Here is a 202,517-nt window from a genome sequence, read left to right on the forward strand (position 1 = left end):
TCGTTTGGCATTTGTGTGGTGTGGTATCTTGTTCCGTGTTGGTTTGTGTATGTACCCAAGGACTTCACGTATCGTTTTGTTGTTTTTTGGTCGTGTGGTGAAATATAAACAAAAGATGTTCGCATTCCACGCTGCGCATTGGCCCGTTTCTTCAAATGACGATCGTGACAGTGGGTAGAGGTACATATTTATCACTGACAGAAGCTAGGTAGTGGTACATATTTATCACTGACAGTAGGTAGATAGATGTACATATTTATCACTGACAGCAGGTAGGTAGAGGTACATATCACTTACAGAAGGTAGGTAGAGGTACATATTTATCACTGACAGTAGGTAGGTAGAGGTACATATTTATCACTGACAGTAGCTAGGTATTGTATGCCTGTCCATCATTGGAGGCATATGGACTTTTGTGCATCAGCGGCTCTCAATATTCTGAACCAGATTACTCAGCCTAATCAATGAGAACATGAACGGTGAATCTTCTTCTCATCACTGAGATGACCGCGCTGATATCGCCCACATCCCATTTCCCTCTGAAAGGTCCAAATGGAAGTAATAAAATTCGGTTAAACCAATTATTTGGAACTACTACTTGGATTGCAATGGATCCTCAAACTGCTGAGGTCTGAGTCTTAACTAGTACTAGGATTTTTCCCCCAAAATCAAATCAAATCAAATGTTATTTCTCACATACGCCGAATACAACAGGTGTATACCTTACAGTGAAATGCTTACTTACAAGCCCTTAACCAACAATGCAGTTTAAAGAAAGAATACAAAAAAAAATCACCAACAAATACAATATAAAATAATACGAAATAAAAGTAACAAATAATGAAAGAGCAGCAGTAAAAATAACAATAGCGTGGCTATATACAGGGAGTACCGGTACCGAGTCAATGTGCGGGGGCACCGGTTAGTCGAGGTAATTGAGGTAATATGTACACGTAGGTAGAGTTATTAAAGTGAGTATGCATAGATAATAAACACAGAGTAGCAGCAGCGTAAAAGAAGGGGGGGGGCAATGCAAATATTCTGGGTAGCCATTTGATTAGATGTTCAGGAGTCTTATGGCTTGGGGGTAGAAGCTGTTTAGAAGCCTCTTGGACCTAGACTTGGTGCTCCGGTACCGCTTGCCGGAGAACAGAGAACAGTCTATGACTAGGGTGGCTGGATTCTTTAACAATTTTTAGGGCCTTCTTTTGACACCGCCTGGTATAGAGGTCCTGGATGGCAGGAAGCTTGGCCCCAGTGATGTACTGGGCCGTATGCACTACCGTCTGTAGTCAGAGATGGAAACTCGAGTCTGAGACTCAGACTCGAGTCGCACTTAAGTCGCAAAGAAAATGACTTGTGAATTGACTTAGACTCATGATCAATTGACTTGAGACTTGACTTGGACACTGGATGAGAGACTCGTGAACAATGCAAGTCAGTACTGGGATAAGTTTTTGTTGTGCATTCTGTCAGATAACATGGAACAGGTGGCATTGTAACACAGAGAAAGTAGTTTAATACAGAGGGCTGAAAAGCGTTCTAGAACGTCTGCGTCATTTGTATGTCACTGTAGTACTACAGCTAAACAATTGTAATCAGCAACAATGTCATCAGGTGGTGTGGCTTTCGTTATTAAATTTGGTTACAAGAACCTGCAGTATAATGCCAGTGGCAAAAAACGAAATGCTGTTTGCAAAACTTGTGGAATTAACATTAAAGATGCTGGTGCAACTACATCTAACTTCATCCGACATTTGACAACTCACCACGAAAGGTCAGTTAGGCTAGCTAGCTAACAACGTTACAATGTGGTTAGACTAATAATAGCCTGTTTAGCAGATGCCAGCTTGATATAGCTAGCTTTCTTGTGTGTCATCTTTTAGCTAACTGGAAATGTATTACTGTCAAATATTTCTCGAAAGGTTAAGAGGTGGGTTGTCAGATAGCTAGTCCTACTTATTAGCAGAGATTATTAAGTTACATCTCAGCGATATGCATATCACTATGAGATTTAATATACTTTCTGTTGTCGCCTGGTCCTAGGAAGTAACTTAGTATTAAACGAGAGTTCAAAGCATACAACTTCTTGGACATTTCTGATGAAAAATCCCATAAGGCGGCGCACAATTGGCCCAGCGTCGTCAGGGTTTGGCCGGGGTAGGCCGTCATTGTAAATAAGAATTTGTTCTTAACTGACTTGCCTGGTTAAATAAAGGTTCAATCAATTAAATAGACCATATATATTTGTTTGTGTCCTTGTACTTCCATCTCAAGTCAGCAATAACTATCCAGCATGTTGTTCATCTGCAGGTTCACTGAATTCTGCAAAGCAAAGGTGGCCAGCGCAGGGACAGAAGGACAGAGCAGCATTGACTCATTCTTGACCACCACAGGTATCCATGTGTACAGCCAGGGCCACCCCAGGCAGAAGGCCATAACAGAGGCTATACTGCAAGACCTGATCATTTCCTGCACCCTGCCTATGTCCTTAGTGGACAACCCTCACTTTAGGCATTTCATGTCAGTGGTAGATTACAAATATAGACCAGTAAGTAGGCCCACGTTGACCAGGCGCCTGCATGACTTAACACTGAACAAAGAGGCTACAATCAAAAGTGCCCTAGAGAAGACAGAATCAGTGTCTGTCACTGTAGATATATGGACTGACAGGACCATGAGGGGCTTCATGGGAGTAACGGCCCATTACATGGCCATGGAAGAGAAAAAAACTCCCAGACTGAAGTCAGTTCTGTTGAGCTGTGATAGATTCACAGGGTCACACACTGGGGAAAGAATCAATGATACATTTTGTCACGGATTCAGCCGAGGCTGCCCCTCCTCCTTGCTCGGGCAGGCTTCGGCGTTCGTCGTCACTGGAGTACTAGCTGCTACCGATCCATGTATCGATGTTCGATTTGTTCTGTCTTTATTGGTTACACCTGTTTCCCATTATGTAGTGATGTCTTCCCTATTTAACCCTCTGTCTTTCACTGTGTGTTGTGTGTGTTTGTTCATGTTTCGGCAGTCGTTAGTGTGCGGGTTTGTTCCCTCCCTGTGTGGAGGTTGTTGTTCTTTATTTTACCTTTGAGTAAAGTATGTCTTCTGATCAGCTCTGTGTCCTGCGCTTGACTTAGCCTACCGCATTTCACTGACGCCCTGACAGAAACACACACCATCTACATGGAGTCAGCAGGTACCGCGATGCCAGCCGGATCGATGGAGGAACGCTTACAACAACAAGCGGCCATGATCCAGGCTCTCGGCACTGCCATGGAACGAGTGGTGAACACTATGGAGCGATGGGAGAGAGGAGGTCTTCCTATACCTCCTCCGATTACACCACCACCTACACCGATATCCATCGCTTCACCTCCTGGGTCCAGTGGGATTCGGCTCTCACTCTCGAGGGCTTATGACGGTACAGCTGCCGGGTGTCAGGGTTTTCTGCTCCAGGTAGAGCTCTACCTGGCAACCATCCACCCGGCTCCCTCGGGATACGAGAGCGTGTCTGCCCTCATCTCCTGTCTGTCCAGTAAAGCGCTGGAGTGGGCCAACGCCAAGTGGGGGGGAATAGACGCCGCAACTGTCAGCTATGCGGAGTTCACCCGCCGCTTTAGGGCGGTATTCGATCATCCACCAGAGGGGAGAGCGGAGGGTGAGCGTCTATTCCACCTCAGACAGGGGAAGAGGAGCGCACAGGAATTTGCACTGGACTTTCGGACTCTGGCTGCCAGCGCAGGATGGAATGAGAGGGCCCTCATCGACCACTACCGCTGTAGCTTGAGGGAGGACGTTCGTCGGGAATTGGCCTGCAGGGACACCAACCTAAACCTGGACCAACTGGTGGATATGTCGATTCGACTGGATAACCTGTTGGCCACCCGCGGACGTCCGGATCAGGGGCTGTCCATTCCATCCCCCAGCACCTCCGACCCTACCCCTATGGAGCTCGGAGGTGCTGCTATGAGGGAGACCAGTAGAGGGGCCGTCCCCTGCACCAACTGTGGCCGCAGAGGACACACTGCTGGTCGGTGCTGGAGAGGGCCTCCAAGGAGTCGAGGCAGTAGGCAGTGCACTGATGGACCGTTTCAGGTGAGTAGGCACCCAACTCACCCAGAGCTCCCTGTTGCGCATATGTGTATGAATGTTGTGTTTCCCGAGTTTTCTTCTCATTCCCAGCATAAGGCGCTAGGATGAAATCGCAGGAGGGGCATGAGGAAATAATTAGTCTATATCTGATTGATTCTCCTGCGTTTCCCGTGGTGTTGGGGCTTCCCCGGTTAACTTCTCATGACCCCACTATTTCATGGCAACAGAGGGCTCTCAAGGGATGGTCTAATCAGTGCTTGGGAGGTGTGTAGGTGTTTCCGTAGGGGCAACTATGGTGGAAAGTCCAAACCAGGTTCCCACCATGCACATTCCGCCTGAATATGCCGATTTGGCTCTCGCCTTCTGTAAAAAGAAGGCGACTCAATTACCACCCCATCGACAGGGGGATTGTGCGATAAACCTCCAGGTAGGCGCTGCGCTTCCCCGGAGTCACGTGTATCCTCTGTCACAGGAAGAGACGGCGGCTATGGAAACATATGTCACCGAATCTCTGAGACAGGGATACATTCGGCCGTCCACTTCCCCTGCGTCATCGAGTTTCTTTTTTGTGAAGAAGAAGGATGGTGGTTTACGCCCGTGCATTGACTACCGTGGTCTAAATCAGATCACAATAAAATATAGCTATCCATTACCTCTGATTGCGAGTATGACGGAGTCATTGCACGGGGCGCGCTTCTTCACTAAATTTGATCTCAGGAGCGCGTACAACCTGGTGCGTATCCGGGAGGGAGATGAGTAGAAGACAGCATTTAGTACCACATCGGGGCACTATGAGTACCTCGTCATGCCATACGGTCTGATGAATGCTCCTTCAGTCTTCCAATCGTTTGTTGATGAGATTTTCCGGGACCTGCATGGACAGGGTGTAGTGGTGTATATAGATGACATTCTAATATACTCCGCTACACGGGCCGAGCATGTGTCCCTGGTGTGTCGGGTGCTTGGTAGACTGTTGGAGCATGACCTGTATGTGAAGGCGGAGAAATGTCTGTTCTTCCAAGAGTCCATCTCCTTCCTGGACACCGCTTGTCCACGTCAGGTGTGGAGATGGAGATTGACCGTGTTTCGGCCGTGCGTAATTGGCAGACTCCAACCACGGTGAAGGAGTTGCAGCGGTTCTTGGGTTTTGCCAATTACTACCGGAGGTTTATCCGGGGCTTTGGGCAGGTAGCGGCTCCCATTACCTCCTTGATAAAGGGAGGGCCGGTGCGTCTGCAGTGGTCAGCTGAGGCGGACAGGGCTTTTAGGCATCTGAATGACCTGTTTACTTCGGCTCCGGTGCTGGCTCATCCGGATCCTTCCTTGGCATTCCAGGTTGAGGTGGATGCGTCCGAGGCTGGGATCGGTGCTGTACTGTCTCAGCACTCGGGTACGCCACCAAAACTCCGCCCCTGTGCTTTCATTTCTAAGAAGCTCAGTCCGGCGGAGCGCAATTATGATGTGGGGGACCGGGAGCTGTTAGCTGTGGTTCAAGCCCTGAAGGTGTGGAGGCATTGGCTTGAGGGGGCTAAACACCCTTTTCTCATTTTGACTGACCATCGTAACCTGGAGTACATCCGGGCGGCGAGGAGGTTGAACCCTCGTCAGGCAAGGTGGGCCATGTTCTTCACTCGATTTGTGTTTACTCTCACTTACAGACCAGGTTCCCAGAACGCTAAGGCAGACGCCCTGTCCCGACTATATGACACAGAGGAGAGGTCCATTGAGCCCACTCCCATACTCCCGGCGTCGTGTCTGGTGGCACCGTTGGTGTGGGAGGTTGATGCGGACATCGAGCGGGCGTTACGTACCGAGCCTACTCCCCCCAGTGTCCAGAGGGTCGGTGTACGTGCCGCTCGAGGTTCGTGATCGATTGATCTATTGGGCTCACAAGTCACCCTCCTCTGGTCATCCTGGCATCGGTCGGATAGTGCACTGTCTTAGTGGGAAGTACTGAGAGTTTATGTTTCCTCGTGCTCGGTGTGCGCCCAGTGTAAGGCACCTAGACACCTGCCCAGAGGGAAATTACAACCCCTACCCGTTCCACAAAGTCCGTGGTCCCACCTATCAGTGGACTTTGTGACGGACCTTCCCCCCTCGCAGGGGAACACCACGATCCTGGTCGTTGTGGATCGGTTTTCGAAGGCCTGCCGTCTCATTCCTATGCCAGGTCTCCCTACAGCCCTACAAACTGCTGAAGCCCTGTTTACACACGTCTTCCGGCACTACGGGGTACCTGAGGTTATTGTGTCGGATCGGGGTCTCCAGTTCACCTCAAGTGTCTGGAGGGTGTTCATGGAACGTCTGGGGGTCTCGATTAGCCTTACCTCAGGTTTTCACCCCGAGAGTAATGGGCAGGTGGAGAGAGTTAACCAGGACGTGGGTAGGTTTCTGAGGTCCTATTGCCAGGACCAGCAGGGGGAGTGGTCGGGTTATATCCCCTGGGCAGAGATATCCCAAAACTCACTCCGCCACTCCTCTACTAACCTTACGCCTTTCCAGTATGTGTTAGGTTATCAGCCGGTCCTGGCACCTTGGCATCAGAACCAGATCGAAGCTCCTGCGGTGGATGAGTGGTTTCGGCGCTCGGAAGAGACCTGGAACGCTGCTCATGTACACCTGCAGCGGGCAATCAGGCGACAAAAGGCGAGCGCCGATCGCCACCGCAGTGAGGCCCCGGTGTATGCACCGGGGGATCGGGTCTGGCTCTCGACCCGAAACCTGCCCCTTTGCCTGCCCTGCCAGAAGCTGGGTCGGTGGTTTGTGGGGCCATTTAAAGTCCTGAGGAGATTGAACGAGGTTTGTTATAGGTTACAACTTCCTATTAATTACCGTATTAACCCCTCGTTCCATGTGTCTCTCCTCAGGCCGGTAGTAGTTGGTCCACTCCAGGAGTCTGAGGTACGGGAGGTTCCTCCGCCCCCACTGGACATCGAGGGGGCTCCGGCATGCTCGGTCCGTTCCATCTTGGATTCGAGGCGTCGGGTGGGGGGCCTGCAGTATCTCGTGGAGTGGGAGGGGTACGGTCCGGAGGAACGGTGCTCGGTCCCTAGGAGGGACATCCTAGATCCCTCCATGTTGAGGGATTTCCACCAGAGTCATCCGACCCGCCCTGCTCCGCGTCCTCCTGACTGTCCCCGAGGCCGGGGTTGGCGCACGGCTGGGGCCGCGCGTCAAGGGGGGGGTACTGTCACGGATTCAGCCAAGGCTGCCCCTCCTCCTTGCTCGGGCAGGCTTCGGCGTTCGTCGTCACCGGGGTACTAGCTGCTACCGATCCATGTATCGATGTTCGATTTGTTCTGTCTTTATTGGTTACACCTGTTTCCCATTATGTAGTGATGTCTTCCCTATTTAACCCTCTGTCTTTCACTGTGTGTTGTGTGTGTTTGTTCATGTTTCGGCAGTCGTTAGTGTGCGGGTTTGTTCCCTCCCTGTGTGGAGGTTGTTGTTCTTTATTTTACCTTCGAGTAAAGTACGTCTTCTGATCAGCTCTGTGTCCTGCGCTTGACTTCGCCTACCGCATTTCACTGACGCCCTGACACATTTGAAGAAATATGTGATAATTTTGGCATAAAACATAAATTAGATTATATCATATGTGCTGCAAATATGTAAAAGGCCTTCACAGTTTGTTTCCCCAAAGCAAGCAATGATCATGATGATGATGATGATGATGATGTGGATAACCCCAGCCTATGGGAGGAAATTGGTGAAGAGTACAATGCTGATGTTGAAGCTATCCAAACCAACTGCAGGCAACAGCGCTTACAGTGCTTTGCCCATTCATTAGGACTGGTGATTAGAGATGGACTAAAGGAAACGAAAATCATAAACAGTGTGATGGCTAAGGTAACTAAACTTTGCAGCTTACTACCTGTGGTCTGAAAGAAGCATTTGAAGCTGAGTTCGGAGCCAATCGTAGTATCCCTGCTGCTGTGTCTACCAGATGGAATTCCATCCTCCGGCTTGTTAAAGCAGTCACCAATCTGAATCAACAAAGCCTCAATACTCTACTTGAGGCCCAAGGACACAAGGAGCTCTGCTTATCACCAAGGGAATGGAGCCAGCTGTTGGAGCTAGTGGACATTTTGGACCCTTTTGTCCAGGCCACCGACCTCACTCAGGGGGAGAAAGTGGTGACTCAGTGCTGCCCTTCCTTGTGTGCTGTCACTCAACTATCATCTGCAAAGTATACTGAGCACAAGTCGTCACCTAGTCAGTCTAGTAAAAGCACTGCAGCAGTCACTCAAATGCCGATTCCAGGGGGTGTTTGTGAATGTCAGAATGGAGCACTCGAATGAACAGGCAACAAAACTTCCATTTGGTGACAATGTATACACTGCTGGACCCATCTTTCTGCCTATTCTGGCTTGATCATGATGTCCTCATACCACATGAAGATAAAGCTGAATTGAAGGAGAGTCTGATTGGTAGGTACAGTACAATGCACTGCAACATGCAACGTTTTCTATGTCACTTGCATTCAAATAATAATGATTTGTTTTCATGTATAATGTATACTGTTATATTCTTGATCATATACATCATTTTATGAATTTCTTTCAGACCTTGTTTTGGCTGAGGCACGGAAAGTCACCGTTACGGAGAGCAGTAGTGGAGAAGAAGAAGAACAACCACCTGCCAAAACCTCCAGACTGTTCTCTGGCTACCGCAACAAGATCAGCAAGAAGAAAGGAGACATAATGTCATCTGTCAGAGCAGATATTATTCTCTACTTTCAAGTATCTTCTGATGAAAATGAAGTTGATTGCTTGGATATTTGGAGAATCCATGCGAAAGTCTTTCCAAGGCTCAAGCAGGTAGCAATGACAGTGTTGGCTGTGCCTGCCACCAGTGCCCCAGTGGAGAGAGTGTTTAGTCATGGAGGCCTCATCATGCGCCCTCATAATGACAGGCTCAGCGCAAGAACGCTGACAAACTTGATCTTTCTGAAATGTAACCTGTCTGCAACAGAAATGTTCTCCGTCTTAGGGCACAGGACGTAATTTGCTACTTGTTACAGATTTCTGTTGTTAAGTGTCCAGGTCAGTAAGTATATTTTAGGTATACAGAACACTTTAGTGGTGCAGTTATTGAACAGTTGTCAGTCATTTTAGTTTACATTTATGCTTGTCATTTATCTTCCCTCACCTACACATTTGAAATATAGACAATGTCTGCCACAAAATACCATGCACTTTCATGTAAACTGTCTACATTGAACAAGGGAGTCTCTTCAAATAATTTACAAGGTTTATAGACCTAACCCACAGCAAGCAGAAAGCCATTGCCAAAAGGGACTTGAGACTTGACTTAGACACTGCCCTAAAATACTTGAGACTTGACTTAGACTTGGCCCTAAAATACTTGAGACTTGACTTGGACTCTACCTCAAAGACTTGTGAACATCTCTGTCTGTAGTGCCTTGCGGTCGGAGGCCAAGCAGTTGCCATACCAGGCAGTGATGCAACCAGTCAGGATGCTCTCGATGGTGCAGCTGTAGAACCTTTTGAGGATCTGAGGACCCATGCCAAATCTTTTCAGTCTCCTTAGGGGGAATATGTTTTGTCATGCCCTCTTCACGACTGTCTTGGTGTGCTTGGACCATGTTAGTTTGTTGGTGATGTGGACACCAAGGAACTTGAAGCTCTCAACCTGCTCCACTACAGCCCTATCGATGAGAATGGGGGCGTGCTTGGTCCTCTTCTTTTTCCTGTAGTCCACAATCATCTCCTTTGTCTTGATCACATTGAGGGAGAGGTTGTTGTCCTGGCACCACACGGCCAGGTCTCTGACCTCCTCCCTATAGGCTGTCTCGTCGTTGTCGGTGATCAGGCCTACCACTGTTGTGACATCGGCAAACTTAATGATGGTGTTGGAGTCGTGCCTGGCCATGCAGTCATGAGTGTACAGGGAGTACTTGAGGGTACTGAGCACACACCCCTGAGGGTCCCCCGTGTTGAGGATCAGCGTGGCAGATGTGTTGTTACCTACCCTTACCACCTGGGGGCGGCCCGTCAGGAAGTCCAGGATCCAGTTGCAGAGGGAGGTGTTTAGTCCCAGGGTCCTTAGCTTAGTGATGAGTTTTGTGGGCACTATGGTGTTGAACGCTGAGCTGTAGTCAATGAACAGCATTCTCACATAAGTGTTCCCTTTGTCCAGGTGTGAAAGGGCAGTGTTGAGCGCAATAGAGATTGCATCATCTATGGATCTGTTGGGGCGGTATGCAAATTGAGTGGGTCTAGGGTTTCTGGGATAATGGTGTTGATGTGAGCCATGACCAGCCTTTCAAAGCACTTCATGGCTACAGACGCATGTTTCAGTGTTACTTGCCTCGAAGCGAGCACAGAAGTAATTTCGCTCGTCTGGTAGGCTCGTGTCACTGGGCAGCTCGTGGCTGTGCTTCCCTTTGTAGTCTGTAATAGTTTGCAAGTCCTGCCACATCCGACGAGCATCGGAGCCGGTGTAGTACGATTCGATCTTATTCCTGTATTGACGCTTTGCCTGTTTGTTGGTTCGTCGGAGGGCATAGCGGGATTTCTTATGAGCTTCTGGGTTAGAGTCCTGCTCCTTGAAAGCAGCAGCTCTACCCTTTAGCTCAGTGCGGATGTTGCCTGTAATCCATGGCTTCTGGTTGGGGTATGTATGTACAGTTACTGTGGGGATGACGTCATCGATGCACTTATTGATGAAGCCAGTGACTGATGTGGTGTACTCCTCAATGCCATTGGAAAAATCCCGGAACATATTCCAGTCTGTGCTAGCAAAACAGTCCTGTAGCTTAGCATCTGCTTCATCTGACCACTTTTTTATTGACCGAGTCACTGGTGCTTCCTGCTTTAGTTTTTGCTTGTAAACAGGAACCAGGAGGATATAATTATTGTCAGATTTGCCAAATGGAGGACGAGGGAGAGCTTTGTACGCGTCTCTGTGTGTGGAGTAAAGGTGGTCTAGAGTTTTTTTTCCCTCTGGTTGCACATTTAACATGCTGGTAGAAATGAGGTAAAACATATTTAAGTTTCCCTGCATTAAAGTCCCTGGCCACTAGGAGAGCCTCCTCTGGATGAGCGTTTACCTGTTTGCTTATTGCCGTATACAGTTCATTGAGTGCGGTCTTAGTGCCAGCATCGGTTTGTGGTGGTAAATAGACAGCTATGAAGAATATAGATGAAAACTCTCTTGGTAGATAGTGTGGTCTACAGCTTATCATGAGATACTCTACCTCAGGCGAGCAAAACCTCGAGACTTCCTTAGATATCGTGCACCAGCTGTTGTTTACAAATATACATAGACCACCACCCCTTGTCTTACCAGAGGCAGCTGTTCTATCCTACCGATACAGTGTATAACCCGCCAGCTGTATGTTATTCATGTCTTCGTTCATCCACGACTCGGTGAATAAGATATTACAGTTTTTAATGTCCCGTTGGTAGGATATACGTGCTTGTAGTTTGTCTACATTATTATCAAGCAATTGTAAATTGGCCAATAGTATCGATGGCAAAGGCAGATTAGCCACTCGTCTCCGGCTCCTTACCAAACACCCCTATCTCCTTCCACGATATCTCATTTTCTTTAAACTGCAATGTCTGGAGCAAATCCCTCTCGTCCGACTCATTAAAGAAAAATTATTCGTCCAGTTCAAGGTGAGTAATCGCTGTTCTGATGTCCAGAAGCTATTTTCGGTCATAAGAGACGGTAGCAGCAACATTATGTACAAAATAAGTTACAAACAATGCGACAAAACACAAAATAGCACGGTTGGTTAAGACTCCATAAAACGGCAGCCATCTCCTCCGGCGCCAGTGACCATGTCACCGAAACAGGAAAAACTCCAGGTCTTGGCAACGAGGACAGAGGGAGAATCTCAACTACATAATCCTCGTGTCCTCTCTCCTCGACTCCTTCTCAAAACCCATTGGATGAAAAAGCCAGAGGTCCCGCCCCTCTGACCTTCTCCTCCAATGTGTTTTGAGAAGGAGGTGAGGAGTATTCAATAGAGATTTTCACCTTGGGCTCTATTCAATCAGACCCACTTTAGCCAACAATCAGATCCGCTTCAGCCTTAATCGACATCCACGTTGCCCAGGAAGCAGTTGTTGGGGGTTAACTGCCTTGCTCAAGGGCAGAACAGCAGATTTTTACACCTTGCCGGCTCGAGGATTCAAACCAGCGACCTTTCAGTTACTGGCCCAACACTCTTAACCACTAAGCTACCTGCCGCCGAAGAGCGTAAGAGCTAGCAAAGCCACAAGCGTCTCTTGGCATTATACCTAAAGCGGACATTGCCATTGGCTGCACGGAGTCGCATTAAGAAAAATCCCACGCAGCCTTGTTTACAAGTTTGAACACTGGAATGAGAGATGTAATCTACACCTCGATTAGGCTGATAGAAATCCTCATTATTTAGTTGAATTATATATTTTTTTGTGTGTTCTGCAGGATTTTATTCGGCTGTTCGAGCATACAAATGTTTTTCTTGAGGCATGTTGAAGTTCTGCAGCCGTAGTCTACGCCCCTTCGTCTGCGATTGGTCAAAAGTACTACTTCTAGTAGGAGTGGGAAGTGTGGATGGGATTCTTCAATTAAGTTTGTTGTCATTCAATGAAAGACGACTAGTTTTCATGCACATATTTTCACTCGATCAATACTGCACCAAACATCTTAGTTAGATGTAAAATTGCACGACTAAGACCTCTGCAAAAAATGTCAAAATTGATTACAGATTCCTCAACTTACATTTGATTATTATTGCAGCTTTTTTCTTGTTTTTCAAGCGAATGTCTTTTAAGGGATTATGCGAGGCAGAGACGTTTGCTTCGCCTAGCCGAGTTCTGGGCTATAGACTAAACCTGTTATTATTCAACAGAGCAAAGAATGTGGAAGGCTTTCAGAGTTTTTCAAAGGAATGAAGAAATGCAAGGACACAGTTGGAGTTGTTGATCAGACATCTGCCTGCATTTAACACAGTCCTCAAAGGGTCATATGCACCCTCCCTATTTCTCTCTCTCCCTCTTTCTCTCTCTCTCACTCTCCCTCTTTATCAATCTATTTCACTCCCTTTCCATTTCTTCTCTCTCTCCTTCTCTCAGACATTACGTATATTCAGTCTCTGATTGACAGTCCCTGAGCGGTATGGTAGATAAACAAATAGCACCAGGCTTTCCATTGGGTTTCTTAACCTTAACTGCTCTCTGCAATAAACCTGCCTTATTGAGGAAAACTACAGAAGAGAATTGCCTAGAACTGAAGACATCATGTGGCTTCTAATCTCTAGAAAGTATTTGTTGTTGCTGTTATTGTGAAAGTTCCATCGTGTCCAAAATTACTTTTAAGATTAGACTACCTCAGAGAACGTGATATTCAAAGTCTGACTGTGTTTCACTTAACAGCAGGTATTTGGCTATATTGAGCCCATTAGCGTTTAAAATTTAGATTTGTACTTCAGGTTTTGCCTACAGAAAGAGTTAAGACAGACTTGGACATAGCTCTCAGTTTAGGGCTGTTAGAATGGACATTTGATTTGACTGAATAGATTCCCATGATTATCAGGATGTCAGCGTCTGGGTGAAGTGGGGAAATGGAATCAGGCGCAGGACACAGAACTGAGAGATAAAGGGCTTTACTAGACTCAAAGTAAACCATAGCAAACCCTCCACGCAGGGAAGAGCAAAACAACAGCTCAACAGACGACGTAACAAAGAACAATCACGCACACACCCAGGAGGGAAAACAGAGGTAATATAGGGAAACTAATAAGCCTAATGAGTAACAGGTGTGAAAAATAAAGACAGAACTAGTGAGACACAGAAACATCGATCGGTGGCAGCTAGTACTCCGGTGACGATGACCGCCGAAGCCTGCCCGAGCGAGGAGGAGGGGCAGCCTCGGCCGTATCCGTGACACAGGAATGTTTTTAAAAGCTGCAAGTCGATCCTTTAAAAGGACAGAGAACCTGTGGTAAACCATAGTCTATTATTATTCTGGATACTCTAAATATTCATCTACATTTTCATTAGTGCAATTAAGAAAGCATTTAAAAATCAGACACAAAAAACACAAAACACACTACATTAAAAGAGAAATCTGTGAGCTTCCAGTGGTGACCTGGCCTGAAGAAAAAACAAAAAAAACAAGCGCCCTTGTAACACTTGTCTGCTAAATGATTCAAATGTAAATGTCAACCCAGTCACTGGGACATCATCAGTCTGTTCTGGTGAGGTGTGTGTGCGTGCGTGTGTGTTATCAGAAATGCCTCACCAGAACAGGCTGGTGATGTCACAGTGACTGGGTTGACATACAGGTCTCTAATAGCTTGTTCTACTTTGTGTTACTCTGACCCTCTCAGTCCGGCTGTCTCGTGATTCAACGTTTGTGTTGACTGAGAGAGAAAGGAGCTCAGGTCCTTTATCATGCTAGAGTGGAATATTTATTAACCATTCACCTGCTGAACCTGTTTTTCATCGGACAGGAATAGCCATTCCAAGACTTCAAACAGAGGTTAAATTCACACCCTCCAAATGGACCAAACGTTTCATTACAATCACATTCTAATTTGAATTGTAGAATAAGATCGGTCAATTCATCAAATTCCGGCAAATTCACAGACCAGGATTCAGACTGATCCGCATTAGATCCATGTTAATGTCAAACTGAGATTGGAGTGTAATGTGTAATTTCTACAGGAGCACTGCGTGATCCAGGATTCAGTCAGGAGCACTGCATGGTCCAGGATCCAGTCAGGAGCACTGCTTGGTCCAGGATTCAGTCAGGGGCACTGCTTGGTCCAGGATTCAGTCAGGGTGGCACAGATTAACTCCAAAGTGAACTTGAGAACAACATTTATTTCACCTCCCAAGTTGATCAAACATCACTCATACAGACAGTAACTCACACAACATCACTCATACAGACAGTATGTCACACAACATCACTCATAAAGACAGTACCTCACACAACATCACTCATACAGACAGTACCTCACACAACATCACTCATATTGACAGTACCTCACACATTTTTACTCATACAGACAGTACCTCACTCAACATCACTCATACAGACAGTACCTCACACAACATCACTCATACAGACAGTACCTCACACAACATTACTCATACTGACAGTACCTCACACAACTTCACTCATACAGACAGTACCTCACACATCACTCATACAGACAGTACCACACACATCACTCATACAGACAGTAACTCACACAACATCAATCATACAGACAGTAACTCACACATCACTCATACAGACAGTAACTCACACAACATCACTCATACAGACAGTCGCTCAAACAACATCACTCATACAGACAGTACCTCACACAACATCACTCATACAGACAGTAACTCACACAACATCAATCATACAGACAGTAACTCACACAACATCACTCATACAGACAGTACCTCACACAACATCACTCATACAGACAGTACCTCACACAACATCACTCATACAGACAGTACTTCACACAACATCACTCATACAGACAGTACCTCACACAACATCACTCATACAGACAGTAACTCACACAACATCACTCATACGGACAGTAACTCACATACCATCACTCATACAGACAATACCTCAAACAACATCACTCATACAGACAGTACCTCACACAACATCAATAATACAGACAGTAACTCACACAACATCACTCACATAGACAGTACCAGTAGGTATTGTAGTTAGGTATTGTAGGTAGTTTATCTAGGTAGTTATTGTAGGTTATTATTGTAGGTAAGTATTGTATTCGGCTGAGCCCGGTGAAGCACGAGGCTAGCTAACCCACCTGGACCAATAAAGCTAGCTAGCTAGTGGGTAGCTACTGGTAACTATTAGCAACTGTGGATAGTTGTTTCCAATGTTATTTCACGCTTAAGAGTACCTGTAATTATGCCAGCTAGCTACCTACCATTCAGCTGTTTTTCTAACCTCATTATCTGAAGCGTTAACATTAGGTAGTTAGTAGCTACTGTACTCAAAATGTAGCTAGCTTGTTGCTACCTGGATAGCTAACTAAACAATAGCTGGAACGACCTAGCTGTAATATATGGAGACGCTTTCTCTCTGTTGGGACAGACGTGAACTGGCTGAATCGATTCAGTGGCTAGCTTTGCACTTAACTGGCTAACAGTAGCTACTAAGGGTAAGTTATAACCTAAATGTATTTTTGTTTTGTTTTTACATACTGGTGACAAGAGTCGTTCAAGGGAATTCGGGACATGGGTGGCTAGTTAACATTAGCTTGGCTCTCTCTGTGTGTTTCGTGCCGTAGGAGGAGGGGTGGTTCGTTGGCAGAGAGCAATGGCTAGCTAGTATGCTAACTATTCTAGCTAACTAACTGGCTGAATAAGTTGACGACGTACTCACTCAAACTGTCAAAACTAACCCAAAACTTTACACAACCTGGTTAAATAAAGGTGAAATAAAAATAAAATAAAAACAAAGTTAGACAAGGACACAAATGATCTGTTTGGCGTGTTAACACACTGGTTTGTTGTAACTGAGTATTGATGCTAAACCGTGTTATTGGAGGCTGGCATGCTAGTTGGCTATGGCGTCATAGGATTCGGTGCCCTGGACGGTTTTTACGGAAGAATACTGTACCAAGTTAGCTAGCTGAATAAACAAAGTTAGAGTCTATTCCTAGAAAACATTGAACCGCTGTAGTTTACAACAATTATAATTTCTAAAGTGGAAGCTGGGAGAGTTATATTTGAGTGTTTCAGTGAAACGTAAGTGAGGGAGGCCCCACTCTCTTGCTTTCCCAGATGTTTAGTTAATTTCATTCCGATCTCCTTTGCATTATTGTAGCCTTTTTCTGTAGCCTGTCAAGTATGTGTCTGTCTATCCCTGTTCTCTCCTCTCTGCACAGGCCATACAAACGCTTCACACCGCGTGGCTGCTGCCACTCTAATCTGGTGGTCCCTGCGCGCACGACCCACGTGGAGTTCCAGGTCTCCTGCAGCCTCTGGAACTGCCGTTCTGCAGCCAACAAGGCAGAGTTCATCTCAGCCTATGCTACCCTCCAGTCCCTCGACTTCTTGGCGCTGACGGAAACATGGATTACCACAGAAAACACTGCTACTCCTACTGCTCTTTCCTCGTCTGACCATGTGTTCTCGCATACCCGAGAGCATCTGGTCAGCGCGGCGGTGGCACAGGAATCCTCATCTCTCCCAAGTGGACATTCTCTTTTTTTCCCCTGACCCATCTGTCTATCTCCTCATTTGAATTCCATGCTGTCACAGTCACTAGCCCATTCAAGCTTAACATCCTTGTCATTTATCGCCCTCCAGGTTCCCTTGGAGAGTTCATCAATGAGCTTGACAAGTTCCTTTCCTGAGGATGGCTCACCACTCACAGTTCTCGGTGACTTTAACCTCCCTACGTCTGCATTTGACTCATTTCTCTCTGCCTCCTTCTTTCCACTCCTTTCCTCTTTTGACCTCACCCTTTCACCGCCCCCCCCTACTCACAAGGCAGGCAATACGCTTGATCACATCTTTACTAGATGCTGTTCTTCTACTAATCTCACTGCAACTCCCCTCCAAGTCGCCGACCACTACTTTGTATCCTTTTCTCTCTCGCTCTCCTCCAACACTACTCACTCTGCCCCTACTCCAATGGTAATGTGCCGTCACAACCTTGGCTCTCTCTCTCCCGCTACTCTCTCCTCTTCCATCCTATAATCTCTTCCCTCTGCTAAATCCTTCTCCCTCCGATCTCCTGATTCTGCCTCCTCAACCCTCCTCTCCTCCCTTTCTGCATCTTTTGACTCTCTATGTCCCCTATCCCCCCGGCCGGCTCGGTCCTCCCCTCCTGCTCCGTGGCTTGACGACTCATTGTGAGCTCACAGAAGAGGGCTCCGGGCAGCCGAGCGGAAATGGAGGAAAACTAGACTCCCTGCGGACCTGTCATCTTTTCACTCCCTCCTCTCTACATTCTCTTCCTCTGTTTCCGCTGCTAAATCCACTTCCTACCACTCTAAATGTCAAGCCTCTGCCTCTAACCCTAGGAAGCTCTTTGCCACCTTCTCCTCCCTGCTGAATCCCCCTCCTCCTCCCCCTCCCTCATCCCTCTCTGTGGATGACTTCGTCAACCATTTTGAAAAGAAGGTTGACGACATCCGATCCTCATTTATTAAGTCAAATGACACCGCTGGTCCTGCTCACACTGCCCTACCCTATGTTTTGACTTCTTTCTCCCCTCTCTCTCCAGATGAAATCTTGCGACTTGTGACGGCCGGCCGCCCAACAACCTGCCCGCTTGACCCTATTCCCTCCTCTCTTCTCCAGACCATTTCCGGAGACCTTCTCCCTTACCTCACCTCGCTCATCAACTCATCCTTGACCGCTGGCCATGTCCCTTCCATCTTCAAGAGAGCGAGAGTTGCACCTCTCCTCAAAAAACCTACACTCGATCCCTCCGATGTCAACAACTACAGACCAGTATCCCTTCTTTCTTTTCTCTACAAAACTCTTGAGCGTGCCGTCTCTAGCCAACTCTCCTGCTATCTCTCTCAGAATGACCTTCTTGATCCAAACCAGTCAGGTTTCAAGACTGGTCATTCAACTGCTCTTCTCTGTGTCACGGAGGCTCTCCGCACTGCTAAAGCTAACTCTCTCTCCTCTGCTCTTATCCTTCTAGACCTATCTGCTGCCTTTGATACTGTGAACCATCAGATCCTCCTCTCCACCCTCTCCGAGTTGGGCATCTCTGGCGCTGCTCACTCTTGGATTGCGTCCTATCTGACAGGTCGCTCCTACCAGGTGGCGTGGCGAGAATCTGTCTCTGCACCACGTGCTCTCACCACTGGTGTCCCCCAGGGCTCAGTTCTAGGCCCTCTCTTATTCTCTCTATACACCAAGTCACTTGGCTCTGTCATATCCTCACATGGTCTCTCCTATCATTGCTACGCAGACGACACACAATTCATTTTCTCCTTTCCCCCTTCTGATAACCAGGTGGCGAATCGCATCTCTGCATGTCTGGCAGACATATCAGTGTGGATGTCGGATCACCATCTCAAGCTGAACCTCGGCAAGACGGAGCTGCTCTTCCTCCCGGGGAAGGACTGCCCGCTCCATGATCTCGCCATCACGGTTGACAACTCCATTGTGTCCTCCTCTCAGAGTGCAAAGAACCTTGGCGTGACCCTGGACAACACCCTGTCGTTCTCCGCTAACATCAAAGCGGTGATCCGATCCTGCAGGTTCATGCTCTACAACATTCGCAGAGTACGACCCTACCTTACACAGAAAGTGGCACAGGTCCTAATCCAGGCACTTGTCATCTCCCGTCTGGATTACTGCAAATCGCTGTTGGCTGGACTCCCTGCCTGTGCCATTAAACCCCTTCAACATATCCAGAATGCTGCAGCCCGTCTGGTGTTCAACCTTCCCAAGTTCTCTCATGTCACCCCGCTCCACCGCACACTCCACTGGCTTCCAGTTGAGGCTCGCGTCTACTACAAGACCATGGTGCTTGCCTACAGAGCTGTGAGGGGAACGGCACCTCCTTACGTTCAGGCTCTGATCAGACCCTACACCCAAACGAGGGCACTACGTTCATCCACCTCTGGCCTGCTAGCTCCCCTACCTCTATGGAAGCACAGTTCCCGCTCAGCTCAGTCAAAGCTATTCGCTGCTCTGGCACCCCAATGGTGGAACAAGCTCCCCCACGATGCCAGGACAGCGGAGTCACTGACCACCTTCCGGAGACACTTGAAACCCTACCTCTTTAAGGAATACCTGGAATAGTATAAAGTAATCCTTCTTCCCCCACCCCCCATAAAAAAAGTGGTTGTCCCACTGGCTATCATAAGTTGAATGCACCAATTTGTAAGTCGCTCTGGATAAGAGCGTCTGCTAAATGATGTAAATGTAAATGTACCTCACACAACATCACTCATACAGACAGTAACTCATACAACATCACTTATATAGACAGTACCTCACACAACATCACTAATACAGACAGTAACTCATACAGACAGTAACTCATACAGACAGTAACTCATACAGACAACACCTCATACAGACAGTAACTCATACAGACAGTAACTCATACAGACAGTAACTCATACAGACAATACCTCATACAGACAGTAACTCATACAGACAGTAACTCATACAGACAGTAATTCATACAGACAATACCTCATACAGACAGTAACTCATACAGACAGTAACTCATACAACATCACTCATACAGACAGTAACTCATACAACATCACTTATATAGACAGTACCTCACACAACATCACTAATACAGACAGTAACTCATACAGACAGTAACTCATACAGACAGTAACTCATACAGACAACACCTCATACAGACAGTAACTCATACAGACAGTAACTCATACAGACAGTAACTCATACAGACAATACCTCATACAGACAGTAACTCATACAGACAGTAACTCATACAGACAGTAATTCATACAGACAACACCTCATACAGACAGTAACTCATACAGACAGTAAATCACACAGACAACACCTCATACAGACAGTAACTCATACAGACAGTAACTCATACAGACAGTAACTCATACAGACAGTAACTCATACAGATTGATATTTCCCTCAACATCATCCAGGTGCCTTGCTCTACAGAACACATCTAAAGTACCTCCCCCCCCTCCTCTCCTCTCTTACCCTTCCATATCATATGCCATTCTCTGCTATACCCTGCTATAGCCTGCTATTATCGTGGAAATTGTACTTAATCAATGAGGAGAGAAAAGGTCAATCACCAATCAGGATATTACTTTATTCAAAATGTATTAATAAGGGAGCAGGTCACACCACACACACAAATTAATAGAGTGAGTGCTCTGCAATAATGAGGCTGGTCGACCCCACACTCTTGAGTGTTGGGCCGAGAGCTCTGATATACAGAGATAAACAGAGATCTTATATAGTAGACCTATAAATGCTTAGTCATGGATTGTTCCACCACAACTGTCTCAATGTGTCGAACCAACAGATATCTACTGGATGAGGTGGCCAAATATTCTGAGTCCTCTGTGTTCTCATGCGAGTACTAAGAACTGTTTGTTCTTAGAATAGAGGATAAGGAGAGACTTAGTTCGGAACAGAGATACCTTGTATACGAACATACACGTTTCAGAGTACAGAAAGTGTGGGTAAGAATACATGTGCACAGCCGTCGTGGATTAGGTACAGAGTTATGTTAAAACAGCAATTTACACAACCAGAGTAACAGGATTGTACACGCCTATAATTTATATTAACTTTAAAGTAATGCTAATTCACATTTTTTCTCTCACACTATACTCTGCCATACCCTGCTATAGCCTGCCATACCCTGCAATACCCTGCCGTACCCTGCCACTTCCTGTTCAACGAGGAACGAGGGAGAGCTCGGTTTGTTGTTTTGAAAAGTTTGTTGTTTTGAAAGTGTATTGGAAAGTTTCTTAGTAGCTAGCTTACTTTTTAGTTTGGATCCTGCAACGCATTTGGAATCAGTTGCTGGGACTGCTACTGTCTGTCCAGTGATCCTGCCGACCAAGGCCGGGTCTGAGGAGCTATTTGGCATAGCAGCTAGCCTAGCTGCTAGCTAGCTGCCTAACAAGCTAGCAGGGTTTCTTGAGGGCTTGAACGCAGCCCGCTATGCGGTTAGCCATTGTGGCTGGGACCACGGATTGTCCCGGGTTTGTGGCTGTCTAGTTCCCTGCTGTGTGTTGTGTTCAATCTTCCCTGTGACCTGCCCTGTCTGGAACTGTGAGGAGTAACAGCATAACCTGCGTTGCTAGCTACCATGACAAAGACCAAAGCCGGCGGGAGTACTGTTGAGGACAGTGGTGCCACTCTAACACAGATGAAGGATCTTTTAAACTAACAAAAAGAGTTCCACAAGCAGTTGTTACAACAACAAGAAAATAGCTTCAAGTGTTTTGTCCAAATACTTGTGGATTCAACTAATAAAATAATGGACAACCTGACCAGAGAGGTCCAGGACCTGAAGAACAGTTTGCAGTTCTCCCAGGGTCAGATCGATGAGGTGAAACAGGAGAACGGCAAGATGACAGCAATCTGTCAGTCACTGAGAGATGACATCATTTCTGTGTGTGAATCCAGGATAACAATGACGGATAAAACTATCTTGAGGGACAATCAAGGCGGACCAACATGGTTGTGGACGGAATTGCAGAATCTCCACATGAGACCTAGACGGAGTCTGAGACAAAGTGAGGAAAATGATCTCTGAGAAATTGAAGCTGGACCACCGGAAGATTGCGGTGGAGCGCGCCCACAGGACTGGAAAACCCCCACTGGCCCAGGTGACAGGCCCAGGCCGATAGTGGTCAACTTCCTGAGGTTCAAGGACAAGGTAGCTGTTCTGGAAAGAGCCAAGAACTTGAGAGGAACATACAGTTGAAGTCGGAAGTTTACATACACCTTAGCCAAATACATTTAAACTCAGTTTTTCACAATTCCTGACATTTCATTGTAGTAAAATGTCCCTGTCTTAGGTCAGTTAGGATCACCACTTTATTTTAAGAATGTGAAATGTCAGAATAATAGTAGAGAGAATGATTTATTTCATATTTTTTGTCTTTCATCACATTCCCAGTGGGTCGGAAGTCTGGTTCATCCTTGGGAGCAATTTCCAAATGCCTGAAGGTACCACGTTCATCTGTACAAACAATAGTACGCAAGTATAAACACCATGGGACCACGCAGCCGTCATACCGCTCAGGAAGGAGACGCGTTCTGTCTCCTACAGATGAACGTACTTTGGTGCGAAAAGTGCAAATCAATCCCAGAACAACAGCAAAGGACCTTGTGAAGATGCTGGAGGAAACAGGTACAAAAGTATCTATATCCACAGTAAAACGAGTCCTATATCGACATAACCTGAAAGACCGCTCAGCAAGGAAGAAGCCACTGTTCCAAAACCGCCATAAAAAAGGCAGACTACGGTTTGCAACTGCACATGGGGACAAAGATCATACTTTTTGGAGAAATGTCCTCTGGTCTGATGAAACAAAAATAGAACTGTTTGGCCATAATGACCATCGTTATGTTTGGAGGAAAAAGGGGGACGCTTGCAAGCCGAAGAACACCATCCCAACCATGAAGCACAGGGGTGGCAGCATCATGCTGTGGGGGTGCTTTGCTGCAGGAGGGACTGGTGCACTTCACAAAATAGATGGCATCATGAGGAAGAAAAATTATGTGGATATATTGAAGCAACATCTCAAGACATCAGTCAGGAAGTTAAAGCTTGGTCGCAAATGGGTCTTCCAAATGGACAACGACCCCAAGCATACTTCCAAAGTTGTGGCAAAATGGCTTAAGGACAACAAAGTCAAGGTATTGGAGTGGCCATCACAAAGCCCTGACCTCAATCCTATAGAACATTTGTGGGCAGAACTGAAAGGTGTGTGCGAGCAAGGAGGCCTACAAACCTGACTCAGTTAAACCAGCTCTGTCAGGAGGAATGGGCCAAAATTCACCCAACTTATTGTGGGAAGCTTGTGGAAGGCTACCCGAAACGTTTGACCCAAGTTAAACAATTTAAAGGCAATGCTACCAATTACTAATTGAGTGTATGTAAACTTCTGACCCACTGGGAATGTGATTAAAGAAATAAAAGCTTAAATAAATCATTCTCTCTACTATTATTCTGACATTTCACATTCTTAAAATAAAGTGGTGATCCTAACTGACCTAAGACAGGGAATTTTTACTAGGATTAAATGTCAGGAATTGTGAAAAACGGAGTTTAAATGTATTTGGCTAAGGTGTATGTAAACTTCCAAATACAACTGTGTGTAGCCTTAGAAATAAGTTTCATGAAATCAATAACTTGCTAACATCAGATGACATTCATATATTAGCCATGTCTGAGACTCACTTAGATAATGCATTTGATGATACAGCAGTAGCAATAGAAGAATGTAACATCTATACAAGAGACAGAAATGCTTATGGGGGAGGTGTTGCTGTATATATATATATATATATATATATATATATATATTTATTTATTTATTTATTCAGAGCCATATCCCTGTAATGCTTAGAGAAGATCTTATGTCAAGTGTTATTGAAGTGTTGTGGTTGCAGGTTTCACATGGCACATCTAAAGCCTTTTCTTTTGGGGTGTTGCTATAGGCAACCAAGTGCTCACAGTCAGTATCTAAATAATATGTGTGAAATGCTTGATAGTGTATGTGATATAAACAGAGAGGTCTACTTTCTTAGGGACCTGAATAATGACTGGTTTTCATCAAGCTGTCTGCCCAAGAGGAAGCCTCTCACTGTAACCAGTGCCTGTAATCTGGTTCAGGTTGTTAATAAACCTACCAGGGTGTTTACAAACACTACAGGAACAAGATCATCCACATGTATCGATCACATTTTTACTAATACTGTAGAACTCTGTTCTAAAGCTGTATCCGTATCCATTGGATGCAGTGATCACAACATTGTGGCTTTATCCAGGACAGCCAAAGTTCCAAAAGCTGGGCCTAAAATAGTGAATAAGAGATCATACAAAAGATTTTGCTGTGACTCTTATTTGGATTATGTTAATATTTGTTGGTCTGATGTGATTAATAAGGAGCATCCAGACGCTGCACTTGATGAATTTATGAAATTGCTTCTTCCAAATATTGATAAACATGCACCTGTTAAGAAACTGACTGTTAGAACTGTTAAGGCTCCATGGATTGATGAGGAATTGAAAAACTGTATGGTTGAAAGAGATGGAGCAAAAGGAGTGGCTAATAAGTCTGGCTGCTCATCTGACTGGTTGACTTACTGCACATTGAGAAATTATGTGAGAAAAAAAAAGAAAAAAAAGAAACTGTATTATGAAGCCAATATCAATCATATAAAGAATGATGGAAAAAAACTTTGGAGTACTTTAAATGAAATGATGGGCACAAAGATAAATTCAACTCTATCTTTTATGGAATCAGTTGGCTTATTCATCACAAAACCATTTGATGTTGCCAATTATTTTAATGATTACTTCAAATTCCAACAATGAACAGTTAGCCATCGTATTCATGCATAAAAAAACAATAATGAAAGAAAAGCATTGGTAACGATCAATAATGACAAACCTCCTGGCATTGACAACTTAAATGGAAAGCTACTGAGGATGGTAGCTGACTCTATAGCCACTCCTGTCTGTCATATCTTTATTCTGAGCCTAGAGGAAAGTATTTGTCCTCAGGCCTGGAAGGAAGCCAATGTAATTCCGCTACCCAAGAGTGGTAAAGCGGCCTTTACTGGTTCTAACAGCAGACCTATAAGCTTGCTGCCAGCTCTTAGCAAACTGTTGGAAAAAAATGTGTTTGACCAAAAATAAACAAATTAACAACAGACTTTCCGCATGCTTATAGACAAGGGCACTCAACATGTACCGCACTGACACAAATGACTGATGATTTGTTGAAAGAAATTCATAATAAGAAGAATGTGGGAGCTGTACTGTTAGATTTCAGTGCAGCCTTTGATATTATTGACCATAACCTGTTGATGAAACAACATATGTGTTATGGCTTTTCAACCTCTGCCATATCGTGGATTCAGAGCTATCTATCTAATAGAACTCAAAGGGTTTTCTTTAATGGAAGCTTCTCTAATGTCAAACATGTAAAGTGTGGTGTACTACAGGGCAGCTCTCTGGGCCTTACACTCTTTTCTATTTTTACCAATGACCTACCACTGGCATTAACAAAGCAAGTGTGTCCATGCATGCTGATGATTCAACCATATACGCATCAGCAACCACAGCTAATGAAGTCACTGAAACCCTTAACAAAGTGTTGCAGTCTGTTTTGGAATGGATGGCCAGTAATAAACTGGTCCTGAACATCTCTAAAACTAAGAGCATTGTTTTTGGTACAAATCATTCCCTACGTTCTAGACCTCAGCTGAATCTGGTAATGAATGGTGTGGCTGATGAACAAGTTGAGGAGACTAAATTACTTGGCGTTACCTTAGATTGTAAACGGTCATGGTCAAAACATATAGATTAAATGGTTGTAAAGATGGGGAGAGGTTTGTCCGTAATAAAGAGATGCTCTGCTTTTTTGACACCACATTCCAAAAAGCAAGTCCTACAGGCTCTAGTTTTGTCTAATCTTGATTATTGTCCAGTCGTGTGGTCAACTGCTGCAAGGAAAGACCTAGTTAAGCTGCAGCTGGCCCAGAACAGAGCGGCACATCTTGCTCTTCATTGTAATCAGAGGGCTGATATAAATACTATGCATGCCAGTCTCTCTTGGGTAAGAGTTGAGGAGAGACTGACTGCATCACTTCTTATTTTTATAAGAAACATTAATGTGTTGAAAATCCCAAATTGTTTGCATAGTAAACTGTCACACAGCTCTGACACACACACTTACCCCACAAGACATGCCACCAGGGGTCTATTCACAGTCCACAAATCCAGAACAAATTCAAGAAAACGTACAGTATTATATAGAGCCATTATTGCATGGTACTCCGTTCCATCTCATATTGCGCAAATGAACAGCAAACCTGTTTTCAAAAAACAGATAAAGCAACACCTCATGGCACAACGCCTCTCCCCTATTTGACCTAGATAGTTTGTGTGTATGTATTGATATGTAGGCTATGTGTGCCTTTTCTAATTTATTTTTTTATTTATATAGTTATTTCCTTGAGCTGTTCTTGTCTATTAATGTTCTGTATTATGTCATGTTTCATGTTTTGTGTGGACCTCAGGAAGAGTAGCTGGTGCTTTTGCAACAGCTAATGGGGATCCTAATAAAATACCAAATACCCTGCTATAGCCTGCCATATCCTGCCATACCCTGCTATACCCTGCCATATCCTGCTATACCCTGCCATATCCTGCTATAGCCTCCTATAGCCTGCCGTACCCTGCTGTAGCCTGTTATACCCTGCTATAGCCTGCTATACCCTGCTATATCCTGCTATACCCTGCCATATCCTGCTATAGCCTGCCATAGCCTGCTATACCCTGCTATATCCTGCTATAGCATGCTCTAGCCTGCCATATCCTGCCATACCCTGCCATATCCTGCTATACCATGCCATACCCTGCTATAGCCTGCTATACCCTGCTATATCCTGCTATACCCTGCCATATCCTGCTATACCCTGCCATATCCTGCTATACCCTACCATACCCTGCTATACCCTGCCATACCCTTCTATAGCCTGCCATATCCTGCTATACCCTACCATACCCTGCCATACCATGCTATACCCTGTTATACCCTACCATACCCTTCCATACCATACCATACTATACCCTGCTTTAGCCTGCTATATTCTGCTATACTCTGCTATAGCCTGCTATAGCCTGTTATACCCTGCTATATCCCTGCCATACCCTGCTATAGCCCTGCCATACCCTGCCATAGCATGCTATATCTCTGCCATAGCCTGCCATACCCTGCTATACCCTACCATACACTGTCATACCCTGCTATACCCTGCCATACCCTGTCATACCCTGCCATACCCTGCCATACCCTGCTATACCATGCTATAGCCTGCTATAGCTTGCCATATCCTGCCATAGCCTGCTCTAGCCTGCTATACCCTGCCATTTTCAAGTAAGTGATAGCGCAGATGGTTTCAGCTTGAACATCCTAACACACACCAGATGGCCATGTCCTTGGTCATCTCATCAGCATATTTCAGCTGGAAATAATCCAGAGCTGCCATGTCTACTCACTGTCTCAACTGTCCTATGGGTAGAGTTATTTTAGCACCCTGGGTAGAATAACTGTTTAATTGGGATTAAAATTACACAGGGTTGGAGGGTGTTCTGTATATCCTTCCTCTCGACACTCTCTGTCTATTTTGATCAAGTTTCGTGCATGTATCTGAAATGGTCTCAGTATGAGTTTGTTATGTGTTTTGTTATGTGGCCCATGTGGCCCGTGTGGCTCGTGTTCCACCAGGTGGCTGTGTGGCCCGTTTGGCTCGTGTTCCACCAGGTGGCTGTGTGGCCCATGTGGCCCGTGTGGCTCGTGTTCCACCAGGTGGCTGTGTGGCCCATGTGGATCGTGTTCCACCAGGTGGCTGTGTGGCCCGTGTGGCTCGTGTTCCACCAGGTGGCTGTGTTGCCCGTGTGGCTCGTGTTCCACCAGGTGGCTGTGTGGCCCGTGTAGCCTGTGTGGCCCGTGTGCACCAGATGGCATGTCTTCCACCCAAAAAAATAATACCTTCAATAAAATATTTAAAAGAGAAAATATCCTAAACCAACTGTGAATCAATTATATTAGTTTGGGGGCAGGTCGAAACACACATGAAACATTCATGGACGTTTAGCTAGATAGCTGTTGCTAGCAGTTTGTCCTGACAGATTAACTTTGGTTTTTTATTTTACCTGACATGCATATGGTTCTCTGTCTAGCTGGTTCTCTGTAGAATTTTGACCTGAGTCATACAAAATCGTGTGTTTCTCTACTCCAACGATTCATCCACAGATAAAAGGGGAAATCTAGTTAGTCTTTAGTTAGTTATCTTTGACTTGCAGCGTGTCAAATAGAACCAAGTACTATTTTACCGTTAGGCAACGCAGATGCATATTGACACACGCGAGCAGGGTGGATGAAATGATTGAATAACATGTACGTGTACATTTATATTGCAACGCTCGTGCACACGATGTGCCGGACTAGTCAGGGTGTTAGGGTAATGTATCCTTCCTCTAGTCTAGTGTCTACACTCCCATGTCCTGCTGTAATTTTACCCCCTTTTTATCCCAATTATCTAACTTTGTATTTCATTACAGATTATACCACAGTCCAATATTGGAGACATAATAACCTTTTTAAACATTCAGTCTCCAAACGTTTTACTTTAATCTCCATGTCCATCTCTAATGTGATGATCCCATCTGGGAGAGGTGTTAGCCTCCCCTCTCTCCAGAACACTCATAACACCGCCCGCAACCGCAGGGCTCTCCAGAGGGTGGTGCGGTCTGCCCAACGCATTACCGGGGGCAAACTACCCGCCCTCCAAGACACATACAGCACCCGATGTCACAGGAAGGCCAAAAATATCATCAAGGACATCAACCACCCGAGCCACTGCCTGTTCACACAGCTATCATCCAGAAGGCTAGGTCAGTACAGGTGCGTCAAAGCTGAGACAGAGACAATGAAAAACAGCTTCTATCTCAAGGCCATCAGACTGTTAAATAGCCATCACTAGCACATTAGAGGCTGCTGCTGCTGCCTATTGAAATCACTGGCCACTTTAAGAAATGGAACACTAGTCACTTTAAGAATGTGGTCCTCTGTAGCTCAGCTGGTAGAGCACGGCGCTTGTAACGCCAAGGTAGTGGGTTCGATCCCCGGGACCACCCATACACAAAAATGTATGCAAGCACGACTGTAAGTCGCTTTGGATAAAAGCGTCTGCTAAATGGCATATTATTATTATTTACATATCTTGCACTACTCATCTCATATGTATATACTGTATTCTATTCTATAATATTCTACTGTATCTTAGTCCATGCCGCTCTGTCATTGCTTGTCCATATATGTATATATTCTTAAATTCCACTCCGTACTAGTTTTGTGTGTATTGGGTATATGTTGTGAAATTTTTTGATATTACTTGTTAGATATTACTGCACTGTCGGAGCTAGAAGCACAAGCATTTCGCTACACCCGCTATAACATCTGCTAAACACGTGTATGTGACAGATACAATTTGATTTGATTTGTTTTGAACACATCCGTCTCCACAGCAGAGAGACGGGTCAAAGATTACGTGAATCCATTCCAACCCACTGAATGACTAGATGACCAGGATAGTGGCCCATAACGACTTCCCCCAATCACATCTCCTGCAGCCAGTGAGGTTAAAACGCATAATGACATCCCCCACTCACATCGCCTGCAGCCAGTGGGGTTAAAATGCATAATGACTTCCCCCACTCTTATCGCCTGCAGCCAGCGAGGTTAAAACGCATAATGATTTCCCCCAATCACATATCCAGCGAGGTTAAAACGCATAATGACTTCCCCCACTAACATCGCCTGAAGCCAATGATGTTAAAATGCATAATTACTTCCCCCACTCACATCGCCTGCAGCCAATGGGGTGTAAATGGATAATGACTTCCCCCACTCACATCGCCTGCTGCCAATGGGGTTAAAATGCATAATGACTTCCCCAACTAATATCGCCTGCAGCCAATGGGGTTAAAATGCATAATGACTTCCCCCACTCAAATCGACTGCAGCCTGTGAGGTTAAAATGCTTAATGACTTCCCTCACTCACATCCCCTGCAGCCTGTGAGGTTAAAATGCATAATGACTTCCACCACTCACATCGACTGCAGCCTGTGAGGTTAAAATGCTTAATGACTTCCCCCACTCACAACACCTGCAGCCAGTGGGGTTAAAATGCATAATGACTTCCCCAAATCTTTTCGACTGCAGCCAGTGAGGTTAAAATGCATAATGACTTCCCCCACTCACATCCCCTGCAGCCAGTGAGGTGTCACGAACGTCGAAGGATGAGGACCAAGGCGCAGCGTGATGAGCGAACATACTTTACTTTATTAAGTATCACACGATAAACAAAACAATAAACGATAACGTGACGTCCTAGGTCTAAACACAACCAACACGGAACAAGATCCCACAACAACTGTGGGAAAACAGCCTGTCTAAATGTGGTTCCCAATCAGAGACAACCAGCAACAGCTGACACTCGTTGCCTCTTATTGAGAACCACTCTGGCCAACATAGAAATACAAGAACTAGATAATTAACATAGAACACAAAACACATAGAATCTACACACCCTGGCTCAACATATAGAGTCCCCAGAACCAGGGTGTGACAGTACCCCCACCCAAAGGCGCGGACTGCGACCGCGCCTAAACATAAACCAAACAGGGGAGGGCTGGGTGGGCATTCCTCCTCGGAGGCGGTTCCGGCTCCGGGCTTGACCACCACCCTTCAACCATCCCCCCGTAGCGCCCCTGGTCCGGTCTGGCCCCGCTGGCTGGAGCTGGACTGGACCTCGTAGGAGCGGATACCTTAGGCTCCGGTGTGGAGCAGCTGACGGGTACCTGACCAGGCACCGGTGACCCAGGCACGGGTTGTGCCGGATTGACGACGCGCACCCCTGGCTTGGTGCGTGGAGCAGGAACGGGCCGGACCGGGCTGACGATGCGCACCCCTGGCTTGGTGCGTGGAGCAGCAACGGGCCGGACCGGGCTGACGATGCGCACCCCTGGCTTGGTGCGTGGAGCAGCAACGGGCCGGACCGGGCTGACGATGCGCACCCCTGGCTTGGTGCGTGGAGCAGGAATGGGCCATACCGGGCTGACGATGCGCACCCCTGGCTTGGTGCGTGGAGCAGGAACGGGCCGTACCGGGCTGACGACTCGCACCCCTGGCTTAGTGCGAGTGGCAGGAACAGGCCGGGCCGGGCTGGCGACTCGCACCGTAGGCTTGGTGCGGGGAGCAGGAACAGGCCGGGCCGGGCTGGCGACGCGCACCATTAGCTTGGTGCGGGGAGCAGGAACAGGCCGGGCTGGCGACGCGCACCGTAGGCTTGGTGCGAGGGGCAGGAACAGGCCGGGCCGGGCTGGCGACGCGCACCATTAGCTTGGTGCGGGGAGCAGGAACAGGCCGGGCCGGGCTGGCGACGCGCACCGTAGGCTTGGTGCGAGGAGCAGGAACAGGCCGGGCCGGGCTGGCGACGCGCACCGTAGGCTTGGTGCGAGGGGCAGGAACGGGCCGTACCGGGCTGGCGACGCGCACCATTAGCTTGGTGCGGGGAGCAGGAACAGGCCGGGCCGGGCTGGCGACGCGCACCGTAGGCTTGGTGCGAGGGGCAGGAACAGGCCGGGCCGGGCTGGCGACGCGCACCATTAGCTTGGTGCGGGGAGCAGGAACAGGCCGGGCCGGGCTGGCGACGCGCACCATTAGCTTGGTGCGGGGAGAAGGAACAGGCCGGGCCGGGCTGGCGACGCGCACCGTAGGCTTGGTGCGAGGAGCAGGAACAGGCCGGGCCGGGCTAGCGACGCGCACTGTAGGCTTGGTGCGAGGGGCAGGAACAGGCCGGGCCGGGCTGGCGACGCGCACCATCAACTTAGTGCGGGGAGCAGGAACGGGCCGGACCGGACTGGTGACACACACCACTTGCTTGGTGTGAGGAGCGGGACTGGGTTTCTTCATAACCCTGCGCTCCCTCAGCTGCCTACACAGTTCCTCTCGCCGTGCCTCTACTTGCTCCTTCTCCCTTATCGCCTCCAGTAGCTCCTCCCTCTGAACCACTAACTCCTGCTCCCTCTGGTGGCCTCCTCACCTAACCTCCCAATACGCCCTGTAGCTGCCTCCTGCTGCCCCGTCGCCCATGCCGTGTGCCCCCCCCAAAAAATATTTTGGGGTTGCCTCTCGTCTGTCCTCCAACAACACTGTTGATGCCGTTGCTCCTCTCCTGCCTGGGTCTCCCCCTTCATAGCCTTCCGGTACCGGACGACCTCCTCCTCCGTAATCTGCTCCCAACCGAGGAGGACATCCACTAGAGTTACCTCCTGCGTGTGTTCCTGGACACGCTGCTTAGTCCTGGTATGGTGGGATCTTCTGTCACGAACGTCGAAGGATGAGGACCAAGGCGCAGCGTGATGAGCGAACATACTTTACTTTATTAAGTATCACACGATAAACAAAACAATAAACGATAACGTGATGTCCTAGGTCTAAACACAACCAACACGGAACAAGATCCCACAACAACTGTGGGAAAACAGCCTGTCTAAATGTGGTTCCCAATCAGAGACAACCAGCAACAGCTGACACTCGTTGCCTCTGATTGAGAACCACTCTGGCCAACATAGAAATACAAGAACTAGATAATTAACATAGAACACAAAACACATAGAATCTACACACCCTGGCTCAACATATAGAGTCCCCAGAACCAGGGTGTGACATGAGGTTAAAATGCATAATGACTTCCCCACTCATATCCCCTGCAGCCAGTGAGGTTAAAATGCATAATGACTTCCCCACTCACATCGCCTGCAGCCAGTGGGGTTAAAATGCATAATGACTTCCCCCACTCACATCGCCTTCAGCCAGTGAGGTTAAAATGCATAATGACTTCCCCCACTCACATCGCCTGCAGCCAGTGGGGTTAAAATGCATAATGACTTCCCCCACTCACATCACCTTCAGCCAGTGAGGTTAAAATGCATAATGACTTCCCCCACTCACATCGCCTGCAGCCAGTGAGGTTAAAAAACAAAATAACTTCCCCCACTCACATCGCCTGCAGCCAGTGAGGTTAAAAAACAAAATAACTTCCCCCACTCACATCGCCTGCAGCCAGTGGGGTTAAAATGCATAATGAATTCCCCCACTCACATCGCCTGCAGCCAATGAGGTTAAAATGCATAATGACTTCCCCACTCATATCGACTGCAGCCTATGAGGTTAAAATGCATAATGACTTCCCCACTCACATCGCCTGCAGCCAATGAGGTTAAAATGCATAATGACTTCCCCACTAACATCGCCTGCAGCCAATGAGGTTAAAATGCATAATGACTTCCCCACTCATATCGACTGCAGCCTATGAGGTTAAAATGCATAATGACTTCCCCACTCACATCGCCTGCAGCCAATGGGGTTAAATGCATAATGACTTCCCCCACTCACATCCCCTGCAGCCAGTGATGTTAAAATGCATAATGACTTCCCCCACTCACATCGTCTTCAGCCAGTGAGGTTAATATGCATAATGACTTCCCCCACTCACATCCCCTGCAGCCAGTGATGTTAAAATGCATAATTACTTCCCCCACTCACATCGCCTGCAGCCAATGAGGTTAAAATACATAATGACATCCACCACTCACATCGCCTGCAGCCAAGTGGGGTTAAATTGCTTAATGACATCCCCCACTCTTATAGCCTGCAGCCAATGAGGTTAAAATGCATAATGACTTCCCCCACTAACATCGCCTGCAGCCAGTGAGGTTAAAATGCATAATGACTTCCCCCACTCACATCGTCTGCAGCCAGTGGGGTTAATATGCATAATGACTTCCCCCACTCACATCCCCTGCAGCCAGTGATGTTAAAATGCATAATGACATCCACCACTCACATCGCCTGCAGCCAGTGAGGTTAAAATGCATAATGACTTCCCCCACTCACATCCCCTGCAGCCAGTGATGTTAAAATGCATAATGACTTCCCCCACTCACATCGTCTGCAGCCAGTGAGGTTAAAATGCATAATGACTTCCCCAAAACATCGCCTGCAGCCAGTGAGGTTAAAATGCATAATGACTTCCCCCACTCACATCCCCTGCAGCCAGTGATGTTAAAATGCATAATGACTTCCCCCACTCACATCGTCTGCAGCCAGTGAGGTTAAAATGCATAATGACTTCCCCCACTCACATCGTCTTCAGCCAGTGAGGTTAAAATGCATAATGACTTCCCCCACTCACATCGTCTTCAGCCAGTGGGGTTAAAATGCATAATGACATCCACCACTCACATCGCCTGCAGCCAGTGAGGTTAAAATGCATAATGACTTCCCCCACTCACATCCCCTGCAGCCAGTGATGTTAAAATGCATAATGACTTCCCCCACTCACATCGCCTGCAGCCAGTGAGGTTAAAATGCATAATGACTTCCCCCACTCACATCGTCTGCAGCCAATGAGGTTAAAATGCATAATGACTTCCCCCACTCACATCGCCTGCAGCCAGTGAGGTTAAAATGCATAATGACTTCCCCCACTCACATTGTCTTCAGCCAGTGAGGTTAAAATGCATAATGACTTCCCCCACTCACATCGCCTGCAGCCAAGTGGGGTTAAATTGCTTAATGACATCCCCCACTCTTATAGCCTGCAGCCAATGAGGTTAAAATGCATAATGACTTCCCCCACTCACATCGCCTGCAGCCAGTGGGGTTAAAATGCATAATGACTTCCCCCACTCACATCGCCTGCAGCCAGTGAGGTTAAAATGCATAATGACTTCCCCAAAACATCGCCTGCAGCCAGTGAGGTTAAAATGCATAATGACTTCCCCCACTCACATCGCCTGCAGCCAATGAGGTTAAAATACATAATGATATCCCCCACTCACATCCCCTGCAGCCAGTGAGGTTAATATGCATAATGACTTCCCCCACTCACATCGCCTGCAGCCAATGAGGTTAAAATACATAATGATATCCACCACTCACATCGCCTGCAGCCAGTGGGGTTAAAATGCAGAATGACTTCCCCCACTCACATCGCCTGCAGCCAGTGACGTTAAAATGCATAATGACTTCCCCCACTCACATCGCCTGCAGCCAGTGAGGTTAAAATGCATAATGACTTCCCCCACTCACATCCCCTGCAGCCAATGAGGTTAAAATACATAATGACATCCACCACTCACATCGCCTGCAGCCAGTGAGGTTAAAATGCATAATGACTTCCCCCACTCTTATCGACTGCAGCCAGTGAGGTTAAAATGCATAATGAATCCCCCACTCACATCGCATGCAGCCAGTGAGGTTAAAATGCATAATGACTTCCCCCACTCTTATCGACTGCAGCCAGTGAGGTTAAAATGCATAATGAATCCCCCACTCACATCGCCTGCAGCCAGTGGGATTAAAATGCATAATGACTTCCCCCACTCTCATCGCCTGCAGCCAGTGGGGTTAAAATGCATAATGAATCCCCCACTCACATCGCCTGCAGCCAGTGGAGTTAAAATGCATAATGACTTCCCCCACTCTCATCGCCTGCAGCCAACAGAAAGAACATAATTCTTTATGTTATCCCTCCTGTTATGGAGGAGGAGCAGGGGGGAAGCCTAAATGTAGGCTAATTTTGCTGGGGGGCAATGAGGAGATTTGGGATCTTTCCCCCACAGCATCTTTCCCCACGAGTTTCCATGGCATTTCCATTGTTTGGGTCGAGTTCCATTGACCTCTTTAACGCATCCATCGGTGGACTGGTAGCCATTTTGAGTGTACCAATGCCAGAAAGTAAAAGCGGGAGGTGTACCCTTCAATCTGTGCTGTGATTTGTAGAGTCAACTCAATTGACATTACAAAAAATATATCGCATGAGCCACATCAGTTAATATAATTTGAATGAACATTCTACATTACCTGGCATTTCAGCATTAGTTGATAGAACATTCCAAATGACCATGGAAATTATTACATCACAATACCACGCATCCATTGCGAATGTACCCATGACTTTACCAGTCAAATTGCCAGGGTTAGAGCTTCTGAGCCCGTTCTATTCATTATAGGCCTATTTATATGATCATAACAACATGCCTTCTGCGCCATTGATGCCTGCGCATAATTTTCGTGACGTTGTCAGGCAACCCGTCTATGGGACAAGGCCCAGGTAAAATGGAGACTCAATATAACCTGTGGTAACTTCAATTGTGTGCCTGCCTATAAAATGGACCCGAAGATCCGATTTCAGGACCTTGGAAAGCCACCGCAACTCAGTGCAAGAAAAGCGCTGACCGTGACTTCAGCACAACCACTGCCGAACAGCGCCACTCCAAGTGAGCCTTTCCCAGCACAGCAGATTCTACACACCTGTGTGGGCTTGCTGGTACGTGGGTAGGCCTAAAACATGGAGTTTTTTATGGTGAAGGGCCTTTTATGATTTAGGGGAGGCGAGTAACTTTTGCAACCAAATTATTTTATTGTGCATGGTCGAGCACAGACCTTTATGTACACACAATTGCATTGAATTGCATTAACCAGAACCAATGATTTACTGCACGTAGTGCAATTCAATGCAATTTAGTCTTTGATGATTGTAAGCAAAGAAAATAATAATTGTATTATATGCAAATGCACCTGGTGCCATGTAAAGAATTGTCAGGATACTCATTTTGAATCCACAGGTGGCCACATTGTGTGACCATAAAAGTATGTGTGCGACCAGGCACAATACTATAATTTGGTTGCAAAAGTTACTTAGGTGGGCCATATACAAGAAGCCATATGAGAATGTAATCATACTGTACTGTGTGCCATGGCAAACACTGAAATCATAATGAAGTGTCTAGAGATTGTGTTAGTGGGATGCTATGCTACGCCATGCTTCCCTCATGCCCAAACCCTGGTCCGTTAATCAGTGCCATTGTAAAATAAACCAATCATCCTCTAGTCTGCTTTGTTCTTGACATGTAAATGTCACTAGCGGCACCATGACAAGAATAAAGCAAACTAGAGGATGATGGGCGCTATTTTACAATGGCACTGATTGACGGACCAGGGTTTGGGCATGACGAAAGCATGGCGTAGCACAGCATCCCTCTGACATAATCTCCAGACACTTCATTATGATTTCAGTGGTTGCCATGGCACACACTACAGTGTGATTACATTCTTATAGCCTATATGTCTTCTTGTATATCATCAAAATCTTATGGCTCAACACCCATGATGATTTTTCAGCACAATCATCATCACCAAGCTAGAGTGTAAAAGGTGCATGTGCGTCACTTCCGGGCCGGAGCCTGCGTTATAGGACAAGTGGATGGATGATGATACGCAATCCCATCCCTTCTTTCGGAGTGAGGGCGGTATTAATTTCTGGCTGAGTTCCATTCTAAAAGCTTGACACCTCCCATCGGCCCTCGTCCACTCACTTTCCCTTCACTGATCAGAATTAGTATCTTAGGTGGGTTCAATGGATCCAGTCAGAGTTAGCTGTCATTTATCCATACCTGTGTAAGATGTAGGAGAGGGAACGAGGACAGAGAGGATACAACAACTTTTGGAATGAGATGCGGCCTGGTCTAAGTGCGAGCGCGGGATAGCGCAGCTCTTGCTTCCTCTAGTCACACGGATAAATATTAAATTGACCAGGGTGGGAGTGAACCACCGCGCGGGCTCCAGCCGAGTTATATCGATGAGGAAATGTATCCTGTTTTTTTTTAGTTAAACTCACTGGATATTGGGTTATTGTGATCTCTTTTGACAAGGCGTCAAAGATGTGTTGGTGAAATTCTCATCTCACCACTGAAACGGGCTGCGCGCAGCTCATCTCTCTGTCTTACCTGTGTGCACGTCTGATTTGGACACTCCACACAGCGCAAACGATGTAAGAACAAGCGGGAGATGAATCTAACGAATGTTTACTCACATTTTGGACATTTATTTTCAACGAATATTTCACTTGGGGGACCTCAACATGAGCACAACAACTGGAGTTTACCGGAGGATACCAACCCCTACCCGGACTTGTTCTTATTTTCGGGACACGAGCCGATCACCATCGTGTTGGTGGTTATGTACTCCCTGTCCTTCCTCACCGGGCTCGGAGGGAACATCATGGCTCTCCTGGTCCTCACCCGAAAGAGGACCGGTCTGGCGGGGGTGTCGGCAACCCGCAGACTGCTGGTCAATCTGGCGGTGTGTGACATGATGGTGGTGTGTGTGTGCATGCCCGTTAACCTGGGACACCAGGTCTACAACGCCTGGGTGTTCGGGGAGTTTCTGTGCCGCACCGTGCCGTTCGTTCAGGCGGTGTCGGTGTCAGCGAGCGTCCTGAGCCTGGCGGTGATCAGTCTGAACCGCTACTACAGCGTGCACAACCCTCTACACGCCCGGTCCTTTTTTACTGGGCGGCGGATACTGTGTATGATCTGTGTGGTGTGGATCGTGTCGTCGGGGCTGTGCATACCGCTCCTCTTCATGAATACCACCCAAACTCTGTCGCTGCTGGACATCACCCTCACTGTGTGCGTGGAGAGCTGGAACGAAGTCAAACTGAAACAGAGATATAGCTTTCTGCTCTTCTGCTCTCTCTACGGCTTCCCGGTGTTGTTTAACCTGGTCATCAGCGTGCTGACCGGCTGGAAGCTGTGGGGCACCGACGAAAAACGGACGCAAGATTCGAATACTTTTGGCGTTACGCTTTCACTGTCTCGTCTCAAAGTGCGTAAAAGGATCGCCAAGATGGTGCTGTCGCTGGTTGTGCTTTTCACCCTGTCCTGGCTACCTCTGTATGTAGTGGACATATGGTTAGACTTTAACATGACTTCATCTTTAGAGAAAGAGGAGGATGATGTGAAGCATGTATACCACGAGTGGATTCTACAGGGGAGACCCTTTGCGCTATGGTTGGGTCTGACCAACTCCGCTCTGAACCCGCTCTGTTATTGCTTGGTGGGGAACTTGCACAGGTCTGCAAAACGGTTCAGGAAAAGCTACCGACAGAAACTGTCGTCATTGTTAAGTCTGTCGCCACAGCAGTCCTCTATGCCTATGGGCAGCACCTCAGTGCCCAAGCTCGTGCCCTATAGCAGGGCGCAATCCGAGAAGCGCGGCGCGGAGATGCGCGCATCGAGCAGATATGCCAACCCAGGCGACAAACTAACCAAGAGCAAGAGCCTTTCGTCTGTGACAGTGTGTGAGACTGTTTTTGACTGATTGACTGACAGACAGACAGACAGACAGACAGACAGACAGACAGACAGACAGACAGACAGACAGACAGACAGACAGACAGACAGACAGACAGACAGACAGACAGATCAAATGTAGGCCTACCAGGTATATATCATACTTATTTCTCCAATGGACAGGAAAACGTTCGTCCTAAATGGAGACATTTGCCATAACTGCAGGCAACAGAGATTATAGAGTGTTGCCCTTTTAATTATGAAGTGTGGTGCCGTCTTGATTATGGAGTGTGTTGGAGTGTGTGCCCCATGATTCCAGGACTGTTGATGAATCAAACTGTCCCTGTAAATGATGAACACGAGGTCCTATACCTAATGATCTTTGGGGATTTGGTTTCACTGAATCTCATTTCAAACTAAATATATTTGATGTTGTTCTCATGGAGTGTAGTACAAAATAATGACCTGCGTCTCATTAAATATTTGGGCAAAAGGCTAGTTGCCTTTATGTCGTGATTTAAAATAACAATCACATTTATACTGTATCTGTACAATGTATAGCCTATTCCCTGTTTAAATATTATTATTATATTTGTAATTTATCCGTAAGTCCTATGAAGTAGAACTCATCCATCAACATTCCATTCCAAAGTCAAGAACAAAATGAGCTGTATCCAAAATGTAAATCTCGTAAATTATAATAAAACCATTATGCATTATTTCAATTATAAGGCTAATATTGTATGACTATAATCATATTCTGCAGTTATTTGTCCAAGTCCATTCAAATTGCTTCCATAATTGTGTTAAATTATTATTATTATTGTAGGGCTATCATCATATTTTATATTCCTTGTAATTATTCCAAGTCCATTCAAATTGCCTCCATAATGGACGGTAGTTGGTCTAGATTAGAGTCTAGATGGATATCTCCATTCATAATTTCTCTGGCGAGGCTGTGACATGGGTCTCTTGGCAGACGGATCTCTCCCTGCTGAATGGGGAGGTGGGATGTGGCCCGGCTGGCGGCCGGGACACGGAGCCCGATGTCCGGATTAATGGTACTGGTGAGACGGCCTGATCCATGGTCTGTGGTCCGTCTACCGCTGCCCACAGACAATCCCATGCTGACGCATATAGCGGAGCCCTGGCACCAATACCAATCTCCTGCCATCTGCAGTTATTAGCTATGTTTCCATTAACTTTTCCAGTGATTTTTTTTGTACAAAGTTCGCATAGAAACTAGATTCGACAACTGCTACGGTTCCATTTAACAATCTTGTGTCAATTAAAAACAACTGGACGTAATGACGTCACACACACACAAAAAAAAAAACTTTCGCAAAATCCTAGTGTCGAATAAAAATAAAGTGGTTGTTTCCATTGCCCACTTAGGCAAATTGTGCATTAATAAATTGGCAACAGCCTGTATGCCCTCCCACTATCTGTTTTATGTCTCTGGTAGCCCAAAAAAGCCAGCATGGATAGAATGCAAGAATTGACTCATATTTGCCATATTCTAATAATTCTCATGTGCCAACGTATCGCCACGGTCCATGCCATGGTGAAACTTGCACTCTGCACTTCTGTATATCTGAAATAATTGGATGGTGAAACGTGCATCCTGCCAACCAGAAAAGCAAGACGAAGCAATTCAGCCATTCTTGAAAGTCAAGACAAGGATCCTGCAAAGAAACATTATTTTTATAGTTGAAAAATAGATTTAGCAGTCTGTAGGCATTTAGAATTAAATGTAAATGGAGCTTCACGTTTTTGTGGAGTGGAGCTTCATAGTTTGGCCTTCGTGTTGACATGTATCATCAAAATTATTCGGCAATCCTCATTTATTCGAAAAATATAGTTTCCATCATCATTTGTCGCAATAAAGACAGTTATACAAAATAAAAATCCACCCCTGTTGAATGGATAAAAAATTATGTCAGTAACCACGTTTCCATCCAACCTTTTTATGTGCGTAAAGTAGCCTACACTTCGGCAAAAAAATTTAATGACAGCCTGATGGAAACAGAACATTTGGCGGTAAACTTTCCAAATGTCGACAAAAACAAAGGTGTGATCTTTTTGTTTCGGTCAAATGTATTATCATTATTATTATTATTTTTATTTTTATTTTTTTGTCATTTTAGCAGACGCTCTTATCCAGAGCGACTTACAGTTAGTGAGTGCATATATTTTCAAACTTTTCATTATGTGTGAGAAATGTCGGTGGAAACGCTTTTATGCGCAAATCTTGATATAACAACCATCATATCGAAGTAAACTTGGAGTCACGCGATGTTATGTTGTGAGGAACACGTTTTCGTAAAAACCTAGTGTCGAACATAAATGTAGTGGTTGAAGTGTTTCCATTACCCATTTAGGTAAATTGCCCATTAATAAATTGGCGAAAGCATGTACAGTTGAAGTCGGAAGTTTACATACACCTTAGCCAAATACATTTAAACTCAGTTTTTCACAATTCCTGACATTTAATCCTAGTAAAAATTCCCTGTCAGTTAGGATCACCACTTTATTTTAAGAATGTGAAATGTCAGAATAATAGTAGAGAGAATTATTTATTTCAGCTTTTATTTCTTTCATCACATTCCCAGTGGGTCAGAAGTTGACATACACTCAATTAGTATTTGGTAGCATTGTCTTTAAATTGTTTAACTTGGGTCAAACGGTTCGGGTAGCCTTCCACAAGCTTCCCACAATAAGTTGGGTGAATTTTGGCCCATTCCTCCTGACACAGCTGGTGTAACTGAATCAGGTTTGTAGGCCTCCTTGCTCACACACACTTTTTTCAGTTCTAACCACACATTTTCTATAGGATTGAGGTCAGGGCTTTGTGATGGCCACTCCAATACCTTGACTTTGTTGTTCTTAAGCCATTTTGCCACAATATGCTTGGGGTCATTGTCCATTTGGAAGACCCATTTGCGACCTAGCTTTAACTTCCTGACTGATGTCATGAGATGTTGCTTCAATATATCCACATAATTTTCCTTCCTCATGATGCCATCTATTTTGTGAAGTGCACCAGTCCCTCCTGCAGCAAAGCACCCCCACAGCATGATGCTGCCACCCCGTGCTTCACGGTTGGGATGGTGTTCTTCGGCTTGCAAGCCCCCCATTTTGCCTCCAAACATAACAATGGTCATTATGGCCAAACAGTTCTATTTTTTATTTCATCAGACTAGAGGACATTTTTCCAAAAAGTAAGATCTTTGTCCCCATGTGCAGTTGCAAACCGTAGTCTGGCTTTTTTATGGCGGTTTTGGAGCAGTGGCTTCATCCTTGCTGAGCAGCCTTTCAGGTTATGTCGATATAGGACTTGTTTTACTGTGGATATAGATACTTTTGTACCTGTTTCCTCCAGCATCTTCACAAGTTCCTTTGCTGTTGTTCTGGGATTGATTTGCACTTGTCACACCAAAGTACGTTCATCTCTAGGAGACAGAACGCTTCTCCTTCCTGAGCGGTATGACGGCTGCGTGGTCCCATGGTGTTTATACTTGCGTACTATTTTTTGTACAGATGAACGTGGTACCTTCAGGCATTTGGAAATTGCTCCCAAGGATGAACCATACTTGTGGAGGTCTACAATTTTTCTTCTGAGGTCTTGGCTGATTTCTTTTGATTTTCCCATGATGTCACGCAAAGAGGCACTGAGTTTGAAGGTAGGCCTTGAAATACATCCACAGGTACACCTCCAATTGACTCAAATGATGTCAATTATGTAAACTTCAGACTTCAACTGTATGTATGCCTATCTGTTTCATGTCCCAGGTAACCTGCGAAAGCCAGCATGGATAGAATGCAATAATTGACTAATATTTGCCATATTCTAATAACTCTTATGTGCCAACGTATTGCCACAGTTTGTGCCATGGTGAAACTTGCACTCCTGTAGATCTGAAATAATTGGATGGTGAAACTTGACAGCCAATCAGAAAAGCAAGGCCAAGCAATTCAGGCATTCTTGAAAGTCAGGACAATCCTTGTCCTGCAAAGCGACATTATTTTTATAGTTGAAAAAATGGATTTAGCAAGCAGTAGGTTTTTATAATTAAATGTGAAGTGGAGTTTCATAGTGACGTGATGACATCACGTGCCCCGCGTACCTTCAAAAGTATTCAGCGTTCCTAATATATTCTAAAAACACAGTTTCCATCATCATTTGTCGCAATAAAGAAAATCCACCCCTGTCGAACAGATAACAAAGTTGTCAATCTTTAGAACATTTCTCCTATATCTGTCATTTCCATTACACGTGTAGCGATGTAATTTTTTTTTGCGACATTAGGTTGGTCGATTAAACCTAGGTCAATGGAAGCCTGCCTCGTTGCCACTGATTTACTACTCCATAACGCAGATGTGGCGGTTATCGTTTAATCCTGATTGCGTCAACATTTTCCAAGACGATTACGCCATCTGGTGGGTATTATCATCGTAACAATTTAATCCTGCAATTTTAACTGACTAAGGGCGATTGACAGTATCTATTTGACAATCATTCAGAAAAAATGAAATAAAGTATTTAATTTCCTCTTTACCACAGCAAATCTATTATGGCAATGTAGCCTACCCTACACATTTTATTAATGGCAAAATCATGGAGAAGGATACATTTTTATTTTCCAATTTATGTAATCGATTAATGCTTTTACTTGTCTTAAAAGGTCAAAATAATGTTTTTCCATGAAATGTGATATTTCGATGAAAACAGATCAAAGTATGATGACCAAAGTATGAAAAATGACTGTTGCTTCTACATTGATAAAGTTTGATCCTAAAGTTACTGGTCCCATACCCCTTGTCAAACACTTGGATTCAGGCGGGATTATAAAGGGGATAAGGTGACATCAACTGACATTCATTTTAATACAACAATGGTAACATGATATTTATTCTCTTACCTAATTTAAATAAGTACCGCCTTGTAACCAACATCAGAGAAGGCACGTTTGCAGAGGGGTGTGGTTTATATAGCTAGGTAGCTACTCTGCTGGTTCCACAATTTGACTGTAGGGTGTCAGCAAATATAATAAAAAGTTTACCCTATTAATCTATGGCAAATATACTTATATATTTCCCCTTTCATTTGTGTCTAGTGTTAACTAGTCACTGGCTAGCTAGGTCTTCATCTGTGTCTGGTGTTAGCTAGTTACTGGCTAGCTACGTCTTCAGCCAGCATGATACTAAAGGAAGGTGAGAGGGTCGTTCAAAACTCTGACGCAGCTGTCATATCAACACATCCATCAGTGCTGCTGTGAACAGCATCACAAAAGAGATGTATAAACATTGTTACATCATTGATGCAATTTTAATGTTCTTTGAGTTGACTTTTTTTGTGTATCACCAAATTTGCTTGAGATAATTTTACTTCAACACTGCTCACTGCATCCAAGTTTCTTGACATAGTCGTTTCAAAGAGCTGTCAGGCAAGGCGAGCTCATGAATATAAGCTCCACGTGCACTCAGCTTGTCTTTTCAAACTTCCTGGTAGTTAACCTGGTAGTCACTCAAAAGGCTTTTTTACATGGGAATCAGAATGACTGTTTGGGACCTTTAATAAAATATGGCCCTTTACATTTTAGTAATTTAGCAGACGCTCTTATCCAGAGCAACTTACAGTTAGTGAGTGCATACATTTTTCATACTGGCCCCCCGTGGGAATCAAACCCACAACCCTGGCGTTGCAAGCGCCATGCTCTACCAACTGGGCTACAGGAGGCCCTTTCTGATCAAGAGGGTAAAAGGAAATGTTCCTTAATTGTAGGCTACACATTTGACATTTGAAACTAAATCATGATTGTGTTGTAGGCTATTTTAGATTTAACTATTGGACAATCATTCATTACAACTAAAATTAAGTATTTAATTTCCTCGTTTACCATGGCAAATGTACTGTGGCAATTTATCCTACACATTTTATTAATGGAAAACTCATGTTGGTGCAGGCTCTTTTACACTGAACTAAAATATAAACGCAACATGTAAAGTGTTGGTCCCATGTTTCATGAGCTGAAATAAAAGATCCTGGACATTTTCCATATGCACAAAAAGTGTATTTCTCTCAAATGTTGTGTACAAATTTGTTTACACCCCTGTTAGTGAGCATTTCTCCTTTGCCAAGATAATCCATCCACCTGACAGGTGTGGCATATCAAGAAGCTGATTAAACAGCATGATCATTACACAGGTTCACCTTGTGCTGCGGATGATAAAAGGCAACTCTAAAATGTGCAGTTTTGTCATACAACACAATGCCACAGATCTCTCAAGTTTTGAGGAAGCGTGCAACTGGCATGCTGACTGCAGGAATTTCCACCAGAGCTGTTGCCACAGAATTGAATTTTCATTTCTGTACCATAAGCCGCCTCCAATGTTGTTTTAGAGAATTTGGCAGTACGTCAACCGGCCTCACAACCGCAGACCACGTGTAACCAGGCCAGCCCAGGACCTTCACATCTGGCTTCTTCACCTGCGGAATTGTCTGAGACCAGCCACCCGGACTGCTGATGAAATTGTGGGTTTGCATACCGAAGAAGTTGTCCTCACCAGGGTCTTGACCTGACTGCAGTTTGGCCACTGGCACGCTGGAAAAGTGTGCTCTTCACAGATTAATCCCGGTTTCAACTGTACTGGGCTGTGGTTGAGCGGTTTGCTGATGTCACGTAAACTGATGTGGATGCAGTGGTGGAGTCAAGCGCAGGACAAGGAGGCTAAGTCCAAAATGACTTTACTTAGAATGCACAAAGTCAAAACAAAAGGCCTCTAAACAAAGGAGGCGAACGATTACGCACACACGCGTACAACACTAAACATCTAACGAGACACCAATCGGACAGGCGGACAATTACACACAACTGCAAACAAACCAAAAGGGAAACTTATAGGTGACATAATCAATACTCAATACGAAACAGGTGCACACACAAGACCAGACCAAACAACTATCGAGAACATCCAGCGGTGGCAGCTAGTACTCCGGGGACGACGAACGCCGAAGCCTGCCCGAGCAAGGAGGAGGAGCAGCCTCGGCAGAATCCGTGACAGTACCCCCCCCTTGACGCTCGGTACCAGCCGTGCGCCGACCCCGGCCTCGGGGACGACCAGGAGGACGCGGAGCAGGGCGCGTGGGATGACTACGGTGGAACTCAGTCAGGAGGGATGGATCTAGAATGTCACTCCTAGGCACCCAGCACCGTTCCTCCGGGCCGTACCCCTCCCACTCCACGAGATATTGTAGACCCCCCATCCGACGTCTCGAATCCACGATGGACCGGACTGAGTACGCCGGAGCCCCCTCGATGTCCAGTGGGGGCGGAGGAGTCTCTCTTATCTCACTGTCCTGGAGTGGACCAGCTACCACCGGCCTGAGGAGAGACACATGGAACGAGGGGTTAATGTGGTAATCAATAGGCAGTTGTAACTTGTAACAAACCTCGTTCAATCTCCTCAGGACTTTAAATGGCCCCACAAACCGCCGACCCAGCTTCCGGCAGGGCAGGCGAAGGGGCAGGTTTCGAGTCGAGAGCCAGACTCGATCTCCAGGTGCGTACACTGGACCCTCACTGCGGTGGAGATCGGCGCTCGCCTTCTGTCTACGGATGGCCCGCTGCAGATGGACGTGTGCAGCGTTCCACGTCTCCTCTGAGCGCCGAAACCACTCATCCACCGCAGGAGCCTCGATCTGGCTCTGATGCCATGGTGCCAGAACCGGCTGATACCCTAACACACACTGGAAAGGGGTTAGGTTAGTAGAGGAGTGGCGAAGCGAGTTCTGGGCCATCTCTGCCCAGGGGATATACCCCGACCACTCCTCCTGCCGGCCCTGGCAATAGGACCTCAGAAACCTACCCACATCCTGGTTCACTCTTTCCACCTGCCCATTACTCTCTGGGTGGTAACCCGAGGTAAGGCTCACCGAGACCCCCAAGCGTTCCATGAACGCTCTCCAGACTCTAGAGGTGAACTGGGGACCCCGATCAGACACTATATCCTCGAGCACCCCGTAGTGCCGGAAGACGTGGGTAAACAAAGCCTCAGCGGTCTGTAGGGCAGTAGGGAGGCCCGGCATTGGGATGAGACGACAGTCCTTAGAGAACCGATCCACAACGACCAGAATAGTGGTATTCCCCTGAGAGGGGGGAAGGTCCGTGACAAAGTCCACCGAGAGGTGAGACCACGGCCATTGTGGAACGGGCAGGGGTTGTAACTTCCCCCTGGGCAGGTGTCTAGGCGCCTTACACTGAGCGCACACCGAGCAGGAGGAGACATAAACCCTCACATCCTTAGCTAAAGTTGGCCACCAGTACTTAGCGCTAAGGCAGTGCACTGTCCGGCCAATACCTGGATGTCCAGAGGAGGGTGACGTATGAGCCCAATAAATGAGACGATCACGGACCTCGAGCGGCACGTACGTCCGACTCACTGGACACTCTGGGGGAGTAGGGTCGGTACGTAACGCCCGCTCGATTTCCGTATCGACCTCCCACACCACCGGTGCCACCAGACAAGACTCCGGCAGTATGGGAGTGGGCTCAATGGACCTCTCCTCTGTGTCATACCGCCGGGACAGGGCGTCTGCCTTACCGTTCTGGGACCCTGGGATGTACGTTATCTTAAACACGAACCGGGTCAGAAACATGTTCCACCTAGCCTGACGAGGGTTCAATCTCCTAGCTGCCCGGATGTACTCCAGGTTACGGTGGTCAGTCAGAATGAGAAAAGGGTGTTGAGCCCCCTCAAGCCAATGCCTCCACACCTTTAGGGCTTGAACTACGGCTAACAGCTCCCTGTCCCCTACGTCATAATTTCGCTCCGCCGGGCTGAGCTTCTTAGAATAGAAAGCACAGGGGCGGAGTTTAGGTGGCGTGCCTGACCGTTGTGACAGCACTGCCCCAATACCGGCCTCTGACGCGTCCACCTCTACCTGGAACGGTAAAGCGGGGTCCGGGTGCGCCAGCACCGGAGCCGAAGTGAACAGGTCCTTCAGTTTACCAAATACCCTGTCCGCTTCAGCCGACCACTGCAAACGCACCGGGCCCCCCTTCAGCAGGGAAGTAATGGGAGCTGCCACCTGTCCAAAACCCCGGATAAACCTCCGGTAGTAATTGGCAAAACCCCAAAACTGCTGCACCTCTTTAACAGTGGTTGGGGTTTGCCAATTACGCACGGCTGACACACGGTCAACCTCCATCTTCACCCATGACACGGACAACCGATGACCCAAGAAGGAGAGTGACTCCTGGAAAAACAGACATTTCTCTGCCTTGACATACAAATCATGCTCCAACAGCCTACCCAACACTCGGCGCACCAGTGCTACATGCTCGGCCCATGTAGCAGAGTACACTAGGATGTCGTCAATGTACACTACTACACCCTGCCCATGCATGTCCCGGAAGATCTCGTCCACAAAGGATTGGAAGACCGAAGGAGCATTCATTAACCCGTATGGCATGACGAGATACTCATAACGACCCGAGGTGGTACTAAATGCTGTCTTCCATTCATCTCCCTCCCTAATGCGCACCAAGTTGTAGGCGCTCCTGAGATCCAGTTTTGTGAAGAAACGCGCTCCGCGTAATGATTCAGTCATACTCGCAATCAGAGGAAGAGGATAACTGTATTTAACAGTGATCTGATTGAGACTACGGTAATCAATACACGGGCGCAACCCTCCATCTTTCTTCTTCACAAAAAAGAAACTTGAGGACGCAGGGGAAGTGGAGGTCCGTATGTATCCTTGTCTCAGGGACTCGGCTATGTATGTCTCCATAGCCGCCGTCTCCTCTTGAGACAGAGGATACACATGGCTACGCGGGAGTGCTGCCCCTGTCTGGAGGTCTATCGCACAATCTCCCTGTCTATGAGGTGGCAACCGCGTCGCCCTAGTCTTGCTGAACACGAGTGCCAAATCCTCATACTCAGGGGGAATGTGCATTGCGGGCACTTGGTTCGGACTCTCCACCGTGGTCGCCCCTACGGAAACACCTAGACATCGCCCAACACACTGGGCAGACCACTCCTTGAGAGCCCTCTGTTGCCACGAAATGGTGGGATCATGGGCGATTAACCAAGGAAGCCCCAGCACCATGGGATACGCAGGAGAGTCGATCAGATATAACTGAATGATCTCCTCATGACCCCCCTGCGTATTCATCTTTAGTGGTGCTGTGACCTCTCTAATCAACCCAGATCCCAACGGACGGCTATCTAGGGAATGGACAGGGAAGGGAGCATCAACGGGCAGGAGAGGAATCCCTAACTTAACACAAAATTTCCGATCAATAAAATTCCCAGCTGTGCCTGAATCGACTAGCGCCTTATGCTGGGAAAGAGATGCAACCTGGGGAAATATTACAGGTATACATAAGTGAACAACAGAGAGCTCTGGGTAAGTGGGGCGCCTACTCACCTGGAATGACTCCCCAGTGCGGGACCTGTTGCCCCGACTCCCTGGAGACCCTCCCCAGCACCTAGCCGCAGTGTGTCCTCTACGACCACAGTTGGTGCAGGGGACGGCCTCCCTCGGGCTCTCTCTCCTCCTCTCTCTAGCGCCAGCACCCCCAAGCTCCATAGGGCTCGGCTCGGAGGTGCTGAAGGATGGAATGGACGGCCCCAACTCGGGACGTCCGCGGGTGGCCAGCAGGGTATCTAGATGGATGGACATGTCCACCAACTGGTTGAAGGATAGATTGGTGTCCCTGCAGGCCAGCTCTCGACGAACGTCCTCACGCAGGCTACACCGATAGTGGTCGATGAGGGCCCTCTCATTCCACCCCGCATCCGCCGCTAGAATCCGGAAATCCAGGGCGAACTCCTGTGCGCTCCTCTTCCCCTGTCGGAGGTGGAACAGACGCTCCCCCGCCGATTTACCCTCAGGTGGATGATCGAAAACCGCCCTGAAGCGGCGGGAGAACTCCGCGTAGGTGATGGTGGCGGCGTCTATTCCCCTCCATTCGGCGTTGGCCCACTCCAACGCCTTGCCGGAGAGACAGGAGATGAGGGCGGAAACGCTCTCGTATCCCGAGGGCGCCGGGTGTATGGTAGCCAGGTAGAGTTCCACCTGCAGGAGGAACCCCTGACACCTGGCTGCGGTGCCATCATACGCCCTCGGGAGCGAGAGCCGAATCCCACTGGACTCCGGTGCTGGTATGGGAGGACTGGCCGATGGTGGTGGTAAGGTAGGAGGAGGTGTGGGCACGCCTCCTCTCTCCCATCGGCGCAGGGTGTTCATCACCTCTTGCATGGCGGACCCGAGTTGCTGGATCCTGGCGTCCTGGCAGCTGACCCGATCCTCCAGCGACTCGGGCGCCGCCGCTGCTCCTGCTGACTCCATAGAATGGTGTGTAATTCTGTCACGTAAACTGATGTGGATGCAGTGGTGGAGTCAAGCGCAGGACAAGGAGGCTAAGTCCAAAATGACTTTACTTAGAATGCACAAAGTCAAAACAAAAGGCCTCTAAACAAAGGAGGCGAACGATTACGCACACACGCGTAAAACACTAAACATCTAACGAGACACCAATCGGACAGGCAGACAATTACACACAACTGCAAACACACCAAAAGGGAAACTTATAGGTGACATAATCAATACTCAATACGAAACAGGTGCACACACAAGACCAGACCAAACAACTATCGAGAACATCCAGCGGTGGCAGCTAGTACTCCGGGGACGACGAACGCCGAAGCCTGCCCGAGCACGGAGGAGGAGCAGCTTCGGCAGAATCCGTAACAGCTGATGTAAACGTTGTGAACAGAGTGCCCCATGGTGGCGTTGGGGTTATGGTATGGGCAGGCAAAAGCTACGGATAACGAACACAATTACATTTTATCAATGGCAATTTGAATGAACAGAGATAACATGACGAGATCCTGAGGCCCATTGTCGTTCCATTCGTCTTCCGTCATCACCTCATGTTTCAGCATGGTAATTCATGGTCCCATGTCGCAAGAATCTGTACACAATTCCTGGAAGCTGACAATGTCTCAGTTCTTCCATGGTCTGCATACTCATCAGACATTGAGCATGTTTGGGATGCTCTGGATCAACGTGTATGACAACGTGTTCCAATTCCCGCCAATATCCAGCAACTTTGCACAACCACTGAAGAGGAGTGGGACAACATTCTACCGGCCGTAATCAACAGCCTGATCATCTCTATGTGAAAGAGATGTGTCGCGTTGCATGAGGCAAATGGTGGTCACACCAGATACTAACTGGTTTTCTGATCCACACCCCTACCTTTTTTATTTAGGGGTCTGTGACCAACAGATGCATATCTGTATTCCTAGTCATGTGAAAGCCATATATTAGGGCCTAATTTATTTATTTAAATTGACTGATTTCCTTGTATGAACTGTAACTCAGCAAAATCTTTGAAATTGTTGCATGTTGCGTTTATATTTTTGAACAGTCGAAGTCGGAAGTTTACATAAACTTAGATTGGAGTCATTAAAACTTGTTTTTCCACCTCTCCACACATTTCTTGTTAACAAACTATAGTTTTGGCAAGTCGGTTAGGACATCTACTTTGTGCATGACACAAGTAGTTTTTCCAACAATTGTTTACAGACAGATTATTTCACTTATAATTCACTGTATCACAATTCTAGTGGGTCAAAAGTTTACATACAGTAAGTTGACTGTGCATTTAAACAGCTTGGAAAATTCCAGAAAATGATGTCATGGCTTTAGAAGATTCTGATAGGCTAATTGACATAATTTGAGTCAATTGGAGGTGTACCTGTGGATGTATTTCAAGGCCTACCTTCAAACTCAGTGCCTCTTTGCTTGACATCATGGGAAAATCCAAAATAAGTCAGCCAAGACCTCAGAAAACAATTTAAAGACCTCCACAAGTCTGGTTCATCCTTGGGAGCAATTTCCGAACGCCTGAAGGTACCACGTTCATCTGTACAAACAATAGTACGCAAGTATGAACACCATGGGACCATGCAGCCGTCATACCGCTCAGGAAGGAGACGCGTTCTGTCTCCTAGAGATTAATGTACTTTGGTGCGAAAAGTGCAAATCAATCCCAGAACAACAGCAAAGGACCTTGTGAAGATGCTGGAGGAAACAGTTACAAAAGTATCTATATCCACAGTAAAACAAGTCCTATACCGACATAACCTGAAAGGCCGCTCAGCAAGGAAGAAGCCACTGCTCCAAAACCGCCATAAAAAAGACAGACTACCGTTTGCAACTGTACATGGAGACAAAGATCGTACTTTTTGGAGAAATATCCTCTGGTCTGATGAAACAAAAATAGAACTGTTTGGCCATAATGACCATCGTTATGTTTGGAGGAAAAAGGGGAAAGCTTGCAAGCCGAAGAACACCATCCCAACCGTGAAGCACGGGGGTGGCAGCGTCATGCTGTGGGGGTGCTTTACTGCAGGAGGGACTGGTGCATTTCACAAAATAGATGGCATCATGAGGAAGGAAAATTATGTCGATATATTGAAGCAACATCTCAAGACATCAGTCAGGAAGTTAAAGCTTGGTCGCAAATGGTTCTTCCAAATGGACAATGACCCCAAGCATACTTCCAAAGTTGTGGTAAAATGGCTTAAGGACAACAAAGTCAAGGTATTGGAGTGGCCATCACAAAGCCCTGACCTCACACTATAGAAATGTGTGGGCAGAACTGAAAAAGCGTGTGCGAGCAAGGAGGCCTACAAACCTGATTCAGTTACACCAGCTCTGTCAGGAGGAATGGGCCAAAATTCACCCAACTTATTGTGGGAAGCTTGTGGAAGGCTACCCGAACCGTTTGACCCAAGTTAAACAATTTAAAGGCAATGCTACCAAATACTAATTGAGTGTATATAAACTTCTGGGAACGTGATGAAATAAATAAAAGCTGAAATAAATCATTCTCTCTACTATTATTCTGACATTTCACATTCTTAAAATAAAGTGGTGATCCTAACTGACCTAAGACAGGGAATTGTTACTAGGATTAAATGTCAAGAATTGTGAAAAACTGAGTTTAAATATATTTGGCTAAGGTGTATGTAAACTTCCGACTTCAACTGTATCTACCTCAATTACCTCATACCCCTGCACATTGACTCAGTACTGGCCAAGTTATCATTACTCATTGTGTATTTATTTATTCCTTGAGTTTTTTTTTTTTTCGCTCTGCATTGTTGGGAAGGGCCCGTAAGTAAGCATTTCACTGTTAGTCTACACCTGTTGTTTACAAAGCATCTGACAAATACATTTTGATTTGAAGAGACAAAGAAATTTTTACGTCTTATATATTGTTTTATGTACAGTGGGGAGAACAAGTATTTGATACACTGCCGATGTTGCAGGTTTTCCTACTTACAAAGCATGTAGAGGTAGAGAGACGGAATCTAAAAAATGTTCTCCAGAAAATCACATTGTATGATTTTTAAGTAATTAATTTGCATTTTATTGCATGACATACAGTGGGGAAAAAAAGTATTTAGTCAGCCACCAATTGTGCAAGTTCTCCCACTTAAAAAGATGAGAGATGCCTGTAATTTTCATCATAGGTACACGTCAACTATGACAGACAAATTGAGAAAAAAAAATCCAGAAAATCACATTGTAGGATTTTTTATTAATTTATTTGCAAATGATGGTGGAAAATAAGTATTTGGTTACCTACAAACAAGCAAGATTTCTGGCTCTCACAGACCTGTAACTTCTTCTTTAAGAGGCTCCTCTGTCCTCCACTCGTTACCTGTATTAATGGCACCTGTTTGAACTTGTTATCAGTATAAAAGACACCTGTCCACAACCTCAAACAGTCACACTCCAAACTCCACTATGGCCAAGACCAAAGAGCTGTCAAAGGACACCAGAAACAAAATTGTAGACCTGCACCAGGCTGGGAAGACTGAATCTGCAATAGGTAAGCAGCTTGGTTAGAAAAAATCAACTGTATGTACAGATGAAGTCGGAAGTTTACATACACCTTAGCCAAATACATTTAAACCTAGCCAAAACCCCAACCATCACCTTAACACTAACCCTATATCCATCAAACCGTTGCAGTAGATAGTTTGTTGAACATTTGAGCATCTACACATCACAGGAGGCTGGTGGCACCTTAATTGGGGAGGACGGGCTTGTGGTAATGGCTGGAGCGGTTTGATGCCATTCCAGTTACTCCGTTCCAGCCATTATTATGAGCCGTCCTCCCCTCAGCAGCCTCCACTGCTACACATCATCTATAGGGGACTCTCCAAATAAAATGTGACCAAATGTTTTTTAAATCTGTGAATAAAAGCAGGCCCAGCATGTTGCTATGGTTTACAGCCTCCATTCATCCAGCCAGTATACTCTTAGTATAATTACTGATAATTGTCTGTAATGGTTTTGACGGAGACATGAGAGAGAGAGAAGGGAACTCAGAGTCTCTCACAACCCTTCAAGCTTCTCTGCCTCAGCGTCTTCTGTGAACTTGGACCACTGCAAGATAATGGAGTTGTGATTAATTTAGCCAAGCGGGTCTTTCAATTCAGACATTTGAATAACTTTATTTTGATGAATGCATGTGAGATATACCACTAGCAGCGTTCCCTTAAAAATATGAATCATATCTCAATGGCACTAATGGTCTGGATAAACAAAAGGAGAAATAAAAAGAAATGCCATTCTGCACGATGTTACATGATAGGCCTACAACACAGTATAACTACTAGGCCTGGATACCTGACGATTTCTGTATTCAACAACGCTACAGCACATGTTTTTCTGTCCAAAGACAAGTTGGTTGGAGCAGAACCAGACTTGGCACCCAGGCTAACAAGGGAGATTTCAAAGCTTTTCTCCTCCTCACTGTGTTCTCTCCATGGTGGATACTGCAGGTACAAAACAGTCTAGGATCAGATTAATTTCAAAAAACCTTAACCATTAGGTGGGGAAATACATCACTAACTTCAGATCCAGAGTCCAGGGGAAACTTCCTCCTACTTGCCCCTGGACACAGACAGTGGTTAGTGAGTGGGATTCATTATACTCATGCAACAGTGTTTGATTTGTGAGTTGGATTATATGCATTCAAAGTGTGTCTACTCTAGAAGCCTAGCTTGGCACGTACGACTAGACTCATTATGACTTCTCATCATGCTATTTATTCTCAGGCTGGAAAAGTGAAAACGGGGCTGGATGGGAAACACTCAACTGGCCTGGTATGCCAACCCACAGCTTTCATTACCTGTCTGCTCTCTCTGCCCCCCCTCTCACACACACACACACCCTCTCGCTCTCTTTTTCTCCCTGACTGTCTGTTTCTATGTCTCTCTCCAAGTCTATCTGTCTCTCGTCAGTCTCTCTTTCTGTCTCTTTCATACAGCTTCAACTAATGGTATTACCTTGTCCACATCACTTTCCAGCCAGCAGACAGCTACTCCTACAAGTCCTGCTATACTTTAATTACATTGTTTACCATCTTAAACCTAACTCCATCTCTCAGAGGTATCTCCCACTTCTCAGAACCTTTTATGTAAGTTTCCACATGAATAAAACCAAAGCATAGAATAATGAAACCAGCATAATATTCTTTATTGTTATGCTGGTGGTGAAGCTGAGTGCTGCCCACTTTCTTTCCACCACACTGGCCTGCATAGTGTTCTCTCTCTCTCTCTCTCTCTCTCTCTCTCTCTCTCTCTCTCTCTCTCTCTCTCTCTCTCTCTCTCTCTCTCTCTCTCAACACAACTCATTTCCATGTGAAGTGCTCAGGGAAAAAACAAACAAATTGAAAATGTGGGCGGGGGCAGCAATCAATGCTTTAACGCTTTATTCTCAAGGCAGGTCAGAACAAGTTTGATTGCTACAATAACAACTGTATGTAATATTTTTATGCTTTATCTGCAATTTGGCTTCCCATGGTCTCGGGAGTAATTCAAACCCCAAAAATATAAGAGCAGGTGTTATTATGAAAAATGATATATAATTCTGCCCATCCTACTTTACATGAATACGAGAACAACAACTTTATTTTCTACTCTGGGCAAACTAATGGTTGAGATATTCAGACGTGTGCACGACCCAGTGGCCACAGAGTTTAGATCTCTTTTTATAGTTTCCATCTTTCTAGAGTTTAAACGTCAACTGCCCCTTAGAACCAACTTCTCTGGTTTTAAACGCCCTATGTGGCATCGATATGAGTCAGAAAGATTACTTATAGTGTCAAAATTGACTACAAAGTGATCATTGTGGTCATAAAGTCAGTCTTGTCCAAAACTTTTGTAAGTGAGTTCATCACGATTTACTGGAAGGTTGGGATTAGGATCATGCCTGGAGGGTTGGGTATGGATTAGGATCATGCATGAAGGGTTGGGTATGGATTAGGATAATGACTGGAGGGTTGGGTCTGGATTAGGATCATGTCTGGAGGGTTGGGTCTGGATTAGGATCATGCCTGGAGGGTTGGGTCTGGATTAGGATCATGTCTGGAGGGTTGGGTCTGGATTAGGATCATGCCTGGAGGGTTGGGTATGGATTAGGATCATGCCTGGAGGGTTGGGTATGGATTAGGATCATGACTGGAGGGTTGGGTATGGATTAGGATCATGACTGGAGGGTTGGGTCTGGATTAGGATCATGCCTAGAGGGTTGGGTATGGATTAGGATCATGCCTGTAGGGTTGGGTATGGAATAGGATAATTCCTGGAGGGTTGGGTATGGATTAGGATCATGCCTGGAGGGTTGGGTATAGATTAGGATCATGCCTGGAGGGTTGGGTATGGATTTATTAAGTCAAATGACACCGCTGGTCCTGCTCACACTGCCCTACCCTATGCTTTGACTTCTTAATCCCCTCTCTCTCCAGATCATTTCCGGAGACCTTCTCCCTTACCTCACCTCATCCTTGACCGCTGGCTATGTCCCTTCCGTCTTCAGGAGAGCAAGAGTTGCACCCCTCCTCAAAAAACCTACAGACCAGTATCCCTTCTTTCTTTTCTCTCCAGAACTCTTGAGCGTGCCGTCTCTAGCCAACTCTCCTGCTATCTCTCTCAGAATGACCTTCTTGATCCAAACCAGTCAGGTTTCAAGACTGGTCATTCAACTGAGACTGCTCTTCTCTGTGTCACAGAGGCTCTCTGCACTGCTAAAGCTAACTCTCTCTCCTCTGCTCTTATCCTTCTAGACCTATCTGCTGCCTTTGATACTGTGAACCATCAGATCCTCCTCTCCACCCTCTCCGAGTTGGGAATCTCCGGCGCTGCTCACTCTTGGATTGCGTCCTACCTGACAGATCGCTCCTACCAGGTGATGTGGCGAGAATCTGTCTCCGCACCACGTGCTTTCACCACTGGTGTCCCCCAGGGCTCAGTTCTAGGCCCTCTCCTATTCTCTCTATACACCAAGTCATTTGTCTCTGTCATATCCTCACATGGTCTCTCCTATCATTGCTACGCAGACGACACACAATTAATTTTCTCCTAACCCCCTTCTGATAACCAGGTGGCGAATCACATCTCTGCATGTCTGGCAGACATATCAGTGTGGATGTCGGATCACCACCTCAAGCTGAGCTTCGGCAAGACAGAGCTGCTCTTCCTCCCGGGGAAGGACTGCCCGCTCCATGATCTCGCCATCACGGTTGACAACTCTATTGTGTCCTCCTCCCAGAGTGCAAAGAACCTTGGCGTGACCCTGGACAACACCCTGTCATTCTCCGCTAACATCAAAGCGGTGACCCAATCCTGCAGGTTCATGCTCTACAACATTCTCAGAGTATGACCCTACCTTACACAGAAAGCGGCACAGGTCCTAATCCAGGCACTTTTCATCTCCCGTCTGGATTACTGCAACTTGCTGTTGTCTGGGCTCCCTGCCTGTGCCATTACACCCCTACAACTTATCCAGAACGCTGCAGCCCGTCTGGTGTTCAACCTTCCCAAGTTCTCTCATGTAACCCCACTCGTCCGCATACTCCACTGGCTTCCAGTTGAAGCTTGCATCTACTACAAGACCATGGTGCTTGCCTACGGAGCTGTGAGGGGAACGGCACCTCCTTACCTTCAGGCTCTGATCAGACCCTACACCCAAACGAGGACACTACGTTCATCCACCTCTGGCCTGCTAGCCCCCCTACCTCTACGGAAGCACAGTTCCCGCTCAGCCCAGTCAAAGCTATTCGCTGCTCTGGCACCCCAATGGTAGAACAAGCTCCCCCACGACGCCAGGACAGCGGAGTCACTGACCACCTTCCGGAGACACTTAAAACCCTACCTCTTTAAGGAATACCTGGAATAGTATAACAGTAATCCTTCTACACCCCCCCCCCCCCCTCCCCCAGTGGTGGTTGTCCCACTGGCTATCCTAAGTTGAATGCACCAATTTGTAAGTCGCTCTGGATAAGAGCGTCTGCTAAATGACTTAAATGTAAAACGTAAAAATTAGGATCATGCCTGGAGGGTTGGATCTGGATTAGGATCATGCCCACTTGTACAGTGCTCACTAACACGAGAGAAGCTGTGCTGAATGATTGCACTCTTTCAGCTGTGCATGCTCTATCCAAATAAAGCAGCCAGAACCGAGAAGGGTGTAATTGCAGATTGCAATTAGGGTCGTTTAGTGATATCGGGCGTTTCTTGATATCAAGTTACACCCATTGATGCTTGCCATTGGTCTGTGGACGTTTCTTTTGCGTTGAGGACAACAGTTGTTGACAACTGTAGCACTGTAGCTAAGCCTAACCCTTTTCCTAACCTTAACCTCAGTCTCCTAACCTGCCACGCTAGTTATCCTAACCTGCTATATAAACAAATAATCTGTGTCGAGAAACCATCAATCTCATAACTCCGGAACTGAACAATGGCAGGTATCAATCAATCAAGAAACGTCCTGAACTGTGGTCTGTAATTACACCATATTCCCAGAACCTCCAGACAGTGAGACCGGATCCACAGCAAAGGTTAGAGAGGACGATTATGAGATTGAGTTAAGACGGGAAACCGGGTCGCGAGAAGATGAGTATTGGAACAGGAACGGGAACAGGGACAGGGACAGGTGGATTTAGGAGAAGGAATGGAGGAGGAAAAAGAGGAAGAAGAGGTTGAAGGGAGTGATGAAAGCAGAGGATGAAGGGAGTGAGGAAAGCAGAGGATGAAGGGAGTGAGGAAAGCAGAGGTTGAAGGGAGTGAGGAAAGCAGAGGTTGAAGGGAGTGAGGAAAGCAGAGGTTGAAGGGAGTGAGGAAAGCAGAGGTTGAAGGGAGTGAGGAAAGCAGAGGTTGAAGGGAGTGAGGAAAGCAGAGGTTGAAGGGAGTGATGAAAGCAGAGGTTGAAGGGAGTGAGGAAAGCAGAGGTTGAAGGGAGTGAGGAAAGCAGAGGTTGAAGGGAGTGAGGAAAGCAGAGGTTGAGTTTCAATCTGATGGGGATGGTGATAGAGCGGGAGACTGGGGTCAAGTACAAACAGAAAAAGAAGACTGAGGTCAAGTACAAACAGAGTGAGCCGTGCGCCTGACCAAGTTCTGGAAGTGAAATGGAAGTGCGATTTAAGTGAGGTGCAAGGTTTGGTGAGGAGCTGGGAGCCTGAGCCTTGCATCGACGGACATGATTATGATAAAGATGAGTTTGGCCCAGTGGGAGTGAGATTCTTGGAGAAAGCGGATCCAGGCCTTTTGGCTGATCCATTTGTGGGATCAGGTTGGATGGAAAAGATGTTGGCTACTGTTGAGTCAGTGAAGGTAACCTGAAGTGGACTTGTGATGTTTGTTTGTTTCTTCCGCCTAGAGGGAGTGGGCGCTCTGTGCAATGCAACTTGGGTCAAGATCTGTATCTTGCTCTTAGGAACAGGGCACCGTTGAAGGGAGTGATTTCTGGGGTAGTGTTAAGTGTGGAGGTGGAGCAATTGAAGTTCAAGATTCCTGGTGTTTGTGAAGCCCGCCATTTGGTGCGGTGAAACAGAGGTGGCACCTTTTTGTTCTTTTGAGTTTTGAATCAGAGTCTTTACACGACAAAGTCATGTTAGGATATATTTGTCCTGTTAGAGCTTTTATGCCGAACCCATTGCGATGTTTCAGGTGCCACATTTATGGTCATGTTGCAGCAGTGTGTAGGAGGGAGATTCCAAGATGTGGGAAGCGTGCAAGAGGGCATGGGACAGAGGAATGTGTAGTTTCAGTGGAAAAAGTTGTGTGTGTCAACTGTAGGAGTGCCCATGTTACTGGGGATCGGAGGTGTCCGGTGCTAGAGAGGCAGGTTGAGTTGCCAGAGTAGTGCAGAAGGTGTCGTATGCCGAGGCATTGAAGAAAGTAGAGGACGATGGGTCAGGGGTGAGGGATAGGGTTAAATAGTGGAATATGGTGGTGGGTTTTTAATGAGTGTAGGGCAGCGGTTCCCAAACTAGGGGTCGCGACCCCATGTGGGGTCGCCTGATATGAAAATGACATGACAATTATTGTAATGTGGTTAACCTTCAAAATGAAAATGAAAATGATTGAAATCTAAAAGACACAATTCAACCCGAGAGCGCCCTTAGTAGATCGTTGGAAAAGGCCACACTTGATGTTGCACTTGAACCGGAATGATTCAAGTGTGGCCTTTTGAGCTGTCATGTGACCGAATACTGCATTCACGGGTTACTTCGGAGGAGTTTTGGTTCCTGCCTCAAAGGGAATACCCTGCTGTCTCCCTCAGAGCATTAAAACTCATGGTACCCTTAGCCAGCTCATATCTGTGTGAAACTGGATTCAGTGCTCTCGTCTGCTTTAAAACCAAATATCGATCCAGGTTGGATGTGACAGCAGAGATAAGGTTCGCACTGTTGACCACGCCCCCTGACTTTGAGAAGCTCCGACACGACATGCATCAAGCCACACCCATCTCATTAGTGGTGGTGAGATAAGAGACATTATGTCAGACTAATTTGTAATTGACTGTCATAGCCCAAATAAAAAAAGTTTACATTGGCTGTTAATTTTTTTCACATGGTTGGGGTAGTGAGAATTTTCTAAAATATCAAAATGGCGTCGTGGACGAAAAAAGTTAGGGAACCCCTGGTGTAGGGTTACAAAGTATAATGGATTCATACTCCAGTCTAGTTGGTGGCGGTAATGCAACATATATTGGGTGCCAACCATCGTTAAACCCCATCGAAGAAGAAGACAGTGAGACAGACCTGCCCATTAAGCAGCACCTCAGACTTGTTTACATAAGACAACACGTCGCCAATGTTGGCCCTAAGCCCCTTTATGGCTCTAAGCCCCTTTATGGAGTGGCCAATTGCTGATGTATTTGATAGTGTCAATCACTCGAGTCTGACAATTTTTTGGGCAAAATGAGAATTCAGACGATCAGAGTGCACTTGTAGGCTATCCCAACTGCAACTTCCAAAACCCATTCGTGAGCATCATGTGTTCCCCGCTACCAGTTTAAGAACATGATTCCCTACGAAACATTGCCAGACACACTCTGGTAATAGATAGTGAGAAAGTAGTAAAAAACAAAATGTCACCAAAGCATACAAGTCTCCACCAATAATGTATATAAACCCTGGATTGCTGATACTACACTATATATACAAAAGTATGTGGACACCCCTTTACTTTTTCCACATTTTGTTATGTTACAGCCTTATTCTAAAACTGATTAAATCGTTTGTTTCCCTCATCAATCTACACACACATTTTTGCAAATGTATAACTAAATAAAAACTGAAATATCACATTTACATAAGTATGCAGACCCTTTACTCAATATTCTGTTGAAGCACCTTTGGCAGCGATTACAGTATCGAGTCTTCATGAGTATGATGCTACAAGCTTGGCACACCTGTATTTGGGGAGTTTCTCCCATTATTCTCTGCAAATCAGGTCTCTCCAGAGATGTTAGGTCGGGTTCAAGTCCGGGCTCTGGCTGGGCCACTCAAGGACATTCAGAGAGTTGTCCCAAAGCCACTCCTGTGTTGTCTTGGCTGTGTGCTTAGGGTCGTTGTGCTGTTGGAAGGTGAACCTTCGCCCCAGTCTGAGGTCCTGAGCACTCTGGAGCAGGTTTTCATCAAGGATCTCTCTGTACTTTTCTCCATTAATCTTTCCCCCGATCCTGACTACTCTCCCAGTCCCTGCCGCTGAAAAACATTCCCATAGCATGATGTTGCCACCACCATGCTTCACCGTAGAGGTGGTATTGGCCAGGTGATAAGTGGTGCCTGGTTTCCTCCAGACGTGACACTTTGCATTCAGGCCAAAGATTCAATCTGTGTTTCATCAGACCAGAGAATCTTGTTTTTCATGGTCTGAGAGTCCTTCAGGTGCCTTTTGGCAAACTCCAAGCAGGCTGTCATGTGCCGTTTACTGAGGAGTGATTTCCGTCTGGCCACTCTACCATAAAGGCCTGATTGGTGGAGTAATGCAGAGATGGTTGTCCTTCTGGAAGGTTCTACCATCTCCACAGAGGAACTCTGGAGCTCTGTCAGAGTGACCATCGGGTTCTTGGTCACCTCCCTGACCAAGGCCCTTCTCCCCCGATTGCTCAGTTTGGCTGGGAGGCCAGCTCTAGGAAGAGTCTTGGTGGTTCCAAACCTCTTCCATCCTCAGTGACTTTCAACATGGCACTGTCATAGGATGCCATCTTTCCAACAAGTCAGTTCGTAAAATTTCTGCCCTGCTAGAGTTGCCCCAGTGAACTGCAATTGCTGTTATTGTGAAGTGGAAATGTCTAGGAGCAACAACAGCTCAGTCGCGAAGTGGTAGGCCACACAAGCTCACAGAACGGGCAAGAGTTTCATGAAATGGGTTTCCATGGCCGAGCAGCCGCACACAAGCCCAAGATCACCATGCACAATGCCAAGCGTCGACTGGAGTGGTGTAAAGCTTGCCGCCATTGGACTCTGGAGCAGTGGAAACACGTTCTTTCGAGTGATGAATGACACTTCACCATCTGGCAGGCCGATGGACGAATCTGGGTTGGTGGATCCCAGGAGAACGCTACCTGCCCCAATGCATAGTGCCAACTGTAAAGTTTGGTGGAGGAGAAATAATGGTCTGGGGCATTTTTTCATGGTTCAGGCTTAGTTCCAGTGACAGGAAATCTTAACGCTATAGCATACAATGACATTCTAGACGTTTCTGTGCTTCCAACTTTGTGGCAACAGTTTAGGGAAGGTCCTTTCCTGTTTCAGCATGACAATGCCCCTGTGCACAAAGCGATGTCCATAGAGAAATGGTTTGTCGAGATCGGTGTGGAAGAACTTGACTGGCCTGCACAGAGCCCTGACCTCAACCCCATCGAACACCTTTGGGATGAATTGGAACGCTGACTGTGAGCCAAGCCAAATCGCCCAACATCAGTGGCCGACCTCACTAATGCTCCAACATCTAATGGAAAGCCTTCCCAGAAAAGTGGAGGCTGTTATAGCGGGGGGACCAACTCCATATTAATGCCCATGATTTTGGAATGAGATGTTCGACGAGCAGGTGTCCACATACTTTTGGTCACGTAGTTTATGTATTGGCCATTGAGAGGCTTTGAATCCACCGGTCAGCCATATTGGCACTCCCCAGTAGGAGCAGTTCTCCATAGGAATGGTGCGGCAGGTAGCTTAGCGGTTAAGAGCGTTGGGCCAGTAACCGAAAGGTGTGTATTTGTATTTGTATTTATTATGGATCCCCAAGGCAGCAGCTACTCTTCCTGGGGTCCATCAAAATTAAGGGAGTTATACAATTTTAAAAACATTATAATATATTCACAACAGAATTCACAACACATTAAATGTGTGCCCTCAGGCCCCTACTCCACTACCACAATTCTACAACACAAAATCCATGTGTACGTGTGTGTATAGTGCGCATGTTATCGTGTGTGTGTATGCATGTGTCTGTGCCCATGTTTGTGTTGCTTCACAGTCCACGCATTTCCATAAGGTGTATTTGTATCTGTTTTTTAAATCACATTTTACTGCTTGCATGAGTTACTTGATGTGGAATAGAGTTCCATGTAGACATGGCTCTATGTAGTACTGTGCACCTCCCATAGTTTGTTCTGTACTTGGGGACTGTGAAGAGACATCTGGTGGCATGTCTTGTGTTGCAGTCATTTCAGTCGCTGTAGTAGCTGACGTGTATAGTGTTGAGTCATCCGCATACATAGACACACTGGCTTTACTCATAGCCAGTGGCATGTCGTTAGTAAAGATTTAAAAAGTAAAGAGCCTAGACAGCTGCCCTGGGGAATTCCTGATTCTACCTGGATTATGTTGGAGAGGCTTCCATTAAAGAACACCCTCTGTGTTCTGTTAGACAGGTAACTCTTTATCCACAATATAGCAGGGGGTGTAAAGCCATAACACATATAGTTTTTCCAGCAGCAGACTATGATCGATAATGTCAAAAGCCGCACTGATGTCTAACAAAACAGCCAATCATCAGTCATTTGTGTAAGTCCTGTGCTTGTTGAATGTCCTTCCCTATAAGCGTGCTGAAAGTCTGTTGTCTTCAGCAGAGAGGAAGAGGCAAAACGAGAGGTTTCACTCTCGCCAAAATAAGCCCAATTCGTTTCTATGGGCTTATTTTGTAGCTAAGCTTGTCACCTGCCTTCCCGCCTTTGGGACAACAACTCCTATTGTTAGGGAGGAGACATGAGCATCTCGTCATTATATAGAAATCTCTGGCTTCAGTCATGGCCAGTTGCATTTCACGAGCAATCCAATCTTCAAAACGAGGCCAAATCAGGAAGTGCGATGATAAACTCTAGCCTGGGTATCAGACTGTTTCTGTATTTCAACAATGTTACCTCACCTTGACAAATAAGACATCTTGACCTGACCGCTAAAAAACTATGTTAAAACATAATGTTGAATAAAACAAAACACGAGGGAGACAAAAAATCAATGCACTGAAAACAAACAGGCAATACACAGACTGGACAAAACATTAGGGACACCAGCTCTTTCCATGACATAGACTGACCAGGTGAAAGCTATGATCCCTTATTGATGTCACTTGTTAAATCCACTTCAAATCAGTGTAGATTAAGGGGAGGAGACAGGTTAAAGAAGGATTTTTAAGCTTAGAGACAATTGAGACATGGATCGTGTATGTGTGCCATTCAGAGGGTGAATGGGCAAGATAACAGGGTATGGTAGTAGATGCCAGGCGCACCGGTTTGAGTGTGTCAAGAACTGCAACGCTGCTGGGTTTTTCACGCTCAACAGTTTCTGGTGTGTATCAAGAATGGTCCACCACCCAAAGGACAACCAGCCAACGACACAACTGTGGGAAGCATTGGAGTCAACATGGGACACCATCCCTGTGGAACGCTTTCGACACCTTGTAGAGTCCATGCTCTAGGTGTTCCTAATGTTTTGTACACTCAGTGTATGGTACATACAAAATACACATTTTACACAAACATTACAAAAAACTATAAATTCAATAAATTGTGTTGTCGTGAAAAATTACACAATTGTTATGCTTTTATATAATCCAGTATTTGTGGTTTACAGTCTATAGGTGATGTGTAATCCTTTTAGATGTCTCCCTTGTAAAATAGTTATTCTGACCTCATTGGGACTTCCTGGATAAATAAAGGTTAAATAAGAAATAAAAATAAATGATTCTGACAACCACATTAATCTTTAGACCTCTCCCCTGTCTGGAAGGAGAGTTGTCCTTAAATGTAACCATGATTATGATCCATTTCTGAGGAGAGGCATTAATATGGACCTGACCCTATAAAAGGCTCTGTGGTTTGGACAGCAAAATACATGTCCCAAACAAATCAATAATGTCCTGGGAGGACAAGAGCATAACGTTGCGTTTCTAACCATTTACAAGAGCATAATGTTGCGTTTCTAACCATTTACAATAGCATAACGTTGCGTTTCTAAACATTTACAAGAGCATAACGTTGCATTTCTAAACACTTACAAGAGCATAACGTTGCGTTTCTAACCATTTACAAGAGCATAATGTTGCGTTTCTAAACATTTACAAGAGCATAACGTTGCGTTTCTAAACATTTACAAGAGCATAACGTTGCGTTTTTAACCATTTACAAGAGCATAACGTTGCGTTTCTAAACATTTACAAGAGCATAACGTTGCGTTTCTAAACATTTACAAGAGCATAACGTTGCGTTTCTAAACATTTTATGGGTCAGTGGTAGTTCTGGACAGGTCAATAACTCAGTCCCCTAGATGTTTTATTATGACTCTGCAGTCATTTGTGGCAGAAACAGATCAGTTAAGAGGGACAGGTAGAGGGAGATACTAGAAGACTGACAAACAGACGAAAGAGGGGCGGCACAGACAGACAGACAGGAGGGATGAAAAGAGACCAGAAAGAGCGAGTACCAGATAGACAGTGTTAAGTTGTGTCAATTCAAATCTGGTATTGGAACAAAAAGAGGTCAATACACGTCAATACACTTCTAAAATAGACTAGTATTTTAATTAATGCAATACACTTCAATGGTAAATATGATGTTCGTATATACTGGTCCACTGAAATACCACGCAGGGCAGACAGAGAACTGGTCCATTGTTATAAGTTCTTCTTTAAATACTCTGACAGAGATAGTTCCTGCTCCAAGCAGGCCTATCAGAGTAGAGACTGAGCGTGGTTTAGACTTACTCAGCCTATCGTTGGCGCACAGGCTGGTCCCAGACTCTTGGCGCTTCACTGTTGCCAGGTGTTTAGTTGTTTTGCAACTTGTCCAGAGAGTCAGCACTTTTGCAGTACACATGTCCTTGAGTGGTCTAACAAAGAGGCTGTGTGTGTGTATGAAAGTCACAAGTCTTATCTCGGCCTACCCCCTAATGGTTCCTCACATTAATCACAGTTTGTTATGTTAAACAGTCTATATCAGTACAGCACAAACCTATTATGTTTAATCATTAATGCTTTCTTATTAAGCTAACAGCACATCTAAAATATAAGAGAATAATTTCCCACAACAGACAAACCTCCCACACACACATACAAACGCTTTCACAGACATTGAAATTCAGTATTTCTAAAGCTAACCATGGTAATTTTCCAACAAGTCTAACTAATCATTTCCTATCTGTTTTGGTATTCAGTATACCAGTGGGGAAAAGCTCTCCCTCGCTGAGTACCACGTGGATCGCGTCAGCCAGGCTATACAAATACACCTGTTGTTACAGATCAATAGCGATAAACTAAGCTGACAAACTAATTGGATCCCCAGTATCTCTCTCATACATTCGAATCATTAAAACAAGTGTACGTCATCAGTTGTCAGAGATCAGTGCATTTGTACGCGAGGTTTTGATGTGGGAGATATAACAAAGCGCAGGAATAAGTTTACATCACAATCGAAGAGAAAGAAATCAGATCAAACTAGTTTCCTCATCATCAAAATGTGGCCTTTTTATTTCATGCAATTCTACATAATTTTACATGACTGGAGACTTAGGAAGAATCCATTTTAATACCGCACAAGTGATCGAAATGACAGGCTACTTTGACACCGACAACCTGAGATCAATAAAAACGACCTTGAATCCATCAATAGCATAGGCCTAGGTGTGGAGACATACTGTCGGCTACAATATGAGGAAATTATAGTCCTAAACACTGACTCACCTGATGATGCGCAGCTCACTCGCCGGTGATAACAGATGTGTTCGTGCCAAAAGCCTCTATCTCGGTCTTGTTTTACTTTGTAAAACATTATTTGGAAGTTGATCAAATATTTTGTTAACCTACAGCAGACAGGTTAGAGTCTTCTCTTTTCAGCAGGAGCCATTTGGTTTCCAACCTGTGTTTTCCCGCGATTGTATTTGAAATATTGCGAAAGGCCTTGTTTTGTCACCGTGCTGTTCACTGAGATATTTGCCGCGCGTTCCCGACTGTAGGCTAGGCCTTGTTATTGGGCTACACACAATCCACAGCTAGGCAGTTTAAAATAAACTTGATCCTCTGTGGCTAAATTATGGCCATTTTAATGGTGTTGTAGGACATTCTGAATTATTTCATTTTTTTTCTGAACAGACAGCAGTTATTCTATAACTTTGGCAAATGTATTTCAATTCATCAGGGATCAGGGATGCTGCAGCTATGATTCTATAAATAAATAAATTATGAATTGCAACGCTGGAGATGAGAGTTGCAGGCTCATGTCTATCAGAGCAGAGATCATAGAAAGTGAAGCTCATTCTAGTTCTGTGAGAGATACATGCGCGCTACTCACACAGCCATGGCCACACATTGGTCTCAAACATAGGTTACAATGTCACGCCAACCGGAATCAACTCATAGAATATCAGGCACGGGTTGAAAATCTACTTTTTCACATATTTTTTTTAACGAATTAACTAAGAGGCAACTCGAATGAACTTTGATCGCTTTTGTTAGAATTTTTACATTGAAAAAAGTGAACATATTTTTCAAACCACGAGAGGTACCGGATCCGGCCAAATAGGTCCCGGAACAAAACAGTCCAAAACGGAGAGGTGCCATCCGGCTCAAATTAAGCACTGGTAACTGATAGATGCACACACACTACATGTTAATGTTTTTGAATGCATGTACATTGTAAAGTATTTTGTCTGTAATATATTTTTCGTTATATGTCGAACCCCAGTAAGACTAGGCGTCACCATGGGGATCCGAATAAATCCAATCAAAATCATAACATTAAAATTCAATACAATCTTCCGCAAAAAAATGTTTTTATTAGTATCAGCATTCTGTGCTTTAGTGGTCATAAATAAACCTAATGTTAAGGAGGGGTCTGTGTGTGTGAGAAATCGGCTAATTGTGCAACTGTTTTTTTTTTTTAAAGGCATAGGCCCTATTGAGAGAAGACAACAAGATAAGTCCTGAACAAGCTTCTGATTATCATACATATTTATTTTAAAATCTGATCTTGTGGACATTGGTTCTTAGGTGTGTGTGTGTGTGTGTTTTGTTGAATCCTCAGTGGGTTCAAAGTCTGTCATCATGAGAAAGAAAAAATGAAAGCAAGGGAAAAGTGCATCTTAAAAGGAAACACACGGACACACACGGACACACACAGCCTTCCCACTACAACATTAACACACTCCAGTTGATCATCAGGTCTTCAGTCTACACAGACGATCATAGTCCTAGGTTGCGTCCAAAACCGCACCCTTATTCACTATTTAGTGCACTATGGTTGACCAGAGCTCTATTGGCCAAACATGGAGCACTATATAGTGAATAAGGGTGCCATTTGAGTCGTAACCTATTAAAGTTGACGTCTCAGTATGTTTGTATGTTTCTTTCAGCAGGCAGATGCAGCACTGAGTCGGAGGAGGATCCTCCGAGATGGAGGGATGGGGGTGGAGGGGTGCTAGGTCCCCCTGGCGGAACCCCCTGACATGGTAACTTCCTGTAAGACGGAGATCTCATGGGAATGTTCACATGTTGGTGCTCATTCGTGATTGGCTGTTGGCAGAGTTGAGTTCGCCTTGGCTGCCCTCTCTGGGAGGAGACTGGAGAGAGAGAGCGAGAGAGGGGGGGGGGGAAGGGAAAAACAAGGTTGAGTGGTGGACATTCTCTATCAGCAAAGATAGGGAAAAAGAGATCTTAATTCTCATCTGCATGCTGATCTGTTTACCAGTCTTCAGACGTAAGAACATATACAGGTAACTGCCAAAATAATGGAAACACTTGAGGAAATTAGGGATACAGAGTATATTGAAAGCAGGTGCTTCCACACAGGTGTGATTCCTGATTTAATTAAGCAATTAACATCCCATCATGCTAAGGGTCATGTATAAAAATGCTGGGCAGGCCATTATTTTGGCTACCATGGTTATTAGGCTTGGGCGGTATACCGTGGTATTTGAAAATAGCCACAGGATGGTTTTTCAATACCGTCAAAAACGCGGAAACTTTTTCTTTGAAGTTTTCCCAAAAAACAATGATATTCGTAGCTACTTTTTAAGTAAATACCTGCAGTCAACTTGTGCAATACGTTAGGAGATAAAGCAGATCGCGTTCTTCATTTCTCTAATATCAAATTCGACCTGCCACCTTCCAGCTAACCACAGCTAGCCAGAGGCTGTAAGCTGTTTTTGTTGTTTCTATAAATACCTTACATTTGTGATTTTAATTTGATGAAATGTATTTGCCAATTTAATTTAATATAGTATATATCTGAGGAGATCCAAACGGTTCCTATGTAGTGATAAATGCCACTCCCTAAACCCTCACCCACTAGAAGTGTTGGTCACCCTGTACATCAGGTGGCAGCTGATAGAATGTCCGTTCGTGAATTCTCAGAGTGGAGAAGTGCAACTGAAGCACAAAATTAGTCTAATCCCGAGCAGAAATTACAATAAACATTTTAGATCTGCGTTTACAAAACGCAGCAAGATATTTCTTATGAGTCTTTTTTTTTCTGCGTGGGAAATGCTGAATTCTGCTTTGACGCGACCCCTAAATGTAACTTGCTAGTTATCTCAGTAAGTAGCTGAATTAATAAGTAGACGGGCATCATATTGTGTTAGCTTTCTGCCGTGTTTGAGAAATCTGTACAACTGCCTGCTACAGTGATTTCCTTGCTTTTTCCCCCTCTACATTCCCAGCCAGTCTGCTCCTCCCCCATCTTCTCCGAGCAGAACAGGCGGGCCCGTTGCCCTAGCGACTCCACACAGACACAGCGTGTACACATGCTGCTCCAGAGCCAGTACTGTTCTTCCTTCAGACAAGCATGCGTCAAAACTATGTTCATTTGCACAATGTCTCTCGTTCATATTAGCTTGTAAGTGTTCTAACTCACCCAAAATGACATTCGGTAGATCCTACCTATGTAGAACTTTATGACCTGGATTGCCTGTGTTTGCAATTTGTTTATTTTTGTTTGCGCTCAGTAGCATATTTAGCTAGCAGCCTGGATGGAAGTTGACTATTACTTGTGCACATTTTGGTAGCAAATGGCCTTTTTTAGCGCCCCCTTGTATACTAAGACGGTAATACTGTAAATCTCAGGATGAGAGAAGGACATTATTACGATATGAAAATCTGGATACCGCCCAACGCTAATGGCTATGCCCCCATAGAACGACAATGCCCCCATCCACAGGGCATGACTGGTCAATTCATGGTTTGATAAGCATGAAAATGATGTAAACCATATGCCATCTCAGTCACCAGATCTCAACCCAATTGAACACTTATGGGAGATCCTGTATGACAATGTATGTACTCACTACTGTAAGTCACTCTGGATAAGAGCGTCTGCTAAATGACTAAAATGTAAATGATGGTGCAACACCCTATAGACGGGTTGGTTGTTTAGCAACAAACCCGACACGTACAAACTATGGGGCAAAACAGACGGGGTTGGCTTAGATTGTTGACAAGTCAACTATATTTAGTCATTTGCACAATGAGTGCTTGTTGTCTCTCAAATACATCGTTACAGTTGTTGGTTAGCTAGCTAGCAAATTTTTCCAATATTAGCATTGACCTGAAATCAGTCAAAACACCTCAAAACAAAGACATGGTATCAATAACAAGATAAAACTAGCTAAACGAGCCACCTACGATTCCCCACATGGCAGCTTCTTGTCATTGTTGCTAGCTATCTGGCCATCCAGAATCACAACACACAGCCTTCTGCCCCAAATGGAGCTTTGTTTTGGTGACATTGTCAGCTACCCAGTCTATTAAAACACTTAGTTTTGGCAGTTACCTGGATGTGTGAAAGCAAAATGTACAAAGCATACAATATTAAAGTGTTCGAGTTGGCAACTCGACAGAGGGAGCGGCGACTCTGAATCTAAGGTATTTTATTTCAGAACCCCTGATGTGTGGAAATGAGCTGTGGTGGGTGGCTGAGAGGAGGAGAGGAGAGGGGTTGGACGGCCTGGAGAGAGGACGGGGTGGACCAGAGGGCAACGAGAGAGAGGGAGAGAGAGCAAATGAAAGGAAGGCAAAGCAAAGATGGTAAAAAGGGAAAGAGAGAAAGAAGAGAGAGATCTTTATACACTGAAAGGGAGGCTGATTGAGGCATGGATGTCAAAGAAAGAAAGGCTGTTGTGAGGGTTGTCCATATCCCAGAGGAAAAAGAGTAGAGAAGGAAGCCAGAAAACCCCTGGGAGACCCCGTGCACAGCGGTACCTTGACGTGTATCTGGTTGCGCAGCACGGCAGCTCGTAGGATCATGGCTTTGGCTCGCCTCTGGAACTCTTTGCCCATGTGGATCGACTTCTCAAAAGTGTGGCTCCGCTGATCGACATCCCGCGCATACAGGATCTGAGATGAGGAGAGAGAGATTGCTTCAGTCTGTCTGTAGAGAAACATGCTTGGCATCTCAAAGAGAGAAGGGAGGAGAGAGACAGGCTAGGGATAAGAGCGCTGTGACAAACCATTTGGGTCACTGTCAAATCAACATACCGTGTTGCATTATAAGACGGGAAGCAGTTAGACAATGATAGATTGATCTGAGCTCATCTTGTGTGTGTGTGTGTGAGAAAGATGGGGGGGGGGGGGATATGTGTCTTGACTCGAGTGTGTGTTACCTTGCTGTGTGAGTCTATACGTGCGTTGATGAGTCCCTCCAGTATGAGCTGGGTCAGTTCATCCTCCAGAGCTAACACTGTGGTGTTGAAGGACTGGGACATCTTAGTCATGTCTGCAGACACGTACGGGCTGAAGTACTGACTCACACACACATTAACATCTTAGTCATACATCAGCATGAAAAGTAGAGGAACTGTCTGCACGCGCCCGCCCCCACACACACACACAAAACAACAGTGTAGATTAGAGCAGACCTTACGGAAAACACACCCACTAATACTGGCCATGGGAGCAGGGGACAGAACCTGCTCTGAATGTTTCATGGTCATTTTACAACCTTCTAAATAACACAACACCAGCGTAGCTCACACCCTCATCCCAACCCGCATCCCAACCCGCATCCCAACCCGCATCCCAACCCTCATCCCAACCCGCATCCCAACCCGCATCCCAACCCTCATCCCAACCCGCATCCCAACCCGCATCCCAACCCGCATCCCACTGTGGTAAAATGGAAAATGCACACCAAAATGTCAAGCAGAACTAATTTTGATTAAACAGCGTTAGCAGAGCCACCATTTTGGTGCCATCCACTACCTGCTAGTCCAGTTAACCCAGGTTGTCCATCCACTACCTGCTAGTCCAGTTAACCCAGGTTGTCCATCCACTACCTGCTAGTCCAGTTAACCCAGGTTGTCCATTCACTACCTGCTAGTCCAGTTAACCCAGGTTGTCCATCCACTACCTGCTAGTCCAGTTAACCCAGGTTGTCCATCCACTACCTGCTAGTCCAGTTAACCCAGGTTGTCCCAAGTGGCAGCCAATTGACACCCTAGGGCTCTGGTCATAAGTAGTGCACTTTATAGGGAATAGGGTGCCGTTTGGGACTCATCTCTTGTAGATATTTGCCCCCAGGGGTCAGAGTCATTCAGAGTCCTCAGCTAAATGAAGTTTTGATCTGCCTGAGCTAGAAGTATTGTATCGGATTCTTTCCCTCCAGACGCATCCATTGCCTATTTTTTAAGTCGATGGGGGAGCCCTTGATTGACAAATTGATTATTAGAACTCACCCGTGAGTGTACAAGAAAGACAACAGAATACTCCATGGTGATGTTCAGTATTATATGGAGTATTGGAGGAAAAGTGTTCCTGTCCTGTCCGTCTCACCCGTCCCGTCCGTCTCACCCGTCCAGTCCGGTCTGTCTCATCTGTCCCGTCCGTCTCACTCGTCCTGTCTGTCTCACCTGTCCCGTCCCGTCTGTCTGTCTGTCTCACCCGTCCAATCTGTCTCACCTGTATGAGGGCTCTGTTCCTGATCAGTGTGTAGAGGGTCTGTACGTGGGGGGCCAGGTACATGTCTAACAGCAGGTTATCCTGAGAGAAAAGAGAGGCAGTCTGCATTTAGGACAGCTTTCAAACACGTGTTATCAACATCATCATCAATATAATGAAAATACATCAGTTTTCAATGTATCAAATCATGTTACCTGCTTTAGTTACTTTGTTTCATTCCCGTTTTCAACTTCTACGCTACCTGTTTGTATTATTCACATCAATGCATCATTAAAATACATCAATCTCACCTTGATCTGGTCCAGCATTTTGAGACAGGAAGCGTACTTTGACTCGTAGAATTTAAAGATGATGTCACGGACCTGAGGTTCCAACTCTAGGAATAATTTAAAGGAGCTGGGAGGACATAAAGACATGAATCGTAGGACATCTAAATTACTATACATGAACATCTCAATTACTATACATGAACACACAGGGTGGGTTGCACCAACATGGTTTAAATTAATCTAGGATTAGAGCTAATCTAGGTTTATAATTAATCAGAGATGTGTTGCGCCACTTAATTTTTAATTTGGATCAGTAAATCTATGATTAACGGTTTTAAACTATGATTAGTGACACGTTACACAAATATGAGGTATTTCGTGAGTTGCTAGCCTACTTGACAAAAGAGGCCACAAAGTTGCTGTTCCTTGATAAAATAAAAACAATGTAACGTTAGAACTACTGCAACTCCATCGTGAAAGGTTCTCATTGGTTGGCTGATTTGAAATAAAATCCGTTATTTACCAGTACTAGACAGAAAACTCATTCGTTAGCTAACGTTAGCTACTGGTCCTCTGTAGCTCAGCTGGTAGAGCACGGCGCTTGTAACGCCAAGGTAGTGGGTTCGATCCCCGGGACCACCCATACACAAAAAAAATGTGTTCACGCATGACTGTAAGTCGCTTTGGATAAAAGCGTCTGCTAAATGGCATATTATTATTATTATTATTACTGTAGCTAGCTAGTTTATAAACCTAGCTAGCTAGCATAAAATATAATATATTCTTGTCATTACTTAACGTTAATTAGCCGTTTATTATTTGTCAGCTCGCCACCTGATCATGGCACGTCAAAGAAGTTCACATTTCTCCGCTTACGAAAAAGACCTCTTGTCGGAGCTGATGGAGGAATTTAGTAACGTACAGGAGGATGAAAAGACAACACGACGGTCAAAAAGAAGGAAGACACCTGGGCTGTTTACGCCACAGATTTAATGGATCGACACGGATTAAAGAGAAGAGGGACCCAAATCGGATGAAGGCGTGCTGGAAAAACTTACAAACGAAAGTCAAAAAGGATGCGGCAGAGGAGAGGCGGGGGGCTATTTTAGACCGGAGGGGGGCCTCCGTCCAAGGGAATTGATCCTCTCTCCCAGAAGATATGCGAGATGATTCCCCAGCAGTTTTCCCCTCTCCTTAACCCTTATGATGACGACGGACAACTCGACCTACCAATATTTAGTAAGGATAAATAACTGGTAACTATCAATGACTATAATGCACGTTAAAACTAACGTTAATGCTACTTCACTACAATGTTACCGTTATCAGGCCCATTACAGCATGTTGCATAACATCATCATTCGTAGCCTACTAATAATGAGTAAATGTTTTTCCCTTTCCTTTAGTTGAACTGACACCCTGTGCCGTGGAGAAACAGCAGTGCCTGGATCTTGCACCAGCAGCAAAAACACCAGACAGGCCAAGCAAACGCCCCAGAACTGACATGAACCAAGCTCATATTGATGTTTTGGAGCTGGAGAGAGAAAAATCTACTGCAGATTGAGATCCTGAATTTACATAAAGAGCTACTGCAAATTCAGAAACAGAAACTCCTTCAGGGAAACAAATGCCCACTGTGTAAAGAATGCTGATCTTTTTATTTATTTAAGCAATTATTTATTAAAACAATTATTTATTAAAACAATGCTTTCCCAAGCAATTTGGTGTCCAGTCTTGTCCCCACTCTTGTGTTCTGGTGCTTCCAGATCCACCCTGTATGGTATTGAGAATAAAGTCTAAATAATACATTTGAATACAGATAGCCTAATTAGGAATTGTATGTGTCGATCAAAATATAATATTGCTTTTTACATGTTACCAATGTTACATTATATACACCTTAGGCTGCAAAATGGTTCTCAATCAAGGTTCTCCTCACAGCATTCCCATTTGCATTGGCAGCATGTTGCACCTGGCCATCTTCTGCATTCTCCTCAGGTAGCTCGTCTCCTTGTCTCTTGCCAAAGTTATACAGAACTGCCACTGCAATAATGATTGTCAGTGTAGTATCCATCTTCGTGCGGAGCCCCTCCGTTAGGCACAGGAATCTTTTTTTCCACACTCCAAAAACTCTATGAGACCTCTTGCCAGGATATGAGAGGTGTTGTATTCTCTCTCTTCAGGTGTCTGGGGGGTTTAAAAGAGGAGTCATAAGGTATCCACGACAGGCATATCCATTGTCACCTAGTAGGTGGCCTTCATATGCCCCCCTTTCCAGCATTGCACACAGACTACTATTGTCAAAGATTCTGCTGTCATGGGTGGATCCTGGCCGTCTAGCTACGATGTTGGTGAGCTGACCTTTGTCGTCACAGACAGCCTGCACGTTGATGGAGCAGTAACCTTTCCGATTACGGAACAGTTCTCCATTCTCACCTTGACTTGTGGAGTCCAAAAAGGTCCCCATCCACCATCTGGAATCATCCAGTTGCATAGAACCGTAGGGTCACCAAGAGCTGAAGTCGTGGGGGTACAGGTCTCCCGAGTGGCGCAGTGGTCTAAGGCACTGCATCGCAGTGCTAGCTGTGCCACTAGAGATCCTGGTTCGAATCCAGGCTCTGTCGTAGCCGGCCGCGCCTGGGAGACCCATGCGACGGCGCACAATTGGCCCAGCGTCGTCCAGGGTAGGGGAGGGAATGGCCGGCAGGGATGTAGCTCAGTTGGTAGAGCATGGCGTTTGCAACGCCAGGGTTGTGGGTTCGATTCCCACGGGGGGCCAGTATGAAAAAATATATATATTAAAAAAATATATATATAAAAAAATAATTAAAAAAAATAATGAATGCACTCACTAACTGTAAGTCGCTCTGGATAAGAGCGTCTGCTAAATGACTAAAAATGTAATGTAATGTACAGCCGCATTCCTATCACTCCCATGCTTAATGGTTGGTCCAACCTTTCTTTCCAGTTGCAGTCTTTGTAGAAGCGGTATCGCCTTGAAAACTCATCATTATCATAAAACTCAACAGGATTTAACCTTTCTCTAATTATTCTCTGAGGAACTCTGTCGTTTTGGTCTCTCCACAGTAGATATACCTGCCATTATATCAGTTAAACCACCTCAAGTGGCAGTTTAGAATTAATCTCCAATCTAAATATATTGATATTACGTATTTTATACAGTATTTGTTCATGTTTGGAATATTGAGAGCTGCATAAGGATTTGGAGGATGAGGACATTCCATGTATTTATTTATGTCACTGGTGGGTGCCAGAAGGTATGCAGGCCAAGATAGCTGGGGGGGCCACTGGTGCTAATCTTGGAAGGAGTACGTGATGGGATATCCTGACTAGGGTGCAACACGATACCATATAGGGTGATCCTATATGTGGCGAGGAGTGACACTCAATAATGGTTGGCACCTGTTGGATAGAATTAGCTTGCAAACAAGCATATAAGCTAAGAGATTTCATTTGTTCAGTTAGTTCATATAGCAATGGGCCACCCACAGGCCATTTGCCATGTGAACCCGGTACCGCAATATTAAATACTTTGAATCAACTCTCCATGTAAGTGTTTAACTATTCTCTTGCATCCTGAATTACTCGATACCAGAAAACTCATCATAACAGATTGGCGTCACGAACTGATGCAGTTTACGGCCGAACTAACAGGTAAGCAGACTTTTATTTTTTTGATTATGTCAAATTCTGCTTATCTGTGGTAAAGCTGAGCTGTAACGAACGTTTAAAATGCAATTTTTTTTGAGGGTAATAGATGAGTGGTATTCAAGTATGTAAACAGATGTAAGGAGAAATATCAAATTAGACAATGACATGGTGCTATGATTCTAAACAGGGTTTGTTCAGAGTAATAAGTAAAACATTACAGAGGAGAAGGACATTATAAAGATAGAGAGTTGAGAGGTTTGAGTCCTTTTGTGTTGAATCATCATAAAGTGTAATAAAGTGAGGTTTGGGTCCTGTGGTGTGTAAGAATCATCATAAAGTGTTAGATTTGTTAAGAGGTTCAAGTCCTCAACAATGTTTGTTAAAGGTTAGAGTCCTTTGTAAAAGCCCTATGAGAGAATTAGTCCTTTGTGAATTACTCAAAATGGTCAGGAGAGAGAGAGAACAATAACTCATACTGCATAAAGAATCAGAGCCGATACAATTAAGCATGTTGAATCATGACACCAATGACAAAATAGGCAAACAACATTTTAATAAAAGATCAAGTTGGGGATTTGATTCACGTATTTGATTACTAATATTGCATGAACTAATAGAAGCAATGGATAGCCAACTTAGTAGACCGGTATCTGGAAAGACTAAATCAGAGCTTCAATTACCTCGAAGGGAGCGAATGGAAATGACGAAATTATTACAAACAAATCCGCATTTAAAACAAGTCCCTTTTTAAAGTATGAAATCAGACAATGTGCGAATGGATGTTAAGTACATTAGGGTTTTTCTATGTGGAACCATATATCAGTGATTTATCAGCATGGACACATAATGAGTATCCTCAAGAAGGTATTTTTAAAGGGAATAAGTTAAAGATAGCGCGAAAATATATCATTGACAATATCACCGTAAGCAACACGAAATGGGATTTAGATTATATGAAAGAGGCGTATAAAGCATGCGATTTAATGAGCGCACGATGGCCTGGAAATATAATTAATAAGGAGTAAAAGTCAGCTAACGAAGTTAAATAATTGAATGGAACAACATAGGCTACCTTATGAACAAAGAGCAGAAAGTAATTTTAATCTGAAGGGTGCATAATAAGTTATATAAAATTTGATAATTTGATATACATTTGGATAATAAGCTTTGATATAATGTTATCTTGTGGTTCCGTACATCAATGCCTATCATAGTATATCACGAAGTGGTATGACAGTGGGATGTAGTTTAGAAAGTAGAGACAAGTCTATGTTTTACTGGGAGCCTCGACTTTGAAGGGGTTTCCTGAAGGTTACAGAACCGGTGAGGATCCCGTGACAGGAAGGTCAGTGTCCGGGAAGAGAAAGTTTTTTTTTTTTTTGGGGGGGGGGGGGGGGGGTTTGGTTCCGCTGGGAGTATGTTTGAAGAAGCTGATTTGTGTCGATTGAGAATCGTTAAAAAAACACGAAGGGATTGTTTGATGTGAGTACCTAGGAGTTTCTAACGTTCTATATGGATTATGTGAAGATATGAAAATAGGATGCATTTTATGTGTGTAATCGATTACTAGAGAGGTGATAAAGTAATAATTAGAATAATATTTATATATTAACTTGCTTACCCAAACGTAGACGTAACGTCAGGGGTGGGAAATAATAATTAAAGGTTTTCTGAGTTGATGCCGTTGATGGATCATTTGATAGAGATACGGTTTAAGAAATAAACTGCCCATAAGGAGTGGAATTTATAGACGTAACTTATAACATAGTACAAAGCTAATTTAGGGTTTCTATTAAACTAATTATAATTGCGGAGCTAAGGTGATATCAGATGTTAAGACGACCAACCATTGTAATTGGGCTATTTGCGGGATTTCTTTGTCATTTCAATAGCATTGGGTATATGGCTATTTGCGGGATTTCTTTGTCATTTCAATAGCATTGGGTATATGGCATAGACTAAAATCTGGGTTTCTGAGTGTAATTCAACTGTTGGTATGTGTTGCTTAGACAGATACTGCAGACAGTATTTGGTTTGCTGATGTAGAATGGACGATTTAGCAGCGTGCTTGGTTCATATTGAAAGACTCACTTATGCAATCGGAATAGCGAGACGATTTCGAGGTAGTCATTTTCTGAGTTACTAGCTTAAACTACTGTGAATGGGGTCGTAATGTCAATCAATAGATTGAATATTAATAATATGGATATCAATTGAATATATGATCATACAAAAACAGTAGATGTTTGTTTTACTACCTGTAGCCAAATCAGAAAGGCCAGTTACCTAGATCTGCTGACTTCTAATAATGGCGGATTGGTGGTTTCATAAGAGCTGTGGCTGTGATCTTAGTTGATAACAGGGGAAAATAAGGGTATAGTGCCTAAGCACAGGGAAGCGAGTGTCTTATGTTAATGGGAAGTGAAGCAAGGAGACAAGAGAATCAAAAGAGTATTAAAAACACCAGGGATAAAAAAAAAAGCATTTTTGGAAAGAAGCAGTGTATGAAAAGATAACATTAACTGAGGAATATAGAAACTTTTAGCTGAGATCACTACAGAAATATTACTGACCCAATATCGTAACAGAGACACTGAACCAAAACATGAAGAAACCACAGCAATCTAGGATTGTGAAAGTTGTCAAGTTAGTTTTTTAACCCTATGATGGAGGTAAATGCAGAACACTGTTTGAGAATGGTTTTATTTTTTGTCTGCTAGTAAGAATAGGAGAGTTTCCAGGTGTTGGTCTGCGGGTGTTAGCAACTGGGGCTCGCTGAACGTGAGAGAGCTGTAAGGGACATAATGGGTTCAGTTTGGTCTAGTGGGATCACTGGTTGCTGCGGAAAAGGAGGAAGTCAAAGGGGGGTGAGTGTTACCGGTGTGAAATGGCTAGCTACTTAGCGGTGCGAAATAGTAGCATTTTGATTGGTGACGTAACTCGCTCTGAGACCTTGAAGTAGTTGTTTACCTTGCTCTGCAAGGGACGCAGCTTTTGTGGAGCGATGGGTAACGGTGCTTCGAGGGTGACTGTTGTCGATATGTGCAGAGGGTCCCTGGTTCAAGCCCATATAGGGACGGAAGCAAAACTGTTACAGTGATGATGTTGACATGGATCACTGGTTCCATTGATTAGATTATACGAAATCTAATTAAAGTGGCCTCCCTGTGAATAGATATTTTGTTTGTTTTGACTATAACTTAACAATAATTTGTCACCTGCTAAAGTAACATTGGATGGAAAGACAGAGGTAGAGGATAATAGAGATTGTAGAGGGTTTTCTGTGTTAAAAGGAAAGTAGGTTAATTGGGAAATGAGAAATGTCAAATTGGATTGTTTGAGTAGACTGGTATTAAAATAATGCTTTCTAGTAATGTGAATGCAAATATGTTATTAGGTAGTAGTGGTTTGGGGATAGAATTGACTAATGCCATGATTTAGTCAGCGGGTGAAAGAGTCGTGCTGGCTGGGCTATATCGGGATGTAATGGATGCAGGGGGTAATGTGAAGCAGAGATCTGAATAGTTAAATAGGAAACGTTCTTTTACAATTTTGTATTATTATTATTCAATTCTATAGTTTGCGTAACACCAGTGAGTTATGTAGACAGTTAATTAATTCTAAAACGATAATCTGTTTCTGATACGTTGAACAATGGGAGGTAGTTTTGACTATTACACTGATGGGGAAGTACCAATTATTTTTAGGTTCTGGATTTATTAAACAATAGGTTTGTATTTTAATACATCAATGCAACAGGTTGCGATGATTACATTACCGGAAAGGGGTTATAGGTTTATATTACAAGGTGTCTATTCAACTTAATGAAACGTGGCATTATCTGATGTGTTTTAGGTAGGATTATTTCTTATAGGATTGGTGGAAGTACCCTACAGTATATATGTTAAGGAAGACGTAGGAGATCACATCTCAAACACCTTTTTAATAGATGCCTGGGATCAAATACCTTTATGCGTAGTAATTGATTATATTTGCGAATGACTAAAATATTACATTTAGAGGGGTGACAGGAACAATCTAAGGGCAAACAGATATTACCTATGTCGTTGGACAGTGATCCAGTAACGATACCATGATGATTTGATATGGGATCAAATGGAGCCGATTTTGGGGTTGAATAATCATTGTGAGAATTATAGAGAATGAAGTCTAAAGGGTAATCAATTCAAAAATACTCACTGTAAACGCAAAGAACCTTGAGTGGTTTTCATATTTTGAGAGATTTTATGTAATCTTCTTCTGGAGTAGTTATTAGGAATTATATTGAAACAAACGATTATTGATGTGAGGTAGGACAGTGTATATCTGCATCATGTTTTGTGTGTAATTACTACTTTTGGATTGCTGATAATAACTGAATGTTAACGAAATGTATACTTTCTCTTCCAGGAAAATTGGGATTTCCTTATCTCTCATTGGAATGTTTCCCAAGTCTGTGGGCTGGGGGGAGCAGTTAGTCAAATTCGGCAGGCTTATAATTAGGCCTTAAGAGGGAGCTACCAAATTAAATAAGGCCTGGCCATTTTTGTTTGTTGTTTTCCAATATGCTTTTTCAAATAACCACACACAACCCACATATTATTATGGTTATATAGGGTTTTATTTTGATTTTAAGGGGTTTTAACAGGTTAGAGATGATAAGTCTTAAACGGGCACACACATGGAATTTTCTGAAGTTTTATGAGTGAGTTTTGGGTAAACACATGATTTCTTTCGAGAATAAATGTAATTTTACATTAACATTTTAGTCATTTAGCAGCCGCTCTTATCCAGAGCGACTTACAGTTAGTGAGTGCATACATTTTCATACTAATGAGGACTTACTGTACACTTGAGATACAAAATTTATGAAATGTTTTGACTGTTGTTGATGATTAGTCTACTATAGAATTAAACACTTCTTTGAAGGGTTTGAATGACCTCTGACCTCTGTCCTGACTTTCTAGTGTGATTTGATCACCCACACTGGAAAACCGAGAGACATAGGATGATGAATCCTATATATGATTCGGACCATGACATGGACAGAGTGAGAGAGCTAGTCCTGAATGAGGGACACCTGTCGCTAGTCAATTTTACTATTCCTTGAATTACCTTATGGGATACAATTAAGTTAAGGTATCATCAAAGGTTGTCATTTTAATTTAATTTATTATTTTGGTTTAACAGGCAATGTTGTTGTTTTGTTTTTTGAACGCCTGAATCACGATGTGAGTCATGTGTCCAAAGGGGGGAAGTACTGGTCGCATGGGGCTTTTTGGTAAATATGCTAATTGTATTAAGAATATGAGCAGTAGTAATTAATGTGTTATTGGTTAGATTAAATATTTTAGGTGCAAGTGTATTTGTGGTAGGAGGCAGGGTGTAGAGGAGGCCTGTCTATGAAACTAGTGGACTGCAACAAGCTGCAAGAATGTGCACTTCCTAATCTAAAGGCGTCTCCTGACTGATAAGAAGACAGGGTATAGTAGCATACGGTGTCTCACCTAACAATGTTCTTAAGACTTTCTTCCCACGGGTGAAGGCTTCTCTGCCCAACCTAGCAGGAGAATCTGAGCATTGTCTGCGCCCTGGAGACTGGCGGTAAAGGATTACAGAAGTAAGAGATGGACAAACCCTAGGTGGGGAGGTCAGTACTAGGTGTTGCTGGCTACCTCGATGGAGGGGAAAGTAGCAGAGAGAGATAACTGCATCCATGTGTCCCACTGTAGGCGTGTTCAAACCCAGAGGAGGAAGATGGCACCGCCAATGCGGAGCATTGTTTCCTTTTGTGTTGGTCTGTGTCTGTGTGTCTTTGCAGCAGGGACTCTTAACTTCCCTATTGGTACACTGCCGGAAGGACACACTCCACAGAGCAATGTTGGTGGATTGAGAGGGACTCTGCATGATCCGAGACCCTAGTGACGGAAGAAGGTTCAGTGATAAATGGATCATACATCGTCACCCAGGCTACACCAACGGCTGTACGGATAGAGGGGAGATCGACATGGTATCATCTAAACCACTGCAACAGAGTACTACGAGGGAACCGATGACCTAGAGATGAGGGAGCTGAGGACACTGGAGCTGACCAGAATCAGGTGATGGTAGACGATGGCAATGGGAATGCTACAGATGAGCTACGCACTCTGGCTGATTCCCTCGGCGGAGGGACAGACCTCCGAGAACATCCATGAACTTCAAGATCTTCCAGAAGTTCAAGAATCACCTGACTTTCACACCATTCATTTCTCTGTCTTTGGAGGGTTTCCCTAACAGAAATGGAGGTCTAACTTCTCGATCTTGTGAATCTGCGGTGTAGTTGATAGGGTGATAAGGGGAGTATATTAGAAATTGGTATTGAGAATAATTGGTAAAACATAATAATTTGTCATATAGTCAATGCTTATATGGATTTCTTGGATTAGAAATGAACTCAACTAAACTGTTATGTTCTGTCTTCTCTTGAGGTAAATACAGATGGTGTCTTGATGCATAGCAGGGATAATTCGGCCTAGAATGGTGCGAACCAAAAAAATCATAATATCTAAACCGGCTGAAGATGAACATCAGAGGCGTTGAAGACGTTCCTGTACAGCACCACTTCTACCTGCACCCTGTGTACAACAGCCAATCAAAGCCATCAACTGCTTTTATCTCTTGCTTTTCTCGGGAGTGGAACAGGAGTCCACGAGGAGTGAGAATTGAGAGAGATCTGTTCAAATACAACATTTCTCATGTTGGTATACTGCTTGGCAAATGGACAAGACAGAATGGGATGTAGAGATGGTGGTAACTCGGATGAGACATTGAAGTTGGGACATTGTCACGGGCAATTCATTTTGAACTATGAAGCTGTCTGAAGAAGATAATGAACAGAAGCCAGAAGATTGATTGCCGGTGAAGGAAGGGGTTGGTTAGCTGTGTCGATAATACATTTGGATTTATCTAAATTTGCTAATTTGGGTAGGAGGAACAGTGAGGGAAAAAAGTATTTGATCCCCTGCTGATTTTGTGCGTTTGCCCACTGACAAAGAAATGATCAGTCTATAATTTTAATGGTAGGTTTATTTGAACAGTGAGAGACAGAATAACAACAAAAAAATCCAGAAAAACGCATGTCGAAAATGTTATAAATTGATTTGCATTTTAATGAGGGAAATAAGTATTTGACCCCTCTGCAAAACATGACTTAGTACTTGGTGGCAAAACCCTTTTTGGCAATCACAGAGGTCAAATGTTTCTTGTAGTTGGACACCAGGTTTGCACACATCACGGGAGGGATTTTGTCCCATTCCTCTTTGCAGATCTTCTCCAAGTCATTAAGGTTTCGAGGCTGACGTTTGGCAACTCGAACCTTCAGCTCCCTCCACAGATTTTCTATGGGATTAAGGTCTGGAGACTGGCTAGGCTTCTTCTTGAGCCACTCCTTGGTTGCCTTGGCCGTGTGTTTTGGGTCATTGTCATGCTGGAATACCCACCCACGACCCAGTTTCAATGCCCTGGCTGAGGGAAGGAGGTTCTCACCCAAGATTTGACGGTACATGACCCCGTCCATCGTCCCTTTGATGCGGTGAAGTTGTCCTGTCCCCTTAGCAGAAAAACACCCCCAAAGCATAATGTTTCCACCTCCATGTTTGACGGTGGGGGTGGTATTCTTGGGGTCATAGGCAGCATTCCTCCTCCTCCAAACACGGTGAGTTGAGTTGATGCCAAAGAGCTCGATTTTGGTCTCATCTGACCACAACACTTTCACCCAGTTCTCCTCTGAATCATTCAGATGTTCATTGGCAAACTTCAGACGGGCATGTATATGTGCCTTCTTGAGCAGGGGGACCTTGCGGGCGCTGCAGGATTTCAGTCCTTCACGGCGTAGTGTGTTACCAATTGTTTTCTTGGTGACTATGGTCCCAGCTGCCTTGAGATCATTGACAAGATCCTCCCGTGTAGTTCTGGGCTGATTCCTCACCGTTCTCATGATCATTGCAACTCCACAAGGTGAGATCTTGCACGGAGCCCCAGGCCGAGGGAGATTGACAGTTCTTTTGTGTTTCTTCCATTTGCGAATAATCACACCAACTGTTGTCACCTTCTCACCAAGCTGCTTGGCGATGGTCTTGTAGCCCATTCCAGCCTTGTGTAGGTCTACAATCTTGTCCCTGACATCCTTGGAGAGCTCTTTGGTCTTGGCCATGGTGGAGAGTTTGGAATCTGATTGATAGATTGCTTCTGTGGACATGTGTCTTTTATACAGGCAACAAACTGAGATTAGGAGCACTCCCTTTAAGAGTGTGCTCCTAATCTCAGCTCGTTACCTGTATAAAAGACACCTGGGAGCCAGAAATCTTTCTGATTGAGAGGGGGTAAAATACTTATTTCCTTCATTAAAATGCAAATCAATTTATAACATTTTTGACATGCGTTTTTCAGGATTTTTGTTGTTGTTATTCTGTCTCTCACTGTTCAAATAAACATACCATTAAAATTATAGACTGATAATTTCTTTGTGGGTGGGCAAACGTACAAAATCAGCAGGGGATCAAAAACTTTTCTCCCCTCACTGTATATACACTGCTAAATTAATAGTACTAAGAATGCATTGAGATAATGATCTGTAGTTATTCTCAGGATGAGGAAGGTCATAATATAGTTATGGATATGTATACTGTATGTTAATATGTGTACATTCTGACAGTTGTAATGTGTGATAAAGTTGAGGGTTTTCATTTTGAGTGATAGGACCAATGTGAATCACTAAGAATTGTCATTCTAAATTTGGTTGAGATAACTAATTTGGTTTTGGTTATGATTCATAAGATGACAGTGATTTATATAAATCATTAGTATATATTAGTAACTAAAGATGTTGAAACTATTTTCAGCATGACTGGTATTGCTTGTACAATCGCGAGATAACTGTCTTAATTCGATATTATTGTTAAAACAGCGATACATTATTTTAATGTGTTAGGATACACTTATAAGATTTATTTTGAGTAGAAATTTTTGAATCTTACTGTTTGAAACATAGAGTTAATGCAAGGATTGTGCCTGATATCATGAACATGTTGATTATTAGGTTACCATATTCACATATTAGTCACTATATACAGTGGGGGAAAAAAGTATTTAGTCAGCCACCAATTGTGCATGTTCTCCCACTTAAAAAGATGAGAGAGGCCTGTAATTTTCATCATAGGTACACGTCAACTATGACAGACAAATTGTGGAAAAAAAATCCAGAAAGTCACATTGTAGGATTTTTAATTAATTTATTTGCAAATTATGGTGGAAAATAAGTATTTGGTCACCTACAAACAAGCAAGATTTCTGGCTCTCACAGACCTGTAACTACTTCTTTAAGAGGCTCCTCTGTCCTCCACTCGTTACCTGTATTAATGGCACCTGTTTGAACTTGTTATCAGTATAAAAAGACACCTGTCCACAACCTCAAACAGTCACACTCCAAACTCCACTATGGCCAAGACCAAAGAGCTGTCAAAGGACACCAGAAACAAAATTGTAGACCTGCACCAGGCTGGGAAGACTGAATCTGCAATAGGTAAGCAGCTTGGTTTGAAGAAATCAACTGTGGGAGCAATTATCAGGAAATGGAAGACATACAAGACCACTGATAATCTCCCTCGATCTGGGGCTCCATGCAAGATCTCACCCCGTGGGGTCAAAATGATCACAAGAACAGTGAGCAAAAATCCCAGAACCACACGGGGGGACCTAGTGAATGACCTGCAGAGAGCTGGGACCAAAGTAACAAAGCCTACCATCAGTAACACACTACGCCGCCAGGGACTCAAATCCTGCAGTGCCAGACGTGTCCCCCTGCTTAAGACAGTACATGTCCAGGCCCGTCTGAAGTTTGCTAGAGTGCATTTGGATGATCCAGAAGAGGATTGGGAGAATGTCATTTGGTCAGATGAAACCAAAATAGAACTTTCTGGTAAAAACTCAACTCGTCGTGTTTGGAGGACAAAGAATGCTGAGTTGCACCCAAAGAACACCATACCTACTGTGAAGCATGGGGGTGGAAACATCATGCTTTGGGGCTGTTTTTCTGCAAAGGGACCAGGACGACTGATCCGTGTAAAGGAAAGAATGAATGGGGCCATGTATCGTGAGATTTTGAGTGAAAACCTCCTTCCATCAGCAAGAGCATTGAAGATGAAACGTGGCTGGGTCTTTCAGCATGACAATGATCCCAAACACACCACCCGGGCAACGAAGGAGTGGCTTCGTAAGAAGCATTTCAAGGTCCTGGAGTGGCCTAGCCAGTCTCCAGATCTCAACCCCATAGAAAATCTTTGGAGGGAGTTGAAAGTCCGTGTTGCCCAGCGACAGCCCCAAAACATCACTGCTCTAGAGGAGATCTGCATGGAGGAATGGGCCAAAATACCAGCAACAGTGTGTGAAAACCTTGAAGACTTACAGAAAACGTTTGACCTGTGTCATTGCCAACAAAGGGTATATAACAAAGTGTTGAGAAACTTTTGTTATTGACCAAATACTTATTTTCCACCATAATTTGCAAATAAATTCATTAAAAATCCTACAATGTGATTTTCTGGATTTTCTTTTCTCATTTTGTCTGTCATAGTTGACGTGTACCTATGAGTAAAATTACAGGCCTCTCTCATCTTTTTAAGTGGGAGAACTTGCACAATTGGTGGCTGACTAAATACTTTTTTTCCCCACTGTACATATGAAGTATTTGGAGGTGTTGATATGGGACTATTAATTCCCAAAGGGGGAAGGGGATTGATGTGGATTTTTAGAGTGGTACATATCTCTGTTGCTAGGCAAAAATGTAATTGGTTCCTATCATGGGGTTTGGTGTGTGTGACATAGGAATGTTTATACTATTTTCATCTGATCTGACCTTTGGTTGAATTCCTCAATCCTAACTAGTCCAAGGCTGTACTGATTTATCAGTGATTGAAACCAGAGTGTTATCCTTGGTATCTCTCCTCAGGCATATTATGGGAACAGAGTCAGGGTTGAACAGAGTTGAACATGGTACCTATTAACAGTCTGAAATGTCACTCATTGAACAATATGCAATTGATAATCGCATAGCATTGGATGCTATTACAGTAGATAAAGGGGGAATGTATGCGATTATAGGGGGAGATGCATGTTGTACATCAGAATAGGAAGGTTTTGGGAATTTAACTAAAGCTATGGGAAATATTAGAGAAATACAGGATGGGATTAGTGATTACAGCTAGAGATGTATCATTCAATATTAACGCAAGGAGGGAAAGTACAAATTAATCTATATCATGATATTCAAGTGTAGAGTCCATTGATAATGTTGATTGAGGAGTGGGGAATGTGATGTTGGAACTGTATAACGGTGGATATAAGGTTTACAGGATTGGAAATGTGGAAACAAGACTACCTCAGTCGATCAGATAGTGCCCCAAGTGGCCAGAGAAAAGCTTGGGGGTCCTCTGAATGAAGAAATTGATAATGTATTTGAAGTTATTTTTATTGTGATATATTAATCTACCTATATTGTAGTCTACATGTAACGTAGAAATTGTCATGAATCAATGTATTTTCTGGGATGATGTCATGAGGTTAGGAATTCATTTGTATGTTTTGTTTGTTTGGTTCAAGTAATGTTATATCTGTGGAATTTTACTTACAACAGAAAAAGAATGGAAATGGGGGATTGATATTACGTATTTTATACAGTATTAGCTCATGTTTGGAATATTGAGAGCTGCATAAGCATTTGGAGGATGAGGACATTCCATGTATTTATATCTGTCACTGGTGGGTGCCAGAAGGTATGCGGGCCAAGATAGCTGGGGGGGCCACTGGTGCTAATCTTGGAAGGAGTACGTGATGGGATATCCTGACTAGGGTGCAACACGATACCATATAGGATGATCCTATATGTGGCGAGGAGTGACACTCAATAATGGTTGGCACCTGTTGGATAGAATTAGCTTGCAAACAAGTATATAAGCTAAGAGATTTCCTTTGTTCAGTTAGTTCATATAGCAATGGGCCACCCACGGGCCGTTTGCCATGTGAACCCGGTACAGCAATATTAAATACTTTTAATCAACTCTCCATGTAAGTGTTTAACTATTCTATTGCGTCCTGAATTACTCGATACCAGAAAATTCATCATAACATTTGTTCATTTTTTTTTTCATTCACTTTTTTTTTTATTGAGCAACAGGCTTAAAATTAATCTAGGTTTAAAGTGAAAACTAAACTTAGATTAGAGGAAGGATTTAATTTAACTAGGATTATTTTAAAACCTAGGTTTAAAATTATGTGCAACAACATTAATAGATAAACCTTGATTTCACCAAGTTTAACAGTTCATCCATGTTGGTGCAACCCACCCACACAGTTTATACACACACACCTGCTTGAGATTACGTTGTTCTGCAGCTCCTGTCTGTCGAAGGTGGCGAGGGCACACATCCCACCGTACACCGCTACATTACTGGGGGACAGGAGCTGGACACACAATCAATACCGCCATGCAGTACAGGAGGTTGGCACATCAACAGAAACAATCATTAGCATTTGTCTAGTAGCAATTGTTGATAAACAACAACACATTATGGAAAACTCTCCCCATTCATCAACAGCAACATTTTGTTTTCTATGTATGTTCTTCCTTTCTCCGGCCACAGGGGACAGCGAAAGTACAGAGTTCACCTTTAAAAAGGCAGACTGAGACAACTCAGGGAAGTCACAGACTTCACCTTTAAGGTACTACACAGACAGAAAGACAAGCAGACAGGCAAGCAGACAAGCAGACAGGCAGACAGGCAAGCAGACCGGCAAGCAGACAGACCTCAGTGAAGTCACAGACAGGCAGACTAACCTCAGCAAAGTCACAGTGGTCGAAGGAGGCCAGCAGGAAGCACTTGGCTGCTTGTTTGTACTTTCTGGAGGCCAGCTCAGCAAGGCCTGGGGGACAGACAGACAGACAGATGGGGAGGAGGAGGAACAATGAGAAAGAAGGAGAGGTCTAATTAACCTGTTAGAGTGTGTGGGGAGAAAACCCACTAAAAGCACAATGGATTAGTCAGTTTAAAACTAAATCATTAGCATGAGCGTCTGCACCCTTTGAAGGTTGGCATCTGTTGTTAGTGTGTTTGTTGAAGGTTGGCATCTGTTGTTAGTGTGTTTGTTGAAGGTTGGCATCTGTTGTTAGTGTGTTTGTTGAAGGTTGGCATCTGTTGTTAGTGTGTTTGTTGAAGGTTGGCATCTGTTGTTAGTGTGGTTTTATACTTTCTAGAGAACAACAGGTGAAAACACTTAGTACACAGTAAATTGGCCATTGTTACCTAGTGTTGATTTTTCAGTGTGTTAAATTAATACTCATTGGTGTAAAAGAACACCCATCATTGTCATATTTCCCAGCATGCTCTATTGCAGGTATATTTTTAGAATTGTTTGTTTCAAAATCTATGTTTTTGCACATTGATTGATTAATTAATCTTATGCTATTCAAATATAAGGACATACATTTTCTAAACTAATCCAATATATTACTTGGATTATTTGCATCCATTACAGAAATGGTTGTTCCAGTTTAGATACTTTAGGTAGTCTCATATCTTACTCTTCCCAACCCTGGCAGTCGTTGTGAATGCAGGTTGCGGCTGATAAAAAATGCCAAAGTTTGAATATCCCCACTCTGGCTGGATTCCAATAGGAATTACACATCAATTTGCAAACCAGCATTATGTGACTTGCAGGCATGCAGTGGCCTGTAAGACACAAGTTTCAGGCCCTAAAAGTAAGGCCTTATGAAATAAGTATTCTATTGTGTTAAAGGCCCAGTGCAGTCAAAATTCAGTTTTTCCTGTCTTTTTTATCCTATAGTAGCACAGCTAGTGAAACTAACACTTTAAAAGTGTTGAAAGATTAGATCAGTGTTATTTACTGATAGTTGCTGGTTGAAAATACAATTTACAAAGAACCTTCTAATCAGCCTGTTTGCATGGGCAGGAGTTTCGGCTTGCATGGTGACATCACCAGGCGGTAAATTGATTAATAAATGGAAGATGTAATATGTTATTATTCAAATGAAAATAAAGCTACTGAATTAGTCGTTATTTTCTTCACTCTCTCTGGTAAATTTTACATACACAAAAACAAACATTTGAAATCTGTCCCGAAATGTAATATATGTTTACTTGAAATAAAATATTTAGTAAAATCTCTAGAATGAGTCAATAACAAAACATAACTACGTATTCTTCCAACTCTATAATTGGTTTATACCACTATAACCCCCTGACCTTATTCAATTTATTTTATTTGAGGTACTGTGATTTTTATTTATTTGTTTTACTTTAATGTTATTGTATGTTTCTTAAGAAAAAAGATATACTTGTAGTGATGTCCTATTTTTATTTGCTATTGTATTGTAATTTGAAATGTAATAAAAAATTAAAATTAAACTATAGAAGAGGTCCAAACCTCTCTCCCAATAACAGCTAGTTAAGTTTTCCCATCCCCACCTCAGACCACTCCCAGACAGTCCCAGCAAGATTCTTGCTTGAGAAATAGTTTTTGTGCTAACAAGCTATTTTTGTCCATTTTAATGGAGAACTATTACAGTAAGGTACATAATTGTTACCCAGAAATTATTTGATATAAAAATGGCTGCATTGGGCCTTTAAATAATTTAATTTTAATGTTGACATATTCGCTTAGAATCGGACTTGGTGAAGTCCACAGGACTGAAAATGTATGAATGCAACAACCATGTCTAGGTCACTAACAAAAACGGTAATGGGTGGTAACTCTACAATTCACTCGAAAGGCAAGGCACTCTGGGGAATATGCAAATAAGGCTTTACACTAAGCAGTGTGTTAATTTAACACTGTCCCTCTGTCTATATGGGTCCACACTTTCAGAAATAGTTTTGGCCTCAGTGGCCAATCAGAATGTGCACCATGGCTAAATATTTGGTTGCTACATTTACAGTCTTATGTATCGAGTTGTCATCAACTCCAATTCGAATGTTAGTCCGTTATAGCCTAGTTCGTTAAATAAGATCCAATATAAAGAGAAAGGGGGTATGTCCGCTCACCGTTATACTGCTATAAATGTAATGTTTTATAAACATCATGGAACCATCTTGGAGATCTTATTTGCACTTCTCCAAAAATAGCATTGCATTCGAGCCATGTACGTTCTCACCATAAACCCATGGATGGTAAATCTTTCTAATAAATTCATCAAATTAAACAAAAACACTCAATCTGTCTTTTAAACCAACAACAATATTTCTAAATAGGATTGGGTCAGAAGCATGATATCATAAATCACATCTCTCATTCCATGAGCATAAGGCACTGTGTGCACACGTAGGCAAAAGGGCTCTATGGCAGGAGGCATGGTTGTTTGTCCTATCCATTGAAAATAGTTTGTTAAATAGTATTCACTAACCCTACAATAGACCTAGTTATAACAAACATGTAGCCAACTGGCTTCAACATGGAAATATTTGTTTACACACATTGCATTCGCATTTTGAAAATGCACTGCATGTTCGAGCCATGGACAATTGGACATTGCCCAAATGTTATAATAAGATTAGCCTACGATAGCCGTTGATATGGCCTGTTATTGACTTTGCCACGTGAAAGGTAAACAAACGAACAGGCTAATAGCCATGGCTACAAGTGGATTCAGCACCAATGACAGTGATCGGAATTACTGCGATTTGACAGTTTAGGTGCAACAGATGAAAGTGGAAGACTAGGCTACCGTGCACCTCCGCAGGCAAAATCGATGCCATAACCAATTGCGTTACAGCTAAGACCAGCTTTTGGTGAGTCTTACATTTTACCAGTAGCGCTGCTTGAAATGTGCACATTGGCGCACATTTAAAGAAACACCTCAAATATCTCCACCCCTCCAACCTCAGTGCAAGCGAGCTGATATGACTGGTGACTTACCAACCCTGGCGCCAGAGTTGGAAAGTAGCAGACTGCTGGCTTTTACAAGTCAAAATTGCCAAAGAGCGTGCATTTGAAAATTGAGCCCTCATTGTTGATTTAACACTGGAAAATGTGATCTGTACATCTCTTTGTAGCACAACAAAGACAGAGTGAATTACCTGCAGCACATTTTAATTTGGTGAGGACTGACTGACTCTGGCAATCTCTCTCCCCTCGTTGCTGAAACAGAAATAACAAGGATATTCCCTCAGTAAAGAAGAAGATATTCCCCCAGTAAAGAAGAACACTTCTGGGGTTGTCTTTTAGAAGACAGTAGAAGACTTAAAGTTCTCTCTCTCAGAGGAACCCATGACTTACCTCTGCTATCTCTGGAGTGGATTCGGCTTTGCTCACATAACTAAGGACGTGGGACCAGTTCTGGAGGTAGACACTAACCTGATGGATGAAAACACACTCACTTCAGGAAGAAACCCTATAGGACACAAATATCAAGACTGCCCTCTAGTGTTAGTCACTGGAGTTAATCAGATCACAGAGAAAGCGAGAGTTTGAGCGAGTGAGGGAGAGAACGAGAGAGGAATATCTCCCTTCTGCCCTCTGGACAAAGAATAATACATCAGAACATTGACCACTAACTATAATGATGACATACCTTGATGACATTAAGACACATGTTTATTACATGCTTGGCGCTAGTGCAGTAGTCTCGGGCTCGGGAGTAGCACTTGAGGGCGTTGCTGAGGTCACCGCAGTCCAAGTAGTGGTCCCCAAGATCATCATGACCCCGCCTGAAGTGAAAATAAATAGTATTAAGAGGGTTCGGGTCAGAACCAGAGGGGCAGCAGGTAGCTTAGCGCTTAAGAGGGCTGGGCCAGTAACCGACTAGGTGAAAAATCTGTCAATGTGCACTTGAGCAAGGTACTTAACCCTAATTGCTCCAGTAAATCGCTCTGGATTAGAGCATCTGCTAAATGACTAAAATGTCAAATGTAGGAAGAGAAGGCAGGAAAGGAAAATGTATGTTTCTCCCCCTTTGGCCTGAACAAAACACTACGCAGAATGACTGATCTACAAATTTACTTTACAACTTTTCATTGCAAATGACCTTACATTAAAAACTACTACTACTAGTCAACTACTCAGTGATTACTTCTAAGTGATCAAGATTTACAAATCAATCCAGCACCTTACTCAGGCCGATCCTCTCGGAGGTGAGGATTAGATTTACAAATCAATCCAGCGCCTAACTCAGGCCGATCCTCTCGGCGGTGAGGATTATTCAAATCTAAATATAAAGCCAGGTTTATTATCTACTTGCAAACAACCATAGCTTCTCCCACCCACCTGATGCTCTCTTTGATGGAGTTGCCTTTGTAGTTCTTCAGGTCAGTGTCCAGTTTCTCCAGTTTGAGCAGAGCCTTTTTCCTGGTCGACTCGGCCCACGCTGTGTCCAGAGGAGGGGGGTCCACTGCCCCGCCCTCCACAACAGCATCTGGAGCCACCTGGACCTCTCTGAACACACCTCAAATGAATCAAACACTAAAAGAAAATAACAAAATACACTTTCCAACAACAGGCTAAGCTAGGGTTGTCCTCCAGCTACACCAACAACAGGCTAAGCTAGGGTTGTCCTCCAGCTACACCAACAACAGGCTAAGCTAGGGTTGTCCTCCAGCTACACCAACAACAGGCTAAGCTAGGGTTGTCCTCCAGCTACAGCAACAACAGGCTAAGCTAAGGTTGTCCTCCAGCTACACCAACAACAGGCTAAGCTAAGGTTGTCCTCCAGCTACACCAACAACAGGCTAAGCTAGGGTTGTCCTCCAGCTACAGCAACAACAGGCTAAGCTAAGGTTGTCCTCCAGCTACACCAACAACAGGCTAAGCTAAGGTTGTCCTCCAGCTACACCAACAACAGGCTAAGCTAGGGTTGTCCTCCAGCTACACCAACAACAGGCTAAGCTAGGGTTGTCCTCCAGCTACACCAACAACAGGCTAAGCTAGGGTTGTCCTCCAGCTACACCAACAACAGGCTAAGCTAGGGTTGTCCTCCAGCTACACCAACAACAGGCTAAGCTAAGGTTGTCCTCCAGCTACACCAACAACAGGCTAAGCTAGGGTTGTCCTCCAGCTACACCAACAACAGGCTAAGCTAAGGTTGTCCTCCAGCTACACCAACAACAGGCTAAGCTAAGGTTGTCCTCCAGCTACACCAACAACAGGCTAAGGTAGGGTTGTCCTCCAGCTACACCAACAACAGGCTAAGCTAGGGTCGTCCTCCAGCTACACCAACAACAGGCTAAGCTAGGTTTGTCCTCTAGCTACAACAACAACAACAGGCTAAGCTAGGGTTGTCCTCCAGCTACAACAACAACAGGCTAAGCTAGGGTTGTCCTCCAGCTACACGTACCTGGTGGCCTCTGTGAGTTTGCGGTGGATCTCCTCGTACACGTCAACGTTGAAGGTCCTGTGGACGAAGGACAGGGCCATCTTCAAGGCTTCGGCCCGGAGCTGGGGACAGTGCTCTGCTATGAACTGCAGCCTCTCAATGCGCATCAGTCCACTGTAGCTGGACGCATACTGCTCCAGGTCCTACAGAGAGAGAAAGACCGAGACACACACACCTCAGTGAGACAAATGCCTAAAAAGGTAGATTTTTCACTCAATAGTCTACATACCCATTGTATAGATTCATTTGATCTCAGTAGAAACGTGTCATTTGTATGGTATTGGAGTCCAGTCTACATGAAATAAGTGGGCCTTTACAATGTTAGTAGGGGGAAACCCTGGATAGATTCATACCAGCGTGGGGTTTTCCACCACATAGTTGACATCTGGTGCATTCTGCTGGTCCTCCTGTGGGTCAGCATCTATCTGCATGGGCTCCACAACCCCCTGAAGAAGAGAGGACATACACTGATAGGTGTCATATAACAGTGTGGAACAATCAATGAAGGGAATACTGACTGTCTGCAATAGGGCTGTCCCCGACCCCAAAAAATATTGGTCGACCTAGAGGGAGTCCGACCAGTAATTGATTTGATTGTGCCGGTCCAGGCTCAGACTTGCTGCGCAGTGTAAAAAAAAAAAAAAGACAGCGAGTGACTGTGTGACTAGCACCCATTGTCTCTCTCTCTTTCCTGCTGCAGCGACCACCACAGTGTTTATAGCGCTGTCCGTGTTGCTGAAGCTGCACCAGCTATTTCTGACTGAAAAGTTCTTACCGAAATCCCTCATTTGTTTTAGGAAAAACATGACCTATTCCTTCAACCTTTGTTCTCTTTACGTGACACATGTATGTATTGCATGCACGTGACCAATAGGGCCTGACCTATAGCACATCATAATCACATCAATAAATAGGTTATAACAAACGGCGAACACCGTAACAGCAAAACGGATGCAGAGGATGTGACAAACTCGAAAAATGGGGGAATATTTACTGGTTGCTCAGGAGGTAAAGGGGAATTCAGATGTGTGGAATAAATGTGACTAGTTGTGGAACATACTGGAGATCAAGAAACAGAAGGCAAGAAGCTCTGCTGCATATTATGTGAGCCAAACAGGTGCTGGTAGATTACAATATAATGTTTCTGACCGCTTAGAACAATGTAAACAACACTAAATAAATTATAAGCGTACCAGAGAGTCTGTTGTAATGTTTTTTTGGTAAGCCTTTATTAAAGCAAAGACTAAAAACAGTCGCATTCATTCGTGAATGCAATTTGCGAAATGGAACGATTTATTTATAGTTTAAGCTAATTATTCAAGGCTCGCTTTATTTTATTTAAAAACTAAAATGTTTGATTGCATTTACATTTTAGTCATTTAGCAGACGCTCTTATCCGGAGCGACTTACAGTTAGTGAGTGCATAAATTTTCATACTGGTCCCCCGTGTGAATCAAACCCACAACCCTGGCGTTGCAAGCGCCATGCTCTACCAACTGAGCTACACAGGACTACATTTCAAATCATGAATGACTTGTTTGCTGTGTGATGACATGAACGAATGAATGATTGATACAGTAGCCTATATAAGTATTGAAATATAGGCCTAAGTAAGTTACAGTATTAAGACTAATCAGGATGCGCTCTTAGACAAACAGCTCGATGGTGGTTATACAAGGCTGCTATACTAAGCCTACTAATGATAATGACATCACTTATTACAAAAAGTAAAAGTAGTGTTATTATTATTATTATAAATATTATTTTTTAGACAATTTGGAACAGTGTAAACACTAAATAAATTATAAATAATACCAGAGAGGCTGTTCTTTTTCTTTTACCCCCTTTTTCTCCCCAATTTCGTGATATCCCATTTCGATCTTGTCTCACCGCTGCAACTCCCCAATGGGCTCGGGAGAGGCGAAGGTCGAGTCATGCATCCTCCGAAACATGACCCGCCAAACCGCGCTTCTTAACACCCGCCCGCTTAACCCTGGAAGCCAGCCGCACCAATGTGTCGGAGGAAACAACATTCAACTGACGACCGAAGTCAGGCTGCAGGAGCCTGGCCCGCCACAAGGAGTCACTAGAGCAAGCCCCCACTAGCCAAACCCTCCCCTAACCCATGGCCAGTGATTTCAATAGGCAGCAGCAGTCTCTAATGTGCTAGTGATGGCTATTTAACAGTCTGATGGCCTTGAGATAGAAGCTGTTTTTCATTCTCTCGGTCCCAGCTTTGAGGCACCTGTACTGACCTCGCCTTCTGGATGATAGCGGGGTGAACAGGCAGTGGCTCGGGTGGTTGATGTCCTCGATGATCTTTTTGGCCTTCCTGTGACATCAGGTGCTGTAGGTGTCTTGGAGGATGGATAGTTTGCCCCCGGTAATGCGTTCGGCAGACCGCACCACCCTCTGGAGAGCCCTGCGGTTGCGTGCGGTGCAGTGCCCTTACCAGGCAGTGATACAGCCCGACAGGATGCTCTCAATTGTGCATCTGTAAAAGTTTGTGAGGGTTTTAGGTGCCAATCCCAATTTCTTCAGCCTCCTGAGGTTGAAGAGGCTCTGTTGCGCCTTGTTCACCACTTTCTCCACTGCGGTCCCGTCGATGTGGATAGGGTGGTGAACCCTCTGCTGTTTCCTGAAGTCCACGACCATCTCCTTTGTTTTGTTGACGTTGAGTGAGAGGTTATTTTCCTGGCACCACACTCCCAGAGCCCTCACCTCCTCCCTGTAGGCAGTCTCGTCATTGTTGGTAATCAAGCCTACTACTGCGGTGTCGTCTGCAAACTTGATGATTGAGTTGGAGGCGTGCTTGGCCACGCAGTCATGGGTGAACAGGGAGTACAGGAGGGGGCTGAGCACACACCTTTGTGGGGCCCCAGTGTTGAGGATCAGCGAAGTGGAGATGTTTCTTACCTTCACCACCTGGGGGCGGCCCGTCAGGAAGTCCAGGACCCAGTTGCACAGGGCGGGGTTCAGACCCAGGGCCTCAAGCTTAATGATGAGCTTGGAGGGTACTATGGTGTTGAATGCTGAGCTATAGTCAATGAACAGCATTCTTACATAGGTATTCCTCTTGTCCAGATGGGATAGGGCAGTGTGATGGCGATTGCATCGTCTGTGGATCTATTGGGGTGGTAAGCAAATTGAAGTGGGTCTAGGGTGACAGGTAAGGCAGAGGTGATATGATCCTTGACTAGTCTCTCAAAGCACTTCATGATGACAGAGGTGAGTGCTACAGGGCGATAGTCATTTAGTTCAGTTACCTTTGCTTTCTTTGGTACAGGAACAATGGTGGCCATCTTGAAGCATGTGGGAACAGCAGACTGGGAATGGGAGAGATTGAATACGTCCGTAAACACAACAGCCAGCTGGTCTGCGCATGCTCTGAGGACACGGCTAGGGATGCCGTCTGGGCCGGCAGCCTTGCAGGGGTTAACATGCTTAAATGTCCATGTTGGCCATGGAGAAGGAGAGGCCACAGTCCTTGTCAGTGGGCCTCGTCAGTGGCGCTGTGTTATCCTCAAAGTGGGCGAAGAAGGTGTTTAGCTTGTCTGGAAGCGAGACGTCGGTGTCGGCGACATGGCTGGTTTTCCTTTTGTAGTCCGTGATTGTCTGTAGACCCTGCCACATACGTCTCGTGTCTGAGACGTTGAATTGCGACTCCACTGTCTCTATACTGATGTTTTGCCAGTTTAATTGCCTTGCGGAGTGAGTAGCTACACTGTTTGTATTCTGCCATATTCCCAGTCACCTTGCCATGGTTAAATGCGGTGGTTCGCGCTTTCAGTTTTGCGCAAATGCTGCCATCTATCCACAGTTTCTGGTTAGGGTAGGTTTTAATAGTCACAGTTGGCACAACATCACCTATACACTTCCTGATAAACTCACTCACCTTTTCAGTGTATTCATCTAAATTATTTTCGCAAGCTACCCGGAACATATCCCAGTCCGCGTGATCAAAACAATCTTGAAGTGTGGATTCCTATTGGTCAGACCAGCGTTGAATAGTCCTTAGCACAGGTACTTCCTGTTTGAGTTTCTGCCTATAGGAAGGGAGGAGAAAAATGTAGTCGTGGTCAGATTTGCCGAAATGAGGGCTGGGGAGGGCCTTATAACCATCCCGGAAGTTCGAAAAGCAATGGTTGAGGATTTTGTCAGCGCGAGTACAACAGTCGATATGTTGATAGATCTTCGGCAGCCTAGTCCTCAAATTTGCTTTGTTAAAATCCCCGACTACAATAAATGCAGCCTCAGGATGTGGTTTCCAGTTTGAATAAAGTCTAGTGAAATTCTTTGAGGGCCGTCGTGGTATCGGCTTGAGGGGGGATATACACGGCCGTGACTATAACCGAAGAAAATTATCTTGGGAGATAATACGGTCGGCATTTGATTGTGAGATATTCTAGGTCGGGTGAACAGAAGGACTTTAGTTCCTGTATGTTACTACAATTACACCATGAGTCGTTAATCATGAAACACACACCTCCGCCCTTCTGCTTCCCGGAGAGATCTTTATTCCTGTCTGCGCGATAAACTGAGAACCCATCTGGCTGGACCGATTTTGACAGAATATCCCCAGAGAGCCATGTTTCCGTGAAACAAAGTATGTTACAGGCCTTGATGTCTCTCTGGAAAGAAATCCTTTCCCGGAGCTCGTCGAGCTTGTTAACCTGAGACTGAACATTAGCGAGTAGTATACTTGGAAGCGGTGGGTGGTGTGCCCGCCTCCTAAGTCGAACCAGCAGGCCGCTCCGAGTGCCTCTCCTCCGCCGGCGATGTTTTGGGTCAGCCGCTGGAATCAGTTCAATTGCCCTGGGGAGAGCAAACAAAGAATCTGCTTCGGGAAACTCGTATTCCTGGTCATAATGCTGGTGAGCTCTGATATCCAATAGTTTTTCCCGGCTGTATGTAATGATACAAAACACTTTCTGAGCTAATAATGTAAAAAATAATACATAAAAAAACAAAATACTGCAAAGTTTCCTAAGAGCTAGTCGCGAGGTCGCCATCCTCGTCGGCGCCAGGCATAGTAAATTCGATCAGACGTATCCCTTGAACAAACAAGATTAACCAACTCAAATCCCAATATGAGAGGTCCACCAAAGTCCTTGTCAATTCCCTGACAGCCCAACAATGTGCAATGGAGTGTTCACTGAGGATAGCTTAGGTTTTGGGAAAACACAAAAAAACATTTTCAGATGCTGAGATGGTAAAATAATGCATGTGTGAAGTTGCTAGCGCCTTGCTTGAAGGTAAACTAAAAGATGAGCTCAGGGAAAATATCAAACAGATCCCACTATCAGATTCCACAGCAATGAGGAGAACTGAAATATTAGCTGAAGATTTAACTTCACAACTTGATGAGGCCATTCAGAATGCACCACGCATTTCATTAGCTGTGGATGAAGCAACAGATAACACTGATAATGCCCAGCTTCTGGTGTTAGATTTTATAACGAAACAAATAAGTAATTCTGTGCGGAGCTGTAGCGCTTAACTAATCTAGAAGTACACACATGGGGAGAGGATATCCATGAGGCCATCAAAGGGATGCTGACAAAATGGGGATAGATCTGAAGTCTGTGGTCTCCATCACCACAGATGGAGCTCCAGCCATGATAGGAAGAGGGAGGGGACTGGTTGCACATTTGAAAGAGAACCACCCTAACCTGACGACATATCAATGCATCATCCATCAATCTGTCCTGTGTGCCAGTCTGGGAAAATAGTATTCTGAGGTCATGACAAAGATGATGAAACTGAACAGCTTTTTGAGAGCAACATCATCCCTACAACACCGCCTGCTTCGAGGCATTCTGACAGAGGCCAATGCCAGTTTTGATGACTTACTACTGCACAACAATGTCAGATGGCTCAGCAAAGGCAAGGTTTAGGAATGCTTTTGGGCCATTCAGGAGGAAATCAAAGCTTTCTTATCAGAGCAAAAGAGTGACAAGGCAACTCAATTTTCAGAGTTTTTGGAAGATGAGGGGAAGATGGAAACAGTTGCATTTTTTTTTACAGACATTACATCACACCTTAATCAACTGAATGTTAAGCTGCAGGGACGGGACAACACAGTGTGTGATATGATAACAGCAGTCGGGCTTTCCAGAATACCTTTGAGCTTTTTAAGAATGATCTCCAGGGAGAACTTGTCCACTTCCCCAATCTTCTGGTGCAAATGCAGGGAGACAAAGATGTTCTCAACCATGTTGATTTCGTCCAGAAGCTGATGGATAACTTCAAGGTTCCCACGGGGGGCCAGTGTGAAAAATGTATGCACTCACTAATTGTAAGTCGCTCTGGATAAGAGCGTCTGCTAAATGACTAAAATGTCAATTGGATCACTAAAAAAATACAACTTTGTAGTCCCGTGTAGCTCAGTTGGTAGAGCATGGCGCTTGCAACGCCAGGGTTGTGGGTTCGATCCCCACGGAGGACCAGTATGAAAAAATGTATGCACTCTAACTGTAAGTCGCTCTGGATAAGAGCGTCTGCTAAATGCCTAAAAATGTAAAAAGGTTCGCTTTGATGACTTCACTGTTGGAAGAGAACTGCTGCTGCTCATCCAGAACCCCTTCTTGGTCACAAATGTGACAAAATTGTCAGAAGAAGCAAAACAGATCTTCAGATGGGTAGCTGTTGCATCACTGCAAATGGAGTTGATCGAGCTGCAAGAAAATGTGGCCTTGAAGGAGCAGGCTGGTTATTGTGACCCTGTAACTTTCTGGGGAAAGCTGGTGCCTGCAGCTGATGTCCCTGTTCTCAAGAAACTGGCACCATACATCCTGACCATGTTTGGCTCCACAAACAGCTGTGAATCAGACTTCTCCACAATGAACTTTATTAAAAACAAGGCCCATGTACAATGGTTCACAGTGCACTTTTTGCATAGACAATTATGCAACCACTTTCGTTCTTCAGCAATGTTGCACAGCCTTTATTATTATTATTATTATTATTGTAATTAATTCAAATTCTTAATCTCATTTCATGTATTTAATGTACATTTTATATAACAAAATGTTTCCTAAGTCGTAGACGACTATGTTTGTTACTATGCTGTACCACAGCGCCGATAAAGGACGATATCCATCCGAACCTTTGCCACCTAGGAAATGTGTGTTACTGGACCTTCTCAAATAGTAGTTGAGTAACACTGGTCTAGGAAAAGGCGCCAATTCAACAGCACACTAATGTGTTTCAGAACCATGGGCAGCGAACACTATCCAACGCAGGAGAAAGCGCATTGGTTATAAAATAATAATATTTTTATTAGTGTTGCACCATTGTTCTTATGTAATATAACCATATACAATTTCAGTAACACATGTCTTAGAGTGATGGACTGTGCCATCCCCACGGCCTCCGCATAAAGGCGCTAATCAGACAGGTGTCTTGTACACCAAGATATATATATATATATATATATATATATATATATATATATATATATATATTATGATACGACCAACAGCCTATCGACCAAACAATCGACCAGTCGACTAAATGGGGTCAGCCCTAGTCTGCAACCAGGTTAGCAAGGTAATCAATAATAATACACTAACGTTACACTCCCACAATTGGCAGATCGCTCACGTCCTACTGGATATTTACATTGGAGACACATTGTACAATTTTAAAAAGGGCTTGCTAAACGAACGTTACTAGCTGACTAACAAGTCAGCTACCTAGCAAGCTACAATAACAAAGTTAGCTAGCTACGTCAGCTAGTTAACTAACGTTACCGTATTACTGTCAAAGTGCCTGAAGCCATAATTACCAGCGAACAACTTCCTGAGCTACATAGGCACCTTTCTCAAAAACGAGTAGATAATTCTAACACCTAGTTGGTACAGAATAACAGTGAATGGAAATATAACGATGTAGAGTTAGCTATATGAACTTGCGAAAGTTAGCCTAGCTTGCCAGTACTGCTCGCGGCCCAAGCTAACTAGCTAGCTAGCGACCCAATTTATGCAAGGAGGCTCTCGTGCTTATCGGATTTTCCATGCTCCCAGGTAAACGCCGGCACAGCCTTCTCCGCGTGCATCCCCGCCACACTGTTGTTGTGCATTCAAATCGATGATTAATTACCTGAAAGTTGAATACTTGCACAGGCAAAGGCATCTTTTCCCGTTGCTGTCGTTCTGCAGCAACAGCGTCTATCACATCCGGCGCATGGGTTCACAGCAGGGATCGTTACGTAATGACGTCTGCTCTGCTCCAGATGTGTTGGATGCAGAATAAAAAAATATTATACATGGTCGAAAACTGATGGGTATGCACATTTGTAACCGTAAAGATACTACTTAGTTCATAAAGGAAAACATGAATAACTTAAATTGTAAATAAGAACATTTTGAGATCAACCTTACGATGAATACATGTTTTACTTTGTCACACTACTTTAGGGTTTTTTGTCGTTTTGTCGCGAGTTTTTGGTCTGACAACTTTTCAATTGTCAGCACAAAATAGTTTACGACAGCCTTCCATACAGAGCGAAAATAGCAACACAGTGGCAACAGCTGTAGCCTGGGGTGTAATCATTTGTCCAAACAGTTGGCAACTAAAACGAGAGTTTCTAATGGACAAATTCAGGTACTGTAAATCCATCCCCGATTCGTTCCGTTTGCTTCTGTTTAAGAAACGTTTTGCAACATAATTGGTGTAATGAATATGCCCCTAGGATACTACGCTACAGGGACAGATGCACTATGCTCCGCCATTATCTGGTTGCTAAAATTCTAATAGTTCGCCTAATTTCAGTTTGTGGCAAAACAAGCAGTAATTGTGTAGAAAATGACCGCTGTGAAATATATTTTCCATAACCAACAATATTGTGTATTCCGCTGTTTGAAGCTGGTGTACAAAACCGAAAGTAAAATACGCAAAAACGAAACTGCAGCACAGGACGCATAGAAATATCACACATAGAACATATCTACCGCTTCTTAGACTTGCTTTCAACGGGAATTAAATATCTATAACTCATATTTCTATGTGAATTTGGTCGGGTATCCCAAAAAGTTACATATTGTAGCAAGGGCCAAGTCAGCATCACCAGCCAGAGGGCGCTCAGTTTCAGATGTTGGAGAGGAAGAAGCACGGGGTTAATAGTAGGTGGTTTTGAGAGGTGTCCGAGAAACAGAAGTCGTTTATAATCGCAATGGAACCCAATGATGTTGTTTGATTCACTTGCGGTTGACTGGCGGAGTGCACAGCTTGGCTACTTTGAATCACGGTCGTATAAACGAGCTGCTGAAAGCGACGGTTAAAGTTTGAGTCGAATCAAAGTCAGGACGAGGAGACAAAAAATAGACGATCTTTGAAGAGGATTAAAAAAGCGCTGGAAAACCTTTATTAATCTCTTCTTTGATCCGATTCTGCTCACTTAATTCATTTTCGGTGACCAGTTCCCTGGTGTTTTGTTGTTGCAGTTGGGAGGAAGCACATCGGAGGAAGGTGTAAAACCACAGCCATGTGGTTTATTTTTTTCCATGTAAGTATTAGCCCTACGCTGTAGCTATTTTCTTTATCACAGAAGAAGTGTTTTAAGTAAATCGGCATACTCAGGGTTATTGTACATTACTGCCACAAGATCGACTAGGAAGTGCTACATTTTCATATCATGTAGCCTAATTCAAAATAATTGATTAGACCACAGACTCTAGCCTCTCTTTTGTTTACCGTAGCACAGCCTATGGACACGAAATAGACACGAAACAACTCCTAAACATCCCTTTAAACTTTAAATGGACCATTTTAAGAGCCAATAATGTTGCTTAATCGCGTTGTTTTTGTAGTCATACGTTTGTTATGAACTCTACAGTTGAATCACAGAGCCAACACCAGTCAGACATGTTTCTATTGGCAGTGCCCCAATCTGGCAGATTTGCATTGCCTAATCTTCAGAGAAAAAAAGCTATATTTCTATTTTTGATAATCCCGAACCAGGCACATGAACATTTATTTTATGAATTAGGATTATTTATTTACATCCCTCTTGTTCATGCTATATCCACATATCTATATGTGCTAAGAGCTCATATTTCACGAAGGAGACACATTTTAGTAAATAAAAAAGGGTTGGATTACATCCCTCTGCTTCCTACAACTGACATCTGTTACTGGTTGAAGTATCAATCCCTCTGAAAATAGCAGCAAACAGGAAATTGCTCACACACTGAAAATAAGTCTGGCTATTAAATGTGACACTATAAACCGACTGGCAAATTGCAGGGCATGAGTGACTATGTGCCAAGAGGAGAACTTCCTGTCTTTGCCAATTCAGCAAAAGTTAGTGGTCAGACTGAGAAGAAATAGCATTTGCCATTTGAGAGGGACTCAGTCAGAATATGTATAGAGTTGTACAGCGAAATCTTGGTTATTTTACGCAGAAACAGACTGGTCTGTCTGGCAACCAGGCTACATTAAATCCAGTGCAGGAGCCAGTCTCCATACACTCAACTAGATTATGTTCTCAAGTGTGTCACTGTCATCTTATGATGAGGGTGATGATGATGATGATGATGATGTGTGTCTAAGTCTCTTCAGGTTCCCGTGTGAGGTCATAAAGATGGGACGCGGCGGTCCAGGGAGCAAAGCTGGCGCTGGCGGCTGACTGGCCCCTCCAGCAGCCAATCAGGATGCATGTCTCCTCGATGGGTGTCAGCAAGCTATGCTTCCTGTTCTCCCTGGCTCTCTGTGCCCTGCTGCTCCTCCTCCCCACCCTCCAGCCCTCACAGCACCAGGGGGACCTGCCCCAGCCCCGGGCCCACAACAAGCCTGCCCGGCGCCCTGGACGTCTGGTGGTTCCTCTCCAGGCAGATATGGGGAACGGGACAGTGACAGTGGGGCGTAAAGGGATTGATGGTGGCTCTATGGAGCAGAGCACACCCAGAGAGACCAAGAGGACTGGGGATGGGGACTGGGTGTATACAGCTGGTCGAGGTGACACCCAGGGCACTGGGAAGTATACACACTCTCAGATACGGTCGGAGGGGAACTTCCTCCACAGAGCTGGGGGTGTGGCGGGGGCTGGAGGGTCTCGGTCCAGGAACCCTCTGGAGCTGAAAGACATTTTCATAGCGGTGAAGACCACCAGGAAGTACCACAAGTCCAGATTGGATCTGTTGTTCCAGACCTGGGTGTCCAAAGCCAAAGAACAGGTAGGGAGGAACACACACGCAGGCATACACACATGTTTTGTCTACAGGGTAGATCATCTCCTTTGTCTTGTACTGTTACCAAGTCCTCCAGACAGCATGTTTCCAAAGTACACAATGACACCTCTCTCTCTCTGTCTCTCTCTCTTCTCTCTTTTTCTCTTCTCTCTCTCGTCCCAGCAGCTGTAGTAACATTACAGTGCCATGGGCTGCATCTCACTGAACTACACTGCAGGTCCATTTCTCTGAACACTTTACTGTACTCCTTCAACAAGGGTTTGATATCATATAGAACACATCATATAGAACATACTCTATCATATAGAACACATCATATAGAACATATCATATAGAATATACTCTATCATATAGAACACATCATATAGAACATATCATATAGAATATACTGTATCATATAGAACCTATCATATAGAACATACTGTATAATATAGAACACATCATATAGAACATACTGTATCATATAGAACATATCATATAGAACATACTCTATCATATAGAACACATCATATAGAACATATCATATAGAATATACTGTATCATATAGAACACATCATATAGAACATACTGTATCATATAGAACATATCATATAGAACATACTGTATGATTTAGAACACATCATACAGCATAGAACACATCATATAGAATGCATCATATAGAACACATCACATAGAATATACTGTATCATATAGAACATACTGTATCATATAGAACACATCATATAGAACATACTGTATCATATAGAACACATCATATAGAACATGCTGTATCATATAGACCATGTCATATAGAACATATCATATATATTCAGTCATCCATTTATATGCATATGATACAGTCTTACACTCAGCTGGCCCCTCCCCGGATTTTGTGTTAAACACTCTACAACAGCTTTCTTACTGTCCAACAAGCTTTCTCTGCCCTTAACTGTCTCCCGAGTGGCGCAGTGGTCTAAGGCACTGCATCGCAGTGCTAGCTGTGCCACTAGAGATCCTGGTTCGTATCCAGGCTCTGTCGTAGCCGGCCGCGACCGGGAGACCCATGGGGCGGTGCACAATTGGCCCAGCGTTGTCCAGGGTAGGGGAGGGAATGGCCGGCAGGGATGTAGCTCAGTTGGTAGAGCATGGCGTTTGCAACGCCAGGGTTGTGGGTTCGATTCCCACGGGGGGCTAGTATGAACATTTTTTACAAAAATAATGTAAGTCGCTCTGGATAAAAGCGTCTGCTAAATGACTAAAATGTAATGTAAATGTTAACATTGTTCTGAACACCTCCAAAACAAAGGTCTTCTGGTTTGGTAAGAAGAACGTCCCTCTCTCCACCGGTGTGATTACTCTGTAGCTCAATTGGTAGAGCATGGTGCTTGTAACGCCAGGGTAGTGGGTTTGATCCCCGGGACCACCCATACGTAAAATGTTATGCGCACATCTGCTAAATGGCATATTATTATTACTACCTCTGAGGGTTTAGATCTTGAGGTAGTCACCTCATACAAGTACTTGGGAGTATGGGTGGTTGGTACACTGTCCTTCTCTCAGCACATATTCAAGCTGCAGGCTAAGTTTAAATCTAGACTTGGTTTCCTCTATCGTAAATCGCTCCTCTTTCACCCCAGCTGCCAAACTAACCCTGATACAGATGACCATCCTACCCATGCTAGATTACGGAGACATCATTTATACACTGCTCAAAAAAATAAAGGGAACACTTAAACAACACAATGTAACTCCAAGTCAATCACACTTCTGTGAAATCAAACTGTCCACTTAGGAAGCAACACTGATTGACAATACATTTCACATGCTGTTGTGCAAATGGAATAGACATTATAGGCAATTAGCAAGACACCCCCAATAAAGAAGTGGTTCTGCAGGTGGTGACCACAGACCACTTCTCAGTTCCTATGCTTCCTGGCTGATGTTTTGGTCACTTTTGAATGCTGGCGGTGCTTTCACTCTAGTGGTAGCATGAGACGGAGTCTACAACCCACACAAGTGGCTCAGGTAGTGCAGCTCATCCAGGATGGCACATCAATGCGAGCTGTGGCAAGAAGGTTTGCTGTGTCCGCTACCAGGAGACAGGCCAGTACATCAGGAGACGTGGAGGAGGCCGTCGGAGGGCAACAACCCAGCAGCAGGACCGCTACCTCCGCCTTTGTGCAAGGAGGAGCAGGAGGAGCACTGCCAGAGCCCTGCAAAATGACCTCCAGCAGGCCACAAATGTGCATGTGTCTGCTCAAACGGTCAGAAACAGACTCCATGAGGGTGGTATGAGGGCCCGACGTCCACAGGTGGGGGTTGTGCTTACAGCCCAACACCGTGCAGGACGTTTGGCATTTGCCAGAGAACACCAAGATTGGCAAATTCGCCACTGGCGCCCTGTGCTCTTCACAGATAAAAGCAGGTTCACACTGAGCACATGTGACAGACGTGACAGAGTCTGGAGACGCCGTGGAGAACGTTCTGCTGCCTGCAACATCCTCCAGCATGACCAGTTTGGCGGTGGGTCAGTCATGGTGTGGGGTGGCATTTCTTTTGGGGGCCGCACAGCCCTCCATGTGCTTGCCAGAGGTAGCCTGACTGCCATTAGGTACCGAGATGAGATCCTCAGACCCCTTGTGAGACCATATGCTGGTGCGGTTGGCCCTGGGTTCCTCCTAATGCAAGACAATGCTAGACCTCATGTGGCTGGAGTGTGTCAGCAGTTCCTGCAAGAGGAAGGCATTGATGCTATGGACTGGCCCGCCCGTTCCCCAGACCTGAATCCAATTGAGCACATCTGGGACATCATGTCTCGCTCCATCCACCAACGCCACGTTGCACCACAGACTGTCCAGGAGTTGGCGGATGCTTTAGTCCAGGTCTGGGAGGAGATCCCTCAGGAGACCATCCGCCACCTCATCAGGAGCATGCCCAGGCATTGTAGGGAGGTCATACAGGCACGTGGAGGCCACACACACTACTGAGCCTCATTTTGACTTGTTTTAAGGACATTACATCAAAGTTGGATCAGCCTGTAGTGTGGTTTTCCACTTTAATTTTGAGGGTGACTCCAAATCCAGACCTCCATGGGTTGATACCTTTGATTTCCATTGATAATTTTTGTGTGATTTTGTTGTCAGCACATTCAACTATGTAAAGAAAAAAGTATTTAATAAGATTATTTCATTCATTCAGATCTAGGATGTGTTGTTTAAGTGTTCCCTTTATTTTTTTGAGCAGTGTAGATCGGCAGATAAGGGTGCTCTCGAGCGGCTAGATGTTCTTTACCATTCGGCCATCAGATTTGCCACCAATGCGCCTTATAGGACACATCACTGCACTCTATACTCCTCTGTAAACTGGTCTTCTCTGTATACCCGTCGCAAGACCCACTGGTTGATGCTTATTTTTAAAACCCTCTTAGGCTTCACTCCCCCTATCTGAGATACCTACTGCAGCCCTCAACCTCCACATACAACACCTGTTCTGCCAGTCACTTTCTGTTAAAGGTCCCCAAAGCACACACATCCCTGGGTCGCTCCTCTTTTCAGTTCGCTGCAGCTAGCGACTGGAACGAGCTGCAAAAAACACTCAAACTGGACAGTTTTATCTCCATCTCTTAATTCAAAGACTCAATCATGGACACTCTTACTGACAGCTGTGGCTGCTTCACGTGATGTATTGTTGTCTCTACCTTCTTGCCCTTTGTGCTGTTGTCTGTGCCCAATAATGTTTGTACCATGTTTTGTGCTGCTATCATGTTGTGCTGCTGTCATGTTGTGTTGCTACCATTATGTTGTCATGTTGTGTTACTATCATGCTGTGTTGTCATGTGTTGCTGCCATGCTATGTTATGTTATGTAGTGTTGTGGTGTCTCTCTTGTCATGATGTGTGTTTTGTCCTAGATTTTTATTAGATTTTTTACTTTTAATCCCCGTCCCCGCAGGAGGCCTTTTGCCTTTTGGTAGGCCGTCATTGTAAATAATAATTTGTTCTTAACTGACTTGCCTAGTTAACTAAAGGTTAAATAAAAATAAATATAGAACACATCATATAGAATATACTGTATCATATAGAACACACTATCATATAGAACATACTGTATCATATAGAACACACTGTATCATATAGAACATACTGTATCATATAGAACACATCATATAGAATATACTGTATCATATAGAACACACTATCATATAGAACATACTGTATCATATAGAACACACTGTATCATATAGAACACATCATATAGAATATACTGTATCATATAGAACACATCATATAGAACATACTGTATCATATAGAACATATCATATAGAACATCATATATAACATACTGTATCATATAGAACACATCATATAGAACATACTGTATCATATAGAACACATCATATAGAACATACTGTATCATATAGAACATACTGTATCATATAGAACATACTGTATCATAGAACACACTATCATATATAACATACTGTATCATATAGAACATACTGTATCATATAGAACATATCCTATAGAACATACTGTATCATATAGAACACACTGTATAATATAGAACATGTCATATGTTATTTTTGTTTCATATACATTTTAAAGTGAAAAATATGAGTCAGCATAATTATGTTGCGATGGAATTGCCCATTGCCAAGAGTATCAGCTCATGTGGTTCAGAATGAAAAGAAGTGCGTCAAGAGCACAGAGGCCATTTGGAATCAATTGACTCCTTGGATCTGGTTCTATAACTCTTCTAGCAAACCACATGCGGAACTCATCTCCATGAATTGGCACCAAGCCATCTTATTGGCTCTTACACCAGTCTCTGTTGTTCTTATGGTAGTTTGGTGCGTTATTGGGTGTTCCCATATAACAGTTAGAATCCTTCGATGATGTTCTGTGGAGCCATAAACTTAAAATACATTTCCTGAGAAGAGAACTCCATGTCTTCTCCACCCCTCTTAACCTCAGTCACTAGGGCCCAATCCCCAATCCTAACACATTGTCCCATCAATGCATGATTTATGCTTAAGTTTGAGTTACCTGTATCTCATGTTAGGATTCAGTGATCTGTATATACAGGACCATAATGAGACACAGATGTTGGAGTAGAGATGGTATAGAAGGACAGAACAGATGTTGGAGTAGAGATGGTATAGAAGGACAAAACAGATGTTCTACTGAACAGTGGCCGTAGGTTCTGAAGTGTGTGTGTGTGTGAGGTTTCATGGCATGGACATGGAAAGGTTAAGCACATGACAGCGTGTGTGTAGGAATGGTGGAAAGGCATGGCAGCTGCTGGTTGCATGCCCTGTGTGTGCCTCGGGATGTGCAGGGTTGGGAAGCGTGTGTGTATGGTGGTAGACCCTGGGACCCCAGAGGGAGGATATTCCTGAGAGACTAGAGGAGAGCAGGAGACGTGAGTAGGAGGAACACAGTGCTGTGTTTGTTCTCTCTCTCTCTCTGCAGGAATCTGCCCCCTCCACCTGCTCCACCACCACCCCTTTAAAAGGCTGGGGGTGCATGGGGAATCTGTGGGAGCAGGGTTGGTTTTGTGAACTGGGAAGGAAGGGGGAGTGGGTGCTGGGTGGGTTGGGGAGAGGAGATTGTCTTTAGGTAAAGGGGTTGGGATAGGGGGCAGGAGGAATGTGTTTAGGGGATAAGTCAGGGTGAATAGTGAGGCAGGGAGAAAGGGGGAGAATTCTCTGGTGTAATCCCTCTCCAAACACAGGGATCTATAGGAGGCTGTAGAATATATTATATATCAACAGGCTAAAGAGCACAGCTGGGGATAACTGTGTTATAGGGTAGAACCAGAACTGTGTCATAGGGTAGAACCAGGACTGTGTCATAGGGTAGAACCAGAACTGTGTCATAGGGTAGAACCAGGACTGTGTCATATGGTAGAGCCAGAACTGTGTTATAGGGTAGAACCAGGACTGTGTCATAGGGTAGAACCAGAACTGTGTCATAGGGTAGAACCAGAACTGTGTCATAGGGTAGAACCAGGACTGTGTCATAGGGTAGAGCCAGAACTGTGTCATAGGGTAGAATCAGGACTGTGTCATAGGGTAGAACCAGGACTGTGTCATAGGGTAGAACCAGAACTGTGTCATAGGGTAGAACCAGAACTGTGTCATAGGGTAGAACCAGAACTGTGTCATAGGGTAGAACCAGAACTGTGTCATAGGGTAGAACCAGAACTGTGTCATAGGGTAGAACCAGAACTGTGTCATAGGGTAGAACCAGAACTGTGTCATAGGGTAGAACCAGAACTGCGTCATAGGGTAGAACCAGGACTGTGTCATAGGGTAGAACCAGAACTGTGTCATAGGGTAGAACCAGAACTGTGTCATAGGGTAGAACCAGAACTGTGTCATAGGGTAGAACCAGAACTGTGTCATAGGGTAGAACCAAGACTGTTTCATAGGGTAGAACCAAGACTGTTTCATAGGGTAGAACCAGAACTGTGTCATAGGGTAGAACCAGGACTGTGTCATAGGGTAGAACCAGAACTGCGTCATAGGGTAGAACCAGGACTGTGTCATAGGGTAGAACCAGAACTGTGTCATAGGGTAGAACCAGAACTGTGTCATAGGGTAGAACCAGAACTGTGTCATAGGGTAGAACCAGAACTGTGTCATAGGGTAGAACCAGAACTGCGTCATAGGGTAGAACCAGGACTGCGTCATAGGGTTGAACCAGAACTGCGTCATAGGGTAGAACCAGAACTGCGTCATAGGGTAGAACCAGGACTGTGTCATTGGGTAGAACCAGAACTGCGTCATAGGGTAGAACCAGAACTGCGTCATAGGGTAGAACCAGGACTGTGTCATAGGGTAGAACCAGAACTGTGTCATAGGTTAGAACCAGGACTGTGTCATAGGTTAGAACCAGAACTGTGTCATAGGGTAGAACCAGAACTGCGTCATAGGGTAGAACCAGGACTGTGTCATAGGGTAGAACCAGAACTGCGTCATAGGGTAGAACCAGAACTGCGTCATAGGGTAGAACCAGGACTGTGTCATAGGGTAGAACCAGAACTGCGTCATAGGGTAGAACCAGGACTGTGTCATAGGGTAGAACCAGGACTGTGTCATAGGGTAGAACCAGGACTGTGTCATAGGGTAGAACCAGGACTGTGTCATAGGGTAGAACCAGGACTGCGTCATAGGGTAGAACCAGGACTGTGTCATAGGGTAGAACCAGGACTGTGTCATAGGGTAGAACCAGGACTGTGTCATAGGGTAGAACCAGGACTGTGTCATAGGGTAGAACCAGAACTGTGTCATAGGGTAGAACCAAGACTGTTTCATAGGGTAGAACCAGGACTGTGTCATAGGGTAGAACCAGAACTGTGTCATAGGGTAGAACCAAGACTGTTTCATAGGGTAGAGCCAGAACTGCGTCATAGGGTAGAACCAGGACTGTGTCATAGGGTAGAACCAGGACTGTGTCATAGGGTAGAACCAGGACTATTCTATTATTGAAAGATTCCCATGTGTTAAATAGTATGTAGCGTAGAATTGTGTTTAAAGTTGGAATGGGTTCCCATTTGGCAGTTCTGAGTAACTTGAAGAGAAAGGAGTGAAGGGATAGGCTACTTCATACTCTTTTCCATAGCCAACATACGTCACACTAAAACACACTTTCACACCTATGCTTATTTCACACCCAGAACACTTTAAACACACTGCATCTTGAAACACACATAAAGTACACTACTTCACACCTATGCTACCTTTTTATGCCAGCACATATTTGCACTGCTTGAGTAAACAGCAGGGGTGTTAGCACAGCTGCTGAAGTTTAGGGACCAACCAGAAACCGATGCGCGTCCCAAATAGCACCGTATGGACCCTGATGTACAACATGTGCACTATATAGGGAATAGGGAGCCATTTGAGTCAGAGAGTATGTGACTGTGGTTAATATCCACGGTCTGTTCCGGGCCTATAAAACAGACCAGCAGTGAGGCCCTTCAACAAAGAGTTCCAGTGTTCAGCTGCACATTAACAGGACCAAACACACTGGCCCACTTTGCTCACTAACTAACGTCACTGACGTTGGATCACCGTCAGGTCTCTAACCAGCTCCTTTTGTGTTGACATAAAAAGATTCTACCTTCCAGGCAGCTCCAGCGGTGTTCCAAATAGCCCATAAGATGACTGTTCAAAGACTGCATCGTGCTGGAGGCCCACTGTGTGTCTACTGTCCACCTGCACAACTAGCGACTAAAAGACTAGCTTTGTTGTCCAAGTGTGACAACCTACCAACCGTTTTGACTGTTGGCTCAGACTGGTGTAGCTCTAATAGCCTTTAGGTCAACAAGGTCAAGCCACTCAACAGACAATTTTAGGAGCATCCGTAAAGAGCAGCAGCTGGGTAGTTCCACTAATTTATAGATAATGTGGATGTGTCAGGCTCATCAGTTGTTTTACTGTTTGTGAACCCAGATGGTTTGAAGAGTAGTGGGATCTACAGAAGGGCAGGGCTCTGATTGGTGTCTGGGGTCCGATGGAATGGAACTTTTAACAGTCAGTCTGGCTCATGCAGGGTTTATGGAGTAGTATGAAGTTGCTACTGAGAGACCTGAGCCCTAGGACCATACGTCGGGACTACCGGCCGTGGTGACTCCTTGCTGTCCCCAGTCCGCCTGGCCTTGCTGCTATTCCAGTTTCAACTGTTCTGCCTGCGGTTATGGAACCCCTACCTGTCCCAGACCTGCTGTTTTCAACTCTTAATGATCGGCTATGAAAAGCCAACTGAGATTTATTCCTGATTATTATTTGACCATGCTTGTCACTTATGAACATTTTTGAACATCTTGGCATGGTTCTGTTATAATCTCCACCCGGCACAGCCAGAAGAGGACTGGCCACCCCTCATAGCCTGGTTCCTCTCTAGGTTTCTTCCTAGGTTTTCGCCTTTCTAGGGAGTTTTTCCTAGCCACCGTGCTTCTACACCTGCATTACTAGCTGTTTGGGGTTTTAGGCTGGGTTTCTGTACAGCACTTCGAGATATTAGCTGATGTAAGAAGGGCTATATAAAATAAAATTGATTGATTGATTGATTGCTACAAGACACTGATCTAAGGTCTGTTTTGTGTTTCTTCTCACTAATGGTTAAGGTTAGGATTATGGTGGGTAAGCTGATCCTAGATCTGTGACTACGGGCAATGTCTACCTAGAGCGAGTTTAAAGGATGCCTGCTGGGTTTATTTGGGCCTGTTAAAACCCTATGAGAGAGCAGCTATCTCTCTTCAGCCCCCATCTTGCTGAGTGAACACAATCTCAAGGCTAACCTTCTCTCCGTATACGTTTCTCTGAAGAAAAAAGAGAAATGGAAGACACTGAGTCACAGCTTTAGTCTCTGGGTCTTTCAAATGTGGAAACTTTTCTAGGAATCCTTCTACAGTGTTCATAATAAAGTTGGTGGAAAATGACTTGAGGGAAGGAGGAAAGTTACTGAAGGGATTGGAAGCTTTCTCCTGCACGGTATAGCAACTTTGAAAGAACTAGAGTAGAACCATGGTATTTTGAAATGTTTATACAAGATGTTAATCACTTTTGTCGTGGGTGCGTTGTTTCAATAGCCTGTCAGAGAATGTACAGTGCCTTCAGAAAGTATTCATACCCCTTGACTTATTACACATTTTGTTAAAGCCTGAATTCAAAATGGATTTAAAAAAATGTATATCACCCATCTACACACAATACCCCATAAGGATAGTTTACATTTTTTATTTCAATTTTATGTGGGAACATTCACTGTCTTCTTGCTAAGCAACGCCAGTGTAGATTTGGCCTTGTGTTTTAGGTTATTGTCCTGCTGAAAGGTGAATTAATATCTCCCAGTGTCTGGTGGAAAGCAGACAACCAGGTTTTCCTCTAGGATTTTACCTGTGCTTAGCTCCATTCCGTTTCTTTTTTTATCCTGAAAAACTCCCCAGTCCTTAACCTTTTCACACATACCAACAAACGGGTGTGATCATTCTACAGTGCTCCCTGCTGCGTAAGCTCAAACCAGTGTGATTAGAACGCTTATTTAGAATGTCCAGTTTCGATTGACGCAACAGTCAGCATTTGAGCTAGCAACAGTGTTTTTTCACAGAAACATTTTGCACAAACACAGTCCTTACAAAGTTATGTCCTGAATGTGACCAGTACATTTTTTGGATGCATGTTACGACAGCATACAGAATCATCTAAATCGAAAAATGTAGGCTACATTAGTCCTAGCGCTAACTGAGGAAAGATTGACTAACACAAGCGGTCATATTTAGATATTTAGATAACTCTCGGCTTTCAGAAACCACAATATGAAATAGCTAATAGCAATTACTATTTATAATACATCACATCACGGGTGAGCTCACCATTGATCAAAATAATTGAGTAAAACACTTTCTAGAAATCGAAAGTAATCCGACGATGGGTAGTTTGTGCGCGCCGCCATGTTAGTTTTTTTCGCCTCAACCAAAGATAATAAGAGGAGACAAGACGAGTTTGGTCTGTTTGCAGTATGCATGTTGACAGACATTTACGTGACACCCAGAATGCATTGTATAATTTCAACAAACATGGCGCCACACATAGCTGGCAAATAGCTTAGCATTAGCTCATTAAAAATCAATAGAACCTTCAAAAAAGTATTTTACACACATCATAGGTGTCCATTACAATTTATGCAATAATTGGAATGCATTATTTGTCACCAGTACTTGTGAATAAAACTGTAAATACATTATGCTCTATACATACAAAACATACAAACTGTATGCTATAGTAGAAACGACAACACGGTATACAGAAAATAAGGCACTAACTTTGATAGGAACGCACACATGTCCAAAGTTATTATTTGTAAGGAAAACAACAAGGCGATGCGAGCGCCAGCCAGAAAATGTTCCAATTCGAGCAAGACTGCGCAAATGTCTGCATACCTGATCTGCGGAAGCATTGATGAAGACGTGCTTGGGCTCTCCTCGAATAAATAAGTTTGTCCGGCTCAGTAAAGCCTCAAACATAAATTGTCCGCAACAGTGAAATGGGCTACTTCTATGTGAATTAATGAGGAGGCGGAACACACCTCAATTCAAACTGTTAGAAAATAAAACTTGTTAGAAAATAATTTGAAATTGAGAAGTTGAAACAGCCTATAACCGGTGCCCCCGCACATTGACTCTGCACCGGTACCCCCCCTGTATATAGCCTCCCTACTGTTATTTTACAGCTGCTCTTTAGTTATTTGCTTTTATTCTTTAAAAAATAAAAAATGCATTGTTGGTTAAGGGCTTGTTGGTTAATGTGGCAAATTTGATTTGATTTGATAATTAGCAGGCAGCGCGTGTTAACTGTCCTGTTGCGTAACAATCACATTTTGGAACAGTGAGTGCATTCTGACATCACGTCCATAAAACAACTCACGCTGGGGCGACCGTTAGAGGTATTTGGAACTCACGTGAAAAGGTTAACGATTACAAGCATACCCATAACATGATGCAGCCACCACTATGCTTGAAAACATGGAGTGGTACTCAGTTATGTGTTGTATTGGATTTGCCCCAAACATATCACTTTGTATTCAGGACCAAAGGTTAATTGCTTTGCCACATTTTCTGAGCAGTATTATTTTAGTGCCTTCTTGCAAACAGGATGCATTTTTTTGAATATTTTTATTCTGTACAGGTTTCCTTCTTTTCACTCTGTCAATTAGGTTAGTATTGTGGAGTAACTACAATATTGTTGATCCATCCTCAGTTTTCTCCTATCACAGCCATTAAACTCTGTAACTGTTTTAAAGTCACCATTGGCCTCATGGTGAAATCCCTGAGCGGTTTCATTTTACATTTACATTTTAGTCATTTAGCAGATACAGGTTTCCTTCCTCTCCGGCAACTGAGTTAGGAAGGACGCCCATATCTTTGTAGTGACTGGGTGTATTGCTACACCATCCAAGTGTAATTAATAACTTCACCATGCTCAAAGGGATATTCAATGTCTGCTTTTTAAATGTTTTACCTATCTACGAATAGGTGCCCTTCTTTGCGAGGCATTGGAAAACCTCCCTCGTCTTGTGGTTGAATTTGTGTTCGGAATTCACTACTCGACTGAGGGACCTTACAATTTTCTGTATGTATGGGGTACAAATCATGTTCAACACTATTATTGCACACTGAGTGAGTCCATGCAACCTATTATGTGACTTGTTAAGCACATTTTTACTAAGGGAAGGTATTTGTTTGCCTGGCATGGTCTGACTCGGCCTGGTGGGCTATTTGTGTGTGTGCGTCACCTGCCTGTGGTGTCCTGTGTAGTTTTTTGCCAGTTCTGGCGGGGATGCCCGGCGTCTCCCGGGGCACACAGGAAAAAGAGGGCATGCCTCCGGGCCGAGGCTGGGATGAGATGACTGCCGGATAAAAGAAGGGAGAACGAAAGAGCGTGGACAGGATGGAGGGAGGAGGACTGAGGGAAGAATAAATGACAGGAGGAAAGAGAGAGAGGGAGGATGAAAGGAAAGAGGAACCATGATTGAGGTAAAGGAGAGGGAGAACGGGGCCAATGTTGAGGCGAGCAGGGTAAAGGAGAGAGAGAATGGGGCCAGTGTTGAGGCGAGCAGGATAAAGGAGAGAGAGAATGGGGCCAGTGTTGAGGCGAGCAGGGTAAAGTAGAGAGAGAACGGGGCCAGTGAGGCGAGCAGGGTAAAGGAGAGAGAGAATGGGGCCAGTGAGGCGAGCAGGGTAAAGGAGAGAGAGAATGGGGCCAGTGTTGAGGCGAGCAGGGTAAAGGAGAGAGAGAATGGGGCCAGTGTTGAGGCGAGCAGGATAAAGGAGAGAGAGAACGGGGCCAGTGTTGTCTGAGTTAGAGTATGGTCATACATTTGGCAGGAGGTTAGGAATTGCAGCTCAGTTTCCACCTCATTTTGTGGGCAGTGTGCACATAGCCTGTCTTCTCTTGAGAGCCAGGTCTACCTACAGCGGCCTTTCTCAATAGCAATGCTCACTGAGTCTGTACATAATCAAAGCATTCCTTAATTTTGGGTCAGTCACAATGGTCAGGTATTCTGCCACTGTGTACACTCTGTTTAGGGCCAAATAGCATACCAATTTGCTCTGTTTTTTAAAATTATTTCCAGTGTGTCAAATAGTTGTCTTTTTGTTTTCTCATAATTTGGTTGGGTCTAATTGTGTTGTTGTCTTGGGGCTCTGTGGGGTCTGTTTGTGGACAGAGCCCCAGAACCAGTTGACTGAGGACTGTTCTCTAGGTTCATCACTCTGTAGGTGATGGCTTTGTGGTGAAATGTGTGTGCATCGTTTCCTTTTAGGTGTTTGTAGAATTGAACGTCTCTTTTCTGGATTTTGATAACTAGCGGGTATAGTCCTAATTCTGCTCTGCATGCATTTGGGGTTTTACATTATACACAAAGTATATTTTTGCAGAATTCTGCATGCAGAGTCTCAATTGGGTGTTTGTCCCATTTTGTGAATTCTTGGTTGGTGAGTGGACCCCAGACCTCACAACCATACAGGGATTGATGGTTTCTATAACTGATTGAAGTAATCTTTAGACAGATCCTAATTGGGATGTCGAGTTTTATGTTCCTTTTGATGGCATAGAAGGCTCTTCTTGCCTTGTCTCTTAGATCGTTCACAGCCTTGTGGAAGTTACCTGTGGTGTTGATGTTTAGGTTGAGGTAGGTATAATTCTTTGTGTGCTCTAGGGCAACGGTGTCTCGTTATAATTTGTATTTGATGTCCTGGCAACTGGACCTTTTTTGGAACACCATTATTTTTGTCTTACTTAGATTCATTGTCAGGGCCCAAGTCTGACAAAATCTGTGAAGAAGATCTAGGTGCTGCTGTAGGCCCTCCTTGGTTGGGGACAGAAGCACTGGTTCATCTGCAAACAGTAGACATTTGATTTCAGAGTCCAGTAGGGTGAGGCCGGGTGCTGTAGACTTTTCTAGTGCCCTTGCCAATTCATTGATATACACTGAGTTTACAAAACATGACATAGACTGACCAGGTGAATGCTATGATCCCTCATTGAGGTCACCTGTTAAATCCACTTCAATCAGTGTAGATGAAGGGGAGGAGACAGGTTAAAGAAGGGTTCTTAAGCCTTGAGACATGCATTGTGTATGAGTGCCTTTCAGAGGGTGAATGGGCAAGAGTTGTGTTAATACTATTGTAATTATTCTGCACCATAGCCTATTTACTGCCTTACCTCCATAACTTGCTACATTTGCACACACTGTATATATATTTTCTGTTGTATTTCTGACTTTGTTTTCTACCCCATATGTAACCCTGTGTTTTTTTATTTATTGCACTACTATGCTTTATCTTGGCCAGGTCGCAGTTGTAAATGAGAACCTGTTCTCAACTGGCTTACCTGGTTAAATAAAGGTAAAAAAAAAAAAAGACAAAAGTGCCTTTGAATGGGGTATGGTAGTAGGTGCCAGGCGCACCGGTTTCAGTGTGTCAAGAACTGCAACGCTGCTGAGTTTTTCATGCTCAACGGTTTCCTGTGTGTATCAAGAATGGTCCACCACCCAAAAGACATCCAGCCAACTTGACACAACTGTGGGAAGCATTGGAGTCAACATGGGCCAGCATCCCTGTGGAACGCTTTCAACACCTTGTAGTCCATGCCCCGATGAATTGAGGCTATTCTGAGGGCAAAAGTGGGTGCAACTCAATATTAGGAAGGTGTTCCTAATGTTTTGTACACACAGTGTATATGTTGAAGGTGGGGCTCAAGCTGTGTCCCTGTCTCACCCCCCTGAGGAACAAAATCTGTGTGTTTATTGCCAATTTTAACTGCTCACTTGTTGTTTGTGTCAATTTGTATAGCAGACCAAACCTTTTTTTGAAATCAACAGAGCATGAGAAGACTTTGCTTTTGTTTGTTTGTCAATAAGGGTGTGTAGGGTGTATACGTGGTCTGTCGTACAGTGTGAGGTTGGCGTTTGGATTGGAACAGTGAGGAGGCAATATGAGGAAGATGTGTTTTTTTCTTGCCCAGAGTGAGGCTTCTATTAGCAAACGTGAAGATAAGCCGGCGACTGTACAAGTATTAAAAAAAACAAATAAATAGGACGATGAACAAAAAGTAGGCCTAATCAACTCAAAAGAAAATCCAGGCTCAATAATTACACTGGATGAGCTACAGGACAAAATACAAACCCTCCAACCCAAAAAGGCCTGTGGTGTTGATGGTAACCTAAATTAAATGAGAAAATATACAGACCACAAATTCAAAACAAAAGTGGAGAAAAATGTTACCCCAATAATGACAGTGGAATCTGTGTCAACAGCAATCTCGGAAGAATCCTCTGCAGTATCATCAATAGCAGACTCCAACATTTCCTCAGTGAAAACAATGTCCTGTAATTATTGCCTGTTAACCCGGCAGCATGCTGATCTGACCCTGTTTGTCTGTCTCTCAAACAAAGTAATCACATGCTTCTTGTAACAACACCCATTACCCAGACTGCATCACAAACCCTACCAATTATATAATTGACAATCAACTTCAATAAAGGCATGAAAAGGTATACAAACACATTCAGGTAGTATATTCCACACGAGAAATATCCCCACATTATTATCAATAAATAAATGTTATTCTCATCAACCGTAAATCATCAGTGTCTGGTTATTCAAATAAGCATGTCTTTAGATTAGGTGACGGAGATGACATACGGTATTTTGGTTAAAAGCCTATTTGACATTTGCTCAGGATGTTGTTTTCACTGAGGAAATGTTGGAGTCTGCAGAGGATTCTTTCTGAGATTGCTGTTGACACAGATTCCACTGTCATTATTGGGATCAAATTTGTCTCCACTTTGTGGATTGGGGTGACCAGACCTTGGTCCCAAATATTGGGGAAGATGCCAGAGCTGAGGATAATGTTGAAGAGTTTAAGAATAGCCAATTTGAATTTGTGGTCTGTATATATTCTCATTTTGTTTTAGTTACCATCAACACCACAGGCCTTTTTGGGTTGGAGGGATTGTATTTTGTCCTGTAGTTCATCCAATGTAATTGGAGAATCCAATGGGTTCTGGTGGTCTTTAATAAATTATTCTAAGTTTAGTAAATTATCATGTATATGTTTTTGTTCTTGGTTCTTAGTTATATGTCCGAAAAGGTTGGAGAAGTGGTTTATCCATACATCTCCATTTTGGATAGATAACTCTTTGTGTTGTTGTTTGTTTCCCAGAAGTGATTTGATTCTATGGATTCTTCAGTCACATTGAGCTGTTTTCTAACATGCTGTTCCTTTTTTTTTTCTTAGTGTATTTCTGTATTGTTTTAGTGTTTCACCATAGTGAAGGAGTAAGCTACGTTTTTCTGGGTCTGTGTTTTTGGTTGGATTGTTTTCTCAATTTCTTTCTAAGGTTTTTGCATTCTTCATCAAACCATTTCTCATTGTTGTTAGTTTTCTTAGGTTTTCTGCTTGAATATTTAAATGTGATATGTTAGCTGAGAGGTCAAATATACTGTTCATGCTTCCTACTGCTAAGTTTCCACCTTCACTATAGCTGGTCAACATTTTGTCCAGGAAGTTGTCTAGGAGGGATTGGATTTGTTGTTGGCCAATAGTTTTTCGGTAGGTTGTGATTTTGCTGTGGTCTGATAGGTGTGTCAGTTGGCTGACTGTGAACGCTCTGAGAGACTCTGGGTTGAAGTCAGTGATGAAGTAGTCTACAGTACTACTGCCAAGAGATGAACTGTAGGCTGGTGTACCTACCGTATGAGTACCATTGACTATGTACAGACCCAGTTTGCAACAGCTGCTGGAATTGTGACCCTCATTTTTGCCTCATATGACATTACAGTAGGCTACCGGTAGCCTGTATCAATTACGCTTTTCAGACAATGGAATGTGGCCCCTTGAAAGCTCTACAACCTCCATAGAGGATGACCTTTCCTCACAGGAAGCGGTGCAGGTCCTAATCCAGGCACTTGTCATCTCCCATCTAGACTACTGCAACTCTCTGTTAGCTTGTCTCCCCGCTTGTGACATCAAACCCCTGCAACTTATCCAGAATGCTGCAGCCCACCTGGTGTTCAATCTTCCCAAGTTCTGGGAGGACCTATATAGGGTGTGGCCAGGGTTGGTTTGGAAGGGGTGTCAACTGGTTGGAGTGGGGATGTGGATAGTGATTAGGTTTAGGTCTAGGAGGGAGTCTGGCAGGTCTGGGTCAGGTGCTCATCTCTCTATTGCTCCTGTGTGAGGTGCTGGGGCTGCGGTTGAGTTCGATGTCTTGGCCTTGTATAGGTGTACCTGGTCGTAAAGGCTCTCCAAATCCAGGGTGGGGTGATGGGCCAGGTAAACATTGGTTTTGAGGCACAGTCACGGGAAATGCTTGTATTCACCCGCTGTATGATGACAGGGTGAAAGTATTTTCGTGGAGGGTGGAGATGACCACTCGTGTGGTAGAGAAAGTGGAAGAAGCTTTTTCAATCACTCCCTTGAGTGCTGTGGCCACCCTTTCCTGCTGGGCCCTCAGGTCGTTTGTGCCTGTGTGAATTATGATGTGGCTGGGGGACCCTAGTCGGTCCTCTGACCGCAGCTCCAGGGCGTGCCACGTGTTTGGAGACCACAGTTTAGCCACTTTGTGTAGGAAAGAGTTTATTTTCCTTAGCAAATTTCCTGTTTAAGTCTATTAGGAGACTGAAAAGATTTGGCATGGGTCCCCAAAAAGTTATACAGCTGCACTATCGAGAGCATCTTGATCGTTAGCATCACCGCCTGTTGTGGCAACTGCTAGGCATTCGACCTTAAGGCGCTACAGAGGGTAGTGCGTACGGCCCAGTACATCACTGGGACCAAGCTTCCTGCCATTCAGGACCTCTATACCAGGCGGTGTCAGAGGAAGGCCCAAAAAAGTGTCAAAGAATCCAGTCACCCAAGTCATAGACTGTTTTCTCTGCTACCGCACGGCAAGCGGTACCGGAGCACCAAGTCTAGGTCCAAAAGGCTCCTTAACAGCATCTATCCCCAAGCCATAAGACTGCTGAACAATTAATCAAATGGCCACCCGGACTAATTACATTGACACCCCCCCCCCCTTTGTTTTTACACTGCTGTCCTTGGCAGTCTTTATCTGCTGGTTGTTGTGTTGCTGGGTAGTCCTTGGCAGTCTTTATCTGCTGGTTGTTGTGTTGCTGGGTAGTCCTTGGCAGTCTTTATCTGCTGGTTGTTGTGTTGCTGGGTAGTCCTTGGCAGTCTTTATCTGCTGGTTGTTGTGTTGCTGGGTAGTCCTTGGCAGTCTTTATCTGCTGGTTGTTGTGTTGCTGGGTAGTCCTTGGCAGTCTTTATCTGCTTGTTGTTTTGTTGCTGGGTAGTCCTTGGCAGTCTTTATCTGCTGGTTGTTGTGTTGCTGGGTAGTCCTTGGCAGTCTTTATCTGCTTGTTGTTTTGTTGCTGCGTGGTCCTTGGCAGTCTTTATCTGCTGGTTGTTGTGTTGCTGGGTAGTCCTTGGCAGTCTTTATCTGCTAGTTGTTGTGTTGCTGGGTAGTCCTTGGCAGTCTTTATCTGCTGGTTGTTGTGTTGCTGGGTAGTCCTTGGCAGTCTTTTTCTGCTAGTTGTTGTGTTGCTGGGTAGTCCTTGGCAGTCTTTAACAGTAAGAGTCCTTTCCAGGTATTTTTGTCCAAATTCAAGGTTGTACGCTTGAGTTCCGTTAACACCATCTCTCTCTCTCTGTGTGTTTGTGTCCTCTAGACCTTTATATTGAGTTCTGTTAACACCATCTCTCTCTCTCTGTGTTTGCGCCTTCAAGACCTTTTATATTGAGTTCTGTTAACACCATCTCTTTCGCTCTCTCTCGCTGTTTGTGTCCTCTATACCTTTATATTGAGTTCCGTTAACACCATCTCTCTCTCTCTCTCTCTCTCTCTCTCTCTCTCTCTCTCTCTCTTTCTCTCTCTCTCTCTCTCTCTCTCTCTCTCTCTCTCTCTCTCTCTCTCTCTCTCTCTCTCTCTCTCTCTCTCTCTCTCTCTCTCTCTCTCTCTCTCTCTCTCTCTCTCTCTCTCTCTCTCTCTCTGTGTGTTTGTGTCCTCAAGACCTTTATATTCACAGATGGGGAGGATCAGGAGCTGAGGAGGAGAGCAGGTAAAACAATACACTCTTCAGGTGGACAATGGAAGTACAAATAGGAGAGCAATTATTGTGTCACTGTACCTTTGTGATTGATGTTCTTAGAGAGACTTATAATATGTTATCAGGCATATGTGCATTTGATACTCCGTTATAAAGGTCTCAGTAGTAAGATAAGTGGGCTCAGCACCGTTTCTCTTTCTCTCTGTCAGGTGCTAACGTCGTCAACACCAACTGTTCAGCAGTACACACGCGGCAGGCCCTGTGCTGTAAGATGTCTGTGGAATACGACAAGTTCATCGAGTCACAGAGGAAGTGAGTGTTCAGTCACACTTTACCTTACTGCCTGTGTAATCGGTGGGATTTGAACCTAGGTCTCCCACGGGAGAAACCCACGTCTTGACCATTACACCAAAAGGAAATTCCCTCTTGGGACGACCACTGATTTTGATGTCGCTGGCGGGGCTACCTCATCACGTGACCATGAGCAACCATGTCTGCTACACCTGCTATTCCCCATCACATTGCATGCTAAGAACTTAACTATAGATGAAGTCATTTATTATAATCGGCCAATAAGTAGCCAATTCAGAAGAAGTGAATGTTTTCTCCTGCCCTGATCAGAGACCTGAAGTAGTCCCACTTGCTTGGTGTTTAAAGCCCAGTGCAGTCAAAACTGGATTTTCTGGTGTTTTATATATACTGTATTTCCCATACTATGAGGTTGGAATAATACTGTGAAATTGTAAAATGTTTGAAAAGACTGCCTGAAATTTCAGCCTGTTTTGGTGGGATGGAGTTTTGGCCTGACTGGTGACATCACCAAGCGGTAAATTAGTTAATAGACCAATAAAAAGAGTTCCAAACCTCTCTGCCAAAAACAGATCGTTTTCAGTTCCCCTCCCAACTCGGACCACTCCTAGACAGTCCTAGCAACATTCTTGCTTGTGAAATGGCTCTTTGGTAAGAAGCTATTCTGGTTTCCCTTTGACCTTTTTAATTGAAAACAATCACAGTAAGGTACTTAATAGTTACCCAGAAATTATTTTATATTGAGATAAAAACGGCTGCATCGGACCTTTAACCCTGCTGCCTTTGTCAAGAGTACTGAGCCCCCCAGTTTCAGCAGACTGCCTGTCTTATGTAAAGAAATACAGCTATTTCTTTACTGCTGAGATGAGGCCTTTTTTGAGAGTACATCTCACACATAGACATACATTGTATATACAAAAGTATGTGGACACCCCTTCAAATTAGTGGATTCAGCTATTTCAGCCACACCCATTGCTGACAGGTGTATAAAATCGAGCACCCACTGCTAGAGCTGCCCCGGTCAACTGTAAGTGCTGTTATTGTGAAGTGGAAACGTCTAGGAGCAACAACGGCTCAGCCGCAAAGTGGTAGGCCACACAAGCTCACAGAACAGGACCGCCGAGTGCTGAAGCGCTTAGCTCGTAAAAAATAATCTGTCCTCGGTTGCAACACTCACTACCGAGTTCCAAACTGCCTCTGGAAGCAACATCGGCACAATAATTGTTTGTTGGGAGCTTCATGAAATGGGTTTCCATGGCCGAGCAGCCGCACACAAGTCTAAGATCACCATGCGCAATGCTAAGCGTCGGCTAGAGTGGTGTAAAGCTCGCCACCATTGGACTTTGGAGCAGTGGAAACATGATCTCTGGAGTGATGAATCACACTTCACCATCTAGCAATCCGACGGACGAATCTGGGTTTGGTGGATGCCAGGAGAATGCTACCTGCCCCAATGCATAGTGCCGACTGTAGAGTTTGGTGGAGGAGGAATAATGGTCTGGGGCTGTTTTTCATTGTTCGGGCTAGGCCCCTTAGTTCCAGTGAAGGGAAATCTTAACGCTACAGCATACAATGACATTTTAGACGATTCTGTGCTGTCACGCTTGTTGAATGACGGGTCAGACCAAGGCGCAGCGTGATATGCATACATGTTTATTTTAACTGAATAAACACCACGACAAAACAATAAATGAAACGAAACGTGAAGTCCAAGGTAGTACAGAAAACAAACCTTACACGGAACAAGATCCCACAACTAGACAGTGCCAATAGGCTGCTTAAGTATGGGCCCCAATCAGAGACAACGAGCGACAGCTGCCTCTGATTGAGAACCACACCGGCCAACATAGAACTAGACATACTAGATCCTCATACATAGAACAAGCACAACAAGGAATATACACACCCTGACTCAACATATAAGCGTCCCCTGAGTCAGGGCGTGACGTGCTTCCAACTTTGTGGCAACAGTTTGGGGAAGGCCCTTTCCTGTTTCAGCAAGACAATGCCCCCGTGCACAAAGCGAGGTCCATACAGAAATGGTTTGTCGACATCGGTGTGGAAGAACTTGACTGGCCTGCACTGAGCCCTGACCTCAACCCCATTGAACACCTTTGGGAAGAATTGGAACGCCGACTGCGAGCCAGGCCTAATCGCCCAACATCAGTGCCCAACCTCACTAATGCTCTTGTGGCTGAATGGAAGCAAGTCCCTGCAACAATGTTTCAACATCTAGTGGAAAGCCTTCCCAGAAGAGTGGAGGCTGTTATAGCAGCAAAGGAGGGACTAACTCCATATTAAAGCCCATGATTTTGAAATGAGATGTTCGATGAGCAGGTGTCCACATACTTTTGGTCATGTAGTGTATGTCTTAGATTCTCTGTATGTTTGGTTAAGGAGGTCAACAGTTGAATAGGACTGTATGTCTCCACATACCTCTGCCAATCACAGGCCTATTTGAAAACATGGACACGTTCGTTCCAGTCCCATGTCCTGTATTTGTTCCAGTCCCATGTCCTGTATTTGTTCCAGTCCCAAGTCCTGTATTTGTTCCAGTCCCATGTCCTGTATTTGTTCCAGTCCCATGTCCTGTATTTGTTCCAGTCCCATGTCCTGTATTTGTTCCAGTCCCAAGTCCTGTATTTGTTCCAGTCCCATGTCCTGTATTTGTTCCAGTCCCATGTCCTGTATTTGTTCCTGTCACATGTACTGTATTTATTCCAGTATTTGTTACTTCTATACATTGATGAACACCATCACTGTTGTGATAATGTGATGTTAACAACTTAACATGTCAGTAACACTTCATAACATTTATCTATAACAACTTTATAGTAACTGTATTTATGTAATAGCTTGCATCCCCCCCCCCCCCCCAGGTGGTTCTGCCATATGGATGATGATAACTATGTGATTGTACCCAGTCTGCTGAAGCTGCTGTCCTCCTACCACCACACCCAGGATGTTTACCTGGGCCGGCCCAGCCTCGACCACCCCATAGAGGCCGCAGAGAGGGTCAAGAGTGACGGATCTGTGAGTACATCCAGTGTCTGTATGTCTGTCTGTCTCTCTCTTTCTCCATCCCTTCTGTCGTTCTGTCTATACCTCCCTTCCTGTCTCTCTCTTTCTCCATTCCTTCTATCTGTCGTTCTGTCTATACCTCCCTTCCTGTCTCTCTCTTTCTCCATTCCTTCTATCTGTCGTTCTGTCTATACCTCCCTTCCTGTCTCTCTCTTTCTCCATTCCTTCTATCTGTCGTTCTGTCTATACCTCCCTTCCTGTCTCTCTCTTTCTCCATTCCTTCTATCTGTCGTTCTGTCTATACCTCCCTTCCTGTCTCTCTCTTTCTCCATTCCTTCTATCTGTCGTTCTGTCTATACCTCCCTTCCTGTCTCTCTCTTTCTCCATTCCTTCTATCTGTCGTTCTGTCTATACCTCCCTTCCTGTCTCTCTCTTTCTCCATCCCTTCTATCTGTCGTTCTGTCAATACCTCCCTTCCTGTCTCTTTCTTTCTCTCTATCCCTCTCTTGTTCTCTTACTTCTGACCTCTGACCCTTGTTTTCTTCTCCCAGGTGTCAGTGAGGTTCTGGTTCGCTACAGGAGGAGCAGGGTTCTGTATCAGTCGTGGTCTGGCCCTCAAGATGAGTCCATGGGCTAGGTGAGTTTGAACAGTTCAACATTTTCAATGTTCTTCAGATGCCCATATTATTGTGGCTGTTTAAAGGGTAATTTAAATGTAAATGCAGAAATGTAGATTTCAGCCTAAATAGACACACCCAAAAATAACTACTTTTAATGAACAGTTATATGATAAGGACATACATAAACTTGGTATCACACCTGGGAGATAAGGAAATTGTCAGAACATAGGAATGGCACAGTTCAGATCACACAAGATCAAACACACACAAAGTAACCTTTTTTTAAAATGTAATCTTTCATGGACAAGCTATAAGTAAATGATCGATGAATAGAGCTGGAAACTCCTCAGATGGCTTCCACAACAACTCAAAAACTTCTGTGGAAAAAATGTGATTGATAGACACAACAGCTATAACTTTATAAACGTTTTAGTAAGGGGTATAAAAACAAAATGTCTACAATATCAACTTCTCTCAAACATTGTGGTTGTGTCAGGGGACATCCAAGTGTCCTTTCAACCTCCCAAACATCATCATCCTCCTCATCCTCCTCAGCATCCTCTCTGTGGGGAATAAAATACAGGAATATAAAGGGATCAGTATTGCAGTTGACAAATCTTACAAAACTACATTATTCTAATATAAAAGCAATATGCTAAAGGCTAACACCCAGCCTAAACTGTGTTACAAATTCCCTGCTGGTGACTTTTAGCATCTCACAGCCCTCTCTCAGAGACTAACTCTGTACATGTCTAACTCCTTCAGTAGGTTCCCCTCCCCCACTGGACATAGCAGGCCAGGGGGGTTGTAGACTGGCCCTTCACAACTTGCCAGGTGAGAGAGCAGCCAGCTCACCTGTCCACAAAGCATCTCAGAGTAAGAGTGCTGATCTAGGATCAGTTTGGCTTTTTAGATCATAATGAATAAGATTATTTGGACACTGTCTGGAGAGTGGCTCACACAGAGGTGTGAAACACAGACGCACACACACACACACACACACAAAGCCACAATGCAAACAGTGGGACACATAAGAGACAAGGGTGGGTGGGGGGTGCTGAGTAGTATTTTTGTTGTAATAATGTGTTGTTTTTGCTCAATCTGATTGGGTGGGCCTGGCAGGGCCTGGCTCCCCAGTGGGTGGGCCTCTGTCCACCCAGGCCCACCCATGCCTACGCCCCTGCTTCCCAGTGGAAAACTAATTTGAAATATATTGCACAAACAGGACACAGTTACATAGGCCTATACTGTGTGTAAGCTATACATACAGTCGTGGTCAAAAGTTTTGAGAATGACACAAATTCTAATTTTCACAAAGTCTGCTGCCTCAGTTTTGATTATGGCAATTTGCATATACTCCAGAATGTCATGAAGAGTGATCAGATGAATTGCAATTAATTGCAAAGTCCCTCTTTGCCATGAAAATGAACTTAATCCCCAAAAAACATTTCCACTGCATTTCAGCCCTGCCACAAAAGGACTAGCTGCCATCATGTCAGTGATTCTCTCGTTAACACAGGTGAGAGTGTTGACGAGGACAAGGCTGGAGATCACTCTGTCATGCTGATTGAGTTAGAATAACAGACTGGAAGCTTTAAAAGGAGGGTGGTGCTTGAAATCATTGTTCTTCCTCTGTTAACCATGGTTACCTGCAAGGAAACACGTGCCGTCATCATTGCTTTGCACAAAAAGGGCTTCACAGGCCAGGACCATCTCCTAAAGTTGATTCAGCTGCGGGATCGGGGCACCACCAGTGCAGAGCTTGCTCAGGAATGGCAGTAGGCAGGTGTGAGTTCATCTGCACGCACAGTGAGGCGAAGACTTTTGGAGGATGGCCTGGAGTTAAGAAGGGCAGCAAAGAAGCCACTTCTCTCCAGGAAAAACATCAGGGACAGACTGATATTCTGCAAAAGGTACAGGGATTGGACTGCTGAGGACTGGGGTAAAGTCATTTTCTCTGATGAATCCCCTTTCTGATTGTTTGGGGCATCCGGAAAACACCTTGTCCGGAGAAGACAAGGTGAGCGCTACCATCAGTCGTGTGTCATGCCAACAGTAAAGCATCCTGAGACCATTCATGTGTGTGGTTGCTTCTCAACCAAGGGAGTGGGCTCGCTCACAATTTTGCCTAAGAACACAGCCATGAATAAAGAATGGTACCAACACATCCTCCGAGAGCAACTTCTCCCAACCATCCAAGAACAGTTTGGTGACTACCAATGCCTTTTCCAGCATGATGGAGCACCTTGCCATAAGGCAAAAGTGATAACTAAGTGGCTCGGGGAACAAAACATCTGAATTTTGGGTCCATGGCCAGGAAACTCCCCAGACCTTAATCCCATTGGTCAATCCTCAAGAGGCGGGTGGACAAACAAAAACCCACATATTCTGACAAACTCCAAGCATTGATTATGCAAGAATGGGCTGCCATCAGTCAGGATGTGGCCTAGAAGTTAATTGACAGCATGCCAGGGCGGATTGCAGAGGTCTTGAAAAAGTAGGGTCAACACTGCAAATATTGACTCTTTGCATAAACTTAATGTAATTGTCAATAAAAGCCTTTGACACTTATGGAATGCTTGCAATTATACTTCAGTATACCATAGTATCATCTGACAAAAATATCTCATAACCCTGAAGCAGCGAAATTTGTGAAGACCAATACTCAAAACCTTTGACCACGACTATTCAGTCCACAAAAAAGCAGACAACATTACTGTAATGTAAAAGCTATACTAGCCTAAACAAAGCAAACAGTGGGACACAGGTAGCCTACCTTTAGAGACAAAGTAACAATGGCCATGATAATCTGGTGGCCTCTCCAAAGTTAAACAGAATATATCCAACTTTTAGCAGCAAACTAATGTGAAATATATACAATATGTAAGTACTTTGGAATGATAGACAGGATATAGGCTACACAGGAAAGGACACCGCTATGCTAGAAATACAAAGCACAAAGGAGCAGACCACAACTAGATAAAACATATTAAATACACTGCTCAAAAAAGGGAACACTAAAATAACACATCCTAGATCTGAATGAATGAAATAATCTTATTAAATACTTTTTTCTTTACATAGTTGAATGTGCTGACAACAAAATCACACACAAATTATCAATGGAAATCAAATGTATCAACCCATGGAGGTCTGGATTTGGATTCACCCTCAAAATTAAAGTGGAAAACCACACTACAGGCTGATCCAACTTTGATGTAATGTCCTTAAAACAAGTCAAAATGAGGCTCAATAGTGTGTGTGGCCTCCACGTGCCTGTATGACCTCCCTACAATGCCTGGGCATGCTCCTGATGAGGTGGCGGATGGTCTCCTGAGGGATCTCCTCCCAGACCTGGACTAAAGCATCCGCCAACTCCTGGACAGTCTGTGGTGCAACATGGCGTTGGTGGATGGAGCGAGACAGGATGTCCCAGATGTGCTCAATTGGATTCAGGTCTGGGGAACGGGCGGGCCAGTCCATAGCATCAATGCCTTCCTCTTGCAGGAACTGCTGACACACTCCAGCCACATGAGGTCTAGCATTGTCTTGCATTAGGAGGAACCCAGGGCCAACCGCACCAGCATATGGTCTCACAAGGGGTCTGAGGATCTCATCTCGGAACCTAATGGCAGTCAGGCTACCTCTGGCGAGCACATGGAGGGCTGTGCGGCCCCCCAAAGAAATGCCAACCCACAACATGACTGACCCACAGCCAAACCAGTCATGCTGGAGGATGTTGCAGGCAGCAGAACGTTCTCCACGGCGTCTCCAGACTCTGTCACGTCTGTCACATGTGCTCAGTGTGAACCTGCTTTCATCTGTGAAGAGCACAGGGCGCCAGTGGCGAATTTGCCAATCTTGGTGTTCTCTGGCAAATGCCAAACGTCCTGCACGGTGTTGGGCTGTAAGCACAACCCCCACCTGTGGACGTCGGGCCCTCATACTACCCTCATGGAGTCTGTTTCTGACCGTTTGAGCAGACACATGCACATTTGTGGCCTGCTGGAGGTCATTTTGCAGGGCTCTGGCAGTGCTCCTCCTGCTCCTCCTTGTACAAAGGCGGAGGTAGCAGTCCTGCTGCTGGGTTGTTGCCCTCCTACGGCCTCCTCCACGTCTCCTGATGTACTGGCCTGTCTCCTGGTAGCGCCTCCATGCTCTGGACACTACGCTGACAGACACAGCAAACCTTCTTGCCACAGCTCGCATTGATGTGCCATCCTGGATGAGCTGCACTACCTGAGCCACTTGTGTGGGTTGTAGACTCCATCTCATGCTACCACTAAAGTGAAAGTACCGCCAACATTCAAAAGTGACCAAAACATCAGCCAGGAAGCATAGGAACTGAGAAGTGGTCTGTGGTCACCACCTGCAAAACCAGTCCTTTATTGGGGGTGTCTTGCTAATTGCCTATAATTTCCACCTGTTGTCTATTCCATTTGCACAACAGCATGTGAAATGTATTGTCAATCAGTGTTGCTTCCTAAGTGGACAGTTTGATTTCACAGAAGTGTGATTGACTTGGAGTTACATTGTGTTGTTTAAGTGTACCCTTTATTTTTTTGAGCAGTGTACATACAGTAAAGAAAGTTATACAAAATAATTTACTTACAGATCTAAAACGGAATCTAATCCTTCTAGAAAACATTTTTCTAAGCCCAAGTCATAGTCATCTTGGTCCAGGTTGCTCTCAGCATCTGTGTCTGACTCACGAAACAGTTCCTTCAAAGCCTCTTTCTCTGTATACCTGGTTTTGTCATATTTTTACCCCCCTGTTGGGTAGTTTCCAACTGTTGCATTCGTTAGAATTGTTGTTAAAACCTTTAAAAAATGTTGATGACCGTTGCTACATATACTGTAGATACAGTACACATGAAAACATGAAATGACCTCGGGAATCGATAGAACATCGCTCAGAGATACATAAATACGATATAACATTCAAAATGGGGGAATCTTACCTTTAAGCTATTAAGCCAAACTGTTTTGAGCAGTTCACTCACTACCTCACCTCTTCCCTCCCCTTTCTTCTCTCTCCCTCCCTCCTTTCTCTCCCTCTCACCCTCTCCACTCCTCCTCCTCCTCCCCCCAGTCTGGGGAACTTCATCAGCACGGCGGAGAAGATCCGTCTCCCTGACGACTGCACCATCGGTTACATCATCGAGGCGCTGCTGGAGGTGAAGCTGACACATACACAGCTCTTCCACTCCCACCTGGAGAACCTGCAGAGGCTGCCCACAGACACCATTCTGGAGCAGGTAGGGGTGGAGGGAGAGAGAGAGAGAGGGAGACAGAGGGAGAGAAAGAGACAACCCTCCTTTGTCTTTTTGTCTGTGATGCATACAACAGCTTCCAATTGTTTTCAGCCATCAAATACAAACTGTGTGTGTGTGTGTGTGTGTGTGTGTGTCTAGGTCACTTTGAGCTACGGGGGTTTTGAGAACAGGAGGAATGTGATCAGCATTGGCGGAGCCTTCTCTCTGGTGGAGGACCCGTCACGGTAAACAGACAAACATTACCCCAACATTCACCCAACATTGTCAGGCACAAGGAAATTACATGACACTGGTTTGCTAAACCTCTGCCTCAGTGCATTTTGCTCTAGCTGAATTGTGAATGACATGTAAATGGTTATCCTCTCTCTCTCCCCCCTCTCTCCCCTCTCTCTCTCTCTCCCCTCTCTCCCTCCCCTCTCTCCCCCCTCTCTCCCCCCTCTCTCTCCCCCAACTCTTTTCTCTTTGTCTTACCATCTTCCTCTCTCTCCCCCTCTCTCTCTCTCTCCCCTCTCTCCCCCCTCTCTCTCCCCCAACTCTTTTCTCTTTGTCTTACCATCTTCCTCTCTCTCTCTCCTCTCTCTCCCCCCTCTTTTCTCTTTGTCTTACCATCTTCCTCTCTCTCCCCCCTCTCTCTCTCTCCTCTCTCTCCCCCCTCTTTTCTCTTTGTCTTACCATCTCCCTCTCTCTCCCTTTCTCCCACTCCATCTCTCCTCTCTCCCTTTCTACCCCTCCATCTCTCCTCTCTCCCTCCATCTCTCCTCTCGGCCTCTCTCTCTAGATTTAAGACTGTCCACTGCCTCCTCTACCCAGAGACTGACTGGTGTCCTAGTAAGGGTCACCATTGATGGCCACTACAGTACAGCATATCTACAATACTTCCTACCAGCCTGGTTGACTGGTGTCCCCATGTATGCTAGCTAAACAGGTTCACTGGCACCCAGGCTAACCCTACAGAACCACTTCACTCAGACGCTTGTAACGCCAAGGTAGTGGGTTCGATCCCCGGGACCACCCATACACAAAAATGTATGCACGCATGACTGTAAGTCGCTTTGGATAAAAGCGTCTGCTAAATGGCATATTATTATTATATTATTATATATAAAACAGGTTCACTGGCACCCAGGCTAACCCTACAGAACCACTTCACTGAGATAAAACAGGTTCATTGGCACCCAGGCTAACCCTACAGAACCACTTCACTCAGATAAAACAGGTTCACTGGCACCCAGGCTAACCCTACAGAACCACTTCACTCAGATAAAGCAGGTTCACTGGCACCCAGGCTAACCCTACAGAACCACTTCACTCAGATAAAACATGTTCACTGGCACCCAGGCTAACCCTACAGAACCACTTCACTCAGATAAAACAGGTTCACTGGCACCCAGGCTAACCCTACAGAACCACTTCACTCAGATAAAACAGGTTCACTGGCACCCAGGCTAACCCTACAGAACCACTTCACTCAGATAAAACAGGTTCACTGGCACCCAGGCTAACCCTACAGAACCACTTAACTCAGATAAAATGGCTAGACGTCTGTGGGTCTTTGAGAGGACATGAGGCGAGACAAGACGAGGTAACTGGAGTGAGGATCACTTTGGTCATGGTGAGATGATGACGAAACATCCCACTACCGTTAGCGGTTGCTGTGGCGATGTTTCACCACTCGTTGCTTTGATTGTAGCTTTAAATCCCAAACGTACTATTGTGGTCCAGAGATGTCTTTTGAAGGAGTGTTAATGTACTTAAATGACTGTTGAAAAGGTACCTTAAGATGCTGAACAGGGTGAAATGTAAATGTATTTGTTTTTAGGTCTCAAAAATGTACTGGACTGGTGTTTTATTATACAAGGGCTCATGACCAGAATTCATCAGAGATTAATATCTGATATCAGTGTTACAGGAAGACAAAGTTAAAGTAATGCGTGAGAGCCGTTTGTGATTGTTTAACGGAGTTAAGAACATAGCGTAAGCTCACTCCACAGCTAGCTTGAAATGTTGCAGATGGAGCCATCCCATTGGATACTTTTGTATAGGTAAATCGATTGGTACGTTGTCAAGGAGAGCGGTCACGTGTGTTTGCGAGCAGAGGATCACTAGTCCCCCGGTGTGGGGACAGGGACAGTGAAGGAAGCCATACTGTTAGCAGCATACTGACGTCAGTTTCACTTTACAGAGCCTTGTTGTGCCCCTCATGTCCTGAAGTAAATTTCTTACCAGAAGAGGTTTCAAACTGGTGTGTGCACATGTGTGTGTGCAACCTAACCACAATCAGAATGATTTTAACATCTTAACAGCCAAAGATGATGCCAGTCAACTAGACTTTGGAAATGCATATGACACATTTATTACAGGAATGAAACTGTGATAGTACTGTATGAATAAAAACGAGTGTGCACCACACACACACACACACACACACACACACACACACACAGCCCTGCAGTGAACAAAACCGAATCATTAGAACTCTTTCTTTTTTTTTTGCCTCTAAGTGTTTCCCCCAATGCATGTTACATGTTATTTCTCTGTCAGAAACACTACACGTTTTGCACTCATCTCAATTCCTGTGTATAATATTTAGTTGTATTAAAAGTTCCAGTAGTGTTGTAATGTGTGAGCTTGAGCTGGAAGTACAACATGTATTTTCCTGATGTCTCACGTTCTCCTTTTTTGCACAAAAACACTAGAATCCAAATGCAGAATCTCTCCCCGCTGCAGGTCAGTGGCAGAGAGAGAGAAGAGTCTGACTCAGACTCGAGTCAGGATGTGATTTTTCCTCTCATCTTCTCCTGTCCTCCTTTTTACCATTTATGTATTATTTTGCTCTGTGTTGAATAAAGCATGTTTTGCAGCATTACCAAACAACTCCACTCCTCTCTCGTCCCTTTGCTTCAGATTCATAGTTGATTTTATCAGTCTAATTATTAAGACAATCAAGTACAAACACAGTGATGTACAATAGGATAGTGGACCAATGCTGGTATACTTACTGTTCTTATTACAGAAAATACTAATTAAAGCGGCAGATGTGTTTGAGGTAACATAATCTGCTTGGTTCTCACCCTTTGGAACAACATGTGCTTGGCCCATGAAGTTTGTCAGTGAGCTAATGCAGTGTTTCCCAACTCCCCAACAGTACACATTAACATTGTAACCCTGGACAAACACACCTGATTCAACTTGTCAATCAATCATCAAGCCTTACCCCTATACATATCTACCTCTATCACTCCAGTATCCCTGCACATTGTAAATATGGTACTGGAACTGACCCTGTATATAGTCACCTTACCCCTATCCATATCTACCTCTATCACTCCAGTATCCCTGCACATTGTAAATATGGTACTGGAACTGACCCTGTATATAGTCACCTTACCCCTATACATATCTACCTCTATCACTCCAGTATCCCTGCACATTGTAAATATGGTACTGGAACTGACCCTGTATATAGTCACCTTACCCCTATACAGTGAGGGAAAAAAGTATTTGATCCGCTGCTGATTTTGTACGTTTGCCCACTGACAAAGACATGATCAGTCTATAATTTTAATGGTAGGTTTATTTGAACAGTGAAAGACAGAATAACAACAAAGAAATCCAGAAAAACGCATGTCAAAAATATTATAAATTGATTTGCATTTTAATGAGGGAAGTAAGTATTTGACCCACTCTCAATCGGAAAGATTTCTGGCTCCCAGGTGTCTTTTATACAGGTAACGAGCTGAGATTAGGAGCACACTCTTAAAGGGAGTGCTCCTAATCTCAGCTTGTTACCTGTATAAAAGACACCTGTCCACAGAAGCAATCAATCAATCAGATTCCAAACTCTCCTCCATGGCCAAGACCAAAGAGCTCTCCAAGGATGTCAGGGACAAGATTGTAGACCTACACAAGGCTGGAATGGGCTACAAGACCATCGCCAAGCAGCTTGGTGAGAAGGTGACAACAGTTGGTGCGATTATTCGCAAATGGAAGAAACACAAAATAACTGTCAATCTTCCTCGGCCTGGGGCTCCATGCAAGATTTCACCTCGTGGAGTTGCAATGATCATGAGAACAGTGAGGAATCAGCCCAGAACTACACGGGAGGATCTTGTCAATGATCTCAAGGCAGCTGGGACCATAGTCACCAAGAAAACAATTGGTAACACACTACGCTGTGAAGGACTGAAATCCTGCAGCGCCCGCAAGGTCCCCCTGCTCAAGAAAGCACATATACAAACATGGAGGTGGAAACATTATGCTTTGGGGGTGTTTTTTGCTAAGGGGACAGGACAACTTCACCGCATCAAAGGGATGATGGACGGGGCCATGTACTGTCAAATCTTGGGTGAGAACCTCCTTCCCTCAGCCAGGGCATTGAAAATGGGTCGTGGATGGGTATTCCAGCATGACAATGATCCAAAACACACGGCCAAGGCAACAAAGGAGTGGCTCAAGAAGAAGCACATTAAGGTCCTGGAGTGGCCTAGCCAGTCTCCAGACCTTAATCCCATAGGAAATCTGTGGAGGGAGCTGAAGGTTCAAGTTGCCAAACGTCAGCCTCGAAACCTTAATGACTTGGAGAAGATCTGCAAAGAGGAGTGGAACAAAATCCCTCCTGAGATGTGTGCAAACCTGGTGGCCAACTACAAGAAACGTCTGACCTCTGTGATTGCCAACAAGGGTTTTGCCACCAAGTACTAAGTAATGTTTTGCAGAGGGGTCAAATACTTATTTCCCTCATTAAAATGCAAATCAATTTATAACATTTTTGACATGCGTTTTTCTGGATTTTTGTTGTTGTTATTCTGTCTCTCACTGTTCAAATAAACCTACCATTAAAATTATAGACTGATCATTTCTTTGTCAGTGGGCAAACGTACAAAATCAGCAGGGGATCAAATACTTTTTTCCCTCACTGTATCTACCTCAATCACTCCAGTATCCTTGCACATTGTAAATATGGTACTGGAACTGACCCTGTATATAGTATGCTTACTTACTTTCTTGTGTTCTTCCTATTTTTATTTATTGTGTGTTTTTGTTCTACCTTATGTAATTTCTGGTATTACATTTATTGATTACTGCATTGTTGGGTTTAGAGCTTGAATGAAAGGCATTCACTGTACTTGTGCACATGACATTAAAACTTGAAACTTGATTCAACTCAAGGGATTCAAGTGTGCTTGTCCAGGGCCACACCAAAAAAAAGTGTTTTGTTGGGTGTTCTTAAGAACTGGAGTTGGTAAACACTGAGTTAATGCATCGAGGCCTATGTAATGTTTGTTTGACTGGAACATAATGGCCCAGATGGCATTAGATTAATGCCTGAATACATCACTCTCCCTTTTACCCTATCACAAACTGCCATCAATCCAACCTCATTTTCAGCAGTGTGGAACGATTACTCTGAGATAATTACTTTATGCACTGGGGTAGTAATTTCTCTCTCACGAGCTAGGTTTCCATCCAATTGGCCACAGATTTTCATGTGAATATTCTAAAATTGGCATAAAGACAATATGCACATTTCCATCAAATTGACTTGCTGCGGGTGAACGTTTGTGCGTGATGACGTAGTGCACATAAAAATACCCTTTGCAGTTACATTTCCATGTACTGAATAAAAAATAGAAGTGAAATATACTTCCATCGCGTTTTCTACTGGTGGTTTTCTCACAAAAAATGTTGGGTTCTATAGCGAGTGCTCCCACTCACATGGCACATGCGCTGTTGCCAACAACTGGCAGATGCAGTGTGGGTATAGCCTACAGGATGATATTATTATGGACAAAAGAGCGAGGTTATTGTTATTTGTTAAACGGCAGCCAAACATTAATGATAATATCACCAAAATAAAACCACCCATAGTTATTGGAAAGGAGCATCAAGCACCTTGCACTTTCACCACCCTGTGAAGTTCATAATGTATTTAATCTGTAGCCTAATAAACTGCGTGGTTTCCCGAGTCTTACTTGGAGGACTAAAAACCATATCATCTTGTGACTCCCAAATGTACTTTGTTATGATGGTTATTATATCAATATTTGCGCATTAATGCATTTCCACCACCATTTCTCGCATAATTAAATTTACAGACAAAAAAAGATCCCATCATGTCGATCAAACAAATTATCTGTCTGCATTTATAAAATTGTACCGAAACTTTTCCATAAAATAAAAGCTGTGGTGATTTTTTTTATAACTGTGGATGAAAATGTAATTAGTGAGACGATTGCTCATGGCCCGTTTTCATAAATCATGTCAGAGTAGGATTGCTGATCTAGGATCAGTTTAGCCTGAATAATTAATAAAACAGGTGGGGACCTGATCCTAGATCAGCATTTCTATTCTAAGAGATACAGCTCGTTTTAGCATAGATGTTGCCATGCTTCTGCCATTTTAAAGGTCATGAACAGTCAAAATCATGTTTTTCATGAAATTTGATGATATTTGAATAAACTAGATCAAAGTATGATGACCAAAGTATGAAAAATGACTGTTGCTTCTACATTGATAAAGGTTGATCATAAAGTTACTGGTCCCATCCCCCATGTCAAACACTTGGATTCATTATTAATAAGGTGATATCACCCTAACTCTAACTAATACACCAATGGTAAAATGATATTCTCTTACCTAATTGAAATAAGTACCGCCTTGTAACCAACATCGGAGAAGGCGTGTTTGCAGAGGGGCGTGGTTTATATAGCTAGATAGCTACTCTACTGCTGGCAAAATTTGACTGTAGGGTGTCAGCAAATATTTACTGAACAAAAATATAAACGCAACATGTAAAGTGTTGGTCCCATGTTTCATGAGCTGAAATAAAAGATCCCAGAAATCTTCCATACGCACAAAAATCAAATATATCTCAAATTTTGGGCACAAATTTGTTTACATCCCTGTTAGTGAGCATTTCTCCTTTGCCAAGATAATCCATCCACCTGACAGGTGTGGCATATCAAGAAGTTGATTAAACAGCATAATCATTACACAGGTTCACCTTGTGCTGGGGACAATAAAGGCCACTCTAAAATGTGCAGTTTTGTCACACAACACAATGCTACAAATGTCTGAAGTTTTGAAGGAGCATGCAATTGGCATGCTGACTGCAGGAATGTCCACCAGAGCTGTTGCCAAAGAAGTGAATGTTAATTTCTCTACCATAAGCCGCCTCCAACGTTGTTTTAGAGAATTTGGCAGTACGTCCAACCGGCCTCACAACCGCAGACCACGTGTAACTACGCCAGCCCAGGACCACCACATCCGGCTTCTTCACCTCAGCTTCTTCACCTGCGGGATCGTCTGAGACCAGCCACCCGGACAGCTGATGAAACTGAGGAGTATTTATGTCTGTAATAAAGCCCTTTCGTGGGGAAAAACGAATTCTGATTGTCTGGGCCTTGCTTCCCAGTGCCCTCCCAGGCCCACCCATGGCTGCGCCCCTGCCCAGTCATGTGAAATCCATAGATTAGGGCCTAATTTATTTATTTAAATTGACTGATTTCCTTATAAGAACTGTAACTCAGTTAAATTGTTGAAATGGTTGCATGTTGCGTTTATATTTTTGATCAGTACAATTAAAAGTTTACCCTATTAATCTATGGCAAAGATACTTATATGTTTCCCCTTTCATCTGTGTTTGGTGTTAGCTAGTTACGGCTAGCTAGGTCTTCATCTGTGTCTGGTGTTAGCTAGTCACTGGCTAGCTAGGTCTTCATCTGTGTCTGGTGTTAGCTAGAACCTGGCTAGCTAGGTCTTCATCTGTGTCTGGTGTTAGTCTCCCGAGTGGCACAGTGGTCTAAGGCTGTGCCACTAGAGATCCTGGTTCGAATCCAGGCTCTGTCGTAGCCGGCCGCGACCGGGAGACCCATGGGGCGGTGCACAATTGGCCCAGCGTCGTCCAGGGTAGGGGAGGGAATGGCCGGCAGGGATGTAGCTCAGTTGGTAGAGCATGGCGTTTGCAACGCCAGGGTTGTGGGTTCGATTCCCACGGGGGGCCAGTATGAATAAAATAATAATGTATGCACTCACTAACTGTAAGTCGCTCTGGATAAGAGCGTCTGCTAAATGACTAAAATGTAAATGTAAAAAAATGTAAATGGTGTTAGCTAGTCACTGGCTAGCTAGGTCTTCATCTGTGTCTGGTGTTAGCTAGTCACTGGCTAGCTAGGTCTTCATCTGTGTCTGGTGTTAGCTAGTCACTGGCTAGCTAGGTCTTCATCTGTGTCTGGTGTTAGCTAGTTACCGGCTAGCTAGGTCTTCATCTGTGTCTGGTGTTAGCTAGTTACCGGCTAGCTAGGTCTTCATCTGTGTCTGGTGTTAGCTAGTTACCGGCTAGCTAGGTCTTCATCTGTGTCTGGTGTTAGCTAGTTACCGGCTAGCTAGGTCTTCATCTGTGTCTGGTGTTAGCTAGTCACTGGCTAGCTAGGTCTTCAGCCAGCATGGAACTAAATGGGGGGAACATCAGTGATGCTTTGAACCACATCACAAGAGACATGCCAAACTGGAGATAATACAATATGTCATTGATGCAATTTCAATGTTGTTTGAGTTGCTTTGTGTATCACCACATTTGCTTGAGATGATTATACTCCAACACTGCCACTACATTTCTTGACATAGGCGTTTCAAAGAGCTGTCAGTCAAGGCGAGCTCATGAATATAAGCTTCCCGCCCACTCAGCCTGTCTTTTCCAACTTCCTGGTAGTTAGCCAGAATTACTGTTCAGGACCTTCAAAATAGTAAACTGGGTGGGGATTCCTATGGGTTGTAGTCTCAATGGTGCTGCCCATGCTGTCACATGCGCTATAATGGCACAGATATAAATATGTCCAATATCTATCTCTATGACGTAGACCCCAGCACAACAATGACTCAACTGGCTGCTAGTGCATGATCCCTGCCTGCCTTGAAGAGACTGGGGAAATTAAATGATATGTGGAGCAGCATGCATCATTATCATCAGTGTCTTCTTCCGCTAGCTAGATTATTAAATATAGAAGAAAAAAAATATTTGTATCTAAAATCTAACCCCCCCCCCAAAAAAAAACAAAATGTGGGTTAATCTTAGAATAGATTTACAACATTGCAAAGTCTATACACATGAAAAATATTTCTATAATGTATTGTAATATTTAGTGAATTTGATGTTGGTTGTTGAATAATCTGTTCTATGATGTAAGAACTTTAACTTGGAACAGTTACATTTTTGTCCATTATCTTTTTGTGTAACTTTGTTTCCTGCGAGAGGAGCAGTCCTAAACTGAATTTCTCCCTACATACCACATCCGCAAGGAAAGACGGAATAAATTACTTTATAGACCTCAATAATGTTGCACTGTTCATACAACAATTCGATTGAAGAAGATTTACTTTAACGCGACATTTCTAACGATTTGAAAGTGAGGAGGGCCTGTAGTATCGATTTCACTGTTGGGAGATTGTCTCTTTTGTTGCACGATACATTGTGTCTCGCTCCCTTCTGTGCAACATTTAGCTGAGTTCAGAGGACTCGGGCCGTAAATTCGCCGTGAAGGTCTGAAGAACCATGGAAATATATTTTGCAGGCAAGCGGGTCCTAGTCACCGGAGAAGGAAAAAGACAACTACCACCATATTTAAAGATACAGTGACACCGTCTGGTTTGCAGCAACAACACATCCAAATGCACTTACAACAAGTAAACCAAACTTCTCCATCTCGTTTTGAGCACAAACTAAGAGTCATCCATTGTGTCCTGAAAGAACCACTGCCTTCATTACAGTGTGTGTGTGTGTGTCTGTGTGACCGAAGAGCCTAAACAAGAAACGGAATGTGTGTGTCAGGTTGGCCGTCACACTGAGAACTCTGGTGAATAATGAGCATTGTGTTTATGAATATTTTCACACAGGCATCGGTGGGCCCCAGCACTCGCTCTGGCGTGCTGCAGGGCAGAGGTCATGGCTGTCACAAGCACGCAGGCTGACCTGGAAAGCATTCTGCTGGAGGTACCCCTCCCCCTGCACCACCCATTGCTTGCTCTATTGTCCCTCTTTAGGACCTCTCCTCTCCACCAGCCCTATACACATACCATCAGAGGCTGACTAGTTTCCCCGCTGCTCTCTTCATCTCCCATTGTTTCTGCTCCACTACATGATGAGAGATGATGAGAGATTCGTTGTGGTGATTCTCCTCTCTGTGTGATTGGTTCTGGTGGTCCGTTCTCTCTGTGTGATTGGTTCTGGTTGTCCGTTCTCTCTGTGTGATTGGTTCTGGTGTCTGGTGCTGGTTGTTCCCTGCGGTGTCCGTCAATCAGGCCGGTGTGTGTGGACCTAGGGGACTGGGGGGCCACAGAGGAGGCGCTACGGGAGGCTGGTGGTAACCTGAATCTCCTGGTGAATAACGTGGCCTGCGTCATGCTGGAGCCCTTCCTAGAGGTCACCCCCGACCAGTTTGACATGTAAAGAAGCTCTCTTCGCTGTCCTTTGATTCATGTATTGATTCATATTCATTAAAGTGAAACACAAGTGTCACGCCCTGGCTCTGGGGACTCTAATATGTTGAGCCAGGGTGTGTAAAGTCTATGTGTTTTGTTCTAGGTTTCACATTCTAATATTGTTGTTCTATGTTGGCCAATGTGGTTCTCAATCAGAGGCAACGTGATTCAGCTGTTGCTTGTTGTCTCTGATTGAGAACCATACTTTAGCAGCCTGTTTCCCCACAGAGTTTTTGGGATCTTGTTTCTAGTCTGTTGTGTTAGACCGTGAACTGTCACGTTTTCGTTTTGTTGGTTTTGATCGTGTCTCTAATAAAGAGTATGTTTGCCTGCAACGCTGCGCCTTGGTCCTCCTCTGTTCCCGACGAGCGTGACAGAAGATCCCACCTGAACTGGACCAAGCAGCGGGTCGAGGAGCCATCGCCAGGGAAATCCCTAGCGGATATCCAGCGCCTCCTCGACTGGGTCAAGCCGGGTGAGGAAGAGAGGGGCCTGACGTGGAGGCAGAAGGGCGAAAGGCTGGCGAGAAGCATGGAGACCTGGTCCACGGGTAGGAGTGAAGCCCATACATTTTTTAGGGGGGGGCTAACGCCGTGGACGACGGGGCAGCAGGAGGCCGCCAGGTTACGGGAGTCACTGGTTACCAGGGGGAAGGAGGATGTAGAGGCACAGCGAGAGGTACTGGCGTGTGTTGCCAGTCCGGTCCGGCCTGTTCCTGATCCCCACGTAGGGCCAGTGGTGTGTGTTCCCAGTACGGTCCGGCCTGTTCCTGCCACTCGCACCAAGTCTGTGGTGCGCGTCGCCAGCCCAGTCCGGCCCATTCCTGCTCCCCGCACCAAGTCAGTGGTGCGTTTCGTCAGCCCTGTCCGGCCCGTTCCTGCTCCCCGCACCAAGTCAGTGGTGCGCGTCGTCAGCCCGGTCCGGCCCATTCCTGCTCCCCGCACCAAGTCAGTGGTGCGTTTCGTCAGCCCAGCTCGGCCCGTTCCTGCTTGGTGCGCTTCGTCAGCCCGGCACGGCCCGTTCCTGCTCCCCGCACCAAGTCGGTGGTGCGTTTCGTCAGCCCGGCTCGGCCCGCTCCTGCTCCCCACACCAAGCCAGTGGTGTGCGTCGTCAGTCCGGCACGGCCCGTGCCTGTTCCACCGGTGGCTGGTCCGGCACCGGTCAGATGCTTCACGCCGGAGCTAGAGCAATCCGCTCCACCAGTGTGCAGTCCAGCTCCGGCCAGCGGGGCCAGACCGGACCAGGGGTACTTTGGGGGGTTGGAGAGGGAGCGGGGATCAGGCCCGGAGCCGGATCCGCCGCCTAAGCGGAGTGCCCACCCGGTCCCTCCCCTGTGGTATTTGGTGGGCGTGGTCGGAGTCCGCGCCTTTAGGGGGGGGGTACTGTCACGCCCTGGCTCTGGGGACTCTAATATGTTGAGCCAGGGTGTGTAAAGTCTATGTGTTTTGTTCTAGGTTTCACATTCTAGTATTGTTGTTCTATGTTGGCCAGTGTGGTTCTCAATCAGAGGCAACGTGATTCAGCTGTTGCTTGTTGTCTCTGATTGAGAACCATACTTTAGCAGCCTGTTTCCCCACAGAGTTTGTGGGATCTTGTTTCTAGTCTGTTGTGTTAGACCGTGAACTGTCACGTTTTCGTTTTGATCGTGTCTCTAATAAAGAGTATGTTTGCCTGCAACGCTGCGCCTTGGTCCTCATCTCTGTTCGACGATCGTGACAACAAGTCACTCAAGACAAGGTATAAGGACTTTGATTTAGACCTACAGTGGCTTGTGAAAGTATTCACCCCCCTTGGCATTTTTCCTATTTTGTTGCCTTACAACCTGGAATTAAAATGGATTTTTGGGGGGTTTGTATCATTTGATTTACACAACATGCCTAATACTTTGAAGATGCAAAATATTTTTTTTGTGAAACAAACAAGAAATAATACAGAAAAACAGAAAACTACAGCGTGCATAACTAATCACCCCCCAAAGCCACCTTTTGCAGCAATTACAGCTGCAAGTCTCTTGGGGGTATGTCTCCATAAGCTTGACACATCTAGCCACTGGGACTTTTGCCCATTCTTCAAGGCAAAACTGCTCCAGCTCCTTCAAGTTGGATGGGTTCCGCTGGTGTACAGCAATCTTTAAGTCATACCACAGATTCTCAATTGGATTGAGGTCTGGGCTTTGACTAGGCCATTCCAAGACATTTAAATGTTTCCCCTTAAACCACTCGAGTGTTGATTTAGCAGTATGCTAAAGGTCTCTTTGTTGCCTCTCTGATTATTGCCCTCCTTGCATGGTCCATGAGTTTTTGGCAGGTTTGTTGTGGTGCCATATTCTTAAAATTTTTTAATAATTGATTTAATGGTGCTCCATGGGATGTTCAAAGTTTCGGATATTTTTTATAACCCAACCCTGATCTTTTGATTGGTACTGTATATGCATGTATTAGACCTACAGTACATGTATTAGACCTGTATTTTAGACCTACAGTTGAAGTCGGAAGTTTATTTACACCTTAGCCAAATACATTTAAACTCTGTTTTTCACAATTCCTGACATTTAATCCTCGTAGAACTTCCCTGTCTTAGGTCAGTTAGGATCACCACTTTATTTTAAGAACGTGAAATGTCAGAATAATAGTAGAGAGAATGATTTATTTAAGCTTTTATTTATTTAATCACGTTCCCAGAAGTTTATATACACTCAATTAGTATTTGGTAGCATTGCCTTTTAATTGTTTAACTTGGGTCAAACGTTTCGGGTATCCTTCCACAAGCTTCCCACAATAAGTTGGGTGAATTTTGGCCTATTCTTCCTGACAGAGCTGGTGTAACTGAGTCAGGTTTGTAGGCCTCCTTGCTCGCACACGCTTTTTCAGTTCTGCCCACACATTTCTATAGGATTGAGGTCAGGGCTTTGTGATGGCCACTCCAATACCTTGACTTTGTTGTCATTAAGCCATTTTGCCACAACTTTGGAAGTATGCTTGGGGTCATTGTCCATTTGGAAGACCCATTTGCGACCAAGTTTTAACTTCCTGACTGATGTCTTGAGATGTTGCTTCAATATATCCTCATAATTTTCCTTCCTCATGATCCCATCTATTTTGTGAAGTGCACCAGTCCCTCCTGCAGAAAAGCACCCCCACAGCATGATGCTGCCACCCCTGTACTTCACGGTTGGGATGGTGTTCTTCGGCTCGCAAGTACCCCCTTTTTCCTCCAAACATAACAATGGTCATTATGGCCAAACAGTTCTATTTTTGCAAACCGTAGTCTAGCTTTTTTATGGCGGTTTTGGAGCAGTGGCTTCTTCCTTGCTGAGCGGCCTTTCAGGTAATGTCGATATAGGACTCGTTTTACTGTGGATATAGATACTTTTGTACCTGTTTCCTCCAGCATCTTCACAAGGTCATTTGCTGTTGTTTTGGGATTGATTTGCACTTTTCGTACCAAAGTACGTTCATCTCTAGGACACAGAACGCGTCTCCTTCCTGAGCAGTATGACGGCTGCATGGTCCCATTGTGTTTATACTTGCGTACTATTGTTTGTACAGATGAACGTGGTACCTTCAGGCGTTTGGAAATTGCTCCCAAGGATGAACCAGAATTGTGGAGGTCTACAATTTTTTTTCTGAGGTCTTGGCTGATTTCTTTTGATTTTCCCATGATGTCAAGCAAAGAGGCACTGAGTTTGAAGGTAGGCTTTGAAATACATCCACAGGTACACCTCCAATTGACACAAATGATGTCAATTAGCCTATCAGAAGCTTCTAAAGCCATGACATCATTTTCTGGAATTTTCCAAGCTGTTTAAAGGCACAGTCAACTTACTGTATGTAAACTTTTGACCCACTGGAATTGTGATACAGTGAATTATAAGTGAAATAATCTGTCTGTAAACAGTTGTTGGAAAAATTACTTGTGTCATGCACAAAGTAAATGTCCTAACCGACTTGCCAAAACTATAGTTTGTTAACAAGAAATTTGTGGAGTGGTTGAAAAACAAGTTTTAATGACTCCAACCTAAGTGTATGTAAACCTCCGACTTTAACTGTATCAGGTACATGTGTTAGACCTGTGTATTTACAATGGTTTAAATAAACAATCTTTAAACTAGGTTCTATCTAGCGGTACGTCTGTGTTACCTCCAGGTGGCTGTTACACAGCATACATTTTCCAAGCTTAGCCTTGTATCTGGACATTAATATGAATGTCTCATAAATCCCACTAAAATATAGGGAATCCTTCTCCTTCCCAGATCCTTCAACATCAATGTGAAGGTAGCCCTCCATGTCTCTCAGGTAAGAGGAGGCCATCTGAAATGTAATTTGTGCTCTGTAACATAGTTTCTTCATACTCACTGTGCCTTTGTGTGTGTGTGTGTGTGTGTGTGTGTGTCTGTTTGTGTGTGTGTGTGTGGGTGCCTCCTGAGTGGCGCAGTGGTCTAAGGCACTGCATCGCAGTGCTAACTGTGCCACTAGAGATCCTGGTTCGTATCCAGGCTCTGTCGCAGCCGGCCGCGACCGGGAGACTCATGGGCGGCGCACAATTGGCCCAGCGTCGTCCAGGGTAGGGGAGGGAATGGCCGGCAGGGATGTAGCTCAGTTGATAGAGCATGGCGTTTGCAACGCCAGGGTTGTGGGTTCGATTCCCACGGGGGGCCAGTATAAAAAAAAATATTAAAAAAATAATAATGTATTCACTAACTGTAAGTCGCTCTGGATAAGAGCGTCTGCTAAATGACTAAAATGTAAATGTAATGTAAATGTGGTGTGTGTGTGTGGGTGTGTGGGTGCGTGCGTGGGTGGGTGTGTGGGTGCGTGCGTGGGTGGGTGTGTGGGTGCATGTATGCGTGCGCACAAACGCATGTGTGTGTGTAGATCATGTGTGTCTGTAAATCATGGCCCGGGGTCTGAAGGCCAGAGGAAAAGGAGGCTCCAAAGTGAACATCTCCAGCCATGTGTCTCAATGTGCTCTCAGAGAACACATTCTCTACTGTGAGTTATTAACAGACAGAGACACATACGTACTATTGATAAGACTTACAAAGCAGGGTTTTAATTCCCATAACAAGCCAGGATACTCTAATACAGGCCAGGGTTCGACAGAGTACTGCACCTTTTCTTACCAAAAGAGACAACAGAATCCCATCAAAACTCACAGCAGCTCCATTATATCAATTAACTCTAGATATAGTTGCACCTAGATATAGTTATTTGAAAGCCTATGTCTATCATAATGGCATGTTTGTCATTAAGGTGTGTGTGCAGGTGCCACTAAAGGAGCTCTGGACATGCTGACTAAGGTTATGGCCCTGGAGCTGGGACCCTATCAGGTAACTAGCTGGGACCCTATCAGGTAACTAGCTGGGACCCTATCAGGTAACTAACTGGGACCCTATCAGGTAACTAGCTGGGACCCTATCAGGTAACTAGCTGGGACCCTTTCAGGTAACTAACTGGGACCCTATCAGGTAATAATAATAAAATAATAATAATATGCCATTTAGCAGACGCTTTTATCCAAAGCGACTTACAGTCATGTGTGCATACATTTTTACATATGGGTGGTCCCGGGGATCGAACCCACTACCCTGGCGTTACAAGCGCCATGCTCTACCATGGCTCTAACTGGGACCCTATCAGGTAACTAACTGTGACCCTATCAGGTAACTAGCTGGGACCCTATCAGGTAACTAGCTGGGACCCTATCAGGTAACTAACTGGGACCCTATCAGGTAACTAACTGGGACCCTATCAGGTAACTAGCTGGGACCCTATCAGGTAACTAGCTGGGACCCTATCAGGTAACTAACTGGAACCCTATCAGGTAACTAACTGGGACCCTATCAGGTAACTAGCTGGGACCCTATCAGGTAACTAGCTGGGACCCTATCAGGTAACTAGCTGGGACCCTATCAGGTAACTAACTGGGACCCTATCAGGTAACTAGCTGGGACCCTATCAGGTAACTAGCTGGGACCCTATCAGGTAACTAACTGGGACCCTATCAGGTAACTAGCTGGGACCCTATCAGGTAACTAACTGGGACCCTATCAGGTAACTAACTGGGACCCTATCAGGTAACTAGCTGGGACCCTATCAGGTAACTAGCTGGGACCCTATCGGGTAACTAACTGGGACACTATCAGGTAACTAACTGGGACACTATCAGGTAACTAGCTGGGACCCTATCAGGTAACTAACTGGAACCCTATCAGGTAACTAGCTGGGACCCTATCAGGTAACTAACTGGGACCCTATCAGGTAACTAACTGGGACCCTATCAGGTAACTAGCTGGGACCCTATCAGGTAACTAACTGGGACCCTATCAGGTAACTAACTGGGAACCTATCAGGTAACTAACTGGGACCCTATCGGGTAACTAACTGGGACCCTATCAGGTAACTAACTGGGACCCTATCAGGTAACTAACTGGGACCCTATCAGGTAACTAGTGGATGGAGCCAGTAGCAGAGAGCGCACATCCAGACACACATGGTTCTGCTCGTCAGACTAGTACATTACATCTCTGTCTGCAACATTTTGAATGCTGCTGATCTGTGTTGATTGATTGACTAGTGTACTAATTGATTTATTGATGTGGTGTACAGGTTGATTAATGTATTGATTGATTAATGTATTGATTGATTTGTATATTGATTGGTTTATTAATTGATGTGGTGTTCTGGTTGCTCGCTTGATCCGTGTGAACAGTGTAAACCCCACAGTGGTGATGACTGAGATGGGGAGGCTGGGCTGGCGCAACCCTGACAAGGCCAATACCATGACCTCACGCATCCCTCTAGTACTAGATGTACTACTCTTTAATAACACAGAATATCTGATCACCCATAGACTACTCAACACAACTCTTTATCATATGATAGCGGCACATGGTGATTACTTTACATGGTGTTACTTTATGCTTGTGCAAGTGTATTATTTTATGATGACCTGTGTGTGTGTGTTCCTTCCTGCCGAGGTGGATGGCGTTGTGAACTCTATCCTCCTGTTCCTGCTCAGTGATAAGAGTTCTATGACCAACGGGGTCACTCTGACTGTGGACAGGGGCTTCCTGGCCTGCTGACCTCTCACCTCCTCACTCTGCCTCCTGATTGGCTGGCGTAGTCATATCCTGTGTTCCATGGTGTCCACTAGTACCTTTTTCATTCCACTTCAACCACTGATTATAGTCAGACTGGATTTAGTTTTATGTTACTGATTACATGTATCACCCAGATCAATAAAACCTTTATGAATATTTATGAGATTCTCTGTTTGTTTTTACCAGATTGTGGTTGCAGATTGTTTGTCTGTGTTCACTTCTAGACAAAGCTGCTGGATAAGACTAGTGTAATGTACAGTATGTATGACACAAACAACAATGTTTTTACAAATACACATTTCTATTTATTAGTAGACATCAAAATGTTTCACTGACATGAAGGCATACAAAATCAGATAAACAATTACACCTTCTTATAGTACATTAAAGCTTTCTTCTTAATCAATAACAATGCACTCGAAGCACTTGTTCAGTAGTACTGTATTAATATTTATTTTCAGAATTCAAATCTGACACTGTCAGTATATTAATAACATATATAATTGTAATATTATAACATGGATACTTGAGCATGTCATATAACATGTCTGTGTTCATATCAAAGTTCATCGCTGTATTGGTGTCAGTATCTTCACAGATGACCCATCATTAACATAGAACCCAGCATAGAGGGGCTGAGTGAATGTGGTCTGGACTCTGTGGAGGAGGGTTATAGTGTCAGAGACGCTGTAGAAGGACAGAGTTCCTGCCCTGTGGTCCAGATACACTCCTACTCTGGAGGAGCAGAGGACAGGTATGGCAGTCTGTTTGTTATTATGCCAGAAAGACCAGCCAGAGGGATGACATCTCAAACACCAGGACTGATCACTGCCTCCAAACCTACACTCAGCACCACCTCCTCTCCTGCTGATCCCTTTATATGAGACAGCTATATCAACCAAGAACCCGCTCCACTCTACCTCCCAGTAGCAGGATCCAGACAGACACTCTCTACACAACACCTAGGGGTAGGAGGTAAATCTATCTGGATGATCAGGATAGGACTGGATATTATCACTCCTTGTCACCTTCCTGTTCCCCTCAGACAGACACAGATATGTATTAACTGTGTTGGGATCCAATGAGAGCTGGCAGGAATCTGAGGACAGAGAAAAAACAACAGGTGAAGTGTGTGTGTGTCTGTGTGTGTGTGTGTGTGTGTGTGTGTGTGTGTGTGTGTGTGTGTGCGTGTGTGTGTGTCTGTGTGTGAGTGCGTGTGTGCGTGTGTGAGTGCGTGTGTGCATGTGTGAGTGTGTTTCATCATGTATAGTCCCGTGTAGCTCAGTTGGTAGAGCATGGCGCTTGCAACGCCAGGGTTGTGGATTCGATTCCCACGGGGGGCCAGTATGGAAATGTATGCACTCACTAACTGTAAGTCGCTCTGGATAAGTGCGTCTGCTAAATGACTTAAATGTAAATCATGTGTTTGTGCATGCATGCTTTACTCACATTCCAAGAACTTCTCTCTGGTCTTTGGTTCAGGTGGAATAATGTGAAATCATGTCACTACGGAGACATAACATTAATATCATTGGTCCACAGTGATAATGACATAAACATACAGGAAGTCAAAGAGAGGTTCTCCACTGAGAACAAGCATTCATGTTAGATCACCTACAGTGAGGAAAAAAGTATTTGATCCCCTGCTGATTTTGTACGTTTGCCCACTGACAAAGACATGATCAGTCTATAATTTTAATGGTAGGTTTATTTGAACAGTGAGAGACAGAATAACAACAAAAAAATCCAGAAAAACGCATGTCAAAAATGTTATAAATTGATTTGCATTTTAATGAGGGAAATAAGTATTTGACCCCTCTGCAAAACATGACTTAGTACTTGGTGGCAAAACCCTTGTTGGCAATCACAGAGGTCAAACGTTTCTTGTAGTTGGCCAACAGGTTTGCACAAATCTCAGGAGGGATTTTGTCCCACTCCTCTTTGCAGATCTTCTCCAAGTCCTTAAGGTTTCGAGGCTGACGTTTGGCAACTCGAACCTTCAGCTCCCTCCACAGATTTTCTATGGGATTAAGGTCTGGAGACTGGCTAGGCCACTCCAGGACCTTAATGTGCTTCTTCTTGAGCCACTCCTTTGTTGCCTTGGCCGTGTGTTTTGGGTCATTGTCATGCTGGAATACCCATCCACGAACCATTTTCAATGCCCTGGCTGAGGGAAGGAGGTTATCGCCCAAGATTTGACGGTACATGGCCCCGTCCATCGTCCCTTTGATGCGGTGAAGTTGTCCTGTCCCCTTAGCAGAAAAACACCCCCAAAGCATAATGTTTCCAACTCCATGTTTGACGGTGGGGATGGTGTTCTTGGGGTCATAGGCAGCATTCCTCCTCCTCCTCCAAACACGGCGAGTTGAGTTGATGCCAAAGAGCTCGATGTTGGTCTCATCTGACCACAACACTTTCACCCAGTTCTCCTCTGAATCATTCAGATGTTCATTGGCAAACTTCAGACGGGCCTGTATATGTGCTTTCTTGAGCAGGGGGACCTTGCGGGTGCTGCAGGGTTTCAGTCCTTCACGGCGTAGTGTGTTACCAATTGTTTTCTTGGTGACTATGGTCCCAGCTGCCTTGAGATGATTGACAAGATCCTCCCGTGTAGTTCTGGGCTGATTCCTCACCGTTCTCATGATCATTGCAACTCCATGAGGTGAGATCTTGCATGGAGCCCCAGACCGAGGGAGATTGACAGTTATTTTGTGTTTCTTCCATTTGTGAATAATCGCACCAACTGTTGTCACCTTCTCACCAAGCTGCTTGGCGATGGTCTTGTAGCCCAATCCAGCTTTGTGTAGGTCTACAATCTTGTCCCTGACATCCTTGGAGAGCTCTTTGGTCTTGGCCATGGTGGAGAGTTTGGAATCTGATTGATTGCTTCTGTGGACAGGTGTCTTTTATACAGGTAACTAGCTGAGATTAGGAGCACTCCCTCCTAATCTCAGCTCGTTATCTGTATAAAAGACACCTGGGAGCCAGAAATCTTTCTGATTGAGAGGGGGTCAAATACTTATTTCCCTCATTAAAATGCAAATCAATTTATAACATTTTTGACATGTGTTTTTCTGGATTTATTTGTTGTTATTCTGTCTCTCACTGTTCCAAATAAACCTACCATTAAAATTATAGACTGATCATTTCTTTGTCAGAGGGCAAACGTACAAAGTCAGCAGGGGATCAAATACTTTTTTCCCTCACTGCACACTGTATGGCTGATTAACTCTCATGGGATAAAGCAGATTAAAAAAAAAATACAAGACATCTTGTAAATGTCCCTACTTTGTGAAGATATCATGACAATTTCCACAGAGCAGATATCTTCCAGTTGTTTTTTCAGCTCAGAAACAGATTTCTTCACACCCTCAAAGGAGACGTGTTGGTTGACAGTGATGCTGGGTAAGTCCTCAGATCCAGGAAGGACACAGAGAGACGGGAGACTCTACAGAGACAGAGAAAAGAGGATGGTTGAGAAAATACTTTCAGTATTGACACCTGCTGCTGTGGACAGAGAGCCAGTGATGTCACCTGGAGGAAGTGGATGTGATCCTCTGTGTGTGAGAGCTGCTCCAGCTCAGCGTCTCTCCTCTTCAACGCAGCCACTTCCTGCTCCAGTCGCTTCAGGAGTCCTTCAGCCCGACTCACTTCAGCCTTCTCCTGGGCTCTGATAATCCCATTCACCTCAGAGTGCCTTCTCTCAATGGAGTGGATCAGCTCAGTAAAGATTCTCTCACTGCCCTCCATTGCTCCCTGTGCAGAGTGCTGTTAGGACACAGAGAGAGGAAGGGTTCCATTTCAACCAGCCCATTCACTCAGCTCTCACCAGGACCCCAGTCAGCCTGTTCCCTAGTAGGGCTCAGTGGGAGAGGAACATGGCCCAGCACTGGGCTCCTCACTGGCTCCAGATTTACAGCACTTTGGAGGAGTAAGTCCTTTTACAGAGGACTATCTGTTAAGTGAATACGTGAAATGGTCAACAACACTCACCTTGAGAGACTTCACAGCCTGTCTCACCTCCTGAATCCCTTTCTCTCTCTTCTGGATTCTCCGTTTGGATTTCTGCTGTGTCTCCCCCAGCTGCCTCTGTAGAGAAACACGTCATTTTAGTTAATTTGTAGAACTGGTTTTATTGAAAGCACTTCATGACTTTATGATAAGCACTTCATGATTTTTTAAAACTGAAAGCACTTTATGATGGGTCAATGACTTTGTGTGTATGTGCATCTGTGTCTATATCTCTGTCTTTATCTGTGTCTGTGTGTCTGGGTTCGTGTGTGTATTTGTGTGTGTGTATTTGTGTGTGTTTGTGTTTGAAAATAAGTAACATTGTGATGATTCACTTCTTTCTTATCTCTCTCTCTCCATACTAGCTGTCATTCCATTGTTAATCTGTTCGTTTTTTAAAGTTGTTGTCATACAGAAATTGACAACTACTTTCAAGACTTTCACAGTGATATTCAGAATGAACAGCTAACAATGAGTTTTGACCTTACCTGTCTGTCAGTCCTTTCTGATTCAGCTGGGACTGTATCATGGCCTTTATGTACACCCATTGTACAAAGATAACAGATAAACTGCTGATCGTTACGGCAGTAACTCTCCAGCAGTTTGTCATGACGAGAGCAGATCTTCTCCTGTAGTTGTGTGGAGGCTTGGACCAGCTTGTGCTTCTTAAAGGCAGGCGATTCATAGTGAGGCTGGAGGTAAGTCTCACAGTAAGAGGCCAGACACACCAGACAGGACTTGACAGCTTTGAGTTTTCTCCCAGTACAGGAGTCACAGGCCACATCTCCAGGTCCAACATAATAAGTGAACAGGAGGAGCAGCTTGGAGTCCTGTCTTCTTCAGATTCTCCAACAATTCAGTCACCAGAGTGTTTCTGTTCAGAACAGGCCTTGGGATGAAGGTCTGTCTGCACTGGGGACAGCTGTAGACACACTTATGATCATCCTGATCAAAGCAGTCCTTAATACAGTCCATACAGTAGCTGTGTCCACAGGGAATACCCACCGGATCCTTCATTAGATCCAGACAGATGGGACAACTGATGGAATCCTTGTATGTTGCCATGTTGGATCTGACACTACAGACTGACCAACAGAGTATAAGAGATACTTTCTGTTTCTCTAGAAGTATATGTGCTTATAAGTGGGAATATTTCCTGGTTGAGTAGGTGTACTCATACCTTTACAAGGTGTGGTGTTGGACTGAGGCCAGGAGGTGATAGCTGTGATTGTGATTGGACAACCAGAGGTGGCTGTGAAAGGGGAAGACTGGAGTATTTGGTCTGGAGTCCTGCCTCCATTCTTCAGAATCAGACAACTGTAAGTATGCAGAAGAACCAGACTTGATTTGGATCATGACAGAAAACTCCCATTGGTCTGGGAACAGGAGACGTGGTTTCTTGCTGAAGATGAAAACCCACACATATCACAAAGATTGATTAAATTAATTAAACACACTAGTTCACTTCAGGACACTTGACACTAAAACTTGTTACATATACATTTGTCTTGTATTTTACAAAATGTAAATATTTTACAACACTGACATGTGAAGTCATAAAAAAAAGACAAAGAATTAAACCATTATACAGGTCATCTTACAGTACATTTCCAGGGCATTAAAAAAGCTTTCTTCTTAATAACAACGAGTTTGAATCACCAGTTCATATCCATGCAGTAGTATTTAGTAGCTTTTCAGAATTCTGATCTACATTACTGAGGAACAGGATGAAGTTACCCCTAGACGCTGATCTAAGATTAGTTTTGCGAATCCCCCCTAATGGTTAAGGTTATTATTGAGGAATGGCTAGCTGCTCCTGGATCTGTGCCTGAGGAAAAATGTCTACCCAGAGCCAGTATTGACAAGTTGGACAGGATCAGAGACTCATTATTCAACCAAACAAAAACATTATATGCCAAACAAAAACGTCTTGACAGAGAAGAATGCAGTCCTATATCTCACCACCAAATGGAGACTACAACAACCACAGAAACGCACTCGTTAATTAACTACATTGTTTTGCGATATGATACCTGTAGATGCAAAGTGAATTACTAGCTAGGTTTCCATCCAATTGGCGACAGATTTTTATGCACATATTATAAAATCCACATAAAAACAATATGTGCAGTTTCCCATCAGAGATGTGTTTCAATCCAATTGATTTGTGGATAAACGTGTGCGTGATGACGTAGTGCACATAAAAATTACTTTTGCGGTTAAATTCCCATGTACCAAATAAAAAATACAAGTTAAATAGGTTTCCATTACATTATCAACTTGAAACCCTTTTTATTTTTTTATATAGCGAATGTGCCGACTTTGGTATGGGCACGTGCGCTCTAGCCAACAAGTTCACAGATGCAGTGCGGGTATAGCCTACATGATGAGATCATTATGGACAAAAGAGAGATTATTTGTATTTGTCAAAACGGCAGCCAAGCATCGATCATCATGTCACCAGAATAAGACCCTCAATATTTATTGGAAAGGAGTATCAAGCTCATCACCTTGCACGTTCACCACCCTGTGAAGTTCATCATAACTTCTTTCATTCATCTGTAGCCTAATAAACTGCATACTTTCCCGAGTCGTAGTGGGAGAACCACTCAATACGTATATCAATATTTGCGCATAAAAGTGTTTCCACCGCTATTTCTCGCATTATAAATTGTACAGACAAAAAAAGATCCCACCTTGTCTAGCATATTTTGTTTTGTTGACATTTGGAAAGTTTACCGACAAATGTTCTGTTTCCATCAGGCCTGTCATTAAATTTTTTATCCGACATGAACTTTACTCGCATAAAAAGTTTGGATGGAAACCTGGTTATTATTATCATCCTTCTATTTTGAATTGTGTGGAATTAAAGAGCTAAATATTCAGGTCCATAATAAATAGATATATCCATAATGCATTCCTCCTCTAAGTGTTATTTTGTACATCATCACTAGACTTAGTTTGTGTAACACCTAAAACAGACCACGGTTGTGATCATCCATTTACCTTTTATTTTATTTTGTTGAGTCAACAGTTTGTAGCAAAGTCTTGTGTGTCACTACAATACAGTAATAGTACCAGAAACTTGAAACTGCTTGAAACCTTACTCTCTCACACATACAGTGACATGCATGAACGAGCACACACACACACACACACACACACACACACACACACACACACACACACACACACACACACACGCACACACAAACACACACACGCACACACAAACACACACACACACAAAGGAAGTAGATTTAAAAAATTGGAAAATAAAGACAGATTGTTTAAACCGATGCAAGCACCTCCATCAGAGGCATTCCTCAGGTAGCCAGGTTGTACAGCTCCCATGTTTGACATGCTTGTTTGTTTGTCACATTATTCACTTCACAGAGTAGGGTGAAATTGCCCCTAATCACTGATCTAAGGTCATGTGTTTTTTCCCCCTAATGGTCAAGGTTAGGATTTGAGGCGGGAATGCTGATCCTAGATCTGTACCTAAGGGCAATTTCAACCTAGAGCCACATATTCACAATACAGGCTGTTTTGAGTCCTGTATCAACTCAAGCAAACAGGACTGAGAGGGATGAGGGTTGTATGAGTGAGAGTAGACACCTTAACTGTCCACAGAAGAGTGATTTCCTCTGTGTAAAACAAACAAATGGCAACTTGACGACGCATATCTTTACACCTGATCAAATGGTTTTCCTATTGTAAAAAAAAATCCAGTATTTATTTTTCTCTTAGGGCCGAATCCTAACTTGAGATCAAATATTCCATTGACATGAATCCATTATTTACACAAACGTCAGTTAAATTGCCGTTACGTGGTGTCTCAAGTTAGGACTCGTCCCAAAGAGAAGTAGTGGTTGTTATGGTGATGTTTTAGTGTACCAGACGTATCGTTATGACAACGGCCACCATGTTGAAGGTTTCTCCTGAGCCCTCAGAACACTGTGCACCTCTTGCCCCTCTTCTTGACGGGCGGGGGGCACAGCACAGCACGGATGGCCTCGTCAAACACCGTCTTCAACCCTCGCTGGGTCAGGGCCGAGCACTCCAGGTACTTCACAGCACCTGACCACCACACACAAACAAACAAACAACAACATCTTTATTACACATCTATAAACATTGAAAAAAACTATTTTATCCATTACTTCATCTGACTCTTGGTATGTAGATGAACGGCTTAAATGCCAACATCTCGCACTATCCCTTTAAAGGTACAGACTCAGAAATATGACATTTATACTTTCGTATCATGTCCCCTAATCTTTTGAATGGGCTTCACGATTATATCATCAAATTCACTATTATATATTATTATATTATTATATTATTATATTATTATATTATATTATATTATATATTATATTATATATATAGTGTATTATATATATTATATTATATATTATTATTATATTATATTATTATTATATTCACGATTATATCATCAAATTTGTTCCGAATATGGGCATGGATGGGCAGACACCCACACAGACTGACCTATCTCCCGTGCCATGGCCAGGCCCTGGGGGTAGGTGATGGGGGACAGCTTCTTGTCCCTCAGCCTCTCCATGGTGTCCTTGTCATCTCTCAGATCCAGTTTGGTGCCCACCAGGATGATGGGGGTGTTGGGGCAGTGGTGTCTCACCTCTGGGTACCACTGAGACACGACACACACAGAGGATAAAGGTCATTATGTCAAATATGGAGATCAAGGCTGGGTGGAACAGAGCTATAGAAATAAAACCTCTAATCTGATCTAGGGACATAGATGGCTGATAGGACTATTATGGCTAGAGTAGAACAGAATATCAGAACACAGTAGAATAGAATAGAACACCATTAGACACTGCTAAAAAAAAACACCCCTCCTTTAAAAACACTAAATCACCTTTATGAATCATCACTTTGAAACAGAGTCATATAGTGCCTTCGGAAAATATTCAGACCCCTTGACTATTTCCACATTTTGTTACATTACAGCCTTATTCTAAAATTGATTTAAACAAAAAATCCTCAGCAATCTACACACAATACCCCATAATGACAAAGCGAAAACAGTTTAGATGTTTTAGCAAATGAGATGTTTCTACAACTTCATGGGAGTCCACCTGTGGTAAATTAAATTGATTGGACATGATTTGGAAAGGCACACACCTGTCTATATAAGGTTCCACAGTTGACAGCGCATGTCAAAGCAAAAACCAAGCCATGAGGTCGAAGGAATTGTCCATAGAGCACAGAGACAGGATTGTGTCGAAGCACAGATCTGGCGAAGGGTACCAACAAATTTCTGCAGAATTGAAGGTCCCCAAGAACACAGTGGCCTCCATCATTCTTAAATGGAAGAAGTTTGGAACCACCAAGACTCTTCCTAGAGCTGGCCTCCTGGCCAAACTGACCAATCGGGGGAGAAGGGCCTTGGTCAGGGAGGTGACCAAGAACCCGATGGTCACTCTGACAGAGCTCTAGAGTTCCAGAAGGACAACTGTCTCTGCAGCCCTCCACCAACCAGGCCTTTATGATAGAGTGGCCAGACAGAACCACTCCTCAGTAAAAGGCACATGACAGCCCGCTTGAAGTTTGCCAAAAGGCACCTAAAGACTCTCAGACCATAAGAAACAAGATTCTCTGGTCTGATGAAACCAAGATTGAACTCTTTGGCCTGAATGCCAAGCGTCACGGTGAAGCATGGTGGTGGTAGCATCATGCTGTGGGGATGTTTTTCAGCGGCAGGATTGGGAGACTAGTCAGGATTGAGGCAAAGATGAATGAAGCAAAGTACAGAGAGATCCTTGATGAAAACCTGCTCCAGAGCGCTCAGGACCTCAGACTGGGGTGAAGGTTCACCTTCCAACAGGACAACGACCCTAAGCAGACAGTCAAGACAATGCAGGAGTGGCTTCGGAACAAGTCTCTGAATGTCCTTGAGTGGCCCAGCCAGAGCCCAGACTTGAACCCGATCGAACATCTCTGGAGAGACCTGAAAAGACCTGTCCAGCAACACTCCCCATCCAACCTGACAGAGCTTGAGAGAATCTGCAGAGAAGAATGGTAGAAACTCCCCAAATACATGTGTGCCAAGCTTGTAGCGTCAAGGCTGTAATCGCTGCCAAAGGTGCTTCAACAAAATACTGAGTAAAGGGTCTGTATACTTCTGTAAATGTGATATTTTCAGTTTTTTTTTTATACATTTGCTAAAATGTCTAAAAAACTGTTTTTGCTTTGTCATTATGGGGTATTGTGTGTAGTTTGATGAGGGGAAAAAACAATTTAATCCATTTTAGAATAAGGCTGTAACGTAAACAAAATGTGGAAAAAGTCAAGAGGTCTGAATACTTTCCAAATGCACTGTATGTATAGAGAGAGTTTGACACACAGAAAGGTGTGTGATGTCATTGTGGTTACTAAAAGAAACACTTTTGCTGGTCCATGCTTGTGATGATAAGAAGATCCGCCGACACTGTACTCTGTTTTCAAAGGTTTATTATAACAAAGGTTCCAGCATCAGAATTTGACAGACTCCTGCAGATGTCTGGAAAACAGCCCGAGCCAATCTGATTAGCTATTCTTCCTTCTCTGTTCAAGACATGGCATTTATATCATACATGGCCAGAGCATGGCGTGATTCTAACATCCAATCCCTGGTCTTTTCTACCTTACTCCTCATATCATATTTCCATAAGTAATGATTTCCAGATGTTTCCAGCAATGTAGAATAGAGTTACCTCATTTTGCCACATCAGCAAAATCTTAGGGCCAAGTTCCCTCTATCACACTTTCCTGCAACAATCAGCATTTGTAGACTGTTTAAGATACTACATATTCCCCCCTTCGAGACTAATTAAGTCTCGAAAACAAAAAGAATAGGATTATGACAAATAACAATTCTTGCTCTTGAGTAACTTTAACAATAAACCAAAATTAATGGAGATTAAACACATGTTTATATAGACACATTTTTGTATGTAGTGTAAATACATTATTATGGAGTGTAAATAAATTTTCATGGAATGTAAATAAATTGTTATGGAGTGTAAATAAATTGTCATGGAGTGTAAATGAATTGTCATGGAGTGTAAATGAATTGTCATGGAGTGTAAGAGCGAAAAACCTGTCTGGCAGCTTTCATTCCAAATATCCATCAGTCAGTCAAGACAGGAAAATTCTCTCACGGCCCCTCTGCCCTAGGCGACCACCTAAGTACTCCAGATCAATTCACACATCTTCATGAATACATTCTAAGCTATGATGCAATTGAATACATATGAAAACCCCAGCAAACAAAATACAATCAAAATGTCCACATTCAGGCTGGTCGACCCATCGGACCCTCCTGTGGATTCTCTCTGTCCTTGCCTAGACCCCATATCCCTAAACTTCAACGAAATAAACAAAAACATCTGAGGTCCCCACATGTACCCAACACAGAAAACATAATTGTCCAAAAATTAATACAGAAAGAATATAACACTGGAATGTAGTCCACTACACTTCATCTCCTCCACAGTGTCGTCTTTCAATGCGACGTTGATGATGGAATCGGAACATTTCCACTCCTTCCTTGTTCCACTTCCTCCAGTCCATTCATATTGTCCATGTTTGAGTATTTGAGTCCCTCTACATATTCCCCCATATGCTTCTGGAAGAAAAGAAAATACCAAACAGTATCTTTTGCAAAACAACACATGCAAATTAAAATATCAATGTCAACTAAAATTGATATATAAAATTAGATATAAAATGAATGACATTCCATTTCCCCCCTTTGATTCATCACAATAATATAATCGTCCCACAATCAGATATTCCAAATTTCCTAGAGTTATTTCAACCCTAGTTTTCATAACATTTTAGTCTAACTTTTTCCAATTTTTATTTTTCTCTAATTTTTCGAAAACCCATTTCACTGATTTATTCACAAAACTCTTTCCCATTTTCTGAGGATATTAAATTGGGAAATTCCCACCTGCTTATGACTTCTTTACACAACAACTTTGCAACCGACTGAGCATATTTTAGCTTAGTTGAACATCTTATGAACCTCTTGGTATATGAATGTAACCAAGAATAACAGTCACACATTATTTTTCAGACAGATTATGCACCTACCTATGACATAGTCAATCTATTCAAGAAAATATAGTTCCCAAAAACTATACTCCTTTGTGATTTTTATCCTAATCTCCCATTTACAACATAAGCTAACCCATAGCTTACTAAATCATCATGGTTTCTCCAAAACAATAATTGATTGCTACTCTAAGGATTTTTTCTATCGTCTTCAAAACACTTGCTTTCGAAAGTCCTTCAATTTCTGGTTCAATCTCTTGGATTGCTTCATCTTTCAATGGATACTGATTCTTCCAAGGAGGTCTGCCTCCTCAACTTTCACCTCAATTGGGCTGATTTCACAAATCCAATATCAGTACTACTTTGATATCTCAAACATTCTTGAACTTTTTTCAACATCTCTTCTTCCATAGATTCTCAATCCATCTTCACACTTCAAATATATTCATTTGTCTTCCGTACAGCTTATGACTCTCCTTGTCCTTGAGGCAAAATCATCATTTTCAGAAATCGTGATCTTCACTCCTCCAAATCCTTCTCCTAATTTAGTTGATTTGTCATAGTGAGATGTGTAACCTCTTCAGGTTGAACACAGATAAAAGCCTTTCTGCTATCCATCATCACTTCCTATAGTCCATTGTTTATTTTCACTTCAATTGTTGGATCTTTTTCTCTTCTTCTCTAATCGGTGCTATCAGCTGAAACTCCTCCTTTTCGGATCTTCTGGGCACCTCTCGAATTCTTGCTCCTTTCCCCTAAAGGTTCACCTGTCCTCCAGATGATCTTCACTTGCTCCTGTGTCTTCCTCTGAAATTATTTCTTTCCAGAAACTATCTATGGATATGAAACAACTTGTACCACTAGTTGTGGCTGGTACAGTTGCATTTGACCTTGTTCAGTTGAAACTGTAGCCGTGATTGTTGATTTGGTTCACACTGATTCTGCATAACCAATGCTTCTCTTCTCCTTCTTCTTCTCCAGTTGTATTTGATTGAGTTTTCTGAGAGTTTCTTGGTCCTGTTCTTTCTGGTTGTGTTCCTTTTTCCGGTACAGATCCACTTGATGGGCTATATGATCTGTATAGACGCCTTTTGTCATGCTTCCAAGTCCAACCACTTCTGCCAGTTTGCTCCTTACCGGTAAGGGCAGTCCCATCTGTAGTTTAGCTCTCAAGATTGACTGCTCAATTTGACTCACATCTGGATCATTTCCGGTAATATTTCTCCACACTTGATGAACTCTTGACACGTAGGCTCTCGGATTTTCTTGTTGTCCTAGTGGGTCAATCAGAATGTTGTCAGGATGCACATTTGTTGGAAACGTATCTCTCAGTGCTCTCCACAGCCGATTCCTACTTGCAGCCAACAATTCAGGGTCGTTCACTGCAGTCCCCACATATCTATGAAGTCCAGCTCTCTGAAAAATTTCTTCCATACCTGGAATCCCAAGGAGATTAGCCAAAAGTCTCTTAATGTCTCCTATGGCAGACTGTGTTCCCACCGTAATTTCTTCCAACTTTGAAATCCAAGGATATGCTCCATCTTGAAGAGTAGGCAGCTTCTCAAGTATATCTGACATATCGGTGTTCTGCAAAGGCTTATATTCTAGGTTTTGTCCTCGAATGATCACCGGCATAATTCTCTTACTAGTGCCATCTTTCCTTGGCCTCAATGTATATCTCTTTTCAGATTCTTGGGATTCTTTCCTCAGCAGCTTCTTGAGTCGGTCTTCCAGTTCTTTTACTTCTTCTAAATCATTGGCCTTATACAGGTATGATACGCATCGGTCTATATCACCTTCTATTTCTTCTGTGTTAGTCATTGGAGGATAAAATCCTCTTGAACATGAAGCACCTTTAGTCTCCAAATCTTCATCGCTGTCTCCATCTTCATTTTCACCAGGGCTTGAATCGCTTGTATTCTTCTTCTTCCAACTTCCATCACCCCTTCTTTCCGCTCTGGCCAACCTCTGTCTGATGACAGGGTCATATCCACCCATGATCTCTTCTGAATCACTCTGATCATCCTCATCATCATCGTCATCACCAAGTTCCATCCTCCTTGATCTCACTCTACCCTTAGTCTCCAGAGATCTCGTTGTCTTCCTGCCTTTGGAGTTTGGATTCATCTTTATGGTCGTTTCTGCTTGTCCCCTCTCTATTATTCGTTCATCCTCATCTCTGATGCAATAATCACCTTCCTGAATGATCACTGGAAACTGAGGATAAACGTCCTTAAACTTGGCTTCTTTCTCATAAGGTGGGGGTGTTTTTGCTGAATCCATATATGAGAAAGGTGTATTAACTTCTGCAATCAGTTTTTCTGTCACCTTCACCTCTTTTGCCATTTTCTCTGCACCTCTGTCTCTCTTATCTTTTGTGTCTTTTATCAGTTTTTGTCCTTCATTTTCAAAAAGCTTAAGAACACCCAGCTCTCTTTGTCTTTTTTCTTGACGAAGTTTTCCTTTCTTCCCCTTCTTTTGATCTGTCTTATACGTGGATACAAGCACTTGCATTATCTTGATGACGTCTGGATTAAGTGTGCCTTCCAATGGCCATGGTTGTTCAATGTCAGGCCAACGTTTATTCCATTTTTCAGATAATTTTGCTATACCATTAACTAGTGGATTATTATTCTGTACTACATGAAGAGGAGTAATTGCTTTTGTAGTTTTGATGTCCTTTTTCCCCATTGTAATGCACTTGTTATGTGTTACCCTCTAGTTTTCCCCTTTTTTTTTTTTTTTTTTTTTTTTTAATTAAAAAATAATTAATCAATTAATCCAATCAATCAATTAACCAATTCAAATCAATACATCAATCAACCAATTCAATCAATCAATCAATCAATCAATAAATTCAATCAATCAATGAAATCAAATCAATCAGTCAATCAATTACTAATGAAATCAATCAATCAATTAATCCAACCAATGAACTAACCAAATCAATCAATCAATAAATCAAATTAATCAATCAATCAACTAATGAACCAATCAATCAATCAATCAATCAATTACCAATGAAATCAATCAATCAATTAATCCAATCAACAAACTAACCAATCAAATCAATCAATGGATTACCAATCAATCAAATCAATCAATGAATTACTAATCAATCAAATCAATCAATGAATTACTAATCAATCAAATCAATCAATGCAACCAATCAAATCAATAAACTAATCAAATCAATAAATCAATCAACTAATTTAATCAAATCAATCAATCCAACCAATCAACTAATCAATTACTAATCAAATGAATCAATCAATCAATAAATCAATCAACTAACTTAATGAAATCAATCAATCAACTAAGTAATCCAATCAAGTCAATCAATCAACAAATCAAATCAATAAATCAATCAACTAACTCAATCAAATCAATCAATCAACTAAGTAATCCAATGAAGTCAATCAATCAACAAATCAAATCAATAAATCAATCAACTAACTTAATCAAATCAATCAATCAAATAATGAATTACTAATTATTCTGTGAATTTTATTTTACCAAATTATTGATTAGTGGCAATCTTACCACATCCGATGAGGAAGAGTAAAGGAAAGTAGTCAACTCCAGAGCAATTCAAAAATAAAATACCTGTACCAGCAACACTACCCAATTGCTTAATAAGCAATTAATTACCTTAATTTTACAGAATAATTTCAATGCTGGAATTCCAACACAACTCTAATCAAAACAAGTCATTGACAAAAACTGTAATGTGCAATTATCAATTACATAAATTCATCAGTCTGTTGCCAAGCTCTTGCGAAATGGTCACAACATGAAATATTCTATGTAAACACAATGTATCAATTATATCCTGTGAGGGAAAGTAGATTTGTGAATAATAACAGCACTGGCCTTAATTTGGACTGGGTTGCCGTCTCTGATGTCAGTTGATGTCAGCCCCTCCTCTCTCTCTCTCTCTCTCTGTCTCCTCCTTCTCGTCTCTCGTATGACAGAAGGACAAAAGGAGAAAGAAGAGTTTAGTTTATAGTCTTTCCACATTCACGCTAAGAAATAAGCAAACAGCTTAACTCAGGAATATTATAAATAGCTCAATAACATTTTATTTTATTCATTTATTTTAGTATTATTATTTTTAATCCGTCAATATATCTCTCATTCACCAACTCAACCGATTATCAACCAAACAGTTTTACAGTCAAGCAATAGTTAATTCAAAAGAAGATTTCACTTGTGTGCAAAATTCCCCCTCCCGTTGTCTTTTTTGGCTGCACTGAAGTGGACTCTCCCAATCAGTTCAGTGCAGGGGAGTGGCTAAAGTCATAAATCCTACGCGTGCGCAGTTCAGTCACCAATGTGATTTCAGAGTGTAAGGACCTATAAACAGAGCCGCTGTTGCTCCGGTCTCTCCTCCCATAGACAATAACACTGAAGACTTTAACAGAGCTCACAAACTGAACACATAGAACATACAAGACATACAATAAGACTTAAGACATTAACAGAGCTCACAAACTGAACACATAGAACATACAAGACATACAATAAGACTTCTCACAAACTGAACACATAGAACATACAAGACATATCCAACTTCGAAGTTTGTTATCACTTATCTGCAGATTTATAGTAATGACGTTATGAAATATAAAACATCTCTATACACTCTTAGAAAGTCCTCCCTGTAGGCTCATGATTCGTTAGTAAACGTTCTCTTTTTATAGAGACTCATAAGATCTTTAAACTTATAGTCCTTCCAGGGGGCTCATAGTTTATATAGTTTAAGAATTACAAACGTTCTCACAAACAGAGACTCATAAGATATTTAACCTTAACTGTGTTGTAGGGGTTTTAACTTTTTACTCTAGGGGCTTAACATTTGAAAAGATAAATACCTAAGACATTTATTTACAAGAGACTAAAAAACTCTGGTCAAAGCCTTAGTCGACACACATCTGGAAGTCATCAAGCACGCAGCCACACTCACTCTTGTTTCGCACACACATGCTGACAGAGAAATGCGCTTTTCTCATTTCAGACACACACACAGAGAGAAATTGGATCCATCTATCGCCGTTGTTATTACTTTATATTCCATTTGCTAAATTTCTGCTACCTTCCGGTTTTAGACATTCAAAAGAGAGGATTACTTCAGACAGATGTTTCGTCAAACAAATTCAGAGCGGTAAACTTACAATTGAATATATTGTCTTAAACCAGCAGTCCCGAGAACTGACTTGAGAGTTAATGTAATAACTATCAAGATTTATGGCCCATCTCTAATGATCGCCTCGTTTGAGGGCTTCCTTAAATTAACGGCGCCCTAAAAGTATACTGTCAACTCATTTCAAACGTTATCCTCTAAGCCTTTCCTTGGACACTCCTTGCACTTTTATTCAAGCCAAAACATCGGTGTCCTGTCGGTGTGTCCTACAGACACTCAAACTAATTTAGAAAATTTAGAACGGAATTCCTATCACACAGCAAAAAGAACCAGCAAAATGCACGCATAAGTAATTTTAACGGTACATCTCTAACGCACACACTCTGGACTCACAAAACGACCAGCGCCCAATGATTTAGTGATAAAAAACTTACCCTTAGTTGCCGGCTTCCTGAGAGGTAGTCGTTTTGTAGCCCAGGAATGGAATGCAAAGAAGAGACATAGCACGTCCCAAAGAACAATAAAACAAAAACCTCGTCGCCATTAAATGTGGTTACTAAAAGAAACACTTTTGCTGGTCCATGCTTGTGATGATAAGAAGATCCGCCGACACTGTACTCTGTTTTCAAAGGTTTATTATAACAAAGGTTCCAGCATCAGAATTTGACAGACTCCTGCAGATGTCTGGAAAACAGCCCGAGCCAATCTGATTAGCTATTCTTCCTTCTCTGTTCAAGACATGGCATTTATATCATACATGGCCAGAGCATGGCGTGATTCTAACATCCAATCCCTGGTCTTTTCTACCTTACTCCTCATATCATATTTCCATAAGTAATGATTTCCAGATGTTTCCAGCAATGTAGAATAGAGTTACCTCATTTTGCCACATCAGCAAAATCTTAGGGCCAAGTTCCCTCTATCACACTTTCCTGCAACAATCAGCATTTGTAGACTGTTTAAGATACTACATCATCTAAGAGCATCGTAATGCTTTTTTGTTGAAACCACAATGGCCAAACTCTCTCTCTATATAACAGGACTGTAGCTATAGAATATGAACCAGGGAGAGCTATAGATGTGCTTCTTTAGGTCAGGCTCGGCAGCTCCCCTGTTCCTGTGTCTATGAGGAGGTAGGTTCAGTACTGACCTTAGCTCTGACGTTCTCAAAGGAGGCGGGGCTGACCAGGGAGAAGCATATCAAGAACACATCCTGGGGAGAACCATAGAGAGACAGACCTTAGAGTGAAACCACTGAGACCAACCAACCATGGGGGAAACCACTGAGACCAACCTACCACGGAATCACCTGACTCCACATGGGACAGACTGGAGAATAGCTCTGCTGCAGATTAGTAGATAGGAAATCAATCCTTCACAGAAAGGTCATGGGTTAGAAGCTGTGTGTGTGTGTGTGTGTGTGTGTGTGTGTGTGTGTGTGTGTGTGTGTGTGTGTGTTACCGTCTGTGGATAGGACAGTGGTCGGAGCCTGTCGTAGTCTTCCTGTCCTGCTGTATCCCATAGACCCAGATTCACTGGTTTCCCATCTACCATCACATTGGCAGAGTAGTTGTCAAAGCTGCAGGGAGAGGAAACCCTCTCTTTATATCTGGATGCCAGCTTTGTGTATAGTATGATCTAAAATACAGCTCTGTGTATAGAATACATCTAAAATACAGCTCTGTGTATAGTATAATCTAAAATACAGCTCTGTGTATAGTATAATCTAAAATACAGCTCTGTGTATAGAATACATCTAAAATACAGCTCTGTGTATAGTATAATCTAAAATACAGCTCTGTGTATAGTATAATCTAAAATACAGCTCTGTGTATAGAATACATCTAAAATACAGCTCTGTGTATAGTATAAATCTAAAATACAGCTCGGTGTATAGTATAATCTAAAATACAGCTCTGTGTATAGTATAATCTAAAATACAGCTCTGTGTATAGAATACATCTAAAATACAGCTCTGTGTATAGTATAAATCTAAAATACAGCTCGGTGTATAGTATAATCTAAAATACAGCTCTGTGTATAGTATAATCTAAAATACAGCTCTGTGTATAGTATAATCTAAAATACAGCTCTGTGTATAGTATAATCTAAAATACAGCTCGGTGTATAGTATAATCTAAAATACAGCTCTGTGTATAGTATAATCTAAAATACAGCTCGGTGTATAGTATAATCTAAAATACAGCTCTGTGTATAGTATAATCTAAAATACAGCTCTGTGTATAGTATAATCTAAAATACAGCTCTGTGTATAGTATAATCTAAAATAAAGCTTGGTGTATAGTATAATCTAAAATACAGCTCTGTGTATAGTATAATCTAAAATACAGCTCTGTGCATAGTATAAATCTAAAATACAGCTCGGTGTATAGTATAAATCTAAAATACAGCTCTGTGTATAGTATAATCTAAAATACAGCTCTGTGTATAGTATAATCTAAAATACAGCTCTGTGTATAGTATAATCTAAAATATAGCTCGGTGTATAGTATAATCTAAAATACAGCTCTGTGTATAGTATAATCTAAAATACAGCTCTGTGTATAGTATAAATCTAAAATACAGCTCGGTGTATAGTATAAATCTAAAATACAGCTCTGTGTATAGTATAATCTAAAATACAGCTCTGTGTATAGTATAATCTAAAATACAGCTCTGTGTATAGTATAATCTAAAATACAGCTCTGTGTATAGTATAAATCTAAAATACAGCTCGGTGTATAGTATAAATCTAAAATACAGCTCTGTGTATAGTATAAATCTAAAATACAGCTCTCTGTATAGTATAAATCTAAAATACAGCTCTGTGTATAGTATAATCTAAAATACAGCTCTGTGTATAGTATAATCTAAAATACAGCTCTGTGTATAGTATAATCTAAAATACAGCTCTGTGTGTAGAATACATCTAAAACACAGCTCTGTGTATAGTATAATCTAAAATACAGCTCTGTGTATAGTATGATATAAAATACAGCTCTGTGTATAGTATGATATAAAACACAGCTCTGTATATAGTATACATCTCAAATACAGCTCTGTGTGTAGTATAAATCTAAAACACAGCTCTGTGTATAGTATAATCTAAAATAAAGCTCTGTGTATAGTATAATCTAAAATACAGCTCTGTGTATAGTATAATCAAAAATACAGCTCTGTGTATAGTATAATCAAAAATACAGCTCTGTGTATAGTATAATCTAAAATACAGCTCTGTGTATAGTATAATCTAAAATACAGCTCTGTGTATAGTATACATCTAAAATACAGCTCTGTGTGTAGTATACATCTCAAATACAGCTATGTGTGTAGTATAAATCTAAAACACAGCTCTGTGTATAGTATAATCTAAAATACAGCTCTGTGTATAGTATAATATAAAATACAGCTCTGTGTATAGTATAATATAAAATTCAGCTCTGTGTATAGTAGACATCTCAAATACAGCTCTGTGTGTAGTAGACATCTAAAATACAGCTCTGTGTATAGTATAATCTAAAATACAGCTCTGTGTATAGTATAATCTAAAATACAGCTCTGTGTATAGTATAATCTAAAATAAAGCTCGGTGTATAGTATAATCTAAAATACAGCTCTGTGTATAGTATAATCTAAAATACAGCTCTGTGTATAGTATAAATCTCAAATACAGCTCGGTGTAGAGTATAAATCTAAAATACAGCTCTGTGTATAGTATAATCTAAAATACAGCTCTGTGTATAGTATAATCTAAAATACAGCTCTGTGTATAGTATAATCTAAAATACAGCTCTGTGTATAGTATAATCTAAAATAAAGCTCGGTGTATAGTATAATCTAAAATACAGCTCTGTGTATAGTATAATCTAAAATACAGCTCTGTGCATAGTATAAATCTAAAATACAGCTCGGTGTATAGTATAAATCTAAAATACAGCTCTGTGTATAGTATAATCTAAAATACAGCTCTGTGTATAGTACAATCTAAAATACAGCTCTGTGTATAGTATAATCTAAAATATAGCTCGGTGTATAGTATAATCTAAAATACAGCTCTGTGTATAGTATAATCTAAAATACAGCTCTGTGTATAGTATAAATCTAAAATACAGCTCGGTGTATAGTATAAATCTAAAATACAGCTCTGTGTATAGTATAATCTAAAATACAGCTCTGTGTATAGTATAATCTAAAATACAGCTCTGTGTATAGTATAATCTAAAATACAGCTCTGTGTATAGTATAAATCTAAAATACAGCTCGGTGTATAGTATAAATCTAAAATACAGCTCTGTGTATAGTATAAATCTAAAATACAGCTCTCTGTATAGTATAAATCTAAAATACAGCTCTGTGTATAGTATAATCTAAAATACAGCTCTGTGTATAGTATAATCTAAAATACAGCTCTGTGTATAGTATAATCTAAAATACAGCTCTGTGTGTAGAATACATCTAAAACACAGCTCTGTGTATAGTATAATCTAAAATACAGCTCTGTGTATAGTATGATATAAAATACAGCTCTGTGTATAGTATGATATAAAACACAGCTCTGTATATAGTATACATCTCAAATACAGCTCTGTGTGTAGTATAAATCTAAAACACAGCTCTGTGTATAGTATAATCTAAAATAAAGCTCTGTGTATAGTATAATCTAAAATACAGCTCTGTGTATAGTATAATCAAAAATACAGCTCTGTGTATAGTATAATCAAAAATACAGCTCTGTGTATAGTATAATCTAAAATACAGCTCTGTGTATAGTATAATCTAAAATACAGCTCTGTGTATAGTATACATCTAAAATACAGCTCTGTGTGTAGTATACATCTCAAATACAGCTATGTGTGTAGTATAAATCTAAAACACAGCTCTGTGTATAGTATAATCTAAAATACAGCTCTGTGTATAGTATAATATAAAATACAGCTCTGTGTATAGTATAATATAAAATTCAGCTCTGTGTATAGTAGACATCTCAAATACAGCTCTGTGTGTAGTAGACATCTAAAATACAGCTCTGTGTATAGTATAATCTAAAATACAGCTCTGTGTATAGTATAATCTAAAATACAGCTCTGTGTATAGTATAATCTAAAATAAAGCTCGGTGTATAGTATAATCTAAAATACAGCTCTGTGTATAGTATAATCTAAAATACAGCTCTGTGTATAGTATAAATCTCAAATACAGCTCGGTGTAGAGTATAAATCTAAAATACAGCTCTGTGTATAGTATAATCTAAAATACAGCTCTGTGTATAGTATAATCTAAAATACAGCTCTGTGTATAGTATAATCTAAAATACAGCTCGGTGTATAGTATAATCTAAAATACAGCTCTGTGTATAGTATAATCTAAAATACAGCTCTGTGTATAGTATAAATCTAAAATACAGCTCGGTGTATAGTATAAATCTAAAATACAGCTCTGTGTATAGTATAATCTAAAATACAGCTCTTTGTATAGTATAATCTAAAATACATGCTCTGTGTATAGTATAATCTAAAATACAGCTCTGTGTATAGTATAAATCTAAAATACAGCTCAGTGTATAGTATAAATCTAAAACACAGCTCTGTGTATAGTATAAATCTAAAATACAGCTCTCTGTATAGTATAAATCTAAAATACAGCTCTGTGTATAGTATAATCTAAAATACAGCTCTGTGTATAGTATAATCTAAAATACAGCTCTGTGTGTAGAATACATCTAAAACACAGCTCTGTGTATAGTATAATCTAAAATACAGCTCTGTGTATAGTATGATATAAAATACAGCTCTGTGTATAGTATGATATAAAATACAGCTCTGTATATAGTATACATCTCAAATACAGCTCTGTGTGTAGTATAAATCTAAAACACAGCTCTGTGTATAGTATAATCTAAAATAAAGCTCTGTGTATAGTATAATCTAAAATACAGCTCTGTGTATAGTATAATCTAAAATACAGCTCTGTGTATAGTATAATCAAAAATACAGCTCTGTGTATAGTATAATCTAAAATACAGCTCTGTGTATAGTATAATCTAAAATACAGCTCTGTGTATAGTATAATCTAAAATACAGCTCTGTGTATAGTATACATCTAAAATACAGCTCTGTTTGTAGTATACATCTCAAATACAGCTATGTGTGTAGTATAAATCTAAAACACAGCTCTGTGTATAGTATAATCTAAAATACAGCTCTGTGTATAGTATAATATAAAATACAGCTCTGTGTATAGTATAATATAAAATTCAGCTCTGTGTATAGTATACATCTCAAATACAGCTCTGTGTGTAGTATACATCTAAAACACAGCTCTGTGTATAGTATAATCTAAAATACAGCTATGTGTATAGTATAATCTAAAATACAGCTCTGTGTATAGAATACAACTAAAATACAGCTCTGTGTATAGTATAAATATAAAATACAGCTCTGTGTATAGTATAATATAAAATTCAGCTCTGTGTATAGTATACATCTCAAATACAGCTCTGTGTGTAGTATACATCTAAAACACAGCTCTGTGTATAGTATAATCTAAAATACAGCTCTGTGTATAGTGTAATCTAAAATACAGCTCTGTGTATAGTATAATCTAAAATACAGCTCTGTGTATAGTATACATCTAAAATACAGCTCTGTGTATAGTATACATCTAAAATACAGCTCTGTGTATAGTATAATCAAAAATACAGCTCTGTGTATAGTATAATCAAAAATACAGCTCTGTGTATATTATGAATCTAAAATACAGCTCTGTGTATAGTATAATCTAAAATACAGCTCTGTGTATAGTATAAATCTAAAATACAGCTCTGTGTATAGTATGAATCTAAAATACAGCTCTGTGTATAGTATAATCTAAAATACAGCTCGGTGTATAGTATACATCTAAAATACAGCTCTGTGTATAGTATAATCTAAAATACAGCTCTTTGTATAGTATACATCTAAAATACAGCTCTGTGTATAGTATAATCAAAAATACAGCTCTGTGTATAGTATAATCAAAAATACAGCTCTGTGTTTAGTATAATCTAAAATACAGCTCTGTGTATAGTATAAATCTAAAATACAGCTCTGTGTATAGTATGAATCTAAAATACAGCTCTGTGTATAGTATGAATCTAAAATACAGCTCTGTGTATAGTATAATCTAAAATACAGCTCTGTGTATAGTACAATCACAAATACAGCTCTGTGTATAGTATAATCTAAAATACAGCTCTGTGTATAGTATAATCTAAAATAGAGCTCTGTGTATAGTATAATCTAAAATATAGCTCTGTGTATAGTATACATCTCAAATACAGCTCTGTGTGTAGTATACATCTAAAACACAGCTCTTTGTATAGTATAATCTAAAATACAGCTCTGTGTATAGTATAATATAAAATACAGCTCTGTCTATAGTATACATCTCAAATACAGCTCTGTGTGTAGTATAAATCTAAAACACAGCTCTGTGTATAGTATAATCTAAAATACAGCTCTGTGTATAGTATAATCTAAAATACAGCTATGTGTATAGTATACATCTAAAATACAGCTCTGTGTATAGTATACATCTAAAATACAGCTCTGTGTATAGTATAAATCTAACATACAGCTCTGTGTATAGTATAATCTAAAATACAGCTCTGTGTATAGTATGAATCTAAAATACAGCTCTGAGTATAGTATACATCTAAAATACAGCTCTGTGTATAGTATAATTAAAATACAGCTCTGTGTATAGTATAAATATAAAATACAGCTCTGTGTATAATATGAATCTAAAATACAGCTCTGTGTATAGTATAATCTAAAATACAGCTCTGTGTATAGTATGAATCTAAAATACAGCTCTGAGTATAGTATACATCTAAAATACAGCTCTGTGTATAGTATAATTAAAATACAGCTCTGTGTATAGTATAAATATAAAATACAGCTCTGTGTATAATATGAATCTAAAATACAGCTCTGTGTATAGTATAATCTAAAATACAGCTCTGTGTATAGTATAAATATAAAATAAAGCTCTGTTTATAGTACGAATCTAAAATACAGCTCTGTGTATAATATAATATAAAATACAAGTCTGTGTATAGTATAATCTAAAATACAGCTCTGTGTATAGTATAAATCTAAAATACAGCTCGGTGTATAGTATAAATCTAAAATACAGCTCTGTGTATAGTATAATCTAAAATACAGCTCTTTGTATAGTATAATCTAAAATACATGCTCTGTGTATAGTATAATCTAAAATACAGCTCTGTGTATAGTATAAATCTAAAATACAGCTCAGTGTATAGTATAAATCTAAAATACAGCTCTGTGTATAGTATAATTAAAATACAGCTCTGTGTATAGTATAAATATAAAATACAGCTCTGTGTATAATATGAATCTAAAATACAGCTCTGTGTATAGTATAATCTAAAATACAGCTCTGTGTATAGTATAATCTAAAATACAGCTCTGTGTATAGTATAATCTAAAATACAGCTCGGTGTATAGTATAATCTAAAATACAGCTCTGTGTATAGTATAATCTAAAATACAGCTCTGTGTATAGTATAAATCTAAAATACAGCTCGGTGTATAGTATAAATCTAAAATACAGCTCTGTGTATAGTATAATCTAAAATACAGCTCTTTGTATAGTATAATCTAAAATACATGCTCTGTGTATAGTATAATCTAAAATACAGCTCTGTGTATAGTATAAATCTAAAATACAGCTCGGTGTATAGTATAAATCTAAAATACAGCTCTGTGTATAGTATAATCTAAAATACAGCTCTTTGTATAGTATAATCTAAAATACATGCTCTGTGTATAGTATAATCTAAAATACAGCTCTGTGTATAGTATAAATCTAAAATACAGCTCAGTGTATAGTATAAATCTAAAATACAGCTCTGTGTATAGTATAATTAAAATACAGCTCTGTGTATAGTATAAATATAAAATACAGCTCTGTGTATAATATGAATCTAAAATACAGCTCTGTGTATAGTATAATCTAAAATACAGCTCTGTGTATAGTATAATCTAAAATACAGCTCTGTGTATAGTATAATCTAAAATACAGCTCGGTGTATAGTATAATCTAAAATACAGCTCTGTGTATAGTATAATCTAAAATACAGCTCTGTGTATAGTATAAATCTAAAATACAGCTCGGTGTATAGTATAAATCTAAAATACAGCTCTGTGTATAGTATAATCTAAAATACAGCTCTTTGTATAGTATAATCTAAAATACATGCTCTGTGTATAGTATAATCTAAAATACAGCTCTGTGTATAGTATAAATCTAAAATACAGCTCAGTGTATAGTATAAATCTAAAATACAGCTCTGTGTATAGTATAAATCTAAAATACAGCTCTCTGTATAGTATAAATCTAAAATACAGCTCTGTGTATAGTATAATCTAAAATACAGCTCTGTGTATAGTATAATCTAAAATACAGCTCTGTGTGTAGAATTCATCTAAAACACAGCTCTGTGTATAGTATAATCTAAAATACAGCTCTGTGTATAGTATGATATAAAATACAGCTCTGTGTATAGTATGATATAAAATACAGCTCTGTATATAGTATACATCTCAAATACAGCTCTGTGTGTAGTATAAATCTAAAACACAGCTCTGTGTATAGTATAATCTAAAATAAAGCTCTGTGTATAGTATAATCTAAAATACAGCTCTGTGTATAGTATAATCTAAAATACAGCTCTGTGTATAGTATAATCAAAAATACAGCTCTGTGTATAGTATAATCTAAAATACAGCTCTGTGTATAGTATAATCTAAAATACAGCTCTGTGTATAGTATACATCTAAAATACAGCTCTGTGTGTAGTATACATCTCAAATACAGCTATGTGTGTAGTATAAATCTAAAACACAGCTCTGTGTATAGTATAATCTAAAATACAGCTCTGTGTATAGTATAATATAAAATACAGCTCTGTGTATAGTATAATATAAAATTCAGCTCTGTGTATAGTATACATCTCAAATACAGCTCTGTGTGTAGTATACATCTAAAACACAGCTCTGTGTATAGTATAATCTAAAATACAGCTATGTGTATAGTATAATCTAAAATACAGCTCTGTGTATAGAATACATCTAAAATACAGCTCTGTGTATAGTATAAATATAAAATACAGCTCTGTGTATAGTATAATATAAAATTCAGCTCTGTGTATAGTATACATCTCAAATACAGCTCTGTGTGTAGTATACATCTAAAACACAGCTCTGTGTATAGTATAATCTAAAATACAGCTCTGTGTATAGTGTAATCTAAAATACAGCTCTGTGTATAGTATAATCTAAAATACAGCTCTGTGTATAGTATACATCTAAAATACAGCTCTGTGTATAGTATACATCTAAAATACAGCTCTGTGTATAGTATAATCAAAAATACAGCTCTGTGTATAGTATAATCAAAAATACAGCTCTGTGTATATTATGAATCTAAAATACAGCTCTGTGTATAGTATAATCTAAAATACAGCTCTGTGTATAGTATAATTCTAAAATACAGCTCTGTGTATAGTATGAATCTAAAATACAGCTCTGTGTATAGTATAATCTAAAATACAGCTCGGTGTATAGTATACATCTAAAATACAGCTCTGTGTATAGTATCATCTAAAATACAGCTCTTTGTATAGTATACATCTAAAATACAGCTCTGTGTATAGTATAATCAAAAATACAGCTCTGTGTATAGTATAATCAAAAATACAGCTCTGTGTTTAGTATAATCTAAAATACAGCTCTGTGTATAGTATAAATCTCAAATACAGCTCTGTGTATAGTATGAATCTAAAATACAGCTCTGTGTATAGTATGAATCTAAAATACAGCTCTGTGTATAGTATAATCTAAAATACAGCTCTGTGTATAGTACAATCACAAATACAGCTCTGTGTATAGTATAATCTAAAATACAGCTCTGTGTATAGTATAATCTAAAATAGAGCTCTGTGTATAGTATAATCTAAAATATAGCTCTGTGTATAGTATACATCTCAAATACAGCTCTGTGTGTAGTATATATCTAAAACACAGCTCTTTGTATAGTATAATCTAAAATACAGCTCTGTGTATAGTATAATATAAAATACAGCTCTGTCTATAGTATACATCTCAAATACAGCTCTGTGTGTAGTATAAATCTAAAACACAGCTCTGTGTATAGTATAATCTAAAATACAGCTCTGTGTATAGTATACATCTAAAATACAGCTCTGTGTATAGTATACATCTAAAATACAGCTCTGTGTATAGTATAAATCTAACATACAGCTCTGTGTATAGTATAATCTAAAATACAGCTCTGTGTATAGTATGAATCTAAAATACAGCTCTGAGTATAGTATACATCTAAAATACAGCTCTGTGTATAGTATAATTAAAATACAGCTCTGTGTATAGTATAAATATAAAATACAGCTCTGTGTATAATATGAATCTAAAATACAGCTCTGTGTATAGTATAATCTAAAATACAGCTTTGTGTATAGTATAAATATAAAATAAAGCTCTGTTTATAGTACGAATCTAAAATACAGCTCTGTGTATAATATAATATAAAATAAAGCTCTGTGTATAGTATAATCTAAAATACAGCTCTGTGTATAGTATAATCTCAGATACAGCTCTGCGTGTAGTATAAATATAAAATACAGCTCTGTGTATAGTATAATCTAAAATACAGCTCTGTGTATAGTATAATCTAAAATACAGCTCTGTGTATAGTATAATCTAAAATACAGCTCTGTGTATAGTATAATCTAAAATACAGCTCTGTGTATAGTATACATCTCAAATACAGCTCTGTGTGTAGTATACATCTCAAATACAGCTATGTGTATAGTATAATCTAAAATACAGCTCTGTGTATAGTATAAATCTAAAATACAGCTCTGTGTATAGTATGAATCTAAAATACAGCTCTGTGTATAGTATGAATCTAAATTACAGCTCTGTGTATAGTATACATCTCAAATACAGCTCTGTGTGTAGTATACATCTAAAATACAGCTCTGTGTGTAGTATACATCTCAAATACAGCTATGTGTATAGTATAATCGAAAATACAGCTCGGTATATAGTATAAATCTAAAATACAGCTCTGTGTATAGTATAATCTAAAATACAGCTCTGTGTGAAGTATACATCTAAAATACTGCTCTGTGTATAATATACATCTAAAATACAGCTCTGTGTATAGTATAAATCTAACATACAGCTCTGTGTATAGTATAATCTAAAATACAGCTCTGTGTATAGTATTAATCTAAAATACAGCTCTGAGTATAGTATACATCTAAAATACAGCTCTGTGTATAGTATAATTAAAATACAGCTCTGTGTATAGTATAAATATAAAATACAGCTCTGTGTATAATATGAATCTAAAATACAGCTCTGTGTATAGTATAATCTAAAATACAGCTCTGTGTATAGTATAAATATAAAATAAAGCTCTGTTTATAGTACGAATCTAAAATACAGCTCTGTGTATAATATAATCTAAAATACAGCTCTGTGTATAGTATAATCTAAAATACAGCTCTGTGTATAGTATAATCTCAGATACAGCTCTGCGTGTAGTATAAATATAAAATACAGCTCTGTGTATAGTATAATCTAAAATACAGCTCTGTGTATAGTATAATCTAAAATACAGCTCTGTGTATAGTATAATCTAAAATACAGCTCTGTGTATAGTATAATCTAAAATACAGCTCTGTGTATAGTATACATCTCAAATACAGCTCTGTGTGTAGTATACATCTCAAATACAGCTATGTGTATAGTATAATCTAAAATACAGCTCTGTGTATAGTATAAATCTAAAATACAGCTCTGTGTATAGTATGAATCTAAAATACAGCTCTGTGTATAGTATGAATCTAAAATACAGCTCTGTGTATAGTATACATCTCAAATACAGCTCTGTGTGTAGTATACATCTAAAATACAGCTCTGTGTGTAGTATACATCTCAAATACAGCTATGTGTATAGTATAATCGAAAATACAGCTCGGTGTATAGTATAAATCTAAAATACAGCTCTGTGTATAGTATAATCTAAAATACAGCTCTGTGTGAAGTATACATCTAAAATACTGCTCTGTGTATAGTATACATCTAAAATACAGCTCTGTGTATAGTATGAATCTAAAATACAGCTCTGTGTATATTATAAATCTAAAATACAGCTCTGTGTATAGTATAATCTAAAATACAGCTCTGTGTATAGTATACATCTCAAATACAGCTCTGTGTGTAGTATACATCTCAAATACAGCTATGTGTATAGTATAATCTAAAATACAGCTCTGTGTATAGTATAAATCTAAAATACAGCTATGTGTATAGTATGAATCTAAAATACAGCTCTGTGTATAGTATGAATCTAAAATACAGCTCTGTGTATAGTATACATCTCAAATACAGCTCTGTGTGTAGTATACATCTAAAATACAGCTCTGTGTGTAGTATACATCTCAAATACAGCTATGTGTATAGTATAATCGAAAATACAGCTCGGTGTATAGTATAAATCTAAAATACAGCTCTGTGTATAGTATAATCTAAAATACAGCTCTGTGTGAAGTATACATCTAAAATACTGCTCTGTGTATAGTATACATCTAAAATACAGCTCTGTGTATAGTATGAATCTAAAATACAGCTCTGTGTATATTATAAATCTAAAATACAGCTCTGTGTATAGTATAATCTAAAATACAGCTCTGTGTATAGTATAAATCTAAAATACAGCTCTGTGTATAGTATGAATCCAAAATACAGCTCTGTGTATAGTATAATCTAAAATACAGCTCGGTGTATAGTATAAATCTAAAATACAGCTCTGTGTATAGTATAATCTAAAATACAGCTCGGTGTATAGTATAAATCTAAAATACAGCTCTGTGTATAGTATACATCTAAAATACAGCTCTGTGTATAGTATGAATCTAAAATACAGCTCTGTGTATAGTATAATCTAAAATACAGCTCGTGTATAGTATAAATCTAAAATACAGCTCTGTGTATAGTATAACCTAAAATACAGCTCTGTGTATAGTATAAATCTAAAATACAAACACTATATAGAGGCAAGCAGACTCACCCATTCACTCACCTGCATCCATGCATTGTGTGTGTGTGTGTGTGTGTGTGTGTGTACTCACACAGTGGGTATGTACTCTCCGGGGAAGGCATTGGTGGTGTAGCTGATCAGCAAACAGGTCTTACCCACAGCCCTGAGAGAGAGAGAGAGAGAGAGAGAGAGAGAGAGAGAGAGAGAGAGAGAGAGAGAGAGAGAGAGAGAGAGAGAGAGAGAGAGAGAGAGAGAGAGAGAGAGAGAGAGAGAGAGAGAGAGAGAGAGAGAGAGAGAGAGAGAGAGAGAGAGAGAGAGAGAGAGAGAGAGAGAGAGAGAGAGAGAGAGAGAGAGAGAGAGAGAGAGAGAGACTTGTTTCTTACTCACTGCTATAGAAATCTAATAATGAGACACTAAAAAAGCTGCTGAGGTAGGTAGGATGATAGGTAGGTAGGCTGGTAGGTAGGTGGGTTGGTAGGTAGATAGCCTGATAGGTAGACTGGTAGGCAGGTAGGTAGGTAGGTAGGTAGGTAGGTAGGTAGGTAGGTAGGTAGGTAGGTAGGTAGGTAGGTAGGTAGGTAGGTAGGTAGGTAGGTAGGTAGGTAGGTTTATAGGCTGGTAGGTAGGTAGGTAGGTAGGTAGGTAGGTAGGTAGGTAGGTAGGTAGGTAGGTAGGTAGGTAGGTAGGTAGGTAGGTAGGTAGGTAGGTAGGTAGGTAGGTAGGTAGGTAGGTAGGTAGGCTGGTAGGTATGTAGGTAGGTAGGTAGGTAGGTAGGTAGGTAGGTAGGTAGGTAGGTAGGTAGGTAGGTAGGTAGGTAGGTAGGCAGGTAGGTAGGTAGGTAGGTAGGTAGGTAGGTAGGTAGGTAGGTAGGTAGGTAGGTAGGTAGGTAGGTAGGTAGGTAGGCTGGTAGGTAGGTAGGTATGTAGGTAGGTAGGTAGGTAGGTAGGTAGGTAGGTAGGCTGGTAGGCAGGTAGGTAGGTAGGTAGGTAGGTAGGTAGGTAGGTAGGTAGGTAGGTAGGTAGGTAGGTAGGTAGGTAGGTAGGTAGGTAGGTAGGCTGATACTCAGTGTGTGTGTATGTAGTGTTGTCTTTTTCTCAGTTTAAGTATCACACAGAAACTGGCCCATATTCACTTTGCCTGTGGGACATACTACCCGCTACCCCATCCGTGTTATCCACAAAAACAACACAGGAAAGGTTGGTGACAGCAGTCTGTGTGTGTGTCTATGAGTCTGTGTATCCAGTATGTCAGAATGATATGAACAGATTGATGGTGGCATTGCAGGGTAGGAGGTGAATGGTGTGCGTAAGAATAAGTGTGTGTGTGTGTGTCTGTGTGTGTGTGTATGGATGGATGAATGGATGAATGGATGGATGGAGGGAGCAGTAGTGAGACACTGACAGTGTAAGTGCTACTACAAGACAGATTTAGGGTCGTTGAGTTTGCTTTGCTGGGTTGGGGGTAAGGCGTATGAGGGAACTGGGAAAGAGGGGAGAAGGACGGAGGGGTAGTGAAAACAAGTTTTTTTTAGAGCAGGCCACTAAAAGTATATTCTTGGTTGCTCTGGGAGTGACAGATTAACAGATGAAATATTAATACATTATGCTAATGCATGATGTCATTAATTGATTAATGACCCTTATTCTTCAGAAAGGTAGGTAGGTAGGTAGGTAGGTAGGTAGGTAGGTAGGTAGGTAGGTAGGTAGGTAGGTAGGTAGGTAGGTAGGTAGGTAGACTGGTAGGTAGGTAGACTGGTAGGTAGGCTGGTAGGTAGGTAGGTAGGTAGACTGGTCGGTAGGCTGGTAGGTAGGTAGACTAGTAGGTAGGCTGGTAGGTAGGTGGGCTGGTAGGTAGGTAGCCTGATAGGTAGACTGGTAGGTAGCCTGATAGGTAGACTGGTAGGTAGGTAGGTAGGTATGTATGTATGTATGTATGTAGGTAGGTAGGTAGGTAGGTAGGTAGGTAGGTAGGTATGTAGGTAGGTAGGTAGGTAGGTAGGTAGGTAGGTAGGTAGGTAGGTAGGTAGGTTTATAGGCTGGTAGGTAGGTAGGTAGGTAGGTAGGTAGGTAGGTAGGTAGGTAGGTAGGTAGGTAGGTAGGTAGGTAGGTAGGTAGGTAGGTAGGTAGGTAGGTAGGTAGGTAGGTAGGTAGGTAGGTAGGTAGGTTTATAGGCTGGTAGGTAGGTAGGTAGGTAGGTAGGTAGGTAGGTAGGTAGGTAGGTAGGTAGGTAGGTAGGTAGGTAGGTAGGTAGGTAGGTAGGTAGGTAGGTAGGTAGGTAGGTAGGTAGGTAGGTAGGCTGGTAGGTAGGTAGGTAGGTAGGTAGGTAGGTAGGTAGGTAGGTAGGTAGGTAGGTAGGTAGGTAGGCAGGTAGGTAGGCAGGCAGGTAGGTAGGTAGGTAGGTAGGCTGGTAGGTAGGTAGGTAGGTAGGTAGGCTGGTAGGTAGGTAGGTAGGTAGGTAGGTAGGTAGGTAGGTAGGTAGGTAGGTAGGCTGGTAGGCAGGTAGGTAGGTAGGTAGGTAGGTAGGTAGGTAGGTAGGTAGGTAGGTAGGTAGGTAGGTAGGTAGGTAGGTAGGTAGGTAGGTAGGTAGGTAGGTAGGTAGGTAGGTAGGTAGGTAGGTAGGTAGGTAGGCTGATACTCAGTGTGTGTGTATGTAGTGTTGTCTTTTTCTCAGTTTAAGTATCACACAGAAACTGGCCCATATTCACTTTGCCTGTGGGACATACTACCCGCTACCCCATCCGTGTTATCCACAAAAACAACACAGGAAAGTTTGGTGACAGCAGTCTGTGTGTGTGTCTATGAGTCTGTGTATCCAGTATGTCAGAATGATATGAACAGATTGATGGTGGCATTGCAGGGTAGGAGGTGAATGGTGTGCGTAAGAATAAGTGTGTGTGTCTGTGTGTGTGTGTGTATGGATGGATGAATGGATGAATGGATGGATGGAGGGAGCAGTAGTGAGACACTGACAGTGTAAGTGCTACTACAAGACAGATTTAGGGTCGTTGAGTTTGCTTTGCTGGGTTGGGGGTAAGGCGTATGAGGGAACTGGGAAAGAGGGGAGAAGGACGGAGGGGTAGTGAAAACAAGTTTTTTTTAGAGCAGGCCACTAAAAGTATATTCTTGGTTGCTCTGGGAGTGACAGATTAACAGATGAAATATTAATACATTATGCTAATGCATGATGTCATTAATTGATTAATGACCCTTATTCTTCAGAAAGGTAGGTATGTAGGTAGGTAGGTAGGTAGGTAGGTAGGTAGGTAGGTAGGTAGGTAGGTAGGTAGGTAGGTAGGTAGGTAGGTAGGTAGGTAGGTAGGTAGGTAGGTAGGTAGGTTCGGTAGGTAGGTAGGTAGGTAGGCTGATACTCAGTGTGTGTGTATGTAGTGTTGTCTTTTTCTCAGTTTAAGTATCACACAGAAACTGGCCCATATTCACTTTGCCTGTGGGACATACTACCCGCTACCCCATCCGTGTTATCCACAAAAACAACACAGGAAAGGTTGGTGACAGCAGTCTGTGTGTGTGTCTATGAGTCTGTGTATCCAGTATGTCAGAATGATATGAACAGATTGATGGTGGCATTGCAGGGTAGGAGGTGAATGGTGTGCGTAAGAATAAGTGTGTGTGTGTGTGTGTCTGTGTGTGTGTGTGTATGGATGGATGAATGGATGAATGGATGGATGGAGGGAGCAGTAGTGAGACACTGACAGTGTAAGTGCTACTACAAGACAGATTTAGGGTCGTTGAGTTTGCTTTGCTGGGTTGGGGGTAAGGCGTATGAGGGAACTGGGAAAGAGGGGAGAAGGACGGAGGGGTAGTGAAAACAAGTTTTTTTTAGAGCAGGCCACTAAAAGTATATTCTTGGTTGCTCTGGGAGTGACAGATTAACAGATGAAATATTAATACATTATGCTAATGCATGATGTCATTAATTGATTAATGACCCTTATTCTTCAGAAAGGTAGGTATGTAGGTAGGTAGGTAGGTAGGTAGGTAGGTAGGTAGGTAGGTAGGTAGGTAGGTAGGTAGGTAGGTAGGTAGGTAGGTAGGTAGGTAGGTAGGTTCGGTAGGTAGGTAGGTAGGTAGGCTGATACTCAGTGTGTGTGTATGTAGTGTTGTCTTTTTCTCAGTTTAAGTATCACACAGAAACTGGCCCATATTCACTTTGCCTGTGGGACATACTACCCGCTACCCCATCCGTGTTATCCACAAAAACAACACAGGAAAGGTTGGTGACAGCAGTCTGTGTGTGTGTCTATGAGTCTGTGTATCCAGTATGTCAGAATGATATGAACAGATTGATGGTGGCATTGCAGGGTAGGAGGTGAATGGTGTGCGTAAGAATAAGTGTGTGTGTGTGTGTGTCTGTGTGTGTGTGTGTATGGATGGATGAATGGATGAATGGATGGATGGAGGGAGCAGTAGTGAGACACTGACAGTGTAAGTGCTACTACAAGACAGATTTAGGGTCGTTGAGTTTGCTTTTCTGGGTTGGGGGTAAGGCGTATGAGGGAACTGGGAAAGAGGGGAGAAGGACGGAGGGGTAGTGAAAACAAGTTTTTTTTAGAGCAGGCCACTAAAAGTATATTCTTGGTTGCTCTGGGAGTGACAGATTAACAGATGAAATATTAATACATTATGCTAATGCATGATGTCATTAATTGATTAATGACCCTTATTCTTCAGAAAGGTAGGTATGTAGGTAGGTAGGTAGGTAGGTAGGTAGGTAGGTAGGTAGGTAGGTAGGTAGGTAGGTAGGTAGGTAGGTAGGTTCGGTAGGTAGGTAGGTAGGTAGGCTGATACTCAGTGTGTGTGTATGTAGTGTTGTCTTTTTCTCAGTTTAAGTATCACACAGAAACTGGCCCATATTCACTTTGCCTGTGGGACATACTACCCGCTACCCCATCCGTGTTATCCACAAAAACAACACAGGAAAGGTTGGTGACAGCAGTCTGTGTGTGTGTCTATGAGTCTGTGTATCCAGTATGTCAGAATGATATGAACAGATTGATGGTGGCATTGCAGGGTAGGAGGTGAATGGTGTGCGTAAGAATAAGTGTGTGTGTGTGTGTCTGTGTGTGTGTGTGTATGGATGGATGAATGGATGAATGGATGGATGGAGGGAGCAGTAGTGAGACACTGACAGTGTAAGTGCTACTACAAGACAGATTTAGGGTCGTTGAGTTTGCTTTGCTGGGTTGGGGGTAAGGCGTATGAGGGAACTGGGAAAGAGGGGAGAAGGACGGAGGGGTAGTGAAAACAAGTTTTTTTTAGAGCAGGCCACTAAAAGTATATTCTTGGTTGCTCTGGGAGTGACAGATTAACAGATGAAATATTAATACATTATGCTAATGCATGATGTCATTAATTGATTAATGACCCTTATTCTTCAGAAAGGTAGGTAGGTAGGTAGGTAGGTAGGTAGGTAGGTAGGTAGGTAGGTAGGTAGGTAGGTAGGTAGGTAGGTAGGTAGGTAGGTAGGTAGGTAGACTGGTAGGTAGGTAGACTGGTAGGTAGGCTGGTAGGTAGGTAGGTAGGTAGACTGGTCGGTAGGCTGGTAGGTAGGTAGACTAGTAGGTAGGCTGGTAGGTAGGTGGGCTGGTAGGTAGGTAGCCTGATAGGTAGACTGGTAGGTAGGTAGGTAGGTAGGTAGGTAGGTAGGTATGTATGTATGTATGTATGTATGTATGTATGTATGTATGTATGTAGGTAGGTAGGTAGGTAGGTAGGTAGGTAGGTAGGTAGGTAGGTAGGTAGGTAGGTAGGTAGGTAGGTAGGTAGGTAGGTAGGTAGGTAGGTAGGTAGGTAGGTAGGTAGGTAGGTAGGTAGGTAGGTAGGTAGGTAGGTTTATAGGCTGGTAGGTAGGTAGGTAGGTAGGTAGGTAGGTAGGTAGGTAGGTAGGTAGGTAGGTAGGTAGGTAGGTAGGTAGGTAGGTAGGTAGGTAGGTAGGTAGGTAGGTAGGTAGGTAGGTAGGTAGGTAGGTTTATAGGCTGGTAGGTAGGTAGGTAGGTAGGTAGGTAGGTAGGTAGGTAGGTAGGTAGGTAGGTAGGTAGGTAGGTAGGTAGGTAGGTAGGTAGGTAGGTAGGTAGGTAGGTATGTAGGTAGGTAGGTAGGTAGGTAGGCTGGTAGGTAGGTAGGTAGGTAGGTAGGTAGGTAGGTAGGTAGGTAGGTAGGTAGGTAGGTAGGTAGGTAGGTAGGTAGGTAGGTAGGTAGGTAGGTAGGCAGGTAGGCAGGTAGGTAGGCAGGTAGGTAGGTAGGTAGGTAGGTAGGTAGGTAGGTAGGTAGGTAGGTAGGTAGGTAGGTAGGTAGGCTGGTAGGTAGGTAGGTAGGCTGGTAGGCAGGTAGGTAGGTAGGTAGGTAGGTAGGTAGGTAGGTAGGTAGGTAGGTAGGTAGGTAGGTAGGTAGGTAGGTAGGTAGGTAGGTAGGTAGGTAGGCTGATACTCAGTGTGTGTGTATGTAGTGTTGTCTTTTTCTCAGTTTAAGTATCACACAGAAACTGGCCCATATTCACTTTGCCTGTGGGACATACTACCCGCTACCCCATCCGTGTTATCCACAAAAACAACACAGGAAAGGTTGGTGACAGCAGTCTGTGTGTGTGTCTATGAGTCTGTGTATCCAGTATGTCAGAATGATATGAACAGATTGATGGTGGCATTGCAGGGTAGGAGGTGAATGGTGTGCGTAAGAATAAGTGTGTGTGTGTGTGTCTGTGTGTGTGTGTGTATGGATGGATGAATGGATGAATGGATGGATGGAGGGAGCAGTAGTGAGACACTGACAGTGTAAGTGCTACTACAAGACAGATTTAGGGTCGTTGAGTTTGCTTTGCTGGGTTGGGGGTAAGGCGTATGAGGGAACTGGGAAAGAGGGGAGAAGGACGGAGGGGTAGTGAAAACAAGTTTTTTTTAGAGCAGGCCACTAAAAGTATATTCTTGGTTGCTCTGGGAGTGACAGATTAACAGATGAAATATTAATACATTATGCTAATGCATGATGTCATTAATTGATTAATGACCCTTATTCTTCAGAAAGGTAGGTAGGTAGGTAGGTAGGTAGGTAGGTAGGTAGGTAGGTAGGTAGGTAGGTAGGTAGGTAGGTAGGTAGGTAGGTAGGTAGGTAGGTAGGTAGGTAGACTGGTAGGTAGGTAGACTGGTAGGTAGGCTGGTAGGTAGGTAGGTAGGTAGACTGGTCGGTAGGCTGGTAGGTAGGTAGACTAGTAGGTAGGCTGGTAGGTAGTTGGGCTGGTAGGTAGGTAGCCTGATAGGTAGACTGGTAGGTAGGTAGGTAGGTAGGTAGGTAGGTAGGTAGGTATGTATGTATGTATGTATGTATGTATGTAGGTAGGTAGGTAGGTAGGTAGGTTTATAGGCTGGTAGGTAGGTAGGTAGGTAGGTAGGTAGGTAGGTAGGTAGGTAGGTAGGTAGGTAGGTAGGTAGGTAGGTAGGTAGGTAGGTAGGTAGGTAGGTAGGTAGGTAGGCAGGTAGGTAGGCAGGTAGGTAGGAAGGTAGGTAGGTAGGTAGGTAGGTAGGTAGGTAGGTAGGTAGGTAGGTAGGTAGGTAGGTAGGTAGGTAGGTAGGTAGGTAGGTAGGTAGGTAGGTAGGTAGGTAGGTAGGTAGGTAGGCTGGTAGGCAGGTAGGTAGGTAGGTAGGTAGGTAGGTAGGTAGGTAGGTAGGCTGATACTCAGTGTGTGTGTATGTAGTGTTGTCTTTTTCTCAGTTTAAGTATCACACAGACACTGGCCCATATTCACTTTGCCTGTGGGACATACTACCCGCTACCCCATCCGTGTTATCCACAAAAACAACACAGGAAATGTTGGTGACAGCAGTCTGTGTGTGTGTCTATGAGTCTGTGTATCCAGTATGTCAGAATGATATGAACAGATTGATGGTGGCATTGCAGGGTAGGAGGTGAATGGTGTGCGTAAGAATAAGTGTGTGTGTGTGTGTGTCTGTGTGTGTGTGTGTATGGATGGATGAATGGATGAATGGATGGATGGAGGGAGCAGTAGTGAGACACTGACAGTGTAAGTGCTACTACAAGACAGATTTAGGGTCGTTGAGTTTGCTTTGCTGGGTTGGGGGTAAGGCGTATGAGGGAACTGGGAAAGAGGGGAGAAGGACGGAGGGGTAGTGAAAACAAGTTTTTTTTAGAGCAGGCCACTAAAAGTATATTCTTGGTTGCTCTGGGAGTGACAGATTAACAGATGAAATATTAATACATTATGCTAATGCATGATGTCATTAATTGATTAATGACCCTTATTCTTCAGAAAGGTAGGTATGTAGGTAGGTAGGTAGGTAGGTAGGTAGGTAGGTAGGTAGGTAGGTAGGTAGGTAGGTAGGTAGACTGGTAGGTAGGTAGACTGGTAGGTAGGCTGGTAGGTAGGTAGGTAGGTAGACTGGTCGGTAGGCTGGTAGGTAGGTAGACTAGTAGGTAGGCTGGTAGGTAGGTGGGCTGGTAGGTAGGTAGCCTGATAGGTAGACTGGTAGGTAGGTAGGTAGGTAGGTATGTATGTAGGTAGGTAGGTAGGTAGGTAGGTAGGTAGGTAGGTAGGTAGGTAGGTAGGTAGGTAGGTAGGTAGGTAGGTAGGTAGGTAGGTTTATAGGCTGGTAGGTAGGTAGGTAGGTAGGTAGGTTTATAGGCTGGTAGGTAGGTAGGTAGGTAGGTAGGTAGGTAGGTAGGTAGGTAGGTAGGTAGGTAGGTAGGTAGGTAGGTAGGTAGGTAGGTAGGTAGGTAGGTAGGTAGGTAGGTAGGTAGGTAGGTAGGTAGGTAGGCTGGTAGGTATGTAGGTAGGTAGGTAGGTAGGTAGGTAGGTAGGTAGGTAGGTAGGTAGGTAGGTAGGTAGGTAGGTAGGTAGGTAGGTAGGAAGGTAGGTAGGCTGGTAGGTAGGTAGGTAGGTAGGTAGGTAGGTAGGTAGGTAGGTAGGTAGGTAGGTAGGTAGGTAGGTAGGTAGGTAGGTTTATAGGCTGGTCGGTAGGCTGGTAGGTAGGTAGACTAGTAGGTAGGCTGGTAGGTAGGTGGGCTGGTAGGTAGGTAGCCTGATAGGTAGACTGGTAGGCAGGTAGGTAGGTAGGTAGGTAGGTAGGTAGGTAGGTAGGTAGGTAGGTAGGTAGGTAGGTAGGTAGGTAGGTAGGTAGGTAGGTAGGTAGGTAGGTAGGTAGGTAGGTAGGTAGGTAGGTTGATAGGTAGGTAGGTAGGTAGGTAGGTAGGTAGGTAGGTAGGTAGGTAGGTAGGTAGGTAGGTAGGTAGGTAGGTAGGTAGGTAGGTAGGCTGATACTCAGTGTGTGTGTGTGTATGTAGTGCTGTCTTTTTCTCAGTTTAAGTATCACACAGACACTGGCCCATATTCACTTTGCCTGTGGGACATACTACCCGCTACCCCATCCGTGTTATCCACAAAGACAACACAGGAAATGTTGGTGACAGCAGTCTGTGTATGTGTCTATGAGTCTGTGTATCCAGTATGTCAGAATGATATGAACAGATTGATGGTGGCATTGCAGGGTAGGAGGTGAATGGTGTGCGTAAGAATAAGTGTGTGTGTGTGTGTCTGTGTGTGTGTGTGTATGGATGGATGAATGGATGAATGGATGGATGGAGGGAGCAGTAGTGATACACTGACAGTGTAAGTGCTACTACAAGACAGATTTAGGGTTGTTGAGTTTGCTTTGCTGGGTTGGGGGTAAGGCGTATGAGGGAACTGGGAAAGAGGGGAGAAGGACGGAGGGGTAGTGAAAACTAGTTTTTTTTAGAGCAGGCCACTAAAAGTATATTTTTGGTTGCTCTGGGAGTGACAGATTAACAAATGAAATATTAATACATTATGCTAATGCATGATGTCATTAATTGATTAATGACCCTTATTCATCAGAAAGGTAGGTATGTAGGTAGGTAGGTAGGTAGGTAGGTAGGTAGGTAGGTAGGTAGGTAGGTAGGTAGGTAGGTAGGTAGGTAGGTAGGTAGGTAGGTAGGTAGGTAGGTAGGTAGGTAGGTAGACTGGTAGGTAGGTAGGTAGGTAGGTAGGTAGGTAGGTAGGTAGGTAGGTAGGTAGGTAGACTGGTAGGTAGACTGGTAGGTAGGTAGACTGGTAGGTAGGCTGGTAGATAGGTAGGTAGGTAGGTAGACTGGTAGGTAGACTGGTCGGTAGGCTGGTAGGTAGGTAGACTAGTAGGTAGGCTGGTAGGTAGGTGGGCTGGTAGGTAGGTAGCCTGATAGGTAGACTGGTAGGTAGGTAGGTAGGTAGGTAGGTAGGTAGGTAGGTAGGTAGGTAGGTAGGTAGGTAGGTAGGTAGGTAGGTAGGTAGGTAGGTAGGTAGGTAGGTAGGTAGGTAGGTAGGTAGGCTGGTAGGTGTGTAGGTAGGCTGGTAGGTAGGTAGGTAGGTAGGTAGGTAGGTAGGTAGGTAGGTAGGTAGGTAGGTAGGTAGGTAGGTAGGTAGGTAGGTAGGTAGGTAAGTAGGTAGGTAGGTAGGTAGGTAGGTAGGCTGATCCTACTACAGAAATCCTCCAAATGGGATTTGGCATTAGTAAGGCATTGTAGATATCAACATTTAGCCTAGGCTTAGGGGAGTTAAGAACAAACTCAGTCATGATCAATGCTTCCTGTATTAACTACATAGACCTGCTGTAACTACATAGACCTGCTGTAACTACATAGACCTGCAGTAACTACATAGACATGCAGTAACTACATAGACCTGCTGTAACTACATAACCTGCTGTAACTACATAGACCTGCTGTAACTACATAGACCTGCTGTCCTACACAGACCTGCTCTAACTACATAGACCTGCTGTACCATCTCGCCTTTTTCATACCAACACCCAAATACTGTAGATTACATGGTAGTAAATGATGGATCATGCATGAAGGAAAATAAAAACGGAATAACTGAATAGATATAAAACATGGGAAGAAAGGGCTGTAAATTGAGATGATTATAAGACACCTAGAGATTCCTTAGTCCGCATCGGCACTGATTAAGCCTGATTCCGATGGCCTACAAGGCGCGTATGTTTCACATAGCATCGCTACAGCCTGGGCGTTTTCTCTGCGTGAAAATACAGAACTCCACATTTTACACATCCCGACGTCCCGCATGATATTACAATCATTTCACAAATGAACGGAATTTAATTAGCAAGCGAGTGCTTAGAATGAAGACCTCCAAAATAACGGAGCGCCCCAGCCTCTTTTCATACACACTGCATCTCCCATCCATGACCGCATCGCTGGTCACACACACACACACACACACACACACACACACACACACACACACACACACACACACACACACACACACACACATACACACACACACACACAGGATGAGGAAATTATCTCTACGTTTATCAATGAGATTCTTACCCGTCGCCGACCACCACGCATTTAATTGCTTGCATTTGCAAAGGTCCAGGCGGTTTCACAAAGCCGACAGAAGTGGTTGTTATATTTCACAATGAGCGCTAGCAGTGATTTGGATGAGAAGCGGGCCAGTCCGCTCTGCTTTCGAGCCGCAGTGAAAGAGGTCGATGACGAGTGACGCCTGAAAACAACGGAAAAGACCGAGCGTCCTTAAAGGGCCAGTGAGCATCAGATGTCTATTGGTCCCTTTCTCTTGTTTGAGGAGTTCGTCTTTTCCCAGTGTTTTTTTTTTATTGATACCAGCGCACTCACGTAGGAGAATGCACGTTTTGTAAAACACAAAGGGCCAGTGGTGTAGTGGAGGTTATTTGTATTTGTATTTATTAGGGATCCCCATTAGTTCCTGCCAAGGCAGCAGCTACTCTTCCTGGGGTCCAAACATATTAAAGCACTTACATTACATATAAAACAAAATATAAAACAGTACATCTTATGACATTATTACACCACTACCTATCTACAATACAAAATGTTTAATACCACCATACAACAATATCATAATGTGTGCGTATGCATGTGTCTATAGCCTTGTGTGTGTCTCTTCACAGTCCTCGTTCCATAAGGTGTATTTTGACCTGTTTTTTAAAATCTGATTCTACTGCTTGCATCAGTTACCTGATGTGGAATAGAGTTCCATGTAGTCATGGCTCTATGTAGTACTGTGCGACTCCCATAGTCTGTTCTGGACTTGGGGACTGTGAAGAGACCTCTGGTGGCATGTCTTTTGGGGTATGCATGGGTTTCCGAGCTGGGTGATAGTAGTTCAAACAGACAGCTCGGTACATTCAGCTTGTCAACACCTCTTACAAAAACAAGCAGTGATGAAGTCAATCTCTCTTCCACTCTGAGCCAGGAGAGACTGACATGCATGTCTGGGGCGGCAGGTAGCTTAGTGGTTAAGAGCGTTGTGCCAGTAACCGAAAGGTCGCTGGTTCTAAACCCCGAGCCGACTAGGTGAAAAATCTGTCGATGTCTCCTTGAGCAAGGCACTTAACCCTAATTGCTCCTGTAAGTCGCTCTGGATAAGAGCGTCTGCTAAATGACTAAAATGTAATTAATGTTAGCTCTCCGTGTACTTTTAAGGGCCAGCCGTGCTGCCCTGTTCTGAGCCAACTGCAATTTTCCCAAGTCCCTCTTTGTGGCACCTGACCACACTACTTAACAGCAGTCTAGGTGCGACAAAACTAGGGCCTTTAATACTTCTCCTCATCTTAGCTACTGTTGTATCAATATGCTTTGACCATGACAGTCTACAATCCAGGGTTACTCCAAGCAGTTTAGTCTACTCAACTTGCTCAATTTCCACATTATTCATTACAAGATGTAGTTGAGGTTTAGGGTTTAGTGAATGATTTGACCCAAATACAATGCTTTTAGTTTTGGAAATATTCAGGACTAACTTATTCCTTGTCACCCATTCCAAAACTAACTGCAACTCTTTGTTAAGTGTTGCAGTTATTTCAGTTGCTGTAGTAGCTGACGTGTATATTGTTGAGTCATCCGCATAGATAGACACACTGGCTTTATCAAAAGCCAGTGGCATGTCATTAGTAAAGATGGAAACAAGTAAGGGGCATAGACAGCTACCCTGGGGAATTCCTGATTCTACCTGGATTATGTTTGAGAGGAATCCATTTAAGAACACCCTCTGTGTTCTGTTAGACAAGTAACTCTTTATCCACATAATAGAAGGGGGTGTAAAGCCATAACACAAATGTCCGGGTAGCCATGATTAGCTGTTCAGGAGTCTTATGGCTTGGGGGTAGAAGCTGTTAAGAAGCCTTTTGGACCTAGACTTGGCGCTCCGGTACCGCTTGCCATGCGGTAGCAGAGAGAACAGTCTATGACTAGGGTGGCTGGAGTCTTTGACAAGTTTTAGGGCCTTCCTCTGACACTGCCTGGTATAGAGGTCCTGGATGGCAGGAAGCTTGGCCCCAGTGATGTACTGGGCCATATGCACTACCCTCTGTAGTGCCTTGCGGTCGGAGGCCGAGCAGTTGCCATACCAGGCGGTGATGCAACCAGTCAGGTGCTCTCGATGGTGCAGCTGTAGAACTTTTTGAGGATCTGAGGACCCATGCCAAATCTTTTCAGTCTCCTGAGGGGGAATAGGCTTTGTCGTGCCCTCTTCACAACTGTCTTGGTGTGTTTGGACCATGATAGTTTTTTGGTGATGTGGACACCAAGGAACTTGAAGCTCTCAACCTGCTCCACTACAGCCCGTCGATGAGAATGGGGGCGTGCTCAGTCCTCTTTTTTTTCCTGTAGTCCACAATCATATCCTTTGTCTTGATCACGTTGAGGGAGAGGTTGTTATCCTGGCACCACACGGCCAGGTCTCTGACCTCCTCCCTATAGGCTGTCTCATCATTGTCGGTGATCAGGCCTACCACTGTTGTGTCGTTGGCAAACTTAATGATGGTGTTGGAGTCGTGCCTGGCCATGCAGTCATTGGTGAACAGGTAGTACAGAAGGGGACTGAGCACGCACCCCTGAGGGGCCCCCGTGTTGAGGATCAGCATGGCAGATGTGTTGTTACCTACCCTTACCACCTGGGGGCGGCCCGTCAGGAAGTCCAGGATCCAGTTGCAGAGGGAGGTGTTTAGTCCCAGGGTCCTTAGCTTAGTGATGAGTTTTGTGGGCACTATGGTGTTGAACGCTGAGCTGTAGTCAATGAATAGCATTCTCACGTAGGTGTTCCTCTTGTCCAGGTGGGAAAGGGCAGTGTGGAGTGCAATAGAGATTGCATCATCAGTGGATCTGTTGGGGCAGTATGCAAATTGGAGTGGGTCTAGGGTTTCTGGGATAATGGTGTTGATGTGAGCCATGACCAGCCTTTCAAAGCACTTCATGACTTTACTATTCTTAGGTAGCGGAATGACTTTTGCTTCCCTCCAAGCCTGGGGGCACACACATTCTAGTAGGCCTAAATTGAAAATATGGCAAATAGGAGTGGCAATATTGTCCGTTATTATCCTCAGCAATTTTCCATCCAAGTTGTCAGACCCCGGTGGCTTGTCATTGTTAATAGACAACAATAATGTTTTCACCTCTTCCTCACTCACTTTACGGAATTCAAAATTACAATGCTTGTCTTTCATAATTTGGTCAGATATACTTGGATGTGTAGTGTCAGCAATTGTTGCTGGCATGTCATGACTAAGTTTCTATCTTTTCTGTAAATGTTATAGCCTTATATTGCTACCACTGTATCATCAAAGGTATTATCTAAGTGAGTTTCAGAGATGGTCAGAATATGAATGTCATCTGTTACTAGCAAATTATTATTGATTTCATGAACCTTGTTTCTTCAGCTACATTTGTTAACGTGGGCTATTTTGAGCACTTTTCTTCTGGGATGCTTACTTGTTTTTATTGCTTTACTGGGAAGCTTAGCAGCAGTAGATGTGTTCATGTTCTTTATGTTAGTGCAGGGTGAGCTGCACACAGTGGACTGCCTCCTCAGGCACACTGGCTCAGTGCTAACAGTATACATCTGGTTCTTAGGCATATTATTACTGCACACAATAGCTGTAGGATCAGCAGAGGCATTCAGGGCAGTTAGAGGGACATAAATTAGGTTACTTATATTGTGTCTACCGACGCCCCTGATGTAATGTACATTTGCTGAAGCATTTTGACAACTCTGCGTCACAATGGTAGGGATTAGCTGAGCTGGGCTTGGGTAATTGCTTAGTCATTGTCTCAACGCAGCCTTATAATGCTGTGAAAGGATCCAGGAACCCAAATGATTTGGGTGGATCCCATCCTCCTTATAAAATGTGTTTTGTTTCCAAAAGGTATCGAAATTGTCAACAAAAGTTACACCCATTGAGCTGCAATAATCACGTAGCCAGTTGTGAAGAGCAAGGTATACGCAGGTACAGTGGCTTGCAAAAGTATTCACCCCCTTGGCATTTTTCCTATTTTGTTGCCTTACAACCTGGAATTAAAATTGATTTTTGGGGGGTTTGTATCATTTGATTTACACAACATGCCTACCACTTTGAAGATGCAAAATATTTTTTTTTGTGAAACAAACAAGAAATAAGACAAAGAAACAGAAAACTTGAGCTTGCATAACTATTCACCTCAATTTTAGTCTAATCTGACCAGAGTACCTTCTTCCATATGTTTGGGGAGTCTCCCACATGCCTTTTGGCAAACACCAAATGTGTTTGCTTATTTTTTTCTTTAAGCAATGACTTTTTTCTGGCCACTCTTCTGTAAAGCCCAGCTCTGTGGAGTGTACGGCTTAAAGTGGTCCTATGGACAGATACTCCAATCTCCGCTGTGGAGCTTTGCAGCTCCTTCAGGGTTATCTTTGGTCTCTTTGTTGCCTCTCTGATTAATGCCCTCCTTGCCTGGTCCGTGAGATTTGGTGGGCGGCCCTCTCTTGGCAGGTTTGTTGTGGTGCCATATTATTTAATTTTTTTAAATAATGGATTTAATGGTGCTCCGTGGGATGTTCAAAGTTTCGGATATTTTTATATAACCCAACCCTGATCTGTACTTCTCCACAACTTTGTCCCTGACCTGTTTGGAGAGCTCCTTGGTCTTCATGGTGCCGCTTGCTTGGTGGTGCCCCTTGCTTAGTGGTGTTGCAGACTCTGGGGCCTTTCAGACAGATCATGTGACACTTAGATTGCACACAGGTGGACTTTATTTAACTAATTATGTGACTTCTGAAGATAATTGGTTACACCAGATCTTATTTAGGGGCTTCATAGCAAAGGGGGTGAATACATATGCACGCACCACTTTTCCGTTGTTTATTTTGTATAAGTTTTGAAATAAGTAATTTTTTTCATTTCATTTCACCAATTTGGACTATTTTGTGTATGTCTATTACATGAAATCTAAATAAAAATCTATTTAAATTACAGGTTGTAATGCAACAAAATAGGAAAAAAACGCAGAGGGGGATAAATACTTTTGCAAGGCACTATATAAACCGTATACACACTTTCTTTCCCAGTGGGCATTGCTTATACTCATTTCTTAATCCCTACTGATGCGTATCAAAGTAGTGTAGTGGAGGTATACCACTTATCAATTATGTAGTACAATAGAGAAATCATTCAAAAAGTACAGTTGTGGTCAAAGGTTTTGAGAATGACACAAGTATTGGTCTTCACAAAGTTTGCTGCTTCAGTGTTTTTAGATATTTTTGTCAGATGGTATACTGAAGTATAATTACAAGCATTCCATAAGTGTCAAAGGCTTTTATTGACAATTACATTAAGTTTATGCAAAGAGTCAATATTTGCAGTGTTGACCCTTCTTTTTCAAGACCTCTGCAATCCACCCTGGCATGCTGTCAATTAACTTCTGGGCCACATCCTGACTGATGGCAGCCCATTCTTGCATAATCAATGCTTGGAGTTTGTCAGAATTTGTGGGTTTTTGTTTGTCCACCTGCCTCTTGAGGATTGACCAATGGGATTAAGGTCTGGGGAGTTTTCTGGCCATGGACCCAAAATTCAGATGTTTTGTTCCCCGAGCCACTTAGTTATCACTTTTGCCTTATGGCAAGGTGCTCCGTCATGCTGGAAAAGGCATTGGTCGTCACCAAACTGTTCTTGCATGGTTGGGATAAGTTGCTCTCGGAGGATGTGTTGGTACCATTCTTTATACATGGCTGTGTTCTTAGGCAAAATTGTGAGTGAGCCCACTCCCTTGGCTGAGAAGCAACCACACACATGAATGGTCTCAGGATGCTTTACTGTTGGCATGACACACGACTGATGGTAGCGCTCACCTTGTCTTCTCCGGACAAGCTTTTTTCCGGATGCCCCAAAAAATTGGAAAGGGGATTCAGCAGTCCAATCCCTGTACCTTTTGCAGAATATCAGTCTGTCCCTGATGTTTTTCCTGTAGAGAAGTGGCTTCCTCGCTGCCCTTCTTGACACCAGGCCATCCTCCAAAAGTCTTCGCCTCACTGTGC

The 202,517-nt window shown here is 43.3% G+C and overlaps 5 protein-coding genes and 1 pseudogene across 8 annotated transcripts; 3 read left to right on the forward strand and 3 right to left on the reverse strand.

Moving 5' to 3' along the window:
• Positions 1 to 38,261: 38,261 nt before the first annotated feature.
• On the forward strand, positions 38,262 to 39,575 carry LOC311121548 (galanin receptor 2a-like; the record flags this gene model as incomplete). Its single annotated transcript, XM_084157974.1, has 1 exon — positions 38,262 to 39,575. One exon carries the CDS (start codon positions 38,262 to 38,264, stop codon positions 39,573 to 39,575), a length of 1,314 nt encoding a protein of 437 aa, XP_084014100.1.
• A 29,783-nt stretch (positions 39,576 to 69,358) lies between these two features.
• Positions 69,359 to 104,853, reverse strand: LOC311130259 (COP9 signalosome complex subunit 1-like). Of its 2 annotated transcripts, XM_084162969.1 has the most exons (15): positions 104,777 to 104,846; positions 100,569 to 100,719; positions 97,027 to 97,119; positions 96,635 to 96,816; positions 95,569 to 95,736; positions 94,877 to 95,012; positions 94,582 to 94,659; positions 94,383 to 94,443; positions 91,127 to 91,212; positions 90,659 to 90,753; positions 74,605 to 74,710; positions 74,315 to 74,395; positions 73,021 to 73,158; positions 72,620 to 72,754; positions 69,359 to 69,984 (listed from the first exon to the last, which is right to left on the reverse strand). In XM_084162969.1, exons 2-15 carry the CDS (start codon positions 100,614 to 100,616, stop codon positions 69,910 to 69,912), a joined length of 1,482 nt encoding a protein of 493 aa, XP_084019095.1. In that variant the 5' UTR covers positions 100,617 to 100,719; positions 104,777 to 104,846; the 3' UTR covers positions 69,359 to 69,909. The 2 variants fall into 2 exon arrangements, with proteins under 2 accessions (XP_084019095.1, XP_084019096.1); XM_084162970.1 differs by lacking the exon at positions 100,569 to 100,719 and having other exon boundaries at positions 104,777 to 104,853.
• A 954-nt stretch (positions 104,854 to 105,807) lies between these two features.
• On the forward strand, positions 105,808 to 139,051 carry LOC311135023 (beta-1,3-N-acetylglucosaminyltransferase radical fringe-like). Its single transcript, XM_084168867.1, has 9 exons — positions 105,808 to 106,181; positions 107,228 to 107,850; positions 126,923 to 126,971; positions 127,169 to 127,271; positions 130,148 to 130,301; positions 130,841 to 130,926; positions 136,002 to 136,167; positions 136,324 to 136,409; positions 136,964 to 139,051. Exons 2-9 carry the CDS (start codon positions 107,329 to 107,331, stop codon positions 137,028 to 137,030), a joined length of 1,233 nt encoding a protein of 410 aa, XP_084024993.1. The 5' UTR covers positions 105,808 to 106,181; positions 107,228 to 107,328; the 3' UTR covers positions 137,031 to 139,051.
• Positions 139,052 to 145,735: 6,684 nt separating this feature from the next.
• On the forward strand, positions 145,736 to 153,745 carry LOC311121655 (L-xylulose reductase-like; the record flags this gene model as incomplete). Its single annotated transcript, XM_084157985.1, has 8 exons — positions 145,736 to 145,815; positions 146,077 to 146,173; positions 146,468 to 146,625; positions 150,914 to 150,956; positions 151,553 to 151,652; positions 151,926 to 151,990; positions 153,359 to 153,472; positions 153,641 to 153,745. The coding sequence occupies 8 exons, from the start codon at positions 145,736 to 145,738 to the stop codon at positions 153,743 to 153,745; spliced, it is 762 nt and encodes a 253-aa protein (XP_084014111.1).
• A 584-nt stretch (positions 153,746 to 154,329) lies between these two features.
• Positions 154,330 to 158,839, reverse strand: LOC311121745 (E3 ubiquitin/ISG15 ligase TRIM25-like; annotated as a pseudogene). Its single transcript has 5 exons — positions 158,263 to 158,839; positions 157,757 to 157,852; positions 157,298 to 157,531; positions 157,133 to 157,211; positions 154,330 to 154,862 (listed from the first exon to the last, which is right to left on the reverse strand). The product of its transcript is annotated as an E3 ubiquitin/ISG15 ligase TRIM25-like (transcript).
• Positions 158,840 to 161,723: 2,884 nt separating this feature from the next.
• On the reverse strand, positions 161,724 to 196,548 carry LOC311131314 (ras-related C3 botulinum toxin substrate 3-like; the record flags this gene model as incomplete). 2 transcript variants are annotated; one of them, XM_084164216.1, is made up of 6 exons in its annotated part: positions 161,724 to 161,854; positions 162,287 to 162,446; positions 172,153 to 172,215; positions 172,464 to 172,581; positions 185,230 to 185,301; positions 196,514 to 196,548. In XM_084164216.1, 6 exons carry the CDS (start codon positions 196,546 to 196,548, stop codon positions 161,724 to 161,726), a joined length of 579 nt encoding a protein of 192 aa, XP_084020342.1. The 2 variants fall into 2 exon arrangements, with proteins under 2 accessions (XP_084020342.1, XP_084020343.1); XM_084164217.1 differs by having other exon boundaries at positions 161,794 to 161,854; positions 162,283 to 162,446.
• Positions 196,549 to 202,517: the final 5,969 nt, after the last annotated feature.

This window comes from Coregonus lavaretus (assembly GCF_964263955.1).
Source record: "Coregonus lavaretus genome assembly, chromosome: 1".
NCBI classification, from domain to species: domain Eukaryota; kingdom Metazoa; phylum Chordata; class Actinopteri; order Salmoniformes; family Salmonidae; genus Coregonus; species Coregonus lavaretus.

Coding starts and splice junctions, on each gene's coding strand:
- LOC311130259 (XM_084162969.1), bottom strand. CDS start 100,616: ATGTTCCGGGTAGCTTGCGAAAATAATTTAGATGAATACACTGAAAAG. Junction 74,396..74,604: donor AAATGCTGGACCAGATCAAG/GTGAGATTGATG, acceptor CTTTTCTCTCAG/GATAACCTGCTGTTAGACAT. Junction 69,985..72,619: donor GCAACCAGATACACGTCAAG/GTACCGCTGTGC, acceptor CTCTCTCTCCAG/TCTCCTCCCAGAGAGGGCAG.
- LOC311135023 (XM_084168867.1), top strand. CDS start 107,329: ATGCATGTCTCCTCGATGGGTGTCAGCAAGCTATGCTTCCTGTTCTCC. Junction 130,302..130,840: donor GGGTCAAGAGTGACGGATCT/GTGAGTACATCC, acceptor TTCTTCTCCCAG/GTGTCAGTGAGGTTCTGGTT. Junction 130,927..136,001: donor AAGATGAGTCCATGGGCTAG/GTGAGTTTGAAC, acceptor TCCTCCCCCCAG/TCTGGGGAACTTCATCAGCA.